This window comes from Sus scrofa, chromosome 6, assembly GCF_000003025.6.
Source record: "Sus scrofa isolate TJ Tabasco breed Duroc chromosome 6, Sscrofa11.1, whole genome shotgun sequence".
Taxonomy (NCBI): Eukaryota; Metazoa; Chordata; class Mammalia; order Artiodactyla; family Suidae; genus Sus; species Sus scrofa.
The window spans coordinates 138,941,261-139,193,764 of record NC_010448.4 but is presented as its reverse complement, the minus strand read 5'-3'; the positions used below and the strand labels follow the sequence as shown (position 1 = coordinate 139,193,764).

General features: G+C 35.0%; 2 protein-coding genes across 7 annotated transcripts; one reads left to right on the top strand and one right to left on the bottom strand.

Annotated features, from left to right (window-relative positions):
• Nucleotides 41,120–243,480, bottom strand: LRRIQ3 (leucine rich repeats and IQ motif containing 3). Of its 6 annotated transcripts, none has more exons than XM_021096478.1 (7): nucleotides 243,166–243,468; nucleotides 228,958–229,206; nucleotides 223,447–223,770; nucleotides 212,354–212,487; nucleotides 149,592–149,748; nucleotides 112,197–112,305; nucleotides 41,120–41,997 (listed from the first exon to the last, which is right to left on the bottom strand). In XM_021096478.1, exons 2-7 carry the CDS (start codon nucleotides 229,204–229,206, stop codon nucleotides 41,945–41,947), a joined length of 1,026 nt encoding a protein of 341 aa, XP_020952137.1. In that variant the 5' UTR covers nucleotides 243,166–243,468; the 3' UTR covers nucleotides 41,120–41,944. The 6 variants fall into 6 exon arrangements, with proteins under 6 accessions (XP_020952137.1, XP_020952138.1, XP_020952141.1 ...); XM_021096479.1 differs by lacking the exon at nucleotides 243,166–243,468 and adding an exon at nucleotides 232,322–234,281; XM_021096482.1 differs by lacking the exon at nucleotides 223,447–223,770 and having other exon boundaries at nucleotides 243,166–243,480.
• FPGT (fucose-1-phosphate guanylyltransferase) lies at nucleotides 243,425–251,933 on the top strand. Its single transcript, NM_001204852.1, has 4 exons — nucleotides 243,425–243,569; nucleotides 244,933–245,100; nucleotides 246,523–246,615; nucleotides 249,009–251,933. Exons 1-4 carry the CDS (start codon nucleotides 243,488–243,490, stop codon nucleotides 250,463–250,465), a joined length of 1,800 nt encoding a protein of 599 aa, NP_001191781.1. The 5' UTR covers nucleotides 243,425–243,487; the 3' UTR covers nucleotides 250,466–251,933.

Here is a 252,504-nt window from a genome sequence, read left to right as displayed (position 1 = left end):
CATGTTCCAGGCAGTGGTTTACTGCAAAGAAACAATTTTACCCATGTAAGTTAGCTAAGACTAATGAATGCTCCCCTTGTTTACCTATGACAAAGGTAGACAAAAACCCTCCAAATTCCTACTGTTTCACATATTAAGGATTAGCTGAACCACGTGTCTCCACTGATCAGTCAGAACAGAATGCTTATTTACCAAAGTTTGCTTAAGCGTCTCCCCTTCCCCCAGGCACCTGAACTTTGACCTGAGCCAGCATAAAGCTCCTTAACAGTCTCAATTGGGAACAGGCAGCCTTAGGGTGACACACAGTCCGATCCACACATTCATCCCACTTCCCCACATTCTGTTTTTTTCTAATGTTGTTTTATTTTTCCCTAAAAAAGAAAAACCCCTTCTGATGAATTTTTGAATGCTTGCAAATCTCATGGTTCATTGCAATAGTCCCCCTTCCTTTATTTATAATAGACCCCTTTCTCCCCCTTTCTCCTTTGCAATGATCCTTCCCAAAAAGTCTCTTCTTCCCTACATCTAGAATGTTGTGCTTTTGTTTGTTTTAACTTTAAAAGAAAGTTACTGCTAGGAGTTCCCATTGTGGCTCAGCAGTAATGAACCCAACAAGTATCCATGAGGATGCAGGTTCTATCCCAGGCCCTGCTCATTGGATCAGGGATCCAGCGTTGCTGTGAGCCATGGTGTAGGTTGCAGACATGGCTGGGATGCCACATTGCTGTGGCTGTGGCATAGGCCAGCAGCTACAGCTCTGATTCGACCCTTAGACTGGGGACTTCCATATGCTGTACGTGCGGCCCTAAAAAAGCGAAAAAGAAAAAAAAGTTACTACCCTCAACACACCCAAATACACAAATGTGAACTAAATATCTAATAGACTTTATTTTTCACATCTGACCTCATAGGGTATGGTTTTCTGATTCTCTGACATAAGAATATGTGTTAATATACAAGTTGAATACAGGTAAATATTTCAAACATATACCAAATAAAGATAATTTTGCAAATAAGAGTTCTGGATCCTGTCTTAGGTTGTGGGGGCACTTATAAAATAACTATCTCAATGTTAGGGTCTACTCTCTTTTTATTACACAAACTCTTTCCTTAAGATTGAATATGTACTGCCATCTACTGGTAAGTAGTATAAAATCAAGTTAATACAGCTAGTGTTGCTTTCTTCTACAAAAGTATGTGAGCATATTTGCTGAAAAGACCATCTTCTCAAATACCTAACAGACCTAACAACAAATATTTATGTTCAGTATGCATTATTTATTGACCAACCATGTTTAAAAATTCTTTTGTCTAGGATTTTCTCAAAACATTTTTTAGTTGCTAAAATATTTTTAAATGATTCAGGACTAAATACCTGAACAAATCTAATCATTACACTCATTGAATAGGATAGCAGAGTTCAGTACAAATACAGAGCAATGATGCAAAAAGTGTGGTGTGTAGACTAGCAGTACCAGTATCATTTGGAAACTTGTGAGAAATGCAGAATTTTAGGCTTCTTCCCAGAACTACTTAAACAGAATCTGCATTTTAACAAGATCATTATGTTATGTGTGGGCACATTAAAGAAGCACTGGTACAAAGTATGATATAGCATTGTATGTCAAAGGCTATATATATGTATGTTTGTGCTTAAGATTTTTGTCATGGTATCAGAATCATTTTTCACTTTTCAATCTTCAAATGGATTTCATCTTGCAATGATTTTTTTTTTGAATCATTGTTAGATCAATTGAAGCAGTCTTGAGAAGAATTATACCTCTGCTAAAGAAAGACAAGTAAAGAACAATACCCTCAAGCTATACTATATATTTGTGCATATGGAGGCTCATTATACTGTTCAGCATCATTGATGAGACTTTCCGTAAGATTAATTACTGAAACAGCAATGCCAGCAGCCTCTCAAATAGGTCAAGGGATAGATAATCAAGGGAAAGATACGGACAAACTAAGGAGTTGGAGTGAAGAATAAGGTCAGTTTAGACAGTAAATCACAAGTACATGAGCACAGGTACATACACACATTGACAGTGAACTCCCAATGTCAAGTTGACAGGCCATGGGAGCCAAATTTTAACAGTTGTCTGGTTTGTCACAGATCCCACAGTTACATGTATTAGAATGGGGTACCATTGCCTCTGGCAATTTCATTGACTGTACCAGATGCCTCTTACTTGACAAAGGAGCACAAATAAAGGTGTATATTCTACATAGTAAAGGACATAACCTCAGTTTTTCATGTGTAGTATGTAATACCATTTTCCTTTAAATTTGTTGAGACTTTCTTCGTGATCTAGCACATAGTCAATTTTTTTAACATTTCATGTATGCTTGAAAATGTGCATTTTCTAATCTTTGGGTGCTTAGAATAATAGATAAATAAAAATCAGTTTTGAATTTTTTTTTTTTTTTTTTTGCATTTTTTGGCCACACCCTCAGCATGAAGAAGTTTCTGGGCCAGAGGTTGAACCTGTGCCACAGCGATGGCCATGCTTGATCCTTAAACTCAAAGCCATCAGAGAACTCCCAAAACTGTTCATTGTTAATTATTTTGTCCATATTTACGTCATTACTTTTTTCTCTGCCTGACCAATCAATTAATATAAGTACATTAGTATTTCCCACTATGATGACGAATTTTAAAACTCTATCTCTTTCTAACACTTTTGCTTCCTAAATTTTAAGGCTATTTTAATAGACTATGTTTTCCTGAGAAATACAGTATTGTAATTATATTGTGACCCTCATCATACTTAATAATACTTTTCATCCTAAATTTTGTATGACTTACACTATCCAAAGTAGGCCAAACTTTACAGGTTAAGGGCACAGCCTTTCACAAGTCTTCATTTCAGGCAGTAGTCACAAGTCCAGGCATCTGGACAGTCACTCTCTCTGCTGCCCAGCTGGCTATAATTTGAATGTTTCCACATCAGCCTCAAGTCCCACAATTTCGTAGACTCACAGGAATCATTGAAAGTGCTATACTTACACTTAGTTTTATTGTAGCAATAGGCTACACATAAGTAGAAATGCATAAGGTAAATCTAGGAAGATTCCAAACTCAAAGCTCAATAGATAATAATCCTCTCAGCATCGAAGTGTGACAATACCCAGAATATTGTCAACCAAATAAGCTCACTGAGCTTCAGTGTCCAGAAGGCAGACAAGGTACAAGGTGTTTAACCTTGTACAATCAACTGATTGAATCATTGCTCACATGACTCAATCTCAGGCTATTTCTCCCCTCCCCCAAGGATCAGGCTGATATCACAATACCAAAGACTTTTATTCATAGGACTGGACTTTCCAGCATGGCCAGCCTTATCCTAAGGCACCTCATTAACATAAACCACCAGATTTGGTCTAAGGGGCCCATCATGAATATCAAACAAGGGTTTGGAGGCTATCTCCCAGGAGCCAGGACAAAGGCCAGACTTCATTTTGCTTTGGGTATCCTTAACTCTTAACTATACAAATACTAAGATTGCTGTTCTAAATTCTTATTTTTATAATTTGCCCACAATGTGTAAAATAAAATTAGAAAATCTAAATATTTCAATGTCACAATAATAATGGATGAAAATGTAGTAATCAAAATTTGTCATATTTGATAAAATAATTCAGGTATTTTCTATTTATGAGACAAACCTGAATCATATGGATATATTATAGGATAAGTACAAATTAATTTTTGGCGGGGCAAGCCTGTGCTATATGGAAGTTCCTGAGTCAGGGATCAAACCTGTGCCACAGCAGCAATCTGAGCACTGCAGTGAAAGCACCAAATCCTGCTGTATCACAAGGGTACTCCATATAAGTGCAAATTAATATCTCAATGAGACACCACTACATGACCACTAGAAAGGCAAAATTTAAAAGACTGATAATACCTAAAATGTTGATTTGTGGCACAGCTGGAACTTTCCCGCATTGCTGGTGGGAGAATAAATTGGTTCAATTACTTTAGGAAAATATCTCAGCAATATATAAGCTAGATCTATGTATACTTTATGTCCAAAAAATTATGCTTCTGGGTACCCACCCAATAGAAATTTTTAACAAATATTAAATAATTATATATATATATATAATGTTCACAGCAATGTTCACAGCAGCTTTATTCACAATAGCAAAAAAATGGGAAAAAAACCCAAAGCCCATAGAAGACTTAAAATGAATATTTCACAGGAACAAGAGAGGACAAGTTAATAATAGAACACATGAATGAATCTTATGAAATAATTCTGCAGGAATAGTTATGTGCAAAGAAGTAAATTTTGTATGATTCCAATTAATATAAAAATTCAGCAAAAGGCAAAATAAATCTATGGCGATAGCACTAAAAATCTCAGTTATTCTTAAAGAGTCACGAGGATGCCCTGTGAGTTTCTAGAAATGTTCTTCGTCTTAATCTCAGCTGTGGTTACATGGGCATATACAGGTGAGTATACACCCAAAAATTATCAAGCTGTACACTTAAGATATATGCATCTTTTATATATGTCATACCTCAATTTAAAAAAAAATAATTAAACCACAAGAATGTAGAAAGATATTTGCTTCCTGGATAGACTCGCCTTCTAGTTTCAAATACCAATCTGGTTTCAGCTGGTTTCAACTAACTGGCGGAAGTAGAACTACCAGACAAGGCATTTGGTGAGGGAGGAAAAGGAGCCCAAAATGAAAGGAGGGATATCAAAGTTACCAACTTAAGTCACTGCTGTGAACAAAGACATCTCAGTTTTTAGCATGAGAAATGAAGAAAAGAATAGAGATGTGTCATGAAAGGAAAAGACAATGCTGAATGTGGCAGTCCTGAGGAGAATTACAAGAGCTATCAAACCCATGCTCTACCTCAGAATCAAGGTGCAGCTAGTTAATTACTGTAGTTTTATTTATTTTTTATTTATTTATTTTGCTATTTCTTTGGGCCGCTTCCACGGCATATGGAGGTTCCCAGGCTAGGGTCTAATCGGAGCTGTAGCCACTGGCCTACGCCAGAGCCACAGCAACGTGGGATCTGAGCCGCATCTGCAACCTACACCACAGCTCACGGCAATGCCGGATCGTTAACCCACTGAGCAAGGGCAGGGACGGAACCCGCAACCTCATGGTTCCTAGTCGGATTCGTTAACCATTGCACCACGACGGAACTCCTAATTACTGTAGTTTTACTTCCATAAGTTAATGAAGTAATGTGAGAAAGACACACTGCACACTGACAGACACAGTGCTGAAAGTCTGGACTGACTTCATGTGGTAGAAAGGTCCAGTTACTGGGAAACAGTTGCCTGTGGAAAACCAGGCAGAAAATGAACTGCTCCAACATCTAGTAAATGACCTTCTGCTAATGAACTGCTCCAACATCTAGTAAATGACCTTCTGTGTCCAGTCGGACTCTTCCTTTTTCTAATCGTGTTAGCTTTCTCAGGCTGCCATAACAAAGTACCGTAAATATGGTGGCTTAAACAATGAAAATATTTTGGCTCACAGTTTGTAGAGGCCAGAAATGCAAATATAAGATGTCAGCAAAGTTACGCTTCCTCTAACAGGGCCAGGAAAGATTTGTTCTAGGTCTTTCTCTTAGTTTCTTATTGCTTAGTCTTGTGGCAGCATAACCCTGATGTCCACATGGTATTCCCTATGTCCAAAGATCCTTTTTTTTTTTGGCTGAGCCCAAGGCATCCAAAAGTTCCCAGGCCAGGGATTGAACCCACCTCACAGTAGTGAACCAAGCCACAGCAGTGACAATACCAGATCCTTAACCGCCTTAGCCACCAGGGAACTCCTCAAGATCCCTTTTTAAATAAGAATACAGTCATACTGGATTAAGCATTATCTTAATGACTTTATCTTAACTTGATAATCTGCAAAGCTTCTATTTCCAAATAAGGTCATATTCATACATGATGGAGGTTAGGACTTCAATATGATTCAGAGGTGTACAGTGCAACCCGTATTGTCCTTCATCACTGACACTGTGTTCTTCAACTACTGTAATTTTTAATTGAGATATAATTGGCACATAACATTGTATTAGTTTCAGGTGTTCAACATGATTGCAATATATATATTGGGAAATGATCACCATAATAAGTCTAGTAAACATCCATAATCCTACACAGTTATGAAATATTTTTTGTGATAAGAACTTTTCAGATAATTCTCTTAGCAACTTTCAAATATATGATCCAGTAGTATTAACTATAGTCACCAAGCTGTGTAATATATCCCCATGATTTATTTATTTTATAGCTGGATGTTTGTATCTTTTGATCCCCATACTCCTACTTTTGTGCCTAGCAACCACCAATCTGTTCTCTACATCCATAAACTCGTTATTTTTTGGTTGCTTTTTTTTTTTTCATATTCCACATATGTGTGATCATACTGTATCTCTCTTTTTCTGTCTGACTTATTTTACTTAATATAAGGCTAATCCATGTTACTACAGATGGTAAGACTTCATTCTTTTTAAAAGCTGAATAAAATTCCATTGGACCTCTGTAGCACATCTTCATTATCTATTCATTCATCAATAGACACTTAAGTTGCTTCCTTTTCTTGGCTATTATAAATAATGCTACAATGAATATGGGGGTACATACATCTTTTTGAGTTAGTGATTTTGTTTTCTTTAGATAAATTCCCATAGGTAGAACTGCTAGATCTTACGTTAATATCTCTATTTTTTATTTTTTGAGGAACGTCTATACTGTCTTCCACCCTGGTTGCACCAAATTATATTCCCAAGAGTGCACAAAGATTCCCTTTTCTCCACATCCTTGCAAACAGCTTTTATTTCTTATTTTTTGATAATACCTATTCTAACATGTATGAGGTGATATCTCACTGTGGTTTTCATTTGCATTTCCTGATGATTAGTGATATGAAGCATCTTTCATGTACCTGCTATCTATCTCTGTCTTCTTTGGAAAAATGTTTATTCAGATCCTCTGCCCATTTTTTAATGAGAGTGTTTGTGGAGTTTGTGTGTGTGTGGTTTGCTATTGGTTTGCATAATTTCTTTATATATTTAGGATACTAACCACTTATTGGATATATGATTTACAAATATCTTCTTCCATTCAGTGGGGTTGACTTTTCATTTTCTTGATGATCCTTTGCTGTGTAGGAGTCTTTGTTTTTGTTGCCTTTGCTTTTGGTATCAGTTGAACTTTAATTGTCAAAGGGCCACCTTTCTAGGATTTCTTTTGTGTCACCTTTGTGGTAATATTGAAATGACACCATTCATATCCACAAATACATCTTCTATCCATTCTCCTCCAGAATTTGTTTTAGTAATTGCTCATAAAATTCCTAGCCAAGTGTCATTTTTTAAGGTCAAGTGTTCTAATACATCTACATATCTAGGCATTCTGCCATAGTAGAGATATAAGCAAAACCTCTAATTCACAACATGCAAAGAGAGGTGGAGAGACAGACATCAGAATGGTAGTGTCTTTTCAACTGTCTCCTACTTCATTCCCAGTGTTGTTGCCTAAATTGGAGCCTAACAATCTTCTGCCTAGATTATTTTTAACAACCTTCTAATGGGCTTCCTGACTTCAATCTTGTCCTCCTCAAACGCATTCTCCACTTTAGACACAGACTTAAATATGTCATTCCTATCCTCAAAATCCTATACTATCTTGCAACTGCTCTTAGGATGAGGTCTCAGTTCTGATAATACCTCTTGGATCCTTTTAAAGAAGAATTTCAATTATTTGAATTCACTTTGCTATTTTTGTTCTTCAGGTCATTGCTCTTGCTTTTGTTTCTACCTGGAATACTCTCTCCACACTCTCCCTTACTTCATGGGGCTAACTCAAAGAGCTCTTAATTTTGCATAAAACATCCTTGAATTTCCAAAGGCTAGATTACAGGCTGCCTTCCTCTACCATCAAGTACTGCCATAGCATTTAGGATTTTACTTATTGTAGTGCTTATCTCTCTATTTTAATTACCTGAATACTCCTTTGTTTTCTCAATTACTGTCTAAATTCCTTGAGGGTCAGCATCATATCTTATCTTGTTCACTATTCTATTTTTAACACCTAGCAGTGCGTCTTCACATAAGTGGTCAAGTTTTTCTAAATAGGTAAATTAGTAAAATAACAAAATTATGCAGAAATGATATTTGTTCCCTGATGATATTTTTTTCTGTGAGTAGAACTGTTCCCAAATTCATTTTTAGATAATGTTTCACTAATCTGAATACATTGAAATATTGCTCTAAAGTTATCATATACAAAGAAGTAACATTTTACATACAATAAACTCACATTGGACTCCACCCAGATAGCCTTAGCTGCTGATGTCCTCCAAGAACTTCATTATAATGGCTGGTACCGTAAAATGTAGGACTAAAACAGATGTTTTTCTTAGAGGGCAAGCCTTCCTAACACAAGAAATGCTCCTGTGTTTTGCTTCAGAACATTGAAGTGCTTGACATGCAAATTTGTTAAAGACAATAGGAATTTTGAGATATTAAAAAAAAAGTGAAGCTTTAGTTCATAAAATAGAGCTCTTTTGTTTTGCAAATCAAGTTTAATTCTCACACACATACACACACACAAATATCTACTACTCACTGGAAAGAAAAGTGTGAATTTTTTTTCCAAGGGAGAGAAAAATACTGTAAATACTTTAAAGGACCTTATTGTCCTACCTTGACAAACAGGAATCATGAAAATGCACAACTCTTTATAAAACATTTTATGTCACCTTGCAAAAGTGAAAACTTAACAAAACAAAAACTGGTGCATTTTTTTGTAAAATAAAGAAATCCAAATATGATAATTTGCTGTCTTACTGCAAACGAAGTACACATTTTGAATGCTTCAGAGAAATACAACATTGTCACAAGCTAATAGATTGCTCCTTATAACTATATGCCGGGACACCTATCAAAAACATGTCCAGTCAAGAGGTTGACATAGTTTCAAAGAGAGGCCATTAATCTGGTGACAGAACTCCATTAAACTAACTCTGCAAATCATTTTGTTGGAGGAATGGAATACTGGAGAGAGAGTAGGACCCTTGTTTACTGTCATTATTGACTAATTACAACATGATTGCTTAGGGACAAGCCAATTTTTTTCAAATCATGTAGAAAGATAACAAAGATAAAGAAACTCTCATTTGGAGCAACTCAGCTTTTTAAAGGGATAGATACATTTCTCGTTTTGACTCTCCACAGAAAATAGAGAGAAAGAAATCCTGTTCTGTTTTAGGTAGGATGGAGGGGAGCATATTTAATTTAAGTAATTGTAATTAATATAACACATTTTTATTCTATGAATAAACTATATGAAAAATTCAACAGGATTCCAAATAACTTATTATCTTAACATCTCCACTTTATATACTACAAAAGCTAAATATTTGTCTCTCAAAAAATAAAGTTTCTGAGATTTTGGTTTCCAATTTAGAGATATGATAATAACAGCCAGAAAAATATTGATCTAACTAAAGGAATCAAATATCTCTTAAGACTGCATTTACCAGCTTTTTAATTTAATCTAAGTTTGCCATTAGGAAAACTCGTGAGATTTGTTTGGAATCATTCTCCTAGATGTATATTCAATTCTTGATAATCTAAGATAGCAGAGTGTAGAAAAGATAGATAAATCTACAAATCACTCCCTTGCCTAAACCTCTACTAACAAATCGCACAAAGCAACTTCAAATTAAAGTATTAATGATCAGAAAAATGATCAAGAGGTGAGTAGCAAAAGAGAAAATAAACAAGCACTCTGGAAAAATGTGTTACCTGCATGATTAACTCTCAGAATACTCCTTTATGAGGCAGCAGGAGTGTGGTTAGGGGAATGATTCTTCCATGGGATTAAATGCAGGCCAAAATTTGTCTTGCTGGGTACAAGTAATACAGAGGTCTAACATATTATGAGATATAAACAGAAAATAAATGAACACACCATATGGGACATCAGAATAAAATTTGATTTCTTTAACTGTGGAGTGAGATTAAGCATTTTTTACCCATTTATAAAATATCGTGAGTACCAAAAGATACAGTTCTAGGTGCTGGAACAGTGGTCAGTTAGACAGGAACAATAATTGCCTTCATGAATCTTTAGAAAAATAGATATTAAGTAAATGAATTAATTAATTCATTAACACTATGAAAAGTCTCTGAGAAAATAAAGGATGCTATGAAACATAAAACAAGGACTTGATGAGTATGAGCAGGAATTATCCTCTCAGAAAGTAAAATTTAAAGGTCACAAGTGGTAATTCATTTTAACAAAACTATTGAGCATATACTGCATGTAAGATACCACATTATTTTTCTGAATAACAATGGTAGAAGGTATGCCTCTAAATGGCTTTCCAGGACCAAGAAAGGATAGCAAAGGCTGAATAACCAGCTTTCATTCTGTACACAATAATATTCTGTCCAAGTAAGTGTTCTCCTAACACATATTCTAGGACCAGATAGTATAATGTCTTGAAAACAGGGGCCTTAAAGAGCCTGGAGCTGGACTTTCTAATGGACCATGAATGGTTATAGCGCTGATAATTTGGGTACATTAAGCCAAGTTCTACTTGTTTCAAAACCTTTCATTTATATATACACAATGGAATACTATTCAGCCACGAAAAGTATTAAATAATTCCATTTGCAGCAAAATGGATGGACCTAGAGATAATCATATTAAGTGAAGTCAGGAAAGACAAATATCATATTATATCATTTATATGGAAATCTTAAAAATAATGATACAGAGGAACTTAATTTCAAAACAGAAGCAGATGCACAAACAGAAAAAAACTTATGGTTACCAAAGGGGAAAGGGAAGGAGGGATAAATTAGGAGTTTGGATTAAAATATACACACTACTATATTTAAAATAGACAATCGACAAAGACCTACAGTATAGCACAGGGAACTACAGTCAATATCTATAACAACCTATAACGGAAAATAATCTGAAAAAATATTTATACATATATATAACTGAATCATTTTGCTGTACGCTTCAAATACTGTAAATTAACTATACTTCAATTAAAAATTCATGAAAAAAGATAACAAAATAACTCCCTCAAAAAAACCCTTCCATTTTATACCTCTTACACAAAAATCTGAATTAACATCAGTGTTAGGATATGGGCTTCTATTTAGGAAGATGGTAGGTATTTGCTAGGCTTTTTATTAGCCTTTATATCACTAGAAACCCTGAACTCCATAAATCCAACAGTATTACATGTATGAACACTACTTCAATGAGCGGCTAACTGGTAATGAGTACCCATGCAAAACAGTATTGGTAATTTGTTAAGTGACTCTCAGTGAAGTATACAGTGTCTATTCTTTTAAGAGAAATACGAGTGCCTTAGCAGATAGATGGTGATGATTACCAACTTAGCTATGATAATAACACCTCACGTTTATTAAGTATTTACAATGTGGCAGACCTGGAATAAAGCATTTAGTATACAGGATCTCACTTAAGTCTCCCAATAAATCTATGAGGAATGCTGTGATCATCTTCCAGATGGGAAAGTTTTTTCAATTATCATCACTCAGAAAATATATCTCAAACCAGGCACATTTTCCATACTCTGGGAATAAAAATCAGAGAGGTTTGTAGAAAGTGCTGGAGGCTACACTTGGCAAATATTTGACCCAGGATTTGAACCCATAATCTTATCTCTCGTGCTTTTATTCTCCCACAGTTAACAGTGGTTAATATTCAAAGCTTCAATGAAATTTCACTTTTAATTCAACTCTGAGTTGCAAAGGTCAGAGGTAAAGGAGTAAAAGAGGTCTGTTAAGGACAAATGTGTGTGTTGTTCTCCAAGTCACATTCCTTACAGCTACAGAGGATCCCACCAACTGCACTGGGCCTCCACCATCTGCTGTGCAGGGCAGATGCCACCAAAGCCATGGTTTGCATGTGTTGTTTTTAAAAAGGATTTTCGGTTCTGTGAAAAATGTCACAGGTAATTTGATAGGAATTGCATTGAATCTATAAATCGATTGGTCATTGTTACAGTATTAATTTTTCCAACCCAGGAACATGGAATATCTTTCCATTTCTTTACATCTTCTTTAATTTCTTTAATGTTTTATAGCACGCAGCATGTAAGTCTTTTACCTCCTTGGTCAGGTGTATTCCCAGGCATTTGATTTTTTGGGGTGCAATTTTAGAAGGTATTGTATTTTTGTATTCCTTTTCTAATATTTCATTGTTAGTACACAGAGATGTGACTGATTTCTGAATGTCAATCTTATATCCTGCTACTTTGCTGAATTTATTGATCAGTCAAGTAGTTTTTGGGTTGATTCCTTAGGGTTTTCTATATATATAGTATCATGTCATCTGCATATAGTGACAGTTTATCTCTTCTCTTCCTATTTGGATGCCTTCTATTTCTTTTTTCTTTTTCTTTTTTTGTCTGATTGCTGTGGCTAGGACGTCCAGTACTATGTTGAATAACAGTGGTGAGAGTGGGCATCCTTGTCTTGTTCCAGATTTTGGCGGGAAGGCTTTCAGCTTTTCTCCATTGAGTATATTTGCTGTGTGTTTGTCATAAATGGCTTTGATTACGTTAAGGTATGTTCCGTCTATACCCACTTTGGTAAGAGTTTTTATCACGAATGGATGTTGGACTTTGTCAAATACTTTTTCTGCATCTATTGAGATGATCCTGACATTTTTGACTTTTCTTTTGCTAATGTGGTGTATGACGTTGGTTGATTTGCATATGTTGAACCATCCTTGTGCACCTGGGATGAATTCCACCCGGTCATGGTGTACGATCTTTTTCATATGTTGTTGGATGCAGTTGGCTAAAACTTTGTTGAGAATTGTTGCATCTATATTAATCAAAGATATTGGCCTAGAGTTTTCTTTTCTAGTGGTATCTTTGTCTGGTTTTGGAATTAGGGTGATGGTGGCATCATAGAATGTCTCTGGGAGTGTTCCTTCTTCTTCAGATTTTTGAAAAAGTTTAAGGAGGATCGGCATAAGTTCCTCTTTGTATGTTTGGTAGAATTCACCTGTGAAGCCATCTGGTCCTGGACTTTATTTGTAGGGAGTGGTTTTATGACATATTCAATTTCATTTCTAGTGATTGGTCTGTTTGGTTGATCTATTTCTTCTTGATTAAGTTTTGGCAGGCTGCAAGTCTCTAGAAAGTTGTCCATTTCTTGTAGGTTGTCAAATTTGTTGGCATACAATTATTCATAGTATTCTCTCATGGTTTTTTGTATATCTGTAGTGTCAGTTGTGACTTCTCCCATTTCATTTATTATTTTGTTTATTTGGGTTTTTTCTCTGCTCTTCTTGGTGAGTCTAGCCAGAGGTTTGTCAAATTTGTTTACCTTTACAAAGAACATTTTTAACACAACTAGAACAAACAATCCAAAAATTTATATGGAACCACAAAAGACCCAGAATTGCCAAAGCAATTCTGAGGAACAAAAACCAAGTAGGAGGCATAACTCTCCCACACTGCAGGCAATATTACAAAGCCACAGTCATCAAGACAGTGTGGTGCTGGTACCAAATCAGACATGCAGACCAATGGAACAGAATAGAAAACCCAGAATAAACCCAGACACCTATGGTCAATTAATCTTTGACAAAGGAGGCAGGAACATAAAAATGGGAAAAGGACAGTCTTTTCAGGAAGTGTTCCTGGGAAACCTGGACAGCTGCATGCAAATCAGTGAAACTAGAGCACACCCTCGCACCATGCACAAAAATAAATCCAAACAACTTAAAGACTTAAATCTAAGACAAGACACCATCAAACTCCTGGAAGAGAACATAGGCAAAACATTCTCTGACATCAACCTTACAAATGTTCCTCAGGTCAGTCTCCCAAAGCAACAGAAATTCAAGCAAAAATAAACCAATGGGACCTCATCACACTGACAAGCTTTTGCACAACAAAGGACACCAAAAAGAAACCAAAAGACCACTTACAGAATGGGAGAAAATAGTTTCAAATGATGCAACTGACAAGGGCTTGGTCTCTAAAATATACAAGCAACTGACACAACTCAACAGCAAAAAAGCCAACAACCCAATGGAAAAATGGGCCAAAGACCTGAACAGACATTTCTCCAAGGAAGATATACAGATGGCCAACAAGCGTATGAGAAAATGCTCCACAGCCCTGATTATCGAGACATGCCAATAAAACCACCATGAGATACCACCTCACACCAGTCAGAATGGCCATCATTAGTAAGTCCACAAACAACAAGTGGTGGAGGGGGTGTGGAGAAGAGGGAACCCTCCTGCACTGTTGGTGGGAATGTAAGCTGGTACAACCACTGTGGAGAACAGCATGGAGTACCTTAGAAAACTGTACATAGAATTCCCATATGACCCAGCAATCCACTCTTGGGCATATATCCAGACAAACCTTTCCGTGAAGAAGACACATGCACCCGCATGTTCATTGCAGCACTATTCACAATAGCCAAGACATGGAAACAACCCAAATGTCCCCTGACAGATGATTGGATTAGGAAGATGTGCTACATATACACAGCGGAATACTACTCAGCCATAGACAAGAACAAAACAATGCCATTTGCAGCAACATGGGTGGAACTAGAGACTCCCATTCTGAGTGAAGTAAGTCAGAAAGAGAAAGACAAATGCCATAGGATAGCACTCATATCTGGAATCTAATATACGGCACAAATGAACCTTTCCACAGAAAAGAGACTCATGGACTTGGAGAATAGACTGGTGGTTGCCAAAGGGGAGGGGGAGGGAGTGGGATGGCTGGGGAGCTTGGGGTTAATAGATGCAGACTATTGCTTTTGCAGTGGATTAGCAATGAGATCCTGCTGTGTAGCACTGGGAGCTATGTCTGTCACTTATGATGAGCATGATAATGTGAGAAAATAGAATGTGTACATGTATGTGTAACTGGCTCACCATACTGTAAAGTAGGAAAAAAAACTGTATTGGGGAAATAACAATAAAATTTTTTTTAATAAATAAATTTTAAAAAAAGGATTTTTAAAGTGCTAATCATTTTAAAGTCAGATTAAACAAGATTTTTAATGGTTTTTTTAATTTAGTTATTTAGTTTTATTTGTTTCACTTTGTTTTATTTTACCCAGGCATCTGACTCAGTGGACATTTATTGATATTCTCACTTTGTATCTTCTCCTTGCTGCTTTCTTGGAAAGTAAATCTATTCCTTCTTTATTTTCTTGACTCTAATATAGATGGTCCTAACACCTAAAATGGTATGTTAAATCTGTAAGAGTTATTAGATTAGTGGTTCAATGAAGACATGCTAGTAATAGTTTAATAGTTTAATAGTAAGTTGACTACAACTCAAGATACCAGAAACAACCAAAGAGGGATAATTGATATATGTCCATACTTACTCACATAATGAAGGAACCAAAAGATATTATATGAATGATATAGTACATTGTAGTAGTGACTAATTTGATTTTAACTACTCCAGATTCCCAATTTTTTCTTGCTCTATATTTTCATAATGGTCAAACAAACCAATTCTTTATTCACATACTTCTTTCACATCATTAAAATTGAGAAAAAATTAAACCTATATATCATTGCTATGTTGCTTTCCATATTAAATATGCCTACATGTTTTCATTTGGAAATCATTTGGAATTCTATGCTAAAGCCTCTGTGGGTATTTGGCCAATTATGCCAAAAACTCAAGACAAATGAGACTCCTCAGAATCAAGCTTTGCACACAATGGAGAAAAAACAATTGACCAGAGAACAGATCATTATCTAAGTCTTGCAGATTTACTTTTAACAATAAGATTGTTGATTGTTTTAAACTGTATGAAAAATGTATCACTATGATCTTCTGAAAATGAAAATTTCCATAGATACTTCTACAACTTTTCAAGTTAAGGTCATCTGAAAATGTTCTTGTGATAATTTCTAGTCTAGCCATTTAGCTAAGGTTAAAAGCAAGCAAAACAAGTTATTTTTTATTTTTATTCAAGTGTTGTCTTTTCACACTGGAATTTACACCATTTACTTCATTTTCAATTAGCTTTAGGTATTTTTCATAGTTGGTCAATTCATTTCAAATATATAAAAAATGTTTTTTCTCTCCCTATCTTTTTTCTTTTCTTTTCTTTCTTTTTCTTTTTCTTTTCTTTTCTTTTTTTTCTTGCTTATTTACAGTTGGGAACACTTATAGGTAATATGAGATAGGAAATGATACAGCTGCTGCTGTTAACAACGTTCATCAATTGTCAACCATGTGCATGATATCAGATTGCATTAAGTATGGTGCAAAGTTATAAGCAGGTGGATACTTAGCCTCTGCCCTCAATGAAGGTGCAATGTAATGAAATTTATATAATGTACATTCCTGAAAACATAACATACACTAGAGAAACACATTACAAATATTTAAAGGACAATATTCTCAAGTGCCTGCTTGAGTGTCATAGAGAAATGTCTAATTCTTTGCTTTAAAGTAAAGTTCATTGGGATTCTACTGGTAGTACTATTAAGAAAAATAGATATCAAAAGGGCCATGAAAGACCCAAGCAGCTACAAAAGTAACATAGTAGTTAAATTTTATAGAATGTCTAATAAGTGCCCAGCCCTGGAGCTTTTCATACGTTATTTCACTCAATCCTTGTGACAACCCTGCCTACAGGGTTTATTCCCATTTTCCACATGAGGTAACTGAAGCCTCGTCAGATTACATAGCTCATAATGGCAGAATTTGGATTGAAAACAAATTATTCTAATGTCAAAGTCCAAACTTCACCCATTTCCCCACACAGCTTCTCAAGCTTCTTTACCTGACCAATCTAATTTTCTGAACTAATTCTCCCTGCTGCATTGCCTATACCTATTCTCTGACCTCAGCTGTTTTTTTAATTATCTCTTTCCCTTCCCTTTTCATCTTTCTTCTTGGCTCAACTGGATGATTCCAGCACCACCACCAGGCACTGCAGATTCTTGAAGTTCTAAGTGGGCCCCAGCCTCTCCAGCCACATTCAAGGCCACAGTTAGTGACTGGTCATACAATGTTCCAGCTCACTTTCAGGCCTTCCCTTCCTTAGGTCGTCAACATTCTCTAATCCCTAAACTCCCTTTACTCCCCAAATACCTTTCAAAGTTGAAACTGATACAGTCCCCAATCTATAAGGCTTCCCTTTCTCCTCTTCATTCATATAATTGCAATTGATTTTTAAGAGATAATTTGAAGGAAAGGGAATTAGCATTAACTGAGCAGCTTTTCTGCCCAACAATGTCTGCTGGGTTTTTTGCACCTTATCTGGTTTTATTTCCAATAAGCCATTTTATCTAAGGTGACTGCTCACTCTCCTGAGTGTCTAGAGTATTTATGGACTCAACTCAGCAAATGTTTACCAATTGCTCATTATATATCAAGCATTGCATGGGTGGCTGATGAGAAAAAGGATGAGAGGACAGGTTTCTATCCTCAAGAAGATTACAGCATATGGGGAAAAAAAGTTGATGGGCAAATACATCACTATGTTATATATAAAAAAAATGACAGCGTGTAAAGGGTCATATGCTACATATGGGGAGGGATACCAGACTCAGCATGGGAGTAGGAAGGGTAAAGTAAGAAAGACAATTTTCCAAGAGAGGTATACATAGGCTATCTCTCAACTGTGAATATGGGTAGGCCAAAAGAAGCAGGTGCTGGGTTAAAATACTACACACAAAAAAGGGGCACCATGTTCAGAGTGGCTGTGTGTGACCGGAAAATAGTTTAGTAAATGCTGGTAGAGATAAGGCTGGAGGCAAAGGAGGAATTAAACGTTAGAGGGCTTTCTGTGTCATGCTAAGCTGCTTAGATTTTAATCTTAAGACAATGGAAGGACATTAATGATTTATTTTTTGGCTAAGTGGGTCTTGATTTACACTTTAGAAATATCAGTGTGTCTAAGGTTTGGAGACAAAAAAGCTAGAAGGAGAGGAGTTAAGCGATGTCTTTATAATATATCCAGGACAAAGATGATGAGGGTCTGAACTAGTGATGGCAAAAAAATTTCTTGATTTAAGAAATAGATTTTAAAGGAGTTCCCGTCGTGGCTCAGTGGTTAACGAATCCGAATAGGAACCATGAGGTTGTGGGTTTGATCCCTGGCCTTGCTCAGTGGGTTAAGGATTTGGCATTGCCATGAGCTGTGGTACAGGTTGCAGACATGGCTCAGATTCTGCGTTGCTGTGGCTCTGGCGTATGCTGGCATCTACAGCTCCGATTAGACCCCTAGCCTGGGAATCTCCATATGCTGCGGGAGCGGCCCAAGAAATGGCAAAAAAGAAAAAAGAAAAAAAATAGATTTTAAAGATTTTAAATGGAAGTGGCCCAGGGATTTTTAGATGAAGGGAAAAGATGGGGAGAGTGGAGCAGTTGAATCAAAAATGATACCTTTGTGTCTGCCTTAGATGGTGGGACCCTGGGTAAGAGAGACATTGGTGTGATGAAGGAGGAGATAAGGGTACATCTGGTTATAGCTTGAGGTACCAAACTTTCAAATGGGGATCCCCAGTGTATACTTCTGTATGAACTAGGATGTATCACATTTACTGTGACATGTACATTTTTAATTTGACCAAATATTCTCTATTCTTTGAGCAAAGAGTGGGTATTGCCTTATAATTATTTGCATTGATTACAGGACAAGTGGGAGCACAGTGAAGATTTGTTTCCTGACACATAAACTGATTGATTAATTGCTATGTGTTGACTCTAATACATGCTGTGTAAAGGTGGCTAAAGTTTGCCTCGGAAGACTTCAACAAGGTTTTATGTGTGAAAGTTAGAGGAAAAGCATCATTCTGTATTTATGAAAGACATGTATTTTTTAATGTGTAACCCTAAATGTGTAGTATCCTAAAAACAATTATTTATATATTTTTTGAGAACAAAGATTGTCTTAGTTTTGCCCTCCATATTATCCCCTGCTTTTTATGGCACATAGTAGGTGTTCAAAAAATATTTGTTGAATAAATGTGCAAACTACAATTACTAGGTCACTGTTTATGTAAACAGCTATGTACACAGTTTATATACCACAATTTCAAATTGTGGAAAATCTATATTTAATAAGCTACATTAAATAATAGATGGAGTTTACCTAATTTTTACCATCCAATAATCACAAAGGATCATTGTTTGCTATCTTTGTAATATATTTGCAGTTGGAGTCTGTCCCTTTATATCTGAGCAATTCTGCCTCCATCTGTTAGTGATGCCAGATGGAAGAGAAGCAGGGAGACCAAGAGATTAATGAAGCAAATCATCAAGTTGTTCAAAAGGCAAAAATATATAAAAAATCAAATCTGTTGAAATGCCCTTTCCAAAGAGTGATGGTTGCATATTGTACAAGTTTAAAATTTCTGGAGGAAAAAAAAAAAACTAAAGAAAACTTCTGGGAGATAAAATTGTTAATGACTTGTAAAGATGTCCATTTTGGAAAAGCACAGAGTATCATCTTGTCCTCAGCGTCTGTGTTACACCCCGGTAGAAAAGAACATTAACTCTTTCTGACCACAAGGGTGAAATTAACTACACTGGGGAGTACAGAGTCCATTAGTGAAGATAGTTCCCCAAGGCTCATGGTTGGTGATGGACTCAGACACCATGAAATAAGAACCTAAGCTAGTATTTTCAAAGAAAACTCAGTACTTTAGGACAGTGATATTGCCCATAATCTGTAGGAGGAAGGAAAGGAAAAATCAGGTGAACCCTGCTGGATCTTACAATTCTTCAGAAAGCTGAAGTGAAAATAGAGGGGAAAAAATCCACACACAATATTTTAGGATAGTCTCAGCTTCAGCCAGTGGGAGGTAAAGGATAGAATAATACCCTCAAATAGTGCTGTAATGCAATAAACTACGTTATTTAGTTCACCAAACAGAGTATGTCCTAGTAGAAATAAAGTCATTTTAAATGCTGGTAAGTTGTAAAATTGCATGACAAAGAAAATATATTAGTAATATTATACATGAAAAAGTACAGAATTAGAAAGTATGTTTAAATAATAAGTGAAAAAAATCTATCTATTTATCTATCTATCTATATATCATACCAAACAATATATTTAGTAACTATGCTAGTTATTAAATATTTATGGCATAGACCTTATGTTTCCATCGATGTATAAATATCAGAAATAAAGCCTCCTTGAGATTTTTGGTTAAAAAGAATGTCCAAATATTCTCTATTCCAAAGGTGAGCATGTCTTTGCATGTACCAAAAACATTTTATCTGCTCCCCAGCATTTCTCAAAGCCCTTTTATTAGGCAAGTCCATGTGAAAATTTCTGGACAAAGGGCAAATGTGACATATACCATTTTGAAGCCAAAACATTCAAGCACAGTTGGAGTAACTTCTTTCCACTATGCTACCTCCCTGATCACAGGTAACAGATGCTGAAGCTGTAAAATAGTGACACCTACCTCAGGCCCACTGGACATGTAGTATCAGTGAGAAATTAAGTAGGACTAAGCCACTGGGAACGGAGGATCTGTTATCCTAGAGGATCTGTTATTCTGGGCCATCAAGCATGAAGAGAGATTCTGAAATGATTGAGGAAATGTTGATGCAAAATATAGATATTCTATTTCAAACATTTCTTGACTTCTAGAAACCATGCACATCAACTCAGAAGTAGAGTATATTATACAAATTTAACATCCATTTCTTGCCTGGTTGGTGCACATCTCTATTGATGAAAAGATGAAAGAAGGATCTGCATCTCTAACAGTCACATTTTCTCATAGATTCTTTCCTTCCTCATTAAGAGATTTCCAGGTTTCCAGCCTGTAGAGGAAGATTTATAGTAAAGACAATGGCATATAAGTTTTAGTTCCCCTTTTTAAATAGGCATCTGCCAAGGTCTTTTGTTCAACTTCATATTTATAACTTGAGATAATTTTTCTAAAAGAGGATCCTCAGAAGTTGAATAAGTTTCAGGACCCACAAAAACATGGATCCAGACTTACCTGATCTTTTATATTACTTTTAACTCTTACCTGGCACTAGGTGCTATCTTTCTGTTTTTACCAGGTAAATTATTTCACTCTCCAAAAGTAAACTAGATCAAAATGTACATTTTACCTGGCACTAGGCATTGTGTTTCTGTTTTCACCAGTTATTCACCTTATTCTCCTAAACTAGATTAAAGAGCCCTTTTTCTCCTTGTGGCCTAGAAAATTATCATGTATATATTCCCCTTTAGGCCATTAAACCCAAGATATATTTCTTTTGGCTGAGGTATTTGAACCACTGCTTTTCCTAGCTTCGGTAATTTTCAGTACCTCTCATTTGCCCATAAAGACTGGCACCTGAATGTTTATATACAAATGGAAACACATACACATCCTCACAGTCTTAAGAGCACACACAGTAAGTACATTTTATCATGTATTGTGTTCTTTTTTTTTCTCCATGTATTAAGAGGACTTTGTAATAGAGATCTTTACCACAGGTCAATATCAGGTGAATAAGGCCAGTGTCTACAGGTTTCTGACACCAAGTCAGCCATTTTCATGAGGTCCAGATCATCTCAAAGGCTACATATTGTCCTCTCAGGAAAATTACCTGAATAATTAAAAATTGGTGCTGATGATTTTTGAGCTAGTTCTCCCTGACCCTTCAAAGAGAAGAAAACCCATGTCTGTATGATAAGCAGATGGCTTTCCTCTTTTCCAAAGTCCTTTACTTTGTGGATCATGAGGGTAGTAGTGTGACAGCAGCTGACATTTTCATAGGGAGCCTAACAGCAATCTGTATTCTGGCTAGCAGAATGGCAGTGGCAGGGGAGAGGAGGCCAGGAAAAGTATAGTTAACAATTATGCATGCAGGTAGTGTGTTAGGAACTCTTTCCAAAGCTATGATAAAGTACTTCATTCTTTATTTAAACTCTCATAATCACTCTTCTTCTTTATCTAAAGAACCACATTTTTAGAAGAAGCGAAATCCTAAAAAAAAGTAAGCTTTTAAGTTTGTTTTTTTTTCCTCTAAATATGGGAAAGAAGGTAGAGTAGGAGGTTTTAGAAATTACTAAAAATGGGGCTTTTAACCTAAAAGTTGATTCCTCAGCAGAACAGTGGAGATAGTTAATTCAAAGAATAAGGCAGAAGAGAGTTTACTTCTTGAAGTTTTAGTGATATTGAATGACTTTATCTTAATTTTATCAGTCTATAAAATATATTCATCCATCTGGTGCCCCTACACAGGTGTGAAGATTTTAATAAAAACAAATATCTTAAAGGGTATTCTTTGTTATTGAAACTATTCAAAGAACTAAACAGTGTACACAGAAAATTTTTTTTAATATCCTACTTTCATTGTTTTTAGCAATGAGGATACAAAATTAAATATAATACCAGTCAAGTGGTAAACCAGTACATAATCAATTTTGTTGCAATGCCCTATAATAAATACTATAATGGAGACAGGCACAGAAGCACTATAGGAAAACTCTTGCAGAGCCTGCCCCTCAACTCTAAAAGATCAATCAGATATTCTCCAAGCAGACAAGGGGATAAGAGAACTCCAGACAAAGAATTTGAGAATAGCAACTAGTCCAATGGCTAGAACATTAGGAATGAGAATTCTGATGACAGGAGAGACCTGGAAAAGTAGGGACTGGCAAGATAATTAAGGATTTTTTTTCTGCTTAAGTAAAAATTGTTTTGACATCATCCTATAACAATGGAGACACAACCAAAGAGTAAATTTATATTTTGGAGGACATGCAAGATAGATTTGAGGAAAGAAATAGTAAAAAGTAAACATTGCCATGGGAGAGTCAGAGATGGAGGGTTTTGAGAGTAGAGATAAAAACATAGACAGTATTTCATTACATAAGGAATAAAGTACTTCATTCTTTATTTAAACTCTTTATTTTAACAAGGTATGTAGGGATGACACATAGAATAGGTTCTAAAAAAGAAAGGTAGTGATTTTAGTTCACAGCATGAGTTTGAGTTCTGTGGAGGACATTCAAGTAAACATATGCAGTGGATGGTTAGAAATATGCCTGGAGCTCAGGAGACATGCTAAAATTTTAGGACGTGTTAGAATATAGGCTATACCATAAACCATGGCCCTGCATGCTCTCAACCAGGAAACAAATACAGACTAAGAAGAAAACTGTAGGTGAAAGCATGAGTAACACCAATGTTTAAGGAAAAAGCAAAAGGAGCCCCCCAAAGGTTAGAAGGGTAAGGAAGAATATGAAGAGAAGCACACAGTATCATGGAAATTGAGGTGGAGAAAGTGTGGCAAAGAGGAAGAAATTGATATTATCCAATGTTTCTACAGATCCCAGAAAAATAACAACTAAAAGATTTAATTTAACGAACTGAAGATTATTAGTGATTTTTTAAGGTGTTTTCGATGGATTGTCACAGGAGGTAATGGAAGTCTGATTTTATAGAATTGATATGTGTATTTCAGTAAACACATTTTTAATAAAAATAAGTATATATAAGCAGTTTTTCTGTTCTTTTTTTGGATATAGTATTTAAGAAAACTTTTGCAACTTAGTTTCCAAAGTGAACATTCATTAAATCACAGCTGAGGAAGACATCCGTGAATGATCATTGAGTATCACTTATGTTTTATAGACCTCTTCTAGAGACAGCTGGGAAGAGAAAATTGGTGAGGATAAGTGTCACAGGGCTGTACCATCCAAGTACCATGACTGACTTATATCGGTGCCTTCTCAGCCTCTAATGCAATCCCCTTCAATTCCCCCAAAAGCTAAAAAGTCACGGCACTGAAATGATTACTAATAATCATTATTAATATAAACATTAATTAAAACAATAATATCTTTATGATAACAATCTGCATTTCTTATGGTCCTGGCACTGTTCTAGGTGCTTTACATACATGGCATTTAAAATCTTCATGATCAGTTATTATAACCATCTAACAAATGATTAAGACAAAGAGCCCACTGTGTCACTTTCAGAAAGGGAGTTCCTATTGTGGCTCAGCAAAAACAAATTAACCAGTATCCTTGAGGAGGCAGGTTCAATCCCAGGCCTCGCTCAGTGGGTTAAGGATCCAGCATTGCTGTGAGCTGGGGTGTATGTCACAGATGAGGCCTGGGTCTGGTGTGGCTGTGGCTGTGGCATAGGCTGGCAGCTACAGCTCTGATTCAACCCCTAGCCTGGGAATCTCCATATGCCACACATGCAGCCCTAAAAAGACAAGAAAAGAAAAATTAGTTATACTCAAAAATTAAGATTTATTGAGATGAACTAAGTATATTAGAATTCTTATTCTTACATGCAACTGAGAACATCTCTAGTGAAACAATAGAGGTACTCACTGGAAAGATATTAGGTAGTATAAATCAACAGGAGAAATATAAGGACCAAGCTCAGAAAATGGGCTGAAACCAAAGGAGTCTGGGAAGCAGGAGTCCAGGCTGGAAAATGCCACAGAAATGACCAAATTTTGGATTTCTAACACTGGAAATTTTCTGCTACAATTGCTGAACCTTTGATGCCACTGTGAAGGACTTAATGGTCTTTGGTCTTTGTACCTGCTTTCAGGATGAAAAGTACTAGCCTGAGAATCAAATGGCTGCCAGAAGTTGGCGTGACAATTATTTGACCCTTCTAAAGTTTGTACTGGGACATGTGTCCATACCTCAAAGTATGACTTAGACAAAGGATGATCCCCTCAAAAAGGGCATTCAGATGATATAGAGACAAAAACAAACAAAATAACTTAACACATGCCCAGATACACCCTTTTGACACTAACACTTATTTCCTTCAAAAGTGGCTCAATCCTAATATAAATATACTTTATTCAGCAACAACAAAAAAACCCATAAATCCACTTCCTTAAGGGAAATAATTCAAAAACTTATTAGTTACTATATCCTATTTGGAACTCAGGATCACTGTACCATGTTCTTTCCTCTTTAGTCCTGTCATGATATTACATAAGCATTACACATATAAAGACTAGAGGAGGAGTTCCCTTCGTGGCTCAGTGGTTAATGAATTTCATCTCTGGCCTTACTCGGTGGGTTAAGGATCCGGGGCTGCTGTGAGCTGTGGTGTTGCAGACGTGGCTCAGATCCCGCGTTGCTGTGGCTCTGGCGTAGGCTGGCGGCTACAGCTCTAGAGACCCCTAACGTGGGAACCTCCATATGCTGCGGTGCGGCCCTAGAAAAGGCAAAAAAGACCAAAAAAAAAAAAAAAAAAAAAGACTAGAGGAAATGGAGAGGAAGAAAAAAGATACTAATAATTAAACTACGCAAATAAGTTCATGACAATAATGAAAACAATGTAAGTAGAAGTTGCGATCTTTATTTCTGTATGAATTTATGAGGACATAGTTAAAAAGTAAGACTTCCTTCATAGTGGTAGACAGGCCCAATTATTCCTTAAAAATGCACAAAGTGGAAAGGAGTTCTGCAAATATATAAATCAATATCTGTTGATAGAGATTTAAAAAAAATAAATTCCCACCAAACCAAAAAAAAACATTCTTCAATCTACTAGCATTTTGCCTCATAAACTGAAAAGATTCTACTTGCCTAAAATAAGGTAAAAAGATAGATCATTCCTCCAACTTCTGCCTCCTGCATCAAACCCAGCATCTGTAACAGCACAAAACTGAGGTAACTCTTCCCCAATATGGACAGATGCTGTTAGTTATGCTTGATTCTGCTGAATGACTGTGTATATTCATCCATTTCTGATACATGACTTACAATAAACAATTGGTCAGAGGGAGGATATGCTGTGATGTGTTGGATGGTGCTGATATTAGCACGTATTACACCTACTTACCACAGGGATATGTATGAGGCCAAAGACAAGAGAGCTCAGCTAACAATCAGGTGTCAGTGACCCAGATGCGTGGAGTGGAGTGTAGGGGTTAGGTACAAAACAGGGAAGAGACAATGGTGGAAAGAACACACATATACACCTAAATCTAAAAAGAAAGATTCCAAAATATTAACAGTGGTTCTCTACAGGTTGTAAACTTTTAAAAGCTATCAATTTTACTTTATAAACTTTAACATATTTTTAATGTATTTTCTACTTTTCAAAAATGATGTTTCTTTTTTAAGGGAAATACAATATTTTAAGTACTATGGTGGTACAGAAGAAGTTATAAGATGCATCTAATTGAAAGAATTAGTCAAATTTTCATTGACTGCATTGTTGGGTATCAGTTATCTTGAGAAATGATTCTGCTGTTATTTTCAGTCTGGGGCATTCCAGCTGGGAGGCAGAAATACTGACATCAAAGAAGAAAAGCAGGAAATAATGGCATTTTCAAGAACCAGTGGTATTCTAACATGATTGAAACATAAGTAACACAGAATACTAGTAGAAGGGAAAAACTAGAAACAAAGCGAGGAAAAGAGCAGCAATTCTAAAGAGAGAATTTGGGCCAGAGATCAAATATTGTCCTTTAAGAATTTTTTACTGCATATATGCCTGCACATACATGTGATCTGTGTCTGGGTGTGGGTAGAAAGATAAAAACATCACCCTGATTAAGACTAACATTTGTATGGAAGGCAAAAGTTATTCTACAAAACAGTTCAATAGAATTCTAAGAAACTTAAGAATGAACTGGCTAGAAGAGTGGGGTACGGAAACAAACATATATGTAAATACATATATTTCTATAAATATAAAATATATAGTATTGGAGTTCCCGTCGTGGCTCAGTGGTTAGCGAATCTGACTAGGTACCATGAGGTTGTGGGTTTGATCCCTGGCGTTGCTCAGTGGGTTAAGGATCTGGCGTTGGCGTGAGCTGTGGTGTAGGTTGCAGACGCGGCTCGGATCCTGAGTTGTGGTGGCTCTGGTGTAGGCCGGTGGCTATGGCTCTAATTCGACCCCTAGCCTGGAAACCTCCATATGCCGCAGGAGCGGCCGAAGAAATGGCAAAATGACAAAATAAATAAAATAAAATAAAATAAAATAAAATATATAGTATTATTTCAGTTTAATTGAGATAAATGTTCTGCATTGATTCTAGACATAGGCAATCTGAAAATACTGAAGTTCAAAGGCAATGGAGGGGACTAACATGGATATCACTGAAACACCAGTAATACCAGTAACACCTTCGAGGCTTTTAGTAACTATTTGTAAGAGGAATTGAAACAGGTATTTTTAAAGAACAATCCATTTCTTTTTTTTTCCTATGAATTCTCTTTATGTCTTTTTTTATAGAGTGATTTTTATATTTTTCCATAATAGCTGGTTTACAGTGTTCTGTCAATATTCTACTTTACAGCATGGTGAGCCAGTTACACATACATGTACACATTCTATTTTCTCACATTATCATGCTCCATCATAAGTGACTAGACATAGCTCCCAGTGCTACACAGCAGGATCTCATTGCTAACCCATTCCAAAAGCAATAGTTTGCATCTATTAACCCCAAGCTCCCCAGCCATCCCACTCCCTCCCCCTCCCCTTTGGCAACCACCAGTCTATTCTCCAAGTCCATGAGTCTCTTTTCTGTGGAAAGGTTCATTTGTGCCGTATATTAGATTCCAGATATGAGTGCTTTCCTATGGCATTTGTCTTTCGCTTTCTGACTTACTTCACTCAGGATGGGAGTCTCTAGTTCCACCCATGTTGCTGCAAATGGCATTGTTTTGTTCTTGTCTATGGCTGAGTAGTATTCTGCTGTGTATATGTAGCACATTTTCCTAATCCAATCATCTGTCAGGGGACGTTTGGGTTGTTTCCATGTCTTGGCTATTGTGAATAGTGCTGCAATGAACATGCGGGTGCATGTGTCTTCTTCACGGAAAGGTTTGTCTGAATATATGCCCAAGAGTGGATTGCTGGGTCATATGGGAATTCTATGTACAGTTTTCTAAGGTACCTCCATGCTGTTCTCCATAGTGGTTGTACCAGCTTACATTCCCACCAACAGTGCAGGAGGGTTCCCTCTTCTCCACACCTCCTCCAGCACTTGTTGTTTGTGGACTTATTAATGATGGCCATTCTGACTGGTGTGAGGTGGTATCTCATGGTGGTTTTATTGGCATGTCTCGAATAATCAGGGCTGTGGAGCATTTTCTCATACGCTTGTTGGCCATCTGTATATCTTCCTTGGAGAAATGTCTGTTCAGGTCTTTGGCCCATTTTTCCATTGGGTTGTTGGCTTTTTTGCTGTTGAGTTGTGTCAGTTGCTTGTATATTTTAGAGACCAAGCCCTTGTCAGTTGCATCATTTGAAACTATTTTCTCCCATTCTGTAAGTGGTCTTTTGGTTTACTTTTTGGTGTCCTTTGTTGTGCAAAAGCTTGTCAGTGTGATGAGGTCCCATTGGTTTATTTTTGCTTGAATTTCTGTTGCTTTGGGAGACTGACCTGAGGAAACATTTGTAAGGTTGATGTCAGAGAATGTTTTGCCTATGTTCTCTTCCAGGAGTTTGATGGTGTCTTGTCTTAGATTTAAGTCTTTAAGTTGTTTGGATTTATTTTTGTGCATGGTGTGAGGGTGTGCTCTAGTTTCACTGATTTGCATGCAGCTGTCCAGGTTTCCCAGGAACACTTCCTGAAAAGACTGTCCTTTTCCCATTTTTATGTTCCTGCCTCCTTTGTCAAAGATTAATTGACCATAGGTGTCTGGGTTTATCTCTGGGTTTTCTATTCTGTTCCATTGGTCTGCATGTCTGATTTGGTACCAGCACCACACTGTCTTGATGACTGTGGCTTTGTAATATTGCCTGCAGTGTGGGAGAGTTATGCCTCCTACTTGGTTTTTGTTCCTCAGAATTGCTTTGGCAATTCTGGGTCTTTTGTGGTTCCATATAAATTTTTGGATTGTTTGTTCTAATTCTGTGAAAAATGTCATGGGTAATTTGAAAGGAATTGCATTGAATCTGTATATCAATTGCCTTGGGTAGATTGGCCATTGTTACAGTATTAATTTTTCCAACCTAAGAACATGGAATATCTTTCCATTTCTTTACATCTTCTTTAATTTCCTTGATTAATGTTTTATAGTTCTCAGCATGTAAGTCTTTTACCTCCTTGGTCAGGTGTATTCCAAGGTATTTGATTTTTTGGGGTGCAATTTTAGAAGGTATTGTGTTTTTGTATTCCTTTTCTAATATTTCATTGTTAATACACAGAGATGTGACTGATTTCTGAATGTCAATCTTATAGCCTGCTACTTTGCTGAATTTGTTGATCACTTCAAGCAGTTTTTGGGTTGATTTCTTAGGGTTGTCTATATATATAGTATCATGTCATCTGCATACAGTGACAGTTTTATTACCTCTTCTCTTCCTATTTGGATGCCTTCTATTTCTTTTGTTTGTCTGATTGCTGTGGACTTCCAGTACTATGTTGAATAACAGTGGTGAGAGTGGGCATCCTTGTCTTATTCCAGATTTTGGTGGGAAGGCTTTCAGCCTTTCTCCATTGAGTATATTTGCTGTGTGTTTGCCATAAATGGCTTTGACTATGTTAAGGTATGTTCCCTCTATACCCACTTTGGTAAGAGTTTTGATCATGAATGGATGTTGCACTTTGTCAAATGCTTTTTCTGCATCTATTGAGATGATCCTGACATTTTTGACTTTTCTTTTGCTAATGTGATGTATGATGTTCATTGATTTGCATATGTTGAACCATCCTTGTGCACCTTGGATAAATCCCACCTGGTCATGTTGTATGATCTTTTTGATATGTTGTTGGATTCACTTGCCTAAAATTTTGATTGAGAATTTTTGCATCTGTATTCATCAAAGATATTGGCCTAGAGTTTTCTTTTCTGGTGGTATCTTTGTCTGGTTTTGGAATTAGGGTGATGGTGGCATCATAGAATATCTTTGGGAGTATTCCTTCTTTTTCAACCTTTTGAAAAACTTTAAGGAGAATGGGTATAAGTTCCTCTTTGTATGTTTGGTAGAATTCACCTGTGAAGCCATCTGGTCCTGGACTTTCATTTGTAGGGTGTTCTTATGACATATTCAATTTCGTTTCTAGTGATTGGTCTTCTCAGTTGATCTATTTCTTCTTGATTAAGTTTTGGCAGGCTGCAAGTCTCTAGAAAGTTGTCCATTTCTTCTAGGTTGTCAAATTTGTTGGCATACAATTATTCATAGTATTCTGTCATGGTTTTTTGTATTTCTGTAGTATCCATTGTGACTTCTCTTTCATTTCCTATTTTGTTTAATTGGGGTTTTTTCTCTCCTCTTCTTGGTGAGTCTAGCCAGAGGTTTGTCAATTTTGTTTTCCTTTTCAAAGAACTAGCTATTGGTTTTATTTTTTTCTTTTTTTTAATCTCTATTTTATTGATTTCCTCTCTGATCTTTAGTTTTCCTTCCTTCTGCTGACTTTAGGTTTTGTTTGTTCTTCTTTTTCTAATTCATTTAGGTGGTGGGTTAAGTTGCCAATTTAAGATTTTTTTCTTTTTTGAGGAAGGCCTGTATTGCTATAAATTTCCCTCTGAGCACTGTCTTTGCAGCATCCCATAGATTCTGAATGATTGTGTGTTTTCTATCATTTGTCTCAAGGTATTTTTTAATGTACTTCTTGATTTCCTCATTGACCCATTGGTTTTTTTAGTAGCCATTTTCTTTAGTCTCCGTGTAGTCAGTTTTTTCTCATTTCTTTTCCTGTAGTTGATTTATAGTTTCATGCCATTGTGGTCAGAGAAGATACCTGAAATAATTTATATACTCTTAAATTTGTTGGGGTTAGCTTTGTGCCCCAGGATATGATCAATTCTTGAGATTGTTCCATGTGCACTTGAGAAGAATATATATTCTGATCTTTTTGGATGTAATGTCCTGAAAATTTCAATGAAGTCTAACTTTTCTATTGTGTCCTTTAGGCTCTCTGTTGCCTTATTGACTTTCTTTCTAGAGGTTCTCTCCACTAATGTGAGTGGGGTGTTAAAGTATCCTATTATGATTGTATTCTCATCAATTTCTCCCTTTATATCTGTTAATATTTGTTGTAGGTAGCTGGGTACTCCTATATTAGGGGCATATATATTGACAATTATAATATCCTCTTCTTGAATGGCTCCTTTAACTATTAAATAGTGTCCTTCTTTGTCTTTCTTTATGGCCTTCATTTTAAAGTGTATTTTTTCTGATAAGAATATTGCAACTCCTGATTTCCTGTCTTGTCAATTGGCATGAAATAGCTTTTCCCATCTCGCACCTTCAATCTATATGTGTCCTTTGCCCTAAGGTGAGTCCCTTGTATCAGCAGACTGAAGGTTTTTGCTTTTTTATCCAATCAGCCACTCTGTGTCTTTTGATTGGAGAATTCAGTCCATTGACATTTAAGATGATTATTGATAGATATGTATTTATTGCCATTTTAATGCCAACTGTCATTTGTTTTCCAGTTGATTCTATGTTTCTCTTTTCTTTTTTTCTTTTTCTGTTTGGATGGTTTCCATTTATTTTATGCTAGAGTACTTTTCACTTTTTGTGACTATAATGTTAGGTTTTGATTTGTGGTTGCTCTGTTTTGTAAGTATGTTAACCCCTTCCTATATCTGTTTGCTTTAGCCTGATAGTCATATAGGCTCAAACACATCATTAAAATTAAAAAAATCTATATTTTCTTACTTTCCTCCCTGATGTTTTATGATTTTGATGTCTTTTTTTTTTTTCTTTTAACATCTCCATGTTTAGATCTGCATGCTGGCTTATTTAAGTGATTGCTTTCCAATTGTGGTTTCCGCCATCCCAATTCTTCTTTTTACTTTTTTTTTTTTTAATTTAAAGAAGCCCTTTCAGTATTTCTTTTAGAATGGGTTTAGTATTAATGTACTCTTTTAGCTTTTGTTTGTTGGAGAAATTCTTTACTGCTCCTTCTATCTGAAATGATATTCTTGCTGGATAGAATATTCTAGGTTGCAATTTTTTTCCTTTTAACACTTTAAATATATCTTTCCACTCCTTTCTGGTCTGTAGTGCTTCTTTAGAGAATCAGCTGATAGCCTTATGGGGGCTCCCTTATAATTAACACTTTGCTTTTCTCTTGCTGCCTTTAGAATCCTCTCTTTAACTATGGCCATTTTTACTATAATATGTCTTGGTGTGGGCATGTTTGCATTCAACTTGTTTGAACCGCTCTGTGCTTCCTGTATCTTGATATCAGTGTCCTTAGATTTGCAAAGTTTTCGGCCATAATTTCTTCAAATATGTTTTCAATATCCTTTTCTTTTTCTTCTCCTTCTGTAATTCCTATTATGTGTAGATTGCTTCACTTTATATTATCCCATATGACTCTTATATTGCTTTCATTTTTTTTTCCATTTGGTTTTCTGCCTGCTGTCCTGATTGGGTGATTTCCATTATTCTATCTTCCAAGTCACTAATTCATTCCTCTGCATTATTCATTCTGCTCTTTACTGCCTTTAGCTCAGTTTGCATCTCTGCAAATGAATTTTCTAGTTGTTCTTGGCTCCTCCTTATGTTTTCTAGTACCTTTCTAAAGAAATCTGTATTAATGTTCATATCCTCTCTTAATTCCTTCAGTATTTTCACTATGTCCACCCCCCCCTTTTTTTTCGTCTTTTTCTTGGGCTGCACCCACAGCATATGGAGATTCCCAGGCTAGGGGTCTAATCAGAGCTGTAGCCACCGGCCTATGCCAGAGCCAAAGCAATGCATGATCTGAGCCATGTCTACAACCTACACCACAGCTCACAGCAATGCCAGAGCCTTAAACCACTGAGCAAGGCCAGGGGTCGAATCTGCAACCATATGGTTCCTAGTTGGATTTGTTGGCCTCTGTACCATGATGGGAACTCCCTCACTATCTCCTTTTTTAAATCAATGTCTATCACTGCAGAGGTCTGTTTCATTGTTGACTGCTTTAGGTGAATTCTCCTATTGCTTTAAGTGGGAATGGTTTCTGAGCTTCTTCATCTTGCCCATGTTTTTCATTTTCTGTGAGTTTGGGGAAGCCAAACTGTAGACTTGTAAGACTACTTCTATGCAAGTTTACCCCTTTGTATTTTTTGGGGGGTTACTATTTATTTTTGGTGTGGGGGGTTAAATATTTGCTGTCTCTTTCTTCAGTGTGAGCAGGCTGTTATCCCCAGGATGCTCAATGTGTTTTCAGGGAAAAGGTGGTAATTTGTATGGCCAGCAGTCAGTGCCTGGTCATAGGGCTCTCAATAGCAGCAAGGACCTGCAGGAAGGTGGCACAGGCTACTCCTAGTTGAATGACCCTGGAAAGTGGTAATGAGCACTAGGCAGATCTACAAGGTGACCAGAACATTTGGCAGTAGCAGAAGTATGGTCCACGAGTTTCCAGGGGAGTGAGAACAACACCAGCTTGTGTTTAATTGCACTGCCCTCCTCTGAGGTGATTGGAACCACAGGTGGTGCCTGTTCAGTGACCCCCTATTGGTAGCGGGTGATAACTATCTCCAGAGTCAGCAATAACTGTGGTGGTTTGCTGCCACCACCTATAGACCTTGCATGAAGCAACCCATCTCACTTAGCCTACATAGGAGATGCTATAGCCTGCTCCTATTTGCAGGATCCTGGGAAGTGGCAGAGATCAGGCATGTGGATACTGCCTGGAGCATGTGGCAGTGGCAGCAGCAGGGCAGGTGTGTTCCCAGGGGTGCCAGAGCACCAACAGGTGGTGTTTGGTCACAATGTCCTTCTCTGTGGTTCTCTTGAGGTGAATAGGACTGCAAGTGGTGTCTGTTCAAGGACCCCTAGTGGTGGTGAGCCACTCCCACCTCTGGAGCCAGAGATAACTGCAGTGGTTTGCCTGTAGAGCATGCCAGAAGAAACCTGTCCTACTTAGCCCCCACAGAAGGTGCTACACATGTTGCTCCTTGTTGCAGGTTCCTGGGTAGGGACAGTGATCAAGTGTCTTGGCACTGCCCAGAGTGTTTGGCAATGGCAGCAGCAGGGCTGGTGTGCTCCCAGGGGAATGAGAGCAACAGCAGTTGTTGTGCTGTTGCGATGTCTTTCTCTGTGGTGCCCTCTGAGGTGGTTGGGGCTGCAAGTGAATTTTGTTCAGGTATCCCCAGTCACAGTGGGCCACGCCCACCTCTGGAATCAGAGATAACTTTGGTGGTTTGCCCCCGCCATCTTCAGACCACATAAGAAGCACCCTGTCCCACCTATCCCACGCAGGAGGTGCTGAACCAACTGCTCCTAGTTGTAGGGAAGGGACAGTGACCAAGTGTCTGGGTGCCACCCGGAGTGTTTGGCAGTCTAGCTGCAGGGCAGGTGTGAAGTGAGCATAGTGGTGGCAAGCCATGCCTCCCTCAACCTCTGAGATGACCACTGCATTCTGTCCCTGCCACCTGTATACTGTGCAAGAGGCACCACATCACACTTAGCCCCCTGATGCCCTTAGCCCACACAAGAGATGCCTGGCCACTGGTAGCCTGCACAGGAAGCATCCAGTCTCCCCTAAAGGAGCAAGAGTTGTCTCACCACCTGTGGTCTGTGACAGAGCCACCCCACCCTCTGAGAGCCCATGGGGATGCACATGCTCCAATGCAGGGAGTTTCCTATGGTGGTCCCCCCCTCTTCCTCTTGCCCTCCCCAGCAATGGCACCTTGCCTCTCCTGTGAGTCCAGGCCTTCTCCTGGGTTCCCTTTGCCATGGCATTCCCCTCTTTGGCCCGTGGCATACCAGTCCTCTGCCCATGGATCACTACTCCTTAGCCCCTCTGTCTGTCTCCACACCACCAGCCCCATTCCTCTCCTGGGGACTGACCTCTAGAGCCTAAATCTCTGCATCCAGCCCCCACCCAAGCATCTCAGGCTGTGGTGTCTGGGCTGGCTCAGATGATTTGTGTGACTCTTACTCTGTTTGGCTGTTCTCAGTCCAGCTGCTGTGCTTTTCTCAGCCACTTTGAGGTCCCTCCTTTTGGCTGACATCCCCATCAGTTAGGTGGCTTCCCAGGATGTGGGTTCCTTTTCTCCTTCACAGCTCCCTTTCAGGAGTGCTAGTCCCATCCTGATTCCTTTTCTCTCTCTCTCTCTCTCTCTCTCTCTCTCTCTTTTCTTCCCAGTTATGTCAAGAGTTTCTTGCCCTTTTTGGAGGTGTAAGTTCTTCTGCCAGTGTTCAGTTGATGTTCTGTGTGAGCTGTTTTACATATAGATGTGTTTGTTAATGTGTTTGTGGGAGAAGGTGAGCAGGAGCTCTTACTCCTCCACCATTTTCAACTATCCATTTCTTAATATTCGTTCACTTTGAATTACTTCTAGCTGAGAGAGCCTAAAATATTTCACGTATATATGTATATATGTGTATACATATATATGCATGTGATTATATACATACACACAAATAAGGATCATACATATATACTTTTTTTTCCCTTTGTGTGCTCTTTTTTTTGTTTGGGTAATTTCTAATTTCTCTCTTTAAGCTCATTGGTTTTTTCTTCTGATATAACTAGACTGATATTTAGCCCATCCAATAAATTCTTAATTTATGATAAGGCTCTTTTAACTTCTAGAAATTGACTTGTTTCTCTTTTAGATGTTTCATGTTCCAGATGAAATTCTCCATCTTTTAGCCCATTTGGTTGATTTCCCCCCCTAATTTCCTTAAATATTTATGAAACTTATTTTACATAGAGTTCTTATTCACTGACTGCAACATTCTGCGAATCTGTGGTCTTTTCCTACATACTTGTGTGTCTCATAGCTTTCTTTATTTTATGTAAGATATTATGTTTAAAATAAACTGAGAAAGTGGGGTACATTTTGTTTTCCTTTAAGGAAATCAAGACCTTCCAGGTTGCTAAGAGTAATGAATTGACACTTCTATCCAATCAGGGATTGAGTTGGATGCAGGCCCTGTTGCAATGTCAGTAGGTTCTTGTCCTGTGGTTTTGAGGGTGACAGCAACCATATATATATTACCAATTCCTCGCTCTAGCAAGTCTTTGGAATCCAAGCATAAAGTTTACAAATCTATCTCTTTCTCTACTTTTTGCTTTCAAGCATAGCCTTCCAGCTTCCTGAATTACTAAAAGCTCAGAAGAAGTCCCACTGGAAAAATCTGGCAAGGATAACTAGCTCTGCATCTTGTTTTAAATTATTTTTTATTTTTTAGATTCTAACTCATCATACTGGGCCAAAAACCTTTGTAAATTTATAAAATATGAAAATATAAATTTATACATTTAAAATTAACTCAGGAAAAACTCTCTGCCTGACAAGCCTGAGTCTCAGCCTACCCATGACAAGATTTTGGCATATTTGCTCACCTAAGACTCCTATTAAGAATTCAGTTCCTATAGTTTTTCTTGCCTCTACAGATCTCCAATTGTCAAACAGATATATACACACATGATAATGCATGATACATATATACATGAAAAGAGAGGGTGAGAGAGAATTTAAGAAAATGGTTATCCATTTTGACTAGTTGTTATGAGGAAATGTGACTTCCAACTTTACTTCTGCTATTGATTTCTAGTTTTATAGCATTATGTTTGGAAAAGATACTTCATAGGATCTCTCTCTTGAATTTGTTGAAACAGGTTTTGTTCTATATATGTCTGTTAGGTCCTTTTGTCTAAAATGTTCAAATGCATTGTTTATTAATGGGCTGTCTGATGATTTTTCCATTATTGTCATCATGTATTAAAATCCTTTATTATTATACTTTTTGAAATTTCTTCTTTTAGTTCATTTAGTATTTATTTTACATATTTAGGTAGTCTGATGTTAAGTATATAAATATTTACCTTCATTACATCTTGTTGTGAATTGACCCCTTTATTATTAGATAATTACCTAGTTGTTTCTTGTCACCATTTTTAGCCTAAAGTTTATTTTGTCTGATGTCAGTATAATTAGCCCTGTTCTCTATGGTAACCATTTGCTTATAATATATCTTTTCCTTCACTTTGAGTCTTTGTGTATCCTTAAAGTTAAATTGAGTCTCCTGTAAGAACGGGTATCACTGAACCTTGTTTTTTAATCCATTCAGTTATTCCATTTCTTGATTGAAGAATTTAACCAATTTATATTTAAAGTAATTTTTAATAGTTAAGGGCTTACTGTTGCTGTTTCATTAACTGTTTTGCAGCTCCTCTGTTCCTTTCTTTTTCTCTTTCTGTCTTTTGATTTGATGATATTTCTTGTGGTGGTATACTTAGATTTCTTGTCTTTTTTTTTTTTAAGGGCCACCCCTGTGGCATAAGGAGGTTCCAAGGCTAGGGGTTAAATCGGAGCTGCAGGCTTATGCCACAGCCACAGCGACATGGGATCCAAGCCCCTTCTGCGACCTATACCACAGCTCACAGCAATGCCGGATCCTTAACCCAGTGAGCGAGGTCAGGTATCAAAACTGCATCCTCATGGATACTAGTCAGATTCGTTTCTGCTGAGGCACAAAATGGTAACTCCTACTTTGATTTCTTTATTTTTTTTGTGTGTGTGTGTATTTACTACAGGTTTTTCCTTTGCAGTTACCATGAAATTTACACAAAACATATTATAGTTATAACATGCTATGCTAACTTGTTAATATGATAACAAATTAACTTTGATAGCATATAGAAACTGTCCCCACCTCCCTCGCATTTTAAGTTATTGATGTAACAAAATGCATCTTTTTATATTGTAAACCCAATAACAAACTATTGACATTAATAATAAGTAGTCAAAAATAATAGGCAGACTAGTCAAATAATAGGCAGAAGATTTTATCTGGAAATATTTTGAGAGTGTCTAAGGTTTGTCCTTATGCGATTATGTGAATGAACATAATATTTGCATAATAGCTCCTGGCTCTTGCTGTTGCCCTGTCCATCATTTCACCTTCCCAGTAAATGACTTCAAATAGGCCTTGTTAGCTTCTGTAATTCCAAGGCTCACTCCTACTGGCAGGTAAATATGTAACTTTAGGAATTATTTTCTTCAAAACACAATACAAATTTATCAAAAAGATAGCAGGTGACTTTCAAAAGAATTGAGTTGTTTCTCATGAAATCTCTACTGCCTTTGTACATAAGTATCACAATAAGCACTCAGTTCATGAGTATCACTCAGTGCTTATTGTGATTTAGTAATATCCTAAATGCTTTATATATATTCTCATTTATGAATGAAGAAACTGAAATTTCTATTGAGCTTCAATAACTTTCTCTAGGTCAAACAACTAACAAAACAACAAATAATTTAAAATCAGGTCTTTATGATTCCAAAGATTATGTTCTTAACCACTGCACTCTAATATTATACAATATAGATTAGTGGCTTGGTCATCAGAGAGAAAATATAAATTTACTCTTGGTTCTAAGAAAGAAAAATAAGAAAAAGTTGCTAACTGACCTCTTAATTTTCTTCTAAAATGAGATGCTGCTGCTGTAATCCTTGGATACTGCTTCAGGCTTATAGCAGTTGCTAGTTCTGCTAAGGAAACTGGGAAGAAGTAAAAAGGAAGCCTTTTTCTTCTATCAGTATTTCACTATTCAAATAAAGAGTTACAGTATGCCATCCCTTTGGCTCCAATCCCCGTTTTCCCCATCTCCCTCTTTTTTTTTTTTTAGTGTAACCTGATGCTCTTTCTTCCTGTTAACCTTGACTTCAGTACAGCCCTGTCTTATTTAAGCAAATTTTGTCCTGGTATTTGTACATTATTTTTAATGGTGATTTATTTTGAAATGTTTCAGTATTATTAGCATGTCCAACCAAGTTTATTTTAATCTATAATATGTTAGGATGGCTTTATCTGCAGAAGGATTATTATAAGTAGTTATTATATGAGAAATTTGTTAAGATTTGTATTCATGGGAGATCCCATTGTGTCTCAGTGAAAACAAATCCGACAAGTATCCATGAGGACTCAGGTTCAATCCTCAGCCTCACTCAGCAGGTTAAGGATCCATGAGTTATGGTGGGGACTGCAGACATTGCTTGGATCTGGCATTGCTGTGGCTGTGGTGTAGGCCTGCAGCTACAGCTCCAATTTGATCCCAGCCTGGGAACCTCCATATGCCATGGCTGCCGCCAAAAAAATTAAAAAAAAAAAAAAGATTTGTATTCAGTTAGAAGAGAAAACCTAGCACCCCTGCATATACAAAGTCTAAAAAACTGCAAGCCCAATCTACTAATGCTAAGGATTGGAAAACTATAACCCATTAGCCAAATTTGGCTAACTTACTGTTTTTGAAAATCAATTTTGATTGCAAAACAATCACACTTATATTTTTTTTCATCTTATCTAGGGCTGCTTTGGTGCTATAACATGGAACTGAGTAGTTGCAACAGATTAATCATATTTTTCACAAAGCCTAAAATATTTACTATCTTGTCCTTGGTGAAAATGTTTGCCAAGGAACAAAACAGGTGTTTTTAATCACACTATAAGCAGTGATTCAAGAATCCAGACCCTTTGCATCCTGTGGCTCAGGTGTCTTTAATATGTGTTTCCCAAGATAGCAAAAGAAGTGGAAAATCATGGAGAATAGTGCATGGTACATACCTGGAAGGGCTGCCAATCATTTTTACCCCGACTTTGCTAGTCAGAATTCAGTCCTGTGCCTCAATTAACTGTTCATGGGAGGCTAGCAAAAATAAGCTAATTGTGTCCTGAGGAAATAGAAAATAGGTTTGGTGAAAAGCTAGCCAGTCTCTGCCAAAGAGACCTGCAGATAAAATTTTTAGACTTCGTATTTATTCAGATGAGGTGGAATAAGAGAAAAAAAAAGGTATATTCTAAACTTTTAATATGGGAAACTATTTAAATGGCTATGAACCTATGGGAGTTTAGAATATAGAAAGAGAAGCAAGATTGGAAAGGGAGCAAAATAGTAAAACAAACAACAACAAAAACAAAAACACAATAAATTCTATTTCAATGTAGTATTTTTAAAAGATTCTAGGCCTTTGAAGAAGAGGTCTCTGCATGCATTTGGAAATGTAGAAGATATATTGAACTTAAGATATAACATAGAGATACAGATTTCTGATTCTTCAAAAACATAAATAGTAAGAAATGATTAAAAGTCATGAGATGGACCTGGGACAGCACATAAACAGGAAAAGAAAACTATGAACAGAAAAAGCATTGTGCATAATATAAAATCTGCACTAGTACAAAGTAATGGAAACACAGAGATGAGTAAAATAGTCTTTGCCCTAAAATGCTCAGGTTGGGGGAATGAATCAAGGAAATTATTGATTACCTGTTGTGTGATAAAGGTTATAAAAGATCTGTGGTATGGAATGGGAGTATAGAGGAAGGGCAACAAATATTTAATAAATGTTTAGACTGAAAGAATGAATTATATTCAAATACATCATGCCAACAAACCACCAATCCTTGACAGACTGTCCCTCAGCTCTTACTTAGTTGACAAATCCCCCTATAACTACACAGAAAAGACTTCTGCCTCTATGACTACACACTTACCTTCAATTCTTACTCTGTGAAAGGCACTATGTTGCTTTTTGTTTTTTGTATTCAAGTCTGATAACAGTAGGATATGATATAGACTACTATTTTCAATAAAATCCCCAAAAAGATACATATTATTTCCAAAAACAGAATATAAAAACAGGATTACAGAGAAATTATCTAATTTGCTATGAAAATCTATATCTGTCATACTTTTACCACCTCAAAGTATCTCCCTTTGTTTTTTTCCAAGAATAATTAGAAAAACCAATATGACTTGCTCATTAGTTATCTGCAAATTAACAAGAAAAGGGAGCTCTGGGGCCATGGATTTAAATAAGCAGCTATTATTTTTACAGGAAATTAGGAAAGTGCTACCAGCATTTTTTCGCAGTCCATCATAGAAGCACAATGAATAACTGCTGTTATAAAATACTTAATTTTTGGAAACTTAATTTAGAGTAATAAAATCAGAGAATTTTAAAAAGAAACACTTTTAAAAACACATTTATAACTGATGAGTATTAAAGAGAAATTTTGAATAGTATTAGCTACAGTGTATTAAGTTAGCAATGTTGTAATAATAGTGACATATGTATCTTTCCAGATATATGGAAACACTGAAAATAAACTAAAATTTTACAAAGGACTTTTATATTTTTTTTTAACTTTTCAAATTCTACCATGAATATATATTAAACAGACTTAAATTAGTATATACCATTTCTGTGTATTTTATGATCACAAATACTCAATTATATGTGTCCTCTCTCTGTCTCTTCACACCTCTCTGCACCAGAGAAGCAGAGAGGTAAAAGGCAAACACATTGAAAGTAAATATACAAAATTCTTACAGTCTTCTAGAAAGTTAACAGGAATGTTTAATTTCCCTTCTACAATTTATATTTTATGAGTTTTTATAAGAACATCCATCACTGACATAATGGTGAAATCTTTATTTTAAAAAAAGAAATTCAGAAAGTGTTTTAACAAAGTAAACAGAAAATATAATTAAATATATGAAAGCAGGTAATGAAACTAAAAGAACATAGTATCTTAATAAAAGTCAGTAACTTGGGCAGAATTTACTATGCTAAGTTTGTCAGAGAAACTGAAAATAGCTTATGGATTGCTCTATTTAGGATATGAAACAATACAAGCAATGCCTTAGCAATATTTCCTGCAATAGATTAAATTGGGTTTAATTATTCCCTGAATATCTGGAAACTTTAGGAATGTCAATTCAAATTGATTTAAGTTAAATTATGATCAAAAGAGAACATTTTAATTATTCTTTACATTTTTATGAGCTTATATATAAAACCATCTTGAGACATGGAATACTCCTTTCATATAATTATTTCAAAGTTCTTTAAATAAAAATAATGAACATAATTCAAAATGACCACAGAATATGATCTGCCATCAGTTCACTTTGTCATTCTATTGGAAATTTTAAAGATTAAATTCCTTTTTCACAGTTGCAGCTTTTGTTTGAGCATCTTGAAATCTTTCACAAGCTTTTTGAAAGGCAATCATTTCATTAACAAATTTTTCTTCACAGTGTCTTTTATATATTTCTTGAGCTCTAAAAAGAAAAAAGGTGACAGAATGAGATACTTTTAAATAGCTAAAACCATAATAATCAATCCATTTGTTAATGATAATTGGATGTCTTCAAAATAGGCATATACAAATGGGAAAAAGATAGAATTCCACTTGTTGCATAAGATTTTACTATATCACTCAATAATATTCCTATTGGGATAATATTTCCAGGATTTCTATTAGAATTCTTACAAACACTGGCTTAGACTACAAAAGAGACATCTAAACTAAACTGTATCATGATTTGCAGAACTCTTAGTCAAGCCTCACCAAATCTAAGGTCTTTCTAGGACTCTCCTATGGGCTGAATTATGTCCCCCACAAATTGATATGTTGAAATCCTAAACCACAGTACCTTAGAATGTATCTGTATTTGGAGAAAAGCCTTTTAGAGGTGTCCTTGTAAGAAGATGCAGCACACCAAGGCTGTGCGCACGCAGAACAAAGGCCATGCAAGGTCACAATGGGAAGGCAGCCATCTTCAAACCAAGGAGAGAAGCCTGAGGGGAAACCTGAGGTAACACCTTGACCTTGGATTTTTAGCCTCCACAACTGTGAGAAAATAAATTCCTGTTGTTTTAGTCACCCAGTCTAGGGTATTATGATAGCCCTAGAAGAGTAATACAGATTTTTCACTAAGTTAGAGAAGGGAAAACCAGGTTGCTCTGTCAAACCTGGGAAATGTCATGAGCCTTAGGAGAATTCATTCATTCATCCTCATTCATTCAAGAGTTAGGTATTATAATGACTGGCACTATCCCTAGATGCTGGAAACATAAATAAGACATGGTGCAACTATAAAATACTTAGAGAAAATAAAGAAAAATAAAGGCATATGGATATAGGAATAAAATATATGTATATTCATTTCTGAAGTATACTCAGAAAGATAAACTTAGGGAGTGAAGAGGAGCCTAAGTCTAGAAGGTCTTCAACTTAACTATGGAATTTTGGATGAGTTACTTAAGTTCTCTCTGCCTCATTTTCTTCATCTTATAAAGGGGATAATTCAACTCATAGGGTTTATAACAGGCCTAAATGAGTTAATATGTTTAAAATCCTTATTAAAAATTTATTTTATTGGGAGTTCCCGTCGTGGCGCAGTGGTTAATGAATCCGACTAGGAACCATGAGGTTGTGGGTTCGATCCCTGCCCTTGCTCAGTGGGTTAAAGATCCGGCGTTGCCATGAGCTGTGGTGTAGGTTGCAGACGCGGCTCGGATCCCGCGTTGCTGTGGCTCTGGCGTAGGCCAGTGGCTACAGCTCCGATTCGACCCCTAGCCTGGGAACCTCCATATGCCATGGGAGCGGCCCAAAAAAATAGCAAAAAGACAAAAAATAAAAATAAAAAATAAAAAATAAAATTTATTTTATTGAATGGATAACAGTGGTATTCATCAGGATGGAAAATGTAAGATGAGCAGCCAGATGGGGAGAAAGATTAGAGTCTGTTTTGGTCATACTGAGTCTAAAGAGCCTGGCTATCTATATGGTAATGTTGAATATAGAGAATTAGTTGAATACAGTTGAATATAGAAGAACAATGGCTTATGGTTTGGAGTAAACACAGTGAAGCCATTCTCCTTGGATTTGATCCAGATCTGCAATTTACTGATTTTAGACAAATTGTTTAAGCTCTATATGCATCATTTCTTTACCTTCAAGAAGGAACAATCCAAGTCATAGGGTTTAGGAAGGAGTAAATGATCCAATATATTTTAAATCCTTAAAGGAAGGCTGGTATTTAATAATCATGCAATGAAAATTAGCTGAAACTATTTTGAAAATAGGAGTTCTTGAGAGTAGTTCTTGACATGAAGCAGAGTAGAAGTCACAGCAAAGGAGACTGTGCACATGTAATTAACTAATGGTACTAATTCAGTCTAAGACATTTATTGAAATAGCCTCTCTGCAGATAGCAATTATAAACTATGGATAAAGCATTAAAAAAACTGTTTAAAAGAATTGAAGAGTGAAAACATAATTATCACATTTTTGTATACCAGATTCAAACAACTGGACAATGAAGTTTAAAAATTCCATTTGCAGGCGTTCCTGTTGTGGTTCAGCAATAACAAACCTATTAACCATGAGGATGCGGGTTTGATCCCTGGCCTCACTCAGTGTGTTAAGGATCCAGCATTGCCATGAGCCTGTGGTGTAGATTACAGATGCAGCTTGGATCCTGCATTACTGTGGCCATGGCATAGGGTGATAGCTGCTTCTCTGATTTGACCACTACCCCGAGAACTTCCATATGCTGCACATGCAGCCCTAAAATAATGAAAAAAAAATTCCATTTATAATATTATAAGAAAACACTTCAACTTAAGTTTAATAAAAAATAAGCAAAGTCTAGGAAGTTCCCTGGTGGCCTAGGAGACTTAGGATCTGGAGTTGTCACTGCTGTGGTTCTGGTCACTGCTGTGGTTTGGGTTTGATCTCTAGTGGGTGCATGGTGTGGGCATAACCAAAAAATATAAAACAAAACCAAATATATGTAAGAGCTATACCTGCAAATGATAAAATATTGCCCCCCAAATAAAAAAAAAAAACCTAAATTAGTGGAGAGTTATACCATATTCAAGGATAGGAAGACAATATTATTAAGATGTCAGTTCTTCCCAAATTTATCTATAGACTCAATGCAATCCACTTAATATTGCCAAGGGCCTTTTGGATAAAAATTAACATTTAATTTTGTTTTAAATATACATGTGATTAAGTTTAGATCAACATTTATTTTAAATGTATCAAATTTAGGTAATTTATACATTCCCTAATGAATGTTTTATACATAAATGTTTTAAAATCTAAGCATACATGGAAATGAAAAGGTCTCAGAATAACCAAAGCAATCTTAGTAAAGGAAAAACACAGTCTGTATTTCCTATTGCTGAGGAACAAATTATTGTAAAATATATTGGTTTACAACAGGAACCATTTATCATCTTATAATATCCATGGGTCAGAAGTCCAGTCACAGGGTGGCTCAGTTAGTTTTCTGCCTGGATTCTCATAAGGCTAAAATTAAGGTGTTAACCAGGGCCATGGTTTTCTTTCAGGTCTTAAGCCCTCTTTTTAAAATTGCTGATTGTTGTTAGAATTCATTTCCTTCTCATTCTTTCTACGTAGCTCCTTCCATCTTCAATTTCACAATGTCATGAAAAATATTTCTCCAACTTTGACTCTCTTTGACTTTCCCTTCTGTCTCTGCTTTTAAAGGCTCATGTGATATACTGGGCACACATGAATAATCCAGAATAATCTTCCTGTCTTAAGGCCAACCCTCACTTACATGTGCAGAGCCCCTTTGCCATGTAAGGTAGCATATCCATGAGTATAATATTGATGAGGCTAAGGTCAGGCTTCTCCAAGATGTGCCACTCTGGTATGTGAATTATTTTAGGCTGAAAACAATCCAGGTCCAAAAGAATTTTTAAACTTTCCCCTTACTGCCTAAAACAATTTTAATTAGGAAGCCTGTCCCAGGAAGAAGCTATCACCACGGGTAACCATAGAAAAGTGTTAGGTACTGTACACAGGGAGGAACCTAGCAAACCCCATCTGATAAAGTCCTCTCTCTGCCCATCCTCTTTGGATGGTCTAGTAAACATGTTATTACTAAACATTAACTCATTTTGTTCTTCCTGTGTGAATTACTTTACTCCTCCTTGAAGCCTCAGACCCCTATCTTCTTCTCCTTAGTCCAGAATATATATTTATACATACCTCACCTTGCTTTACTATCTTTGAAATTCTTCATACTTATGTGGATTCCACTTGCACGTGTAATACATTTGATTTTCTTTGGTTAATCTACCTTATGCCATTTTAACTGCAAGCCAAAGGAACTAATAGGTGGAAGAGGGGAAATTTCTCCTCCCCCACAGTATCTTATCATATTTATAGTCCTAGGAATCAGGGCATGGCATTTTCTTGGGGACCATAAATGCACAGAGGTCTTGCATTATCCATTTCAAGCCTTATTAAGTGCAAAAATAGAGGGATTACTAGCTTTTAACAGGAAAATGGGAACCTAATCCTGAGAGAGTAGAAAAAGAAATGAGGATAAATATAGGATATGTAGAATTTTATAGATAGGGATATAGAAAGTTGAACAAATTCAAGATTGAAAGCATAAATTTCATTGGGATAAAGTGACTTGCTGAGGAGGAGAGGTCAGAGGTGGTTTTTAGATAGGAAGCTCTATAATTAATGAAGTTTGAAGTCACTTTTGTAGGTAAAGGGAGAAAGAGCAAGCGTCTGAGGGAGCAGCTAAAGTTGGAGGCCTTAGAATTGATATCAGCATAAACATACAAGTCACCGATGCCTTCCTGTCATTTTTACTGAATACAAGAAGTGAAGAGAGATAACTGAACTATTCCAGGGTAGGGGCTGAGGTGGCTAGCATGGCAGAGGCAATGAAAGCAAAGGACATCAAAGACTTGGATGAAATTGAAAAAATAATAATTGAATTAAAGAACCATGGAAGCTATACTAGAAATGAAGAGAAAATAAGTCTATAATAAAGGTTATTTGAGGGATGAGTGTCATAATATATTTGAAGAAATGTGATGAAAGTAGAGGGGAAAAAACGAGTTGAAAAGATAGATGATTTTGTCCATAAATAAGTATATAAGAGATTAAATCTTAAGAGGTGGGGCAGTTCCAAATCATGAAATGGCTTTCATAAGTCTATGAAAATGAGCTTAAAGTTTGTTGGGATCCAAAAATGCTTAGGTTGGGCAATTGGGAGGGTTGTTATTATGAATTTGGAAGTTGCCCATGATAACTGCAGAAGCTGGGTAAAGAAAAGCTTTGTAAACCAGGATATAAAGACCACAGTGAATGAAGAGGGTAATCTAGGAGGACAACTGATGACAAAAATAAGGACAAGGAGATGATGTAATTGGATAACTGCCTTAGGTGCCAGATCTTCTAAGCTAAATGATACTCCACTTTAAAATGGCTGTGATGCTGTTCTGCCCTGAGCAGTGTCATCACTTTCTTAGAGTATAGATAAGAATAGTCGGGGAAAGTAAAGACCAGCTTTTTACCTGATACATAACTTCTTTCATTTCAAAGTCTCTTTTTAATTTGTTCTTAAATACTCCTGTGGGCATTTTATCAACTTCCTAAACTAGTGCTTTATAGTTTCCCTCTCTTCATTCATTTTTCCTCATTCTAGATCAGGTTTGGTAATGGCTTCAGTCATTCTTGGTAATGACTTCACTAGTTATTGAGATTCATCAGAAGGTTTTTAGGTGAAGTGGTTGATACATTAATGAAGAATCAACTGGCAGAAAAAGACTTAAAAAACTCCTAAAGTCTCTAGACAGACTTTACTTTTTTGAGCCACAGATCTTTTCTACACATTGATACTCAATCTTTATTTGAAAACATTTATAATAAAACTCAATAATGCCTTTTAGGATACATTACTGACATAACAAGGACATTGCATTATTCCTGTGTGCCTTCAAGGATAATATCTTTGAAGCAGCTTACAAGAAAAGATAATTCAGTTAAGATGCATTAGGAAGCTCACTCGACTATGTATCCTTTACAAATTAATGATGGCCAGACATTCAATTTGCTGTAATAAAACTAAGCTGATTAAATTTCTTTAACATTGATTTGTGCTAGACTTATATTTTGATATACCAGACTAGCTTGCATTCTCTTTTCTAAAATATATTTTCTATTAAATAATAATAAATTATTTCCCAAATCTTTCTCTCTCTCATATACAATATACAATGGGGAAAATATTTTTAAATTTTGGAGGAGAAAAATATAAAATATTTTTCATACTTAAAAAGATATTAATAAAGTATCTCAGTAAATAGTTTTAAAATTGCTTATAACTAGGAAAAGACAAATGCTTTCTTCTTATTTTAAGCTCCATTCTAGTACAGACTATTTTTTTAATGATAACATTTAAAAATGTAAATGAAAAAAGCAGTAAGAATTTCTAGATAAGCCTTAAACACATATTCAAGAGTTCCCTGGTGGCACAGCATGTTAAGGATCTGGCATTGTCACTGCAGCAGCTTGGGTCTCTGCTTTGGCATGGGTTTGATCCCTGGCCTGGGAATTTTCACATGCCACAGGTGTGGCCAAAAAAAAAAACCATTTTCACAGTTTGGCCACTTAAAATATCATCAGGATAAAACTGTGGTTGATAAGGTACAAGCTAATATCAGGAAAAAAATTGTGCAAAAGACACACAGAGGTAAAAAAGGGTAAAAAAAAGAAATTACTGGGGACACTGTCTAGTTTACCCTTCAGAGTTCTCTGTGTCTTTCCATCTCTTTGAGCTATTTTACAACTCAAAAGTTGAGGAAGAGGAGGATGACCAAACTTCTAGAAACGCAAAGGAGAAAACAATGATTAGATCTGTATGACAACCTTACCTTTGATTACTGTACTTTTCCTGGTAACCTCTCATAATTGGTTCTACACTCTTAACATGTCTCTTTGTCTTTAGCTGAAGATGGTATTTAAGGTGATAGTGTCAGCTATTCGGGGAAGTTACTCAGTTTTACTGGGTCTCCTCCATGCATACATGTTATTAAACTTTTGTTTGGTTCTCCTATTCATCGGTCTCATGTCAATTTAACTCTCAGGCCAGCCAGGAGAACCTAGAAGGTGGACGAAAATTTCATCCTCCCTGACAACTTAAAAGCTTCCATTATATCAAAACAGTACCTACCTAATTTCTTTCATTTGTTTAAGAAAATCCCTTTGATATTTTTCAGCTATCAGTTTTTGCTGAACAAACAGATTTTTGTCTTTTAAGGCAGCCTGCTTCTGCTTCAATCTGTCAATTCTATTCATTCCTTTGATCAAAAAAGTGCGCTCATTATTTAAGTTCTGAATTAATAAACGCTCTTGAGTCTTTTGGTTTTTTCCTTCCAGAAACAGAGCTCTCTTCTCTTTAACTTTCTCAAGGTAGTTGGATCTGTCCTGCCAGAGTCGTTGTAAACCATTCTGAATTGTCTTATTATCTCTGGCTGTTAGTTTATGTGTGGCATATATTTTCTTATCTAAATTTTCTTGAATAGCTAATCTAATTCGTTCTTGGGCCACTTGTGCCATTCTTACAGCTGTTACTTTATTTTTATGGCTCTCCTGCTGCTTCTGTTCTGAGCCATATTTATCAATATCACAAAGTGTTTGGAGTTTCATACCAGTTCTTTGTGTTGTAAAAAACTCTTTTCTTACGCTCTTCTCCAAAAGCATGTCTTTTATTTTAATTACTGGTTTTTGATGAGTGGTAGAAAATGGCTGGGCACATGTAGGAAAAGAATCTTGTTCTTTCACTTTCAATACTGCGGTATACTTCAGTGAATCTGAAGTATAGATGGGTAGTTTGAATACTGATATCCTAAAACTGACATCCAATTCTTCATCCTCAATTTCATCTTCAGACTCTTTCTGACCTACATCATACAACAGACATTATAATCCATTATACAAGTGTTAAGCACAGTTTATTTTCCATCCCAAGTGGTTTGAAAATACATTAATAAAGTTGACAAGAACCTGTTATTTACTTTATTAAGAAGCAATATTCCCAATTGATGTTCCTTTTCAATTTGTGATTTAATAGTGATTTTGAAGAGAAAAATCACTATTGAAACATTTTAACAGAGAAATGCAGTGATTCCTCTATTTCCTTCATTATTTCTCACAATTATTTAACTTGCGCTGACTCAACAGCAATATTTTATCTTACACTTAATACTTAATCATACATATTATTTTTACATATAGTTATTATTATCTCATTTGCAAAGGACTCTGTAATTCATTTTACCTTATTTTTTTTTAACACTGGTGGAAACTAATAGCTGCCATCAAAATTGTTTTTCCCTTTATTGGGCACATGAAGAAATGAAATCTCAGCCTCCTTTGTTATTATTTGTGGCCAGAGATTAAGTCTTCTCCAGTACAGTGTGGGCAGAAGTGATATGTGTCATTTGTAGTCCAACTCTAAGAAACAATGTGCTTCCTCGTATTCTCTTTCTTTTTCTAATCCTCTGCACAGAGAAGAGGCTAAAGTTCTCGAAGATGGTAAATGTACAAGGTGGAAGGACTCTGGCTTGCAGAATCACTGCTAGAAAAAGTACTCACTGGCCAGGATTATCCAATTTGGATTCTTATGGAAGCCAGAAATAAATGGCAATTATGTTTGAATTAATATATGTTTACTATCATAGCCAACCTATTTATTATAATAACCTGAATCACACTGTTGTTCATTATTTATTCTCTGATAAATAAATAAGTCAATGAATTTAGGATCCATTGGCAAATACAGGTTAAAAAAAAGAATGCTTATTAATTTTCAGAAAAGATATTTGCCATATTTGACCAATTCCCTCTGTTAAAACTGCATCCCTGTTAACTCCAGTCCATGAGGGTTTTATCTTTTCTAATAGAAGATTCTCTTAAAGTCTTTATAGGTCTTAATGCCAAATCTGATGGTGAATTACTTATGGACGTTAAGGTGGCCATGAAGAAAGACAGGGCGTGTGGTCTAGTCAGGCAATAGGAAAGAAGCAAATAGGTAGAATTTTCACTAGAGACCTCAGGAATATTAACATTAGAAAAGGAAGTAGAGTCTAGAGCTAAGTAGAGAAGTTAATCTGCCAGGACACAAAGCCAAAGTGTCCAGAAGTAAGTAATAAGAGTTGGAGTCAAAAGCAAGGCACTAGAGACTCAGATGGACGAAAGCTAGAGTTTTGTTTTCCTTCCTTCCTTTCTTTTTGTCTTTTTAGGGCCACACCTGCGGCATATGGAAGTTCCCAGGCTAGGGGTCATATCAGAGGTGTAGCCACCAGCCTAAGCCACAGCCACAGCAATGCCAGATCTGAGCAGCATCTGTGACCTACACCACAGCGCATGGCAATGCTGGATCCTTAACCCACTGAGTGAGGCTGGGGATCAAACCTGAGTTCTCATGGATACTAGTCAGATTCATTTCTACTGAGCCATGATGGGAACTCCTTAAGTCTAGAGTTAAAAGTTTATGGTCTGAGCTAGCCAGTGAGAAAAGGTCCTATTAAAGGCAAATTTTATTTTATGTGTAAACCTTGTCATGGGAAAGCTGGCCAAGAATGAGAGACCAGCAATGGAAAAACACAACACTAACCTGTTTCTAAAGGTTCTGGTTACAATTCTAATTTACGTGGAATGAAGGAGTTTTGCCATACCACCCAGCAATGCTCTGACACCAGGTGAATATCATACTATTCAACCTAATTCTGACGCTATCTACCTGGAGATAGGATCAGATCCCACAGGTTAAGACCTCAGTCCTACCAGACTGTCCGTCCCCTGCCCTCTTCAGACACCAATTGCGTCTGAGAGGGAAGGGGTCAGGGCACAACTTTGAAAGAATGACACAGCCTTTGATAATAAGACAAAAACTGGTTAGAACCTACTAGGCCCAAGATGGTGGAAGATTTGACTTCTAGTATACCTTGAGCTTCATTACACGCTCCTTGTAATATATTAGCATGCTCAGTGATTCACCCACAGGTGCCGTGACAATTCTGTGGCCAGCATAAAAGGCCCAATTTCTAGAAATCCCTACCCCATCCCCAAAATAGTTGGAATAATTCTCTTATTTGCTACCCTATGAAATTACCCAGCCCATAAATACTAACAACCCTACACCCTGGGGCCTTTTCTGAGGATGCCTCCACACTGTCTAGGGTGTGTGTATCTCTCTGAATAAATCTGCTTTCACTCTACTTCAGCTTGCTCTTGAATTCTTTCCTGTGAATAGCCAAGGACATTGTCCCAGGCACTTGCCTGAGACCTGGGATGTGACTATTCTCTCGTGCCCAGTTTTCCTGCAACAAGTCCATCTTATCACATGTGCTTCTGACCTACTGGGTAGAGATTGGAGGTTCCATGGGCCCTCTCCTTGGTTTCAATTAATTTGCTAGAGCAGCTCATAGAACTCAGAGAATCATTTTATTTAATAGATTAATAATTTGTTATAAAAGGATGTAACTCAGAACAACCAGAGGGAAAAGATGCATAGGGCAAGGAGCTGGGAAAGGGCAAGAAGCTTCCATGTTCTCTCTCTAAGCACCCAACTCTCCTCAAATCTCCATGTGTTTACCAACCTGGAAGCTCTCTGTACCCAGTCCTGTAGAGTTTTTATTGATGCTTCATTACATAGGCATGATTGATCAAATTGCTGGCCACTGACAACTGACGGGGGATTGGAAGTTCTAACCCTCTAATCGCTAATCATATGGTTGGGCCCTCTTGAAACCAGTCCCCATCCTTAGGTGTTATCCATCTAAGGATGATCACTCACTAACATTACAAAAGATATCTTCGTTTCTCTGCTCTCTTCACTTAGGAAGGTTAGGAACTCTATGCCAGAACTGGGGACAAAGACCAAGTATATTTTTCATAAATCACAACATCACAGTTACCAGTATACACAAGTTTGTCTCTGGTGAAACTGGAGGCTCTTTGAAGACAGAAGCTGTACTTCACTGTGTATACTAACTATAATTACTTTGTAGCTAATGATAGATATTTTTCTCAATGGCTGGTTGAACACAATCCTATTAATACAAAAATCTCCCATTTTCCATTTCAGCTTCAAGGTATCTCTCACTGCTATATATCTATTCTTCTAAACTAGCACCCTAATTATGTCATGACTTCCACCCAAACAAAACAAAACCTTCATGGCTTTTTACCTTTAAGCCTAGATATTATAGGAAAACAGCCTCATTTTTTCCCCCTACACACATGTCACATCTTTCCATCTTTGGGCTTTTGCTTATGTTATTTTATGTTTTGGCCAGTAAGTTGTTTACCCTACCTACATAAGTTCAAATTCTATCCATTTTTCAAGGATTCCTCATGTCATTTTTATTTATTCATTGAATAAGAATACATTTTTAAACTCTCATATCAGTCCCTTCCTTAAAGAATTTACCACATTCCAGTTATATTAAAGCTCTGTGTAGTAATTCTTAGCCATAGCAGCAGGTTAGATACAAGTGCCTTAGCAGTAGAGATCATTTTTTTTTTTTTGATCCTCCATTCCTAGTATTTTCAGAGAGAAAGTTTTTTTAGGAGACTAGTGGGTTAACTAAATATTAAATGCTAATATTTGTTGGATGGATGATAAGATGAATGGAAGAGTGACTCTGTCGCTCAAGATCAATATCCTTCACATAGTAATGAAATTTGGAGATAAATTTGGAGATAACTTGGCTGGATTTAAATCTAGTTCTACTACCATGTGTAGGCAAGTTATTTAATTCTCTGGGTTTCAGTCTGATAACTGTGGGTAGATACCTGATTCATAGGGTTCTAACAGGATTAAATAAGTTAATAAAATATGACAAGCCTGACAAAGTATGATATATAATTATTAGAACAGTGCCTGACAAAGTAAGAATGATATGTTATTGTTTTTTCATTATATTTGATATAGAAAACAAGGAGTTTATCACATCTCTTTAATTCCATCAATGGCATAGTGTTGAAATAGCCACATAATTTAGTAGAGAGTGGGGAAAATACAGTTAAGCACTTTTGTCACACCCCTCAACATCCACTGGACAGTAATCACAGAACACACAGGAAAGCCTTCTTTGTCTGTGTTTTGTTTTAAGACTTTATAATTCTTCTCATTCAGTATAGTAAAAAATATAAGCCAAGTGTTGGAAGTGTTCTCACCTTTCCATAACCAAACTGATAAACTTGTCTGAATGTTCATGCATCTTATTCTACCCTGGCACAATGAAGAAAGCACCCTTTCTTTCAGCAAAGATCAAATTCTTCCCATGTGCTTTGGCCCCATCTGCCTTTAGCTTTGCTTCTGCAGTCACCTTAATTTTCTCTTTTACTATCTCCTCTCCAATGGATCATTCACAGCCATGTTTAAACCACAGAACCACCTCTACCACCACCAACGCAAGCACCACAGCATTCCCTCGACCCTCACTGCCCTCCAGCCACCATTCCATTTTTCCTGATCGATTTGAGACTGAAAACTACTAAAACAGTTGTCTCCCTGTACAATGCCCTTTTCTTCACCTTCTATTAATTTTTCATTTATATGTGAATTTCAACTCTACTGTTCCCAACCGTTATAGCTCTCCTTTGCAAAACTTCTATAGTGATAAATACATAGGAAATTTCTTTTCTCTTCTAATCTCTCTTGAACTCTCAATGGCATTTAACAAAGCTGATCATTTCTCTTTCTTGAAGTCTTTTTTTTCCCATATTTTCTGTTTTGCAGATTCTCCAAAATTCTCCTGATAACCTAAAGATATTTCTTTTTTAATCGATATTGCCTGACGCTCTCCTGATTTTTCTTCTAGCTTTCCGATTACTTTTCTTAGTTTTGTTTGCAAGCTCTTTCTTTTCATCAAATTTCTGGAGTGTTGAGGACTTATACTAGATACCCTTCCCATCTTTCTCAACTTTCTCCCAAATCATGCTCATAGCTTTAAATATCAATTTCTATGTTGATAACTCTCAGATGTTTCATTTCCACTTTGAGGTCTTATAGGTATTTTTCAAACTTGGCATATTAAAAAGATATTATTTTCCACTAGTAATCAAATCCCTTTAAAATCAGCCCTCCTTATCTCAATGAATAACACATAATACCTTATTTTTACTATATCAATTTTATTAATAAGTCCTGTAGATTTTATCTCCAAAATTAGCTCAAATTAACTGATTTTTTTTCTCCATTTCCCTGCCATCACTTCAGGTTTCTATCAACTTTTACTTTGACCATGTGCAGTGTCTTCTTAAGCAATCTCTGCATTTCCCAAAACATAACTTCATTTCCACACAGTGATCAAGTCAGAGCAATATCTTAAAACTGTGTCTTTAAAGATCTATGGCTTATGTATGCCTTCTTGATAAAATTCAAGTACCTTGCCATAGCCTACAAAGCCTTGTATGCTTTTACACTTGTTTACTTACCCAATACAATCTACAACTACTTCTAAATGCATTTACTATGCTGCAGCCAAGACATTAATGATTTGAGGGATCATTCCCAGACAAATTTTTGAGTGCCAAAACTATAAATGACAAAAATAAGGTCAGCTCCATTGATAACAGTTTTACAAATGATAAGTTCAATTTGACTTAGTTAAATATATGAAGTTACCTTCTATAAAGCAGTGTCTTCAAAAATTAAAATAGTGCTAGCTAGCTCTCAGGAATCCTATAGTCTAACAAAGAATCTTCTAAGACTAGTAAGGAAGGCAAATGGTAAAGCATATAGTAACTTCAAAATACTGTCGCACATGTTAAAACAGAAGTGACTTGGGATCATAGAAGAAAAATATTTTACCCCATCTGGGTCATGATATGTGGTTGTCAGCAAAACTGTTCTGGAAAAGGTAACAGCTGAGTTTATTCTTATAAAAAGACATTGTTTTATATTTGTACTATTATAAAGCCCACATTTTAGGTACATGGGAAAATGTAATGAATTTGCAAATTGAGTGGGTAAATTAGAATATGAAACAAAGCATTGCCAAGAAAAAAAGAATTTCATAATCAAAGATGTAGATGTAGAAAAAATATAATATGTGAAATTTGGTTTTACAAAATATAATGTCAGCAGTGTTAACAGCAGTTCATTGCTAGAAATGTCCAGTAAACAGGTGGATACATAAACAGAATCTAAATGTTAAAAGAGAGGGCAGATCTGGACATAAACATTTGGGAGCCCATAGCACAGAAAATTTTAGGCATTAATATGAGCAAAGTTAAGAGAAGACAAGAGAGCTAAGGACGGAACCTTGGGGAATCAACATTTATTATGTACATACTAGGTAAGCCAAACGATAAGGAGAAAAAAAATCTGTGGCTATAGACGCCTGGTATGTTATGTCTCTAAGAAATCAGTATATGTAGAGGGACCTGGTATACACATACACACACACACACACACACACACACACACACACACACACCCTGGTTTGCCATGAAAAGTCCTAGTTTATGCCTGTTAAAAATTCAACTATTTATTGAATATTAGTATTTATACAAAAAACTAGAATTTTTAAAAATATATGTAAAATGACTTTTACATGCATTAATTATTTTCAAAAACAGTTTATGTTTTATAAGGAAATCAGGAGTTCTACCACAAGATTTAGGTATAGCAGAGGATGAACATTTGAATTATCTGATATCTACTTTCCTTATCCCATCAGCTTATTCTTTCCTCTTTCCCTTTTACTGACACATTTTATCTGCTTAATAGCCTTTTTTGCTTCACCTATGTATCACCTGACAGTGGCATCAAGGGTCTTTATTAGATCCGGCTGACAGCATTAAGTGCCAAAACAGGGACTATGATAATTTATGAGGTTGCAAAGTGAATTTTCTATACAAACAAGTATAAAGTCTACATGTATTACAGCTTTGAAATGGTGACATTTTTTTTCTGCTTCTTTCATATTATTCCAAGAGAAAAGTAATAATCACAAAAGTCACCCATATACAAGTTCAAATCTGTCAGGTAGATTAGTGATCTGATATATAAGCAGTTTCTGTATGACCTGGAATGACTTGATTACCAGTAAAAACTTTTCAGTAAAAATAGGCCCCCAAATGGCATTCTTCTTTGTGAATTAGAAAACTGACAATAAGTATAATACAAATGAAAAGGCCTGAAGGTCACCTCTCTATATACACAAGGCAACCAATACTGTAAGGGGCATCGCCTTTGAATATGAAGGGCAGTGACATAAAATATTGCAAAGAAACTGTCAAAACACTCAAATAGAAAAGGAAAATGTGACATTAGGTAGTTTAGGTACTGCATCTCTGATCAATGCTTCTGATAGGAAAATGCCTAAAGATAGAAATAAGCATATTTTCCAAACATTGCTTGACACTGTTATGGATTAATCCTTTACCTAAACTACTGAGTCACATAAGAACATAATTTATCTAATTCTATTTAATACTCTTCTTTCGTATAGCAATTTTTTCAATTTTCAGAAAAAAATAGAATTGCCAGAGTTCCTGTCGTGGTGCAGTGGTTAACGAATCCCAATAGCAACCATAAGGTTGCGGGTTCGGTCCCTGCTCTTGCTCAGTGGGTTAAAGATGATCCGGCGTTGCAGTGAGCTGTGGTGTGGGTCGCAGATGCAGCTAGGGCTAGGATCCCACGTTGCTGTGGCTCTGGCATAGGCTGGCGGCTACAGCTCCGATTAGACCCCTAGCCTGGGAACCTCCATATGCCGTGGGAGTGGCCCAAGAAATGACAAAAAGACAAAAAAAAAAAAAAAAAGAAAGAAAGAAAAAGAATTGCCTACTTGAATTGTAGACTTAGAAGTAAAAGTTACTTGGTCACTGATTTAAAGAGCAGTCACAAGATTGAAAAAAAAAAGGTATTAACATAGTTTCTAGTTGCACATTTAATCTGGAAGACAAGAGCACAGTATCAGAACTGCAACTGAGTACACACAAAGGTGTTCTCAGAAAACTTTAGTTAAATTTTTAAATGACTAGAAGCTCTTTAACACTCATCATGAAATTAATGATTATTTCTGTTTCCTGCCTATTAAAAAAAAAGGTGTTTAACAAACTGTAACTATTAAGCAAATAACATTAAAATCTGAAATCCAAGCAAAATTCATGCTATTTTTTTTTTAATGTTACTACCAAAAAATGGGAAGGGATCTGTCCATTAAATAATCCTTGAGTGAAATAATGGAGTCATGTTTGGATGGCGTGCCTGCCAATGATTTCCATCCTAAATATGTTGTAAAATGACTTGAAGACCTCCACACGGAGAAAAACTCCATTGAAAGGAAATATTTTATACCTAACACATCACCTCACTAAAAAATAAAAGCAAGAATCTCTCAAGGTACAAATATACTCAGAAGTTTTTTTCTGTTTCTTTGTTTTCTCTTTCTTTTTGCTGTTTCTCAAGCAGAGAGCTAAAAGGAGTGCATACACACACACACACAATGACGAAATGAAATATTATTTAATGCTGTTTTGGTAGATAACAGAGGGACATAAAATAGGTTTCTGTCCTACTGCCTTAAAATGTCTCATTACTTTTATGTTTTTATTTTTATTTATTTTTATTTTTTAATTCATTTATTTTTGTCTTTTTTTGCCATTTCTTGGGCCGCTCCCATGGCATATGGAGGTTCCCAGGCTAGGGGTCCAATTGGAGCTGTAGCCCCTGGCCTATGCCACAGCCACAGCAATGCGGGATCCGAGTCACATCTGCAACCTACACCACAGCTCACGGCAACGCCAGATCCTTACTTATTTTTAAAGTATATAGTTTATAATGTTCCTCTTTAGCATCCTTTTTTTTTTTTAACTTGAAGAACTCCCTTTAGCCGTTTTCTTGTAAGCCAGGTCTAGTGATAATAAACTCTTAACAACTTTTCCTCTAATATCGGGAATAAAGCAAGGATGCCATTCCTGCTCAACATAATACTGAAAGTCCTAGCCAGAGTAATTAGACAAGAAAAATAAATAAAATGCATATAATATCAGAAATAAGTAAAACTTTCCCTGTTTATAGATGACATGATCTTATATCTGGAAAGCTGTAAAGACCTTCCACCCACACACAAATGATTAGAACTATTAAATGCAGTAAAGTTGCAGGACACAAAATCAACATACAAAAGTCAGTTTAACTTCTATACACTAATGACAAACTATGTGAAAACGAAATTTACAATAAAACTGTCCCACTTATAATAAATAGTATTAGAAAGTGAAATACTAATAATTAATTTACCAAGCAGGTGAGAGAGCTGTACACCAGAAACCTTAAGACCTTGAGGAAAGAAAATGAAGACACAAATACCTAGAAAGATAGCTCATACTCATGAACCAGGAGTATATTATTGAAATGTCCATACTATGCAAAACAATCTAGAAATTCAATGCAATCCCTATCAAAATCCTAACAGCATTTTTTTACAGAAATACAAAAAAGAACAAGTCTACAAATGATATTAAACCACAAAAGACCACAAATAGACAAATCTATCTTGAGAAAGAACATAGCTAGAAGCATCACACTCCCTAATTTCAAAATATATTACAAAGCTACAATAATTAAAACACTAAGGTACTGCCATAAAGACAGACATATTGACCAATGGGGAATAGAATAGAGCCCAGAAATAAATCTATGCATATATGGTCAACTGATCTTTGCAAGGATGCCAAAAATATACAATGGAGGAAGGATAGTCTCTTCAACAAATTGTGTTTAGAAAACTGAGTATCTACTTGAAAAAGAATGACATTGAAACCTTACTTCATATTATACAGACAAAAAAAAATCATTTAAAATAGGATTAAAAACTTAAATATAAGACTTGCAACAGCAAAAACTCCTTGAAGAAAATATAGGGGAAAGCTTCATGGTATCAGTCTTGACAGTGATCTGACATGGACATATCAAATGGATATGACATGGATATTTCATGGATATGACCTGAAAACATAGGCAACGAATGCAAAAATAGAAAAGTGAGATTATATCAAACTAAAAAGTTTTTGTACAACAAAGCAAATAATCAACAGAGTAAAAGGTAAACAATAAGATTGGAGAAAATATCTGCAAACCACATATCTGATAAAGATTTAATCTCCAAAATTAATAAGGAACTCCTATAACTCAATGGTTAAAAATAAAACCCTAATATTTCAATTTTTAAGATGGACTAAAGACACACATACATTCATCCAAAGAAGATATACGAATGGCCAACAGACATATTAAAAAATGTTCACTGTCATTAGTCATCAGGAAAATATAAGTCAAAATCACAATAAGACATCACCTCATACCTGTGAGGGTGGCTACTGCCAAAAAACCAAAAGACAAATGTTGGTAAGGATGTGGTAAAATGGCAACCCTTGCACATTGCTGGTAACAATGCAGCCACCTCAGAAAACTGTATAGAAAAAATTCAAGTTAGAACTACCTTGTGTGATCCAACGATCTCACTTCTGAGTATTGGTCAGAAAGAACTGAAATCAGGATCTTGAAGAGATATTAGTACTCCTATGTCCATTGTGGTATCATTCATAACAACAAAAATATGCAAATGATCGTCCATCAAGAAATGAATGGATAAAGAAAATGTGACATATACTCAGAATAAAATATAAAATATACTCAGTCTTTAAGAAAAAAAAAAGGAAATTCTTCAGTGTGGGACAATATAAATGAGCCTTGAGGACATTATGCTAAGTGAAATAGCCAGTCAAGAAAGCCAAATACTGGGAGTTCCCATCGTGGCTCAAGAGAAATGAATCTGACTAGTATCCATGAGGACACAGGTTTGTTCCCTGGCCTCACTCAGTAGGTTAAGGATACGGTGTCGCCATGAGCTGTGGTGTAGGCCACAGATGTGGCTTGGATCTGGTATTGCTGTGGCTATGGTGTAGGCTAGTGGCTACAGCTCCGATTCGACCCCTAGCCTGGGAAATTCCATATGCTGCGAACCTCCATATACTGCAGGTGCGGCCCTAAAAAAAAAAGAAAAAAAAAAAGCCAAATACTGCATGATTCCATTTATATTAGGAACTCATAGAATCAATGTGAAATGTTGCTTCTAAGCGTTAGGGGAGGGGAAATGGGGAGTTACTAATCAACTGGCATAAAGTTTCAGTTAATGGATATGGATAAGCTCTAGAGATCTGTTTTTCAACATTGTATCTATAGTCAGCAACACTGAATTGTATACTTAAAGTTTTTTAAGAGGGTAGATCTCATGTTAAAAGCTCTTACCACAACAAAATAAAAATGTAACAAAAATACAGAGGCCTAATCCACAAAATGCATCTCCCCACTTTGAATTTAGCTAGTGTCTGTAATGCAAACAATGATAGATATATTTGCTCAGTCCCTGCTTTCTCCCAAACTTATATATTTCTTCTTCAGTTTAAATAGGGAGAGACCAAAAGATATTGCCAAGTTTCAGTTCAGCAATTAAAGTAGCCAGAACAGCTAGACCTCAAGTGTTCTTTAAATAAATCTCTTTAAGTAATTCTTAGAATATCAATCTCTAGGACTCAATTTTATGATAAACTCCAATGATACAAGCTTAAAAATATAAATCAACAAATTGAAATGTCAGAAACCTCATAGAACAGTCAGAAACAATATACAGTCCACTATAAAGATGTTTAGGATTTTTAATTGCTACTTGTGGTCATATTAGAGTTCATTTCTCTCTTTTTCTCATTCCTAAATTATTAATCTCTTTTTCATTTTGACTATTATTCATTCTGATATGTTAATGATTCTCCTATTTTAATTTCTTTTTGGATAATTTACCTAGTAAGCTCAAGACTCTGTGAGCATTTATCTAGTCCCGGATCTCAAATCTCAATTTCAGTGTTTTATTAATGTAATAGACAGCAATTTCTCCCAATGGCAGCTACTTAAAATTACATATGGTTTCAATGAAGAATTTAATAGCTTCTAGCTTCCTAGAATCATTTTGATTTATTCATCTTTAACTCATCTCTCTATCCATTCTTCCATCCATCCATTCATATTTTAGTAGCTTGAAAATTCAATTAAAACTCAGGAATCACAAGTATGAAATTTCTTCTTCAAACTCCTTCCAGTTCTAAATTTTCTTGATTTTTCCTCTAAATTTTATTTTCCTCTTTAATTTTTGAGAATTATTTGGTTTCTATGGATATTATCAATCTGTCTTTAATAAAATGGTTTTTGTGCAAAAGATAGCAATCAGATAAGAAATACAATACATATTAAAATTATATACATACATTGAACATTTGTTATGTGTAAGATACTTTTGACAAGAGATATGAAGCACTATGAAAGGCACATTTTCATGGAATTTCTAGTGGGAGACAACAGATAAAATCACAAAGAAGAAAATATCAAAGAATAAGTGTTCTGGTAAAAATCAATCAGGTAAAAAAGACAGCAAGTCTAGCAATTATATTAGATAGACAAGAAAGGTTTTTTTTAAAAGAAATTCAATTTCATCTCAAATCTGAAAGATAATAAGGAATATGCACTGGGAAAATTTTGGAATAAAGGGTTTTCCAGAAGAAATGAGAAGCTATTGTAAGGACACAATGCAGGAACATATCTGGTTTGTTAAGGATCCAGAAAGAAAGGCATATATATTGGTAGAACTCAGTAAGCAAAAGGAGGGTGGTGTGAGATGTGGTCACAGAAGTAAGGCAAGTGCCAGATTAAATGGTACAATGGAGGCCATGAGGGGTGGGGGTGGGGATAGTTTGGATGTTATTTTGAGATTTAGAGCCATTTAAGTAGGGAAGTGATATGATCTTTGCTTTTACCATGAAGAAAATGGATTTGAACATGGTCCACAATAGGGTAAGGAGGGAAACTGGTTTAAAAGCTACCACAGAGGCCCAGGTAAGATTTGATGACAGGTAGGGCTAGCGAAAGCAATGAAGTTGCATAGAAGAGGAAAGATTTAGGATGTGTTTTAAAGACCAAGCCAATACTGGATCACAGAGGAGAAGAAAAAAAACAATAAAGGATGAATTCTAGCATTTTGGTTTGAGATACCAGATGGATGGTGATGACATCTGTTGAGTCAAGAAATACTGGAGGAAAATCAGATTTTGTGAATTAGAGTAAACATTCTTACATGCATTATTCTTTTTGAAATTCACAGCTTTCATGCTCAAACAGGAGCGAACATTTCACTAATAATGTCATATTTAAATTCTTTATCTTAAAATCTTTTTTTCACTAATACAATGCCATTTAAAATATTTTATTCTAAGAATAAGAAAATAATTTCAAACTAATATTATGTTTCCATTTACATGATTACTAATAATATGTAAAAAAATGAGGAAAATGGCATACTTCGTATAATTTTTATTTAGTAATACCAGGTAATTTTGAGGTGCAGCCAAAATTTCCATGAACTGAATTATTCAACACAAGGGTGACACAATTATTTTTTGATATAGTTTACCCTATGAAAAATAAACATTTGCTAAAAAGATATTCTCTTTATGTTTATACTTCATATGAACTTCTCTATTTAAGAGCAAAATGACTAGACCACATTATAATCAATTTATTTTCAATTGTCTCAACAGATAGTTTTACTGTCACATCAGCTTTTAGCACTCACAGGGGACAAGGAAGCCAGAGACATTTGTGGTCAACAGAACATATCTGGTTCTTCTAAGTGTATTATAGATTTATGGGCCAGCTATGAAGAAAAAAATAGTCTAAGACTATTATTTAAAACCATTGTAGCTATGGAAGTTCCCTTGTGGTACAGTGGGTTAAGGATCCAGGGTTGCTGCAGCTGTGACACAGGCCTCAACTGTCACATGGGTTTGATCCCAGGAACTTCCACATGTGGCAGGTGTGTACCCCCCCCAAATAAAATAAAATCAGTGTAGCTATGATCAGAATGCTCAAAAAATGGGTCTTAAGCAATTGCTTTTCCGACAAAATGTCTTGACATCTTAGCACAAGTAGGTGGCATTTTGTGGTAAATAAGCTTTGAGGCAGCTTTGAATTCAGGTAAAGTGAATAAAAGGAGGGAAAGGAAAAAGAAAGTAAACATAAAGAAAAAAGCAGTGACATCAACTTTTGTCAAGCACTCAGTTTTCCCTGATTTGTTAGGCACATAAATGTTACTGAAATTATGGTGACATGATGGCCATTTTCTTCCTTTGAGATGAACTGTTTTAGCAACATACACAAAAGTGTCCAAGGTCTTCCTCCACCCCAGTCCCATTACATAATGTGGTATAAATGGCCTACAACACAAGCTAAGATTATCATAATAATTCATAAAGGTTATAAAAAATAATGTATTTCACCCATAACAGAGTGGAGACTGATTGCAATAAGAGAAAGTTAGATGCAGAAAAATGACTTCTCCACTTTACACCATTAATCCATTTCTGAAAAGTAGACATTCTGTGTGGAAATGTTATCCAGGAGCACATTTCTCTACATTCCACATGGAAAAAATTATAATGCATTACATGTTAACCAATAAATCCTATAATTTCCCCAAAAATCCCTTAAATGTGAAAGCAGCAAAATATATAAGTACCTTACATAGTGATATCTAAAATATCTGAAATACTGTTATTTAATCATCAACTAATGAGGTTGCTTCCAAATAATTGTTTTAATTACAATGCTGTTTCAATTGCCCCTGTTAGTGACAGCAACATCTCAGATGAACATCACCGTTGCTGACATTCACATGTTTTAAAAATGTTTACATGTGACTTTTTCAAGATCTTTACTGAGACAGATATATTTAACATACCATAAAAATTAGCCATTAAACCATTCTGGTGTACCATACAATGATTCTAATATATTCAGAGATGTGCAGCCATCACCACAATCTGAGGTTTAGAACAGTTTTATTACACTAAAAAAAATTCTCAAACTATTCAAGTCACTCTCCATTCCCTAACCTCCACCACCTCCCCAACTGTAGGCAATGGCTTAGCTACCTCACATCTCTACAGATTTATGTATTCTGGAATCATAAATATGTTTTTGTGATAAGTTTCATTATTCTAAAGAAGTCAAATGCAGCTTTATGATTTCTTTCAAGTTTGGGTTTTCTACAGTTTTATACCGTTCTACTTGTCTGGTAATTTTAGATAGAACAAAATATTCAAACCAACTCCACGCCTAGCCAGAAGTAGTAAAAAACTAAATGAACTTCTGTCAGGCAAGTGCTGGCTCAGTATTAATGTCACACTTTCTACAGGTTCTTGAATTACTGTAAGTCTTTTGATTATTATATTATTTCCCTTTAGCAGGCTCAGATTTCTATAAGCTTCTAAAGAACATGAGGCCTCTGCCTTTTTTTTTTTTTTCTTGGCTCCAATAGTAGGATCTTAATTTGAGGATTTAAACTTCTCCATCTGACAGACCCTCAAATATCTATTCAACCTGGACTACACTGACACACAGATCATACTAGTGTAATCCTATTGAAAAAATGCTTCACCTTACCATTCTGTTGTTTTTGAACCACTGGACAGCAAGGTCTACAGTTGGATAGTAAGTTAGAGTGTAAAACCAGGAACAAAATCAATTTGATTTCTGAAATGCCATCACCTAGCATTTCAGAAAGCAACTTTAATCACGACATTTAACTTCCAAAGCCACAGTTTCTTCATCTATAAAATGGAAGAACAAAAGTGCCTACTTCATAGATTGGCTATGAGAATTGAGGGAAAAATGTTTGGCACACATGAAGAATTTTTAAAAACTAAGTTTTATTAGCTCAGATATTAATTCTCACTTCTTTGATGGTGCAGACATTTCTAATTTACCTAAAAGCATTTTTCATATTACCAGATGTTGTCACAGAATCTAAAAACAGAACTCTAGGAAGAGTGCTACAATTAATCAGAGTAGACTATGAGCCACTACATTTACTATTTTTATCTACACTTGATTAACTTTTTATTATACAATAATACACTTTGATTAAATTTTTATTATAAAGTAATTACAACTTCTTTGTTGAGCTTTTCTTTCTGTATAACATACTAAAATGGCATTTTTTTAAAACTCAAATATCTGTCACACCTGATTGTCTTAAAAAAAACAAAATTCTGTTTGTGTGAATCTCAAAACAGATATTAATCCAGGTTTACAATTAATTTTTTATTTATATAGTGCAACTTTACCAAATTCAGTGATGAGCTCTAATAGTTTTCTGGTAGTGTCTTCAGGATTTTCTAGGAATATTATCATGTCATCTGCAAAGTGAAAGTTTTACTTCTTTTCCAATTTGGATTCCTTTTATTTCTTTTTCTTCTGTGACTGCTATGGCTAGGACTTCCAAAAACAATGTTAGGTAACAATGGTGAGAGTGGAATCCTTGTCTTGTTCCTGATCTTAGTGGACACACTTTCAGTTTTTCACTATTGAGAATGATGTTAGCTGTGGGTTTGTCATAAATGGCTTTTAGTATGTTGAGGTAGGTTCCCTCTATTCCCACCTTCTGAAGAGTTTTTTTTTTTAATCAGAAATGGGTGTTGAATATTGTCAAAAGCTTTTTCTGTATCTATTGAGATGATCATATGGTTTTTATTCTTCAGTTTTTTGATTAGGTGTATCTAGTGCATTTATACATATTAGCAAGTGAAAGATTAGAAAGAGAAATCAGGGAAATCATCCCAATTACCACTGAATCAAAAGGAATAAAATGGATAGGAATAAACTTACCTAAAGAAACAAAAGACCTGTATTTTGAGAACTATATGATGCTGATGAAAGAAATCAAAAAGGACACAAATAGATGGAAAGATATACCATGCTCTTGGATTGGAAGAATCAATATTGTCAAAATGACTAACTAAGGCAATGTACAGATTCAATGAAAAGCCTATCAAATTACCAAGGGCATTCTTCACAGAACTAGAACAAAATATTTTAAAATTTCTATGGAGACACAAAAGACCCCAAACGCCAAATCAATATTGTAAAAGAAAAACAGAACTGAAAGAATCAGGCTCCCTGACTTCCAACTCTACTACAAAGCTACAGTCATTAAAACAGTATGGCACTGGCACACACACACACACACACAAAACCCAGAAAGATAGATTAATGGAACAGGATAGAAAGCCTATGAAAAATCCCAAGTACATATGGTCAACTAATTTGTGACAAAGGAGGCAAGAATAAATAGGAAAGATAGTCTCTTCAATAAGTGGTGTTGGGAAAACTGGACATTTACATATCAAAGAATGAAATTAGAACATCCTCCAAAACCAAACACAAAAATAAGTTCAAAATGGATTAAGACCTAAATGTAAGGCCAGACACTACAAAACTCGCAGGGAAAAATATAGGCAGAACACACTTTGACATTAATTGCAGCAATATCTTGTTTGATGCACCTCATAGAATAATGAAAATAAAAACAAAAATAAACCAATGGGACCTAATCAAACTGACAAGCTTTGCACAGCAAAGCAAACCATTAAAAAAACAAAAGACAATCCACAGAATGGAAGAAAATCTTTTCAAATGATTCAACTGGCAAAGGTTTAATCTCAAAATATCCAAACAACTCATACAACTCAACAACCAAAAAACAAACAACCCAATTGAAAAATGGGCAGAAGACCTAAAGAGACATTTCTCCAAAGAATACACATGGATGGCCAACAGACACATGAAAAAGTGCTCCACATCCCTGATTATTAGAGAAATGCAAATCAAAATTACAATTAGGTACCACCTCACACCAGTCAGAATGGCCACCATTAATATGTCAACAAACAACGTATGCTGGAGAGGGTATGGAGAAAATGGAAACCTTCTGCACTGTTGGTGGGAATGTAAGCTGGTATAACCACTGTGGAGAACAGTATGGAGGTACCTTAGAAAACTATACATAGAACTACCATATGACCCACCAATCCCACTCTTGGGCATATATCCAGACAAACTCTCCTTAAAAAAGACACATGCACCCACATGTTCATTGTAGCACTATTCACAATAGCAAAGACATGGAAACAACACAAATGTCTATTAACAATTGGATTAGGAAGATGTGGTACATAATGGAATACTACTCAGCCATAAAAAGAACAAAATAATTCCATTTGCAGCAACATGGATGGAACTGGGACTCTCATCCTAAGTGAAGTAAGTCAGAAAGAGAAAGACAAATACTATATGATATCACTTATATCTGTAATCTAATATATTGCACAAATGAACCTTTCCACAGAAAAGAAAATCATGACTTAGAAAATAGACTTGTGGTTGCCTAGGGGGAAGGGGGAGGGTGTGGGATGGATTGAGAGCTTGGGGTTAATGGATGCAAACTGCTGCTTTTGGAATGTATTAGCAATGAGATCCTGCTGTGTAGTGCTGAGAACCATGTGTAGTTACTTATGATGGCACATGATACTGGGAGAAAAAAGAATGTATACATGTATGTATAACTGGGTTATCATGCTGTACAGTAGAAAAAAAACTGTATTGGGGAAATAACAATAAAAATGGAATCAACGTCACACACACACACAAAAAAAACTATAATAATTCAAACAGTATGATACTGTGCCACAAGAACAGGCACATGAATCAATGGAATAGAGAGCCCAGAAACCAATCCACACACTTATGGTCTATTAATCTATGAAAAAGGAGGCAAGAAGACAGAATGGGACAAAGACAATCTCTTTAATAAGTAGTGCTAGAAAAACTGGACAGCTACATGTAAAAGAATGAACTTAAGTCATTCTCTCATGCTATATACAAAAATAAACTAAAAATACATTAAAGATCTAAATTTAAGACTGGAAACCATACAACTCCTAGAGTAAAACATAGGCAGCAATCACATCTGTGACATCTATCACAGCAATAGTTTTTTGGATCTGTCTCCTAAAGCAAAGAAAATAAAAGAAAAAATAAACAAATGGGACTTATTTAAACCTAAAAGCTTTTGCAACTGTTCAAAAGAAACATCAAGAAAGTGAAAAGACAACCTACTGAATGTGAGAAAATGCTTGCAAATATTATGACTGATAAGGGTTTAATACCCAAATTAAATAAATATCTCATACTACTCAATATCAACCCCCTCCAATAATCCAATCAAAAATTAGGAAGGCCTGAATATATATTTTTCCAAAGAAAGATGCAGGTTGCTAACAATGGGCAGTGGACACATGACATGTTTTTAATATTGCTAATCATCAGGGAAGTGAAAATCAAAACTACCATGAGATATCACTTCACATCTGTCAAAATGGCTATCATCAAAAAGAACACAAATTACAAATGTCAATGAGAATGTGGAGAAAAAGGAACTCTCATACACTGCTGGTGGGAATATAAATTGGTGCAGCCATGTGGAAAACAGTATAGAGGTTTGTCAAAAAAACTAAAATTAGAACTGCCATATAAAGCCACAATTCTATTCCTGGGTATATATATATCCCAAAACCCAAAAATGTGAATTTGAAAAGATACATGCACTCCAATGTTCAGGGCAGCATTATTTACAACTGCCAAGATATGGAAGTAACCTAAGTGTCCATCTACAGATGAATGAATAAAGAAGTGGTATATACACAATAGAATACTACTTAGCCATAAAAATTAATGAAATTTTGCCACTTGCAACAACATGGATGTACCTGAAAGCTATTAAGCTAAGTGAAATAAATCAGACAGAGAAAGCCAATACTGTATGATATCACTTGTTTTTCCAATCTAAAAAAATAACAAATTAGTGAATATAATTTTAAAGAAACAGATTCACAGATATAGAGAATAAATTAGTGGTCACTAGCAAGGAGAGAGAACAGGCGAGGGGTTGGGGATTAAGAGGTAAAAACTATTATGTATAAAATAAGCTACAAGGATATATTGTGAAACACAGGAAATACAGCCAATATTTTATAATAACTGTAAATGGAGTATAATCTATAAAAATTTTGAATCACTATATTGTAAATCTCTAAATTATATATCAACTATACTTCAACAAAAAAAGAAAAAAAAACCCATTCTGACTTTTTAAAAAAAATGCTTCTAGCCTCTAGCCATTAACTATGAAGTTATTCATAGATTTTTGTATTCTTTTCCAAGCTGAGGATGTTCCCCTGTATTCCTAGTTTACTTAAATTCCTAGTGGTTGGATTTTGTCAAATGCTTAGACTATATTTATTGAATGTTCATGTGATTTTTCTTTTTTAGCCTGCAATGGAATAGACTGTTATTTGACATTTGTTATGTTGAATTGGATTTGGATAGTTGGCATAAATCTCACTTTGTTAGTCACTGTTACATTTTTCTTTGATGTGTCATTGGATTAAACTGGCAATATTTTGTTAAGAATTTTTACACCTATGTTCATAGGACTATAGTGGTATGTAGTCTTCTTTCCTTGCAATGTCTTTTTTTGTTTGTTTTCTTACAAGGGTAATTTTGGCCTCATAGAATTAGTTAAAAAGTATGGCCTCTGCTTCTATCTTCTGAAAGAAACTATAGCAAACAGGTATAATTTCCTTCTTAAATGTTTGGTAGACTTGACCGATATATCCATCTAGATCTATTGCTTTATGATTTGGAAGGTTATTGATTATTGACTCAACTTCCTTAACAGAGATATGGACATATTTAATTGTGTATTCCTTCTTGTGTGAATTTTAGAAGACTTTAACTTTTAGAAATTGATTCATTTCATCTTGAAAGGCTTCTACAAAGAATGCTGTATTACCTAAGGTAACCCAACATCCTTCCCTATATTCTTTATCAGATTTCTATTTTAAATTCATAGTGTATTTACCACCATTTAAATAGTGTATTTACCTCCATTTATCCATTTGTTTTTTATCTATATTCCTGCTTTAGAACATGAATCCAATGAAGTCAGGGATTTGATTCTGTAGTCAAAGCACCTAGATCAACTTCTTGTTCACAGGATCACTTTATACCTTTAAAAATTATTCAGAAACTCAAAGAGCTTTTTGAAGGGGTTACTACATTAAAAACTAAAATAGAATTTTTTAAATTATTTATTTAAAAATAAAAATTCATTACATGTTAAAATCAGTGATGCCATCATCACATATGTAGTCTCTGGAAAAACTCTATACCTATGAGAGAATGAAAGTATAAAAGACAAATAATGTGTTACATTACCATAAAAATAATTGAAACTTTGTTGACCTCCTGAAAGAACTGATGACCTACCATGTCTGATATAGTAGCAACCTAAAGGCAATTTTTTTATAATCAAAGAATTGTAGACTATTACAAAACAGTTTATACTGCAAACCTGCCAATTTTTAGTATAAACCAGTCAATTACTTTTATTGTTTCCTCATATAGTTTCAGAAAATGCTCATCTCGGCTTTTGTTTGCATACCTTTAGTGAAGGATATTGTGAATTCTTTAAGTAGTTAATTTTAATTTTAAGCTTTTCTAATTTTAAGCTTTTTCTAATTTTAAGCTTTTCTAATTTAAGAAAAATTTTATGTTAAGAAGGTCTCCCCTTGCTTAATTCCAAGGCTCTCACATCATAACTACACTTTCCTAAATGAGCTTCAGTTAGTTATGATGTTTTAAAAGTTGAATCAGAGGGAGAAGACAAGATGGCGGAGGAGTAGGGGGACACACTCGCCCTCTCCAACAAACACAACAAAAAAAGCACATCTACAGAATAAATGACTCGCACAGAACAGCAACCAATCGCTGGCAGAGGAACCTAAACTCCAATAACAGCAAGAAGTTCGTGACATTACTGGGCAGAACGGCAGAAGAGGAGAGTGAGAGAAGGTGAATCCCAGCGGGACGGGCACTCCCGAAAGGGAACTGCAGAGGAGAAAGGGATCCCACACCCTGGAAAGTCACCTACACGGGGGAAAGATCAAATGAACTGGAGGAATCTCCAGATGCAGAGAAGAGTGTAGCAGTAAGTTGGAGTACGAAAAAGCCAATCAAGAACTGAACGGACCATCTGAACTACGGGCACAGTCACCAAAAATTGAGATGCCTGGGTGGGGGCTGGGCACCAAATCCTTGCCTCCGAAGGTTAGTCCCTGAGAAAGGGCCGGGGGACGCCTGGATGGGGGCTGGGCACCGAGACCTCGGCTCCAGAGGTTAGTCCCCGAGAAAGGGCTGGGGGGGCGGGGCGAAGTGGAAACTGCTTGGGAGGTCTAGAAACCATTTGACGGGGCAGAGACTGCCTGGGAGACTACAAAACAAAGCTGTCGCAGAGAAAGAGAGCAATACTCTAGGGGCAGGGAAGTGGAAAGCTGCATCAGAGGGAACCTGGGAGAAGAGCCTGGTCTGCGCCCGTGCTGGGGAGGGGAGAAAAGAAGGGGTGGGTCCACATAGAATACCCCCCATGCCACAGCAAGCTTACAGGCCTGGTAGCTAGCTGAAAACTGTGCTTCCCAGTGCATCCACTCCCCCCACCCCCACCACCCCCTACTCTCTCGCCGAACCTGGGACTGCCTGCCATCCAGGAGGGCTGGCCTCAACAATTGCCTGAAGCCTACCACTGCAGGGGCTGTCCCTGCACAGGCCTGCTTGCCCTTTGGTAGGGCTACACTTCCACAGAGCAGCACCAAACACCACCAGCTCCCGAGAAAAGGCCTGCAGCCCAGAAAAGCTAGAACAAGCCTAGCCAGGCAGTGAATAGATCTGCCTAATTCTCAGATGGTTTTTCTGAGTCAGGCTGCCCCGGGGAGGAGCCTCTTCAGTTTCCAACGGCCCTGCTACCCGCCCAAGCCCCCAGGGAGTGCCCCACTCCCGTGAAATAACTGCTCAGCACCACCAGCCCCCTGGAAGAGCCCCTGCAGCCCAGAAAAGCTGCAACAAGCTCGGCCAGACTGTGAAAAGATCCGCCTACATTCTCAGGCTGTCCTTCTGAGTTGGGCTGCCTTAGGGAAGAGCCTCTTAGGTTCTCAGTGACCCAGATAGCTGCTCCAGCCCCCAGGGGGTGATGCACCCCCAAAAAGCAGCTGCCCAACACCGCCAACCCCCTGCAAGAACCCCACAGCCTAAAAACACCAGAGCAAGCTCTGCATGACCAAGTGAAATCTGCTACCATCGAGGTGTGGACCTCCCAGTCCTGTCTGCCCTCAGGAAGTCCTCCTTTGCTTCAAAGAAACACTGTTAGTCCCATCAACACTCCAGAAAAGCCACACTGCCTCAAAAAAGATTGACCAACAACGCCAGCCCTCAGGAAATATTCCACGGCAGTGTCAAGGCAAACACTGCCTGATAATGGAGAGTACAACTCCCTCAGGAGAAAGAAAACAACAAGCAAGATGAATCTGAGAAACCACCCCCAGTCAAACCAACAGGAGAACTCACCTAAAACAGCCAACAATGAAACAGATCCCTGCAGTCAGACAGACCTGGAGTTCAAAAGAGAAATAGTGAAAATACTGAAGAAATTAAGAGAAGATATGAACAGTAATGCAGATACCCTCAGAAAGGAACTAGAACATATAAGGAGGAGTCAAGAAAAACTAGAACATTCATTTGCAGAGATGCAAACTGAACTAAGGGCACTAAAAACAAGAATGAATAATGCAGAAGAACGAATCAGTGATATGGAAGATAGAATAATGGAAATCACTCAATCTGGTCAACAGACAGAAAACTGAATCAAAAAACTGGAAAGCAATATAAGAGACCTATGGGATAATATAAAGTGGGCCAATCTACACATAATAGGAATTCCAGAAGGAGTAGAAAAAGATAAGGGGATGGAAAATATATTTGAAGAAATTATCGATGGAAACTTCCCAAATCTAAAGGATACTGGGTTCAAGATACAAGAAGCACAGAGGGCCCGAAACAAACTGAACCCAAACAGACCCGCACCAAGACACGTCATAATAAAAATGGCAAAAGTTAGTAATAAAGAGAGGATCCTAAAGGCAGCAAGAGAAAAACAGAATGTTACCTACAAGGGAACTCCCATAAGAATATCAGCTGATTTCTCTACAGAAACACTACAGGCCAGGAGGGAATGGCAAGAGATATTTAAAGTGCTCAAAGGAAAAAATATGCAACCTAGAATACTCTATCCAGCAAGAATATCATTTAAAATAGAAGGGGAAATAAAAATTTTTTCCAACAAACAAAAACTTAAAGAATACAGCAACACAAAACCCAGGTTAAAGGAAATATTGAAAGGGCTTCTATAAACCAAAAAGAAAGGAAGGAAAGGGAAGAAAAAAGAAAAGAAAAAAAAAGAAGAAGAAGAGGAAGAACTAGGACTGAGGAAAGCGCAATCAGAGAGCAGTCATTCAAATAAGCCAGCATACAGATTTAATCATGAACATGCTTCAAACAAAATAAAATTAAAAATAAAAAAGAGTCATCAAAACTATAAAATGTGGGCAAGGGATGTTAGGAAGTAAATGGCTAAAACACACAATTATGGGAAGGGTTTAGCATACTTAAAAAACAGGGCAACCACAAGCCAAAACCAAATATTGCATTGGCAAAAAATGAAAAAAAAAATACACTCAAGCAGATGATAACAGGAGAACATCCAACAAAAAAAAAAAAAAAAAAAAAAGAAAGGAAGAATGTAGAACATAGAATCAACTGGAACAGAGGTTCAAATGGCAATAAATAATCATATATCAATTATCACCTTAAATGTCAATGGACTGAATACCCCAATCAAAAGACACAGAGTGGCTGAGTGGATAAAAAGGAAAAAACCTTCAATATGCTGCCTACAAGAAACTCACCTTAGGACAAAAGATACATATAGATTGAAAGTAAAAGGGTGGGAAAAATATTTCACACCAATAGACATCACAGAAAAGCAGGAGTCGCAACGCTCATATCAGACAAAATAGACTTTAAAACAAAAGACATAAAGAAAGACAAAGAAGGACACTACTTAATGATGAAGGGATCCATCCAAGGAGAGGATGTTACTATCGTCAACATATATGCCCCAAATACAGGAGCACCCAGATACATATGCAAATATTACCAGACATAAAGGGAGAACTTGATGGAATACAATCATAGTAGGAGACCTAAATACCCCCCTCACATCAATGGACAGATCCTCTAGACAGAAAACCAATAAAGCAACAGAGATCCTAAAGGAAACAATAGAAAAGTTAGACTTAATTGACATCTTCAGGACACTACATCCAAAAAAATCAGAATACACATTCTTCTCAAATGCTCATGGAACATTCTCAAGAATCAACCACATATTGAGACACAAAGCTAACCTCAATAAATTAGGAGCATAGAAATTATCTCAAGTATCTTCTCTGACCACAATGCCATGAAATTAGAAATCAACCATGGGAAAAGGAAAGAGAAAAAACCTACTACATGGAGACTCAACAACATGCTACTAAAAAAAAAACAATGGGTCAATGAGGAAATCAAGAAGGAAATTAAAAACTACCTTGAAACAAATGATAATGAAGACACAACCCCTCAAAATCTATGGGATGCTGCGAAAGCAGTGCTCAGAGGGAAATTTATACAATACAGGCCTTTCTCAAAAAAGAAGAAAGATCCCAAACTGACAACTTAACCCTCCACCTAAACGAATTAGAAAAAGAAGAACAAAAAAGTCCTAAGTCAGCAGAAGGAAGGAAATTATAAAGATCAAAGAGGAAATCAATAAAATAGAGATTCAAAAAACAATAGAGAAAATTAATAAAACCAAGAGCTGGTTCTTTGAAAAGGTAAACAAAATTAACAATCCCCTGGCCAGACTCACTAAAAAGAGGAGAGAAAGAACCCAAATAACCAAAATTATAACTGAAAAAGGAGAAATCACAACGGATACAGCAGAAATACAAAAAACCATAAGAGAATACTATGAACAACTATACGGCAACAAGTCTAACAATCTGGAAGAAATGCACAATTTTCTAGACTCTTATAGCCTGCCAAAACTGAATCAAGCAGAAACAGACCAACTGAACAGACCGATCACTAGAAATGAAATTGAAGAAGTCATAAAACACTCGCTACAAATAAAAGTCCAGGACCAGATGGCTTCACAGGCGAATTCTATCAAACATATAAAGAGGATCTGCTGCCCATCCTCCTGAAACTCTTTCAAAAGGTTGAAGAAGAAGGAATACTCCCAAAGACATTCAAGGATGCCACCATCACCCTCATTCCAAACCAGACAGAGATACCACCAAAAAAGAAAACTATCGCCAATATCATTGATGAATATAGATGCAAAAATTCTCAACAAAATCTTAGCCAACCGAATCCAACAACATATCAAAAAAATTATACACCATGACCAGGTAGGGTTCATCCCAGGTTCACAAGGATGGTTCAACATATGCAAATCAATCACATCATACACCACATTAACCAAAGAAAAGTCAAAAATCGTATGATCATCTCAGTAGATGCAGAAAAAGCATCTGACAAAGTCCAACATCCATTCATGATCAAGACCCTCACCAAACTGGGTATAGAGGGAACATTCCTGAACATAATCAAAGCCATTTATGACAAACCCACAGGAAATATAATCCTCAGTGGGGAAAAACTGAAAGCCTTCTCACTCAAATCTGGAACAAGACAGGGATGTCCACTCTCACCACTGCTCTTCAGCATAGTTTTGGAAGTCCTAGCCACAGCAATTCGACAAACAAAAGAAATAAAAGGCATCCATATAGGAAGAGAAGAGATCAAACTGTCACTGTATGCAGATGACACGATACTATACCTAGAAAACCCTAAGGACTCAACCCCAAAACTACTTGAACTGATTAATAAATTCAGCAAAGTGGCAGGATATAAGATTAACATTCGAAGTCAGTCGCATTTCTGTATACCAGCAATGAATATTAGAAAAGGAATACAAAAATATGATACCTTTTAAAATTGCACCTCACAAAAATCAAATACCTCGGAATACACCTGACCGAGGAGGTAAAGGACCTATATGCCGAGAACTATAAAACGTTAATCAAAGAAATCAAAGAAGATGTAAAGAAATGGAAACATATTCCATGCTCCTGGATTGGGAAAATCAATATTGTGAAAATGGCCATACTACCCAAAGCAATCTACAGATTCAATGCAATCCCTATCAAATTACCCATGACATTTTTCACAGAACTAGAACAAACAATCCAAACATTTATATGGAACCACAAAAGACCCAGAATCGCCAAAGCAATCCTGAGAAACAAAAACCAAGCAGGAGGCATAACTCTCCCAGACTTCAAGAAATACTACAAAGCCACAGTCATCAAAACAGTGTGGTACTGGTATCAAAACAGACAGACAGACCAATGGAACAGAAGAGAGAACCCAGAAATAAACCCTGACACCTATGTCAGTTAATCTTTGACAAGGGAGGCAAGAACATAAAATGGGAAAAAGGAAAGTCTATTCAGCAAGCATTGCTGGGAAACCTGGACAGCTGCATGCAAAGCAATGAAACTAGAACACACCCTCACACCATGCACAAAAACAAACTCAAAATGGCTCAAAGACTTAAATATAAGACAGACACCATCAAACTCCTAGAAGAAAACATAGGCAAACATTCTCTGACATCAACATCATGAATATTTTCTCAGGGCAGTCTCCCAAAGCAACAGAAATTAGAGCAAAAATAAACCCATGGGACCTCATCAAACTGAAAAGCTTTGCATAGCAAAGGAAACCAAAAGAAAACAAAAAGACAACTTACAGAATGGGAGAAAATAGTTTCAAATGATGCAACAGACAAGGCTTAATCTCTAGAATTTATAAGCAACTTATACAACCCAACAGCAAAAAAACCAATCAATGGAAAAATGGGCAAAAGACCTGAATAGACATTTCTCCAAGAAGATATACAGATGGCCAACAAACACATGAAAAAATGCTCAACATGGCTGATTATAAGAGAAATGCAAATCAAAACTACCATGAGATACCACCTCACACCAGTCAGAATAGCCATCATTAATAAATCCACAAATAACAAGTGCTGAAGGGGCTGTGGAGAAAAGGGAACCCTCCTGCACTGCTGGTGGGAATGTAAACTGGTACAGCCACTATGGAGAACAGTTTGGAGATACCTTAGAAATCTATACATAGAACTTCCATATGACCCTGCAATCCCACTCTTGGGCATCTATCCGGTCAAAGCTCTACTTAAAAGAGACACTTGCACCCGCATGTTCATTGCAGCACTATTCACAATAGCCAGGACGTGGAAACAACCCAAATGTCCATCGACAGATGACTGGATTCGGAAGAAGTGGTATATATACACAATGGAATACTACTCAGCCATAAAAAAGGATGACATATGCCATTTGCAGCAACATGGATGGAACTAGAGAATCTCATCCTGAGTGAAATGAGCCAGAAAGACAAAGACAAATACCATATGATATCACTTATAACTGGAATCTAATATCCAGCACAAATGAACATCTCCTCAGAAAAGAAAATCATGGACTTGGAGAAGAGACTTGTGGTTGCCTGATGGGAGGGGGAGGGAGTGGGAGGGATCGGGAGTTTGGGCTTATCAGACACAACCTAGAATAGATTTACAAGGAGATCCTGCTTAATAGCATTGAGAACTTTGTCTAGATACTCATGTTGCAACAGAAGAAAGGGTGGGGGAAAAAATGTAATTGTAATGTATACATGTAAGGATAACCTGACCCCCTTGCTGTACAGTGGGAAAATAAAAAATATTATTAAAAAAAATAAAAAATAAAAATAAAAGTTGAATCATAATCTGAATACCAAGTACTAAGAATCCTGCCATTAGAAATAACAGTAGGCTTTTATTTCATTCTAAATGCTGTGATTCACAAAACCAAAGATCCACCAGCTACTGAACAGGTACAAGATACACTGTCCATTCATAATAAGAGGGAAGTCAACTGACAATCTAACTCTATTTTCAATTAATTTGCTTTAGTCCATGTACCTTCAGTCTATGTTTAAACAGTTTTTTAAGTGACAAACTTACACTTATTCTTATAAAAGGATATTTTACTGGGTTGAGCTCATTGTTTCAGTCTCAATATTCATAAATCCTAATCTTCATGTTAGCCTCATGAAATACATAATTATGGTGTTTCTACTTTATTCTAGGTATTTCCTAAAAATAGTGAAATAAAAATGGGGGTACTGAGATATTCAATTAAAAACATAACTCCAAGTTAATAACGATCATTTATAATTGTCATTAGGCGACAGAAAAATTGTAACTATATCTAAATATTTCTAATATTTTCTACTTTATCCAAAAGTTCTTATGAGAATCTCTTAAAGATATTCCTCAAATCTAGATAGACTGTATAGACATTACCTACTTATTACTTTAACACATATGAATGGAAATTAGATTTATTTGACATGATTTATACTTAGTAGTCCCCTATGGGTCTCTATCACTTACCACTTTTCTTTGTAAATTATCAAATTATCAAATTATATTATGCAATGGATAAATTTCTTGGTAAAACTACAGAGAAATTTCACAGATAAATTTCAGGCCTTTGGGCATATGAGGTCTAATTACAACAGAAATAATAAGAGCAGCAGCTAACATTTATAGAACACTTACAGCATACTAGTCATTTTAATGTGCGACTGAGTATATACCATGTGCTAAGGCCTTTTTGCCATGTACTATGCTTGTCCATTACTCTATTTTTATAGCACACTTGTGCAATGCTTTTTTAAGTACACTTTTATTATACTCTTTTGACTAAATAAGATGCAATCATTAGGGTTAGAATAATTAATAATTGCTGTCATAACAGATAAAACTTAAATTGAATGGTTAACATAACAAAGGTTGATTTTTGCTTATGAAAACCTAAAGCAGATAGGACATCCCTCCTTTACAATATAGCTTCACCATCTAAACACAAGCTCTCCAAGGACTCTTAAGCAAAGAAAGTGAAGGAATTGTGTGCTTAACTACTTCATCTCAGAAGTAACACACTTTGAGTTGCAACCTATTGACAAGAACTAAATTATGTGGCCCCAACAAACTTTGAGGATAGTGAAGAAACAAGCAAAACATTTTGTAAGCACAAAATCATTGCCACAGGTCATCAAAGATCCTTTGACCCCTTTTTTTCCTAAACATAGAACATACTCCTGAAGAAAGACAACTGAAAGCCCATCAAATTCATAATCTCTAGATGTGCACAACTGTCTATTAATAAGGTCTGAAATAAGGTTTTTAGTCTAAAGACTAATGAATTACAAAGACAAGTCATCTGCCTCCTTCCCATCCATCTACACATATATTGCTATACAAAGTTGGAATAGGGAAAGACTAACTACAAACAGGAAGAACTGGAGGCACACACTACTAGGCACTGGTTCCTTCTGTGAAGCTCTCCTATATTTAGGTGTGGGTGGTTCCTGTATTAGTTACTGATACTGCATTTTGTGAGCAATTTTGGCTTCTGGAAGTTCTTCCTTTTTCATTATCCTGCTTGGCCACATCTCAAGTGGGAAGAATTGCCTCCACAGTTTTTTGGAGGCCACAAAAACCTTTCAGTATACTTCCTGCATGCTAAAGATTGGAGATTCAGTTGAAGTCTCGGATGGTCAAAGGTATTTCAGACTAAGATTCTCTGGCAATATTTTCCATTAAAACTTCACATGTTTATCTGTGTTCTTCTGTCAGTTCCATATGCCACTAATTCCATTTAAAATTCTTTTAAGTCATATGCAGCACTCAGATCTGCTTTTTTACCCCCTTTACTTTCTTCCAATTTCACTACAGCAATTTAATGGAAGTTATGAAGATATCTGCAACAATCAACATACTCAATCTAAACTCTGTCCTAAGTCATCATTTTCAACTAAGACATTTATGCATTTGTTTCAAAACTTCATTAAATTTCCTGTTTTGTCTTACTAGTTGGGATTATAGAAACAGACAGTTTTTCCAAAGGTGCAAATGCCCTAAATTTATGAACTATTCTCTGTTATTTTGCCTTGAAAACTAGCTGTTTTGCTGTGCTCTTTTTTCTCTATAGGGTAATTTGCCAAATATGTGTCCAGTATAACCAACACACAGAATCAACACTCTTGTTTTTCAACTTTTTCCTCTATAGCTATAAGCAAGTAGACACATAGTTTGCCTTCCAAGTTATCACAGGGAAATTCTTTGCTACTACGTAACTTAGTCTGCCATTTTTCCAGTCTCTATCAGTTTTCTCATCTGATCACTAAGGCAAGAACATATTTAAGGTTTTTGCTATGGTACTGATTTCTGTATTTATCAGCATAATTAGCTTTAATTTCTTTCTCTAAAAACCCTGAAATTTCAGTAGCTTAGACCCGTAAAGATTTGTCTACTTTCCACCTAAGAACATGTGTGTCAGAAGTATCTTGCATATATCCTAACGAAATTCTCCGATATACAAAGCAAGGAAAGAGAATGATTCTCTCAAATGATTTTACTCTAAGTGATTTTCATTTTTGTTCACAGTCAAGTATACAGAAATGATCACATAATTCCTAACTGCCTGGGAAGCTGGGCAGTGCAGGGCTGTATATGCAATAGATGGTATTGTTGCTCAGGATCAGAAAATAAATTCAACTATATTTGACTCAAAAGTCTATTTTCTTTTCATCAAGCTATACTTACTTTCATTTGAATTTAATCTCTTTCTCTGTTCTTGGTAGTAAGGATATGAAAAATATTTAAAAAACAATTTGAACTATTAAACTGATATAAAACATATTTTTGTTTGCTTTTAATTTTAAAACTGGCAACAAAGGTTTCTAGTTTTATATGCATAAATATGCTCTAATTGCTCATCAGAGGTAATTTAGTTGATACTATTTTATATCCTAGAATAAAATTCGGTCATTCGAGCAAACAGTTTAGGAGAAAAGAAAAAAAAAAAGTACTGTTAAAATTGCCTAAAGCACAAGTGGATTGAAATCAGCAAGATATGATAAATTGGATGAATTTGGAAGAAAAATGTTGGAGGCAGAAAATGTAATGTGTTTCAATGGAAACCATAAAATTGCCTTTAGAGTCTTCATTTCAGACTCATAAGTGGATTTAGAGAAAGACAAAATATATAATGGAGGTAAAATAACAAAAGATTATATAAATGTGAACACAGGCATTTGGATATAATGACCCTCAAATAATTAACCCTTTCACCTTATATCCTGAATTGGAAATAACACTTTTGTTCCCAGAAATGTCTTTTATATAACAACTCACACTTTCTGAAAAATACCTGAATTTACTTCTTTGTAACTGTATCTAAAATTTAAATGCTGTTCTGAAATAACTGTAGAGAACTGTCTCATCTTTCAGCTACACTTACAATAGAGGGCTAAAAAAAAAATAGGAGTTCTCTTCATGGCTCAGTGGCTAACAAATCCGACTAGGAACCATGAGGTTGCGGGTTTGAACCCTGGCCTCGCTCAATGGGTTAAGAAGCTGGCACTGCTGTGAGCTGCAGTGTAGTTCGCAGACTCGGCTCAGATCCTGCACTGCTGTGGCTATGGTACAGGCCAGCAGCTATAGCTCTGATCCAACTCCTAGCCTGGGAACCTCCATGTGCTGTGGGTGAGGCCCTAAAAAGACACACACACACACACACACACACACACACACACACACACACACACAAAACAACTCAACTTCGATATTTCCTAAAGAAAAAAAAATGGTTAGGCAATATAAAAGTAAAAGGTATAATGGGTTTAACTTAAGATAAAACACATGTTTATTACAAGATAATAATTAGTAAAATAGGAATTTTGGAAAAAAAAAAAAGAAATAAGGAGTTCCCATTGTGGCTAAGTGGAAATGAATCTGACTAGCATCCATGAGGATGCAGGTTTGATCCCTGGCCTCGCTCAGCTGGTTATGTTGCTAGTTGCTGTGAGCTGTGGTGTAGGTTGCAGACACAGCTCCGATCTTATGTTCCTGTGGTGTAGGCCAGAAGCTACAGCTCCAATTAAACCCCTAGCCTGGGAACCTCCAGGTGCCATGGGTGTGGCCCTAAAAAGACAAAAAAAAAAAGGAATTTTGGATAAAAATTTGGATTTTTTAAAAACAGCATTCAGAAGTTAAGCAGTCATGCATGATATAATTCATTTATTTGACAATATAAAGAAACAATGTATGAAACATATCCTTACAGATAAGTTACAGGTAGGGTTGTTTTACTTAATCTTACAGAAGTTCCACAGATACATGTAATATTATCTTTATCATTAATATGCTAGTTCCATGAGGGCAGAGTTTTATATATTTTGTTTACTGTCGGATTTTGAATATCTAGAGCTGTTAAAGATATATATTATATATATAAAACTGATATATATATATATATATATATATATAACTGAGGTATATACATACACACATATAATATATATAATTACCATATATATGGTAATAACCTAAAATGAAGTTTATTTTTTATCTGTTTTTCTTTATGAAATACTGGTGCAGGCCAACCACAGCAGTGCCAGATTAGATTTGCATCTTCAACCTATACCACTGCTCAGGGCAACACTGGATCCTTAACCCAATGATCAAGGCCAGGGATCGAACCTGTGTCCTCATGGATACTAGTCAGATTTGTTTCCACTGAGCCAAGATGGGAACTCTGAAAGTGTTTTTTAAAAATCTAAATATAATAGTCTCAAAATTTCAAAATCTGTTGGAGGTGTGGAAAGGAATTACAGCATCTGAAAATGATCCATTTGTTCTGTTTATAAGGTGCCCATGAGGAAAGAAAAGAGGGCAGGTGATTTAATCTAAACTATATGTCAACTGGAACTCAAAAAAATAGACAAATGATATTTTCTAGGAAGAAGAGAACTATCTATTTTTTCGTATTTTTTTAAAATTTTATTGAAGTATATATTTTCTGGGAAGAAGAGAATTTATCTATTTTTCATATTTTTTTAAATTTTACTGAAGTATAGTTGATATTTTTAAAAATTTTATTGAAGTACTGTGTTAATTTCTGCTGTACAGCAAAGTTATTCAGTTATACATATGCACACATCCATTTTTTTTTTCAGATTCTTTTCCTATATAGGTTATCACTGAATATCGAGTAGTTCCCTGGGCTATAAGCAGGTCCCATTGGCCATCCATTTCACATACAGTAGTGTGTATTATGTAACTCCCAACCCTTTAATCCATCCCTTTCCTCCAACCCCTTTCCCCTTTGGTAACTATAAGTTTGTTTTAGAAGTCTGTATCTTTCAGTTTTTGTAAATGATTTCATTTTTATACTTTTCTTAGATTCCTCTTTTAAATGATATGATATTTGTCTTTCTCTGACTTACTTCACTCAGCATGATAATCCCTTGGTACATCCATGTTGCTGCAAATGGCATTATTTTATTATTCTTTATGGCTGAGTAATATATCATGGTATATATGAATTTTCTTTATCCATTCTCTGTCAGTAGATATTTAAGTTACTTCAATGTCTTGGTTATTGTAAATAGTACTGCAGTGAACATCAGAGTGCATGCATCTTTTTGAATTATGGTTTTTTTCAGATATGTACCCAGGAGTGAGATTGCTGGATCATATGGTAATTCTATTTTTAGTTTTTTGAGGAACCACTATAGTGTTCCATAGTGGTTGTACCAATTTACATTCCATACAAGAGTGTAGAGGGTTCCCTTTTTTCCACACCCTTCTCAGCATTTATTGTTTGCAGCCATTTCAATGATGGCCATTCTGTCTGGTGTGAGGTGATAGCTTACTGCAATTTTGATTTGCATGTCTCTAATAATGAGCAATGTTGAATATATTTTCATGTTGTTTCTGGCCATCTGTATGTCTTCTTTGGAGAAGTGTCAATTTAAATCTTTTAGATCTTTTGCCCATCTTTCGATGGTTTTATTATTATTATTATTATTATTATTATTATTATTATTATTATTATTGAGCTGAATGAATTGTTTGTGTATTTTGTCTCTTCAGTCTCTTCATTAGCAAATGTTTTCTCCCATTCTGTGGGCTGTCTTTTCATTTTGTTTATGGTTTCCTTTGCTGTGCAAAATCTTTTTTTTTTTTTTTGGTCTTTTTGTCATTTCTTGGGCCACTCCTGTGGCACATGGAGATTCCCAGCCTAGGGGTCAAATCGGAGCTGTAGCCACAGACCTACACCAGAGCCACAGCAACGGGGGATCCGAGCTGCGTCTGCAACCCACACCATAGCTCATGGCAATGCTGGATCCTTAACTCACTGAGCAAGGCCAGGGATCGAACCCACAACCTCATGGTTCCTAGTCAGATTTGTTAACCGCTGAGCCACGACAGGAACTCCTGCAAAAGCTTTTAAGTTTAATTAGGTCCCATTTGTTTATTTTTTTATATTCATTATTCTAGGAGGTGGATCCAAAAAGTAAATTTTTATTTTCATTACTCTAGGAGGTGGATCCAAAAATTAATATACATCCAAAATGTATATCCAAAAAGATATACATCAAATAGTGTTCTGCTTATGTTTTCCTCTAAGAGTTTAATAGTATCTGATCCTACATTTAAGTTTTTAATACATTTTGATGTTTCTTTTTGTGTATGGTGTTAGAGATTGTTCTAATGTCATTTTTTTTAAACAGGTAGTTGTCCAGTTTTCCCAGCACTACTTACTGAAGAGTCTATGTTTTCTCCAGTGTATATTCTTGCTTCCTTTGTCATAAGTTAATTGACCAGAGGTGTGTGGATTTATTTCTGCGCTTTCTATCCTGTTCCATTGATCTGTGGGTATATTTTTGTGCCAGTATCATACTATTTTGATGACTATAGCTTTCTAGTATAGTCTAAAATCAGGGAGCCTGATTCCTTCAGCTTCATATTTCTTTATCAGAATTGCTCTATTTGGGGTCATTTGTGTTTCCATACAAATTAAAAACTTTTTTTTTGTTCTAGTTCTATGAAAAATGCTGTTAGTAATTTGATATGGACTGCATTGACTGTAAATTTCCTGTATGCCATTTCAAACACAACACTGCAGACAGTTATCAAATTCCAAGAGAAGAGAACAAAAGAGGAAGAGATGAAAAAAGATCTATAAAAATAAATCCAAAGCAATGAACAAAATGGCAGTAAGAACATGCATATTGATAATCACCTTAGATGTAAATAAATTAAATGCTCCAGCCAAAAGACACAAACTGGCTGAATGGATGTAAAAATGAGACCCATATATAAATGCTGCCTATAAGAGACCCACTTCAGAACTAGGGACATATACTGACTGAAAGTGAGGGGATGGAAAACAATATTGCATGCTAATAGAAATTAAAGCCGGAGTAGCAATACTCATATCAGCCAAAATAGACTTTAAAATAAAGAATTTTACAAAAGACAAAGAGGGACATTAGATCATGATCAAGGGATCAATCCAAGAAGATATAATGATTGTAAATATATTTGTACCCAACATAGGAACACCTCAATATATAAGGCAAATTCGAATAGCCATTAGAGGAGAAACTGATAGTAACACAATAATACTAAGGGGACTTCAACACTCCACTTTCTTCAATGAATAGATCATCCAGACAGAAATCATTAAGGAAATACAGGCCTTAAATTACATATTACACCAGATGGACTTAATTGATATTTATAGACCATTCTATCAGAAAGATGCAGATACACATCCTTCTCAAGTGCACAGGGAACATTCTTCAGGTTATAGCATATGCTGGGCCACATTGTGAGCCTTGGTAGATTTAAGAAAATTGAAATCATATCAAGCATCTTTTCTGGCTTCAAAGCTGTGAGATTAGAAGTCAATTAAAATGAAAAAACTATAAAAAACAAAAACACATGGAAGTTAAACAATATTCTACAAAAACAACCAATGAATCACTGAAGAAATCAAAGAGGAAATCAAAAACTACCTAGAGACAAATGACAAGACACAATAATCCAAAACCTAGAAGATGCAGAAAAAGTAGTTCTAAGAGAGGAGTTTTTAGCAATACAATCTTCCCCCAGGAAACAAGAAAAATCTCAAAAAAACTGCCTAACCTTACATGTAATGCAACTAGAGAAAGAACAAACCTAAAAATAAAATCAGTAGAAAGAAATAAATCATAAAGATCAAAGAAATAAATGAAATAAAGACAAAGGAAATAACATAAAAGATCAATGAAATTAAAAGCTGGTTCTTCAAAAAGATAAACAAAATTGATAAACTTTTAGCTAGACTCATCAAGAACAAAAGGCAGAGAGCTGAAATCAATAAAATTAGAAATGAAAAAGGAGAAGTTTCAGCTGACACCACAGATATACTAATGGACATAAGAAACTACTACAAACAGCAATATATCAATAAATTACACAACCCAGAAGAAATCAACAAATTCTTGGAAAGGCAAAATCTTCCAAGACTGAACCAAGAAGAAATGGAAAATATGAATAGATTAACACCAGTAATGAAATTGAAACTGTGATTTAAAACTTCCAAAAAAAAACCAAAAGTCCAGGACCAGATGGCTTCACAGGCAAATTCTATCCAACATTCAGAGAAGAGTTAACACCTATCCTTCTGAAACTATTCCAAAAAATTTCAACAGAAAGAATGCTGCCAAGCTCATTCTATGAGGCTACCATCACCCTGATACTATAACCAGAAAAAGACACATCAAAAGAAGAAAATTACAGGCAAATATCACTGATGAAAATCATTGCAAAAATCCTTGACAAAATACTAGCAAACCAAATCTACCAATACATTAAAGGATCATACACCATGACCAAATGGTATTTATCCTAGGGATGTGAGGATTCTTCAATATCTGTAAACCAATCAATGTGATACACCACATTAACGAACTGAAGAATGAAAACCATATGATCATCCCAATAGATGCAGAAAAAGCTTTTGACAAAATTCAACATTTATGATAAAAACTCACCAGAAAGTGGGCATAGAGTGAACATACCTCAACATAATAAAGGCTACATATGATACATCCATAGTTAACATCATTTTCAATGGTGAAAAGCTGAAAGCATTTCTTTTAAGATCAGGCATAAGACAAAGATGTCTAATCTCACCACTTTTATTATACATAGTTTTGGAAGTCCTAACCACAGTACTCAGAGAAGAAAAATAAATAAAAGGAATCCAAGTTGGAAAAGAAGTAAAATTCTCATTGTTTGCAGATGACAATGCACTACACATAGAAAATACTAAAGATGCTACCAGAAAACTACTAGAGCTCACTAATGAATTTGGTAGACCTTCAGGATACAAAATTAATACAATGAACCATCAGAAGGAGAAATTAAGGAAACAATCCCATTTACCATTGCATTGGAAATAATAAAATACCTAGGGATAAACCTACCTAAGGAGGCAAAAGACCTATATTCTGAAAACTATAAGATCCTGATGAAAGAAATTGAAAATGACACAAACAGATGGAAAGATATACCTTGCTCTTGGGTTGGAAACTTTATCTATTGAATGCCCTTAGCAGGATGGTGCCCAGCTAAAGGACTGCATATACTAAATAAACCCAGAATGTATGATGTTATATATCCTATGGAGCATGTCAAAGAAACTATACAACTCTCTGAAATACAAAACAGAAATATTTCATAATGTAAACACTTGCCTCTGTGTGAGGTAAACCCGTAAACCTCACTAAATATTTCATCTATTTTGCTAAGTCATAAATATTTATTCTTCAAGAGAAGAACTTTGAAAGCCACCCTTGATGTCCCAGATCTCTTCCTGCTTCATTTAAGCCTCTTGCTTTTTTGTATCCTTGAAATTATTAGTAAAGTTTGAAATTAATCTATGGATGACAGAAAGTAAGGATGGCACATAACTTGTTTAATCATATATAATTCAAATTGGGACACGTTCAGGACTGAAAGGCACTGTTATTAACAATTATACCATGACACCAAGCACTAGTTGAGGCTTTCCAGAGCAAAAGTGAGACACATAGTCATGGTACAAATAGCAATGAGTTCTTCATTCATTAGTGTACTTATGTATCTGATAAATATTTAAAAGTTTTGGCAACTTGAAAACTTTTGGCCCCATATAGGAGTTGCAATAATCAGTATATATAAATAATTATTTGGCTGGCCTTACAATAACAATATAAAGAGCAGAAAAACCATAGTATGACATAATTTTATATTATTTCTGATTAAAGATTAAAAAAAATCAGGGAGTTCCTGTCATGGCTCAGCAGTAACAAACCCAGCTGGGATCCACAAGGATGTGGGTTTGATCCCCGGCCTTGCTCAATGGGTTAAGGATTGGCATTACCGTGAGCTGTGGTGTAGTTCACAAACACAGCTCAGATAATGCATTGCTGTGGCTGTGACATTGGCCTGCAGCTGTAACTCTGATTCAACCCCTAGCCTGAAAACTTCCCTATGCCATGGGTGTGGCCTTAAAGAGAAAAAAAAAATCATATATTACCCTGTGGATAGTTTACTTATCCACGTTATATTTATCAGATTGCTTACTTGTCATGCAATTTACTTCTCTCAGATAAAGCTAGACTTTATTGATACATTGATTCAAGATCACTTAAGAATACACTATGTGGGTACAATACAATGACAGCTATTAGGGAAGACAGAGAGAAAGAAAACCCAGGCATTGTTTTCAAGACAATCATATTTAGCAAGGGGAAATTTGCAAAAAACAATCATAAATAAAGGTACATACAGAGTGTTACAGGATCTGTAAAATAAAGGCATTAACTATAATTATTGGGGAGAAAAAAGTTTAATGGAGAAAACATATGTAATTAAGGTATTGCAGAGCAAGTGGTTTTCAGCAGGCAAAAACAGATGGCCTGCAGGTGGAAGAAAAAAACATAAGCACTGGCACAGCATTATATTCCTATAATTATAAGTAGCCCTGTATATATAAATAGAACATAACCTTTGTAAAGAAAGATAAGAACTGACCTATCAGAGAAACTCTGGGAAAATGTCCTCACAGGCTAAAATAAAACTACAACAAGAAAAAGTTAACAAGCTGGACAACAGATGCTATAAGAAGCATACTTGGCCAAAATAAGAATTTTAAATAATTATATTGAATTCACCAAAATGAAATGGGAATAAAAAACAATATGAAATAAGAATGAGAAAAAAAAAACAGTAATAAAGTATATAGATGAAAATCTTGGGTAGGCAGACAATATAAATAGTAAAATGGATGTTACTGAATAATAATTCATGAGTTTAAAGATTAGATTGTGGAATTCTCCAAAAAGAAGTCTGGGAAGGATGAAAAGATATAAAATAAAAAAGAAACTGAAAGATACAGAGGATAGAAGTAAAAGTACTTAGGTAACTCATGCCCAGGGATAAAAATGAAGAGGAGAGAATATGTGAGGAAATAAATGTAAGATAATGCTAATTAGAAGATGCTAAGGAAAAAACAAAACACCTACCTATATGTATAATGTGATTTAAGGTTGAAAGACAGATGGGCAACTTAAAAAACTTCCAAAAGGAGAGAAATCAAATTACATCAGATTTTTCAACAGCAGTACTAAATGCAAGAAGACAATGAGTTATTTTTTATTTTTTATTAGCCATGCACAAGGCATATGAAAGTTTTGGGTTGGGGATCGAACCTGAGTCACAGCAGTAACCCAAGCCACGGCAGTGACAACACCAAGTCCTTAACCACTAGGATCTTTATAAGTGATATTTTTTGTTTTTTGCAGTTTTTTTCTTGTTGTTGATTTCTAGTCGTATAGCATTGTGGTCAGAAGATGCTTGATATGATTTCAATTTTCTTAAAGTTACCGAGGTTGGACTTGTAGCCCAGGATGCGATCAATCTTAGAGAATGTTCCATGTGCACTTGAGAAGAATGTGTATTCTGTTGCTTTTGGATGGAATGTCCTATAAATATCTATTAAGTCCATCTGGTTTAATGCATCATTCAGGGCCTGTGTTTCCTTATTGATTTTCTGTCTGGATGATCTGTCCATTGCTGTAAGTGGGGTGTTAAAGTCCCCCACTATGATTGTGTTATTGTCGATTTCTCCTTTCAAGGTTGTTAGCAGTTGCCTTATCTATTGTGGTGAACCTATGTTGGGTGCATAGATATTTAAAATTGTTATATCTTCTTCTTGGATTGATCCTTTGATCATTATGTAATGTCCTTTGTCCCTGAATATATTCTTCATTTTAAAGTCTATTTTGTCTGATATGAGTATTGCTACTCCAGCTTTCTTTTGATCCCCGTTTGCATGAAATATTTTCTTCCATCTTCTCACTTTCAATTGGTATGTGTCCCTAGAAGTGAAATGGGTCTCTTGAAGACAGCATATATAGGGGTCTTGTTTTTGTATCCATTCAGACAGTCTATGTCTTTTGGTTGGGGCGTTTTGTCCATGAACACTTAAGGTAATTATTGATATGTATGTTCTTATTGCCATTTTATGAATTGCTTTGGATTTGCTTTTGCTGCTCTTTTTTCTTTCCTTCTTCTCTTGTTCTTTTCTGCCTAGAGAAGTTCCTTTAGTATTTGCTGTAAGGCTGGTTTAGTGTTGCTGAATTCTCTCAGCTTTTGCCTATCTGCAAAGGTTTTGATTTCTCCTTCAAATCTGAATGAGAGCCTTGCTGGGTAAAGTAATCTTGGTTGGAGGTTTTTTCCTTTCATCACGTTAAGTAGATCATTCCACTCCCTTCTGGCCTGCAGAGGTTCTGCTGAAAAATCTTCTGATAACCTTTTTGGGGTTCCCTTGTATGTTATTTGTTTCTTTTCCCTAGCTGCTTTCAAGATTTTCTCTTTGTCTTTAATTTTGGTCAGTTTGATTAATATGTTTCTTGGTGTATTCCTCATTGGGTTTATTTTATATGGTACTCATTGTGCTTCCTGGATTTGAATGAGTGATTCCTTTCCAATGTTAGGGAAGTTTTCTGCTATTATCTCTTGGAATATTTTTCCTGTCCCCTTCTCTCTCTCTTCTCCTTCTGGTACCCCATAATACGGATGTTGGTACATTAAATGTCCCAGAGTTCTCTGAGACTCTCTTCATTTCTTTTCAATCTTTTTTCTCTTTCCTTTCTGCATCCTCAGTTTCCACTAATCTGTCCTCCACTTCGCTTAGTCATTCTTCTGCCTCCTGTATTCTGCTGTTGGCTGCTTCTAGTGAATTTTCTATTTCAGTTACTGTATTTTGCATCTCTTCTTGTTTAAGTTTTGTATCTTGTATCTCTTTGCTCAGTGTTTCCTGTAAGTTATCCATCTTTTTCTCCAGTTTATTTCCAATGTCTTGCATCATCTTCAGCATCAACAGTCTAAAGTCTTTTTCCTGGAGGCTGAGAACCTCCTCATCGCTTAGCTGATTTTCTGGGGTTTTTCCTTTCTCCCTCATCTGAGTTATAGTTCTCTTGTCTTTTCATTTTTATAGGTTTTTGGTGTGGTGACCTTTTTACAGAGAATAGAGTTGTAGCCTCTCTTAGTTCTGTGTCTGCCCTCCCTGTGCTGAAGTCAGTATTGGGGGGCGTGCTGTAGGCTTCCTGATGGGAGGAGCTGATGCCTTCCCACTGGTAGGTGGAGCCATTTCTAATCCTTCTGGTGGGTGGTGCTCAGTCTCTGGATGGGATTAGAAGCAGCTGTGTGCCCAAGGGGTCTTTAGGTAGCCTGTTTACTGAGGGGTGGGGCTGTGATTCCACCTGGCTTGTTGTTTGCCCTGCTCCTTCTCAGTGCTGACTGATGGGTGGGGCCAGATTTTCCCAAAATGGCCATCTCCAGAGAATGACATGGCTGCTGAATATTCCCGAGAGCCATGCTTTCAATGTCCTTCCCTCACAACAAGCCACGTTCACCCATTTTCCCAGGATGTCCTCCAAGAACTGCAGTCGGGTTTGACCCAGATTCCTATGGAGATTTTGCTTTGCCCTGGGACTCAGTACACGTAAATGTCTGTGTGCACCTTTTAAGAATGGGGTCTCCGTTTCCCCTAGTCCTGCACAGTTCCTACACACAAGCCCCACTGGCCTTCAATTCCAGATGCTCCAGGGGCTCTTTCTCCCAGTGCCAGATCCCCACATGTGAGAGTTTGATGTGGGGCTCAGAACTCTCATTCCTATAGGTGAGTCTCTGTGAACCAGTTAGTTTCCAGTCTGTGGGCTTCCCACCCAGGAGATATGGGGTTGTTTATATCACGAATATCACCCTCCTACCTCTTGATGTGTCCTCCTCTTTTTCTTCTGGAGTAGAATATATTTTTTAAGGTTTCTGGCCCATTTGGGTGGAGACTGCTCAGCCTTTAGTTGTGAATTTTGTTTTTAGGAGAGAAGTTGAGCTCCAGTCCTTCTATTCTGCCATCTTAATCCCCCGTTCTGAATCCAAATTTTAAAGGGGATGAAAAACATCCCTGAATATAGGCCTCCTGGTTCTTGAGGCGCATCTTCTCAGGGACACGGTCAAGCCAGAGGTGGTGTATAAGTGATATTTTTGAATTACAGGCATACCTCAGAGATACCGCACTTTTGGTTCCAGAACACGTGATAAAGCAACTATTACAATAAAGTGAAACACAATTTTTTTTTGGTTTCTCAATGCATATAAAAGTTATACTATAGTACAGTCTATTAAGTTTGCAATAATATTATGTCTAAAATGTATATACCTTGGAGTTCTCCTGGCTCAGCAGCTAACGAACCTACTAGTATCCATGAGGACTCAGGTTCGACCCCTGGCCTCAATTAGTGGGTTAGGGATCCAGCATGGTCATGAGCTGTGGTGTAGGTTGTAGATACAGCTTGGATCCTGAGTTGCTGTGGCTGTGGCTGTGGCTGGTAGCAACAGCTCTGATTTGACCCCTAGCCTGGGAACTTCCATAATTTTTGGGTGCAACCCTAAAAAAATAAAAATAAAATGTATAAACATTAATTAAAAATACTTTTTACCAAAAATCTCTAATCATCATCTGAGATTTCAGCAAGTCATGAAGGATCTTGCCTTGATGGTAATGGTTGCTAGCTGAAGGATGGTGGTTGCTGAAGGTCAGGGTGGCTGTGGGAATTTCTTTCTTTTTTCATTTTTTCACTTTTTTTTTGTTTTGTTTTTTTGTCGTTCTGTCTTTTTCTAGGGCTGCACTCATGGCATGTGGAGGTTCCCAGGCTAGGGGTCCAACTGGAGCTGTAGCCAACAGCCTATACTAGAGCCACAGCAACACCAGATCTGAGCCATGTCTGTGACCTACACCACAGCTCATGGCACCAGATCCTTACCCTGCTGAGGAAGGCCAGGAATCAAACCTGCAACCTCATGATTCCTAGTCATATTCGTTAACCACTGAGCCATGATGGGAACTCCAGGAATTTCTTAATATAAGACAATAATGAAATTTACCTCATCAATTTACTATCATTTCACAAATAACTGCTCTGCAGCAGGCAGTGATGTTTGACAGCAACTTACTGACAACTTTTGAAGTTGAATTCAATCCTTTGGAACTCTGCTATTGCTTTATTAACTGAATCTATGTAGTATTCTAACATAGATTTGCTGTCACCAACAATATTACTGGAATCTTCACCAGAAATAGAATCCATCTCAAGAAATCACTTTCTTTGCTTATCCATAAGAATCAACTACTCATCTGTTCAAGTTTTATCATGAGACTGAAGCAATTCAGTCAAATCTTCAGCCTCCACTTCTAATTCAAGTTCTCTTCCTATTTCTATCATAACTGCAGTTACTTCCTACATTGAAGTCTTGATCCCCTCAAAGTCATTCATGAGGATTGGAATCAATTTCTTTTAAATGCCTATTAATGTTGTCATTTTGATCTCCTCCCATAAATCATGAATGTTCTTAACAGCATCTAGAATGGAGAATCCTTTCCAGAAGGTTTTCAATTTACTTTGTGCAGATCCATCAGAAGAATCACTATCTATGGTAGCTATAGCCTTAAAGAAGTATTTCTTAAGCAATAAGACTTGAAAGTTAAAATTAGTTCTTGATCAATGGACTACAGAATGGATTTAAGTTAGCAGACATGAGAGCAACATTAATCTCACTGTACATCTCTATCAGAGCTCTTGGACAACTAGGTGCATTGTCAATGAGCAGTCATATTTTAAAAGGAATTTTTTTTTCTAAGTAGTAAGTCTCAACAGTGGGTTTAATATTCAGAAAACCATGTTTTAAACAGATGTGCTGTCATCTCGGCTTTATTGTTCCATTAACAGAACACAGGCAGAAAAGATTTAGCATAATTCTAAGGACCCTAGGATTTTCAGGATGGTAAATGAACACTGGCTTCAACTTAAAGCATCCAGCTGCATTAGATCCTAACAAGAGAGTCAGTCTGTCCTTTGAAGGCTTGAAACCAAACACTGACTTTTCTTTTCTATCAAAGTCCTAGATGGCATCCTCTTCCAATAAAAGGCTATTCCACCTATATTAAAAATCTGTTGTTTAGTGTAGCCACTATCATTAATTATCTTAGCTAGATCTTCTTGAATAACTTGCTGCCATCTTCTACATCAGCACTTGGCAATTCGCTTTGTACTTTTATGTTATAGAAATGGCTTCATCCCTTCAACCTCATGAACTAAACTGTGCTAGCTCCAAAATTTTCTGCAGCTTAGTCATCTCTCTCATCTTTCATAGGACTAAAGAGAGTTAGGGCCTTGCTCTGATTAAATTTTGGCTTATGGGAATATTGTGGCTGGCCTGATCTATCCAGACAACTAAAACTTTCTCAGTATCTGCAGTAAGGCTGTCCCCCTTTCTTATCATTCATTTATTCACTGGAGCAGTGCTTTTAATTTCCTTCAACAACTTTTTCTTTGCATTCACAACTTGGCTAACTGGTGCAAGACAATTAGTTTTTGACTTGCCTTACTCAATAAGATTAATTATTTCTAGTTTTTGATTTAATGTAAAAGATGTGCAACTCTTCCTTTCAATGGAATGCTTAGAGGCCACTGTATGGTTATTAATTGGCCTTAGTTTTTGTTGTGTCTCAGGGAATAAGAGATCCCAGAGAGAGAGAGAGAGAGAGAGATGGGAGTATGGCTGGATGGCAGAGCTGGCAGAACACACACAACACTTAATAAGTTAATCATCTTATATGGGCACAGTTTATAGTGCCTCAAAATAATTATAATAGCAACTTGAAATATCATTGGTTATAGATCATCATAACAAATATAATAATGTAAACACTTGAAATACTCTAATAATTACCAAAATGTGAAACAGAGACACAAAGTGGCAAATGTTTGGAAAAACAGTGCCAAAAAACTGGTTTAATGCAGGATTGCCACAAACCTTCAAATTGTTAAAAAAAAAAAGCATATCTGCAAAGCTCAATAAAATAAAATGAGATATGCCTATATTGAAAAGAAAATAATTTTCAAAATGTTGAAACAAAATTTGATAGAATTAAGGAGAAGCAAATTCATAACTATAGTACATTTCAGTATATCTCTTGCAATTCTTGGTGAAGTAGACAAAAGAAAATCAGCAAAGAAATAGAATATTTGATTAACAATGAAAAGCTTGAGCCAATGGACTTACACATTTGTCATAACTAGGTTTCTACAAACACCAAAGAGTAGGCAGAAACTGGGATTAAAAAGGATTCTTCTTATGAAAATCATGAAAGTTAAAAGAGGCTGTTTCCTGTGGGACTACAATAGCACTCTTTCCACTCAGTACTTCCAGAATTGCTCATTTTTCAATTTAGAGTAAATGCATAAGTATTTCAGATAGGTTTTCATTTCAAATATAAAGGTATTACTTAAATTAACTAAATAGTAGAAGAAGGAGACTGCCAAACTCCCTAATCTTCTGAACTAAGGTTTCTGAATCCATGAGCATGGTCAAAGAAATAAATTATATCAATCATTCTGAAAAGAAATCCTTTTATTGAAGGCAGGAAAGACACTGCTAAGAAGAAAAGGTATTTCTCATCCTATATGACTTTGGATATATATTTGAATATGCTATTATGCAAAAATTGGTAAAATGGATGAAAAGAATCCTAAATAGAAAAATTCGATAATTATAATGTAACAGAAAATACTACTTGGTTAAAGGAAATTAAAATGATTCTTTAATACTGAATTGATCAAAATTCATGTCAAAAATAATAATAATCTATTTAAGCAACATAAGTACAATTCCTAGCTGCTTTAAAATTAACCACTTTGTTAAAGCAGAAAAATGTAACTGTTATTTAAAGAAAAGAAATATGGGGGGATGTTATTTTAACTCTAAGTCTTCTCATTATAATGATTTTAGATAAATAAGATATTCTTCAGCTCTCATGGCTTTTTTAAACATCAGAAATATTAAAGATAATGGGAAATAATTAGTAGAATTTTATGTAAAATGGGTGGTTCTACAATATTTGGAATGACAGATTTTATTAGATTTCATAGATTCAGATAGCTTAATCTAAAACAACCATATTCCCATGCATATGATTTAATTATTACACAGTGATACATTTACAGTCCTCAGGAGGCATCATGGTAAAATAGAAAGGGCACTAGACTTTGAATCAGGAAACAGAGCATGAGAATAGCACAGCTCTGGCACTTGTGGATTATGTGACCTTGGATAAATTATCTTAGCTCTTTAAACTCACTTTCCTCATCTGTAAAAGAGAAATAATAAATTAAACTAAATGTTACAATGTGACATTATCTAGTACTGGGATGGCTAACACATTTTAATTTTCATGATCCATTGATTGTGGCTGCACAAAGCATTGAGAGGGAAGTCAGTCAGGACTCATCATGATTAATAAGTAATATTTTCAAAGCATTAAGATACCCCATGTCTGGAACAGGATATGTATTCCAAAACTCCCCTATTCACTCCTTTTCACATTCTAGTCTTTCCCTCCTTTCACTTACCTAACATAAAATGTGGGTACAAATTGGCTTAATTTAAAATATCAATACAGATTTAATATTAAAAAGAATTAATTAAATTGTTTAAACGTGTTTTTTTTTCTACCTCCTTCTTGAATCCCTATACCATGATCAAAAAGAAAAAAAAAAACATGTAAAGACAATAAAGAAAGTCAGAAAATAACAAAAAGCATTAGGAAGCTGGAAAACAGATGAATGAAAGGTAACTGAGAGGAGACATTAAAAAGTTGAAATTTAATGCAGGGAAGCAAAGAGGAGGAAAGCTGATTCACAATACAGAACACTAAAAAGTCAGAGAACTGGAAATATGGCTTAAAGAATTATCTGAAAGGCATAATTAGGTCAACAGATACTTTGATAACCACATATAACCAACTGACCATTCCGGAGAGAGAGAGGCCCTTTGTCCTGACTAAAGACTCAACATCCAGAAAAGTTTTACCAGAGAGTTCTATATTCAGGGATATTAGGTACAGCTAAGGATTCAGGAGTACATGACTGAAAACTGGGAAATGAAAGCCTTCATACCAAGTTTCACCGAGAACAGTGGCAGTTACTCAGATATCACAAGCAAAATACTGGAAGAGTTTTCTTCTGAAGAAACCTCATAGGTCCTGGAATAGGTCCTTGAATAGAGTTTTCATTCCTCACTTGATTATCCTACATTAAATCTCACAAGTCAATAAAACTCAACCACATGTATGAATAGAGTTTCTAAGTAGCATTTTGGAAACTTATTATTAAATATTAGTGAACAAAGAAAAATCAGCAGATGTTTTTAGAAAAGCTCTAAGAATAAAGTAACTTGGGAGAACAGAAGAACACAGTATGCAGAAGCACTACTCACAAAAACAAAAATCCATATTGTAGTAATATCCTCAGAGATATAGAGAGAATATTGCATCTATGAATCAAGAGCAGTAATGTGTGTATTCTAGAAATTGATTATATAATTTAAAAATTGAATTAGAAGAAAAAAGTAGTAAATCTTCCATAAAAGCGAAAAAATGTACAGATGAGGAAATAAGTGATAAAAAGTAGGAAAGGTAGAGGATTAGTTCAGAAGGTCCATCTGAATAATAGGAGTTCTAAAAAGAGAAATTGAAATGGAGAAAACAATAAAATAAACACAAGAATCATGGGTCAACAAGATGGCAGACTAGGAAGCCCCATATCCTCATTCTCCCACAGAAAAATCAAATAAATAACTACAGAATGACTAACACAACTTTATGAGAGCTCTGGAAATGAGTTAAAGATTTACAGCAACTAAGTAAACACCCAATCAAGAAAAAGCCACATTCAAAACAGTACAGTATCTCAAAACAGATACTATCTTTTAGCATTTTTACTTGCAATTCCCCACCCTCTCCCCACTATGGGGTAGCAAAGTCAAGAAGAAGGAGCTCTTTTTAGTTTCTCTCCCTTATGATGGAGCAAACAGAGTAGAATTTATTTGAAATGTTCTAGCCTGTCTCCAGTCTACTTGAAGGACTAGTTTGTGTCTCAGTTGACTGTAGCTTGAAAGGAAATGGAAATATGGTTTAGATACTAGGGTATAAACCAAAGAAATAGTTATGAGCACCATGGTGCCTAAAAACTGCAGAGGAACTGTCGATCCAGAGACCTCTGGAAGAAAACAATGTGGACTGAGAAATACAATAGAAAAATCTAATGCACCAGTGAAACTCCTTGTGAAATTAAAAGAATCTGGGGAAGACTGAAAGAAAAGAAAAATCAGACCAGGCACATCCAGAAAATACCCAAGAAGATCTTAAACATTCACCCTGGGCTGATCTCAGAGCTTCCATAAATAGTAAGAGTTTTCCATGCAAGTTTGCAAAGACTGGAAAAGGTGGCTAATTTACATATGTCCAATTTTCAACAATCAATCACAAGACATACAAAGAAACAGGGAAACATGGCCCATTTAAAGGAAAAAAAAAAAATACCAAGAAACTGACCCTGAAAAAACACACATATAAGACTTACTAGACAAAAATTTTAAAACAACTCTTTAAAATATGGTCAAAGAGACAAAGGAAAATATGGACAAAGAACTAAATGAAGTAAGGAAAATAGTATTTGAATATATGTGAATAAAATATTAATAAATATATAGAAATTATAAAAAAGAGTCAAACAGAATTCTAGGGGCAGAAAAATAAAATAACCAAAGTGAAAAATTCCTGGGGTGGGTTCAAAAGCAGACCTTAATAAAAGAAAGTATCAGCAACATTTAAAGACAGGCATTTGAAATAATTGAGTCTGAGCAACAAAAAGAAAAGAAAATGTAGAAAAGTGAACAGAGATTAGGAAATTTACGGGACACCACCAAGTTTACTGATATATGCATTATAGAAGTTACTGAAAGAGAGAAAAGAGCAGATAGGTTATTTAAGAAATAATGGCTGAACCATTTACAATAGCCAAAACATGGAAACAACCTAAATGTCCATCAACAGAGGAGTGGATCAAGAAGATGTGGTACATATACACAATGGAATACTACTCAGCCATTAAAAAGAACGAAATACCAGCATTTTTTGCAACATGGATGGACCTAGAAACTATCATGCTAAGTGAAGTGAGCCATACAATGAGACACCAACATCACATGCTTTCACTGACATGTGGAATCTGAAAAAAGGACAGACTGAATTTCTTTGCAGAACAGATGCTGACTTCTAGACATTGAAAAACTTAGGGTCTCTGGAGGAGACAGTCTGGGGGGTGGGGGGATGTGCTTGGCCTGTGGGATGGAAATCCTGTGAAATCAGATTGTTATGATCATTATACAACTACAGATGTGATAAATTCATTTGAGTAATAAAACACACACACACACACACACACACACACACAAAGAAATAATGGCTGAACTTCCCAAATCTGAGGAAATACATGGATTTAAGAAACAAAGAGGCTCTAGAAACTCCAAGCAAGGTAAAATGAGACCCACATTGACAGACATTACAAATAAACTGTCAAAAACCAAAGACAAAGTCAGATCCTTGAAAGTCAAAAGAGAAAGTGACTCATCACACACAGTGGATTTTCAATAAAACAATTAGCAGATATATCATCAGAATCTTTGCAATACAGAAAGCAATGGGAGGATATATTCAAAAGGGTGAATAATTTAAACTGTTAAGTGAGAATTTTATATTTAGTAAAAAATATCTTTGACAGTCAATTTTATGTGTAAACTTAGTTGACCATTGCACCCAGATATTTGGTTACACATTATTCTAGATTTTCTATGAAGGCATATTTTAGATGAAATTAATAACTAGTAGAACCTGAGTAAGGATATTATGTAATAAAATAAAGAAATTAAAGACATTATATAATAAGACATAATATAACAAAATAAGGACATTATGCAATAGAAGAGTCAATTCATAAACACATATGAACCAAACATCAGGTGCACAAAATATATTACGCAAACATTTACAGAATTGAAAGCAGAAATAAATATCTCTACAATAAGTAGTAGAAGACTTCAGTGCCTCATTTTTAATATAGCATAGAACAGAGACCAATAAGTAAACAGAGGACTTGAATAAAACTATAGACCAACTGTACCTAATAGACATATGTAAAATACTCTACCACAGACCAACTGTACCTAATAGACATATGTAAAATACTCTACCACATACTCTACCACATTTTTCTCAAGTGCACATAAGACATGACCCAGGATACACAATATGTTAGACAATAAAATAAATTTTAATACATTTTAAAGTGCTGAATTCATCTCAAGTATATTTTCCAATCAGAAGCAAGTGAAAGAAATCAACAGGATAAGGAAAAGTAGAAAATTCACAAATATGTGAAAGTTAAATTACATGCTCTTAAACAGTCAATGAGTCAAAGAAGAAATCACAATGGAAATTATAACTTAGGAAAAATGAACATATATACACAATACATTAAAATTTATGGTATGCAGCAAAATCAGTACTAAGAGTAAGTATATGGCTATAAATGATTACATTGTAAAAGAAGGCAGTTCTCAAATAAACAACTTTATACTTTATGGAACTAGAAGAAAAAGAACAAATTATATTAAAACTTAGCAGAAGAAATAATGAATTTTAGAGTAGAAATAATCAAAATAGAGTTATTAAAAACAATAGAGAAAACCACTGAAAACAAGATTTGGTTCTTTGAAAAGATTAACAAATCCTTACCTAGAAAGACTAAGGCAAAAATAAGAGATAAGGGTCTAATAACTAAAATCAGAAATCAAATGGGATATCACCACAATTTTAGGAAAATTAAAAAAAACAAATGAGAATTATAGATAATTGTATGCAAATAACTGAATAACTTAGATGAAATAGTTAAATTCCTAGAACTATGTACATACCAATATCGAATAATTGAAGAAACAGAAAATCTAAATAGATCTAGAGCGCTTAAGTACATTGAATCAGTAATCAAAAACTTCCCAAGTTTTTTCCAAAGAATGTCAAGGACCACCTAGCTTCACTAGTGGAGAAGAAAGAGCAACACTTAAATTCTTCCAAAAAAATGAAAAGAAAGAAATATCCCCTAGTTCCTACGAGGCTACATTAGCCTGATACCAAAACCAGACAAAGAAATTGTAAGAAATTAAAATGAATATCTTTATGAATATTGATGCAAAATACTCAACACTATAATAGCAAACTCAATTAAAAGCATACTAAATATATAACACACCAAGATCAAATGGGGTTTATTCCTGGAATTCAAGGATGATACAACATTTGAAAATCAATGTAATACCCATTAATAGGATGAAGGGAAAAAAAAACACACAATCATCTCAATCGGTGCAGAAAAAAAATGACAAAATTTGATGATAAAAACCCTTTGATGAAAAAAACATTAAACACAAAATAGAAGGAAAATACCTCAAACATAATAAAGGCCATGTAAGAAAAAAACAGAGCTAACATAATATTCAATTTTGCATTTTTACAATGTTTTGTACATTGAAAAATTTTCCTCTAATACCAGTAATAAGACAAGGATGCCTGCTTTTGCAATTTGTATTTAATATAGTACTGGAAGTCCTAGCCAAAGCAAGCAGGCAAGGAAAAGAATTAAAATACATGTAAATAGGAAATAAATAAATATAATTATTTCTATTCATAGAGGACACAATCTTATATGCAGAAAATTCTAAAGATTTTACATACACACCATGCATAAAATTCTGTTAGAATCAATAGACTAATTCAACAAAATTATAGGATACAAAGCAAACACACAAACATCATTTGTGTTTATGCACACTAACCACGAATCCAAAAAGGAAATTAAGAAATTGATTACATTTACAATAGCATCAGGAAGAGCAGAAACACATAGAATGAACTTAACAAAGGAGGTGAACAACTTACACACTTAAACCTTAATATGTTGTTGAAAGAAATTAAAGATAATACAAATAAATGGAAAGATATATTGTGTTTATGAATTTAAAGACTTAATATTGTTAAGTTATTACACAAAGTGACCTATAAATTCAGTGCAGTCCGTGTCAAAAGACAATTGTTCTGACACACACACACACACACACACAATTTCAAAACTTACTACCAAGATTTGGTAATCAAAACACTGTGATTCTGAGGGCCCCAAACAAATTGAACCCAAATAGACCCACACCAAGACACATCATAATAAAAATGGCAAAAGTTAGTGATAAAGAGAGGATCCTAAAGGCAGCAAGAGAAAAACAGAATGTTACCTACAAGGGAACCCCCATAAGATTATCAGCTGATTTCTCTACAGAAACACTACAGGCCAGGAGGGAATGGCAAGAGATATTTAAAGTGCTCAAAGGAAAAAATATGCAACCTAGAATATTCTATCCAGCAAGAATATCATTTCAAATAGAAGGGGAAATAAAATTTTTTTCGAACAAACAAAAACTAAAAGAATACAGCAACACAAAACCCAGGCTAAAAGAAATATTGAAAGGGCTTCTCTAAACCAAAAAGAAAGGAAGGAAAGGGAAGAAAAAAGAAAAGAAAAAAAAAGAAGAAGAGGAAGAACTAGGACTGAGGAAACCACAATCAGAGAGCAGTCATTCAAATAAACCAGCATACAGATTTAATCATGAACATACTTCAAACAAAATAAAATTAAAAAGAAAAAAAAAGAGTCATCAAAATCAATAAAATGTGGGCAAGGGATGTTAGGAAATAAAGAGACCCTTTTTGTTTGTTTGTTTGTATGTTTCTCTTCTTAATTTTCATATAGTAGTGAAGTGTTTGAACCTACAGGACCATCAGGCTAAAACACACAATCATAGGAAGGGATTAGCATACTTAAAAAACAGGGCAACCACAAGCCAAAACCAAATATTGCATTGGCAAAAAATGAAAAAAAAACAAAAACAAAAACAAAAAAACACTCAAGCAGATAATAACTGGAGACCATGCAACCAAAAAAAAAAAAAAAAAAAAAAAAAACAGAAAGGAAGAAGATGGAGAACCATAGAATCAACTGGAACAAGAGGTTCAAAATGGCAATAAATAATCATCTATCAATTATCACCTTAAATGTGTTGAATGCCCCAATCAAAAGACACAGAGTGGCTGAGTGGATAAAAAGGAAAAAACCTTCAATATGCTGCCTACAAGAAACTCACCTTAGGACAAAGGATACATATAGATGGAAAGTGAAAGGGTGAGAAAAAATATTTCGCACCAATAGACATCACAGAAAAGCAGGAGTTGCAACACTCATATCAGACAAAAGAGACTTTAAAAGACATAAAGAAAGACAAAGAAGGACACTACTTAATGATTAAGGGATTCATCCAAGGAGAGGATGTTACTAGCATCAACATATATGTCCCAAATACAGGAGCACCCAGATACATACGGCAAATATTAACAGACATAAAGGGAGATATTGATGGGAATACAATCATAGTAGGAGAACTTAATACCCCCCTCACATCAATGGACAGATCCTCTAGACAGAAAACCAATAAAGCAACAGAGATCCTAAAGGAAACAATAGAAAAGTTAGACTTAATTGACATCTTCAGGACACTACATCCAAAAAAATCAGAATACACATTCTTCTCAAATGCTCATGGAACATTCTCAAGAATTGACCACATATTGGGACACAAAGCTAACCTCAATAAAATTAGGAGCATAGAAATTATCTCAAGTATCTTCTCTGACCACAATGCCATGAAATTAGAAACCAACCATGGGAAAAGGAAAGAGAAAAAACCTACTCCATGGAGACTAAACAACATGCTACTAAAAAAAAAAACAATGGGTCAATGAGGAAATCAAGAAGGAAATTAAAAACTACCTTGAAACAAATGATAATGAAGACACAACCCCTCAAAATCTATGGGATGCTGCGAAAGCAGTGCTCAGAGGGAAATTTATAGCAATCCAGGCCTTTCTCAAAAAAGAAGAAAGATCCCAAATTGACAACTTAACCCTCCACCTAAATGAATTAGAAAAAGAAGAACAAAAAAGTCCTAGTCAGCAGAAGGAAGGAAATTATAAAGATCAAAGAGGAAATCAATAAAATAGAGATTCAAAAAACAATAGAGAAAATTAATAAAACCAAGAGCTGGTTCTTTGAAAAGGTAAACAAAATTAACAATCCCCTGGCCAGACTCACTAAAAAGAGGAGAGAAAGAACCCAAATAACCAAAATTATAACTGAAAAAGGAGAAATCACAACGGATACAGCAGAAATACAAAAAACCATAAGAGAATACTATGAACAACTATACGGCAACAAGTTTGACAATCTGGAAGAAATGCACAATTTTCTAGACTCTTATAGCCTGCCAAAACTGAATCAAGCAGAAACAGACCAACTGAACAGACCGATCACTAGAAATGAAATTGAAGAAGTCATAAAAACACTCGCTACAAATAAAAGTCCAGGACCAGATGGCTTCACAGGCGAATTCTATCAAACATATAAAGAGGAATTGGTGCCCATCCTCCTGAAACTCTTTCAAAAGGTTGAAGAAGAAGGAATACTCCCAAAGACATTCTAGGATGCCACCATCACCCTCATTCCAAAGCCAGACAGAGATACCACCAAAAAAGAAAACTATCGCCCAATATCATTGATGAATATAGATGCAAAAATTCTCAACAAAATCTTAGCCAACCAAATCCAACAACATATCAAAAAAATTATACACCATGACCAGGTAGGGTTCATCCCAGGTTCACAAGGATGGTTCAACATACGCAAATCAATCAGCATCATACACCACATTAACCAAAGAAAAGTCAAAAATCGTATGATCATCTCAGTAGATGCAGAAAAAGCATCTGACAAAGTCCAACATCCATTCATGATCAAGACCCTCGCCAAACTGGGTATAGAGGGAACATTCCTGAACATAATCAAAGCCATTTATGACAAACCCACAGGAAATATAATACTCAATGGGGAAAAACTGAAAGCCTTCTCACTCAAATCTGGAACAAGACAGGGATGCCCACTCTCACCACTGCTCTTCAGCATAGTTTTGGAAGTCCTAGCCACAGCAATTAGACAAACAAAAGAAATAAAAGGCATCCATATAGGAAGAGAAGAGATCAAACTGTCACTGTATGCAGATGACACGATACTATACCTAGAAAACCCTAAGGACTCAACCCCAAAACTCCTTGAACTGATTAATAAATTCAGCAAAGTGGCAGGATATAAGATTAACATTCAGAAGTCAGTCGCATTTCTGTATACCAGCAATGAACTATTAGAAAAGGAATACAAAAATATGATACCTTTTAAAATTGCACCTCACAAAAATCAAATACCTCGGAATACACCTGACCGAGGAGGTAAAGGACCTATATGCCGAGAACTATAAAACGTTAATCAAAGAAATCAAAGAAGATGTAAAGAAATGGAAAGATATTCCATGTTCCTGGATTGGGAAAACCAATATTGTGAAAATGGCCATACTACCCAAAGCAATCTACAGATTCAATGCAATCCCTATCAAATTACCCATGACATTTTTCACAGAACTAGAACAAACAATCCAAACATTTATATGGAACCACAAAAGACCCAGAATCGCCAAAGCAATCCTGAGAAACAAAAACCAAGCAGGAGGCATAACTCTCCCAGACTTCAAGAAATACTACAAAGCCACAGTCATCAAAACAGTGTGGTACTGGTATCAAAACAGACAGACAGACCAATGGAACAGAAGAGAGAACCCGGAAATAAACCCTGACACCTATAGTCAATTAGTCTTTGACAAGGGAGGCAAGAACATAAAATGGGAAAAAGAAAGTCTATTCAGCAAGCATTGCTGGGAAACCTGGACAGCTGCATGCAAAGCATTGAAACTAGAACACACCCTCACACCATGCACAAAAATAAACTCAAAATGGCTGAAAGACTTAAATATAAGACAGGACACCATCAAACCCCTAGAAGAAAACATAGGCAAACATTCTCTGACATCAACATCATGAATATTTTCTCAGGTCAGTCTCCCAAAGCAATAGAAATTAGAGCAAAAATAGACCCATGGGACCTCATCAAACTGAAAAGCTTTTGCACAGCAAAGGAAACCAAAAAGAAAACAAAAAGATAACTTACAAAATGGGAGAAAATAGTTTCAAATGATGCAACCGACAAGGGCTTAATCTCCAGAATATATAAAAAACTTATACAACCCAACAGCAAAAAAGCCAATCAATCAATGGAAAAATGGGCAAAAGACCTGAATAGACCATTCTCCAAGGAAGAAATTTAGATGGCCTGCAAACACATGAAAAAATGTTCCACATCGTTGATTAAAAGAGAAATGCAAATAAAACTACCATGAGATACCACCTCACCCCAATCGGAATGGCCATCATTAATAAGTCCACAAGTGACAAGTGCTGGAGGGGTTGTGGCAAAAAGGGAACCCTCCTGCACTGTTGGTGGGAATGTAAACTGGTACAGCCACTATGGAGAACAGTTTGGAGATACCCTAGAAACCTATACATAGAACTTCCATATGACCCTGCAATCCCACTCTTGGGCATCTATCCAGACAAAACTCTACTTAAAAGAGACACATGCACCCCCATGTTCATTGCAGCACTATTCACAATAGCCAAGACATGGAAACAACCTAAATATCCATCAACAGATGTTTGGATTCAGAAGAAGTGGTATGTATACACAATGGAATACTACTCAGCCTTAAAAAAGAATGACATAATGCCATTTGCAGCAACATGGATGGAACTAGAGACTCTCATACTGAGTGAAATGAGTCAGGAAGACAAAGACAAATATTATATGATATCACTTATAACTGGAACCTAGTATCCAGCACAAATGAACATCTTCTCAGAAAAGACAATCATGGACTTGGAGAAAAGACTTGTGTCTGCCTGATGGGAGGGAGAGGGAGGGGGAGGAATCAGGAGCTTGGGGCTTGGGGTTATCAGATACAACTTAGAATAGATTTACAAGGAGATCCTACTGAGTAGCATTGAGAACTATGTCTAGATACTCATGCTGCAACAGAAGAAAGGGTGGGGGAAAAATGTAATTGTAATGTATACATGTAAGAGAAACTTGATCTTCTTGCTGTACAGTGGGAAAAAAAAAAAAGGAAAGAAAGATGTGGTGTATATACATAAGGGAATACTACTCAACCATAAAAACGAACAACATATTGCCATTTGCAGCAACATGGATGGAAGTAGAAACTCTCATACTGAATGAAATGTCAGAAAAATAAAGACAAATACCATATGATATCACTTATAACTGGAATCTAATATACAGCACAAATGAATGTTTCCACAGAAAAGAAAATCATAGACTTGGAGAATAGACTTGCAGCTGCCCAGGGGGAAGAGGGAGGGAGTGGGTGGGATTGGGAGCTTGGGGTTAACAAATGCAAACTATTGATCTTGGAATGGATTTACAATGAGATCCTGCTGTGTAGCATTGAGAACTATGTCTAGATACTTACATCGCAACACAGCAATGGAAGGAAAATGTATGTATACATGTATGTGTAACTTGGTACCCATGCTGTACAGTGGAAACAAATAAATAAATAAGAAAAAGAAAAAAAAAAAAAACCACTGTGTTTCTAATATAAAGACAGACATACAGATCAATGGAATAGAATAAGACCCACATATAAACTCCTGCATTTATGGTCAAATGCATTTCAACAAGTATGTCAAGATCATTCAATGAGGAAAGAACGATCTTTTCAACAAATGATGTTCAACCAAAGGATTCCATATTCAAAAAAGTGAAGTTAGACCCTTATTTTGTACCACATACAAAAATTAACCCTAAATAGATTAACAATCTACATATAATAACAAAAACAATAAAACTCTTAGAAGAAAACACAGTACGAAGCTTCATGACATGAGATTTAACAATGATATTTTGGTTATAACACCAAAAGCACATACAGCACACTACAAAAAAGAAATAACCTGGACTTTATCAAAATTTAAAACTTATATATCAAAGGAAAATGTAAAAAGGCAACCCACAGAATAAGAGAAAATACTTGCAAGTCATATATCTAATAAGGGATTGATATCCAGAATATATAAGAAATCATACAACTCAACAACAAATATCAAACGATCCAATTAGGAAATGGGAAAAGAATGTGAATACATATTTCTCCAAAGATGATATATAAATAGTAAATAAGCACAATAAAATATACTCAATATCACTAATGATTAGGGAAATGTAAATTAAAACCACAATAAGATATGACCTCACAACCACTAGGATGGCTACTATAAACAACAATAATAACCACAACAACAGCCAAAGAAAATAACAAGTGTTAGCCAGGATGTGGAGAAATTGGAATCCTTGTGCACTATTATGGGGAATGTAGAGTGGTACAGACACTATGGAAAAAATTATAGCAGTTCTTCAAAAAAATAAAAATAAAATTATCAGATGATCCAGCAATTACACCACTGGGTACACCCCCCAAAAATTGAAATCAGGGTCTCAAAGACACATCTGTACACACATGTTCATAGCAGCATTATTTTCAATAGCTAAGATGTAGAAGCAAACCAGTGTCAATCAAGAAACAAATGGATAAAAATGTGGTATCTACATATAATGAAATATTATTCAACCTTAAAAGGAAAAAAATTCTTAGATATTACAAAATGGGTGAACTTTAAAGACATATGCTAACTAAAGCCAGTCACAAAAGGGCATGATTGTGTGATCCCCTTATAGCAGATACTCGTAGTAATCAAATACAGATATGGAAATAGAATAGTGATTTCTAGGAGGTGGTGAGGGGAAAATTGGGAGTTTGTGTTTAATGCATAGAGTTTCAGTCGAAAGAGATGAAAAGATTTGGCAGATGGATGGTCATGATGGTCACACAACATATTAAAAACACAATGATAATATGCTTGTGCAGTTAAAATGGTGAAGACAGTAAGTTCTAATTATATGTATATTATATTTAGATAGATATAAAAGCTGGTTTAGAAAGCAAGCAGTATATATATAATATACACATACATATATATATGATAGCAGTATATATATAATTTTATATATAATTTTACCATAAAATTAATCTGATAAATATCGATAACTGAGGGATATAAATTTTCAAATGGAAAAGCCACAATAAATTGAATCAAAAGAAAGTCTATGCAAGCAAACATATGTCTGGGACAAGTCACTGTGATATTGCATAAAACCTAGTACAAATATAAAATGCTAAAATTTTCTAGTTAGAAGAGGAAAACAACAAACAAGTTCATATGCATCAGATTGAGTACTAAATGGCAATGGGCTTTTCAAACGTAACAGTGGAAGCTAAAGGCAATAAAGCAATTCGGAGGAAATTCTGAAAGTTCTACACAGTCCAATCATCAGTCAAACATGAGTGCAGCATAAAGATATGTTTAGGCTTCCACTGTTTTAAAAAATTTACCTCCTATATATAATTTCTCAGTGAACTAATGGAGAAAGCACTGGATTAAAATAAGAGAATAAACAAAGAAAGAACACAATATAGAATCCTGGAAACAAGGGTCACAATACAGCAAAGGGATAAATGAATTCTCGAGACCACTGTTGAAGAGATGTATGAGGATGACAGTTGCTTAAAGGCAGGTTTAGAAAGCAAGCAGTCCTGATTAAATCAGCAACCTAAGGGCTCAAGCAGAAGTATCTTGAATATATATATATGCTTGGTGATAGTGGAGGTTTGAATGTTATGAGCATTCCAGAAGTTTTAAAAAGAAGCATAATTAAAAAAACATACTTTAATATATTGTGGGACTCAGCTGTGAGTAGAATTTACACAGCCATAATAATTAAAATATTAAATATTAATTAATGCTCAAATAGTGATACTATGATTCTATTGGGAGAACTAAGGAGGAGATAATGTTAAGTGTGTATATCAGTGAGGATTTGTAAGGTAATTAAACCTCTACCTTTCATAGTAGAAACTATATATAACATCTAAAATTGAAAAAGAATTTTAGCAGAATAAGCATACTACTTGGAAATATATAAGTAAATAACAGCAGAGCCATTAAAATTATTAAATGATTATTGCCTTAGGGTAGCAAGAACAGCAAGTGGGGAGGTATGGAGCATCCTTACCTACTTCAATTTATTTTGGTTTATAAACCTAGGAGTTAAATAATTCAATAAAAATAAAATCACTTTCAAATAAAAGATAGAGAGCATTAGGAAATATGTGAAATAGACAAACCTAACAGAGAAGTGATGAATAACAAAACCTCTGACAAATGAGGACCAGATAGAGTTCAACCAGTTAACATTCAAATAAGAAAAAAAAACAAAAGGATATAGACAACACCATGAGTTTTTTAAAGGCAAAATATATTTGAATATTTAAGAATTAAAATAATATAAGCAGGGAACAATGGGGAATTGCTGTTTAAAAATGATAAAGTTTCAGTCATACAAGATGTAAAAATCCTAGATCTCTGCTGTATAACACTGTGCCTAAAGCTAACGATACTGTAGCATGCATTTAAAAATCTGTTAAGAGGGTAGGTATCCTGTTAAGTGTTCTTATCAAATAATTTTTAAAAGGCTTAAAAGAAACCTTAAGAAAAGTTGTATGACCACCAAATTATTTTATGAAAGTTGTTTTATGATTCTTGTGTGAAAGTCAGAGGTAAAGAATATCATCCAATCATAACATATTTTATCAGAATAAATTCTGTAAAAACAAAACCAAAATTTTATAATAATAATAATAACCAAATTTTATTAACAGTGAGATAAAATGTATTTTTTACAACCAAAAATAATGATGTTCAAAGCTGGAATATTTCATATTTAATTGAAATAATTTATATTAATTAATCTAATAGTTGATAGACTTCCCAAAGAAGGTACCATGCTGATATAGCCATAAAGTAACTAAATTATCAATTCAATATGGTTCTTGCTAATAACTATTTCTCCTAATTCCCAACTTCTACCCAAAATCAGGTCCTTGATATCCATGAAACAAGTTTTGAATATACATATTTATAAAATATTGAACGATATATAAATATTTTATCTAGAAGTATCAACATATATTTCATGGAGTTAAAAATGAACATCCCCAATGTCTAATTAATTTAATTGCTCTTCATCAAAATATGTTCATTAAATGTAATTTTAAAATTCATATAACTAACCTTTTTGAATGAGATGTCTTGGTTTTCTTGTTTTTAATTCATATAAAATAGAAGAAACATGTTTTTTCCTTTCACTAGAATATTTTAAATCAAAAGGAGAATGTATATTCTGCGGAAACAAAATAAAATTAATGATAACAATGATAATATCTCATATATGTTTTATTAGAGTTCCCAGAGAACCCTCACATTATAATACATTACCTTGATTGATTTTTATTTAACAAAACAACAGCAAAAACATGTGAGATAGAATTAAGATGAAAAGAGTTCCATTATGCATGATTCTGATAAACTGTCTTTCTATTAAGAGTTAATGGTATACCTTGGACCATGCTCTGAGAGGTTGAGGAACAGGAGGGCCTGTTAGGAGGGTGCCATGACAAAGGAATCAGAGGGGAGGAGAAATAAGAAATAGAGAGAAGAAAGACACTGTTTCCCAGAAAGCCTGAAGGAAGATTCAGAGTAAGAAAGGAGGGAAAAATTTATTTGATAGAACACTAAAAGGCTAAAATAGGAAGAAAGAAATGGGGCCAGAATTATCAAAGTCTTAAAAGTACGAATTGATCAGATATGTGTGAAAGGAATAATAAGTAGAATATTAAAAAGGAGCTCTGGAGAGCAAGGGCACTATCAGATGTAGACTATACAATGTCTGTAAACTGGATGGGGACGTTTTAATAATTAATACTGTTGTCTTTCTCTTCACACTCCATCCAGGACTGGTACAGAGGAGCCACCAAGCCATCAGGAACCTTAGGCTCTTTCAAAACTTATCATCTCTATCTTACTGTATCATCTACATGGCTTCTAGCCTCAAGATTTACTCGTAAGTCAAGAGAACTAGCTGCTAGAGCCCCATACGCCGTGTCTATATTTCAGTCAGAAAGATGGTGGAAATAATAAAATGACAGAAGGGCACAGGCCATGTATCTTGAAGAACTTTCCCAGAGATCCTTCCAATAATGTCTGTTTATATCTCATTGGCCTCCCACAGCTACAGTGAAGAGGGTAAGACAAGCAGTCTTTTTCTAGGTAGGTACTTTACTTCCTGGAGTAAAACGGCAGGTCTGTTACCAAGAAAGAAGAAAAGGAGAGATACTTTTAGGCAAATGCCTAAAACAGACTGCCACAGGAAAACAACCAGAATCTTAGGAAGGGATATATGTTTGCATTTTGAAAAACCTTTCCAGGAATTATGATTTCCTTGATCAGAACCGCTGGTCTAAATTCTGAAGGTTCACAAATGTGTACCTTCAGATAGATCTCTTTTCCGAGATATGTGGTTTTGCATTATTTGTTTACGGAACGCTTGTATAGTGCTTATCGTTTACCACTATTTTAAGTTCTTTACAGATTTTAATTTATGCAACATTCCTAACAACCAACAGCTGTGCTCTTTTGCCCTGGAAAATCTCACAGACACAATATACTCAAAAGAACTGAAGTCCTATCTTTCCTCTAAACCTACTAGTACTTATTTCTAGTTCTGATGAATAGCATAAACCTTCATCCAGGAGAGAAAAGTCACACAAATTCTCTAACATGTGATAGCTGATAAAATATTAAAATAGAGAACCTTTTTCATATTTCCTCTGCCTTGACTATCACTTGTCCAAACTTCCTTTATTTTACAATTTATAATAGACACTTGGATATGCATCCTGGTCCCCTGTACTTACAGTTTTATGCCCAAATTCCTGTACCATACAATATGAATATATTTAATTAAATATCCTTGAGTTTTTTATCTTTCAAATTTTTTATGCAGTGTCCTCTAATTTATTTTTGAAAACAGTGTTCTCCATGTAATGACTCATTGTGCAAGGATTTTTATTTTTGGTCATGCCTGCAACATGTGGAAGTTCCTGGGCTAGGTATTGAAACTGTGCCACAGCAGTGACAATGCCAGATCCATAACCTACTGAGCCACAAGAGAATTTCACAAGGATTTTTTTAATGGTCATAACAGGTACTAGGTATTATCTGGTCCTCAAAAGAATCTCAGTTTTTATTCTTCACTAAAAAAATTTTCACTAATAACTCTTAACACCACTTTCAGTTTTTACACGACAAAAATACTACTTTTTGCTAGAAAGACAAATAGCTTCTTTTGAGTTCATACATTCTTTCTATATTTAGAAATTTTTCTTAAAGTTTCCAAGGATAATTAGAATAATATACAATACAACACATTGTCAAATTATGACAGTATTTTAAGCAATGTTTCTATTTTCACTTGGGTTCAATTCTTTCTATTGAACAAAGTATGACAAAAAGTGTAGACCACTGTTTTGCAATCAAATCTGAAACAATTAATTCTAAATGCTTTTCAAACAAATGCTTTTATCAAACTTCAGGCTGTATCATGATTCTTATATTTTCCTATTTTATGAATTTTGCTCTATTTTGGCTAACTTCTCTCTGTCTTTCCCTTGTAACAATGCAATCCATTATGTTAAAAATCACCTCAAATTTTACTTCGGTCATAGAAATGGACCCTTTCTTTCTTCTAGACCTTGTACTTATATTTTCCTCATGAGAAAATAGTGAAAGTGTAATGAAAGGATATGTTCAACAATCTGGTTTCTACTAACACTTATTCCTTTACTCTCCCAGAAAGAATAAAGAAAAATTTTTAAAGGTATGTACTATCTATCAAATCTCAGTATCCAAATACTATCATAAATAAATTTCTGAATTATAAAATTTAAAAATTCCCAATCAAGTCAACAGCTAGTTAGTTCCTTTTAGAAACATATTTTCTCTAGTTCTTCCACTTATCCTTTTTCATATATTATCCACATATCATTGTTTGTCATCATTTAAAATAATTTTCTCTTCCTTAGCTTTTAAAAGAAGAACCCATGACAAGGGGTGCATATGTGACAGTGAAACAAGCTATTAAAAAATGAGTAGAGAGTATAAAGGCCTAAATGCACTGAGGTTTATACAATCCGCCAAAGTAAAGAAAATGGGCTTCTTGTTACATGCACTGCAATTAAAAAAATAAAGGTTGTGCCCACTTATTGATCTTCAAAATCACAAGGAAAAAAGTTATGAGAACACTGAGGATAATCTAATAAATATCTTTTTTTTCAATGACAGAAAGGATATTCCATTAACTAAAGCGCCTTAAACCTAACAGTGGTCTTCAGTAATTTAGGTAAAACATTTTAGGAAATTTTGATAGCATTTAGAAAAGAAATAATCACCAAGGAGCAGCATATACTGACAACAAACTAATTATATCAGATATAATTTTTAACAAGGTCAGAATTGATTCAGTTTAAAATATCATTGATATGAAAAACTTGCATTTTTAGCAACATAATTGCTAAACACTATCATTGCTTGTGGAAAGACAGTGACTAGGTGGAGATCAGAGATGCTGAACCATCACATGGGAAAGAGTAAGAATTAATAAAATGATGCCAAGCTGAAGGGAGATCTCTAATGTCATGATATGTGGACCTGTTCATAGCCCTGTCCTGATTAATACTGATTTGAATGATATGAATAAAAACATAAAGAAAATGCTTATCAAGTTTCCAAATGAGATAGTAAAAGAAGAAAATCAGTTAGCACCAGACAGAAATTGAAAAGATTATCAATAGGCTGGAGCAATAGGTTAAATTAAATAGATGAATTTTAATAGTAATAAACACTTCAATTGGGTAAAATACATTTTATTGCTGTGATAATGTGATTTAAAAACATGAGTAATAAAAAATATTTTTAAGAGTAAATGAATTAAAAGTTGATTTTGTGATGACTTTATGTTGTATTAATCATTCCATTTAGAATTAAGTTACCTGACACTTCCTATGACAGTCTTAACTTATTCATTTCTGATCAGAAACATAGCTGAAGCTATGTCTGATCAGGGCAACATATTTTTCAGATAATTACAGATAACCTGGAACATGAAAAAAAAGGAGCCTACTACTGAATTATTTTTGAAGTAAGCTGTACATAAATAAGCCATGTACAATTCTAGTATAGAGAAGAGATAACAAAGAGATCCAGGCTTCTCACATCCTCTAATTGCCATCTTCCTCATCTTGTAAAATGATGCCATTCTCTTATTCAAACCTTAAAAGCTTAGAATTTGATATCTATTTTATCCTTATTCTGATTCTTTATCTAAGTCATCAGCAAATCTTGGCAAATCTACCTCTTAAATGTATTTCAAAATTGTTCACTTCTCCCCGTTTTCACTCTACTTCTCTACTGTAAGCTATAATCATCCCTTCCAAACGCAAATAGCTGCCTATTGGTCTCTACCTTCACCTTGGCTCTGACAATATATATTTACATTTTTCATAAGGTAAATTTGATCATGTTTCTCTTTAGCTTTAAAATCTACTGATGGCTGTCCAAGGTACTCAGTTCTTACTATGAGCTATAAAAACACAGCAAAATCTGGCCCATGACTACACAATCAAAATCATCTCATGCTACTTTGTTCATTATACTCTTGCCACACTGAATTTCATTCAGTCCCTTGAACCTAACTCAAATAAAACAAGCTATTGTGGGCCTCAGATCATTGTGTAAACTCTTCCCTCTGCCTAGAACACTCTCTTTCCTGTACTTTGCATGGCAAGATTCTTATCCTTTAGGTCTTAATCTTAAATATTATCTCCTCAGAAAAGACATTTTGTGACAATCCTATGAGAATCTGGTGTCCTATTATTCTCTTTCAGTACTTGATTTATTTAATTCATAACATTTGTCTCAGTTTTATTTGTTTACTATGGTTATATATTATTGTTGTTTTTCTTGGAATCTAGTCCAAAGGGCAAGAACTTTGTTTATATTGTTTCAGATGATTACTCAAAGCCAAGAATGGCCCCTGGCACTCAGAAGACACTCAATAATTTTTTGTTAACAATGTTGAATGAATAGTACCAAAAGGCAGTGCTAGAAGGAATAAGTAGAGGTTTAGAAATTTTGACTTAAACAATATAAAACAAACTCCATTTTTTTGGAGAGAGTCTAACCATCAGACATAATTTTAAAATAAATTCTCAGCTTGTATTTTTTTCAGATTGTCTTTTTAAAGGTACCCCAAGTAACACTTTTCAACATTCCCTTCTTACTTTCCTGAAATACTTCATACTCTATGATTACTCCAAAGCATTTCACTGAGCAACCATTTATAACTCTCCCAATGCCCTTCTTCTAAGCTCTTTCTAATGTTCATCAATTAGGTTCTCTAAATTTTCTCTTTTACTTCACTATTTCTTAATATATGCACACAAATACATAAACATAAACATCTCGTAGGAATAATTATGTATTTACTCAGGCTCATCTCTCTAATCTACCTATTCTGTTGATTCTACATCAATAATAAGCCAGAAAACCAAAATGGCATTGAAAGAGCTCTTCTTTGACAGTATGTAGAGAAGCTAACAAAAAATCATATATAAGAGGTATAAATGTAGGGAGAGACACCTGTAAATAAATCTCACCCAATCATACTGAGAAAAAAATTCTCAGAGAATTACCGAAAATTAGAATAGATTAACTGAGGAGTAGTGGAGCTCCCTGTAATTGACTAACTACATAAGTACCTGGTTGTAAAATATCAGATGGGTGACTGTACTAGATATTTATTTCCCCCAAGAGATGATAATTTATCATTAAAATATTGATAAGTGGTGAGAGTGGTAACATTTTCCTCTATCTTCTTTCCAGACCAAGGGTAAATATTTTATTCTAAACTTTGCCTCTGAAAATCAAGATTCATTTTCAACCCTTAGTGGTTTGTGTTCAACTTAGCCTAGTTAATGTTCTGAAGACTGATGGTTTTATTTTCATATTACATATTATGCAAATAAGTCCTTTGATTTTAAAGGAAATCATAAGCCTTTGATTAAAGCAGGTCTGTTTATCCCTTTACTATCTATACCATCCCATATCTGAACAAGCACTTGATTTGTCTTTATTATATACTGCTCATTATAAGTAGTCTCCACTTCAAAGATGATTCCAAAAACCTCTTTAAAATCAGAGCCAAAACACCTGTCCCTTGGTATCCTAGCCCACTTGCTGTTGTTTTTCCTCTTCCTCTTCCCAGCCAAGATATCATCTTTAAAAGTGCTAATCCAGGGAGTTCCCGTCGTGGCGCAGTGGTTAACGAATCTGACCAGGAACCACGAGGTTGCGTGTTCAATCCCTGGCCTGGTTAAGTGGATTAAGAATCCGGTGTTGCCCTCAGCTGTGGTGTAGGTCAGGCCGCAGAAGCGGCTCAGATCCAGCGTTGCGGTGGCCCTGGCAAACGCCAGCACCCACAGCTCTGATTAAACCCCTAGACTGGGAACCTCCATATGCTGCGGGAGCGGCCCTAGAAAAGGCAAAAAGACAAAAATAAATGAAAGTGCTCATCCAGATCTTAGGTTTTCCATATAATACTCAAATAGATAACTCTAGGAATTCTCTGAAACCCAAGCTAAAAAAAAAAAGTTCTTTTTGTCTGAATGAAAACTGTTACCGCTAGTGTTTGGCTACATAGCCTCTCATTAACTTAACAAGCAACACCTTCAACACAGGGGAAGCTAATGGATAGTGATGCATGTATGACAAATCCCACTCGATCTCTACTTTCAATAATGAGTGCTGGTTAACAGGAAAAAACATAGAAGAAGCGGTATGATTAAAGTTAAAATTTTATGAGAAAAGTTACTTTTAAAGATATTCCCCCTTTTAAAAGCAACTAGAAGGTTTAACTGATATTTGAAAAATTGCTACCACCTTGTATTTGATCACAATCTTTATCTTAACAAAGATGGCTAGAAGTAAAGTGATAATATTCTTTATATATGGGGAAGAGAATTTACAAAGAATGACCTGGATAAACAAATGCAGGAGAAACCTAGTAGATCTAGAAATGTGACAATTCTCTTCTATACAAAAAGTAGCCAGGAGAAATAAGGATGGATGAAATTATATTTTGCTGCAATTGTCCAGTAAAAGAATACAGGAGGAAAAAGCATCATAGAAGGATATGCTCCCTCAGTTTAAGAATGATTAAGGTCTAAGGTCCATTCTCACCAAGATTAGAGGTGCCAATGATTAAATTACTGAGGTTCACTTTTTGTCTGTTATACAACACTGGTAATGTAGCAACTGCTTGGTAGTAGCAGTTGTCAAACCTAGTAAAAAGAGATGCTGGAAATGTTGAGATTTTAGAGTAAGTTTTAATTTCAAGTTAAGCAAACAAAATGGTAGTTTGTGAATAATAATAATTGATGCTAGGTAGAGTAAGTTAAGGGCACGAGGAAATTTCAGAGTATACAGGTTTATGTTTCTTTCGAAATCTCTCCAGAAATGTATTTGACAGTTATTTACATGACAATGCAATTCTATTCATAATCCTACCTTTGCTAATATATTTTACATTGTCTAACAGCCAATATATCATATAGTAATAATTGAGAATAATTCTGTATCTAGTTTACCAAAAGATCATACTTTAAAAAGAGTATAACTCTACACAATCAATAACATTTTGATTCTAACTTTCAAGCACTTTTTGCATTCTACCTTATATCATAGTTAGTACAGTTTTCATCCCTAGAAGAAATTATTCTGAGAACTGGGTCCATGGTTTACTTATCTCAATATCCCTGCACCACTTTGACTGGATTCTTCAATCTCTGTTGCAGTATCAAGTCACAAATAACAACAAAAATTGAGACATTTGATTAGTTTGTTTTGGCAAATATGCATTGAGTGCCAACTATATCCATGGCATTTTATTAAACCTCATGTATTAGCTTATTTGGTTAAAATAATACTTAATCATTTAGTAAATAAATAATTTGTAAATCTAATTATTTTGAAATGAAAGAGACATGGTATGTATTAGTAATATAAATTAACTCAAAGTAATCCCCAAATAAGAGCATTCACATGTTGGTGTAAAATTTAATGATGGGCAATGAAACAGAATTTTCTAGGAAGAAAATTATTTTTCCTTAGCAGTAAAATATATAGCTCAAGGGTCTGTATTTCTAGGTATATTTGAACAATGTCTATAATTCTGAAAAGAGGAGAAAAGAGCAAAGATAGAGAGACTGCCAACTTTTATGATATTTAAGTTGTTCTTCTTTACCCTATACATACACACACACACATCTTAAGCAAATCTAGCATTTTAGAGAGTTTATAAGTTTTAAATAGGCTAAGAACCCAAGGAGGAGAGTTCCCATTGTGGTTCAGTAGTAGGAAACTGACTAGTAACCATGAGGATGTGGATTTGATCCCTGGCCCTGCTCAGTGGGTTAAGGATCTGGCAGTGCCGTGAGCTACAGTATAGGTCACAGATGTGGCTAACATCTGGCGTTGCTGTGGCTGTGGCATAGGCTGGCTATAGCTCCGACTAGACCTCTAGCCTGGGAATTCCATATGCCACAGGTGCAGCCCTAAAAAGACAAAAAAAAAAAAAAAAAGAATCCAAGGAGGGGTTTATATTTATCATAAAGAAAGCATCTCAATAAATTAACATAATAGCCATATATATAATCATGTTTCTAATGTATATTATAGTCAATTTAATTAAGCTTTATAAATCCTAACTAGATAAAATATTAAATTACTTGGATAATTTCTAAAATTGAGTTAGCCTTTTGCAGTTGGGAGTAATATACTCATTTTGGGAGTTCAGAATATTTGTAAATGTTGCTTCATACAAACTCTTATTACAATACTAAGAACCAAAACAACTACTCCAAATGAAGTAAAACTATGTTTCTTCTCTCTGAATGATACATATACCCCAGGAAATACAGGGACTCTTTTGAGCAAAAAGTGGATTATATAATAGGTAGATTATATAATATATATGCATATGTGTGTTTAATAGTATATATACACACACACCCAGGAGACAGATAAACAGAGACGCTCAGGAAAGTGCTTTCAATGACCCTGTGTTGCCAGCCTGCAGGTTCTATAGTCTCAGTACAAATCTCAGTCTATCAGACATCACAATGTATTCAGCATGGCTCAGCCTTACTGTTTTTATTGGGAATATTTCAGCCATGGTCCAAATGCTTAGTGTTTTCATGAAGTCCAGCATTCCTGTGGCTAGATAAAATGACTCAAATCTATAGTTACCAAAATGTTAAAATACAAACAGGCTTGTTTTCAGTGTTTTGGTTTTTTTTGTTTTTTTTTTTTTTTTTGGTTTTTTTGAGAGTCACACCTGCAGCACATGGAGGTTCCTAGGCTAAGGGTCCAATCAGAACTGTAGCTGCCAGCCTAAGCCATAGCCACAGCAACATGAGATCCAAGCCATGTCTTCAACCTACACCACAGCTCACGGCAATGCTGGGTCCTTAACCCACTGAGCAAGGCCAGGGATAGAACCTGCATCCTCATGGATACTCGTCAGATTTGTTTCTGCTGAGCCACAAGAGGAACTCTCTAATTTTCAGTTTTTAAGCCAATACAGTATATATTGTCAGAATTCCTGTATTTATTAAACCAAGACTTTAATATAAAAACATGCCTGTAATTTACAATGGGTCTCTGTAGGCTTTCTAGGTGGATATCAACAGCAAAAAAACCATGCTTAGATTGGAATATCTCTAAAAATATCTTAAATAAACCAGAAAGCAGCAATATGATTCAATAATAAATACTTTCCAAGTCAGGGTGCCTAAATATGTTTTGAGAAAGTTCAGTCCTGTCAATTTCTAGATGAGCATAATACACAAATCATTGTCATTCAAGGCTCAGACCAATATTAAAATACACTGAAATAGCCACTCTCTCTTACCTTGAACAAATAAAAACTCTCAGTAAGTGGTAAATAATGGTAATTTTATTAATTTTGTTATCTTTTTATTATAAAAAAAAGATGGACAGTTGAAAAGTTTTTCATTAGAAGTCTTTGCAAAGCAATTTTTTTATGCTGGTACACTTCACTGGAAATGAAATGGAAATATTAGTTTTCTTGCATGAGAAATAAATAATTTCATGAACGTTTTTATGCAAGTTTCAAATTTTTAAAATATGCTGGCATGGAGGAATTATTAAGTGTATTTCTTTTTTCAATATTACACTTATCTTGTGTATACAGCTGATATCCCTAGTGTCCAATCAGAGAAAGGTTTTCATCCTGTTGTCCAGGGAATGATGTGCACAATTCCTTTTGACACTGATGAGAAGTGAATATATAAATCCAGCCCACTTCAGTGAAAATTGACCCATAATTTTTTTTTACCCTGAAGAAAAATACAGTAACAAAGTTTAAAGATGGATAAAAATATTGTTAAACTCTTGAGGTGTACCATTAGTTAATGATAGTCAGCAAACATTATATTTTGCCTTGAGGACAGTGAGCTCCAGATTTGCTTTTGGGTATTTATGAATTCTACTCATGAATTCTCTATGTGATAGCAATAAATTCAAAAACATGAATGATAGATTTTTCATATTTCAATGAACTCAAAAGTTAAAACTAAGAAGGAAAGGCATAATTTTAAAATATTTTCTTCCACTTCTACTCTCCACTAAGATGTTTCTTATGAAGTGAGTCTATGCATTTCCTATAAATATTTAGTAGTTGAAAATACACACTATTTCTCACATAAAGATCATAAAACTGTGGATATTATATAAAACTCTAATGGTGTCTCTGAACTAGTATTTTCGAGATTATATCAGAATTTCTGACACTAGATCCTTAATGTGTTATTAAAGTAAGTGAAAAGTTAAGTCTATCCTGAAAAATATTTTCACTTACTTTAATAAACATTAAGGATCTAGTATTTCTTAATTTATCTATGTAACTTAGTCTGTTTATATCATCAGCATTTCTAGAATAATGAGTTTTATTATAATTACCACAGTATGGTAGTTCCTTTTCCTTCTCTATCTTTGAAAGGTGTTTCAAATTCTAGTGTAACAGGGCTGGCAAGAAAATCTGTGTTTTTAAAAATCATTTGTAACTTTGTAAGATCCTTTTGTACTATATATTTCATTTTTGACTTGCATCTTATTTTAATCTACCTTTTTTCAATGATAACCTTTGTTCTTCCTGCCCACATATAAAGATTTCAATGATAAGCAGAATTCTATTAGCTACTCTTTTCATATTAGCACGGTGGATTAATATTTTCAGAAAATATACTAAAATGACTCCATGAGTTATAAACTGTGGAGTTCCCATCATGACACAGCGGAAACGAATCCAACTCGGAACCATGAGGTTGCGGGTTAGATCCCTAGACTCGCTCAGTGGGTTAAGGATCTAGTATTGCCGTAAGCTGTGGTGTAGGTCACAGACGCGGCTCAGATCTGGCATTGCTGTGGCTGTGGTGTATGTAAGCCGGAAGCTACAACTCCAATTAGACCTCTAGCCTGGGAACCTTCAAATGTCGCAGGTGCAGCCCTAAAAAGACAAAAAGACAAAAATAAATAAATAAATAAATAAATAGATAGATAAATAAAAATAAATTGTAACTCAAATATAGTTTAGATTATGCTTTTAAAAATGCAACAAATAGTATTTTAAGTCAGTAAATATTTGTTGAGTACCTCCTATGTACATATCACTGTGCTAGGTAAAGCGTGGCAAAAACAAATAAATTACAACCCACCATAATTTAAAGTGGCTTATGTTTCCAGGCTAAAGACATTCATATAAATTAGTCACCTTTGAAGGAAGTATGGTATAAATAAATTTAAATAAAAACATACATGAGAAAAATAATAGTAACAATATACCAATTAAATCAGAGAACAAATTTCCCCTAATATTAAAAGAGAAGAAATCTCTGTCCTGGGTTACATCAGGGACTTTATCCTTTTATTTAATGCTACAAACTGAAGTGCAGAGGAAAAGAGATATAGATACAATTCTGGTAATAAGCTCATTCTTAAACAAAAGAAGTAAAGATGAAATTCTAGGAAGGAGGTTTTGGTCCTGACACCAAGAACTTAATTTAAGGTGAATGAACAAAGGTATATTAGTACCTACTTTGAGATGGTAAAACTATAGAAAAACCAATGTACTGAAATGGAGGTGAACTGGAGGGGAAAGATACCACAATGCTTTTATATATTAGCCCTAGATATGAAAAGGGAGAGGCTTTGATCTTGATAACTGGCTGACTGATTCACTGTAGACAAGATCAAATATAATCAATTCTACCAGGCTTAATTATAATAGTGGTATCTCTCACAATATGCAACAGTGGTTCTCTGAAGGAAAAGCTACTGGCAAGATATAACGCTCTATTTCTGTAATCATCCTTCCCCTCCTTTGGAGCTACTAAATCTCCAACATGCAGACTTCATTGTCCTTCCAATTATAGACCTAAAATAGGAGGCAATAAGCCTCACCACACTAATATGTAAAGAGTACTCTATTAATTTACCTATGCTTATAGCCTAACAGATAATTATGTAATTAATACTTTATGGCATTCTTAAGCCTTCGTCACTCCATTCTGCCTTTGCAATGTTTCCCAGTCCTAACTTAACATCTGCCTTGGGCCATTTCTCAAACCTCCATTCTAGTGATCCAGTCTTAATAGCAGTTTTCTTAAGACAGTCCTTTAGCGGTGTCTAGGCTTTGATACTCAATGATAGACTTCATTAATACCAACCACATGATCATCTCAATAGTTGCAGAAAAAGTATTTGACAAAATACAACATCCATTCATTATAAAAACTGTTACCAAAGTGGTATAGAGGGAACATACTTTAACATAATAAAAGCTATTTATGACAAACCCACAGCCAATATAACACTCAACAGAGAAAAGGTGAAAGCCTTCCCACTAAAATCTCGAACACGACAAGGTTGCCCACTCTCAACACTTCAACATAGTACTGGAAGTCCTAGATACATCAATCAGACAAACAAAAAGTAATAAAAGTATCCAAATTGGAAGAAAAGAGGTGAAATTGTCACTCTATGCAAATGACATGATACTATATATAGATAACCCTAAGGACTCCACAGAAAAACTACTTGAACTGACCAACGAATTCAGCAAAATAGCAGGATACAAGATTTAACATTCAGAAATCAGTTACATTTCTGTATACTAACAATGAAATGTTAGAAAAGAAATATAAAAATACACTACTTTTTAAACTTGCATCCCCAAAATTAAATACCTAGGAATAAATGTGACCAAGGAGGTGAAAGACTTATATGCTGAAAACTATAAAGCATTAATCAAGGAAAATAAAGAGGATTAAAAGAAATGGAAAGATATTCCATGCTCCTGGCTTGCAATAATTAGCATTGTTAAAATGGTCATACTACCCAAAGAAATCTACAGATTTAATTCAATCCCTATCAAATTACCCAGGACATTTTTCACAGGATCAAAACAAACAATCCAAAAATTTATATGGAAACACAAAAGACCTGGAATTACCAAAGCAATCCTGAGGAACAACAACAACAAACAAAAACAAGCGGGAGGCATAACTCTCCCAGATTTCAGACAATATTACAAAGCTTTAGTAATCAAGATGGTGTGGTACTGGTATCAAAACAGACATACAGAACAATGGAACTGAATAGAGAAACCAGAAATAAACCCAGGCACCTATGGTCAATTAAACTTTGACAAAGGAAGCAAGAATATAAAATGGCAAAAAGACAGTCTCTTCAGCAAGCGATGCTGGGAAAACTGGACAGCTGCATGTAAATCATTGAAACTATAACACACCCTCACACCATGCACAAAAAATAACTCAAAATGGCTTTAAGACTTAAACATTAAGAGAAGACACAATAAAACTCCTGGAAGAGAACATAGGCAAAACATTCTCTGACATCAACCATACAAATGTTTTCTTAAGTCAGTCTCCCAAAGCAACAGAAATAAAAGCAAAAATAAACCAATGGGACCTAATCAAACTTACAAGCTTCTTCACAGAAAAGGAAACCATAAAAAAACAAAAAGACAACCCATGGAATGGGAGAAAACAGTTGCAAACAACGCAATCAATAAGGGCTTAATCTCCAAAATATAAAAACAACTCAAACAACTCAACAGCAAAAAAATAATAATAATAATAATAATTTAAAAAAACAAAAAAAAAACAGTTAAAAAATGGGCAGAAGATATAAACAGACATTTCTCCAAAGAAGACATATGGAGAGCCAACAGGCACATTAAAAAAAATGCTCAACATCGCTAATTATTAGAGAAATGAAAATCAAAACTCCAATGAGGTACCACCACACACCTATTAGAATGGCTATCATTAATAACTCTAAAAATAACAAATGATGAAGAGGGTGTGGGAATGTAAATTGTTACAACCACCATGGAAAACAGTATGGAGGTACCTCGGAAAACTAAATATAAAACTACCATACGATCCATCAATCCCAATCCTGGGCATGTATCTGGACAAAGTTTTCGTTGAAAAATATACATGCACCCCTGTGTTCATTACTGCACTATTCACAACAGCCAAGACATGGAAACATCCAAATGTCCATAACAGATAAATGGATTAAAATCTAGTACATATATACAGTGGAATACTACTCAGTCATAAAAAAAACAAAATAATGCCATTTGCAGCAACATGGATGGAACTAGAGACTCTCATACTAAGTGAAATAAATCAGAAAGAGAAAGAAAAATACCATAGGATATCACTTATATATGGAATCTAATATATAGCACAAATGAACCTATCTACAGAAAAGAAACAAACTCATGGACGTGGAGAACAGACTTCTGATTGCCAAGGGGGAGAGGGAAGGAATGGGATGGACTGGGTGTTTGGGGTTAGTAGATGCAAAATATTCCATTTGGGGTGGATAAGCAATGAGACACTGCTGTATAGCACAGGGCACTCTATCCAATCACTTGTGATAATGTGAGAAAAAGAATGTGTATATATATATATTTATATATTCAGAAGAAATCAACAGAACATTGTAAATCAACTGTAGCAAAAATTTTTAAAAATAAACAATAGGACAAAAAAATACCCACTTTCTTTCTCAACTTGACTAATTTCAATGTTGCTAAACTTTCTGTATCGGTTGGTCACTTGTTACTAGCCATGTGGACAATGAATAGAACTTATATGACTGGATATGAACTACTTACCAGATCTCTCTTACTTTGATAATTCCCAGCACTACAACCATTCTGTTGTCTCCTGTACTCCTCCAAGGGCTAAGTTCAAATTCTTTCTTAGCCTAACCAATTTTGCTTTTATTAATATATCATTTCCCATAAATCCCAAGATAAAATGCATGTAGAAGTTTTAATTTATAATTTACATCATATTTTTAAAATGTAAATGTTATCAGAAAGTTGAGCTCATTGGAAACCATTCTGAAGAAACTGGGAACATGAACTAGGCAGATGTGAAAAAATAGATCATGCTTAATTTACATAAGGAAAATATGAAGTGAACAGGTAAAAATTAATGAGACTGAAGATAAAGGCGAAAATACAGAACAAGATGAAGTATACTGTGCATAATAGAATAATGAGCAAAAAACATCAAAAAGGTAAAATGATACAAAATTACAAAATGCCCATAAATACTGAAATCTATAGCTTCTATCCTGCTCTTTCATCTAGCCTCTGGAAATCTTCCCACATTCTCTTGTCATCTGTCTGAGACATCTCAGTACGTATAAAACTTTAGGCTGATGGCTATAAAATTTCACTCTTTACTCTTTCCTTTGCCTTTTAAATAAATAATTAATATCCTAACATTTGATCACCAATTATAACACAAAAGTTGACTAACAAATGTAACTTCTTAATTCTAAGTAGTCTGATAGGTATATAATTGACATATGGTAGTAAAAGTACAGAGATTTTTCTTGCCAAATAATCATTTTAAGCACTCAATTGAAAACTTCAATGTCCATTAACAGCCCTATCCAAATTCAGTTTTCACAATTCAGTTTCCTTCCCATTCACACATTTGTGAAGCTAATTTTCATATCCACAACTTTGTTCGTATATGTTTTTTTCCAACCTTACTCTTGATCTTTTATTTACTGACATTCAATTTTTTTATATGTTGCACTACATATTTGCCAATCTTCTTTATATAGATGTACTGGTTATTACTCTATTACTTAATCTAAACAACAAATTCATGGAGAACAAAAAATTCACTCTTCTTGATTTTCCCATAGTATGCTGAGGTGCAAAAAGCATGGAAATTAGAGCAAAGAACTTGAAATTTAAAACCAAGTTTTAACACTCATATAAGAAATATCTATCTAGATACATATTTACATGTATAAAATTATGCCAACATATATTTATTACCTTTAAAGTATGCAGGAAAATTTGATTTTGTGGTTATAAAGGCCATGAAATTTGCAATATACCATGTAGTCTATCAGTGGGATAAATGAGTGTTGTCCAGATAGAAAAATCATCAATTGTCTCTAAGGGCTTTGAATATTTTTTTCTACTTGTCACCTCTCAGAAATTTTCTCTTCACACCAAATTTTCTATCCACCCACGAATTTTAAAATTGTAAGCTTTTCAAAATTTAGAAGTAAATAATACATCATCTGTACACATGAGAGGAGATTGTTTACATGTTGGTTAATCTTTGAATTTGAATGTAATGCTATCAAATATAAATTTGAGGATGATGGATTTAAATCTTAAGCATAAGACAACAGTTAAACTGTACTATTAGAAATTCTTAAGATATGGGACCCTTTTTCAGTTGCATATTATTTAAATTAAAAAATTCTGGAATGTTGAAACACAATAGACATACAGATCAATGGAATAAAATCTTAATAAAGTCCATCAATAAATCTTCACATATGGTCAACCAAGTTCTGACAAGGATACCAAGATAGTTCAATAATGAAAAGATAAGGTTTTTTCTTTTTCTTTCTTTTCTTTCTTCTTTTTTTTTTTTTTTTTTTTTTTTTTTTTTTTGTTGTGGTCTGTGGAAGTTCCCAGGCTAGGGCTCGAACCTATGCTGTAGTTGTGACCTGCACCACAGCTGTGTGATGCCAGGTCCTTAAACTGCTGCACCTTAAGGGAGCTTCTATTTCTTTATTTTTCTTCCAAAAATAGTGTTATATAACTGGATGTCTAATGTAAAATAATGATTTTGAACCTCTGTCTTATACTTATGAATAGCTGAAAATGAATCATATGCTAAATTTAGTAACTAAATTTAAAAACTCTTTAAAAATGTAAAGAATATACATCTACAAAAAATCTTTGAGATGTTGATTTAGAAAATGCTTTCTGAGATATCACAAGAAAAATAGGTATCAAAAGCCATGTAAATTGTATTTCATCAAAATAAAAAAATTTATGCTTCAAAGGATATCAATAAGAAAGTGAAAAGACAACCCACATAGTGGGAAAATATTTTCAAATCATATGCATGATAAGAGACTTGTATTAAAATATATATAAAGGATTTTTATAATTTAACAATAAAAAGACAACTTAATATAAAATGATCAAAGGATCTTAATAGTCCTCTGAAGAAGATATATAATGGCTGATAAATATAAATGAAGATTCTCAGTATCACTACTCAATAGAAAAAAGCAAATCAAAACCACAATGAATACCGCTTCATACTTATTACAATGGCTATAATTCAAAATACAGAAAATAATAAATATTGGTTAAGATTTGGAGAAGTTAGAACTCTCATATGTTGATGATGCAAATGTAAAATTATGCAGCTACTGTGGAAAAATTTTTGGCAGTTCCTCAAAAAGTTAAACATAGGGACTTCCCTGGTGGCTCAGTGGTTAAGAATCCAGCTGCTGCCACTGTTGTGGGTCAGGTCAATGCTGTGGCACTGGTTCGATCTCTGACTCAGGAACTAACCCATGCCATGGGCACAGCCAAAAGAAATTAAACACAGAATTACCATATAATCCTGTAGCTGCACTACTAGATATATACACAAGAAAACTAAAATATACATCTACAAAAAATATTTGGATATGGATATTCATAGCCATATTATTAATTATAGTCATAAATTAGAAGCAACCCAACTAATGCATGGATTTTAAAATGTGGTATATTCATATAACAAAATATTATTCAGTTGTAAAAATGAAAAAAGGGTAATTTCCTAGTAGCTTAATGGTTCAGGATCCAGTGTTGTAGCTATTATGGCATGGTTTGATCCTTGGCCCAGGAACTTCTGCATGCTGTGGATACATCCAAGAAAAAAAGAAAAAATTATATGTTTTACAACATAGATGACTCCTAAAAATACTATGCTAAGTGAAAGAAGCCATACACAAAAGACAACATATTTCATATTCTATTTATATTAAATGTCCAGAATAGGCACACTCACAGAAACAGAAGACATATCAATGGTTGCCAAAGCCTCCTGGGAGTGCTGCTAATAGGTACAGGATTTCTTTTTAGGATTATAAAAAAGTTCTGGAGTTAGAGAGCAGTAATGAGTTACAAGTTTGTGAATAGACTAAAAACCAAGGAATTGCATACTTAATAAAGATGAATTTTGTGTTATACAAATCATACCTCAGAAGAGATTTTACAAAGATATTGTGAAATTGACAATAGTTTCAGTAGAGCTTATCAGAATTCTAATGAAATGTCAAAAACATGAAGCACCAAAAATAATTAATAGAAAGAGTTCTGAGAAAGTAACTAAAATTTCTAGGTTATTAAGGATTCAACTTTTCAAAATTTGGGCCAATTCTAGAGTTTAAAAATGCCAGATGAAAGAATTTTTAAATTTTTGAAAAACGGGAGAGATTTATCAAGAAAGTGGGAGTTACCAGGTCAAAATTTAAGTGAGGACAAGATCTCAGAGAAGTAAGCCCAGCACTCAAAACGGTTTTTATTCTGAGAGTATTTGGAGATTAGGAAGAAACAACTTTTAAAGTACAGATTTGGTGGCTCAGGAGGTCAGGAATCAAATATCAAAACCCATGCCCACCCAACAAGAGAATGCTGTCCACATTCAACTAAAAACCGAAAGGGTACATGGTGAAATATAAGTGAACAGACAGAAATTACAATGAAACCTGGATAATCCATAAAGTTTCAAGTTTTGACCTTTACGGTGGCCCAATATTGGTGGTACTTGGTAACAGCAAATAATAATACCATCTGTAGGAAAGTATCTTCATTTTATAGTCCAAAATTCCAACAAATAACATTTCAAATACAGTGATCAGAACAAAAGGCCAAAGCTACTGAAATTAATTGATAATAGACTATGGAGTTACTATGTTTACTACATTAATAAAAGGAAAAGTCGAGTTTGATATATCTATACAGAGAAAAAAATTAAAAGGACAAAGGAAAATTTGGAAAAGAACCAAAAAAAACTTATAAATCTGAAGAATAAATCCATATCAATTAGGAACTGAAATGGAAGGTCCAATGGCAGATTAGACACAGTTAAAAAATTCGTGAATTTGAAGTATAGCTGAATAAAAATTTCAGAAAGAATCAAGGAAAACCAAAAAATGAAATATATAGAAGAAAAAAGTATCATAGAGAATGCAAATTCATTAATAATAAATAGCAAACCTCCTGTCACAAAGTTTTTGACATCAGTGCAACTTAACTGCGATTTAACTGTATCAGGTGAATATATTAATTCAGATGGAAAACTGTATGTCATCTGATATTTAAATATTAATTTTATTATATATTGTACCATAATATTTTATCTCTATAAAATACTTCTTTTCCTCATTTTTCATTTATTTTCTGTCTTCTTTCCCATTTGTATTCTATACATGTACTGTAACAAAGATTGCTATTTCTTCCCCCATACTGTTTCTCCTTCACTTTCACTAAATACAATTCTTGATTTTTGTCTGGGCACATTTCAGCACAACATAAAAGCTACATATTTTAGTCTTCCTCTTTTTTTATTTCCCCAATACATTAATTTTTTTCCAACTGTACAGCATGGTGACCCAGTTACACATACATGTATACATTCTTCTTCTCACATTATCATGTTCCATCATAAGTGACTATACATAGTTCCCAGTGCTACACAGGAGGATCTCATTGCAAATCCATTTCTAAGCCAATAGTCTGCATCTATTAACTTCAAGCTCCCAATCCATCCCACTCCCGCCAATGGGAATGTAAGCTGGTACAACCACTATGGAGAACAGTATGGATGTACCTTAGAAAACCATACACAGAACTACCATATGACCCAGCGACCCCACTCTTGGGCATATATCCAGATAAAACTTTCCTTAAAAAAGACACATGCACTCTCATGTTCATGGCAGCACTATTCACAATAACCAAGACATGGAAACAACCTAAATGTCCACCGACAGATGATTGGATTAGGAAGATGAGGTATATTTTAGTCTTTCTGGAAGCTGAATTTAATAGTATGACCAAGTTCTGGCCAAAGATAGATAGTAATGCATCATTTAGGAATCTTACTTAAAAGATTTCTACAAGTCTCCTTACTCTCTCTTCCTATATAGCTGAAAAGTACATATTCTAGCTGACTAAGGGCAGCCATTTTGGAGGCATGCACAGAGAAGCATAAGATAAAAAGAGTCTGTCACTAAATATTTCATGGAATTGTGCCATCATATCTTAGATTGTTTACTTCTGAAATTTTATATGAGAGAACTACTACCATGTTTAAGTCAGTATCATTTTGAATCTCTGGTACTCAGAGATGAATCTAATTTAATCTGACACCAAATGTGGTAGCTAGAGGGGGATGCTACTAATAAAAGAAGGTATACTATATAGTGCTACCTTACTATAGGATATTGGATGACAGGTGGTAAAGATTCAAGACATTACAGGCTAACAAGCTGGTGACCTCTGTTATAATGGCTTAAGACACCCTAACTTTGAAAAAAGGCAGGCTGTAAGCTGATTAAGGCTATGATGTTAGAGGAAATTATATAACAAAATCTGAATTTAAGAGTTAGATGCTAGGGAGTTCCCGTCGTGGCGCAGTGGTTAACGAATTCGACTAGGAACCATGAGGTTGCGGGTTCGGTCCCTGCCCTTGCTTAGTGGGTTAAGGATCCAGTGTTGCCATGAGCTGTGGTATAGGTTGCAGACGCCGCTCAGATCCCGCATTGCTATGGCTCTAGCGTAGGCCAGGGGCTACAGCTCCGATTCGACCCCTAGCTTGGGAACCTCCATATGCCGCGAGAGTGGCCCCCCCCCAAAAAAAGAGTTAGATGTTAGTTGTAACTTTAAGTATTATGAGAAAAATAAATCTGGCTATGTTAGTCAGCATGAAATTAGAGATGGAAATAGAATACAACTTTGAAAAGTCAGGTACTCTCACATAGAATCTGCAATTTGAGTTTAATGAGATTCTAATATTGAAGCCTTGGATGGATTAAAAAAAAAGTCAACAGCTGTTTCTCAAATTGAAGTGTCAATAGGGGACTTCAAAGTGGAAACATTTACATTCTAAGGTGTAAATGTCAATGGGCAAAGACAAGATTAAGAATTTTGCCTTCCCTCCAAAACCCATTGTTTCAGAGAGTCCATCCACAGTAGATCATATTAATTTGAAAAAGAGAATAATGAGTAGATGACAAAAGCCAGTAAGCGAGAGAACAGAGTCTTAAGGATTGTAAACTATGTTTAGACAAGATCATTATAGTTATTTTACCATAAAACTTACTGAAATAAGATGAGCCAAAAGGCACTAAATTTTTGAAGGAAATGTATTGCCAAAGAAGTTGGAGTGATGTGAGGTAAAGCTCACAAGCCGTGTAGTGGAGGTGTTTGCAAAAATTAGAAAAGGCAAAGAAAAGGATTATCTTCTACAGCCTCCAGAAAGAACCAGCCCTGCCAAGACTTTGATTTTAGTTAAAGTAATTTCAAACATCTGATCTCTAAAATGGCAAGAGAGTAAATCTGTGTTGTTTTATGCCACAAAGTTTGTGATAATTTGTTACAGCAGCAATAAAATCTAATATACATGGCAACACACAGCTGCAAGGGAAGCTAGGAAATGTAGATTATTTTAAGCAGCTAAAATACAGGGGAACTGTTGCTGAGAAAGAAAGAGAGAAAAGATATTAGGGAGCAATGATCACTTACTGCCACACTCAGAGATGCTGGAATTTTTGCTAAATATAGCAATGATGTGAGCCTTTAGGTGTTTCTCCTTTGACAAAGGTTTGTGTTCTGTGTTTGGGAAGGATATATGTAAATGTTTGCAAAAACTATCCTTCAATATTCATTATATACTTCTTCTACAATAAAAGAATCCTAGTTTTAGCTGGGTATACGTCTGGTCAGAAGGAGACTATTTTTAGCCGCCTATAGCCATATGCCCAATTTGTAGTCAACTAGATGTTAGCAGAATATTGTCAGCTTCTAAGAACTTGCCATAAAGTGAACACAACTCTTTTGCCCCCTCCTCCTTTATCCTATTTTCCTTCAGTCTAGTTACAATGAAGATATAATGGATGGAGCTGTCAAACCCATCCCGGATCATAAAAAGACACTGGGGTAAAACCATGCGTGGTGGGGCAACAAAGTAGTAAACTCTTTAGGGACTCTGAGAATGTTACGATGCGGAGCTGCTATACCAGCCATGGACACTATAGCTTCAGAATTTCATATGAGAGAAAGACAAATTTCTGTTTTATGTCACCATCATTAGGGGTCAATTACTCACAATTCTAACTAATGTATTCCCTCCCTTCTCTTTTAATTTTCTCTTAGAACTTTTCACTTTAATTTTCACTGGTTTCTGTAGATATACATCCATGACACATATGACAAAAGTCTACCTTTAAAATATAACACTGATACAGTCATTTAAAGATGCATGTCCCATGATGTATTATAACTAGGAGATTTAGAAGAAACCTCATTAAATATATGATGTTTAGGTAATTCTTATTTTTTTTTTTGTCTTTTGTTGTTGTTGTTGTTGTTGTTATTGTTGTTGTTGTTGTTGTTGTTGCTATTTCTTGGGCCGCTCCCGCGGCATATGGAGGTTCCCAGGCTAGGGGTCGAATCAGAGCTGTAGCCCCCGGCCTACGCCAGAGCCACAGCAACACGTGATCCGAGCCGCGTCTGCAACCTACACCACAGCTCACGGCAACGCCGGATCGTTAACCCACTGAGCAAGGGCAGGGACCGAACCCGCGACCTCAAGGCTCCTAGTCGGATTCGTTAACCACTGCGCCACGACGGGAACTCCTAGATAATTCTTATGAGCAACTGATATTAGACTCAAAATTTCTAGGCAATTAATAAAAGTGCTTCCTTATGTAGACAGCAAATATACTCTAGCATCATAGCTATGTGTCACTGCACTATAGCTACATGAGACATAGCATATAAAAATGTAGAAATTCATTTAAGTCATTACTATTAACAGCATTACACAAAACACTCCTAATTTAAGTGTTCCTTTATCATTATGTACTTTTATTTAAAAACAAATGATAAAATTTCATCCAACAGAGCTGATGTTTAGCACAGGCTCTGAAATTTTTGGTCACAGGATTCTATTACACTGTAAAAAAAATTATAAGACCTTCAAAGAACTTTTGTTTATGTATTTACAGCTTTCAATATTTACCATATATGAAATTAAAAGCATGAATGTTTAAACTACCAATTAATTTAAAAATAACAATAATATTCCATAGTCATAGAAATTACATCATTTTATAAAAGAGTACTATAAAAAATTAGCAGAAAAGTAAAGAGAATAGGATCATTTCATATTTTTGCAACTGGCTTAGTATAAGGCAAATTTTCATATTTGATTATATTATAAATCTCTCACAAGTCATGACATCTCTAGAAAAGCTCCATGATCTGAGAGAATGAGACTGAAAAAAATTAATAATATTTAGTGTTATTACTAAAATTAGTTTGGCATTAGGGATATCCTTAAAGAATTTCAAACATCACAATAGTTCCTGGATTACACTTTAGGAATTACTATTACACAGACTAGCTATAAAAATCAATCTCATGGAGTTCCCATTGTGGCTCAGCGGTAACAAACCCGACTAGTATCCATGAGGATGTGGGTTTGATCCCTGGCCTCGTTCAGTGGGTTAAGGATCCAGCGTTGCTGTGAGCTGTGGTGTAGACTGTAGATGAGGCTCAGATCTGGTGTTACTGTGGCATAGGCCAGCAGCAGTAGCTCCGATTTGACCCCTAGCCTGGGAAATTTCATATGCTACAGTTGTGGCCCTAAGAAGCACATGCACATGCACACACACACACACACACACACACACTCACACACACACACACACACACACACCCCTCACAAAATAGGATTTACAAGAAGGCCGGTCAAAATGTATGAAAATACTCAAAACTCTAAGATGATAGATATAATTTGGAAATTACATCAAGGTGAAAGAGTAGATTCTAAGAATAAAAGTCCACCACAATTTTTCTTGGGTCAAGAGAAAGGGAAAAAAAGGACAATATTATTTAGAAAATAATTAAAATGAGGCAAACATTAACAAGCAAAAAGGCATAAGGCAAACATTAACAAGCAAAAAGGGAGAAACTGATAGTAAACCAGTAACATGAGGGGACTTTGACACATTATTTACGTCAGTGAACAGATTATCCAGACAGAAAATAAGATAAGAATGGACCTAAACATTAGATGAATGAACTTCATGGATATATACAGAACATTTCATCCAAAAGCATCAGAATGCACATTTTTTTCAAGTGTGCATGGAATATTTCCCAGGATAAATCGCATGCTCAGATACAAAACAAGTCTCAATAAATTTAAGACTGAAATCATATCAAGCATCTTTTCCAATCATAATGATATGAGATTAGAAATCAAATATAAGAAAAAAAGATCCTAAAACAAAACAAAACAAAAAAAAAACCCCAAAAAAAGGAGTTCCTGTAGTGGCGCAGTGGTTAACGAATCCGACTAGGAACCATGAGGTTTCGGGTTCGGTCCCTGCCCTTGCTCAGTGGGTTAACGATCCGGCGTTGCCGTGAGCTGTGGCGTAGGTCGCAGACGCGGCTCGGATCCCGCGTTGCTGTGGCTCTGGCGTAGGCCAGTGGCTACAGCTCTGATTCGACCCCTAGCCTGGGAACCTCCATATGCCGCGGGAGCGGCCCAAAGAAATAGCAAAAAGACAAAAACAAAACAAAAAAAAAAAAAAAAAAGAAAAAAAGATCCAAGAATTCAAACACATGAAAGTGAAATAATATGCCGTTAAACAACCAATGAGTCACTGAAGAAATCAAAGATGAAATAAAGAGAGGGAGAGACAGAACAGAAGGATCACAAATCTGTGGGATGCAGTAAAAGCAGCTCTAACAAGCAAGTTTTCAGCAATATAAGGTTACCTCAGGAAACAATAAAAAATCTAAGCAACCTAAACCTATACCCAAAGGAACCAAAAAAGGAAGAATAAAGCCCAAAGTTAGCAGAAAGAAAGATAAAGATCAGAAGAGATATAAATGAAAGACTAAAAAAAAAGTAGAAATTATAAATGGAACTAAGAGCTAATTATTTGAAAAGATAACCTTTAGCCAGACTCAGCAAGAAAGCACAAAAAAATTTAAAATGGAAAAAAGAATACGACCAACACCACAGACCACAGAAATACAAAAGATCAAAAGTTTATTACCATGCGCATTTATACATTAATAAAATGGACAACCTATAAGAAATGTACCAATCTCTATAGGTGTACAATATCTTAATAGTGAATCTAGAAGATAAAGAAAATATGAATAAACAAATTACTCAGTAATAAAATTGAGTCAACACAAAAACTTTCAATAAACAAATGCTCAGGATAAAGAAGTTTCTCAGGTGAAGTCTAACAAACATTTAAGAAGAGTTAACACCTATCCTTCTCAAACTATTCCAAAATATTGCATAGTAAAGAATGCTTCTGAACTCATTCAATGAGGCCATCAACATCCTAATATGAAAACCAGACAAAGATGGCACAAAAAAGTAAAGTACAGGCTGATAGCATTGATGAACAAAGATGTAAAAATCCTCAACAAAATATTACCAAGCCAAATTCAACAATATTAAAAAGATCACACACCATGATCAAGTGGAATATATCCCAGAGATGTAAGGGTGGATCACTATCCACAAATCAATCAATGAGATACACCATATTAACAACTTGAAGAATAGACACCATATGATGATCTCAATAGATACAGAAAAAGCCTTAGATAAAATTTAACATCCATTTATGATAAAAACTTTGAACAAAGTGGGTAAAGAGGGAACATACCTCAATATAATATGAGCCATATATGAGGAGTATATAGTTAACAGCATACTAGACAAAGAAAAACTGAAAGTATTTCCTACAAAATTTAGGAACAAGACAAGGATGCCCACTCTCACCACTTTTACTCAACATAGTATTGGAAATCCTATCAACAGCAGTCGGGCAAGGAAAAAAATAAGAGAAATCCAAGTTGGAAAGGAATAAATAAAACTATCACTGTGTGCAGATGACATGATACTATATACTGAAAACCCTAAAGATGTCACCAAAAAGGATTAGAACTCATCTATGAACTTAGTCAAATTGAAGGATACATAATATACAGAAACCTGTTAACATTTCTATACACTAACAATGATCTATCAGAAATAAAAATTAAGAATCCCATTTATCCCATTTACAATTACACCAAAAAGGATAAAATACCCAGAAGTAAATCTAAATATACTATAAAAGTTGTAAGACTTTGATGAAAGAAACTGAAGATAATACAAACAAATGAAAAGATATATAGTGTTCATGGACTGGAAGAATTAATACTGCTAAAATGATCATATTACCTGGGGGAAATCTACAGATTAAATGCAATTCTTATCAAAATACTAATAACATTTTTCACAGAACTGAAAAAAAAATTCTAAAATTCATATGGAAACACAAAAGACCCCGAAGAGCCAAAACAATCTTGAGAAAGAAGAACAAAGCTGGAGGTGTCATACACCCTAATTTCAATCCATACTACAAAGTTATAGTAATCAAAACAATAGAGTCCTGGCACAAAAAAAGTCATATGGGTCAATGGAACAGAATAGATAAGTCTGAAATGAACCCACACTTGTATGGTCATTTAATCTAAGACAAAAGAGGCAAGAAAATACAACAGGGAAAAGATAGCCTCTTCAAAGAATAGTGTTTAGAAAACTGAAATCTACATGCAAATTAATCAAACTACACTACTTTCTTAAACTATATACAAAGATAAAATAAAAATTGAGGTTAAGACTTGTAGGAATAAAAATCCTACAAGAAATCATAGTATACTCTTTAACATTGGGCTTAGCAATAGATATATTTTTTCAGATATGCCCCTTAAGGCAAGGGAAACAAAAGCAAAAATTAATGGACGGGACTAAAACAAACTTAAAAGCTTTTTCACAGCAAAGGAAACTATTAACAAAATGAAAAGGCTGCCTACTGAATGGGAAAAATATTTGCAAGTGATATCCAATAAGGGATTAGTATCCAAAATATACAAAGAACTCAAATGACTCAATATCAAAAACCAAATAACCCATTTAAAAATGGGCAGAAGAACTGAAAAGACATTTTTCCAAAAAAGACATACCAATGGCCAAAAGATACACTATTCATCAGGGAAATGCAAATTGAAACGACAGTGAAATATCACTTCACAGCTGTTGAAATGGCTATTATCAAAAAGACAACAGATAACAACAAGTATTAGTGAGAATGTGGAGAAAACAGAACTTTCAGCCACTGTTGGTGGAAATATAAACAGGTGCAGCCACTAAGGAAAAAAAGTAAGGCAATTTCTCAAAAAGTTAAAAATAGAACCTCTGTACAATTCCTCAATTCCTCTCCTGGGTTTTTAACCAAAGAAAACAAAAACACTAATTAGAAAAGATATATTCACTACTATGACTATCTTCACTGAAGTGTTTATTTACAAGTGTCAAGATGTGGAACAAACATAAGTTTCCATCAAGAGTTGAATGGTTAAAGAAGATGTGATATGTACACGTACACACACACACACACACACACACACAAAATGGATTATAACCTGGCTATAAAAAAATGAGAGAAATTTTTACCATTTGTGACATGAATGGACCTAAAAGGTGATTATGTGCTAAGTGAATTAAACTGACAGAGAAAGATACCTACAGTATGATTTCACTTACTGCTTTTTAAAAATAATTCTGAAATTACTTGGTTTTAAAAGTTTCTTATCCATATCTATGGAGTCAAGCATAATATATGATGTTAACAGTTTTTTCCAGAAAGGACATATCCAAACAGTTAAGTGTTCAAAAGATTTACTGGGAAGTTACACTTTCAAAAGGAAAACAGAGGAAGCAGATTAACCAAGGAGAGTCAAAATTTCAGCCAACCAGCTGGGAGCTCTGAAACCAAGTCTGTCTCTACCTGAAGGTCCAACAATGAGTAGAAATAGCCAGGTCCTTGTAATACTGACTGGTTAGAGTAACTGACTGAAGGCTGCTTAGGGAATAGCATGACCTTGACTTGAAAGCAGAGGTGGACCCTGAACAATCTAACAGCTGGAGCTTGCAGCTCGCCACACTCTTTGCCTCAAGCAGCCACAAATGGTGTTTAATATCATCATTGTATGCTTCTGTCCTGATCTTACTCATTTAGCTCAAACTCTTCTCCTTTTGGTCTCAGTAAAAGCTTTGATTAAAGGGACATGCTTTATTTATTTTTACTGCCAGTAACAAGCAAAGGATCTGATATCTTGAAAGCACCTAGTAAATATCTCCAAAAATTAGTTAAATGGATAAAGTTAGCCCCTTATGTGTTGATGAAGTCATTAAGCTATAGCTTCACTTCTAAGTCATCATTTTTGCTTCTTTGGATTCCCAAAGAATGGGTGAATTAAACATAAATTAAATTATCCTTAGACCTATGTAGCCCTAATGTCTGTCCTTAAACACTGTTCTATTAAATATCTCATACATCTACCTGACTTTAAAAGCCACTGTTTCACATAAGTCTTAGCACTCAGGACAACTCCACCTCCTGTGATCAGACCCTTAGATGTAGGCAGCTGACTACACAGGATCTGAGTTTGTATATTCCCTTCACTTCCACACTTTATATAACCAGTTCCTTCCCAGTAAGTTTCTTCTATCCTGGCTCCCCTGCCACAAGTTTCAGCATAGAAATTCCTTGATGGAAATTTTTAAGGCCTTAGAATTTGTCACAGGGCTAAAAACATTCTAAGTATTCAAAACATACCCATTTGAAATATTACTGATGGGGCCCCAAAATGACTGTTAACCAATACAAAAAAAAAGTATTCTTAGAGCAGATGTAAGAATGTCATTACAAAGTTTCTTTCTTAGAATTACATAAGCTAGTATAACATCTCAGAAGCTCACTGATAATAAGTAACAGTTCCAGTTAGAAGGAAAGCCTCTTCATAAAACAGTGATATTTAAAAAATGAAATATCTGTTCGTAAGTTTTTTTTAATACTTCACAAAATACAGTAAGGTGACCTACTCTACATCTCCTGAATCTGATATAAGAGCAACCTTTTCAATATTTTCTCAGTATCACTTACTGGTAGACTAGACAAAAAAGAGGGAAAAAATAATTTAAATGCTTTTTGGCTTAGAATATTTTGAGCTGATTATTCTCTCTCCTTGCCTTAATATTTACTTGAATTTAAAGTAGGCACCAAAAAAATACAAAAATATTCAAATATGATTAGTTATTTGGATTTATAAAATTCGTGTAACTTCACCCTGCCATGCAAGTTGTGCTTTACTTAACTCCAGAGAATGTCATCCACATATACTGTGATATAAATGCACTCATGCAGTGTGCAAAGCAGCAGACCTGAGTAAGGTGAAGAATTCTCTTTACTACTCACATAGGCTATGTGGTGATAAATAATCCTATTTTTAATAGCAAAAAGAGAACTATACCCCACTAAAAAAGGTATACAAGTGGCAAATAAACACATGAAAAGATGAAAATGAGGAGCAACAAGAACTTTTATTCACTGATGGTGGTATAGCCACTTTGGTAGACAATTTGGCAGTTTTTTTCTTTCATAAAACTAAACATCCTCCTACCATATGATTCAGCAATCATGCTCCCTTGTATTTATCCAAACAGATTGAAAATTTATGTCCACACAAAAATGTGTACATGGATGTTTATAGCAACTTTGTTCATAATTGCCAAAGCTTGGAAGTAACCAAGATGGAGGTGAATGGATAAATAAACTGTAATACATCTAGATAATGGAATATTATTTAGTGCTAAAAAGAAATGAGTTACTAAGCCATGAAAAGACATGGAGGAAACTTAAATGCACATTATTAAGTGAAAGAAGCCAATATAAAAAGGCTACATGTTATTCCAATTATATGACTTTCCTGAAAAGGAAAAATTATGGAGACAGTAAAAATATTGGTTACCAAGGGTTAGAGGAAAATAAGGATGAACAGCCAGAACATCGAGGATTTTTAGGGCAATGAAACTATTCTGTATAGTATTCTAATGGTGGATACATGTAATTATGTATTTGTCAAAACCTATAGAATACATAGCACCAAGAGTGAACCCTAATGTAAATTATGGACTTTAAGTGATGACAATGTGTCAGTGTAAGTTCATCAATTGTAACAAATGTTCTTGTCTAGAACACTCTGGTATGGAATGTGGATAGCAAATACTGTACATATGTGGGGACAAGGCATACATGGAGACTCCATATTTTCTGCTAGTTTTGCTGTGAACCTAAAAGTACTCTAAAAATAATGTTTTTTAACTAAGAAAAGAGTATTTTTAATGTGGAACATAACACAAAACAGAGGTTCTTGAAGGCAATATTTCTATATTTATGTTATAAAATGGATATAAAATGTTCTTATCCACAATGCAAAATCTTTGTTTTTAGTTATATAAATTTAACATGATTTCTGTTTAGGAAAAAAATACATAAAATTGTCAGAAAGAAAGGAATAGTTCTTTTCACTGCACCTCAAATTAAACTCTGGTTCCATATTTTATGGTGCATGTCTACATGTGAGCTAGCCTCTGTCACCCCTGAGCTCAGCTCTTACCTCCCCATGTTGTTTTTTACACTGTAGCCACATGACTTATTTTCTTGTGAGGAACACATCAAACTTATTCCTGCCTTTGAATCCTTAATATTATTTTCTGAGACAAAAAGCTAATTTTCCATGAGTTTCTTACATGACTTATTTTTATATCTTTTTAGATTTCCTTTTAAATGTAAACTTCTTAGAAAGCCTTTCTTTGAACACCCAATCTAAATAGCTCCATATGTCACTATCTCACTACCACACCTGCTGCCTTTATTGAACTTGTCACTTCCTGAAGTTATCTTTCATTTATTCATTTCTTTTATATTGGCTATATTTTTACCTTTAAAGTGTAAGTTTTGTGAAAGTAAGGATCTTGCATATCATATTCATTACTATAGCATTATTAATACTGATACCTACTGCTCAATACTTCCAAAATTAAGAAAAAATGGTCATTTAGAAATTGACTGTTTTATTCTATCATTACTGAAAAAAAAAAGCAGCCTTACTCACTCCTCCACTTTCCTATGACATAATTCTTAATGAGCATAATGACTTAAGTAGACTTCCATTTGGAATAGCAAATCTTAAACAAGAATATCAAGGAAAGCAAAAACAGTGTGAGTTGGTATGATAATCAACATGAATTAAAATTATTGGCTCTTTTCTTACACCGATTAATTCTTTAAATGTTGAATAACTCACAGGAATGTTTTCCTCTGATGTTAAATAGCATGTTTTATCTTCTCTTTAAAAACAGGTTTGTTTGTTTTTTATCACTGTCTAACAAATTACTATAAACCTAGTGGCTTGAACAATGCCCACCTATTTGCTCAAAACTCTGCAGGTCAGAAATGTGGGCATAGCATGACTGTGTTCTCTCCTTAGGACCGCAAAAGGGCAAAATCAAGGTGTTGGCTGGGCAGCCTTCTCATCCAAAGCTTAGTATCCTCTTCAAAGTTTACACAGTTGTAGAATAATGAAGTTTCTTAGTTATAGAATTGAGGTCCTTATTTATTTGCTGGCTACCAATTAAGAGATATTCTTAGGCCACATAAGCCATTCACATTCCTCCCCACATGGTTCCCTCTATCTTCAAAGCCAGCTCTAGAGCATCTTCCTCATTAATCCTCAAGTCAAATCCCTCTCACACCTCTAATCTCTTTAAGGGTTCACTGGATTAAGCCAGGCTCAACAATGTCACCAATGGCTCTTTCTCTCTCTCTCAGAATCAACTGTGCCATCCAACCTAAACTATTCACAGGAGTTATCATCCATTATGTCCATAGTACAGGCCCACACTCCAGGGTGGCGGGGAGATTATATGGTACCATCATCAGCAGTCACAAATATTAGAGACCACAAAATTCTGTCTACCATAAAGTGATATTTTCCTGGGATGTAATCAATGTATAAATTTTATAAATAGTTATTTATAGATTTAGTTATTTTAAAAGATGTATAAAAGTTTTAGGCAAGTAAGGGGAATGATATGACATATTTTGGAAAGATAATTTATCAGATTTCTTATGAATCCAGGAGTCACTTTATAGCATTTTCATTTATTGTTTTAAATTTTGTGAGATTTAAAAAAAAAAGATTTTCCTATTCTTTTATCTTTTGTTTTTTTCTGGACACCCCCATTATATTTATATTAGCTTTGCTTTGACTGCTGTCCCTCAAATATAAGGTTTGATAAAGTATAAATAGAAATTCAGGCTCCATTTGCAAAAGAAGAAAATTTCACAAATGGACTAAATTATTTGTCTTTTGGTTAAATGTCTTAAATGTCTGTGTTACACCAGTTATGAGAAAATATCACTGAAAGCTAATTAGATAATTAGAATTTAGTAAAATTTTTGTTACACTATACATAGTGCTTGGGAAATTTTTGATCTAATTAATAGAAATGATAAAGAAGGAATGTGTAAAACAGTTAAAATATTACATTCAATATAATTTGTGGCTTAAAAAATATTATCTGTGTATTATTCCCCCCCAGTAAAATATGTTTATTAGCTAAAAAAATTATAGTGTTAACTGTATTGTTTATAGCCAGAAAATGCAACATTACTACAACAATGAAAAATGTGAATGAAGTAATGTGGTAGGAGAGGCAATTATTGAGCGGGAGACAGGGTCAAAAATGTAGCCTTATATAAAGTTAAATGCTATACTAATTACTCCAAGCTATCACAGTACTTGTTTCAGAGAACTATCAACTTAAATGCTGCAAAATAATACATTCTTTATTTTGGGTTAAATCACTTATTTTATTTTTAGTGTATTTTGTTATTTTGGGTTCTTTTAATAGAATGCTAATCTGAGAGAGCTTAAAGTAAATATTAATACTTTAAAAATTTAAATAGAATATTTAATAACTATCATATGTAGGCCTTCAGTTACACTAAACAGATCTTTTATACAATATATATGTAGTTAAAAGCCTATAGACACTAACAAGATTTCTGTCTCCCTACATACTAAATATGTTAACTTGGGTAAGCCATACAGCCTTATTATGCCTCAGTTTTTACCTTTATGAAACAGAGTTATAAGAGTATCTACTTCCTAGATTTAGAAGAATCCATCAGATGTAAAGATGAATGGATAGATGGCTATTGATGATGATGAAAGACAGACAGATTATACACACATTCAGTCCTTAATGTGGCATCTGCTAAAGCTATAAGTTTACTTAAAGTTTGTGATTATTAATAGTAACATGTGGCTGTATAGTTTGAGCTTCACTAATTATAATTACAGAAGTCATTTGTATGACTACTGAAGTAAAAGCAAATGAAAAAAAACTTTACTTTCTCTTAATTAACAAGGTCAAAATTTATGAAAATACACCACTTCTAATAGTTAAAAAAGAATAATCACCTAGCATTCTGCCACATAAATAACCACTATTAACATCCTGATAATTGTGCTTTTCATATATATTTTAATTTATATGTGTTACAATTAAAAAGTTAGTTTATTCTTTGAACACATTAAAATTATAATATGTTAAAAAAACAGTTCCTCAGGTGTGTTTGTTTATACATATATACATATATATAAGTATATATGTGTATATATATAATATATATGTACATATACGAAATATACTAGATATATATATCTTTAGGAAAATGTATTTAATAGTTATTAATGGAAGTGGTTTACAGGAGGATTATATTTGAGAATATTTTGCTTTATTTTGTAGAACAACAATGGTATTCAACATGGAATATACAAGTATCCCTGAAGCTTGATCCAATCGACAACCATAATTTTGTATTGTGTCAGTTTAGTCTGTATGAGGAGAAACCACCCTCTGACCAGTATTTGTAAGCCATGGGATAAGTAATATCTCTAGCAATTATTTCAGATCTCTCATTTCTTCTATTCTAACCCAGTTTTTATCCGATTCCTTCGTCATGGCTCCTGACTTTTGGTTCTGTTATCTTAGAACCAGTTTATTCTTTTTGTTTTTTTAAAATTTTTATGGCTGTACCCATGGCATATGGAAGTTCCTGGGCCAGGGACTGAATCGGAGCCACAGCTGCAACCTATTCCACAGCTGTGGCAATGCCAGATCCTTTAACCCATTGCACCAGGCTGGGGATCAAACTTCTCAGCAGCAACCCTAGCCATTACAGTCAAATTCTTAACCCAATGAGCAATGCCAGGAACTCTAGAACCAGTCTATGACTACCATGAACTCTGACTTGTTTAATAATAACAACTCAACAACAACAAAACACCCCAGAGAACTAATGTAAGACAATATTTTCATTTGGTGATCATGTAATAAAAAATACAAAGCAATTAATTTCCTCAAAAATCTCAGAAGCACCAAACATGACATTTTAAAAAACGTCTCCTTTTTGAAAAACAGAAACACATGGGGGAATTCCGCCTGGCTTTGCAGCATAGCATTTCCTAAATGAATGTGATTTGACTTATTTCTCTGGCTCTTTCCATTTTAGGTTACCATTAATACGGGGAATTTATTTATTTATTTTGGTCTTTTTAGGGCCACACCCATGGCATATGGAGGTTCCGAGGCCATGGGTCGAATCTGAGCTGCTGACGTGCACCACAACCACAGCAACTAGGGATCCGAGTCATGTCTGCGACCTACACCACAGCTCACAGGCAATGCCAGATGCTTAACCAACTGAGCAAGCCAGGGACGAACCCACATTTCATGGATACTAGTTTGGTTCATTAACCATTGAGCCATGACGGGAACTCCCTAACATGGGAAATTTAAAGCCCTCTGGACCAAGCACATTTTATCTCAAAACAGGAGCAGATTCAGGCAATGATTAGTTTATCTAATTACTGAAACTTGAATTCCATTCTTGACTAACCTCCCCATCACTTTACTTACAATATCTTTTTTAAGAAATGAAAGTCCAGTTTTAAATGATGATATTTTCTCAACACTTCCCCTTTCCTACTCCCTAACTCTTTTAATGTTTTCTGAGTCCTAGGTTCTCTTAGGCACTCGATGGTATCAATTGTTCTTACTATAGTATCTAATGAGATCCAAGTCATGAAAGACAAGACATGTAAGCAGTAAAAATAATAAGATAATAATATATCAACTGAAGGTGCTGAAGACTAAAAGTGGAGCAAAGCAGAAGATGGAATATGACAATATTATATAGGAAAAATAGATTCAAAGTTGAATCTTACAATGAAAAATCACTTCAATTACTTAAATAAATTGAGCCAAAAATAATTTCTATAATGTTCTATGAATGGTAGCTATAAACAATAAAAGAGCACAGGACAATGTACATATTTATAGACTATGAAAAAATATTTCTTAATAAATTGCATTAATAGTGCTCTGGTTAGTAGAATTATAAGTAAAAAAGAGCTTTAAAAATTCCTTCTAATTAATATATTTTAGCAAAAGATTCATAACATTCAAAATACTTCCAAAGACCTGAAATTGTATATTCTATGTAACTTCATAAATATTAAATAACATACCCTCTATAATATGAATGTTTTATTCTCATTTATGAGAATTGGCCATAACATATATATAGATATGCATATATACATACATACATAAGGGTTGGTTATCAGCATATCCAAATCTGTTACTAGTATATAACATATCTATAACCCACCTGGTTATCAGTATACAACACCAGTGAAAGCCTCCTCTATATAAAGCATATAAAGAGCAAGTAACATGCTTGAAATCAGTTAAGTTCATATTCTACAAAGAGGACCAAAGACATTTTACATAAATTTTATAGAGAATGCTATCATCTGGAGCAAATTAACACAGCTGACACTGAGTGCTAATGAGGAAAAATTTTGAGTAGGATACATTTGCCTTTTAAACCTATGCTTTTATTCAATACAGAACTTTTTTGGAATTTAAGGGCTTGAGGACATTACTGTGCTATATCTGGAATACATGTCCTCGATTTCATAGAAATAAGACCAATGCAATCCAGACAGTGTGTAGTCCTTTCTAATCATGTTAATGTAATAGAAATATTTGTAGCTCAAGCCACCCAGGTACAGGGCCATAAATGAAGGAGTTTATATCACAAACCCAGTGCTTCACAAATTATAAAAAGGTCACTCCAGTTAATTAATTATACTATAATGTCAAGTTTTCATTTTTTACTATTACCTAATGTTCCAAAATAAAACTCTAAAAGTAAAAAATCCACAAATTCTGGAGTCAGAAGACCTGGAGTTAAGTCCTAGCAATGTCACTTAACTGACTGGCTTTTGGTAAGTTAATCAGCTTCCCTATTCATAAAAAAGAGGTAAAAATACCTATCTTACAATACTGTGAAGAATAAATTACATACCACATGCAAAATAACTAGCACAGTGCCTACTACATAGGAGGCACTCAGTAAATATAAATTTCTATTTTCATTGTGTTATTAAAGTAATACATGATTTAGCATAAAACACTGAATGAATATTATGATCCATGTACAATAATCAGCCTTTAATAAATTAACATTTCTTTATATTTGCAACTACTAAGAAGATATTTTATCTTACTATGGATAACCACTTACAATAATTAATAAGAAAAATACAAACATAAAGCATAAATTATAAAGTGGTTCACATAAGAAAAATACACCACAAAAATTATATTTATACTATATTATACAACTTTTCTCACATCAAGAAAATCTCAAGCAGAATATTAACAAGGTAATGGAAGATACTTAAAAGAAATTGAAGAAATTCTCTGATTCAAAATAAATTTTAACTATAGTACCATGAATAAAAATATTTCAAAGTAAGAAAATAATTATACTTACATATTTCCAATGTGAAAGCTTTTCTGTCTTATTAGTTCCAGGCTGAAGAAAGAGATCCTTATACAGCTTATCTTCAAATCCTTTTTGTATGTAAATCCATTTTGTTTCACATTTATTAGTAATTTTTTCCTGATGTTTTTTATGTAAGAACAAGTGGCTGAATGTAAGGCAGGGGGAGGAATTGTCATTTAGTTTTTTGCCAAAAAAAAAAGAGAGAGAAAACTAATCATGAGTTCACTTATAACGTAGAAAACATAGTGGTAAATTTAGTGTGATATTTGCTTTCATATTATTACTATAAAACTATTTAGACATTAAGGCTTGCATAACAACATTCACCAAGGAGTGAATGAGTACTAAGAAATCTCTGGGGATATGAAACAAACAACTCTGTACTTATATCTGGCTATGCATTTTATATATAATGTCAGGGAGAAAATGACTAAATTATCTATAGAAATATAAGGTAACCAATATGAACTTTTCCTATTTGTCTTCTCCAGTGAGGAAATAATTTCTAATTTTTACCTAGGAAAATTACTCTACTATCTACGAAAATATAATGTATGCCAAAAAATAATTTAAAACTTTCTATTAGCCACACACAAAAAATGTAAAAAGAAATAGGTGAGATTAATTTTAATACAGTGAACACTTGAACAACACAAGTTTGAACTGCACAAGTCCACCAATAGATGAGTTTTTTTCAATAAAATAGTAATATACTATCAGTGGTTAGTTGAATCCCCCACAATGCAGCATCCACAGGTACACAGGGCCAAGTATAAAGGATTAGAGTATCTGAGGATTTTGGTATCTACCACAGGTCCTTGAAACAATTCCTTGTGGATACCAAGGAACAGCTGTATTATGTTTTATTTAACCTAATACATTTCAAATATTGCTTGGTAAGTGGCATCAACAAATTAATATAAGAATAAAGTATTGAACATTTTCCCCTAAGATCAAAAACAAGGGAAGGATAGCATCTCTCTTCCAACCTATTCAACACTGTATTGGAAGTCCTAATCAGTCCAATAAAGCAATAAAAAGAAACTCAGAGACCAATCTAATCTTTGAGTAGAGATGCAAAAATTCTAAATCCTAATGAAAAGAATCCGGCAATGTAAGCAAATAATAAGAATATGATGATTAAGGTGTTTTCTGGTGGCTCAGTGGGTTAAGGATTCATCATGTCATTGCTGGGGCTCAGGTCACTGCTGAGGTGCAGGTTTGGTCCCTGTTCCAGGAAATACTATATGCTTCAGGTGTTGCAAATAACAAAATAAAATAAAAGCAAGGAGATGGAAAAAAGAACACTATGATCAAGTATTACAAAGCTCATTACATAAACAAATTAGTGGAGAAAAAAATGTATGAGTATATAATGAATGCAGAAAGACATCAGACAAAATTCATCACTATTTATTTTAAATTTTCATAAGAGAGGATATCAAAGTAAACTACTTCAACATCATGGAAACAGATTACCAATAATCAATAACATTCATTCTGTGTGATGAAAGAGCACAATCATTTGAATTAAATAACAGGTATGAAACAGAGAGTTCAAATTTGAATTTGAAATCAAAAACACAATTCCAGGGAATTCCTATCATGGCTCATTGGTAATGAACCCAACTAGTATCTGTGACAACATGGGTTCAATCCCTGGCCTTGCTCAGTGGGTTAAAGATCCAGTATTGCTATGAGCTGTGGTGCAAAAATTCTCAACAAAATACTAGCAAACTGAATTCAGCCAGAACAGTAAAAGGATGGTTCATCATAATCAGGTGGGATTAATATATGCAATGCAAGGAAGGTTCAACATACACAAATCAATCAATGTGATACATCACAAAAATAGAATGAAAGAAAAAAAATCATATGATCTTCTCAAAAGATGCAGAAAAAATCATTTGACCAAATTCAACTTTTCTTCATGGTATGAATTCTCAACAAATTAAGTACACAAGGAGAATATCCCAACATAATAAAGGCCATATATAATAAGCACACAGCTAACATCATACTCAATTACAACAAGCTGAAATGTTTTCCTCCAGAATCAGGAATAAGGGTGCCCAATCTCATCACTCCTATTCAACATAATACTGGAAGTTCTTGCCAGAGCAACCAGACAAGAAAAATATATAAAATAAACAATGGAAAACATTGGAAAAGGAGAAGTAAAATTCTATTTGTAGATGAGATTATTTTATAATAGAAAATCTTAAAATGCCACTAAAATAGTTAGATCTAATCAATAAATTCAGTAAAAATGAAAAATACAAGATTAACACCCCAAAATCATTAATGTTTCTATATACTACCAACTATATAGAAAATAAATAGAGAAAACAATCCCATTTAAAATAGCATCAAAAACAATAGAATATTTAGGAATAAATTTAACCAAGGAGGTGAAAGATCTCTACTCTGAAACCTACTAAATATTAATAAAATAAATTTAATAAGACACAAATAATAGAAAGGTATCCCATGTTCATGGAGTGAAAAAAAATGAATATTTTTAAAATGTCAGTATTTCCAAAAGCTATCTATAAATTCAATAAAATCTTCATCTAGATTCCAATGGCATTTTTCACAGAAGTGGGAAAAATAATCCTAATATTTATATGGAGCCACAACAGACCCAAATTAGCTAAAGCAATCTTCAGAAAGAAGAAAACGCTGAAGGCATTAGATTTTCTGATTTCAAACTAAGTCACAAAGTTATAGTAATTAAAACAGCATCATATTGATATAAAAACAGCACATAAGTCAATAAAACAGAATAAGGATCCCAGAAATAATACCACAAATATAAGGTCAAATAATTTATGACAAAGTAGCCAAGAATAAACAATAGAAAATGACAGTCTCTCCAATAAATGGTGTTGGGAAAACCGAAAAGCAAAATGCAAACAAATGAAACTGCTCCACTATCTTACACCATACACAAAAATTAACTCAAGATGGATTAAAAACTTGAATGAAAGACCTGAAACCATGAAACTCCTGGAAGAAAACATACAAAAAAGTTCCTTGGTGTGGATCTTGGCAGTGATTTTTTTTTTGATGTGACACCTAAAGTAGAAGCAACAACAAATACATAAACAAGTGGGAGTACATTAACTAAAAAGTTTCTGCACAACAAGAGAAATAATCAACAAGGTGAAAAACAAGTTACAAAATGGGAAAAATTTACAAGCTATATACCTGGTAGGGGGTTAATGTCTACAATGTATATAAAGAACACATAAAACTTAAAAGCAAAAAAAAAAAATGGGTAAAAGACCTGAGTAGACATTTTTCTAAGGAAGACTTCCACATGACCATCAGACGTAAGTGCTCAACATCACTAATCATCAGGTAAATACAAATCAAAACCATAACGACATATCACTTCACACCTGTCAGAATGATCATCATCAAAAAGACAAGAGATAACAAATACTGCAAGGATGCAGATGGGAAGGAAGACTTGTGCACTGCTGGTGGGATGGTACACTCATACAGCCATTATGAAGATCAGTATTAAGAATCCTCAAAAAACTAAAAGCAGAACTACCATATGATCCAGCAATTTCAGTTCTGCACATATATTAAAAAAAAAAAACCACAAAAGCACTAACTCCAAAAAATATATAAACCCTGGATTCATAGTATAATTATTTACAAAAAGTAAAATGTGTAATAACTTGAAGCATCCATCAATGAATAAACAGATACAAAAGTAGTGTACATTCACACACACTGGAATATAATTCAATCATAAAATGAGGAAATTCTGCCATTTGTAACAACATAGATAGACCCAGAGTGCATTATGCTAAGTGAATAAGTCAGAGAAGTGCAATATATGATCTACAACAACAACAACAAAAAATGATAGAAAAAGAGATCAGATTTGAGATCACATTGATGGACACTGGAGGCAGGAGATCTAGAAGAAAACTGTAAAAAAAACTGCATCAACTTCCAGTTACACTTGAGCCAGTGCACATATGGTACCTGAAACACCTTAGACATGTGGAGAATATAAAGAACAAAGAAATCAGGCTGGATTACCATGAAGGTTTGAGAAGACTTCAGACCCTGTCGGGCTGATAGGTGGGGGTATTCTTTAAAGGACCAGTCCAATGAAGACTGGAAGACATGCTGCTTTGTCAAATGAGAAGACAGCAACATGGAGAGACAAGGGAAATGAAGAATCATGCAAAGATGTTTCAAGCAAAGGAAAAAGATAAATCTCCATAAATTGACCCTAATAAAAAGAATTATATGAGCTACCTGATGCAGAACTCAAAACAAATGTCATAAAAAGGCTGGCTGAGTATAAGAACAATGCATGAGTAGAGTGAAATTTTCAACAAAGAAATAGAAAATATTAAAAAAAAAACATGAAATAGAAATCATGGAGCTGAAGTACATGAAATTAAACTTAAAACATGCACTAGCAACAGTGTAGGTGTGTTCCCTTTTTCAACACACTCCAGCATTTGTTATTTGTAGACTCATTAATGATAACTGTTCTGATTGGTGGGAGGGAGTACCTAATTTTAGTTTTGATTTGCATTTCTCTAATAATTAGGGATATTGAGCATTTGTTCATGTGCCTACTGGCCATCCATATGTCTTCTTTGGAGAAATGTCTATTTAGGTATTCTGGCCATTTTTTGATCAGGTTTCTTATTTTTTTGATTTGTATGAGTTATTTGTATATTTTGGAGATCAAGCCCTTGTCAGTTGTATTATTTGCAACTATTTTCTCCCATTCCATAGGCTGTCTTTACATTTTTTTATGGTTTCCTTTGCTATGCAAAAGCTTGTAAGTTTGATTAGGTACCACTGTGTTAGTTTTGTTTTTATTTGTTCCCTTGGGAGTCTGACCTAAGAAAACATTATTGTGGCTGATGTCACAGATTGTTTTGCCCATGTTCTTTTCTAGGAGATTTATGGAGACTTGTCTCATATTTAAGTCTTTAAGCCATTTTGAGTTTATTTTTGTGCATGGTGTGAAGGTGTATTCTAGTTTCACCAACTTACATGCAGCTGGCCAGTTTTGCCAGCACCACTTGCTAAAGAGACTTTTCCCCATTTTATATCCTTGCTTCCTTTGTTGAAGATTAACTGACCTTAAGTGTTTGGGTTTATTTCTGTTACACTGAACTGCAGGTCGTTTCTGGTACCAGTACCACACCGTCTTGATTACTGTACCTTTGTAATATTGTCTGAAGTCTGGAAGAGTTATGCCTCCTGCTTTGTTTCCCCCAACCCAGGACTGCTATGGTAATTCTGGGTCTTTTATTATTTCCATATAAATTCTTCGACTATTTGTTGGTTGGAACATAAATTGGTACAACTACTATGGAAAATAGTATGGTATGGAGGTTCCTCAGAAAACTAAATATAGAACTACCATATGATCCAGCAATGACACTGTGGGGGATATATCCAGACAAAAACACACTTCAAAGAGATACTTGTACCCATATGTTCACAGCAGCACTATTCACAATAGCCAAGACATGGAAGCAACCTAAATGTCCATCAACAGATGAGTGGATTAAGAAGATGTGGTACATACAACTAGTGGAATACTACTTAGCCATAAAAAAACACGAAATAATGCCATTTACAGCAACTTGGATGCAACTAGAGATTCTCAAACCAAGTGAAGTAAGTTAGAAAGAGGAAAAACACCATATGGATATCACTCATATATTCAATTTAAAATATGGCACAAATGGACCTATCTACAAAACAGAAACAGACTCATGGGTGTAGAGAATAGACTTTTGTTGCCAGGAGGAAGGGGTAGGGAGTGGGATGGACTGGGAGTCTTGGGTTAGTAGATTACATTTAGAATGAACAAGAAATGAGGTCCTACTGTATAGCACAGGGAACTATATCCAATCTCTTGTGATAGAACATGATGGAAGATAATATGAGAAAAATAAGTAATAAAGTAATAACTATTATATTGATAATATTAGTATTATACAATCTATTTGACAATTACTAATACTAGCAGTAAAATGAAAAAATAGAAAGTTATATACTGATTGATGTGTGCCGGAGTCCAGCTCTGGCGGCCAGGGAGTGCACTTTCCCAAAGGAGAAGGACAGCGTTGGCGAATGCACATGGAGACAGCTTCTTTGTCCCTTCTTTCAGGGTGCTGGACTGCTCAAATTTTATTGGCATAAGTGGTTGATTATATAGACAGTTTTTAACTACAGATTACAACACAGTGTTAAAAGTACATTGGTTAACTATTACATGGTACAGCAGCTATACATCATGTTCTAAGATTTTTATCTTAACTAAATTTAGTGAGTACAATTTAAGGGTAATTAGGTACAATATATCATGTGGAAAGGAGGAGACTCAGTACAAATCATCCATGGCCAGCCAGTCTTTACAGGTTGAAGAGGTCACAGACACAAGAATTTGCCATTCACAAATATTGTTTTAAGAATGGTGCTTATCTTTAAAGCATTACAGCAGGGAGACAGTGTAAGAAAATATAAGCCAACTTAACTAGCTATCACTTAAAAGCTTTTAAAATCAAGGACAAAACTCACAGCTAGGTTTCATGAATAATATATGTCTAACTTCTATGAACCTCACTAGTTTACTGTATAAATAACTAGTTAGTAGATAAACACTATGTCTTAATTAAGCTGGATTTAAATAGGGGAAAGTCCTTCAGGATGAAATTCTTATTATATTATTGTTGTAATTTTGTTAAATCACAAATCACCACAGGAAAATAAGAATGGAAAATAAGAATAATAAGCAAATAATCAGGAAAGACTGAGGAAAACCGAGTAACAAATAAAACAACAGGAAAGACTAGGTCACCTGAGAAACAATCCATGTTCTCTGTGCGAACATGGAAATTGTTTTCCCAGGAAAGCCCCAATTCTTCCCCATCAAAATCAAAATGAAAGCTGTGTAACCTGATGCCTGCTCTCGGCTTGTACAGTACAGGCAGGCTTTTATCCTGACCAGAAGCCCACCTTGGGCTTGTACCATTCAGGTGAGCTCCCTTCCTTGGTTAGGAACCTGACTTTGGATTTTTTTGGCCATCAGGCAAGGTCCCATTCTCGAGTCCCTGAATTTCCTCGGCTCCCCACAGATGTGTGAATTCAAAATCCAGAAACTGTTTCTAATTATGTAATAATGAATATTCATAAATATACAAGTTTATAGATTTTTTTATCCCTATAATTTTTATAATTTAGAGAACAATATTAATGTCCATCAGGACAGCTCGCCTAAGTAGAATATATCCATTTAAAAGAACACATCCAGCTGTTAAAAATTCTTACACAATGACATTTAGCACTACAGAAAACAGGAACAAGAGTATTAGATAATAACAGGTATAACAATCGTTTTTGTAAAAATTATACACATATATGTATACATTTAAAGAAATACACACACTCACAGAGACAAATTATCAGTCTTTACTATCCTCTTTCCTTATACACGATTGCTCAAAACCCCCTACACATTGTGTTGTACATTTTTTCCTTGCTCACATGGGGGATGGGGCCAGGAGAATGAATACTCAGACACAGATGATATTTAGGGCAATAAAAATACTCTTTATGACACCATAACAATAGGTACATGTCATTACACACTTGTCTAAATCCATACAATGTACAACACCATATGTGAACCATATGGTCTTTGAGTGATCATGATGTGTCAATGTAGGCTCATCAATTGTTAACAAGAATGCCATTCTGATAAGGAATGTTGATAATGTAGAAGACTATGCACAGCTGTGGGCTCTAGAAATTTCTGCACCTTCTCCTCAATTTTTATGTAAACCTAAAACTCTCCTAAAAATAGTCAATGAAAAATATTAGCCATCATAAACAGTAAACACTTTTCATTAATTTTAATAAAATTTGCCATTTTACTTTTTAAAATGGCTGTAGCAGTTATTACCAGTAATATAATTTCCCTTTCCTTAAGAAACATTATCACCATTTTTAAACTTTGTCAATCTGATAGGAAATAAATGGTATCTCATTGCATCTTTAACCTGCATATCTGACTGTTAATGAGGTTAATGATCTTTTCATATTTATGTCAGTAATTTACATTTCTTCTATGAGTTGTTTTTCCAAATCTCATGCCCATTTTTTCCGTTTGATTAATTTTTCTTTGCTCTACTATGTATAAAGCTCTTTATATATTAAGATTCTCTAATTTATACTGACACATTCTTTTTAATGTAAAGTGTTCCATTTACAGCCTTCTTCTCTACATCAAGGTTATTAGAATATCTGACTGAACTATAAGGTTTTATATTTAATGTCTTAACCCATCTGACCTATATATATTTTAATAGGGTATGCAATAAGGAAGCAATTATGGTTTTGTTCAGAAAGATAAGCAATTTTGTTATTACCAACATTTAAATAAACCATCTTTTCCCTATCAAATTAAAATATAACTTGCACACTTAAAGGTATGTTTTATAAACAGATCTTTTTAGGACCCTTTATTCATTTGATTTCTCTAAATCTATGCCAATGGCCAAATACTGATTATAATGGCTTGATAGTAATTGTTAGTATTTGGAAAATTGTTCCTTTTCAGTTGTCTCTTGGCTATTCTAAGTTATTTGTTTCCTCAGAAACTTAAAAAAATGCTTCACTGAATCAACATTTATTTATGTTAATTCTGTCCACGGATATTTAACGAAAAGGAAGGCTATCTATTTCTTCACTTCAGTGGTAATTCCCTAAATAGCTTTTCTTTTTTGAATTTTTAAAATTAAAAAAATATTTATTGAAGTACACTTGGTTTACAATATATTAGTTCTAGGTATATAGCACATCAATTCAGTTATAAATGCATATATATTATTTTTAAGGTTCTTTTCCCACATAGGTTAATATAAAATATTGAGTGAAGTTCCCTGGGCTATACAGTAGATTCTTATTATCTATTTTATATATCACAGTGTGTGTATGTTAATCCCAAACTTCTAATTTATCCTTCCCCTCAACCTCTTCTCCCTTGATAACCAAGTCTGTTTTCTATGTCTGAGAGTCTCTTTCAGGTGCAGCCCTAAAAATTAAAAAAAAAAAAAATTCATTTTATTTTTTCTCCTCTCTTCACTACCATTCAGGAGAAGTTAAGGTTGAAAGGGGAAATATTTTAGTCTATTTTCATACTGCACCTCAAACCATAAACAGAATAGGAAACTTTTAGAATATTGTTTTCGAGTTTTCACTCTGGCTCCTTATTTGGCTTAGCTTCAAGCACAAAATCAACGGTTTCCCAGTTATCCTTAAAAATATCTTAAGTATTTTTAGGAGTCCCCTTGTGCACAGTGGATTAAGGATCTGGCATTGTCACTGCAGTGGCTCAGGTCACTGCTGTGGTTCAATCCCTGTCCCAGGACCTTCCACATGCCACGGGCACAAGCAAATATATATATTTAGAGCATAAGTATTTTTAAAATGCTATAAATTTATGATCATTTCTTTCATTTATGATTGCTTTTGTTTTCAACTGTCAGCTCTTATAGACCAGGCAGGCCTTTATAATTATAGCCATTAAAATGACATATATTTAATAGACCATATATCTATCATAATTATGGATAATAATGGTCAAAAATAGCCTATATTTAAATTTTTTATTCAGGAGTTCCTGTTGTGGCTTAGTGGAAACAAATCCAACTAGGAATCATGAAGTTGAAGGTACAATCCCTGGCCTCACTCAGTGGGTTAAGGATCGGGCATTGCCATGAGCTGTGGTGTAGTTCCCAGACGTGGCTCGGATATGGCGTTGCTGTGCCTCTGGTGTGGGCCGGGGGCTACAGCTCCAATTTCACCCCAGCCTGGGAACCTCAATGCCGCAGGTGAGGCCCTAAAAAGCAAAAAACAAAAACAAAAACAAAGAAGTTTTTATTCACTCCTATTTGATTTGTAACACTTTTAATTAAATAACAAAACCCCACAAAACACAACAGTTTCCACACTAATTGCTACAGATTTCATATAAGCAGAAATTTTGAATAAGCTATGAAAAGATATATGTGAAATCTTAACAAATATGGAATTGTGATTGCTATCAAAAAAGTAGAAATTAACTTCAACTTGCCAAGGAAGGGAAGGACAGAAGGAAAAAGGAAGATGGAAGGAAGGACTGAGTAAGGTTTGGTTATTTCATGAAATCCCTTAAACCAAAATCTTTAGTGATACACACTGTGAGCTAATTCTTTGTGATAATTTTTAAAATTATTTTAATAGACTTTACATTATAAAGCAATATTAGCTTTACAACAAAACTGAGAGGAAGGTACAGAGATTTCCCATATACTTGCTGCTCCCACTTGTGCATGGTCTCCCTCATTACTAACACCCCCCCCCATCAGAATGGTATGTGTTACAATTGACAGCCTACACTGACACATCACTATCATCCAATGTCTATAGTTTTACATTAAGGTTCACTCTCACTGTTGCACATCCTGTGGATTTGGACAAATTTATAATAATGACAAGTATTTATCATCATGTAAGATATTGCCTCTTCCTCCCACCTTCCCATCAACCCTGGCAACCACTGATCTTACTATATCCATAGTTTTGCCTTTTCCAAAATGTCATGTAGTCTGAATCATAACATATGTAACCTTTTCAATCCTTTCATGTAAAAATATACATTTAAGTTTCCTCCATGTCTTTCCATAGCTACAGGGCTCATTTTTTTTTACCACTAAAATTATTCTATTGCCTGGATCCATCATATTATGAATTCATCTATTTACATGCTAAATAGGATGTTTTTGTTACTTTCAATTTTTTGTTACTATGAATAAAGTTTCTATAAACATCCATGCATATGTTTTTGTGTAGGTATAAGTTTATGACTGCTTTGGGTAAATACCAAGGAGCATATGGCAAGGATCATATGGCAAAAAGTATGTTATTTTTGAATTTCATTGATTTCTGCTCTAATTATTTTATTTCTGTTTAAATTTAATTTGCTCTTTCTTTCAGTTTCCTAAAGTGGAAGCTTAGATGAATATTTTCAGATTTTTCTTCTTTTTTAATAAATTTATTCAGTACTATAAATTCCCCTCTAAGCACTGCTTTCTCTGCACCGCACAAATTATGGTTAAGTCTTGATTTAAATTTCATTTAGCACAAAATGTTTTTAAATTTCTCTTGGAGATTTCTTCTTTAACCCATGTGCTATTTGGAAGAGTTAGAAGGTTTTTTTTTTTGTTTTTGTTTTTGTTTTTTTGTCTTTTGTGTTTTTTTTTTAGGGCCATACCCACGGCATATGGAGGTTCCCAGGTTAGGGGCCTAATTGGAGCTACAGCTGCCAGCTTATACCACAGCCACAGTTACGTGGGCTCCCATGCGTATCTGCAACCTACACCACATTTCAGGGCAATGCTCGATCCTTAACCCAATGAGTGAGGCCAGGGATCAAACCCACAACCTCATGGATCCTAGTTGGATTAGTTTCCACTGTGCCACAATGGGAACTCCTTTTTTCTTTTTTGGAAGTGTTAGTTTTTAAATCTCCAACTAAATTTGGACTTTCCAGCTAAATTTGTTATTGATGTCATCATTCCACTGTATCTGAGAATATACTGTACACTTTCTATTATTTTAAATTTGTTAAATCTGTGTCTTAAGGTCCAGAATATGGCCTCTTTGTCTGAATCTTCCATGTAAGCTTGAGATGCATGTGGATTCTGCTACTGTTGCTGCATTAAGGAATCTATAATTGTCCACTTTATCTAGTTGATTGATAATGCTGTTGAGGTCAACTATGTCCTTCCTAATTTTCTGCCTGATGGATCTTTCCATTCCTGATAGCCAGTGTTTATTTATCCACTTATCATAATGGATTCATCTGTTTCTCCTTGAAGTTCTATGAGTTTTTGCCTCACATATTTTGACATTGTTGTTAGACTCATATATATTACGGATTGTTACTTCTTTCTGAAAAATTGACCTTTTTATTTTTATGTAATGCATCTCTTTACTTTTAATAACCTTACTATGAAGTTTTCTCAGTCAAAAATTAATATAGCTAGTCCAGCTTTCTTATGATTAATGTTAGTAGGGTATATATTTTTCATTCATTTACTTTTAGTCTATATGTTTTTATAATTATAGTGGGTTTTTGTAGACAACATAGAGTTTGGTTTTGTTTTCTTATCTGCTCCAAGAATCTCTGTTTTTTTAAGTGGTACACTTTAACCAATGACTATCAAAGCATCATTGACATATTTAGATTAATATTTATCAAGATTTCCTATTTTTCTCCTCTACTCCTTTTTTTAATTTTAATCAAGCATTTCATATGATTCCATATTCTCTCATTTCATATTTAATTTGTTATATTATTTTAAAACATTTTTAGTGGTACCTAAGAATTTTTAATATGCACTTACAATTAATCTAAGTGAAATTTCAAATAATACTATACTGGTTTATGCATAGTGTTAGTACCTTATAACAACAAAACAATCCTAATTCCCCTTTCCTGTCCCTTGTATCATTGGAAGCACATTTAGTTTATACAGGAGCATATGTGTATTATATAACCACATACTTGAATATACTGTTACTATTCTTATTTTGAATAATATGATCATCTCAGATCAATTAAAAATAAGATATTCCTTTTATTTATTTTTATTATCTGATTTATATGGTGAGGACTTTCAATACTATGTTGAATAAAAGTAGTATGTACATCCAAGTTTAGGCACCCTGTCTTTGTTCTGATCATAGAGGAAATACTTATAGCTTTTCACAATTGAGTATGCTGTTAGCTGTAGGCCTGTCATATATGGCCTTTATTATGCTGAGGTATATTCCCTCTATTATCCAGTTTGTTAAGAGTTCTTTTAATCATAAATGTATGTTGAATATTGTCATAAGCATTTATTGCTATGATCATATGGTTTTTATTCTTCAAAGTGTTAATGTGGTATACCACGTTGATTTATTTGTGGATATTAAGAAATCTTTGAACCTCTGGTATATATTCCATTTTATTATGGTGTAGAATCCTTTTAGTGTATGGTTGAATTTGGCTTGCTATCTATGTCCATCAGTGATATTGGCCTGTAATTTTTTCTTTTTGTGATATCTTTGTCATATTTAGGTATCAGGGCAATGAGAACCTCATAGAATGAGTTTGGAAGAGTTCTTTGCTCTGCATTTTTTTAGAATAGTTTGAGAAAAATAGGTGTTAACACTTCCTAAATGTTTAGTAGAATTCATCTGTAAAGCCATCTGGTCCTGGACTTTTAGTTGCTGGAAGTTTGTTTTTATTACTGATGCAACTTCATCACTGATATTTGGCCTGTTCATATTTTGTAATTATTTTTGGTTTAGTCTTGGGAGATTGTACATTTCTAGGAATTGCTACACTTTTTACAGCTTGTCATTTTATTGGCATAAAGTTATTCATAGTAGTCCCATGATTCTTTGTTATAACTTATCCTTTTTCATATTTTCTTGATTTGAGCCCTTTCTTGTTAAGTCTGGCTAAAAGTTGATCAATTCTGTTTACCTTTTCAAAGAATGAGCCCTTAGTTTCATTGACTGTTTTTACTATTTTTGTCTCTATTTTATGTTTCTGCTCTGATCTTTATGCTTCCACATACTAATTTCAGAATTTATTGGAGTTCCCGTCATGGTGCAGTGGTTAATGAATCCGACTGGGAACCATGAGGTTGTGGGTTCGATCCCTGGCCTTGCTCAGTGGGTTAAGGGTCCGGCATTGCCATGAGCTGTGGTGTAGGTTGCAGACACGGCTCAGATCCCGTGTTGCTGTGGCTCTGGAACAGGCCGGCGGCTACAGCTCCAATTAGACCTCTAGCCTGGGAACCTCCATATGCTGTGGGAGAGGCCCAAGAAATGGCAAAAAGACAAAAATAAATAAATAAATAAAATAAAAGATAAAAAAAAGAAGTTATTGTTCTTCTTTCTCTAGTTCTTTTAAATGTAATGTTAGGTTGTTCAAGATTTTTCTTGTTTCCTCAGATAAGCTTGCATTGCTATAAACTTCCTTCCTAGAAGTAGTTTTTTTAAATTAAAAAACTACTTAGGCCACCTCACTTGCTTCCCCTCCCCTTTGGCAACCACTAGACTATTCTCCATGACTGTGAGTCTGTTTATGTTCTGTAGATAGGTTCATTTGGGCCATACTTTAGATTCCACATAAAAGTGATATCATACGGTATTTGTCTTTCCCTTTCATACTTACCTCATTTAGTATGAGAATCTCTAGTTTCATCCATGTTGCTGTAAATGGCATTACTTTGTTCTTTTTTATGGCTGAATAGTATTCCACTGGTTATATGTACCACATCTTTTTCATCCATTCATCTGCTGATGGACATTTAGGTTGTGTCCATAGCTTAGCTATTGTGAAAGTGTTGCAAGGAACATACAGGTTAATGTATCTTTTTTAATTGTAGATTTGTCTGGATGTATGCCCAGGAGTGGGATTGCTGGATAATATTGTAGGTCTATATTTAGTTTTCTGGGAAACCTTCATACTGTTTTCCATAGTGGTTTTACCAACTTACATTCCCACCAACAGTGTAGGATATTTTCCTTTTCTCCACGCCCTCTCCAACATTTATTATTTGTAAACTTAGTAAGGATCACCATTCTAACCAGTGTGAGGTGGTATCTCATTGTAGTTTTGATTTGTATTTTGCTAATAATTAGTGATGTTCAGCATTTGTGTGCCTGCTGGCCACACATATGTCTTCTTTGGAGAAATGTCTCTTTAGGTCTTCTGCCCATTTTTTTGTTTGTTTTGTTTGGGTTGGGTTGGGTTTTTTGTTTTTTTGCTGTAGAGTTGTATGAGTTGTTTGGATATTTTGGAGATTAAGCCCTTGTCAGTTGCATCATTTGCAACTATTTTCTTCCACTCCATAGGCTGTATTTATATTTCTGTATGGTTTCTTTTGTGTTGTAAAAGCTTGTAAGTTTGATTAGGTACCATGTGTTTATTTTTGTTTTTATTTATATTGCCTTGGGAGACTGGCCTAAGAAAACACTTGTGTGGTGGATGTCAGAGAATATTTTGCCTATGTTCTCTTCTAGGAGTTTTATGATGTCTTGTCTTATGTTTAAGTATTTAAGCCATTTTGAATTTATCTTTATGCATAGTGTGAGGGTATGTTCTAATTTCACTGACTTAAATGCAACTATCAAGTTTTTCCAGCTCAAGACTCTGTCTTTCCATTTTATATTTTTGCTTCCTTTGTTGAAAATTAATTGACCGTATGTGTCTGGGTTTCTTGCTGAGCTATTTTGTTCTATTGGTCTGTATGTCTGTTTTGGTACCAGTACCACACCGTTTTGATTACTATAACTTTGTAATATTGTCTGAAATCTGCAAGAGTTATAGCCCCTGATATTTTCTTTCATCCAGATTGCTTTTGCAATTCTGGGTCTTTTATGGTTCAATAAAAAATTTTGCATTGTTCATTCCAGTTCTGTGAAAAAATGTCATGGGTAATTTGAGAGGGATTGAATGAAATCTGTAGATTGCTTTGCATAGTATGGCCATTTTAATGACATTCATTCTTCCAATCCAGGAGCATAAGATGTCTTTCCATTTCTTTGAATACTCTTTAATTTTCTTGATTAATGTTTTATAGTTCTTAAACCTCCTTGGTCAGGCTTATTCTAGTTCTTTAATTTTTTATGCATCCCATATATCTTGGATATATTTTGGAAAGCTATATTTTCCTTTTCTATTTCCATTTTTTATTATATTTTTAATGACTACAATTAGTATATGGAAGTTCCTGGGCCAAGGACTGAACCCAATCCACAGCTGCTGACCTACTCTGAAGCTTGGGGCAACGCCAGTTCCTTTAACCAACTGCACTAGTCCGGGGATCAAACCCATGCCTCTGCAGTGACCTGAGACACTACAGTCTGATTCTTAGCCCAGTGCACCATAGCAGAAGTCCTATGTTATCATTTTTATTTCTCTATAGGTATTTTGATTCCCTCTTTCATTTCTTCAGTGATCCATTGTTTACAAGCATATTATTTAAGCCTCCATGTGTTTGTGTTCTGTGTAGCTTTGTTTTTCTTGTAGTTGAATTGTAGTCTTATAGCATTCATAGTAGTCAGAAAAGATGCTTGGCATGTTTTCAATTTTATTAAATTTACCAAGGCTTGTTTTATGGCTAGCATGTGATCTATCCTAGAGAGTGTTTTATGTGTACCTGAAAAGAATGTTTATTATTCTGCTTTTAGATGGAATAAAAGTAAAAGAGGCTGTAAAACTGTCACTATTTGTAGATGACTTGACAGTATACATACAAAATACTAAAAAATGGCACCAAAATATTACTAGAGCTCTTCAATGAATTCCATAAAGTTGCAGGATACAAAAGTAATAGACAGAAATCTCTTGCCCATCCCTATACACTAACAAAGAAAGATCAAAAAGAGAAATTAAGGAAATAATCCCACTTATGGTCATATCAAAGAGAGTAAAATTCCTAATAATAAATCTACCTAAAGAAGTATAAAAATCTATATCCAGAAAACTAAAAGACACTGATGAAAGAAATTGATACAGAGAGATGGAAAGAATTACCATGTTCATGAACTGGAAGAATTTGTATTGTTAAAATAAACATATTGCCCCAGGCAATCTACAGATTCAAAGCAAGTCCTATCAAAATACCCATATTTTTCAAAAAATTAGAACAATTTTTAAAAAATAATTTGTATGGAAAAACACACAAGACACTGAATAGTGGAAACAATCTTTAGAATAGTGGAAACAATCTTCAGAAAGAACAATAGAGCTGGAGGAATCATGGTCCCTGACTTCAGACAATACTACAAAACTATCATAATCAAAACAGCATGGGACTGGCACAAACACTGACATACAGATCAATGGAAGAGGATAGAAAGCCCAGAAATAAACCTATGCACTTAGTTTGTCATTAATCTATGACAAAGGAGACAAGAAAATATAGTGGAGCAAAGACAGCCTCTTTAATAAATGGCCATGGGAACAATGAACCACTGTATGGTCCATTTTATGGTCGTTTTAACAATACAAATTCTTCCAGTCCACATATAAAAGACTGAAATTAGAACATTCTCTCACACTATATACAAACATAAACTCAGAATTGATTAAAGACCTTAATATATAAGACTGGAAACCATAAAACTCCTAGAAGAAAAGATAGGCATGACACTCTGCAATAAACAGTAGCAGTATTTTTTTCAATCTGTGTCTTAAGGTAAAGGAAATAAAAGTAGAAATAAAAAAATGAGACCTAATTAAACTTAAAGATTTTGCACAGCAACAGAATCCATTAACAAAACAAAAAATATCCTGAATTGGAAAAAATGCCTACAAATTACATGACAACTAAGGGGTTAATATTTAAAATATATAAACAATTCATACAACTTAACATCACAAAAACAAAAAACCAAGTTAAAAATGGACAGAAGACCTAAATAGACATTTTTTCCAAAGAAGACATACAGATGCCTAACAGGAACACTAAAAGAATACTCAATATCATTAATCAGCAAAGAATTAAAAGTCAAAACCATGATGAGACATCACCTCACTATTGTCAGTATCACTATCATCAAATTGACCACAGACAACAAATGTTGGCAAGGATTGGAGAAAAAAAGGAAACTTTGACACTGCTGGTGGGAATTTATATTGTTGCAATCACTGCATAAACCAGTATGGAGGTTTCTCAAAAAAACTAAAAATAGAACTACCATATGAGCCAGCAATTCAACTCCTAAGCATATAGCCAAACAAAACCAAAAACACTAATTTAAAAAATATACATGGACCCCAATGTTCATAGAAGTTGTATTTACAACAGCCAAGATATGGAAGCCACCTAAGTGGATAAAGAAGTGGTATAAATATAATGAACTATACTCAGCCATTATAAGAATAAAATGAAACTTTGCCATTTGCAGCAAAAAGGATGGACTTGGAGGGTGTTATGCTTAGTGAAATATGTCAGACAGAGAAAGACAAATACTATATCACACGTATGTGGAATCTAACAAAATAAAATAAAACAAATTAACACATACTAGCAGTTACCTGGAAGGAGAGAAATGTGGAGAGGGGCAAACTAGAGACAGGAAATTAAGAAGTACAAACTGTCACATATAAAATAAACAAGCAACAAAGATATTTTTTACAGCACAGAGAATTTAGACAATATTTTATAATAACTATAAATGCAGTATAACTTCTAAAAATTGGGAATCACTCTGTTGTACCCTTGAAACATAATACTGCAAATCAATTATATGTCAATAGAAAATTTTTAAAATAAAATTATTTTACCTCATGTAATCTTTTCCAACTATTCTTTCTTTCTTTATGTAGCTATGTTTTGGACTACACCATTTCTCTCTAAAAAATTCTCTTAAAATTTCTTTCAGTTCAAGTCAATAGGTAACAAATCCCCTCAGTTTCTGTTTGAGAAAAAAAAAACTTTTTTTCTGAGAAAGCTTTTATTTTGCTGTGCTTTTTAAGGATAATGAACAAAATTCTAGGTGGTTGTTTTTTTCCCCTTAACACTGAATATTTCACCCCACTCTCATCTTGATTGCAAGGTTTCTCAGAAGTCAGACGTAATTTTTTTCATTGCATCTCTATAGTAATTTTTTTTATCCTCTGCATTTTTAATGGGGTTTTCCCCTTTTTTTATTTTTCTGAGTTTGAATACAATATGGCTAGTGTAGGTTTTTTAGTATCTATCTTGCATGGTATTCCATATGTTCCTGGATCTGTGGTTGGGTGTCTGACAATAATTGGGGGAAATTCTACATTGTTACTGTTTCAAATATTCTTTTCTTCCTTCCTTCTTCCCACCCTGCCCAACCTCCCCTTCTCTTTCTCTTTCTCTCCTTCTTTCCTTCCTTTCTTCTTTCTTTCTTTTCCTTCTGGAAATCTCACTAAATGCATGTGATACCTTTTGTAGTTGTCCCACGGTTCATATCAAATCTTTTCTGGGTTTCTTGAATCTTATTTTGCTTTTAAGTTTGGAGTTTTCTACTATATCCTTAAGCTCAAAAATTGTTGGTTAGCAAACAGCAGAAGAAAGTGCATCTGTGTGCCAAGACAGCATTAAATTTAATTTTAAAGCTGACAGTTTTATTTTATTAATTAATTTAGTCTTTTTACAGCTGCACCTGTGACATATGGCAGTTCTCAGGCTAGGGGCTGAATCACAGCTGTAGCCACTGGCCTATGCCACAGACACAGCAAAGCCAGATCTGAACGGCACCTGCAATCTAAACCACAGCTCACAGTGATGCTGGATCCTTAACCCACTGAGCAAGGTTAGGGATTGTAACGGCATTCTCATGGATACTAGTCAGATTCATTTCCACTGAGCCATGAGAGGAACTCCTAAAGCAGAAAATTTTAGGTAAGATTGGCTTGAACATGTACTTTGTCTTTACACATTATGATTAATGATTCCCATCATATGCAAAGTTAGATATTATTTTAAATAGTCTATATCAGGCAAATTCACCTTACTAAACATTTTTCATAAGAATTTTCACTTAAATTTATCATTTAAAATACAATTTTCTTTACAAAGAATTTGTGCTGCTGCTATTTCAATATACCTAGTTTTTAGGGTAGAAATTACCTTAATCTTCATGATACATAAATAATGTAGCCATTGTTCAATAAAGTCAGTATTCAGAATTATATAATTTACTGTAACAAAATAATACTCATAACTTTTCATCTCATAATTCCAAAATGAAGTCTCGAAATGTACTCTTCAAATCGTAAAGGTAATTACCATCTAAATAATGGTTGTATGACTTAAAAGTTGTGTATAATGCTTTATATTATGAAATCCTATTAAGTACCTCTAAATCCCAACATTTAAAGTCAATCTTGTATGTGAATAATTTGAAATGATATAATAATTTCCTGAGTTATGTCCATTATAATATCACTATGTTGAGACTATTTGAACATTTTATCCTTTTAAAAATTAGTAAATAATTAATAAGGTACATAAAAAGAATGCATTGATAGATGTTAATATTCAAAGTTTTGGCTTCAGAATCAACTATGACCCATTTATTCTCTACCCTGTTTGTAGGCCTTCTAGTTAGTACATCATGTTTGTCATCACTTCCCTCTAACAAAGTTCCCTTAAATTTGATGGGCCTATTGGCTACTCAGTCCTGACCTAAGGTCTAATTGCCTAGATTATAACCAACATCACTTTCTTTCTCAGCAGAGAAATTTGCAACATATTTGGAATGATTCCAGGATATCCATATATCAAATACTTAGTAAGCAATTAACAATATAGATTTCTAATTTATCAAATCAGAATCTACCTAGAAATAATTTCTGTAGTCCTGTTTAACATGACACACTTCTATGCTTTATATAGATTTTATAATTCTGGAAACCTAAATTGGTATTTTTCTACCAGTTTAAAAATTAGAAAAAAAATATTTTTGCTTTCTTGAGCACAGGTTCAAGCAAACCTCCAATTCAACTCAGAGACCAATAACATACATAACAAAATCAGCAACAAAATTGCCATCATAAGCTCAATTAAAATAGATGTTTTCTCCTTATTTTCATCATAGCCTTCTATATCACAGTTCAAAAGACTTCTCACAGGAACCAAAAAGTAAATATTTTAGGCTTTGCAGAACACATTTGGTTTGTCACATATTCTTCATTTTATTCCCACAAGTTTTGAGAAATGTAAAAACTGTTCTCCTTGGTTTACAAGCCATAACGGATTTTATATACAGGCTGTATGTTGCCAATACCTGATCTTTATCATATTCTGAAACACACATATACACACATTTTCCTTTCATTCTACCTTAGAGCCTTCTGGCAAAGGCTGGAAAACAAGTCCATATACACATATTTGAATATAGATGCATATACACATACACAAACTTAATTGTAAATTAAATTTAAAACAAGAAATTTTTTAACCTATAGAAATGCTCTAGAAAGTCCATATTAGTCTTGTCTATTATAATATAGCTATACAAATAAAAATGAATTTAATGTACATTTAGTAGAGTTGCACAGCACCTGAAGACTTCCTATACTGTTATACTGTTATCTTCAGTGTATGGATGGCTTAATTATAAAATATAATAAAAATATTTCCTTTTCCATTTTTCTAATACCTAAAATAAAGTCACATGACCATGATTTAGACATTTTAATGTTTTCTCCCTGGAGTAGCTAGTAATAACAGACAAATCGAAGCAACCTAAGTAAACTATTTCTCTGGTGGTCTTAGTTATGCCTTGTTTCTCATTGCTGCTCATTTTTCAGGTCCAATTATTTGGCTTCCTGAATCTTCTGTGGGCTTCTTGGATAAAACTCATATAAGTTATAACATTGCCTAAGTCATTTAGATTTACTTCTGTTTGCAAGGACTCCAGATGTCACATAATCTAAGTTTTTATGCAAGAAGGATAAAAAAATAATTGCTTTAATAAATTCACAAAAGCAGTAGCAACTCATGGAAGTTCCCATTGTGACTCAGCAGGTAATATACCCAACTACTATCCATGAGGATTCATGTTTAATCCCAGGCCTCACTCAGTGGGTTAAGGATCCAGCATTGCCATGAGCTATGGTGTAAGTCACATATACAGATCAGATCCCACATTGCTGTGGCTGTGGCTATGGCCAGCAAATGTAGCTCTGATTCAGCCTGGGAACTTCCATATGCTGTGGTGTGGCCCTAAAAAACAAAAAACAAACAAATAAAAGACTCACGAGCTACTTATTAACACAACAAGAAAACCACCACAAGCATATTATAATGTCTCTATCTGAGAATGATGCTACTTATATAAATTTGAGAAGAGTTTTGTGAGATATTCTATTAAAATACAATGAATTATTTAGTTTTCATCTTATTATATTTATATTAAATATATAAAGTAGTATTTTCTTTTCATCTACCTTTTAATGTATCCTCAATTTGTCTCTATTATAATATCTATCAAGTAATCATATCTATGCCATATAACTGCTGTGAGGACTGAGTAAGGTAAGAAATATACAAGTAGATTTAAAACTTTAAACATGCATCATATGATCCAGCAATGCCACTTTTGGGCATATATACAGATAAAAACTATAATTCAAAAAAGAAATATTTGCCCCAATGTTCATATAAGTACTATTCAAGACATGGGAAAACTTAAATGTCCATTAACAGATGAATGGATAAAGAAGTTGTTTTCTCAGAGGACAAGATGGCGGAGGAGTAGGGGGACACACTCGCCCTCTCCCACAAACACAACAAAAAAAAGCACATCTACAGAAGAAATGACTCGCACAGAACAGCAACCAATCGCTGGCAGAGGAACCTAAACTCCAATAAAGGCAAGAAGTTCGTGACATTATTGGGCAGAACGGGAGAAAAGAGGAGAGTGAGAGAAGGTGAATCCCAGCGGGACGGGCGCTCCCGAAAGGGAACTGCGGAGGAGAAAGGGATCCCGCACCCTGGAAAGTCACCTACCGGGCGAAAGATCAAATGAACCAGAGGAATCCCCAGATGCAGAGAAGAGTGTAGCAGTAAGTCGGAGTACGGAAAAACCGATCAAGAACCCAACGGACCATCTGAACTACGGGCACAGTCACCAAAAATTGAGACGCCTGGGTGGGGGCTGGGCACCGAGACCTCGCCTCTGAAGGTTGGTCCCCGAGAAGGGGCCGGGGGACGCCTGGGTGCGGGCTGGGCACCGAGACCTCGCCTCCGAAGGTTAGTCCCTAAGAAAGGGCCGGGGGACGCCTGGGGGAGGGCTGGGCACCGAGACCTCGCCTCCGAAGGTTAATCCCTGAGAAAGGGCCGGGGGACGCCTGGGAGGGGGGCTGGGCACCGAGACCTCGCCTCTGAAGGTTAGTCCCCAAAAAGGGCCGGGGGACGCCTGGATGGGGGCTGGGCACCGAGACCTCGGCTCCAGAGGTTAGTCCCCGAGAAAGGGCTGGGGGGCGGGGCGAAGTGGAAACTGCTTGGGAGGTCTAGAAACCATTTGACGGGGCAGAGACTGCCTGGGAGACTACAAAACAAAGCTGTTGCAGAGAAAGAGAGCAATACTCTAGGGGTGGGGAAGTGGAAAGCCGCCTCAGAGGGAACCTGGGAGAAGAGCCTGGTCTGCGCCCGTGCTGGGGAGGGGAGAGAAGAAGGGGTGGGTCCCCATAGAATACCCTCCACGCCACAGCAAGCTTACAGGCCCGCTAGCCAGCAGAAAGCTGTGCTTCCCAGTGCATCCCCTCCCCCCACCCCCGCCACCCCCTACGCTCTCGCCGAACCTGGGGCTGCCTGCCATCCAGGAGGGCTGGCCTCAATAATTGCCTGAAGCCTACCACCGCAGGGGCTCTCCCTGCACAGGCCTGCTTGCCCTTTGGAGGGGCTACACTTCCACAGAGCAGCACCAAACACCACCAGCCCCCTAGAAAAGGCCTGCAGCCCAGAAAAGCTAGAACAAGCCTAGCCAGGCCGTGAATAGATCGGCCTAATTCTCCGACGGTTTTTCTGAGACGGGCTGCCCCGGGGAGGAGCCTCCTGGGTCTCCAAGGGCCTTGCTACCCGCCCAAGACCCCAAGGGGTGCTGAGACCTAGTGGACCAGCTGCATAGGACTGCCAGCTCCAGGCAGGACCCCCTGCAGCCCAGAAAAGCTGCAACAAGCCTGGCCGAATCGGGAAAAGATCTCAGACAGTCTTTCTGAGTCGGGCTGCCCTGGGGAGGAGCCTCTTGGGTCTCCAAGGGCCCTGCTACCCGCCCAAGACCCCAAGGGGTGCTGAGACCTAGCGGACCAGCTGCATAGGACTGCCAGCTCCAGGCAGGACCCCCTGCAGCCCAGAAAAGCTGCAACAAGCCTGGCCGAATCGGGAAAAGATCTCAGACGGTCTTTCTGAATCGGGCTGCCCTGGGGAGGAGCCTCTTGGGTCTCCAAGGGCCCTGCTACCCGCCCAAGACCCCAGGGGGTGCTGAGAACCAAGTGAAATCTGCTACCATCGTGGGGTGGACCTCCCAGTCCTGCCTGCCCTCAGGAAGTCCTCCTTTGCTTCAAAGAAACACTGTTAGCCCCATCAACACTCCAGAAAAGCCACACTGCCTCAAAAAAGATTGACCAACAACGCCAGCCCTCAGGAAATATTCCACGGCAGTGACAAGGCAAACACTACCCGATCACGGAGAGTACAACTCCCTCAGGAGAAAGAAGACAACAAGCAAGATGAAGAAGCTGAGAAACCACCCCCAGTCAAACCAACAGGAGAACTCACCTAAAACAGTCAACAATGAAACAGATCTCTGCAGTCAGACAGACCTGGAATTCAAAAGAGAAATACTGAAAATACTGAAGGAATTAAGAGAAGATATGAACAGCAATGCAGATACCCTCAGAAAGGAGCAAGAAAATATAAGGAGGAGCAAAGAAAAACTAGAACATTCATTTGCAGAGATGCAAACTGAACTAGGGGCAGTAAAAACCAGAATGAATAATGCAGAAGAACGAATCAGTGATATGGAAGATAGAATAATGGAAATCACTCAATCTGGTCAACAGACAGAAAACCGAATCAAAAAACTGGAAAGCAATAGAAGAGACCTATGGGATAATATAAAGCGGGCCAATCTATGGATAATAGGAATTCCAGAAGGAGTAGAAAAAGATAAGGGAATAGAAAATATATTTGAAGAAATTATCGCTGGAAACTTCCCAAATCTAAAGGATACTGGATTCAAGATACAAGAAGCACAGAGGGCCCCAAACAAAATGAACCCAAACAGACCCACACCAAGACACATCATAATAAAAATGGCAAAAGTTAGTGATAAAGAGAGGATCCTAAAGGCAGCAAGAGAAAAACAGAATGTTACCTACAAGGGAACCCCCATAAGAATATCAGCTGATTTCTCTACAGAAACACTACAGGCCAGGAGGGAATGGCAAGAGATATTTAAAGTGCTCAAAGGAAAAAATATGCAACCTAGAATACTCTATCCAGCAAGAATATCATTTAAAATAGAAGGGGAAATAAAAATTTTTCCCAACAAACAAAAACTTAAAGAATACAGCAACACAAAACCCAGGTTAAAGGAAATATTGAAAGGGCTTCTCTAAACCAAAAAGAAAGGAAGGAAAGGGAAGAAAAAAGAAAAGAAAAAAAGAAGAAGAAGAGGAAGAACTAGGACTGAGGAAAGCGCAATCAGAGAGCAGTCACTCAACTAAGCCAGCATACAGATTTAATCATGAACATGCTTCAAACAAAATAAAATTAAAAAGAAAAAAATAAAAGAGTCATCAAAACCATAAAATGTGGGCAAGGGATGTTAGGAGGTAAATAACCCTTTTTGTTTGTATGTATGTCTCTCTTCTTAATTTTCATATAGTAATGAAGTGTTTGAACTTACAGGACCATCAGGCTAAAACACACAATGATGGGAAGGGGTTAGCATACTTAAAAAACAGGGCAACCACAAGCCAAAACCAAATATTGCATTGGCAAAAATGAAAAAAAAAAATACACTCAAGCAGATAATAACAGGAGACCATCCAACCAAAAAAAAAAAAAAAAAAAAAAAAAAGAAAGGAAGAATAGAGAACCATAGAATCAACTGGAACACGAGGATCAAATGGCAATAAATAATCATCTATCAATTATCACCTTAAATGTCAATGGACTGAATGCCCCAATCAAAAGACACAGAGTGGCTGAGTGGATAAAAAGGAAAAAACCTTCAATATGCTGCCTACAAGAAACTCACCTTAGGACAAAAGATACATATAGATGGAAAATGAAAGGGTGGGGAAAAATATTTCACGCCAATAGACATGACAGAAAAGCAGGAGTCGCAACGCTCATATCAGACAAAATAGATTTTAAAACAAAAGACATAAGGAAAGACAAAGAAGGAAACTATTTAATGATTAAGGGATCCATCCAAGGAGAGGATGTTACTATCATCAACATATATGCCCCAAACATAGGAGCACCCAGATACATACAACAAATATTAACAGACATAAAGGGAGATATTGATGAGAATACAATCATAGAAGGAGACCTAAATACCCCCCTCACATCAATGGACAGATCCTCTAGACAGAAAACCAATAAAGCAACAGAGATCCTAAAGGAAACAATAGAAAAGTTAGACTTAATTGATATCTTCAGGACACTACATCCAAAAAAATCAGAATACACATTCTTCTCAAATGCTCATGGAACATTCTCAAGAATCGACCACATATTGGGACATAAAGCGAATCTCAATAAAATTTGGAGCATAGAAATTATCTCAAGTATCTTCTCTGACCACAATGCCATGAAATTAGAAATCAACCACGGGAAAAGCAAAGAGAAAAAACCTACTCCATGGAGACTCAACAACACGCTACTAAAAAACCAATGGGTCAATGAGGAAATCAAGAAGGAAATTAAAAACTACCTTGAAACAAATGATAATGAAGACACAACCTCTCAAAATCTATGGGATGCTGCGAAAGGAGTGCTCAGAGGGAAATTTATAGCAATCCAGGCCTTTCTCAAAAAAGAAGAAAGATCCCAAATTGACAACTTAACCCTCCACCTAAATGAATTAGAAAAAGAAGAACAAAAAAGTCCTAAAGTCAGCAGAAGGAAGGAAATTATAAAAATCATAGAGGAAATCAATAAAATAGAGATTCAAAAAACAATAGAGAAAATTAATAAAACCAAGAGCTGGTTCTTTGAAAAGGTAAACAAAATTGACAAACCCCTGGCCAGACTCACTCAAAAGAGGAGAGAAAGAACCCAAATCACCATAATTATAACTGAAAAAGGAGAAATCACAACGGATACAGCAGAAATACAAAAAACCATAAGAGAATACTATGAACAACTATATGGCAACAAGTTTGACAATCTGGAAGAAATGGACAATTTTCTAGAATCTTATAGCCTGCCAAAACTGAATCAAGAAGAAACAGACCAACTGAACAGACCTATCACTAGAAATGAAATTGAAGAGGTCATAAAATCACTCCCTACAAATAAAAGCCCAGGACCAGATGGCTTCACAGGTGAATTTTATCAAACATATAAAGAGGAATTGGTGCCCATCCTCCTTAAACTCTTTCAAAAGGTTGAAGAAGAAGGAATACTCCCAAAGACATTCTAGGATGCCACCATCACCCTCATTCCAAAACCAGGCAGAGATACCACCAAAAAAGAAAACTATCGCCCAATATCATTGATGAATATAGATGCAAAAATTCTCAACAAAATCTTAGCCAACCGAATCCAACAACATATCAAAAAAATTATACACCATGACCAGGTAGGGTTCATCCCAGGTTCACAAGGATGGTTCAACATACGCAAATCAATCAGCATCATACACCACATTAACAAAAAAAAAGTCAAAAATCATATGATCATCTCAATAGATGCAGAAAAAGCATTTGACAAAGTTCAACATCCATTCATGATCAAGACCCTCACCAAAGTGGGTATAGAGGGAACATTCCTGAATATAATCAAAGCCATTTATGATAAACCCACAGCAAATATAATCCTCAATGGGGAAAAACTGAAAGCCTTCTCACTCAAATCTGGAACAAGACAGGGATGCCCACTCTCACCACTGCTCTTCAACATCGTTTTGGAAGTCCTAGCCACAGCAATTAGACAAACAAAAGAAATAAAAGGCATCCATATAGGAAGAGAAGAGATCAAACTGTCACTGTATGCAGATAACACGATACTATACCTAGAAAACCCTAAGGACTCAACCCCAAAACTCCTTGAACTGATTAATAAATTCAGCAAAGTGGCAGGATATAAGACTAACATTCAGAAGTCAGTCGCATTTCTGTATACCAGCAATGAAATATTAGAAAAGGAATACAAAAATATGATACCTTTTAAAATTGCACCTCACAAAATCAAATACCTCAGAATACACCTGACCAAGGAGGTAAAGGACCTATATGCCGAGAACTATAAAATGTTAATCAAAGAAATCAAAGAAGACGTAAAGAAATGGAAAGATATTCCATGTTCCTGGATTGGAAAAATCAATATTGTAAAAATGGCCATACTACCCAAAGCAATCTACAGATTCAATGCAATCCCTATCAAATTACCCATGACATTTTTCACAGAACTAGAACAAACAATCCAAAAATGTATATGGAACCACAAAAGACCCAGAATCGCCAAAGCAATCCTGAGAAACAAAAACCAAGCAGGAGGCATAACTCTCCCAGACTTCAAGAAATACTACAAAGCCACAGTCATCAAAACAGTGTGGTACTGGTATCAAAACAGACAGACAGACCAATGGAACAGAAGAGAGAACCCGGAAATAAACCCTGACACCTATGGTCAATTAATCTTTGACAAGGGAGGCAAGAACATAAAATGGGAAAAGGAAAGTCTATTCAGCAAGCATTGCTGGGAAACCTGGACAGCTGCATGCAAAGCATTGAAACTAGAACACACCCTCACACCATGCACAAAAATAAACTCAAAATGCTCAAAGACTTAAATATAAGACAAGACACCATCAAACGCCTAGAAGAGAACATAGGCAAAACACTCTCTGATATCAACATCGTGAATATTTTCTCAGGGCAGTCTCCCAAAGCAATAGAAATAAGAGCAAAAATAAACCCATGGGACTTCATCAAACTGAAAAGCTTTGGCACAGCAAATGAAACCAAAAAGAAAACAAAAAGACAACTTACAAAATGGGAGAAAATAGTTTCAAACGATGCAAGGACAAGGGCTTAATCTCCAGAATATATAAGCAAGTTATACAACTCAACAGCAAAAAAGCCAATCAACCAATGGAAAAATGGGCAAAAGACCTGAATATACTGTTCTCCAAGGAAGATATGCAGATGGCCAGGAAACACATGCAAAAATGCTCAACATCACTGATTATAAGAGAAATGCAAATCAAAACTACCATTAGATACCACCTCACACCAGTCAGAATGGCCATCATTAATAAGTCCACAAATAACAAGTGCTGGAGGGGTTGAGGAGAAAAGGGAACCCTCCTGCACTGTTGGTGGGAATGTAAACTGGTACAGCCACTATGGAGAACAGTTTGGAGATACCTTAGAAATCTATCCATAGAACTTCCATATGACCCCACAATCCCACCCTTGGGCATATATCTGGACAAAACTCTACTTAAAAGAGACACATGTACCCCCATGTTCATTGCAGCACTATTCACAATAGCCAGGACATGGAAACAACCCAAATGTCCATCACCAGATGACTGGATTCGGAAGATGTGGTATATATACACAATGGAATACTACTCAGGTATAAAAAGGAATGACGTAATGCCATTTGCAGCAACATGGATAGAACTAGAGAATCTCATACTGAGTGATTTGAGTCAGAAAGACAAAGACAAATACCATAGGATATCACTTATAACTGGAACCTAATATCCAGCACAAATGAACATCTCCACAGAAAAGAAACTCATGGACTTGTAGAATAGACTTGTGGCTGCCCGGAGGGAGAGGGAGGGAGTGGGAGGGATAGGGAGCTTGGGCTTATCAGACACAACCTAGAATAGATTTACAAGGAGATCCCGCTGAATAGCATTGAGAACTATGTCTAGATACTCATGTTGCAACAGAAGAAATAGTGGGGGAAAAAACTGTAATTGTACTGTATACATGTAAGGATAACCTGACCCCCGTGCTGTACAGTGGGAAAATAAAATAAATAAATAAATAAATAAATAAATAAATAAAAGAAGTTGTTTTACACACACACACACACACACACACACACACATACATGCACACAGGCAGTGGAATACTACTTAACCTTAAAAAAGAACAAAACAATGCCATTTGCAGCAACATAGATGCAACTTGAGATTATCATACTAAGTGAAGAAAATCAGAAAGAGAAAGACAAATACCATATGCTATCACTTACCTATATGCAAAATCTATATTGGCCCACAGACAACAAGAACAGACTTGTGGTTGATGAGGGGAAGGAATTCGGAGAGGGACGGAGTGGGAGGCTGGGGTTAGCAGATGTAAGCTATTATACACGGAGGGGATAAATAAAAAGATCATACTGTATAGAACAGAGAACTATATTTATTATTCTAAGAAGCTATAATGGAAAAAGATATTAAAAAAGAGTACACACACACACACACACATCACTTTGCTGTACAGTAGAAATTAACAAAACATTGTAAATCAACTCTATTTAAATAAAAAATAGAAAACTTTAAACACGAAAACATATTTCAGTAAAAATCTATTAACAGTGAAATCATTATATGTTAACTTTATAAAAGTATAAAGTTAGTGTACCATTAAATAACATGTTCCATTATATATATTGCTGTATATGTGAAAAATAAGAATTTTATTATAATCTCCATGAGAACAGTGATTTTTGAGTGTTTTGTTCACTGTTGCATATTCAAGATCTAGAAAGTGCTTAGCCTAGAGTAGGCAGATCTTAAATATTTTTAGAATGAGCCAATGAATAAAAATTAATAATTGTTATCCTAACTTATCATGAAACAGATAAGGTACATTTGCATAATTTTATAATTTATACTTGAAAATTTCATTAAAATATTATTTTTCAAGATCCTAGCAAGGGGTAGCAGAATAATACGAATGTTTTAGTTAGGTCTAAACTGTAAGATGTGGAATAGTGTATCTAAAAGTTACTAGTCTTATAACCTCAGGCAAGTAAGTTATTTATAGGATTCTTCATATGATTAAATTAAGGAGAGTACTTAAAATGTCTGGCACAAAATACCAAACTAGAACTTGAACACTTGTCTGCTGACTAATCCATTGACTACTTTGGATAACAACAAAACATTCACAGTAGTTAAGGATATTTGGTTATACAAAACAGTTTTACATTATTTTCTAATAAATGAAAAAGAAAGTAGGAGAGAGTCTTTTATAAGAAACACCTATGACCAACAAAAATTAAAAACCAAATTTTATTTAGCACATTTAATTGCTAAAGTCTTCTTTCTCATTGCATAAATAATTAAAAATTTTGAAAAAAATCTCTATACAAGACTTTTTGTTCCTCCTTGGATATACTCATTTTCCTTGATCAACCATCAAAATTTTAAATACACTGATGAATGAAACCTTGTGATCAGAAACCCAGAAAATCTGATATTTGATAATACCATAAACTGCTACATAACCATCATAAGTAAAAGGGCATCAAGAAAATTAACATTTTTAGAAAAGCTTTAAATTTATCTGCCCACCTAATCCTCCTAAACAGTTAGTAAGCAGTTCATATTTTTGCTTCCTACCTCCAAAATTTTGGAATGTAAACCTCCCTGCCCCTCACCAGCATAAACACGTTATTCTCTATCTTCCCCACAGGACTATTTTAACAACTTTTACCTTCACCCGGGCTCTGCCTGGGAGTCCACTATTTCTTTATGGTTTTAGACCAAATCAAAGTTATCTTCCTTGTGAGGTTTACTATTTTTTGAGTCAGGAGGAGAATGCTTAGCAATAGTTAATAGTTTCTTCTAGTGTCTCACCTTTCCAACTCCTAACATATCTTGTGGTAAATATATCACATTTTCTACTTGACAGACTCCCAAATTAACAACATTTCATCAAACTGAAGGACAGATCATGTGCGAAAAAGATCCTTCTTGACAAAGTCACATTTTCTCCCCTCACTGCTTTCAGGTATACCCATTTCAAGCTCATCATGTGTCTTTCCTAAAATAATCTACTATTACAGCTAAATATAGAGGAGCCACGCAAAATGCTCATGGTACATAAGACCACAGAAATAGTAAAAATATTTCAACATTGGGCTTTTTTTTCCAACTAATTCCCCTAACTTCATACCTTCTGTAGCAAAAGTCAATGTGTAGTAATAAAAGTTTAATTAACCATTCCTTAACTACATAAAAAGAATGACCAACTTCCGAGCCCAAGATAAACAATTCCTTTTCATCACCCTCCATCTTACCTCAGTTTAACCAATTTTACAATTTGAAGACTTAGTTCTTATTTGTCAACTTAGTTTTAACATACAAAGCAAGAAGCTCAAACTAGTTTAAATACCAAAGGGCAGTATCAGGGGTAAGGTAGGATTCAAATCAATTTCTTTAGGACTGTTCCTTCATGTGAGCCAAAATATCACTTTATTGTTTATACTAGTTTATCTTGGATGTGCTTTTATTTCTTCTACTTCTTTTACTAAGATAATCAAAACAATCCTAGTAAAACACACAGATTTATACCTGAAATTACTCATCTGGATGTGAAGTGTATGGGCAAATCACCCCAAGTCACACTGTACATAACAGGGAACAGCTAAACACAGAGGAGGCAAGTAAAACACTGATGGTACACAGGACCATTGATTTTATTTTATATAGGTTTTTGTTCCTTAAATCTTGTCAACTATAAAATATTTCACAAAGGTGTTTAACACTACTGCAATTATCAATTACTTACTTATGTGAGTTGATTTTTAATATTCATAAACATAAGTTAGATTTTATGAATTTATAATATATGAGGATGTATGCTTGGTTTATGGTAAGTAAAGTGTAGAGAGATAAAATATGTGGCCATTATCTTTTTCATAATACAGAAAAGTGGATCAATTTCTTAATCAACTCTAATCATTTCCTATTCCATAAAAACCAAGGGTAAAATTGTAAAATTTAATTTCCTAAAGAATAACTGAATAAATAACCTGATTATCTTCTTGCAAAAAACAGTGAAAAATTATGGATAAAATATAAAGCATTATAGTTGAGGGAAAAATATATGATGTTATATATATAAATATATGATGTATTATATATAAAATATATATGTCACATATATTTATATACAAGTATATAAACATATATGATAATTGATGTATACTGGTGTATATTTTTATATAATTAACACACATATGAGTATATATTATATATAATATAGGATTATATACATATGTTCGTTTGAACCTAAAACCAAATTAAAGCACATTCCAAAGAGACAAGAAGGGGATCCGAACCCAGGTTTCAACCTCTGGACATTTATTTCACTCAGAGAATCTTCATCTTTGGTGTTAATGATAGGCTTGACACTACAAGCAGAGAAAAGCCTAGGGGCTCATCAGGATGGAGATTATGATAAACCTTCATAAAAATCTAGGATCCAATGAAACATACCTTCAGGGTAAAGGTGAAATACAACTACTAACATCACTATTCTCCTCACTGTACAAATTGTCAGAGGAAGAAAATTACCATCCTGGACTTACCTAGAACCTGGACGTAAGAAAGAAGAAGCAATCTTCATTGAAAAATTTTGAAAGCAATATAATGCTCATACAGTATTTCATTCCAAATTCAGACTACCTGAGTAATATATAAAAACTAGAAATGATCATTTTAAGTTTCCACAGACACTAAAAAGTAATCAAAATATCCTCTATGGGAAAACCAACCTTCATAACAGAATTTAAAAGAATTTAGAAAAAGTTCCAAGGCATATGGGTTCACATTCAAAATCAAAGAATGCACAAGGGAACAACATACACTAAGTAAAAGCCACAGTAAAAGCAGACACAGAATAAAATCTGTAAAGATACCAACTGCTGGAATTATGACTTACTGAATGAAAGAAGTATGTTTAATATATTTTTAAAGATATGAGGAAATAGCTATTAAAGAAACAATAAGAAAATATGAAAGAGAACCAAATAGTGCTTCTATTGAAATACATATTAAAATTCAAAATTCAATAGCTACCTTAAATAACAGATTTTTATATCACTAAGGAGAAAATTATTCAATTGGGAGATTAATCCAAGCTCTTCCTTACTCTGGTTTCTCTTAAGATAACATAAGGCTCTTGCTTATAGGATGTAGAACAGAAATAATTATAAAAGAAAAGTATTTTTTGCATGATTTGAGAATTTGGAATTGCGTTTTAAAAGAAAAAAGAACAAAGCAGTAGAACAGGCAAAGTTTGTAAGATGCCAAGTATAGACACTGAACAAGCAAGTGAGAAATACAGATCAAATTCATAAAAAAATCATGGGTTGAGTATATACAGTAAGTAAGCTATTAACTTGAAAAACATTATATAATAGATGAAACATAGGTATGTGAATAACACTGATAGAAAGGAAGAAATAAAGTATAGAAGGATTAAATAACATCTTAAAATATCAATAAAGCATTTAGCACATAATCTTCAGATGGACAGCCTTGTTTCCCATCAAATCAATCATCCATCAGTAACCTAATATGTATGCTATGCTCAAAATATGCCAGTAAAATTCATCACTGCTTAGTAGGTTATCAGTTATGTAGATTATAGCTATGGTGAGGGACATTTGCTCCTACATCTCTCTAAAAAGTCAAGACTGGAGGGAGTCAAGATGGCAGAAGAGTAGGGGGACACGCTTGCCTGCTCTCACAAACGCAACAACAACAACAAAAAACACATCTACAGGTTATTAAATGACTCACACAGAACAGCAATCAATCGCTGGCAGAGAACCTAAACTCCAATAATGGCAAGAATCTCGTGACATAACTGGGTAAAACAAGAGAAAAGAGAGAGAAGGTGAATCCGAACTGGACGGGCACTCCCTAGAGGGAACTGTTGAGGAGAAAGGGATCCCACACCCTGGAAAGTCACCTACTTGACGGAAAGATCAACTGAATCGGCAAATCTCCAGATGCAGAGAAGAGTGCAACAGTAAGTCGGAGTACTGAAAAGCAGAGCGAGAAGCGAACAGATCATTTTAACTACTGGCACAGTCACCAAAAATTGAGACACTTGGGAGGGGGCTGGGCACCAAGACCTCAGCTCCAGAGGTTAGTCCCTGGGAATGGAATGGGCTGGGGTGCAGAGACTGCTGGGGGGGTCTAGAAACTGGTCTGTCAGGTTTGACAGGGCAGAGACTGCCTGGGAGACAAGAAAGCAGAGCATTGCTGGGGGAGGGAGCAATACGCTAAGGGCTGGGAAGTGAAAAGCCACATCAGAGGGAACCTGGAAGAAGAGCTGGATCAGCAGGAGAGACAAGGTGCCATTGTAGGGGAGGGGAGAGGAAAAGGGGTGGACCCCCATAGAATACTCCCCATGCCACAGCAAGCTCAATGGCCCTACAACTATCAGAAAGCTGGGCTTCCCAGTGTATCTCCCCTCCCCCTACCCCTCACGCACACGCTGGACCTGGGACTGCCTGCCATCCCGGAGGGCTGGCCTCAACAACTGCCAGAAGCCTACCACTGCAGGGGCTTTCCCTGCCCTGGCCTGCTTGCCCTGGCCTGTTTGCCCTCTGGAGGGGCTACATCCCTGCGGAACAGCACCAAAAACACCACCAGCCCCCAGAAAAAGGCCTGCAGCCTAGAAAAGCTAAAACAAGCTTGGCCGGGCCATGAAAAATCTGCTTACATTCTCAGGCAGTCCTTCCAAGTTGGAAGGGTTCTTGGGTTCTCAGAAGCCTAGCTAGCCACTCCAGCCCTCGGGGGGTGCTGCACTCCCGCGGAACAGCTGGCCAGCACCGCCAGCTCCAGCAAAAGCCCCCGCAGCCCAGAAAAGCTAGAACAAGTGCTGCCAGGCTGTGAAAAATCTGCTGATTCTCAGGCAGGTCTTCCGAGTCAGGATGCCCTGGGGAAGAGCCTCTTGGGTTCTCAGCGGCCCAGCTAGCAGCTCCAGCCCTCAGGGGGTGCTGCACTCCCATGGAACAGCTGCCCAGCACCACCAGCCCCCTGCAAGAGCTCCACAGCCCAAAAACACCAGAGCAAGCTCTGCCCGGTCGAGTGAAATCTGCTTCCATCGTGGTGCAGAACTCCCAGTCCTGTCTGCCCTCTGGAAGTCCTCCTTGATTCAGAGAGACCCTGTCAGCTCCGCCCACCCTCTGGAAAAGCCACACGGCCTCAAAGAAGACTGACCAACAATGCCAGCCCTCAGGAAACATACCACAGCAGTGCCAAGGCAAACACTGCCTGGCCACGGAGAGTACAACTCCACCAGGAAAAAGAAAACAACGAGCAAGATGAAGAAGCTGAGAAAGCACCCCCAGTTAAATCAACAGGAGAACTCACCTAAAGCAGTCAACATGAAACAGAACTCTGCAGCCTGACAGACCTGGAGTTCAAAAGAGAAATAGTGAAAATACTGAAGGAATTAAGAGAAGATATGAATAGTAATGCAGACACCCTCAGAAAGGAACTAGAAAATATGAGGAGCCAAGAAAAACCAGAAAATTCATTTGCAGAGATACAAACTGAACTAAGGGCAGTAAAAACCAGAATGAATAATGCAGAAGAATGAATTAGTGATGTGGAAGATAGAATAATGGAAATCACCCAATCAGGTCAGCAGACAGAAAACCAAATGAAAAAAACATGAAATCAATATAAGAGACTTTTGGGATAATATAAAGGGGCCAATTTATGCATAATAGGAATTCCAGAAGGAGTAGAAAAAGATAAGGGGATGGAAAATATATTTGAAGAAATTATCGATGGAAACTTCCCAAATCTAAAGGATACTGGGTTCAAGATACAGGAAGCACAGAGGGCCCCAAACAAAATGAACCCAAACAGACCCACACCAAGACACATCATAATAAAAATGGCAAAAGTTAGTGATAAAGAGAGGATCCTAAAGGCAGCAACAAAAAAGCAGAATGTTAACTACAAGGGAACCCCAATAAGGTTATCAGCTGATTACTCTACAGAAACACTACAGGCTAGGAGGGAATGGCAAGAGATATTTAAAGTGCTCAAAGGAAAAAATATGCACCCTAGAATACTCTATCCAGCAAGAATATCATTTTAAATAGAAGGGGAAATAAAAATTTTTTTCCAACAAACAAAAGCTAGAAGAATATAGCAATACAAAACCCAGGCTAAAAGAAATGTTGAAAGGGCTTCTCTAAACCAAAAACAAAGGAAGGAAAGAAAGGGAGGAAAAAAAAAAAAAAAGAGGAAGAACTAAGATTGAGGAAACCACAATCAGAGAGCAGTCACTCAAATAAGCCGGCATACAGATATAATCATGAACATGTTTCAAACAAAAGAAATTAAATAGAAAAAAAAAAGAGTCATCAAAATCATAAAATGTGGGCAAGGGAAGTAAGGAAATAAATAGAACCTTTTTTTTGGTTTGTTTGTTTCTCTTCTTAATTTTAGTATACTAATGAAGTGTTCGAATCTACAGGACCATCAGGCTAAAACACACAATTATAGGAAGGGGTTAACATACTTAAAAAACAGGGCAACCACAAGCCAAAACCAAATATTGCATTTGCAAAAAATGAAAAAAAAAACCCACTCAAACAAAATAATGGGAGACCATCCAACCAAAAAAAGAAAGGAAGAATGGAGAACCATAGAATCAACAGGAACAAGAGGTTTAAAATGGCAATAAATAATCATCTATCAATTATCACCTTAAATGTCAATGGACTGAATGCCACAATCAAAAGACACAGAGTGGCTGAGTGGATAAAAAGGCAAAAGCCTTCAATATGCTGCCTGCAAGAAACTTACTTTAGGACAAAGGATACATATAGATTGAAAGTGAAAGGGTGGGAAAAAATATTTCACACCAATAGACATGACAGGAAAGCAGGAGTTGCAATACTCGTATCAGACAAAATAGACTTTAAAACAAAAGACATAAAGAAAGACAAAGAAGGAAACTATTTAATGATTAAGGGATTTATCCAAGGAGAGGATGTTACTATCGTCAACATATATGCCCCAAATACAGGAGCACCCAGATACATACAACAAATATTAACAGACATAAAGGGAGAAATTGATGGGAATACAATAATAGTAGGAGATTTTAATACCCCACTCACACCAATGGAAAAATTCTCCAGACAGAAAACCAATAAAGCAACAGAGATCCTAAAGGAAACAATAGAAAAGTTAGACTTAATTGATATTTTCAGGACACTACATCCAAAAAAAGCAGAATACACATTCTTCTCAAATACTCATGGAACATTCTCAAGAATCGACCACATATTGGGACACAAAGCTAACCTCAAGAAATTTAGGAGCATACAAATTATTTCAAGTATCTTCTCTGACCACAATGCCATGAAACTAGAAATCAACCGCAGGAAAAGAAATAAGAAAATACCTACTACATGGAGACTAAACAACACGCTACTAAAAAACCAATAGGTCAATGAGGAAATCAAGAAGGAAATTAAAAAATACCTTGAAACAAATGTAATGAAGACACAACCCCTCAAAATCTATGGGATGCTGCGAAAGCAGTGCTCAGAGGGAAATTTATAGCAATCCAGGCCTTTCTCAAAAAAGAAGAAAGATCCCAAATTGACAACTTAACCCTCCACCTAAATGAATTAGAAAAAGAAGAACAAAAAAGTCCTAACGTCAGCAGAAGGAAGGAAATTATAAAGATCAAAGAGGAAATCAATAAAATAGAGATTCAAAAAACAATAGAGAAAATTAATAAAACCAAGAGCTGGTTCTTTGAAAAGGTAAACAAAATTGACAAACCCCTGGCCAGACTCACTCAAAAGAGGAGAGAAAGAACCCAAATCACCATAATTATAACTGAAAAAGGAGAAATCACAACGGATACAGCAGAAATACAAAAAACCATAAGAGAATACTATGAACAACTATATGGCAACAAGTTTGACAATCTGGAAGAAATGGACAATTTTCTAGAATCTTATAGCCTGCCAAAACTGAATCAAGAAGACACAGACCAACTGAACAGTCACATCACTAGAAATGAAATTGAAGAAGTCATAAAAACACTCCCTACTAATAAAAGTCCAGGACCAGATGGCTTCACAGGCAAATTCTATCAAACATATAAAGAGGAATTGGTGCCCATCCTCCTTAAACTCTTTCAAAAGGTTGAAGAAGAAGGAATACTCCCAAAGACATTCTAGGATGCCACCATCACCCTCATTCCAAAACCAGGCAGAGATACCACCAAAAAAGAAAACTATCGCCCAATATCATTGATGAATATAGATGCAAAAATTCTCAACAAAATCTTAGCCAACCGAATCCAACAACATATCAAAAAAATTATACACCATGACCAGGTAGGGTTCATCCCAGGTTCACAAGGATGGTTCAACATACGCAAATCAATCAACATCATACACCACATTAACCAAAGAAAAGTCAAAAATCATATGATCATCTCAATAGACGCAGAAAAAGCATTTGACAAAGTCCAACATCCATTCATGATCAAGACACTCGCCAAAGTGGGTACAGAGGGAACATTCCTGAACATAATCAAAGCCATTTATGATAAACCCACAGCAAATGTAATACTCAATGGGGAAAAACTGAAAGCCTTCTCACTCAAACCTGGAACAAGACAGGGATGCCCACTCTCACCACTGCTCTTCAGCATAGTTTTGGAAGTCCTAGCCACAGCAGTTCGACAAACAAAAGAAATAAAAGGCATCCATATAGGAAGAGAAGAGATCAAACTGTCACTGTATGCAGATGACATGATACTATACATAGAAAACCCTAAGGACTCAACCCCAAAACTCCTTGAACTGAGTAATAAATTCAGCAAAGTGGCAGGATATAAGATTAATATTCAGAGGTCAGTTGCATTTCTGTATACCAGCAATGAAATATTAGAAAAGGAATACAAAAATATGATACCTTTTAAAATTGCACCTCACAAAATCAAATACCTCAGAATACACCTGACCAAGGAGGTAAAGGACCTATATGCCAAGAACTATAAAATGTTAATCAAAGAAATCAAAGAAGACGTAAAGAAATGGAAAGATATTCCATGCTCCTGGATTGGGAAAATCAATATTGTAAAAATGGCCATACTACCCAAAGCAATCTACAGATTCAATGCAATCCCTATCAAATTACCCATGACATTTTTCACAGAACTAGAACAAACAATCCAAAAATGTATATGGAACCACAAAAGACCCAGAATCGCCAAAGCAATCCTGAGAAACAAAAACCAAGCAGGAGGCATAACTCTCCCAGACTTCAAGAAATACTACAAAGCCACAGTCATCAAAACAGTGTGGTACTGGTATCAAAACAGACAGACAGACCAATGGAACAGAAGAGAGAACCCGGAAATAAACCCTGACACCTATGGTCAATTAATCTTTGACAAGGGAGGCAAGAACATAAAATGGGAAAAGGAAAGTCTATTCAGCAAGCATTGCTGGGAAACCTGGACAGCTGCATGCAAAGCATTGAAACTAGAACACACCCTCACACCATGCACAAAAATAAACTCAAAATGGCTCAAAGACTTAAATATAAGACAAGACACCATCAAACGCCTAGAAGAGAACATAGGCAAAACACTCTCTGATATCAACATCGTGAATATTTTCTCAGGGCAGTCTCCCAAAGCAATAGAAATAAGAGCAAAAATAAACCCATGGGACCTCATCAAACTGAAAAGCTTTGGCACAGCAAATGAAACCAAAAAGAAAACAAAAAGACAACTTACAAAATGGGAGAAAATAGTTTCAAACGATGCAAGGACAAGGGCTTAATCTCCAGAATATATAAGCAAGTTATACAACTCAACAGCAAAAAAGCCAATCAACCAATGGAAAAATGGGCAAAAGACCTGAATATACTGTTCTCCAAGGAAGATATGCAGATGGCCAGGAAACACATGCAAAAATGCTCAACATCACTGATTATAAGAGAAATGCAAATCAAAACTACCATTAGATACCACCTCACACCAGTCAGAATGGCCATCATTAATAAGTCCACAAATAACAAGTGCTGGAGGGGTTGAGGAGAAAAGGGAACCCTCCTGCACTGTTGGTGGGAATGTAAACTGGTACAGCCACTATGGAGAACAGTTTGGAGATACCTTAGAAATCTATCCATAGAACTTCCATATGACCCCACAATCCCACCCTTGGGCATATATCTGGACAAAACTCTACTTAAAAGAGACACATGTACCCCCATGTTCATTGCAGCACTATTCACAATAGCCAGGACATGGAAACAACCCAAATGTCCATCACCAGATGACTGGATTCGGAAGATGTGGTATATATACACAATGGAATACTACTCAGGTATAAAAAGGAATGACGTAATGCCATTTGCAGCAACATGGATGGAACTAGAGACTCTCCTATTGAGTGAAATGAGTCAGAAAGACAAACACAAATACCATAGGATATCACTTATAACTGGAACCTAATATCCAGCACAAATGAACATCTCCACAGAAAAGAAACTCATGGACTTGTAGAATAGACTTGTGGCTGCCCGGAGGGAGAGGGAGGGAGTGGGAGGGATCAGGAGCTTGGGGTTATCAGATACAACTTAGAATAGATTTACAAGGAGATCCTGCTGAGTAGCATTGAGAACTATGTTGATACTCATATTGCAACAGAACAAAGGTTAGGGGAAAATGTATACATGTAATAGTAACTTGATCCTCATGCTGTACAGCGGGAAAAAAATTAAATAAAAATAAATACATAAATAAATAAATAAAAAGTCAAGACTGTGTTGGCTCCGGTCATTTTCTAGCTGTTGAAGACCCTCACTTAACTTCAACTACAGTCGTTATAATCTAACCATCAGGGGAAGCTTGATGAAACAGAGTGAGAAATAAGACATATGAATATTGCATAACGCAGGATTCACATAGTATAATCATTTCACCTCAGTTCTAATCACATTTACTCCACTTTTCTCCCTTGCTTCTTGTTGCATGTAGATTAAATAAATCATAATTAAATAATCATAATTCAAATATCTTAACTTGATCTCTGAGGCTTATTCTGTGAGCTCTGAAAAAGCCTGCCTGGTAACTTACTTGGAGACTAAAACAGCATCCAGGTAATTTCACACCACTAATCCAGCAACGAGAATGGATGCAATTAAAAGTTATCCTAAGTAAATTACAAGAAGTAAGACAATGCTTCATAAATGATCTTTAAAAGTCGAAGCAATATTTAAGAGCCCCAAATACAAAAGAACTACTAAAACTTATTCATAATACAGAATAGAGAAGAAACTAAGCTATAGGTTAGAAAATAAAGTCAAACCAAAAGTCAACAAAGGCTTATCTTCCCAGTAAGACCTTGGAATCAACAGGAAGAAACCCCAAGCCACGGGTGTTACAAAATATAAACATAATAGTCTTTGAGCATGACCTCTGTTGTAGTCTACCTGCTAATATATTTGGAGACCACCATTGCACAGAGGTTATTTCACACCATATGAAAAATGGGGAATATAGTGAAAATGTTTAAGAGAGATGCTCAATAAGATGATGACTGGAAATCATCAAGAACTGATAAAGAAGAAACCAATCCCTAGATGCATAAAGCCCAGCAAATATTAAGTTGTACAATAAAAATAAACTGATTCTTAGAATTGTCAAACATCTTCAGAAACAAACAAAAATTTTAGATTAAAAGTAGAAAGAGAGAAAAGAAAGGTGAACTATAAAGGAACAATTAGCCTGATAGTTTTCTTTTCAACAGCAACAATGGAAGCCAAAATGTGAAAAGTACACTCAATGAGATAGAAGAAAATATCTGTCAGTCTAAAATTAGAATTCCCAAAAAAGCATATTTCAAGTATGAGGGAGGGGTAAAAAAAAAGCCCCATAACCTTTTTATCCATTTTATTTTGTTTGTTTTAGTCTATAATTTTAGAGGCATTAAACAATATCTAGTGATCCTTGGCTATATTTTCATCTCTAAAATAAAACATTTATTTCAGTTCACAATAAAATAGGAGAGTGTAACTGATTCTAAAACAGATTCAACAAATGCTCCTATTTGTAGCAGCACTTATAGAGATCATTCCTGGGTTCTGCATTATGAATAAGCCTTATTCTTGGGCTTACTCTTGATGCTTTTTTAATCAGCCTTACTATTGATACTTTCAGGACAGGCTATAGCAGAGGTTGGCAAATCTGTTGTCAAAGAGCCAAATACAGATGGTAAATATTTTAGGTTTCTGGGCACTACAACCTCTGTCTCAACTACTCAGCTTTTCCACTGTCACTTAAAAGCGCAATGATAGACACTATATAAAAGACTGAGTGTGACTATGTTGCAATATAACTTAGTTATAAAATTAGGTAGTCATCTTTCAGGCCATCGTTTGCTGATCTCTAGCTATAGGTTTCCAAGTTCTGCTAGGTCAGTTATACATATCTACATGCTTTCTAGCTGCCAATATTTTGTTGCCCTCTTTCTCTTTACCCTTCTCTTGCCCTTTGCCTTTTTGAATTTTCATAGTATCAGTTTAATGGGATTTAAGGAATGAATAGAGACAAAGCAAAATGCCAACACAATATTATTTTTCATAATATGTTATTAAAGTAAAAATGCTAGAATTTTGTTTATGAATACACTGCAGATATAGATCAATTTAGGAAGAATTGATATCTTTACTACAATGATTAATCCTATCATAAAAATGATATATCCTTATATTTTCATCTTGTTCTAGCAATAATATTTGGTAGTTTTCTTTTTAGACATAATTCACATCTCTTCTTTCTTTTTCTTTTTCTTTTCTTTTTTTTTTTTTTTTTTTCTCTTTTGTCTATTTAGGGCTGCACCCACGGCATATGGAAGTTTCCAGGCTAGGGGTCTAATAGGAGCTACAGCTGCCAGCCTACACCACAACCAAAGCAATGCCAGATCTGAGCTGCATCTGTGACCTACACCACAGCTCAGGGCAATGCTGGATCCTTAACTCACTGAGCGAGGCCAGGGATCAAACCCGCCACCTCATGGTTCCTAGTTGGATTTGTTTACATTGTGCCATGACAGGAACTCCACATCTCTGCTCACATGGTGTTTGACAGCCATAGAAATGAATTGCTCAGATCTCCTTGAAGAGAAACCACTATGAGGATCATAGCTGACTGACAGACCCAGATACTGTTCCCTTGGATTCATCACTACATTTTTGCTGAGGCCATTCCCAGTCAGTGACTGAGGTACTGTAATAGTGTTGGCCCATTTCTGCCTGATGCAGCATTCCTCCAATGCTCAACTTATGCTCAGGGATTTCCCACTGGTCTGGCCTAGATTTTTTTCAGAGTTGTGTTGCTAAGTTTCCTTCTATCCAGTCCTTGTTCTCTCTCCCTTTACAGCTATCAGATCAACATCAGATTGGGAAGATTTTCCCTGCCTATTCCTATTTTTTCCTCTTTTGTTTACAAAGGTATTTTGCCCAATAAATTTCTTATATACTTAATATTTTCCTTGTTTGTATCTGTCTCTAGAAGGTCAAACCAACCAATGGTAGGGGTTTTATATGATTATAAATGGTAGCTCTTAATTTAATTTCTCAAGTTGTTGTTACTATATATTTAAATATTATAGTTTTTTGTACTATGAGTTTATTAGTTTGCACACCCACAATCATCACATCTACAGGAATTTACAATTTTATTTTTTCCTTTCTAATTTTTTAACTTCCTTTTTATTTTCTTTGGTTCCACTGATCTATGTTCACCATTACAATATTTAATAAAAATATAGAGTTTTCATTGCAACTCAGCAGGTTAATAACCTACCTTGTATCCATGAGGATGCATGCTGGATCCCTGGCCTCACTCAGTGGGTTAAGGATCCAGCTTGCCATGAGCTGTGGTGTAGGTTGCAGATGCTGCTCAGATTCCCCTGTTGCTATGGCATGGGCTAGCTATTAGCGCTGATTCAATTCCTAGCCTGGGAATTTTCATATGCTAAAAGTGTAGCCCTTAAAAAAAAAAAAAAAGCTAACAGGTGACAGACTTTTTTATTCTTGATTTCAGGGGGAATAAACCCAATTATTTCAGTACTAAGATGTATGAAAAGATACTATTATTAGATTAAGGAAGTTTCCTTCTAATCCTAGATTGCTAAAAGTGTTTTTTTGTTTGCTTGTTTAATCTTAAATGAGTGCTGAATTTTATCAGAATTTTTTAACTGATTCTTGTGCAAATATTTAGATGAATGTATACAGGCAGTCCTAATTTTAAAAGGTATTGCATTAATAAAACCCTGCACATACCAGAAACTTCACACAGTTCTATAGTGTATTTTTTTTATCACTGAGTTAATAAATGGCCCAAACTAATTAGCTGATCTGGGTTATTTCTTATCTGGAAGCTTAGGAAAAAATATCTTATTCTAAACTCATTCACATAGTTGGTAAAATCCAGTTTCTTGTGTGGGATTACGTACCTATTTTCTTGCTGGTTATTGGTAGATGGTCACTCCTAGATCATAAAGGTCACCCTCAGGTCATTTGAACATGGTCCCCTCTACCATTAAGAGAGCAACAGTATATCAAATCCTTCTTTTGCTTCAACTTTTTCTGATATCCTGTCTCACCATTAGCTGGAGAAAATGCTTGTTTTTAGAGAGGTCATTTGATTAAGTCAGACCCACTCAAATAATGTATTTTTTTTCAAAAGATTATTTTTTCCATCATAGCTGGTTTACAGTGTTCTGTCAATTTTCTACTGTACAGCAAAGTGACCCAGTCACACATACATATATACATTCTTTTTCTCACATTATCCTCCATCATGCTCCATCATAAGTGACTAGATGTAGTTCCCAGTGCCATATAGCAGGATCTCATTCCTTATCCATTCCAAAGGCAATAGTTTGCATCTATTAACCCCAGATTCCCAGTCCATCCCTACTCCCTTCCCCTCCCCCTTGACAACCACAAGTCTGTTCTCCATGTCCATGAGTTTCTTTTCTTTGGAAAGGTTCATTTGTGCCATATATTAATTCCATAATTAATTCTCTTTCTGACTTACTTCACTTAGTATGAGAATCTCTAGTTCCATCCATGTTGCTGCAAATGGCATTATTTTGTTCTTTTTTATGGCTGAGTAGTATTCCATTGTGTATATATACCACATGTTCTGAATCCATTCATCTATCAATAGACATTTAAGTTGTTTCCATGTCTTGGCTGTTGTGAATAGTGCTGCAATGACCGCGGGGGTACATGTGTCTTTTTCAAGGAAAGTTTTGTCTGGAAATATGCCCAAGAGTGGATTGCTGGGTCATATGGTAGTTGTATATTTAGTTTTATGAGAAATCTTCATACTGTTTTCCATATTTTCAATTTACATTCCCACCAACATATAGGAGGGTTCCCTTTTCTCCTCAACCCCTCCAGCATTTGTTATTTGTGGACTTATTAATGATGGCCATTTACTGGTGTGAGGTAGTACCTCACAGTAGTTTTGATTTGCATTTCTCTAATAATCAGTGATGTTGAGCATTTTTTCATGTGCTTGTTGGCTATCTGAATCAGATTACCTTAAGGCCAACTGATTAGTAAGAAACCTTAATGACATCTGTAAAACATAATTTTCTAGGTATATGTGTATAACACAATCATAGGAGTAACAACAGGGAGCAAAGATCATGTAAGCCATCTTGAAATTCTGCCTACCACAAGTTAGATGAGATGAAATGAGATTAAAGCTCACTTACCTTGGATCCTTGCAAAATGAGGACACATTCATTCAAAATATGCACAAATTTTACTTAACCTGATACTGAACAAAGTGAGGAACTTGAGGTATTTTCCCCCACTCACATTCTATTAATGTTATTGGTTTTCTAATGTTAAACTAATATTGTATTCTTGGAATAAATTTATGCTAGCTATAGTGTATTAACCACTTTATATGTCACGAGATCTAAATTTCTAATATTTATGATTTTTACATGTATATACATGGGACTGGCCGGCAATTTTTTTCTTGTAATGTTCTTGTCAAGTGTTGCTTTTAATGATACCCTGACCTCTCAAAATGACATGAAAAATATCCTCTCTCACTCTAGAAATTTTGGTTAAGATGGTGGTATATGGTCCCTAAATGTGAAGGACAATTCACCAGAAAAGTCATCTAGACCTGAAGCCTCTTTGTGGGAAGGATTTTAATAATGGATATAATTTTTTTGATGTATATAGGGATATTTGGCATTTTTATTTCTTCTGTCAGCCTGAAAATTCTGTTTCTTCAAAGAATTTGTCTGTTTTCACACAAATTGTCAAATCATTTGGCATAGAGTTATTCACTCTATTCACTTTAATACTTGTGGACCTACAGCAATGTTCCTTTTTTTCACTCTTTATCATAGTAATTTGTACTTTTTCCCTCTACCTCTTGATTATATCAGTCTTGCTGGAGTTTTATCAATTTATTAAACTTTGCAAATAACCAAATCTTGCCTTTTTAATTTTTATGCATATTTTCTCATGTTCATTATATGCCTGTTTCCTATTTCATCAATTTCTGGTATTATTTTTGTTATTTCTCTCAATTTACTGTCTTTGGGTATAATTTCTGCTACTCATCTTATCCCCATGAGACAGAAACTTAGATCCTTGACATGGCAAGCTTTCTCCTTTTTTATCAATGCATTTAGAGCTGCTAGGCAATAATTATGATCTTGTCTTTTGTTTTCATTTATGCTATGGCAGAAACTGATAGCCAGCATCCAATTCAAATTATCCCTTTCTGCCTTAGTAACAAAAGCCAAACTTCATACAAGTGGTAAAGTGGCCAGATAAAAGATCCTATTTCTTAGCATCCCTTTTCACCAGTGTGCCCTTATTACTAAATTCTGGTCAAGGAAATGTAAGAGGAAATGCATTATTCCCAATTAGGCTGATTAAAGTGGCCGTTTTAGTGGAGTGATGTCCCCTGTCACTCAGTACTTGCATAAGCCTTCCAGCATGTAACCAGATGTAACTACTGGAACTTTGGCAGCCATTCCGGAACACCAGTAAACTTGAGATAGAACACACAAGAAAGGAGGATATTATAAAAAGCTAAAGGAAACTTGGATTCTGATATTGTGTAGAGTCATAGGCTTGTATTTCTTGGACGATAGACTCATCTAATACAAAATGAAATAAAACTTCGCCTTAGCTTAAATCATTATTTTGAGGTCTGTGTTACATAGAACTGAATCCAGTTATGACTACAACATATTTACTCTTCTCTCTAGAAAAAATTATTCAATTAGATAAAGCTTTCATAAATTTTAATATAATACTGATGACTATGGGTCTCCATATTTTGCTGCTAGTCAAAACAGGACATATAACTGTCATATATATATATATATATATATATATATATATATACACACACACATATAAAAATATAATAAATAAATATTTAATCATGTTAAACCATACTACAAAACAAAGTCTTGTATCTAAGATGTCAATATATATGTGACTTTTGCTAAAACCCTAGCACATAGACAATTCCTACATTAATGCTACACAATTCCTAAAAAATTCCCACAAAATGAATTTATAACCATACCATTCAGAAAATCATAATAGTTAAATATTTTTCTTAAAAAAACAAGCTGAAATTTGTTTTTGAAATGTCCATCCCTACACTTTATCCTTTTTATCTGTCATATTTACTATTTGTATGTAGCATATATATATATGTATATACTAACAGTATACTACACTAATATTGTTGCACATATACTATTTTATATGCCTTATCATATGCTATTCAGTATTTTGAACTATCCTTAATTAACTCTTTTGATATGTAAATAGCCAAGTCCTTCTAACCATTCTTTCATGTTGTGATTGCAGAATATTTCATTTCTGCAACTCTCTTATATTTTTAAGAAATAAATACAGCTAGTGTATATCATTTTCTAAAATACGGAAGTCACAGAGATTTAGCTTATTAGAAATACCTGGTGAATGATGTTGGTAAACCTCTGTGTTGTGAGGGCACCCCAAAATAATAATCATGGAAGTGACATAGTTTTAAAATCTACCCAAATTCCTATATGAAACAGATATGACAACTAGATAGCAAAAACTTTTCATTATCTATAACATTATGTGAAAAGTTATCCTCAGGAAATATAGAATGTAAAGGAATGGGGAAAAATCACTAACACCCATAAGACCACTGTCCATCTGATGGATAGAAATAAAAAAAAAAATCTAAAGATACTTCCTGGAAAGCTTGGAGAGACAAGAATAGGAGCTAAATCCTAGAGAGTTTCGCAAATTCCAATAGTGTGTGAATACAGGGATTCAGTGGTAAGATCTGAGTATTCTGGGTGTATAAATCCACAGAGCTAACAATCCAATGCTTTTCTCTAAGTCAAAGCCCAAAACTGAGAATAAACCCCTGAAGACAGAATCAAAATTGAGCATCATAGAAATAAAGGAGAAAAAGAAAGAGAAAAAAAAAAGTCTAACACTAAAAAGGGAGCACTGGGACCAGAGAGAGAGAACTCAGAAAGTAAGCTATGATATTTTCAGAAACTACACACAGACAACAAACAAACAAACAAACAAGAATAGAAATAAGGAACTTCAGAATCTGAAAAAAGCCCCCTAAACTGATGAAAACTAATTTCTCATAAAAAAGGTCAATGGGATCACTATCTAAACCCATAAACAGTTATTACAGAGTAATTATAAAGCAAAAAGAGAATAATAAGAAAAATAACATCATTATAGACAATAAAAGCAAGCCAGACAGTGAAGCCTACAAAGAAGATAAAACTACAACTTATATCTATCAAAATAAACTTAAGTCCAGTTCTGCATATAGGGAGCTTCGAAACAGCAATTCCATCCTAACAACAACTACACAGCTGAAAAAACTGAAAAACCAGACTCTTTTTGGATACCTGAGAGGGGAGAACACAGGGCACACTCCTGCCCTCAAGATTTGTGAGACAGACAAGTGAATATAAACCATCACTTTTTACCTGAGCAAAGACTCATTAAGAGGAAACTCCCACCAAAAGCCACATCAAGTAGGAAAAAACAACTGTTGCTGACAAATTGCTGGCAGCTCATTGAGAGTTAAAACCTTAAGGAGGAATCAGCCACAAAGGGACTGCCACAATACTGTTAGATTTACCTCCAGGAGCTCCACCAGACTCCTGTAGTAAATATCAGAGGAAAATCACCTTGGGCTTATAGAAGTAGGAGGGGAAAATGAAACTAGAGTACTCTGTTCTTTTTAACAAGGCTTGCCACCAGGTGAATTTAATTAACTACAGCCAAGCCTAATCTGCTACAGCATTATGAGTGCTTAACTGACCTTCCACATGGAAGAAAAGAAATACAGCTGAAACTTGAACAACATGGGGTTAGAAGTACCAACCTCTCATAGAGTCAACTCTCCATATCCACAGTTCCATGTCCACAGAGTCAACCAACTTCAGATTGTATAGTACTATAGTATGTGTTTATTGAAAGAAATCTGTGCATAAGTGGATCCATGAAGTTCAAACCCGTTTTTCAAGGGTCAACCCTACTAAGCTCCAGCTAAGTCTAACAATCCAGTCACACCTAAGGGGGGAGAAAAAAATGAGAAACCCTTGTGAAGTTCACAGGTCATGGGCACAAACTCACCAAAAGACTAAGACTAAATCACTAGAGTATAGAATGCAACACCTCCCTACACCTCAGCATCAAATTACTAAGACCTATTTACAGCAGTTTCTTTTACATGGTTCATAATGTCCAGCTATCCAAAAAAAAAAAAAAAAAAATTACAAGGCATACTGAAAGGAAAAAAAAAAAAACCCACAATTTAAAGAAACCAAGCAATGATCAGAAATAAGTGGCAGAGATGTTGGAATTATCAGATGAGAACTTTGAAATAACTATGAATAATATGCTAAAGGCTCTAATGGATAAAAGTACATGAATAGATGGGTTTATAAGCAGAGAGAAAAACCCTAAGAATGAATTTTTTAAAAAATGGTAAATATCAAAAACTCTGCAATAGAAATAATATCTATGAAGGGCTTATTGGTAGATTGGACATGGCTAAGAAAATAATATATCAGTAGAATCCTTGAAAACATAAAGCAAAGTAGAACAAAAACCAAAAAAAAAAAAAAAAAAAAAAAGAACAGGATATCTGAGACTGTAGGACAACTACAAAGGTGTAATACATGTGATAGGGATACCAGAAATAGGAAAAATAAATGAAATATCTGAAACTATAATGATGGAGAATTTATCCAAATTAAAGTCAGACAGTAAACCAAAGATCCAGGAAGCTCAGGAAGACAAAGCAGGAAAAATGCCAAAAACTTCACATCACTTTCAAACTAAAGAAAATCAAAGGTAAAGGAAAAATCTTGAAAGAAGTCTACAGGGAGAAAAATCTTACCTACAGAGGAATAAAGGTAAAAAAGTATATATGATTTATCAACAAAAGTCATGAAAGCAAGATGAAATGGGATGATAATATTTAAAGTGTTGACAGACAAAAAAACCCCACCAACCTAGAATTCTATTCCCTGTGAAATTATCCTTCAAAGTGAAAAAGAAAGAAAAGCAAAAGCCTAGGGAATTTGTTGCCAGAATCTGCTTGGTAAGAAATGCTAAAAGAAGTTCTTAAGAGAAAAAAAAAAAAGTCATTATTTTATACCTACCAAAAGTAAGGAAGAGAATCAAAGATGGAATAAGTGAAGTTAAAATCTTTATTTTTCTTATTCTTAATCTGAGAACAGTTTGTATAAAACAATATACTAAATATATTTAATTATGTATATAATTAAAATAGATAAGATGCATATCTACATATACACATACATACACATATTGCTAATGTACATATAAGTGAAATAATTTGAGTCAGCAATACAAGGAACAGGAGGGATTATTTAGAATTTTTTGTTAAGATACTAATACTACCTGTGAAATGGTATAGTATTATTTGAAACTAGGCTTGGATTAGCTGTAAATGTATATTGCAAACTCTAGGGCAAACACTACAAATTTGGGAAAATAAAGAGTATAACCAATATTCTACAAAAGAAGAGAAACTGGAATCATATAAAATGCTCAATTAGGAGTTCCCGTTGTGGCGCAGTGGTTAACGAATCTAACTAGGAACCATGAGGTTGCAGGTTTGATCCCTGGCCTTGCTCAGTGGGTTAAGTATCTGGTGTTGCCATGAGCTGTGGTGTAGGTCACAGACACGGCTTGGATCCTACATTGCTGTGGCTGTGGCGGAGGCCAGTGGCTACAGCTTTGATTAAACCCCTAGCATGGAAAACTCCATATGCCGCAGGAGCAGCCCTAGAAATGGCAAAAAGACAAAATAATAATAATAATAATAATAATAAATGCTCAATTAAAACCACAAAACAAAGAAAAATATAGAAGACAAAATGAGAAGAAAAAACAATGGAAACAAATAGAAAACAGTGACAAATATGGCAGATATTAATTAAACTATTTAAATTATCACTATAAATGTCAATAGTCTAAATGTATAAATTTAAAAACAGAAGTAAGTACAATTTACATCTGAATGCTGAGCAACCTTCAACCAGATGGACCGGAAACCTTCAAAAAGATATCCTACTCCAGAAGACAAAGAGGAGGCCACATCAAGAGGTAGGAGGGGCGACTACATGATATAAGCGACCCCATACCTTCTGGGTGAGAAGCTCCACAGACTGGAAACTTCTTGGTTCACAGAGACTCATCTACAGTGTGAGAGTTCTGAGCCCCACATCGAACTCCCATGTGTGGGGATCTGGCACTGGGAGAAAGAACCCCCCCTAGCATCTGGCATTGAAGGCCAGTGGGGCTTGTGTGTGCAAGAGCTCCACAGGAGTGGGGGAAATGGAGTCCCCATTCTTAAAAGGCGCACACAGACTTTCACGTGCACTGGGTCCCAGGGCAAAGCAAAGTCTCCATAAGGAATCTGGGTCAAATCTGACTTCAGTTCTTGGAGGGCCTCCTGGGAAAACAGGGGTGAATGTGGTTTGTTGTGGGCAAAGGACATTGTAAGCAAAGCTCTCGGGATTATTCAGCAGCATGCCTTTCTCTGGAGGTCGCCATTTTTGGAAAAGCTGGCCCCACCCATCAGTTAGCACGGAGAAGGAGCAGGCAAACAACAATCCAGGTGGGATCGCAGCCCTGCCCCTCAGTAAACAGGCTGCCTAAAGACCCCCCCAGGCATACAGCCCCCTCTAATCACATCCAGAGACAGAGCTCCACTCACCAGAGGGATTAGAATCAGCTCCACCTGCCAGTGGGCAGGCATCAGCCCCTCCTATCAGGAAGTGTACAGCAAGCCCCTGTACTAACTTCAGCCACAAGTGGAGCAGACACCAGAAGTAAGAGAGGCTACAACTTTATTATCTGAAAAAGGTCACCGCACCAAAAACCTATAAAAATGAAAAGACAGAGAACTATAACTCAAATGAGGGAGAAAGGAAAAACCCCAGAAAATCAGCTAAGTGATCAGGAGATTCTCAGCCTTTAGACTGTTGATGCTGAAGACGATGCAAGACACTGGAAATAAACTGGAGGCAAAGATGGATAACATACAGGAAACACTGAGCAAAGAGATACAAGATACAAAACTTAAACAAGAAGAGATGCAAAATACAGTAACTGAAATAAATTCACTGGAAGCAGCTAACAGCAGAATACAGGAGGCAGAAGAACAAAATCAGCAAGTGGAGGACAGATTAGTGGAAATTGCGGATGCAGAAAGGAAAAGAGAAAAAAGATTGAAAACAAATGAAGAGAGTCTCAGAGAACTCTGGGACAAGTTAAATGCACCAACACTCTCTGACATAAATGACAGCAGCATCTTCTCAGATCCACCTCTTAGAGTAATGACAATAAAAACAAAAATAAACAGATGGGACTTAATTAACTTAAAAGTTTCTGCACAGCAAAGGAAACCCTAAACAAAACGAAAAGACAACTGACAGAGTAGGAGAAAATCTTTGCAAGTGAATCAACTGAAAAGGGATTAATCTCCAAAATTTATAAACAACTTCTGCAGCTCAATACCAAACAAACAAACAACCCCATCAAAAAATGGGCAGAAGATCTAAACAGACAATTTTCCAAAGAAGACATACATATGGCCAAAAAACACATGAAAAGATGTTCAACATCACTCATTATTAGAGAAATGCAAATCAAAACCACTATGAGGTACCACCTCACACCAGCCAGAATGGCCAGCATCAAAAAGTCTACAAACAATAAGTGCTGGAGAGGGTGTGGAGAAAAAGGAACCCTATTACACTCTTGGTAGAAATGTAAATTGGTGCAACCACTGTGGAAAACAGTATGGAGATTCCTCAGAAAACTAAACATAGAACTACCGTTTGATCTAGCAATCCCACTCCTGGACATCTATCCAGAGAAAATCATGACTCGCAAAGACACATGTATTCCAATGTTCACTGCAGCACTATTTTCAACAGCCAAGACATGGAAACAACCTAAATGTCCATTGACAGAGGAGTGGATAAAGAAGAGCTGGTACATGCACACAATGGAATATTACTCAGTCATTAAAAGCAACAAAATACTGGCATTTGCAACAACATGGATGGACCTAGAAATTACCATATTAAGTGGAGTCAGTCAGACAATGAGACACCAACATCAAATGCTTTCACTGACACATGGAATCTGAAAAAAAGGATAGAATGAACTTCTTTGCAGAACAGATACTGACTCACACACTTTGAAAAACTTATGTTTTCCAAAGGAGACAGTTTGGGGTTGGAGGGAGGCACTGAGGTTGTGGGATGGAAATCCTATAAAACTGGATTGTGATGATCATTGTACAAGTATAAATGTAATAAATTCATTGATTAATAAAAAATAATTTAAAAATAAAAACAGAGGTTAGAGAGTGTGGCCAAGATAATAGAAAAGCAAGACCCTAAGCTCACCTTCTCCCACAGGCATACCAAAATTACAACTACTTATAGAGCAACTATCTATAACAATGACCTAAAGACTGGCAAAAATATTTTATACAACTAAAGATAAAAGGAAGCAACCATATGAGATGGGCAGGATGGCAAAGATGTGATATAAAGGCCCCCCACCCCAGTAGGTGACCGTCAAATAGGAAGGTAATCACAACTGCAAAGCCTGTCCCTGAAGAGTAAGCTCCTCAGCCCAGAAATCTTGCATTGGGAAGAAAATTCCCCAGAATGCCTGGCTTTGAAGGCCAGCGGGCTTACATAAGAGAGGGCTGGAAGGCTATAGGAAACAGAGACTCTGCTCTTAAAGGATGTATACAAAATTTCACTTTGCTCTGAGTGCCAGTGAAAAGGAAGTAACTTGAAGTGATCCTGGGTCAGAACCACTTACTGACCTTGGAGATTCTCCAAGGCATCTGGAATTCCTCATGGGGGCATAGATACTATCAGCCATTTTGGGGAGCTCATTCTGTCACAAGGAATGAGCACATGCCATTATGAAGTCCTTCCTCTAGCCTATTAGCAAGTGGGCCAGCTTCAACTACCAGCATATACATAGTAGTCATCCCCACCACAAGAGAAGGGCCCATGAAACCCACATATGGGGCATCCCCTAGAGCATAGAGCCATGGTAACTAGAGGAGAGTATGCTGCTGGGCCCTGTAGGATGTATCCTACATAACGCTACTTACTCAAGACTGGGAAATGCAATCAAGTTACCTAATAAATAGAAATAAATACAGAGAATTAGGCAAAATGAGGAGACAGAAGAATTTGTTCCAAACAAAGGAACAAGACAAAACCTCAGAAAAAGAACTATACAAAGTGAAAATAAGTAGAATACATATTTATCTTTGGCTCACATGGAACACTCAGCAAAATGGACCATATTCTCTGCCAAAAACAAATTTAAAAGAACAGAATAGTAAAATATCTGTCTCAGAACACAACTAAATGAAATTCCTCATTAATAACAAAAAAATAGCTGGAATGTCTAAAAATGATCATATCAATAGATACAGAAAAAAAAAATCATTTGACGAAACCCAACACGTATTCATGATAGAAACCCTCATAAAGCAAGGAATAGAAGAGACCTTCCTCAACTTGATAAGAATATCTGCCAAAACTCTACAGCCAACATTATACTTAATGGTGACAAACTGGAATCACTCCTACTAAGATGAGGTCCAAGGCAAGGTCTTGACTCACCATTCTGGTTAACCATTGCTCTAGCCAATGCGGTTAAGACTAGCAAAGGAAATTAAAGGTATACAGATTGGGAAGGAAGGAAAAAATTGTCTTTGTTCACAAACAACATGGTTGACTACTTAGAAAATTTGAAAGAATTGATCAAAAAACCTGGCACTAATAAGACATGATAGTATCGCTGTAAGATAGAAGGTTAATACAAAAAAAAGTCAATGATTTTCCTATATCCTGGGAATGAACAAGTTAAACAACACAATATCACTTACATTAGCATCCCCAAAATAAAATATTTAGGTATAAATCTAACAAAAATCTACAAGATCTATTTGAGGAAAACTACATATAAAACTCTGATGAACAAAATCAAAGAACTAATAAATAAGAGGTATATCATGTTCATGGATAGGAAGATTCAAAATACACAAGATGTCAGTTCTTGTGTGGGCATTGATAAACTGATTCTAAAGTTTCCACTGAGAAGCACAAAATCCAGAAGAGCTAACACAATATTGAAGACAAAAAAAAAAAAAAATCAGAGGACTGAGAAGCTATCCAACTTTAAGATTAGTATAAAGCTATAGTAATCAAGACAGTGTGGTACTGGCAAAAGAATAAATCAATGAGGCAGAATAGAGACCTCAGAAAGACAGAAATAAATAGTTGATCTTGGACAAAGGAGCAATGGCAATATAATGCAGGAGAGATAGTCCTTTCACCAACGATACTGAAGTATCCATGTGAAAAAAAATCTATACATAGAACCTACTTTGTTCATGAAAATTAACTCAAAATGGACATTTGGCCTAAACGCAAAGTGAAAAACTGTAAAACTCCTAGAAGATAACATAGAAAACTAAGATAACCTTTGCTATGGTAAGGACTTTTTAGATAGAACACTGAAGACACTATCCATGAAAGAAAGAATTGATAAGCTTGGCTTCACTAAAATTAATTTTACTCTGTGAAAGACAAAGCTAAGAGAATGAGAATATGAGCTATAATATAGACTATGACAAAACATTTGCAAATGACATGCCTAAAAAAGGACTATGTATATCCAAAATACACAAATAACTCTTAAAAAAAATTCAACAAGAAGTAAATAACTCATTTTTTAAAGTCTAATACCTCGACAGAGAACTCACACCAAAAAAAAAAAAAGATACACAACACAAATGGCAAATAAGCATATACAAGGATGTTCCACACTACATATAATCAGTAAAATACAAATTAAAACAGTAAGACACCACCACACATTTATTACAATGGCCAAAATTCAGAACAATAATATCAAATGCTGGTTGAGGATATGGAGCAACAGGAACTCTCATTCATTGCTGGGGGTATGCAAATGGTATAGCCACTCTGGAAGACAGTTTGGCATTTTCTTATAAAGCTAAATAAAACTTTAACATACAAGGCAGCAATTGTGCTCACTATTTATCCAAAGATGCTGAAAACTTAAAACCTACATATGCACATTTATAGCAGCTTTATTCATAACTGCTAAAACCTGTAAGTAACCAAGATGCTCTTCAGTAGGTAAATAAAAAAGAAACTGGTACATCCAGATAATGGAGCAGTACCCAGCTATAAAAAGAAGTTAGCATATCAAACCATGAAAATGCATGGAGGAATATTAAATCCATGATCTTAAGTGAAAGAAGTCAATACAAAAAGGCTATACACTGTATGGTTCTAACTATATGACATTCTGGGATGGGCAAAACTACAGAGATAATAAAAAGATCTGTGGTTGCCAGGGTCTAAAAGAGGGATAGGGATGACTAGGCAGAGGACTGAGGATTTTAGGGAGCAGTAAAAATAAACAACATGATTCCATAATGATGGATATATGTCATTATACTTTTGTCCAAACTCACAGAATGTTCAATATCAAGAATTTACTGTAATGTAAAGAATGGACTTTGGGTGATTATAAGTCAATAGGAGGAATGTTTATAATGATGAGGGATGTTCATGGTGCAAGATGCCCTTACTCAAGGGTAAGGTCTAGGAGTATAATGGAACTATCTGTACTGTACCTTCTTCTTAAATTTTTTGTGTAACCAAACTGCTCTAAAATAAAATAAAGTTTAAGTTTTAAAATATAAACTAAAAGGTATCAAGAAAATGATAAAAGATATATAAGACCACATAAACTAGAATTAGACTAATTTAAAATGCAATGACAGGACTCAGATATTGCTTTTGAATGGATTAACAATGAGATCCTGCTGTGTAGCACTGAGAACTATGTCTAGATACTTGCAGTGGAGCATGACAATGGGAGAAAAAATTATGTATACATGTATGTGTAACTGGGTCCCCATGCTGTACAGTGGGAAAAAAAGTGTGTTGGGGGAAATAACAATAAAAAATAAAAATAAATAAATAAATTAAAAAATGAATTTTAAAATTCATTTTAGAAATAAATACTGGCCTAGAAGGAGCATAATTATAATGATCAGAACAGAAAATACTCCAAGAAAAACAGAAGATGAAAATAAGAAAAATTTTAAAAATTAAAAAGTAAAATCATTAGATAAGAGCTAATATACCATGATTACACTGAGTACCCTTTCTATAATTATTTTAACTATATATCTCCACTCTAAAGACAAAGAACCTTGCAACATATCTTAACTTTATTAAATATTTGTTGTTGATAGTAGTTTAGGTATAACAATTCTGAAACTATTCTGTGTTTATTAGGATTAAGCTAATGAGTAAAATTATTGATAATGTTGGCAACCAGAATTTATATGGTAGAAGAAGGGCAGCCGAATGCAAAAAGAAGAAGGCAATGAAGAACCTTCTTGCTATTTAGTATTAGAGGCATGAATATGAATTCATGATTTTAAAAAAATATCCATGTTCTATTCTGTCTGCTGAAACACTCTAGGGACCATGAACACTCCAGTAGCAATGAACACATTTAGCTCCTAGCTCTTAGTTCCTAAATATCATTCCCTACTAAAAATACTAGGTCTCTTTGGAAAATAGCTGTGTTCAGGGTTGTAGAAATAAAAAGAGCACAGTATTTTGGCTATGTTAAACAAAAGAATCTAACATTTGTAGATTTCACATACACAGTTTCATCTCTTTATAACTGATCACAGCAGTGCTGTTGGCCATTGGATATATATCCCAACCTCTCAATCAAGTTCAAATTCTTAATTCTTCATCTGTAAAATAGACACCAAACTCAAAAGCTCTGCTGTATTAAGTGATATAAAGTAAATTACAGTACCTAATATGGTACTTTGCATATACCACATATTTAATAAATATTTCCATTCTTTTTCTTTCTCACATCCTATTGACCCAACTAATAATCCTTCCTGTCATCTCAATATAGCTGCTCTTTCTTGAGTTTAGGAGGCTGTCAATCTGTTTACAATAATTCATTCTTGGATAAAAGTGTACCTCCCTTGTGCCATAACATTTATCGTAAAATAGTATCACTTTAAAAGCAAACATAATTAGGCATTCCCATTGTGGCTCAGTGATAATAAACCTGACTAGTATCCACGAGGATGTGGGTGCAATCCTTAGCCTCGCTCAGTGGGTTAAGTATCTGGCATTGCCATGAGCTGTGATGTAGGTAACAGATCCTGCATTGTTGGGGCTGTGGCAATAGGCTGGCAGCTACAGCTCTAATTCCACCCCTAGCCTGGGAACTTCCATATGCCACACCTGCGGCTCTAAAAAGTCAAAAAAAAAAAAAAAAAAAAAAAAGATAACATAATTAATCATAACAATTTTCTAAATTTAAGCAGTATATGGTATTTCAAGACTATATTATAAAATTTCGGACTTCCTGTCGTGGCTCAGTGGTTGGCGAATCCAACTAGGAACCATGAGGTTGCGGGTTCGATCCGCGGCCTTGCTCAGTGGGTTGAGGATCCGGCACTGCCGTGAGTTGTGGTGTAGATGCAGCTCGGATCCCACGTTGCTGCAGCTCTGGTGTAGGCCGGCGGCTACAGCTTCGATTAGACCCCTAGCCTGGGAACCTCCATATGCCACAGGTGTGGCCTAGAAAAAGCAAAAAGACAAAAAAAAAAAAAAAAGACTATTTTATAAAATTTCAACCAGTTTAAGTGAACAAAATTCAAGCAAAGTGGGCATAGGGAGATAGTTCTTATGGCTATAAATAGACATCTGAGAGGACTAATCACTTGGACCTTTAGGTTGTGGGAATCCACAGGTACCTCTCCGAGCAGCTTCACATGTTTCTCAGTTGTTCCTGTATTTTCTTTTCCATAGATAAATACAGAAATACTTTTCTGATTTTATCTTCAACAGTCTCTCAATTTATTAATATATTCATCAATTCAGCAAATATTTTTGAGCATATAACATGTATCAAGTACTCAGTTATATGCTATAGATGTAGAGTATCCATACATCTGGAGATACAGATAATTATACAAGCAACTGCAATACAGTGCGATAAGTTGTGTTTTTTTTTGTTTTTTTTTTTGTTTGTTTTTTTTTGTTTTTGTCTTTTTGCTATTTCTTTGGGCCGGTCCCGTGGCATATGGAGGTTCCCAGGCTAGGGGTCGAATCGGAGCTGTAGCCACTGGCCTACACCAGAGCCACAGCAACGGTGGATCCGAGCCGCGTCTGCAATCTACACCACAGCTCACGGCAACGCTGGATCGTCAACCCACTGAGCAAGGGCAGGGATCGAACCCACAACCTCATGGTTCCTAGTCGGATTTGTTAACCACTGCGCCACGACAGGAACTCCACGATAAGTTTTGATGGTAGTGAAAACACTTGATGTGTATTGCAGGGGCCAATATCCCAATAGTTTGTCCTAAGCAAATTGAGAGAATTGGGAGGATTGTAAATTGCTGAATAAGATTAGATTAATAATTTTGAAAGATTATTCTGGGTATGCTGTGGTAAATGTAATTAGAAGGGAGCAAGAAATTCAAGGAAAGACTGAGTTTCCTACAAAATCCAAGAATGTAGAGAGCATAAGACAGTACAATAATAATAATAATTTTTAAAAAGCTGCTAATAAGAATGCAATATCCACATTTGCCAGGTGCTATGCAGTTTATATTCATGATCTCAATTCCCACAAGCAACCAGCAAAATAAATACTGGTTTTAGTTCCTGCTCTCTACCATCTAACATAAGAGGAAATTTAGGCTCAGAGTAGTAATGTGCCTAATGCAACAGCATTTCAAGGAGAAAAAAAATTCAAATCAGTGTCTTGAACCACTGTGATACATTATTACCACTCCTCTCCACTAAACTCATTCAGATTCTTCTCATGCAGGCTGAACTTTCAGAGACTGTTTCCATGTATAAGATTTGTATCTCATGTTACACAAATATCAAAGTAAATCTTGATTCTAAGAGAGAAAAACTCAATCCCAGGGACATAAACTAAAGACAAGTTCCTTTAATTAGATGTTTATTCCATATAAAATGTATATTAAAGTTAAATGGACCATAAGAGACAGAAATAACATTTTAAATAAACATGTACTATTAGCAACTGCCTGATTGTTTTCACATCTTTATTCCAGATTGTTTTACTTTTCCCCACTGATAAGTCCACTCTCACTCTTTGACCTTGGTTTGAAAAGTATTTGGAACCTCATCCTCAGAAACTGCAGACATTATTTATATTCAGTTTTGTGTCTCATACTTATCTCTCTTTATCAGGACTATTGCCATCTATGATTTAGCACATACAGGCTAACACAGGAGAACATTCTCTCTGCCTTACCACAAAATGTTGATTATCATTTCAGTGAAACTTCCTAATCTTTCTTTTTCAGGGAATGTCTACTGCCCAACTCCAGATCTATTTAATCCTACCTATATTTCAGGACCATATTCTATTTCTATCTTCTGAACTCTACAATTTAGCATCTGAGAATTAAGTTATATAGGAATGTTCATTTATCTTCTTATATGTTTGATGTTTGGTAACACTAATACACCTAAATTGATGACAGAGTATCCTATCTAATCTCCCCAAGTACAATGCTGAGAGATTCTTATAGGAAAAGTATTCTTCTATTTGTAAAATGCCAGCTACTGGAAAGGAATGCAAGGAACAAACAGGAAAAAGCAATTAATCAAAGGATAATGTAAACTGATGTTTTGGCAAAACTATCTTCGTATCCAAACAAAACACAAAATCCTCATTTTATACACACACACACACACACACACACACACACACACACACACACATATTTCATGGTTTATATTTCTCTTGTATCCCATTATATTACGAATGGCTTGTATTTCTATTACATCCCATTATATGAGATAAATTCAATAAATATTTTTGGCTGATGCTTTTAAGTTTAATTTAAAAAACTGTCAGAGTTACTAGGCAATAATTAATAAAAACTTCATTGTATTTATTAGTTATTTATATTGTAAATTAAAAGAAAAATAAAAGAATCAAGTTTTGACTATGCCATATGTTATACTACTATAGTGTCTGTGGTATTTCCTGTACAACTAGTTTAAATAGTCTAAAAAGTACCATTTTATAGGAAAGATAAAAATACATATCATTAGAGATATACTATTTTATCAAAGGTTTTATCATCTTCTTTTAATATTCAAAGTCAAGAAAATAAAACATACCTCATTTTCTTCCTAACTAAAAAACCACGTATCCATCTTTGAACAATCAAAACTGGTGAGTTATGAGACAGGATTTCATTAATTTTTGAAGTAATATATTTGATATTACCAATTTCATCCTCATAAGTTGATCCCTGTATAAAGAAAATGTATTTAATATTTATGCTTCATGAAAATATTTTCAAAAGTTATTTTAACTTCATAGCCTGATGGTAGAAACTATTATAATGTGGAGTTCCCATTGTGGTTCAGCAGTTTAAGGATCCAGGACTGCTGCAATCTACAGCATAGGTCACAGATGCAGCTCAGAGCCAGTGTTGCTGTGGCTGTGGCATAGGCTGCAGTTGCAGCTCTGATTTGACCACTGGTAGGAGAACTTCCATATGCCACAGGTGCAGGTGTAAAAAAAAAAGAGAGAGAGAGAAAAACTATTAAAATGTTCACAGATATCTTATGGACATAATAGTTTAAAAATAAGTATATTTTCATGTCTATTTTATTAGTTCAGAAGATCCAGAATTAGTAGCATCAAATAATTTCAATTTTCTACACAAAATTCAAGATCAATGGTGATAAATTTCTCCCTTCTAGATTCTTCCCCAATTTGATATAGGTATAAAATTTTTCCTGTAATCATGTTAATCTCAGAAAGGTAGTGGTACAAACAGATATCCAATTAAACTCTAAAAGTGTTTTGTGAATTATCATTGAGGAAACTGAGATATATGTGATTTATAAAACAATTTATAGCAGTTCAAAATTTTGCTGCACCTTAACTAGAATGCTAGAAACTTTTATTGGAACATAGCAAATTATCCTGAAGAAAGACATTCTATACTGCCTTAAAAGAAATTACCTTTAAGATTATTGTTCTTATGAATTTCAGATCTGGGATAATATACTCCCTATATCCTACTGATCATTTGACTGGGTTAGAAATAAAGACACTTTAGTTATGTTTTGAATGTAAAGATTAGGCATTAAAAAATCTAACATTTACATTTTTTAAGGTACCAACTCTATTGTGTTAAAAAAATTAAACCATATACCTTTTCTGCCTATACACTCAATCAGCTATGTACTGCTAAAAAAAATCATAAAACCCTATAGATCAGTACTAATTCATATTTATATTTGCAAACATTTATTGCTAATTAGCAAATGTTTTACTTGGCCCTGGCTAGTTTCCATTTACAGCAGGAGTTACTGCAAACCTTCACTACTATTCTCACTATTGAAGCCTTTTCCCTAGAGCTCCCTAAACATCTTCCCTTTTCATAGAGAAAAAACTACTGTCAAGTCTGAACTCCATCAACTAACACTCCTCCATTCCCTAAAAATTTAACTATATTCGCATTTAACTACATTCCTACCTATACTGAGTAAAATAAACTTCTACTCAATCTTAAAATAAGAAGTACTTCACCTCCTGTCCAAGACTGACCCTCTATCATAGTTAAGTTTTACCTCCCTATTTCCAATTACTTCCCTGCTACTGTCCCTACTCCTTACCTATAAATATGGTATAGTCTCACCCATTTGTAAAACACACATAAATAATCACACACATCCCAACCATCCATCCTTTGTGTTTCATTTTATTAAGAGCCCAAATTCTTAAAACAGAATTCCACATTAGCTTCCCCCACCTTCCCCCTTTCTGTATCTCAATCCACTGACTTCTACACCTACCATCCTATCTAATATTTTTCTTAAAAAATTATCACTGGACCTTTTTCATTGAAACACTTCAATTGGTTTCAGAAAACCATACTCCTAGTTTTCCTGTAACTCTTGTTTAACCTCCAGACTCTTATAAGACATATCCATACCCTAGTTAATGTCACATTGAAAGAATTTCCTCCATTTGTCTCTTCAACCAGAACAAACTCTCCAGATAACCGCATCCAAAGCTACAGCTCTAATACTCACCTATGTCCTGATGTCTCTTAGATTTCTAGCTTTAGACCAGAACTCTCTCTGGAGCTACAGAACAATATGGTCAAACTGATATCCAGACAGTTCATACAGACAGAAAATTAGCAAAAAAACATAGGCCTTAAATGACACACTATAGATAGATGTAATTATAGAACATTCCATCCCAAAGGAGAATATATATTCTCCTCAAGTGCACAGGAACAGTCTCCAGGATAGATGTGATCTGGGGCCACAAGCCAAGCCTCCATAAATTTAAGAAAGTTGAAATTATATCTAGCATCTTTCCTGACCACAATGCTATGAAATTAGATATCAAGTACAAGAAAAAAACAAACAGAAAAAACACAAATACCTGGTGGCTACAACCAATGGATCCCTGAAGAAATTAAAGGAAAAAAAATACCCAGAAATAAACGACAATGAAAACATGGCTATGCAAAACCTATGGAATTCAGTAAAAGCAGTTGGAAGAGGGAAATTTGTAGCAATACAATCTGATCTCAGGAAATAATAAAAATCTCAAATAAACAACCTAACCTTACATCTAATGCAACTAGAGAAAGAAAAATAAACAAAACCTAAAGTTAGCAGAGGAAAGAAATTGTAAAGATCAGAGTAAAAATAAATGAGGCAGAGATGAAGAGAACAATAGAAAAGATCAATGATTGAAACTTAGTTCTTTGAAAACATTAACAACATTGATAAACTTTTAGCCAGATGCAACAAGAAAAAAAGGGAGAGGGCTCAAGTCAATAAAATTAGAAATGAAAAGAAGTTACAGCTGATATCATAGAAATACAAAGGATCATAAGAAACTACTAAAAGCCACTATATGCCAGTAAAATAAACAATCTAGAAGAAACGGACAAATTCTTACAAAAGTGCAACCTTCCAAGTCTGAACTGAAATTGAAAATGTGATTAAAGAAAAAAAAAAACTTCCAACAAACAAATACCCAGGATGAGAAATTTTCTCAGGTGAATTCTGTCAAACATTTGGAGAAGAGCTAATACCTATTCTACTGAAACTCTTCTAAAAAAACTGCAGTGGAGGGAACACTCCCAAGCTCAATCTATGAGGCCATGTTCACACAAATATTAAAACCAGAAAATGATATAACACAAAAAAAGAAAATTATGGGCCAGTATCACTGATGAACATAGATGCCTCAACAAAATATTAGCAAACTGAATCCAACAATATTTTAAAAGGATTGTACACCATAATCAAGAGGGATTCTGCAAATCTATCAGTGTGATACAACCATATTAACAAAATTTAGAAAAAAAAATCATATGCCAGTTCCCATTGTGGCTCAGTGGTAATGAGTATCCATAAGGATGTGAATTCGATCCCTGGTCTTGCTCAATGGGTTAAGGATCCAATGTTGCCATGAGCTTCAATGTAGTTCAGATCTGGAGTTACTGCGGCTGTGGCAAAGGCCAGCAGCTGCAGCTCTGATTCAACACTAAGCCTGAAAATTTCCATACACTGTGGGTACGGCCCTAAAAAGACAAAATGATAAATAAAAATTTAAAAATAAAAACAATATAATTATCTCAATAGATGCAGAAAAATATTCTGACAAAATGCAACACCCATTTATGATAAAAAAAAAACTTTCTAGAAAGTAGGCATAGAAGGAACCTACCTCAACGCAATAAAAACCATATATGACAAACCCACAGCTAACATCATTCTTAATGGTGAAAAGTGGAAAGCAGTTCCAAGATCAGGAACACAAGGATGTTCACTCTTACCATTTTCATTCAACATAGTTTTGGAATTCTAGTCACAGCAATCAGAGAAGAAAATGAAATAAAAGGAATACAAATTGGAAAGTTGTCACTGTTTTCAGATGACAAAGTATACACAGAAAATCCTAAAGATGCTACCAGAAAACTACTAGAGCTCATCAAAGAATATGATAAGTTGAAGGACACAAAATTAACACACACACGCACTATTATATATAAAACAGACACACAGATAAATAACAAGGTCCTAGTGTGTAGCATAGTGATGTCTACTCAATATTCTGTAATAACCTATATAGAAAAAAAGAGCAGAAATATGCATATGCATAACTAATTAACTTACTGTAAACCTGAAGCTAATACAACATTGTAAATCAACTATACACCAGTAAACTACAGGCTTCCCTTGGAGATACTGCGAATTGAGTTCCAGAGCAAATCACATGAATTTTTCCGTTTTCCAATACCTTTAAAAGTTATGTTTACACTGCAACATATTCTATCAACTGTGTAATAACAGCACTATGTCTACAAAAACAATGTATATGCCTTAATTGAGAAAACACTTTATTGCTAAAAAAAAACTATCATCTGAGCCTTCAGCAAGTCCTAATCTTTTCACAATAGTTACCAAAATGCAACACAAAGACATGAAGTGAATAAACGCTGTTGAAAAAATCTGGCATTTGCTTGATGTATGGTTGCCGCAAAACTTCAATTGTGATAAACACATTATCTTTGAAGCACAATAAAGCAAAGTACAATAAAACGAGGTATGTGAACTCAACTTGCCCAAATATGAATCTTCCTCCCTAACCTGGTTTTTCTCATTCTTAGTGAATGATGCTACTGCCCATACTAACCTTAACCCAGAAACCCCAGAGCCAGCCCTGGTTCTCTTTCTCTCTTCCTTCTTCATATCCAAATGATTCTAGATCCAATATATCCAATATCTCAAATATTGAACCTCTTCTTTTTCTTCCGTTCTCCACCATTGCCTTATTGTATTTCTTTATCGCTTCTCTAACTTACTAAAAATGTTCTGCTATATGAAATAATCCATATTCCCTACTCCCTCCAAATCGTAATATGTGCTATTGAAGAACATAGTTTTCTTTATTTTTTTATTACAGCTGATTCACAACGTTCTGTCAATTTCTGCTGTACAGTATAGAGTGAACTTTTCAAATGCAAATCTGATCATATGGCGTTCTTTAATATATTTCACTGGTACATCACTGAAAGAGCAATTATAAATTTCTTGACTTGGCACACCAAATCACTGATCTATTCCCTTGTTACTTTCTCAATCTCATCTTCCTTTACTCTACATATAATACCTTTCATTCTGGCACTATCCAACCACTTACATTTGCAAATTATCTGATAGCAAAGCTTGATGCTTTTTATAGATGCCATTCCACTTTTTTTTTTTTTTTTTTTTGCTTTTTAGGGACACACCCATGGCATATGTAAGTTTCCAGGCTGGGGGCTGAATAGGAACTGTAGCCACAAGCCTTCCCACAGTCACAGCAATGTCAGATCTGGGCCACATCTGTGACCTACACCACAGCTCATGGCAATGCTGGATCCTTAACCCACTGAGCAAGGCCAGGGATTGAAGACATATCCTTATTGAAACTAGTCAGATTCATTTCCACTGTGTCACAATGGGAATTCCCATTCCAGTTTCTTGACTGCCCTTTTCTATTACTTGTCTCTGTATCTTACACTTTATGAGACTCAATTCTTTCCTCCAAAAAGCCCTTCTTGACACTGATCTGAGTTCAATATCCTTCTACAATATTATCCTGTATAGTACTCCTTTGTCACATCTGACACAATTTGACCTGAGCCCTGTTATCCTGGAAAACTTTGAAGGCTAAGAAATTCCCTTATCCCTTTGTTTTAGGAAGTGGTTTACTGCAAAGGAGAGCCCTTCCACCATATGACTTAGATTATATGCATGGATGTCCTTCTTTATCTTTGCCCTGATGCAGACTCTATAAATTCTCATTCTTTGCCTATTAGTGATTAAACTGCATTATCCCCGTTGAGCAATTGGAACAAAATGCTTGTTAATCTAATTGCCCTTTCCATCCAATAAATCACGAAATTCTGTCAAATAAATCTCTCTTCTATTTGCTCCCTATAATCTATACTCTCTACCAATGTATTAAATCAGCTCTTATAAACTAGGGTCCAAATTATAGACTCTCCATTAATTTTACTTGCCTGATTTCTTATAGTCAAAAAATTCATCTGAAGTATAAATATTTTTGCTTTTGCTTTTTTCCATGACAAGAGAAGTGAACTTCAAAGATTTTTAAAGAAAATGCATAGTTCTTTCACAGATTTTTGTCCCATACTCAGATCCATATTTTTCATTATTTCTTTGATTAATTGCTTCTCCTTAGTTTGCTTTATTTTCTCTACTATAATTCTTATTCAAGTATAGTACATATCCTGGAACTCACCTCAACATCTTTTTTTTTCCTCATCATTGTCAGGTATTTTTTCTCAATTTGGTGAAGTCATTCTGTCAAAAGTTAGCATTCTCATATTGAGGCTTTTTTATTAGCTTGTCAGGTATTTCAGTTATGTGGATGGGACTAAGCTCCTTTCTGATGTTCCTGTCTGCCCTATTACAGATGAGTTCTGCCATATACCAGCTTGCTATTGTAACCCTGTCTATACTACTGTCTCTCCATGAAATTTCTTCTATGATCTGTAGCAATAGATCCCATCTGCCATTTGATTCACTATTACCCTTCATAAACAGGGGGATTTGCAGAATTCCTTCTAGTTCTTGTCATTTTGTTTTATGTATCAGGAGGCATAGCTTAAAGTCAGGCTGACCTAGTTTTTACCTTTGATTCAGTCTTATCTTCATTATATCAAAAACCCTTCACTATGTTTAAAAAGACCTCTATGAAATACTCTTTTATTTAAATGTTATCCTTTATTAGTCTCTACCTACCAAAGATATGATTTCCTCTAATCTTTATGGGAGGAATGTTCATTGCATTTGTGTGTGAGTGTGTTTGTTTTCAGGGCAACAAAATATGCAACCTCATATATGCTCCTTTGATATACTGATTATTTTGAGATGTAGGTACTTAAAAAACAGCAAATGGCATGCCCTGAACTTCCTTTAACTGGCTAAAAACAGATCTTATAAAAGGCACTCAGTTGTCATAAGTCCACTCCCAGGGGTTTCAACAACAAGAGAAGGAGTCTTGTCATAGGAAAGGAAATAAGATTAGAAAGGGAAAGATCAGAAGACACCATACCCAGATGAATTTTGTCACAAACTATTCTTTTAATTCCATTCATCTTTCCTAAAATTAATTTACTTCCTCCTAAGAGGCCTATATCCTCCCTCCCCTTTACTTATGTATTAATATGGTACTTAAGCATGAATTCCCACCTTGGGGAGTTACTCATTGTTCCTTGGGTATTTCCTAAGTATATATGAGGTTTACATGTTAATAAACTTGCTAATCTGTTTGAGAACATAGCAATCTCAGCTAAGAACTCAGAATAGAGGGAAACTTCTTCCTCCTCCTCTACAACAGTTTGGGGCCAAGGAGGTTAAGTGCATGAGTAGGAAGTGAGGGAGAAGAATACAGAAGGGAATTTAGATGACTAGGTAGGCAGCAGTCCTGCTCAGACGCTGCAGTTCTCACCAGAAGAGAACAATTAAGTTTACACTGCAGTTTACATTAGAGTCCTGCTTCCCACCAAGGTATGAATAATTCCTCTCTTTAAAGAGATAAACAGAATGATCATCAACTATAGGCAGAATCAGCATCTCTGATAGAGAATAAGTAACCTCTAAACAGTACTCAAGCTTTATGATGTCCTTAAACAATTATCTTGTAAAATGCCAATACAGATATCACATCAAACTTGTACAAATGCCATAAACCATTTGATATCTGAGGACAAATGGATGTATCTTCTTTCTAAGGAAAAGCAATGCATTTCCTCCACTAGAGGAGTGATGACTCTGGAAAAAGTCAGAATTTAAATTTCAGTTCTGGGTTTTAAATTCCAGTTCTACTACTTGCTAGCTATGCGAACTAGGGTAAAGTAACCCACTTGGCTTCCATTCATAATCTGTAAAATAGAGATAACCTCACTGGGTTTTTGTGAGAAAATACTTGTAAAGCATTTAGAATGGTGTCTAAAACATTTCAAGGATCCAAATAATGTTATCTGTCAACAGTTTCATAGTGATACTTAAAATGATATAGCATTTTAGAATTTAAAAAGGAGTTCAGTATACCTTATTTGATACTTAAAAAAATAGTAAATGAATTTATTTAGAAATTTATCGAAATTAACATAATTAAAAATAATGAAATTAATAAATTAATGATAAAAGACATTTGGTAGTAATATTTTCAAACCAATATAAGGAATTAAAATATTATAGCAAAAGCTTAATATAACACATGCTTAGGCAAAAAACTATCAAGAACCAACAAAACAAATGGTAGAATAATAAAAAATCTATACTCTGCCACTTGCTATAGTAATCTTGGAATGAAAATAACTATTGCTAATCTTATTATAAAGCATAATGAGGCATTTCAAAAGAAAAGTAAGGTCTTCTGTAACCTGATTTGTATGAGAGTACTTTCTGTTCTAACGGGAAGAGTACTTTAAAATGCAAATTCTAAAGCTATATTCAATTCAGACTGTATGTAATTACACATAGAGATTCCCAATTAATTTGATATTCTAAATGCATTTGTACTTATCTTTCATTTTCCTTTTTCCCAGTTTTTAGTTCTTTTATATGTATCCAGCCCCTACAGTCTTTTTCTATTCCTTTTGTGATGATTTTCTATCAAAATTTCTTAATCTGGCACACAATTTCTCAGCATATTTGAAAAATGTAACTCATAATATTCCCGCAGGTATTAAGTTAAAATGGAATAAACACATGTAGTAATTTTCACGTTTTTATTCCAGCTGTAATATAGTCATTTAACAGTCACATGTAATGGTATCTTTGTGAAACTCCCTAACTAACTAGGAAGATTTTGCATTATTATTTCTAAGGTTCATTTGATAAACACTTGGGGAACACACTCTAGTCAATTCTCAACATTAAATAACATTAATCAAGCAATATTAAATAACAAAATGAAATTTAGAATCATATAAAACTATAAAATTTTTAGAAAAGAAAAACAAATACAAGAACAAAAACTTTACACATATTTCCTCCACTCAGATGTGCCTATTATCATTTTTTAAATATTCACTTCCAAATACCCACTACCCTCCCACCCAACACTGAGCTTATCTTTTCATTCACTTAACAGGGTCTTGTACAGAACTTTTTTTTTTTTTTAATTCGATGAAGCTCACTTTACCATTTTTTCCTTTTAGACTGTGCTTTTAGTATCAGGTCTAATTCTTTGCTTAGTCCTAGATCCAAGAGACTTTTCAATTTTATTCTTCTAAAAGTGTTATAATTTTAAGTTTTACATTTAACTCCAAGATCCATTTTGAGTTTTTCTATTAGCTGTGGCAATTACATTGAGGCTCATGTGTGTGGTGTATGGAAAATTGCTCTACGAACATTTAACGAAAAGGTTGTATTTTCTCCATCAAGTTCTATGCATGTTTTGTTAGACTTACATCTATGTATTTCATTTTTTGAGTGTTTATAAATGACATTATATACTTAATTTTGGTGATCATGTGTTCATTGCTAGAATATAGAAATACGGCTGATTTGTGTTTGTTTACTTGGCATCCTACAACCTTGCTAAGCTCACTTTTTAGTTCTAAGAGTTTTTTTTTTTTTTTTTTGGTAGGTTTTGTGGGATTTTCTAACATAGGTTATTATTTCATCTTCAAATAGTTTTATTTCTTTTCTCAACTGTATTGTTTTTATTTCCTTTTCTTACTTCATTGCACTCGCTGGACTTCCCAATAGTATGTTGACTAGAGAAATGAGACCAGGCATCTTTGCTTTGTTCCCCATCTTGGGGAGAAAGCACTCAGTCTTTCATTATTAAGCATATTGTTAGCTATAGGTTTTATGTTGAGCTCTATAAAAAACAGGAAGCTCCTTCTATACTTACTTTTCTGTGTTTTCTTTTAAATGATGAATGGATTTTGAATTTTGTAATGCTTTTTCTACATGAACTGATATGATACAGTATTTGATATTTTTTAGTCTTTTGATATGTGAATTACATTAACTGACATGAAGCATGTTTTCTTCTATTTTGTAACCTCCAGCTAGATATCAAGTTTCCCAATAGTCAACACACAATGGTGATTTGAACATGCCAGTGTCACCAAATTAGCTGTTTAGAAATTGAATATTTTTATCTCTTCCATTAATAATCCAATTATTAATCAAATGCCTGGAATTAGACATTGAAAAAAATAAACTATTTCCTAATGGAATTATTCAAATATGGAAACTTGAAAAAAAGTGATCTACTTTTAATTAAAAAACAAATATTCTGAATCAACAAAAAGATTCTAGAACTAAGAAATGAGAATAGCAAAGTGGCAGAATATAAGATTAAATAAAATTTCAACTGTATTTCTGTATGCTAATAAATAACAATCCAAAATGAACTTAGGAAAATGATTTCATTCACAGTATCATAAAGTTAAATAAAATACAGAGAAATAAATTTTAACAAAGTAAATGAAAGATTTGTACACTGAAAACAACAAAATTGACAGAATTAAAGAATATTTAAGTAAAATGATATCATGTTCAAGGACAAGAATACTCTCTATTATAAAGATGGTAATTCTACATAAATTGATTTATAAATTCAATGTAATCCTTATTACTATCCCAGCAAGACTCATCACAGAAACTGATAAGCTGTTTCTAAAATTAATTTGTAAATACAATGTATCCTGAATAGCCAAAGGAAAAAATGTTGAAAAACAAAAACAAAGCCGCAGAACTCACACTTTCCTATTTTGAAGCTTAACTACAAAGCTACAGTAACCAAGACTACATAGTATAGCATAAGGATAGACATACAGACAACTGGAATATAATTGAGAGTCTAGAAGTAAATTCTTACATTTATGGCCAAATGATTTTTAACAGAAAATATTGAGGCAATTCACTGGGGAATTGGGGCTGGTATAATTGAATTTCCAAATGCAAAAAAACGAACTTGGACCCTTACTCCACACCATATAAAAATTCATTCTGGATGAAAGATCTAAACTTCATAGATAAAAATTTTTTAAATTCTATAAGAAAACAATGAAGAAAAAATATTTGACCTGGAATATAAGATATTGGTTTATATAATTTAGGTACATAATTTAAAAGCTAAAACTTTACTCCCAAACATTTCTTTAAAATGAAACTCTAATTAAGCCAATTACCTTTTTCAAAGAAGGGCAGAAATTAAAGAAAAGTCTGTGGTTATATGCTTTGAATCTTTCAGGAAGATGCCAGTTCTGAATTATTTCTTCATCAGAAATCACATGATGATCCAGTGCCTTGAGAGGCCATATACCGTTAACAAGAACATGTCTATATCCTTTTTTAAGGCTTACTGGACAATCAAACATAGTAAGGGCAATGAGGCTTGGACAGGCAGATAACACACATACATTCCTTAACTTTGCAAACCCATTGTCATGAAGATAGAGAAGTTTTAAGTTCTTCAATCCACTCCAAAATTTGGATTCTGGTAGACTCTTTATCTGAAATATTATTAATGATAATTCTTTAAATATAGATATAAATTTTAGATGAATTATGTGGAGAAAGGAAAAACATTAAACAACTTATATAATTCAATATCTTCCCAAATAGCAAATTTCTCATCAGTAAGCAAAAGCAGAATTCCTTATTACCCAAATGATGACTGGAGTAAACCAAAATACACTATGCATCTGTAATTAACAGTGTAACTAAATAAAAAGATATATTCAATTCAATAAAAGTTCCTTTATAATAAGCCCTCTTTAAACATTTCTAACATACATTCCTTTATCTAATTGCTGTGGCTAGGACATCCAATACTATGTTGAGTAAAAGTGGTGAGAAACGGCATCGTTATCTTCTTCCATGTGTTAGTGGGAGGGCTTTCAGCTTTTCTCAATTGAGTATAATATTAGCTATGGGTTTGTCATAAATGGCTTTTATTATGCTAAGGTACGTTCCCTTTATACCCACTTTGGTAAGAGTTTTTATTATGAATGGATGTTGGACTTTGTCAAATGCTTTTTCTGCATCTAGTGAGATGATCATGTGCTTTTTTACTTTTTTTTTGGTAAATGTGGTGTATGACATTGATTGATTTGCAAATGTTGAACCATCCTTGTGAACCTGGGATGAATCCCATTTGGTTGTGGTAAACGATCTTTTTATATGTTGTTGGGTTTGGTTGACTAAAATTTTTTTGACTATTTTTGCCTCCACATTCATCAAAATGTTGGCCTATAATTTTCTTTTTTTGGGAGTATCTTTGTCTGGTTTTGGTATTAGGGTGATGATGGCTTCATAGAGTGTCTTTGGGAGTGTTCCTACCTCTTCAACCTTTTGCAAAAGTTTAAGAAGGATTGGTATTAAGTACTTTTTTGTATGTTTGGTAGAATTCGCCTGTGAAGCCATCTGATCCTGGACTTTTGTTTGTAGGGAGTGTTTTTATGACATATTCAATTTCGTTTCTAGTGATCAGTCTGTTCAGTTGATCTATTGCTTCTCGATTCAGTTTTGGTGGGCTATAAGTCCTCATTGTTCATTTCTTTGAGGTTGTCAAATTTGTTGGCATATAATTGTTCATAGAATTCTCTTACGTTTTTGTATTTCTGCAGTATCTTTTGAGATTTCTCCTTTTTCATTTCTTATTTTGTTTATTTGGATTTTTTCTCTCCTCTTATGGTGAGTCTGGCCAGAAGTTTGTCAATTTTGTTTATATTTTCAAAGAACCAGCTCCTGGTTTTACTGATTTTTTTCTATTGTCTTTTGAATCTCTATTTTATTGATTTCTTTTCTGATTTTTATGATTTCCTTCCTTCTGATGACTTGAGGTTGTTTGTTCTTCTTTTTCTAATTCATTTAGGTGCTGGGTTAAGTTGTTGATTTGAGATTTTTCTTCTTTTTTGAGGAAGGTATGTATCACTATGAATTTCCCTCTAAGCACTACTTTTGCAGTATCCCATTGACTTTGAATGATTGTGTCTTCATTATCATTTGTCTCGAGGTATTTTTTAATTTTCTTTTTGATTTCCTCAATGACCCATTGGTTTTTTCAGTAGCATGTTGTTTAGTGTCCATGTAGTTAGTATTTCCTTATTTCTTTTCCTGTGGTTGATTTCTAGTTTCATGCCATTGAAGGTATCCAGATTGGAAGAGAAGAGGTAAAAGAGTCACTGTATGTAGATAACATGGTGCTATATATAGAAAACACTAAGGACTCCACAAAAAAATTACTCAAACTGATAAACGAATTCAGCAAAGTAGCAGGATACAAGATTAACATTCAGAAATTGGGTGTATTTCTGTATACTAACAATGAAATATTAGAAAAGGAATAAAAAAATATAATACCTTTTAAAATCACTCACCCCAAAATTAAATACCTAGGAATAATCCTGTCCAAGGAAGTGAAAGATATATGCTGAGAACTAAAAAACATAAATCAAGGAAATTAAAGAGGATTCAAAGAAATGGAAAGATATTCCATGATCCTGGGTTGGAAGAATTAACATAAAGTAAAGACGCCCTTACCACCCAAAGCAAATATAGATTCAAAGCAATCTCTATCAAATTACCTGTGACATTTTTCACAGAACTAGAACAAATAATCCAAATTTTATATGGCACCATAAAAGACTCAGAATTGCCAAAGCAACCTGAGGAATAAAAAACAAGCAGGAGGTTAACTCTCCTGACTTCAGGCAATATTAAAAGCTACAGTAAGCAAAACAGCATGGTACTGGTACCAAAATAGACATACAGACCAATGGAAGAGAATTGAGAATGCAGAAAATAAACCCAGACACCTATGGTCAATTAATCTTTGACAAAGGAGGCAAGAATATAAAATGGGAAAAAGACAGCCTTTTAACAATTGGCGATGGGAAAACTGGACATCTGGATATAAATCAATGAAACTGGAACACAACTTCACACCATCCACAAAAATAAACTCAAAATGGCTTAAAGACCATCAAACTCCAAGAGGAGAACATAGGTAAAACATTGTCTGACTTCAACCTTAAAAATGTTTTCTTAGGTAAGTCTCCCAAGGCAACAGAAATAAAAGCAAAAATAAACCAAAGGAACCTAATCAAACTGATGAGCTTTTGAATAGCAAATAAAACCATAAAAAACAAAAAGACAACCTATGGAATGGGAGAAGACAGTTGCAAACAATGCAACTGACAAGGGCCTAATCTCTAAAATATACAAACAACTTATACAACTCAACAGCAAAAAAACCCAACAACACAATTGAAAAATGGGCCAAAGACCTGAACAGACATTTCTCCAAAGAAGATATACAGATGGCCAACAGGCACATGAAAAAATGCTCAACATCACTGATTATTAAAGAAATGCAAATCAAAATTACAATTAGGTACCACCTCACACAAGTCAGAATGCATCATTAATAAGTCCACAAATAACAGATGCCGGGAGGGGGTGTGAAGTAAAGGGAACCCTCCTACACTGCTGGTGAGAATATAAATTGGTATAACCACTGTGGAAAATAGTATGGAGGCACCTTAGGAAACTAAATATAGAATTACCATATGACCCAGCAATCCCACTCTTGGGCATATTTCCAGACCAAACTTTCCTTGAAAAAGACACATTGACCCATATGTTCACTGCAACACTATTCACAATAGCCAAGACATGGAAACAACCTAAATGTCTATTGAAAGATGAATGGATTAGCAGATGTGGTATATATACACAATGGAATACTACTCAGCCTTAAAAAATAACAAAATAATGCCATTTGCAGCAACATGTATGGAACTAGAGACTCTCATTTGGAGTAGATAAGTAATGAGATCATGCTCTATAGCACAGGGAACTATATCTAGTCACTTGTGATGGAACATGATGGTGGATAATGTGAAAAAAAGAATGAATATATATGTGTGTGTGTGTGACTTGGTCATTTTGCTATACAGTAGAAAACTGACAGAACACTATAAAACAACTTTAATGGTAAAAATAAAAATCATTAAAAATAAAGTTAAAACAAAATACAGTCCTTACATAATAAAATTAAGGGGTCAAAACAATGTGATACTCCACATTAACAAAACAAAGGATAAATACCATATGACCTTGACATTGGTCTTGGCAATGATTTTTCAATTTGACACCAAAAGTGAAGGCAAAAAAGCAAAACTGAACAGGCGATACAATGCCAAACTAAACAGCTTCTACAAAGTAAAGGAAACCATTAATAAGGCAATCTACTGAATGGGAGAACATATTTGCAAATCACACATCTGAGAAAGGGCTAATACACAAAATATATAAAGAATTCACGTGATGATAGCAAAAAAAAAAAAAAAAAAAAAAAAAACAACCCAACTGAAAAACAGGCAGAGAATCTAAATTAATATGACAAGGTAGTCAACATTGCCAACCATCAGGTTACTGCATATCAAAGTCACAATGAGATGACCTCACACCTGTTAGAATGGTTATTATCAAAAATACAAGAAATATCAGGTGTTGTCAAAGATGTGGAAAACAGGGAGCCTTGTATAGTATTCGTGAGATTGTAAATTGGTGTAGCCACTATGGAAAAACATCATGAAGTTTGCTCAAAAAATTCAAAATAAAACTGCCATGTGATACAACAATTCTACTTCTAGGTATTTATTTCAAGGAAACAAAATGCTAACTGAAAAGTACACATGCACCCCCATGTTTACTGCAGCATTATTTACAATAGCCAAGACATGGAAAACACCTAAGTGACTATCTAGGTGTGAACAAATAAAGAATATGTGACATACATACACAGTGGAATATTTGTCATAAAAAGAGAATGAAATCGTGTTATTTGCAACAACATGATGAAGACTGAGGACATTATATTAAATGAAATGTCAGACAGAGAAAAACAAGTACCATATGATCTCACTTATATTATGTGGAATCTAAAAAAATAAATAAAACAAATGAATAAAAACCCAATTCTCAGATACAGAAAACACATTGATGACTCAGAGGCAGAGGGAGAGGGTAAAATGGGTGAAGATGCTCAAAAGGTACAAACTTTCAGTTATAAGATAAGTAAGTCTTGGGGATATAACATACAGCAACAGATATATTTGTTAAGAATACTGGATAATACATTTGAAAGTTGCTAAGAGAGTAGATTTTAAAAGTTCTCATCACAAGCAAAATAAATGTAACTCTTTAGTGACATATTATTTTTGGCCATGCCCATGGCATGCAGAAGTTCCTGGGCCAGGGATCAAACCCACGCCACACCACTGACAAGACCAGATCTTTAACCTGCTAAGCCTTTAGTATGTATGTTGACTTACTGTGATCATTTTGCAATATACACAAATATTGAATCATTATGTTGTACACTTAAAATTAATATAATGCTATAGACCAGTTATGTGTCATTTAAAAAAATGAGTCAAGAAGTATTCTTAATCCAGACTATAAGAAGTAAAATAAACCAAATCACATGCTGTTGGTTTATATATTTTAGATTGAAATGATTACTTATATTTAAAATTTTGGGTTTATATATATATGTATTTATTTATTTTATATAAATTGTTTACATATCACATAAAAGACTTCCTTGGAGAAATACTGTGCATAAACATAAGTGCTTATTAAATATCAACTTCATTTACATGAAAATATGTGAAAATGTTATTGCTTACCTGATTTCCATGGAGATCAAGTTTGACTAATTTTATACAACTTTGAAGTGGATGAATATCTGTAATAAAATTGTTTGAGAAGATGCATACTCTAAGAGAGATATAAGATTGAAAACCTTCCATAGACTTTAAATGAAGTCCATTGAACTTCACAAGGACAAAATCTTTTTGATCTTCTATTATATTTTCATTATAGTGACTCCATTCTTTATGACTGGTTAGCTCTTCTGTGATTGTTCCATGAAACATCTAAGAAAAATGGTAAATTTTGAAAGTTTTCAGCTTTCTAAAATAAATCTATCTGAAGACAAAAATATTTTCTAATAGGTAGTAAGAATAAAAAGAAAGATAAGATTTTTAAAAATATAATTTCCATAAAACCTTCTACCCTGAAGCATTTAAAATATATAACCTATATAAAACTACAACCAAAAAAATCTATCATTGCCATCACCAGTGAAATAATCAGTAAGAGGAAGCAAATTTTTATTTTTCCTGGAATACTTAAAGAACATGAAATTCAGTGAAACAGTTGAGATAAAAACATCACCTCTGGGAAATATGACTAAGACAAATATAGAAAACTATACCCTAACATACTTCGTATTATAATTTTAGTTAAGAGATACTAATAAGAGCATTGAATAATAAACCATCAAGTTGGAATAGTGATAATATTTGTGGGAAAGGCTGATAAGTAGAGTTAAGTGAAATTAAGGAGCAATACAGGGCTGCAAAGATGATTCAACAATGTAAATCAATGTGATAAACCTCATTAATGGAATGAAGGACAAAAATCATATGCTCATATAAACAGATGTAGAAAAATCATTTAACAAAAATTTAACATTCTTATGTGATAAAAATTCTAAATAAAGTGGCACAAAAGGACTGCAATTCAACATAAAAGATGCCATAAATGATACGCTTAAAGCTAATATCATATTCAATGCAGAAATGTTGAAAGCTTTCCTTTAAAATCACAGGAGGATAAAGTGTCCACTCTCACCATTCCTATTCCACATAATTATGGATATCCTAGCTAGAGTGATCAGGCAAGAAAAAGAAATAAAAGGCATCCAAATCAGAAAGGAAAAAGTTAAAAGTGTCTGTTTGCAAATGATGTTAAACACAGAAAATCCTAAAGATTCCATTAAAAAAGTATTAGAACATAAAAATACAGTAGAGTTATATGACACAAAATCAACATATAAAACTTCACTGCATTTTATATATATTAGCAGTGAACTATCTAGGAAAAAAGAAGACAACTCCATTATAATAGCATCAAAAATAATAAAATACTTAGGAATAAATTTAAATAAGGAGGTAAAAAAATCTGTTCACTGAGTACTCTAAGACATTAAGGAAAGAAACTGAAGAAGAAACAAATAACTGGAAAGAAGACTGTGTTCAGTGATTAGAATAGTTAATATTCTTAAAATGAGCATACTACCCAAGTCATCTATAGATTCAATGCAATCTCTATCAAAATTCCAATGACATTTTTTTTTTGTCTTTTTTTTGTCTTTTGTTGTTGTTGTTGTTGTTGTTGTTGTTGTTGCTATTTCTTGGGCCGCTCCCGCGGCATATGGAGGTTCCCAGGCTAGGGGTTGAATCGGAGCTGTAGCCACCAGCCTACGCCAGAGCCACAACAATGTGGGATCCGAGCCGCGTCTGCGACCTACACCACAGCTCACGGCAACGCCGGATCGTTAACCCACTGAGCAAGGGCAGGGACCGAACCCGCAACCTCATGGTTCCTAGTCGGATTCGTTAACCACTGCGCCACGACGGGAACTCCCAATGACATTTTTCACAGAAATAGGGATAGCAATCCTGAAATTCATATGGGACCACATCAGAAAATAAAAACCAAACAAGCAAAATAATCTTGGGACAGAAGAACAAAGTTTGAGGCCTCATGCTTCCTGAATTCAAAACATATTGCAAAGTTATAGTAATCAAAACAGTATGTTACAGGTATAAAAACTGCCACATAGGAGTTCCTGTAGTGGCTCAGTGGTTAACGAATCTGACTAGGAACCATGAGGTTGCAGGTTCTATCCCCAGACTTGCAGAGTGGGTTAAGGATCTGGCATTGCCGTGAGCTTTGGTGTAGTCACAGATGCGGCTTGGATCCTGCATTGCTGTGGCTCTGGCGTAGGCCAGTGGCTGCAGCTCCGATTGGACCCCTAGCCTGGAACCTCCATATGCTGCGGGAACAGCCCTAGAATAGGCAAAAGGCAAAAAAAAAAAAAAAAAAAAAAACTGCCACATAGAACAATGCAAAAATAAAATGAGAGCCAAGAAATAAACCCATCAATATATAATAAACTAATATATGGCAAAAGAACCAACACTCAGTAAGGAAAAGACAGTACCTTCAATAAATGGGGCTGGGAAAACTGGATGTTCAAGTGCAAAAGAATGATTTTGGACCTATGTCTCACATAACTCACAAAAATGACTGGAAATGTATTAAAGACTTTAAGACCAGAAGCCATAAAACTTCCAGAAGAAAGCTCCTTTTACATTTGTCTTGGTAATGATTTTTTTGGATATGACACCAAAAGCAAAGACAACAAAAGCAAATAGCAACACCTATGACTACATCAAACTAAAAATTTCCTGCACAGTAAAACAAGCAAGTGAACAACAAAGAATAAGGAGGCAGCTATACAATGGGAAAAAATATTTGCAAATCATATATCTGATAAAGGGTTAACATCCAAAATATAAAAGAAACTCATACAAATCAACAGAAAATAATAACGTGATTAAAAGTAGGCAAAGGACCTGAATAGATGTTTCTCCAAAGACATAACATTGTGAACACATACATTAAAAAGGTGTTCAACAACACTGATCACTTCAGAAATGAAAATCAAACCACAGTATTGTCTCACATGTTAAAATGACTATATTCAAAAAGATAAGAAATAAGTGTTGCTAAAGATATAAAGAAAGAGGAACCCTTATCTACTGTTGGTGGGAATGTAAATTGGTGCAGCCATATGTAAAACAGTATGAAGTTCCTCAAAAAACTAAAACTGAAACTATCATGTGATATAGTTAACCCCATTCTGCATAATATCCCCCAGAAATGAAGTAACTATTTTGTAGATGTAAGTGTATCCCGTGGTCATTAGTCACAATGGCTAACACTTGGAAGGAACTGAAATGCCTGTTGATAGGGGAATAGCTAAAGAAAAATGTGATATCCATTTTATATAAACACATACACACAATGAATATTATTCAGCCATAAGGAAGAAGGAAATTGTGCCATTTTCTACACTATAAATCTTGAGACTTTACATTAAGTGAAGTAAGTCAGTAGAAAAAAAAATACTATTATTACCTTCCTTAATGTGGAATCCAAAATGGTTGAACTTATGTAATCAAAGAATAAAACTGGCAGCTGTCAGCAGTGGCCAAAATAGGGTGTAGGAAACAGAGAGGTGCTAGTCAAGGGGAACAAACTTTCACTTATGAGTAAGTTCTAGGGATATAACATACAATATCATAACTACAGTTAAAAATACCATATTATATACTTAAAAAAGTTACTAAGAGAGTATATCATACATGTCTTTTCATACATACACAAAGCAGGTTATTATAATGAGACAATAAATGTGGTAACTAACCATATCGTGATAATCATTTTACAAACACATGTGTATCAAATTATCATACTTTACACCTTAAACTTATACAATGATATATGTCAATTAACCTCAATAGTGCTTTAAAAAAGATTTCCGAATACAAATAATGAAGTATCTATCAGGTAAAATTCTGTTAATTCCTTGAAATCCTTCAATGCTAATTCTCCACAACAAATATCCAATGTTCTACAAAAAAGACCGCACATTTTTTTTTCATTTATTTATGCTATGTAACAGAGCACCCTAAAACATACTGGCTTTAAAAAAAAATCCACAATTTATTATTCTCAGATTTGAAGGTTGACTTGGTTTAAGTGGGCAGTTCTATTCCAAGTGATAGGGACCTGAGATTCAGTCTTGCGGGGCTTATCCAAACCAACAATCTCCAGGGTGGCTGATTTACACATGTGAAACATTTGCAAAGATAGCACAAAAGTAGGTTTAGCTGGGATGCTGGAATGCATGGGTCTCACTTACTGTACTATGTCAGGGCCCCACTCTATACCAGTCCTCACAATGTCATCCTCTTACAGGTCTATTCATATAGTAATAGCAAAACTAGTAAATCAAATCCAACAATATATAAAAAGAATCACACACCTACTACAAAGCTGGATTTATGCCAGGTATGCAAGACAGTTTCAATATTCAAAAAACCAATTAATGAAATTCCATCACACCAACAAACTAAATAAGAAAAACCATGTGATCATGTCAAAAGCTCTAACACAATCTAACAGCTATTCATGATAAAACTCTCAAACACAAAAACTCAAACCAAAATCTACAATAGAAACACAAAAAGGAAAAACAAATCCACATACAACATTAAAGATAATCATCAAGTCACAAAAGAAGAGAACAGAAGAGGAAAGGATGAAAAAAGACTTACAAAAACAAATCTAAAACAATTAACAAAATGGCAATAAGAACATACATATCCATAGTTACCTTAAATGCAGTCAGAATAAATGTTCCACCCAAAAGACAGAGACTGGCTGAATGGATACAAAAACAAGATCCATATATATGCTGTCTACAAGAGACTCACTTCAGATCTAGATCCCACATAGACTGAAAGTGAGGGGATGGAAAAAGGTATTCCACATAAATGAAAATCAAAACAAAAGGTGAATAATAATATTCAGATCAGAAATAGATTTTCAAATAAAGAATATTACAACAGACAAAGAATGACTCTACCTAATGATGAAGGGGGTCAATGCAAGAAGAATATATGACAATATAAATATCTATGCATCCAACATAGGAGCACTTCAACAGATAAGGCAAATACCTGGAGCCATGAAAGGAGAAATTTATAGTGACACAATAATAGTAGGGAACTTTTAACACCCCACTTACATCAAAGGACAGGTCATCCTGACTTTTCAATAAGGAAACACACCCTTAAAAGACATATTAGACCAGATGTATTTAACTGGATATTTATGTGACATACATTTTTCTCAAGTGCATATGGAACATTCTCCAGGACAGACCACATGCTGGGCCCCAAAGTGAGCCTTGGTAAATTTAAGAAAATTGTAATTTTAAATTCTCTGAACACAACACTGAGATTAGAAATCAAGTAAAAGGAGTTCCTGTTTTGTCTCAGTGGGTTAAGAACTTGACATAGTATCCAGGAGGATGCAGGTTCAATACCTGGACTCACTCAGTGGGTTAAGGATACAGCATGTCCACAAGCTTCAGCATAGGTCACAGATGTGGCTCAGATCTCACATTGATGTGGCTGTGCTGTAGGCCAGCAGCTACAAATCCAATTTGACCCCTAGCCTGGGAACTTTCATATGCCATAGGTGCAGCCCTAAAAAGAAAACAGACCAAAAAAATCAACTAAAAGAAAAAAATGTAAAAAAAAATACAAACAAATGAAGGCTAACCAATGTTACTACCCAACCAATGGATTATTGAAGACATTAAAGAATAAATTTTTTAAAAAATACCTAGAGACAAATAAAAATGAAAATACAACAATACAAAACCCATAGGATGCAGCAAAAACAATTCTAAGAGAGAAGTTTATAGCAATACAATTTTAGCTCAGGAAATAAAAATCTCAAGCAAAAAACCTAACCCTATACCTAAAGCAACAGAGAAAGAACAAAACCCAATGTTAGCAGAAGGAAAGATATCATAAAGATCAAAACAGAAATAAGTGAAATAGAGAAAAAGAAAACAGTAGAAAAGATCAACGAAACTAAAAACTAGTCCTCTGTACACACACAAAAAAATTAATAAACCTTTAGCCAGATTCATCAAGAAGAAAAGGGAGAGGGATCAAATCAATGAAATTAGAAAAGAAAAAGGAGAAATTACAACTGACACCACAAAAATACACAGCATCATAAGAGACTACTATAAGCTATATGCCAATAAAATCGACAACCTAGAAGAAATGGACAAATTCTTAGAAAAGAACAATCTTCCAAAGACTGAACCAGGAAGAAATAGAAAATATGAATGGACCAACCATAAGTACTGAAACTGAAACTGTGACTTTAAAACTCCAACAAAAAAAAAGTCCAGGATCACAGGGCTCCACAGGCAAATTCTATCAAACATTTATAGAAGTGCTAATACCTATTCTAATGAAACTATTCCAAAAAAATTACAAATAAAGGAACACTCTTAAGCTCATTCTATGAAGTCACATCACTCTGACACCAAAACCAAAGATATTACAAAAAAAATCACAAGTAAATATCAATGATAAGCATGGATACAAAAATTCTCAACAAAATACTAGCAAAGGAACTGAACAATACATTAAAAGGATCATACATCATGATCAGGTAGGATTTATCCCAGAGATGCAAGGATTCTTCAATATACAAATTGATATTTTGCATATTAATATACAAATCAATCTATGTGATACACCACATTAACAATCTGAAAAATTAAAAAAAAATAATGAATATCTCAATAGATGCAGAAAAAGCTTTGGACAAAATTCAACACCCAGTTATGATAAAAACTCTCCAGAAAGTAATCACAGAGGGAACCTACCTCAATGTAATAAAAGCCATATATGACAAACGCACAGCTAACAGTGGAAAGCTGAAAGTGTTTCCTCTAAGATCAGGAACAAGAAAAGAATGTGCATTCTTACCACTTTTATTCAACATAGTTTTGGAAGTCCTAGCCACAGCCATCAGAGAAGAAAAGAAATAAAAGGAACCAAACTGGAAAAGAAGTAAAGCTAGCACTGTTTGCAGATAACATGACACTATACTTAGAAAATACTAAAGATGGTATTAGAAAACTACTAGCACTCAATAATGAATTTGGTAAAGTTTCAGGATACAAAATTCATACACAGAAATTTCTTGTATTGCTACACACTAACAACAAAAGATCAGAAAGAGAAATTAAGGAACCAATCCCAATTTACCATAGCATCATGAAGAAAAAAATTATCTAGGAATAAACCTACATAAGGAGGTAAAAGATCTGTATTCTGAAAATTTTAAGATGCTGATGAAAGAAATCAAAGATGTCATAGATGGAAAAATATATGCTCTTGGATCATATTATCAAAATTACTATACTCCCCCCAAGGCAATCTGCAGATTCAAGACTATCCCTATCAAACTATCAATGGTATTTTTCACAGGACTTGAACAAAAAAAAATTTAATTTGTATGGAAACACAAAAGACCCAAAATAGCCAAAGCAACCCAAAGAAAGAAAAACTGACCTGGAGGATCCAGGCTCACTGATTTCAGTCTATATGACAAAGCTACAGTTGTCAAAATTGTATGACACTGGCACAAAAAGAGAAATATAGATCAATGGGACAGGACAGAAAGCCCAGAAATAATCCCATGCCACTACAGTTAATTAATCAAAGGAGGCAAGAATATACAGTGGAGAAAATAATTTTTTCTTTTTTTTCATTTTTTTTTTTTTTAGGACCACACTCTCAGCATATGGAAGATCCTAGGCTAGGGGTCAAATCAGAGCTATTGCTGCCAGCCTATGCCACAGCTACAGCAATACAGGATCCAAGCTGCATCTGCAACCTAGACAACAGCTCATGGCAACACCAGATCCTTAACCCACTGAGCAAGGCCAGGGATCAAACCTGCATCCTCATGGATACTAGTTGGGTTTGTGTCTGCTGAGCCACATGGGAACTCCCAAGACAGTCCTTTTAATAAGCAGTGCTGGACAGCTACATGTAAAAGAATTAAATTAGAACATTCTCTAATACCATACATAAAAGTAAACTCAAAATGGATTAAAGACCTAAACATATAAGGCTGGGTAACTACAAAATTCCTAGAGGAAAACATAGGCAGAACACATTCTGACATAAATTGCAGCACTATCTTTTTGGAGCCACCTCCTAAAATAATGAAAATACAAACAAAAAGTAAACAAATGATACATAATTAAACTTAAAAACTTTTGCACAGTCAAGGAAACCATAAACAAAACATAAAGACAACCTACAGAATGGGAGAAAGTATTTGTAAATGATAGAACAAATAAGGTATAAATTTTCAAAATATACAAACAGTTCATATAGCTCATTATCAAAACAACAAACAACCCAATCAAAACAGAAGATCTAAGTAGATATTTCTCCCAAGACATACAGATGGTCAAAAAAGCACATGAAAAGATGTTCAACATTTTTAATCATAAGAGAAAAGCAAATCGAAACTACAAGAAGCTATCAGTTCACACCAGTCAGAGTGTCCATCATCAAAAAGTCTACAAATAATCAATTCTGGAGAGGGTGTGAAAAAGCCTCCTACACTCTTGGTGGGAATGTAACGTGGTACAACCACCATGGATAAGAGTATAAAGGTTCCTTAAAAAACTAAAAATAGAGCCACCATATGATCTAGCAATTCTACTCCTGGGCATATACCTGGAGAAAACCATAATTTTAAAAGATACATGCACCCCAATTTTACTTCAGCACTATTTATAATAGCCAAAACATGGAGGCAACCTAAATGTCCACTGACTGGAACGGATAAAGAAAATGTGGTACACATATACAATGGAATATTACTTAGCCATAAAAAAGAATGAAATAATGCCATTTGCAGCAACATGGATGGATCTAGAGATTATCATACAAAGGGAAGTTAGAGAAAGACAAACATCATGTGGCATCGCTTATATGTGGAATCTTAATAAAAAGTATAGAAATGAACTTATTTGCAGAACAGAAACAGACTCACAGATCTTAAAAAGAAACTTATAGTTACTAAAAGGAAAACTTGGTGGGGGAGGGATAAATTACCAGGTTGCGAGTAACATATACACACTACTGTGTATAAAATAGATCATCAACATCAACAAGGACCTACTATATAGTTCAGAGAACTCTACTAATATTCTATAACTCAGAAAAGAATCTGAAAAATAAAGTAAACATGAATAACTGAATCACTTTGCTGTATGCCTGAAACTAACACAACACTGTAAATCAACAATACTCTAACATAAAATAAAAATTAAAATAAAAAATAGAAAGTTAGATAAGTGGAACAAAATAGCCTAGAAAAAGGCAGAGATGTATACAGTCAACTGCTCTTTGACAAAAGAGAAAAAGCAACACAATGGAGCAAAGATACAGACTTTCAATACATGGTGCTCCAACAGCTGTACATCCATATTAAAAAAATGAATCTGGACACAGACTTTATAACTTCAGAAAAGTTAATTCAAAATGGATATATGACATGAATGTAAAACATAAAACTTTAAAACTTGTAGAAGAAAACTTAGAGAAAACCTACGTGAAATTAGGAGTGATGATTATTTTGTTAGATACACCATCAAAAGCAAAATCTTTGAGCGAAATATTGTGTAATCTGTAGTTCATTAACATTAAACACATGGTCTGCAAAAGGTAATGTCAAATGAGAAGACAAGTTACAGACTGGGAAAAAAAAAAAAAACCTTGTGTATCACCCATCTAATAAAAGACATATAAAATAAACAAAGAACTCTTAAAATTCAACAATAAGAAAATGAACAACCAGATTAAAAAATAAGCCAAAACTCTCAACAGACACTTCATCAAAGAAGATACACAAATTCATATAAGCATATGAAAGTTGTTTCTCATCATATGTCATTGGGAAAATGCAAATAAAAACAATTAGCATTACATACCTATAAGAATGGCCAAAGTCTAACACTGACAAAAAAAAAAAACTGCTGACAAGGATGTGGAACAACAGGAACTTTCATTCGTTATGGCTGGAGTGCAAAATAGTATAGCTAATCTGGAAAGAAGTTGGGGGTTTCTCAAAAAACTAAATACACTTTTATCTTAAGATCAAGTAAATGCATTTCTTGCTATTTACCCAAAGGAGGTGAATACTTCTTTTCTTTTTCTTTTTTTTTTTTTTTTTTGTCTTTTTGCTATTTCTTTGGGCCGCTCCCGCGGCATATGGAGGTTCCCAGGCTAAGGGTCGAATTGGAGCTGCAGCCGCCAGCCTATGCCAGAGCCACAGCAAAGCGGGATCCGAGCCGCGTCTGCAACCTACACCACAGCTCACGGCAACGTTAGATCCTTAACCCACTGAGCAAGGGCAGGGACCGAACCCGCAACCTCATGGTTCCTAGTTGGATTCGTTAACCACTGCGCCACGACGGGAACTCCTGAATACTTATTTTCATACAAAACCCAGCACACGGACATTTACAGAAGCTTTATTCATAATCAACCAAATTGGGAGGAATCAAAACATCCTTCAGTAGGTGAATGAATAAATAACCTGTGGTACATCCAGACAATGGCAGTGCTAAACATAAATTAGCGATCAAGCAATGGAAAGACATCCTGTAACCTTAAATGCATATTACCATGCAAATGAAGCCAATATGAAAATGCTACATTCTGTAGGATTCCACCCATATGACATACATTCTTGAGAAAGCAAAACATAGAGACAGTAAAAAGATCAGTGGTGGCAGGTTTTGCAGGATTTGGGAGTGAGGAATAAAGAGGCAGAGCACAGAGAATTTGTTAGGACAGTGAAACTATTCTGAATAGTATTATAACAATGACATTATATTGTGTCCAAACCCATAGAGTATAAAACACCAAGAGTGAATCCTAAGGCCAGCTTTGGGTGATTATGACATGTCACTGTAGATTCATCAATTGAAACAAATGTACCACTCTGGTGGAGGATGTTGATAATGGGGGAGGCCATGCATGTGTGGGTATACATGCATAAATACTGTAAGCCTCTGTATCTTCTCAATTTTGCTGTGAACTGCTCTAAAAATAGTCTTTAAAAAACTTTAAAAGGGGAAGTAAAATAGAAGTCTGGAGGGAAAACGTTTTCCTTTGCTCTCCAGAAAGGGGTGAAGGGTTCCTTCAATAAGGTATAGTGGGGAAAAAAACAGTGAAGAAATAAGTAGAGAACAGGCTGGCTGAGCAAATAAATTCAAAGAAAGGAAATGGTTAAAAAAAAAAAAAGCTATTTTTTTGCTTTATATTCCATGTTGGGAAGAGTAAGAGGAGGAAGAGAGTGGAGTTCCCATTGTGGCTCAGCGGTAATGAACTAGACTAGTATCCATGAGGACATGGGTTCAATCCCTGGCTTTGCTCAGTGGGTTAAGAATCTGGTGTTGCTGTGAGCTGTGGGGTAGGTCACAGATGCAACTCGGATATAGCGTTCCTGTGGCTGCAGTGTAGGCTGGCAGCTAAAGCTCTGATTCAACCCCTAGCCTGGGAACTTCCATATGCCATGTGTGCAGCCCTAAAAAGACAGAAAAAGAAAGGAAGGAAGGAAGGAAGGGAGGGAGGGGAGGGGAGGGAAATGGAGAAAAGGAGGAGTGGTTAATTAGAAAGCTGATTCGCAAGTACTGGAAAAGATGAGAGCCCAAGCCTGAACTGGCTAAATCACACACCTGAGCTCCATGGTGCATAACCCAGGACCCTCTCTATTTGGTTTCAGCCTCTTTTTATGATGCTGAAAAAATTAATGTGTTTCTCTGCAACTTTTACACAACTGTCATAGCTATGCCTATAGTAAGAAAAATAACCTAACTAGACATAATTGTAAATAAGCACAAGGCATCTTATTTGGATGATGGAAATACTCTATACTTGAATTGTGGTCATGGATGCACAATTCAGTACATTTACTAAAAATCATTAAACTGTTCACTTATAACAGGTTAGATTAATGGTATGTAAAATATATGGCACTTCTTCAGACAATCTCCACTCTTCTCCAATAGGAAAAAAAAAAAAAAAAAAGCCCAGGAATATCTTTCTTTCGACTTATTATAATTTGGTTTGCCTGATATTCCTTTTAAAATGTGACTCTAAGATCAAACACATCAATTCCATTGTGTTTCATGTAAACAAAACAACGCATTTACTGCTAAACTTCATTTACTACTAAGCTGTATTGACATACTTTCTTCTAGTCTTTGTAGCTTATGCCTGTTTAAACAACCATATCCCACAGTCTGATTATGTAACATGTAAACTTAAAGTCCTTAGACATTTTTTCTTGCTACAATCAACTGCCAAGGAAATTTACTTCCACTCAAAAATTATACACTATTTTTAAATTTTTAATTTAAAAATTAATATTAGTGAAAATCTGATGAAAACAGAAAAGACACAATGGCAAAAAAAAAAAAATAGCTGATATAGTATATTTACACCCAGCACATTTTATGTAATATAATATAAAAAAAAAATAACATCCATTTTTACAGTAAACCTTCCCAGGTCCAAGAAATGCTCCAGCATACTTTTAACAATCTGATAGAGTCTATTACATCACCCTATTTTAGTCCATCACAGTTCTTAGCACTACCTGAAGTTTTTCTTATTTGTTACCTTTTTCAATACTTACTTTAGCTCATTAGTACGTACAACCCCATAAGATTATAGGCTCTACTGACCATTCTTTCCTAAAGATCTCATCTAGTTTCATAGTTTAAAAATTAATTCCATATGCTGACAATTCCTAAAACTAGATCTCCAGCCCAGACCTGTCTCACAAACTCCAGGCTCCCCTATAATGCAAACAAACACATATACAAACAAACGCCCATTACATATGCCCTGCATACATGTACATCTGTTTATTCAACACATCTCAAACCAAATTTCTGGACTCTCCCTACTAACTCAATAACTGTCCCTCTCTCCGTATCTCAATTAATGGCCTCTCTATACTTCAGAAAGTTATCCTTAACTCCTCTCTTTCCTTCACATTCCACAGCCACTCCATTAGCAAATGGTATTAATTATGCCTTCAGACATATATCCAGACTCTAACCAACTTCTCACCCTCACTGTTAGCATCCTGGCCAAGGCTTCACCACTCTCACCTATTTGGCAGCTGCTATAGCCTCCAATCCATTCTCCCTATTTCCATCCTTGCTCTGCCCTCCACTACAGTCTATTTGTACATTTCTGTGAGCTCCTTTCAAACACAAGGGAAGATACCTAAAAACCCTGCAATGGCTTTGTTTCAATTAGGAGAAAAAAAAAATCCTTTCTTTAGGCTGTTGTCATCTCCCCCACCTTTTCTCTTAATACTTTCCCTTTTTTTCACTCCTCTTCTATATTTTCCAAGTGTTCTTAATAATGTTTGGTTTTTTAAAGTTTTATTAACAAAAAAGAAGCTTTTAAACAATAAAACTATGAGAGTAATCTCTCTTTTACCTCAAATGCTTTCTAAGTACAGAATTAAATACCAAAGTCTTTAGAAGAAAAAACTAAGTTAAGTTCATGGTAAGAACTTGTTAAGGACTTGAATGCCTATGTTCCTAATGAAAACTTTAATGAAGACAAGTTTTTCAAATAAGCTAAATTGTATTGTGTGGGAGAATGATTTCTGAGTTTGGAATACCTTGTTTAAATTTTCCCTCTACTACTTACTAATTGTGAAACCTTGACTATGTCACTATCCTCTGATTCATAGCTCTCTTATGTGCAAAGATGACTAGAATAACCTGTGAAAATCATCATAAACTTGATGCTTTACAAGAGAAGAAATGTACCTATTTATAGCTACCAAAAACATCCAATAGGGCTGACTATTCCTCCAAATGCTATGGAAAGTTCTAGATTAACCTCTGTATACAAAAGGATGCCAGAGAAACAACCAAAATCTCACAAAGTATAAGGGCCTGACTGCAAAATTTTACACAACTTCTCAAAGCCTATTAAGTGATCTTAAAACTGAGAGAGGTAGAGAGGCTTACTCTTTAGTAACAGCAAGGGAAGAGAAGCCACAAAGCTATGGTTCCTGAAATACAGATTTTAAAAGTTCTGACTGTGTAACTGGAACTGGGGTTGCTGCAGATGACTTCATAAGACGACCCAGGAGGCAGAAATTAACTGTCAAGAGGTCCTTGGGAACTGCTCCTGGTTAAAACAAACCAAGCGTTTCAAAGGACGAATCTCTTTTGAGAGAACGCTAGCAGCTGGGGTGTAATTTCGACCTCTCCTTAAGTGGATCAGTTCTCGCAATTTCGTCGCCCGGCCGGAACCACTCACCGGGTCTTCAGGGCTGCAAGGCCTTAAAAGTTGGGAACAAGCGGCCCAGACCCCACAAGTTCGGACAAATCGCTAGGTGGCCATCTATCCGTTCCAGACACCGTTGCTAGGGTAACAAGGCAAACCTTCGGGCTCGCCGGGTCTTGTTTTTTCCCCAGGTAGGCCAGAGAGCTTCGGGGGCGTGGTTACGTGAGAGACGCACGTAGGGGGCGGGACAGAGGCGAAACCGGACCAAAGACGCGGTTACGTTCCAGGACGCATGCGTGCGGTGTTGGGCTGCGGGATACCTGGAAGTCTTCAGCAGTTTTGCGGGGAGTGAGCTATGGCAGCCGCAAGTGCCCCTTTAGGCGTATCTTTGCAAGAAGCCACCCAGCGAAGGTTGCGGAGATTTTCAGAGCTGAGAGGTACCAAAGAAGGAACCCCAGCTCTCCTCGGCAAAGAACAGGGAGGGTGCTTTTCGTGCTGGGATATTTGCTGGACTAGCACTTCCTTTTGCGGGCCTAGGGCGCTGGTGCCGGCTTAGCTAAGCCTCCTACTGAGATTTTTATTCTTCTATCACTGTACTTCTACCACTGTGATACCTAATGTTACTTTCTTCATGTTTATGCTAATCGTATATACATATATGTGTGTATATGTATATATGTATATGTGTGTATATGTATATATGCGTATTTAAAAGGGAGGAGGGAGAAGAAAAACAATATTCTAACTAGTGAAGTTATAAATCCAAGTTACTCACTTGTTTAGTTCATTAAAAACAAAAAGCTATTTTAAATAAACCTAAAAGACAGGAAACATTGTGTTTTAACCCTTACAAATCTGATTGTAACTATCTTCCACCCCCTACCTACTTAACCAGTTTGCTCCATAATGTGAACACTTACAAAGTGAAAAATGAAACAATATGGAGAAATTAAGAATTAAAAATTAAAAGGGGTAAATTTGTTGCAAAAAAAATTAAGACTGTACCACTTGTTTCTTGTACAACTTTCTAATTGGTTATATTTTTCTTGACGTTACTACCTTAAAAATAGAGGAAATAATACTTGATGATGGTAAAAGGTTTAGGAACATCAGATTAACAAGTTCTTATTTGTTAACTAATAAAAAACTTTATTCATCTCGTTTATCAAGAAGAGCTTGCAACTGTCAACCGAAAGTTCATTCTGTCTTTTAATGTGTTCATTAGGGAGTTAGGAACTTTTCTGTTATCCAGAATTTGGTGTCATTCTCTAGTAGCCTTTGTAAACTTGCATGACTCATCTTAAGGTAATAAAAAATAAAATACCCACATTTATAAACAGCAGCATTGTAGAAATGGATCCTTGGGTTTAATCTTTCTCAGCCAACAAACATTAAGTGGTCCTTGTTGTGAAAAATGATTTTCAAAGCTTGAGATTCATTTATTCCTTTGTTTCCTCTTTTTATTTAAGAATTGAGTTCATCTTTGACAAGTTAAACTACTTCTCTTAGACAAGAAACATTACAACTTTCAGAAAATCTAAAAAAATGGCACTAAGACCGTAAAAGGAGCAAGTAATCTAAAGGAGAAAAAAACAAAACAAAAACCCTAGAGTTTGTGAATAATTCTTAGCAGAACTATGAATCTTATTAGGTGGCCACTCATTATTCCCTAATTTCAAAAGCAGAAGATACATTTACAGAGAGATTGTTACCTCTTTTCTCCCTCTTTCCAAATAGGTAAACCTGCAACAGCTAGAGAATTCTGATAATATTTACCATTTCCTTGCTTCTTCCACATAGGCAAACCTGTGGCAGCTGGAGAATTCTGGGATATTGTTGCAATAACAGCAGCTGATGAAAAACAGGAGCTTGCATATAAGCAACAGCTGTCAGAAAAGCTGAAAAAAAAGGAGTTACCCCTTGGAGTTCAATATCTTGTTTTTGTTGATCCCGCTGGAGCCAAAATTGGTATGCATTTATGGTCAGATTTATGTCATAAGTTGTGGGCAGAATAATCATTGAAGAAGAACTTTCCTTTGGCTTACAGTTTATAAACTTTGTATCTTTCTGTCCATAGTCTTTACAGACTTTAAAAATTTTAATGCACTATTTTTTGAAAAAGATAAAAGCATGGCAACTCTTTACACATTATGGACTAAACATGAATAACTTCCAAAATGCTGTGTTAATTGAGAGAGAACTTTATTAGTCACAATAAAATTTGCTCAGATGGTGAATATTCCTTTGGACCTTATTAGTAGGGCTCCTAAGGTCCTTCCAACTCCACAGTTGCTTTGTTCAGAAATTTAGATGAAGAGAGCAAATCAGGAAAAATATATATTTGGCCTCTTGGGACCACAATGTAGAATGCAAAAGAGCACAGTCTAAATGGAATAAATATTATAGATGTTTACTTTTAAAAAACCAGTGTGTCAACTTTGTAAAAGGCAAACGTCAAAAGACCTTCCGTTGAAAATAAGTACATGCTATATTTCTGGAGACTATTTTCTGTGTGATACTTAAAGGTGAAGTCCCTTAACACCAGAGGTAGAATGTCTGTATCTGATACTGGCATTGTCCTAATTAACAAATGTTTTAATCCTCACAACTGTGTGATCAGTAGTTTCATGAATCCCATTATTTGGATGAGAACTTTTTTTTTTTTTGCTTTTTAGAGCTGCACTCATGGCATATGGAGGTTCCCAGGCTAGGGGTCCAATCAGAGCTGCAGCTGCCAGCCTACACCACAGCTACAGCAATGTGGGATCTGAGCCACATCTTTGACCTACACCACAGCTCACAGCAACATCAGATCCTTAGTCCGCTGAGCTAGGCCAGGGATCAAACCCACAACCTCATGGTTCCTAGTCAGATTTGTTTCCACTGTGCCACGATGGGAACTCCTGGATGAGACTTTGAGGCACAAAATGTTAAATAACTTGCCCAAGGTAACTAATACATGAAAGTTACTTTTTTTTTTTTTTTTTTTGGAAAAGAGGTTCTAAGACACTTTTCAGATAGTAAATCTAATGCATATAATTGATCAGTTGAGAGAATTATTTTAATGGGTTTTACAATTTGTTGCTCCAAGTGAATGTGTAAACTTAGTCTTCTAGTGTTGCAGATTATCTAATATATCATTTCTTTCTACTCCTAGTTTAAAGAGACTTTTAACTCAAATTTTATTACTAAATCTGATCTTTGGTTTCCATCACTAATTATTTATTTAGTTGATAGGAAATGTGTATTTACTTGGATTCTTTTGCCTGTCTCTTTGCTCTCTGTCTAGTTAATTGTAGCCTCAAAATTGTAACACCTAAACTTACTGAAATAAGAAAGTTTTCGTAGGTTTTGGTGACATACATTGTGCTTTTTAACTTTATTTTTAAGGAAATGGAGGATCAACACTTTGTGCCCTTCGATGTTTGGAAAAGCTGTATGGAGATCAGTGGAATTCTTTTACCATCCTATTAATTCACTCTGGTAATGTTATACTTTACTAATTTACGTTTTCTTTTAGTTTTTTACTTTTGATATCTTAGCACTTTTTTCTCCTTTACAAATACTTCTCCCTCTTTCTTTTTTCTTTTGTCTTTCAAGTAACTCTACTTTGAAAAAAATATTTTATGCTTTTATTGCTATTTTTAGATTGTCAGCACATAATAGTTTTCACAAAATTTAACCTTCAATTGTGGATCACATATATCATCAGCTTTTCACAGATATCATGAAACTATTTTCTTAAGATAGAACCCATCAAAATATGAACATTTCTTGATAATGCTTTACAAAGGAATCTTGCTGTAGGGCAGAGGCTGTGATGAGCAAACTTTAGCCAAAGCCTTCTGTTACGTATTTTTATCTAGTTATTGGTGGCCAAAGTTCATAATCCTTATAAGAGTTTAAAAACAAAAAGAAAAGGTGGTGATAAATCATGGAGTTGACAAAAGTTTAAAAGAAGCACAATCACACACAAAAGAGGGCAGAAAAGTAGCAAAGAAATAATCTCTGGGAGTTCCTGCCATGTCTCAGTGGTATCAAACCCGACTAGTATCCATGAGGATATGGGTTCCATCCCTGTTCTCAATGGGTTAAAGGGTCTGGCCTTGCCACGAACTGTGGTGTAAGTTGAAGATGCAGTTCAGATTGCTGTGGTTGTGGCCAGCAGCTGTAGCTCTGATGTAACCCCTAGCCAGGGAACTTCCATATGCCACAGGTGCAGCCCCATGAAGCAGAAAAAAAAATAAAAAAATAACAAAATAATCTCAGAGTAAAAAAAATGTTTAAATCAGATAAATTCGATTGTAGGAAATTTTGGTTACATGAGAAAAACCTCTGTGCACTGGGGGCTGGTGAAACTTCGTCATGGTATAGGGACATGGTATACACTGGGTATAGGGACAATATTTTAGAACCATTCGTCCACATGGTTTCCAAGGTACTTTTCATTTCTTAGAATTCATAGATGGAACAATGATTCTTTGTAAAATTGATATCAGGTAAAACATCCAAGTTCTGATATTAAGAATAACTAAAAAAGTAAAAAAGATTCAAATTTACAGTGTTATTCCAGAATAAGTATTATTATTACCAATTTACTAAAAATTAAGATAGACACCAGAAAATATATACAATTGATCCTTGAATAACACAGGGGTAAGGAGTGCTGACCTGATCATCACAGTTGGTCTTCTGTATAGGCAGTTCAACCTTCAGAGAACCCAGCACTATGTCAGGGTTTTAGCCAACCTCAGCTCATGTAGTACATAGTATTTACTGAAAAAAAAATCCTCATATTAAATGGACTGGCACAGTTCAAACCCATGTTGTTACAGGGATCAACTATAATTATAAATAGGTTACTCTTACGATGCTAAATTTTACTATTTGTTAGTATTTGGAAAATTAAAATGTATTTGCTCTTGTTGGTTGAACAGTGTATTCTATGGTAAGTACTTTTACATGTAGTGTTTATCATAAAATATCGAGTATCATTCTACATTTGATGATTTAGAATAAATCCAAAGATAAATAAAAAATGTTGAACCAGAGTTTGAACCGATGGTTGTGTGACTCTCTTATGCCTCTCACTGTATTTAGTTTTGTAAAAGTGATTAAGCTATTTAGTGTACTTAAGAGTGCACACTTTTCAAAGAATTAAGAAGTCATAAGGGGAGTTCCCTGGTGGTCTAGTGATTAGAATGTTGTGCTTTGGCCCAGATTTGATCCCTGGCCTAGGAACTGAGATCCTGCATCAAGCCACTGTAGCCACAGACAATAAATAAATAAATAAAAATTAAAAAATAAATCATAAGGCTCATCTTAGAGGGAATAGCTTATTTAAATTAAAAACAAGTATAAATTATAAAATGCTTTTAAATAAATGAAACTTTACTTCCTTTAAGTATATTATTTTGAGGAAAAATATTGCATCTAAAAATTAGGCTTTAATAAATAAGTATGCTCTCGAATTGGTATATTAGGTTTTTGTGACTTTTTTCCCCTATGAAGTGGATTTTTAATGTAGGAGTTTAAACATGGTGGAAATTTATTGTTTAAAATGTAGATAGAAGATTATATTTTAGCTCATTGTTCTCTTTACTAGTTATACAATTGATTCAAAACAATTCGCCACAGATAAATTATTTTAGAATTCTTTCCTAATCTAGAATTACATTTTATCAAATCCCTACAGAAGGAATGTTCCTTTAATTTGTTATCTAGAATCGATTATTCTTTCCTGGGATACAATAATGCGTTTTATATTTTAAGTTTCTTTAAAGATCATTTTGATTTGTAACTGATGCCTTAGGGTTAATCTTATAAACAATCTTATAAACATTTTACAACAGTTAATTCGTTTAATTTTTATATAGGTGGCTACAGTCAACGCCTTCCAAATGCAAGTGCATTGGGGAAAATTTTTACTGCTTTACCTTTTGGTAGTCCCATTTATCAGATGTTGGAATTAAAACTAGCCATGTACATTGATTTCCCCTCACATATGAATCCTGGGATTCTGGTTACCTGTGCAGACGATATTGAACTTTATAGTATTGGAGAATCTGAGTTTATTAGGTTTGACAAACCTGGCTTTACTGCTTTAGCTCATCCTTCTAGTTTGACCGTTGGAACAACACACGGAGTATTTGTCTTAGAACCTTTTAATCGTTTAGAATATAGAGACCTGGAATACAGATGTTGCCATCGCTTCCTTCATAAGCCCAGCATTGAAATGATGTATAAATTTGATGCTGTGTGTAGACCTGGGAACTTTTCTCAACAAGACTTTGGCGGGGGTGACACTCCCTCTCTTAAATTAGACCCTGAGTATGTCTACACAGACAGTGTATTTTACATGGATCATAAAACAGCAAAAAAGCTACTTGCTTTTTATGAAAAAATAGATACACTAAACTGTGAAATAGATGCCTATGGCGACTTTCTGCAGGCTTTGGGACCTGGAGCAACTGTAGAGTATACCAGAAACACATCAAATGTTACTAAAGAAGAGTCAGAGTTGGTAGACATGAGGCAGAGAATATTTCATCTTCTTAAAGGAACACCACTAAATGTTATTGTTCTTAATAACTCCAAATTTTATCACATTGGAACAACTAAAGAATATTTGTTTCATTTTACTTCAGATAGCAGTTTGAAGTCAGAGCTTGGCCTACAGTCCATAGCTTTTAGCATCTTTCCAGCAATACCCGAGTACTCTGGTAACAAATCCTGTATTATTCAAAGTATTCTGGATTCAAGATGTTCTCTAGCACCTGGCTCAGTTGTGGAGTATTCTAGACTGGGGCCTGATGTTTCAGTTGGGGAAAACTGCATTATCAGTGGTTCTCATATCATAACAAGAGCTATTCTACCTGCATATTCTTTTGTGTGTTCCCTAAGCCTAAAGATAAATGGACACATAAAGTATTCAACTATGGCATGTGGAGTTCAAGACAACTTGAAAAAGAATGTTAAAACATTGTCAGATGTAAAGTTACTTCAATTCTTTGGAGTCTCTTTGCTCTCATGCTTAGATGTTTGGAATCTGGAAGTCACAGAGGAACTATTCTCTGGAAACAAGACATGTTTGAGTTTGTGGAATGCTCGTATTTTCCCAGTTTGTTCTTCTTTGAGTGATTCAGTTATAGCATCTCTAAAAATGTTAAATGCTGTACAGAGCAAGTCAGTATTCAGCCTGAATAACTATAAGCTGCTGTCCATTGAAGAAATGCTTGTCTACAAAGATGTGGAGGACATGATAACTTATAGAGAGCAAATTTTTCTGGAAATTGCTTTGAATAGAAAGCAGTCTGTTTTAGAAACATCTTAAATATTTTATATTTTGCCTTTCTTTATTGAGCAAGATTGCAGATGCAGGAGTTTTCTATAGTCTTGTTTTTCATTTTTGAAGTACATTAATGAAAATTATATTAACATGGTTACTATGGCATAACATTAATAATAAAAAAATACACATTAACCATTTTTGTTGAAAGAACCAAGCTTTAATTTCAGAAAAGTGAGTTGTTGGATGTTTATCACTCTATATTCATTTTTCTCTTATAAATATGGATTTGTGGAACATTATTTTGTTTATAAAATAATATAATTGTTTAAAGGTAATTTTGTAAATATACCTTAAGAGTCCTATTCATCTTCTTTTAGGATGTGATGCCAATAAAGTTCTAAGTGTTTTATTGGCAGTTCTCCCCTCAAATGCATTAGTCCCATTCTGATGAACTACTAGAAACATTATTCTGTATGGTCTTCAGAGCACTGTAGGAATACTGTAGAGGTACTTTTTTAGAAACAAATCCATGGCTGACAAAGTCAGATTAAATCATTCTTATTGTGAGCCTTAATTGATAAATAACTAGACACAAACCGTTCTGAAATTGATGGTAAATATCAGTTTCATTTACTAATCTTATCAGAATGAAATAAAAAATGTATATGTGCTATTGTAGCCTTCTAAACTTGAATATATGTTTGTATACCTTAAAATTTTTCCTTCAAGTTCCATCCATAGGATAGCATACACAGGACTCGAGTATCTGCATGGGGAAGATGTTGGAATAATCATGATTCACTGATAATCATGTCAGTTCATTTTGGACATTATTTCCATCCTCCCTTATTAATCCTTTTAACAGAACTATTAAAATTACCAGGTGAATTGATTTTAATTTTAATTTTTAAAATTTTCATCCATGTACTGGTAATGATGCTGAAAAGCAATCAATGGCCGAAAGGTAGGGAACCAGAAAACTAGAATGACTGAGAAAATAAACAGATGATAAACAGCTTCAAGAAAATAAAAGTCAGCTGGGATCTCAAATTTTGTGTTCCTATTTTAGTGTAAGCACATATGTGAAATGTCTTCATATCAAAGTCTAATAATAGAGAATAGATTTATCAGGGTTTTGTGTTTTCACAAGAATAAATTGAAATAGGAACTGGTCTGTGCCAATTTTATTTACATGTAATATGAAATTAACTTGTCAACATAAAAATAATTGGTAAGTCAGAAATAATTTATTTGCAACCCTCAATTATATTTATATTTTTTTTCAAGTTTTTTTCCTAGGGAGAAAATTAAGATACATGATAGCCGTTGTTTAGCATTTATTGATTTACTTGCATAGATTTCATAGAATATTATGTATTTGTCACTCATTAAAAGTTCATTGCTGTGTATCTAATTTAATTCTTCTAAGATCCCATCATTTATTAAGAATCACCATTATCTTATGTTCTACTAGAGAAAACACTGCTAATAAAATATGATGCAATGCTTATTTTGTTATTTGAATTTTTTATATTTGTTGGAAATCTCTTTTAAAAACACAGATTTGTATCATTTAATCCTTTTGTAAATACATGTAGAGGAACAAAAAAAGTGAAATATTAAGATATAGTTAAGACTCTTCTAAAGCTTCACATCTCGGATCAAACTTTTCTCAAGCACTTTTCAACTCAACGGTTGTTGACATCCATGTGTTTCCACCTACTACCATCTTCTGTGCTATCAAAAGTGTTGATAAAACTGCATATCCTACACGTACCACAATCTCACTGCTGCCTAGATTTATTTTCATGCTGTGGACCCCAGATATGTTCTGCCAGTTTGATGCTGATGCTTTACTACGTGACAGAAATGTTTCATCTTTGCCTTAATCACGTCTCTAGAAGACATGTAGCTTCTATTTAAAGTCAGTGGGAGGTTTCTGACAAGTTGGTGGTCAGCACTTTAATCATTATCCTGCACAATGTATGGATTCTAGTTGCTTTGTATGTTATCTGTTTCAAAGAATTTGACAGTGTCTCTTTCCTTGATATGCATTGTTTGATCTGTAGTACCACACATGT

Coding starts and splice junctions, on each gene's coding strand:
- LRRIQ3 (XM_021096478.1), bottom strand. CDS start 229,206: ATGTTTCATGGAACAATCACAGAAGAGCTAACCAGTCATAAAGAATGG. Junction 212,488..223,446: donor TCTGCCCTTCTTTGAAAAAG/GTAATTGGCTTA, acceptor TTCTTTATACAG/GGATCAACTTATGAGGATGA. Junction 41,998..112,196: donor AAGACATCTCATTCAAAAAG/GTTAGTTATATG, acceptor TTTTCTTTTTAG/AGCTCAAGAAATATATAAAA.
- FPGT (NM_001204852.1), top strand. CDS start 243,488: ATGGCAGCCGCAAGTGCCCCTTTAGGCGTATCTTTGCAAGAAGCCACC. Junction 245,101..246,522: donor TCCCGCTGGAGCCAAAATTG/GTATGCATTTAT, acceptor TTTATTTTTAAG/GAAATGGAGGATCAACACTT. Junction 246,616..249,008: donor CATCCTATTAATTCACTCTG/GTAATGTTATAC, acceptor ATTTTTATATAG/GTGGCTACAGTCAACGCCTT.